The sequence below is a fragment of the Phyllobates terribilis genome, unplaced genomic scaffold (assembly GCF_046119375.1).
Source record: "Phyllobates terribilis strain yellow unplaced genomic scaffold, ASM4611937v1 Scaffold_3__8_contigs__length_932513732, whole genome shotgun sequence".
NCBI lineage: Eukaryota > Metazoa > Chordata > Amphibia > Anura > Dendrobatidae > Phyllobates > Phyllobates terribilis.
The window spans coordinates 713829694-714118051 of NW_027362763.1; the positions used below are offsets into that span (position 1 = coordinate 713829694).

Below are 288358 nucleotides of genomic sequence, written 5' to 3' on the forward strand. Positions count from 1 at the left end.
GGCCTTTGGTATCTAAAAAAAAAGCAGTTTGAGTGTGTCGCTCACTGTTCAGCCGCAAATATCTCTATTTAAAAAAGTGTGGTATACCGAGTAAACAATAACTGTGGTTTTGCCATCCCACGGTAAAAAATCTCTATTATTCAGCTTTTGGTAGTTTTTCCGTAAAGTAAAACAGTAGTGTCTCCTGACTGTTGTGACACAAAAATATATCTGTTGAAAATAGTCTTGTGTAGGCCCGACATCCCAGTGTGGTTTCGCAGTTCCACGGGTCAAATCGCTGTACTATCCAGTTTTGGGCCTTTGGTATCTAAAAAAAAAGCAGTTTGAGTGTGTCGCTCACTGCTCAGCCGCAAATATCTCTGTTTAAAAAAGTGTGGTATACCCCAGTAAACAATAACTGTGGTTTTGCCATCCCACGGTAAAACATCTCTATTATTCAGCTTTTGGTAGTTTTTTCCGTAAAGAAAAACAGTAGTGTCTCCTGACTGTTGTGACACAAAAATATATCTGTTGAAAATAGTCTTGTGTAGGTCCGACATCCCAGTGTGGTTTCGCAGTTCCACGGGTCAAATTGCTGTACTATCCAGTTTTGGGCCTTTGGTATCTAAAAAAAAAGCAGTTTGAGTGTGTCGCTCACTGTTCAGCCGCAAATATCTCTATTTAAAACGTGTGGTATACCCCAGTAAACAATAACTGTGGTTTTCCCATCCCACGGTAAAAAATCTCTCTTATTCAGCTTTTGGTAGTTTTTTCCGTAAAGTAAAACAGTAGTGTCTCCTGACTGTTGTGATACAAAAATATATCTGTTGAAAATAGTCTTGTGTAGGCCCGACATCCCAGTGTGGTTTCGCAGTTCCACGGGTCAAATCGCTGTACTATCCAGTTTTGGGCCTTTGGTATCTAAAAAAAAAGCAGTTTGAGTGTGTCGCTCACTGTTCAGCCGCAAATATCTCTATTTAAAAAAGTGTGGTATACCCCAGTAAACAATAACTGTGGTTTTGCCATCCCACGGTAAAACATCTCTATTATTCAGCTTTTGGTATTTTTTTCCGTAAAGAAAAACAGTAGTGTCTCCTGACTGTTGTGACACAAAAATATATCTGTTGAAAATAGTTTTGTGTAGGTCCGACATCCCAGTGTGGTTTCGCAGTTCCACGGGTCAAATTGCTGTACTATCCAGTTTTGGGCCTTTGGTATCTAAAAAAAAAGCAGTTTGAGTGTGTCGCTCACTGTTCAGCCGCAAATATCTCTATTTAAAACGTGTGGTATACCCCAGTAAACAATAACTGTGGTTTTCCCATCCCACGGTAAAAAATCTCTCTTATTCAGCTTTTGGTAGTTTTTTCCGTAAAGTAAAACAGTAGTGTCTCCTGACTGTTGTGATAAAAAAATATATCTGTTGAAAATAGTCTTGTGTAGGCCCGACATCCCAGTGTGGTTTCGCAGTTCCACGGGTCAAATCGCTGTACTATCCAGTTTTGGGCCTTTGGTATCTAAAAAAAAAGCAGTTTGAGTGTGTCGCTCACTGTTCAGCCGCAAATATCTCTATTTAAAAAGTGTGGTATACCCCAGTAAACAATAACTGTGGTTTTCCCATCCCACGGTAAAAAATCTCTCTTATTCAGCTTTTGGTAGTTTTTTCCGTAAAGTAAAACAGTAGTGTCTCCTGACTGTTGTGATACAAAAATATATCTGTTGAAAATATTCTGGTGTAGGCCCGACATCCCAGTGTGGTTTCGCAGTTCCACGGGTCAAATCGCTGTACTATCCAGTTTTGGGCCTTTGGTATCTAAAAAAAAAGCAGTTTGAGTGTGTCGCTCACTGTTCAGCCGCAAATATCTCTATTTAAAAAAGTGTGGTATACCCCAGTAAACAATAACTGTAGTTTTGCCATCCCACGGTAAAAATCTCTATTATTCAGGTTTGGTAGTTTTTTCCGTAAAGAAAAACAGTAGTGTCTCCTGACTGTTGTGACACAAAAATATATCTGTTGAAAATAGTCTTGTGTAGGCCCGACATCCCAGTGTGGTTTCGCAGTTCCACGGGTCAAATCGCTGTACTATCCAGTTTTGGGCCTTTGGTATCTAAAAAAAAAAGCAGTTTGAGTGTGTCGCTCACTGTTCAGCTGCAAATATCTCTATTTAAAAAAGTGTGGTATACCCCAGTAAGCAATAACTGTGGTTTTGCCATCCCATGGTAAAAAAATCTCTATTATTCAGCTTTTGGTAGTTTTTTCCGTAAAGTAAAACAGTAGTGTCTCCTGACTGTTGTGACACAAAAATATATCTGTTGAAAATAGTCTTGTGTATGCCTGACATCCCAGTGTGGTTTCGCAGTTCCACGGGTCAAATCGCTGTACTATCCAGTTTTGGGCCTTTGGTATCTAAAAAAAAAGCAGTTTGAGTGTGTCGCTCACTGTTCAGCCGCAAATATCTCTATTTAAAAACGTGTGGTATACCCCAGTAAACAATAACTGTGGTTTTGCCATCCCACGGTAAAAAATCTCTATTATTCAGCTTTTGGTAGTTTTTTCCGTAAAGAAAAACAGTAGTGTCTCCTGACTGTTGTGACACAAAAATATATCTGTTGAAAATAGTCTTGTGTAGGCCCGACATCCCAGTGTGGTTTCGCAGTTCCACGGGTCAAATCGCTGTACTATCCAGTTTTGGGCCTTTGGTATCTAAAAAAAAAGCAATTTGAGTGTGTCACTCTCTGTTCAGCCGCAAATATCTCTATTTAAAAAAGTGTGGTATACCCCAGTAAACAATAACTGTGGTTTTGCCACCCCGCGGTAAAAAATCTCTATTATTCAGCTTTTGGTAGTTTTTTCCGTAAAGAAAAACAGTAGTGTCTCCTGACTGTTGTGACACAAAAATATATCTGTTGAAAATAGTCTTGTGTAGGCCCGACATCCCAGTGTGGTTTCGCAGTTCCACGGGTCAAATCGCTGTACTATCCAGTTTTGGGCCTTTGGTATCTAAAAAAAAAGCAGTTTGAGTGTGTCGCTCACTGTTCAGCCGCAAATATCTCTATTTAAAAAAGTGTGGTATACCCCAGTAAACAATAACTGTGGTTTTGCCATCCCACGGTAAAAAATCTCTATTATTCAGCTTTTGGTATATTTTCCGTAAAGAAAAACAGTAGTGTCTCCTGACTGCTGTGACACAAAAATATATCTGTTGAAAATAGTCTTGTGTAGGCCCGACATCCCAGTGTGGTTTCGCAGTTCCACGGGTCAAATCGCTGTACTATCCAGTTTTGGGCCTTTGGTATCTAAAAAAAAAGCAGTTTGAGTGTGTCGCTCAATGTTCAGCCGCAAATATCTCTATTTAAAAAAGTGTGGTATACCCCAGTAAACAATAACTGTGGTTTTGCCATCCCACGGTAAAAAATCTCTATTATTCAGCTTTTGGTAGTTTTTTCCGTAAAGTAAAACAGTAGTGTCTCCTGACTGTTGTGACACAAAAATATATCTGTTGAAAATAGTCTTGTGTAGGCCCGACATCCCAGTGTGGTTTCGCAGTTCCACGGGTCAAATCGCTGTACTATCCAGTTTTGGGCCTTTGGTATCTAAAAAAAAGCAGTTTGAGTGTGTCGCTCACTGTTCAGCCGCAAATATCTCTATTTAAAAAAGTGTGGTATACCCCAGTAAACAATAACTGTGGTTTTGCCATCCCGCGGTAAAAAATCTCTATTATTCAGCTTTTGGTAGTTTTTTCCGTAAAGAAAAACAGTAGTGTCTCCTGACTGTTGTGACACAAAAATATATCTGTTGAAAATAGTCTTGTGTAGGCCCGACATCCCAGTGTGGTTTCGCAGTTCCACAGGTCAAATCGCTGTACTATCCAGTTTTGGGCCTTTGGTATCTAAAAAAAAAGCAGTTTGAGTGTGTCGCTCACTGTTCAGCCGCAAATATCTCTATTTAAAAAAGTGTGGTATACCCCAGTAAACAATAACTGTGGTTTTGCCATCCCACGGTAAAAAATCTCTATTATTCAGCTTTTGGTAGTTTTTTCCGTAAAGAAAAACAGTAGTGTCTCCTGACTGTTGTGACACAAAAATATATCTGTTGAAAATAGTCTTGTGTAGGCCCGCCATCCCAGTGTGGTTTCGCAGTTCCACGGGTCAAATCACTGTACTATCCAGTTTTGGGCCTTTGGTATCTAAAAAAAAAGCAGTTTGAGTGTGTCGCTCACTGTTCAGCCGCAAATATCTCTATTTAAAAAAGTGTGGTATACCCCAGTAAACAATAACTGTGGTTTTGCCATCCCACGGTAAAAAATCTCTATTATTCAGCTTTTGGTAGTTTTTCCGTAAAGTAAAACAGTAGTGTCTCCTGACTGTTGTGACACAAAAATATATCTGTTGAAAATAGTTTTGTGTAGGCCCGACATCCCAGTGTGGTTTCGCAGTTCCACGGGTCAAATCGCTGTACTATCCAGTTTTGGGCCTTTGGTATCTAAAAAAAAAGCAGCTTGAGTGTGTCGCTCACTGTTCAGCCGCAAATATCTCTATTTAAAAAAGTGTGGTATACCCCATTAAACATTAACTGTGGTTTTGCCATCCCACGGTAAAAAATCTCTATTATTCAGCTTTTGGTAGTTTTTTCCGTAAAGAAAAACAGTAGTGTCTCCTGACTGTTGTGACACAAAAATATATCTGTTGAAAATAGTCTTGTGTAGGCCCGACATCCCAGTGTGGTTTCGCAGTTCCACGGGTCAAATCGCTGTACTATCCAGTTTTGGGCCTTTGGTATCTAAAAAAAAAGCAGTTTGAGTGTGTCGCTCACTGTTCAGCCGCAAATATCTCTATTTAAAAAAGTGTGGTATACCCCAGTAAACAATAACTGTGGTTTTGCCATCCCATGGTAAAAAATCTCTATTATTCAGCTTTTGGTAGTTTTTTCCGTAAAGAAAAACAGTAGTGTCTCCTGACTGTTGTGACACAAAAATATATCTGTTGAAAATAGTCTTGTGTAGGCCCGCCATCCCATTGTGGTTTCGCAGTTCCACGGGTCAAATCGCTATACCATCCAGTTTTGGGCCTTTGGTATCTAAAAAAAAAGCAGTTTGAGTGTGTCGCTCACTGTTCAGCCGCAAATATCTCTATTTAAAAAAGTGTGGTATACCCCAGTAAACAATAACTGTGGTTTTGCCATCCCACTGTAAAAAATCTCTATTATTCAGCTTTTGGTATTTTTTCCGTAAAGTAAAACAGTAGTGTCTCCTGACTGTTGTGACACAAAAATATATCTGTTGAAAATAGTCTTGTGTAGGCCCGACATCCCAGTGTGGTTTCGCAGTTCCACGGGTCAAATCGCTGTACTATCCAGTTTTGGGCCTTTGGTATCTAAAAAAAAAGCAGTTTGAGTGTGTCGCTCACTGCTCAGCCGCAAATATCTCTATTTAAAAAAGTGTGGTATACCCCAGTAAACAATAACTGTGGTTTTGCCATCCCACGGTAAAACATCTCTATTATTCAGCTTTTGGTAGTTTTTTCCGTAAAGAAAAACAGTAGTGTCTCCTGACTGTTGTGACACAAAAATATATCTGTTGAAAATAGTCTTGTGTAGGTCCGACATCCCAGTGTGGTTTCGCAGTTCCACGGGTCAAATTGCTGTACTATCCAGCTTTGGGCCTTTGGTATCTAAAAAAAAAGCAGTTTGAGTGTGTCGCTCACTGTTCAGCCGCAAATATCTCTATTTAAAACGTGTGGTATACCCTAGTAAACAATAACTGTGGTTTTCCCATCCCACGGTAAAAAATCTCTGTTATTCAGCTTTTGGTAGTTTTTTCCGTAAAGTAAAACAGTAGTGTCTCCTGACTGTTGTGATACAAAAATATATCTGTTGAAAATAGTCTTGTGTAGGCCCGACATCCCAGTGTGGTTTCGCAGTTCCACGGGTCAAATCGCTGTACTATCCAGTTTTGGGCCTTTGGTATCTAAAAAAAAAGCAGCTTGAGTGTGTCGCTCACTGTTCAGCCGCAAATATCTCTATTTAAAAAAGTGTGGTATACCCCAGTAAACAATAACTGTGGTTTTGCCATCCCACGGTAAAAAATCTCTATTATTCAGCTTTTGGTAGTTTTTTCCGTAAAGAAAAACAGTAGTGTCTCCTGACTGTTGTGACACAAAAATATATCTGTTGAAAATAGTCTTGTGTAGGCCCGCCATCCCATTGTGGTTTCGCAGTTCCACGGGTCAAATCGCTATACTATCCAGTTTTGGGCCTTTGGTATCTAAAAAAAAAGCAGTTTGAGTGTGTCGCTCACTGTTCAGCCGCAAATATCTCTATTTAAAAAAGTGTGGTATACCCCAGTAAACAATAACTGTGGTTTTGCCATCCCACGGTAAAAAATCTCTATTATTCAGCTTTTGGTAGTTTTTCCGTAAAGTAAAACAGTAGTGTCTCCTGACTGTTGTGACACAAAAATATATCTGTTGAAAATAGTCTTGTGTAGGCCCGACATCCCAGTGTGGTTTCGCAGTTCCACGGGTCAAATCGCTGTACTATCCAGTTTTGGGCCTTTGGTATCTAAAAAAAAAGCAGTTTGAGTGTGTCGCTCACTGCTCAGCCGCAAATATCTCTATTTAAAAAAGTGTGGTATATCCCAGTAAACAATAACTGTGGTTTTGCCATCCCACGGTAAAAAATCTCTATTATTCAGCTTTTGGTAGTTTTTCCGTAAAGTAAAACAGTAGTGTCTCCTGACTGTTGTGACACAAAAATATATCTGTTGAAAATAGTCTTGTGTAGGCCCGACATCCCAGTGTGGTTTCGCAGTTCCACGGGTCAAATCGCTGTACTATCCAGTTTTGGGCCTTTGGTATCTAAAAAAAAAGCAGTTTGAGTGTGTCGCTCACTGCTCAGCCGCAAATATCTCTATTTAAAAAAGTGTGGTATACCCCAGTAAACAATAACTGTGGTTTTGCCATCCCACGGTAAAACATCTGTATTATTCAGCTTTTGGTAGTTTTTTCCGTAAAGAAAAACAGTAGTGTCTCCTGACTGTTGTGACACAAAAATATATCTGTTGAAAATAGTCTTGTGTAGGTCCGACATCCCAGTGTGGTTTCGCAGTTCCACGGGTCAAATTGCTGTACTATCCAGTTTTGGGCCTTTGGTATCTAAAAAAAAAGCAGTTTGAGTGTGTCGCTCACTGTTCAGCCGCAAATATCTCTATTTAAAACGTGTGGTATACCCTAGTAAACAATAACTGTGGTTTTCCCATCCCACGGTAAAAAATCTCTCTTATTCAGCTTTTGGTAGTTTTTACCGTAAAGTAAAACAGTAGTGTCTCCTGACTGTTGTGATACAAAAATATATCTGTTGAAAATAGTCTTGTGTAGGCCCGACATCCCAGTGTGGTTTCGCAGTTCCACGGGTCAAATCGCTGTACTATCCAGTTTTGGGCCTTTGGTATCTAAAAAAAAAGAAGTTTGAGTGTGTCGCTCACTGTTCAGCCGCAAATATCTCTATTTAAAAAGTGTGGTATACCCCAGTAAACAATAACTGTGGTTTTCCCATCCCACGGTAAAAAATCTCTCTTATTCAGCTTTTGGTAGTTTTTTCCGTAAAGTAAAACAGTAGTGTCTCCTGACTGTTGTGATACAAAAATATATCTGTTGAAAATAGTCTTGTGTAGGCCCGACATCCCAGTGTGGTTTCGCAGTTCCACGGGTCAAATCGCTGTACTATCCAGTTTTGGGCCTTTGGTATCTAAAAAAAAAGCAGTTTAAGTGTGTCGCTCACTGTTCAGCCGCAAATATCTCTATTTAAAAAAGTGTGGTATACCCCAGTAAACAATAACTGTGGTTTTGCCATCCCACGGTAAAAAATCTCTATTATTCAGCATTTGGTAGTTTTTTCCGTAAAGAAAAACAGTAGTGTCTCCTGACTGTTGTGACACAAAAATATATCTGTTGAAAATAGTCTTGTGTAGGCCGACATCCCAGTGTGGTTTCGCAGTTCCACGTGTCAAATCGCTGTACTATCCAGTTTTGGGCCTTTGGTATCTAAAAAAAAAGCAGTTTGAGTGTGTCGCTCACTGTTCAGCCGCAAATATCTCTATTTAAAAAAGTGTGGTATACCCCAGTAAACAATAACTGTGGTTTTGCCATCCCACGGTAAAAAATCTCTATTATTCAGCTTTTGGTAGTTTTTTCCGTAAAGAAAAACAGTAGTGTCTCCTGACTGTTGTGACACAAAAATATATCTGTTGAAAATAGTCTTGTGTAGGCCCGACATCCCAGTGTGGTTTCGCAGTTCCACGGGTCAGGTCGCTGTACTATCCAGTTTTGGGCCTTTGGTATCTAAAAAAAAAGCAGTTTGAGTGTGTCGCTCACTGTTCAGCTGCAAATATCTCTATTTAAAAAAGTGTGGTATACCCCAGTAAACAATAACTGTGGTTTTGCCATCCCACGGTAAAAAATCTCTATTATTCAGCTTTTGGTAGTTTTTTCCGTAAAGAAAAACAGTAGTGTCTCCTGACTGTTGTGACACAAAAATATATCTGTTGAAAATAGTCTTGTGTAGGCCCGACATCCCAGTATGGTTTTGCAGTTCCACGGGTCAAATCGCTATACTATCCAGTTTTGGGCCTTTGGTATCTAAAAAAAAAGCAGTTTGAGTGTGTCGCTCACTGTTCAGCCGCAAATATCTCTATTTAAAAAAGTGTGGTATACCCCAGTAAACAATAACTGTGGTTTTGCCATCCCACGGTAAAAAATCTCTATTATTCAGCTTTTGGTAGTTTTTCCGTAAAGTAAAACAGTAGTGTCTCCTGACTGTTGTGACACAAAAATTTATCTGTTGAAAATAGTCTTGTGTAGGCCCGACATCCCAGTGTGGTTTCGCAGTTCCAACGGTCAAATCGCTGTACTATCCAGTTTTGGGCCTTTGGTATCTAAAAAAAAAGCAGTTTGAGTGTGTCGCTCACTGTTCAGCCGCAAATATCTCTATTTAAAAAAGTGTGGTATACCCCAGTAAACAATAACTGTGGTTTTGCCATCCCACGGTAAAAAATCTCTATTATTCAGCTTTTGGTAGTTTTTTCCGTAAAGAAAAACAGTAGTGTCTCCTGACTGTTGTGACACAAAAATATATCTGTTGAAAATAGTTTTGTGTAGGCCCAACATCCCAGTGTGGTTTCGCAGTTCCACGGGTCAAATCGCTATACTATCCAGTTTTGGGCCTTTGGTATCTAAAAAAAAAGCAGTTTGAGTGTGTCGCTCACTGTTCAGCCGCAAATATCTCTATTTAAATAAGTGTGGTATACCCCAGTAAACAATAACTGTGGTTTTGCCATCCCACGGTAAAAAATCTCTATTATTCAGCTTTTGGTAGTTTTTTCCGTAAAGAAAAACAGTAGTGTCTCCTGACTGTTGTGACACAAAAATATATCTGTTGAAAATAGTCTTGTGTAGGCCCGACATCCCAGTGCGGTTTCGCAGTTCCACGGGTCAAATCGCTGTACTATCCAGTTTTGGGCCTTTGGTATCTAAAAAAAAAGCAGTTTGAGTGTGTCGCTCACTGTTCAGCCGCAAATATCTCTATTTAAAAAAGTGTGGTATACCCCAGTAAACAATAACTGTGGTTTTGCCATCCCACGGTAAAAAATCTCTATTATTCAGCTTTTGGTAGTTTTTTCCGTAAAGTAAAACAGTAGTGTCTCCTGACTGTTGTGACACAAAAATATATCTGTTGAAAATAGTCGTGTGTAGGCCCGACATCCCAGTGTGGTTTCACAGTTCCATGGGTCAAATCGCTGTACTATCCAGTTTTGGGCCTTTGGTATCTAAAAAAAAAGCAGTTTGAGTGTGTCGCTCACTGTTCAGCCGCAAATATCTCTATTTAAAAAAGTGTGGTATACCCCAGTAAACAATAACTGTGGTTTTCCTCTTCTTCGGTTCTAATCTACTCTTTATTACCCTTTTTCCATTGATAGTGCAAGTTTAAGCTATTTTACTTCATTTACAATGGGCAAGGCGCGTGGCAAGGGACGTGGAAGTGGACTTTCTGGTGATGGTTCGTGCAGAGGACGGGGCCGTGGCCAAGGTGAAAATGTGCCACAACCAACAGCCACATCTTCTCACTCCCACTTCTTGACCGAATTACTAGGGAAGCACAGAACAACACCAGTATTGAGAACTGATCAGTGTGAACAGGTTATTAATTGGATAGCAGATAATACTTCCAGTTACCTGGGCACCACCACCTCCGGTCTGTCTTCCACACGGTCAACTCTTAGTAGCCGTGAGTCTCGACCGCATACTCCTCCTCACCCTGATGCTCCTTCCTCCCACCATGCCGAGTGTCGTCAGACAGCAAGTGATCCCATACTTGGACACTCTGAAAAGCTGTTCACTGGTCCATTTCCATATTTGGGCCCCTCGCCTGATACGCTTGAAGTGGTGGAAGAGGAGATCCCATGTTGCGATGCCCAAATATTTGAACAGCCACGGCCACAGGAAGTCGACGTTGGCAATCTGTCACAAGAGGTGGACGATGACGAGACACAATTGCCAGGAAGTGAGGAGGAGGATCGTGGTGCGCAAGTGGAAGAGGAGGAGGTGGTGGATGATCTAGTAACTGACCCAACGTGGAAGGAGGACATGCAGAGTGAGGCCAGCAGCACACAGGGGGAGGGAGGCAGAGTACCCCAACAGGCAGGAAGAAGCAGTGTGGTGGCCGCAGACAGAAGGCAGGCAACCGTTCCCCGTAACACCAACACGAGGGACGTTGCCAGTACAAGCGGTAGGTCTTCCAGAGTCTGGAATTTTTTTAAAGACTCTGCTGATATGGGGTTATCAGCAGAGTCTTTAAAAAAATTTAAAAAAGGCCATATGTTCCACCTGCCATGCCAGCATCAGCAGGGGTGACAAAACTACCAGCCTGACCACCACCAGCATGATCAGGCACATGGCAGCAAAGCACCCGACTTTGTGGGGCGAAACCCAGGTTCCACGACCATTGTCAGCGGGTGTCACCACTGCTTCTTCCACTGTTGTGCGTGCAATAGAACCCCCTGTTGTGTGTGCAAGGCAATCCCCTGTCCATACTGCATGTAAAGATGCCCCCTCCTCTCAGTCTTCACTTGTTATGGCAGTTTCTCAAGAAACAGCATCAACGTCCACGTCCACGTCCCACTGCTGCGTTCAATTGTCCATATCCCAGACCTTTGAACAAAAGCGGAAATTCGCAGCTAACGCCCCACAGGCCACAGTCCTAAATTCGCACATTTCACGACTGCTTGCGTTGGAAATGCTGTCTTTTAGGCTGGTGGAGACGGAATCCTTCCGCAATCTTATGGCGGTGGCCATCCCTCGGTACTCGGTCCCCAGCCGACACTATTTTGCCCGGTGTGCCATCCCCGCACTACACAAGCACGTGTCCCAAAGCATCTGCCGTGCCCTCAACAACGCAGTTACTGGGAGAGTCCACCTGACAACGGACACGTGGACTAGTGCTTGTGGCCAGGGACGGTACATCTCTCTGACGGCATACTAGGTAAACATAGTGGAAGCCGGGACCCAGTCGGACCTTGGGACGGAACACATCCTCCCCACACCGAGGATTGCGGGCCCTATGTCAGTCAGAGTTGCCCCCACAGTGTACAGCTCCTGCGCATCCTCCTCCTCCTCCTCATGTTCAGCCTCCATCTCAGATATCACCACATCAGTTACAAGCTGGAAGCATTGCAGTACTGCCTCCGCCAAGCGGCAACAGGCTGTGCTGAAACTCATAAGCTTAGGTGATAAACCTCACACTGCTTGTGAGTTGTGGACAGCTGTGAAAGAGCAGGCAGATCTGTGGCTGAGACCGCTGAACCTACATCCCGGCATGGTCGTGTGTGACAATGGCCGTAACCTGGTGGCGGCTCTGAGGCGAGGTGAGATAACACACGTACCATGCCTAGCTCATGTGCTTAACCTCGTGGTTCAGCGGTTTCTTAAATCGTACCCCGAGTTGCCAGATCTGCTCGTGAAAGTACGCCGCCTGTCAGCTCATTTTCGCAAGTCGGCTACAGCTTCCGCCGCCGTTGCTGTGTTGCAGCAGCGTTTGCAGCTTCCGGCACACCGACTGGTGTGTGATGTCCCCACACGTTGAAACTCTACCCTCCACATGTTGCAAAGGATTTGTGAGCAGAAGAGAGCAGTTGTGGAGTACCAGCTGCAACAAGGCTGTCGATATTCATGTCAGACTCCACACATAAGACCTCAGGAGTGGACCTGGATGTCTGACATATGTACCATCCTGACAAACTTTGAGGAGGCCACCAAGATGGTGAGTGGCGATGACGCCATCATTAGTGTCAGCATCCCACTTGTCTGTCTTTTGCAACGCTCTCTGCAGAGAATTAAAGAGGAGGCATTGCAGCCAGAGTATGATGAGATGGATCAAGAAGCCGTAGTTTGCGATTACACACAGCCCAGCCTCATCTCATCCCAACGTGCATTGGGGGACAATGAGGGAGAGGAGGAGGAGGAGGAGGAAGAACAGGTGCTGCTATCATGCGTTGTAGACGGTAGTACTTGTACAAGTGTCATACCGTCGGTTCAGCATGGGTGGCCTGAGGACAGGGGGGAGGAGGAAGAGGAGGAGGAGGAGAGCATGGTCAGTCGTCATCTTGGTGAGGACACGGAAATCTTGCCCGTTACCAGTCTGGCACGCAAGGCTGACTTTATGTTACGCTGCCTTAACCGTGACCCTCGCGTTGTCAAAATGTTGGGTGACAGTCATTACTGGTTGGTGACACTTGTAGACCCCCGCTACAAGGAGAACTTTCACTCTCTTATTCCTGAGGTGGAGAGGTCTACAAAAATGGGGCAGTACCAGAAGGCCCTTGCTGCAGAACTCTTAAAAAAATTCCCATCTGAACACGCTAGCGGCAGAGGTCACAGTTCGTTGCCCAACCAAGGCGTACAGGCGAGAGAGATGCAACTCCAATCCAGCAGAGGCAGGGGAACACTGTCAACGTTCTGGGACAGTTTTCTGACACCCGCCCAGCTTACAGGCCCTGAGGCGCGGGGTACTCTCACAAGGAGTGGAAAGTTTCAAAAGATGGTGAGGGAGTACCTTGCCGACCGTACCAGCGTCCTCCGTGATTCCTCTGTTCCTTTTAATTATTGGGTATCCAAGCTGGACACTTGGAATGAACTCGCTCTGTACACCTTGGAGGTCCTGGCCTGCCCTGCCGCTAGCGTGTCTTCGGAGCGTGTTTTTAGTGCCGCTGGGGGAATTATAACTGATAAGCGCACTCGCCTGTCAACTGACAATGCTGACAAGCTGACCCTTATCAAAATGAACAAGGGCTGGATTGGGCCAGACTTCTCATCACCACCAAATGACAGCAGAGTAACATAAAGTCAAATCCACTGTGTTATTTCGGGAGGTGTATTCACATGCACCGCTTCACACCCACACATGGGTATATGCTTCCTTGTTTCGGCTGTTTTATCTTCTTCTCCTTATCCTCAGCCTCCACCACCACTATACCACCAGGGTGCCAGCATTGCAAGTTCCTCCGTCCTTATTTTTGGCAGCTTTTGCTTGCAAGGCATAAGCAAATACTATGGGACATCAACTCCCCAATAATGGGACTTATGTTTGTAATATGCTGTACTGCATGGCTCTTGTAAGGGGCATTGCAAGTTGCTCCGTCCTAATTTTTGGCAGCTTTTGCTTGGAAAGCATAAGCAAATACCATGGGACACCCACTCCCCAATAATGGGACTTATGTTTGTAATATGCTGTACTGCATGGCTCTTGTAAGGGGCATTGCAAGTTGCTCCGTCCTAATTTTTGGCAGCTTTTGCTTGGAAAGCATAAGCAAATACTATGGGACACCCACTCCCCAATAATGAGACTTATGTTTGTAATATGCTGTACTGCATGGCTCTTGTAAGGGGCATTGCAAGTTGCTCCGTCCTAATTTTTGGCAGCTTTTACTTGCAAGGCATAAGCAAATACTATGGGACACCCACTCCCCAATAATGGGACATATGTTTGTAATATGCTGTACTGCATGGCTCTTGTAAGGGGCATTGCAAGTTGCTCCGTCCTAATTTTTGGCAGCGTTTGCTTGGAAAGCATAAGCAAATACCATGGGACACCCACTCCCCAATAATGGGACTTATGTTTGTAATATGCTGTACTGCATGGCTCTTGTAAGGGGCATTGCAAGTTGCTCCGTCCTAATTTTTGGCATCTTTGCTTGGAAAGCATAAGCAAATACTATGGGACACCCACTCCCCAATAATGGGACTTATGTTTGTAATATGCTGTACTGCATGGCTCTTGTAAGGGGCATTGCAAGTTGCTCCGTCCTACTTTTTGGCAGCTTTTGCTTGCAAGGCATAAGCAAATACTATGGGACACCCACTCCCCAATAATGGGACTTATGTTTGTAATATGCTGTACTGCATGGCTCTTGTAAGGGGCATTGCAAGTTGCTCCGTACTAATTTTTGGCAGCTTTTGCTTGGAAAGCATAAGCAAATACTATGGGAGACCCACTCCCCAATAATGGGACTTATGTTTGTAATATGCTGTACTGCATGGCTCTTGTAAGGGGCATTGCAAGTTGCTCCGTCATAATTTTTGGCAGCTTTTGCTTGGAAAGCATAAGCAAATACTATGGGACACCCACTCCCCAATAATGGGACTTATGTTTGTAATATGCTGTACTGCATGGCTCTTGTAAGGGCATTGCAAGTTGCTCCGTCCTAATTTTTGACAGCTTTTGCTTGCAAGGCATAAGCAAATACTATGGGACACCCACTCCCCAATAATGGGACTTATGTTTGTAATATGCTGTACTGCATGTGACGCGCCCCCTGGGCCGTGTGTACACGTGTGTGGGATACCCAGTGCCGGGTCTCTGGGGTCTGTAGTCTCCGTGGCGGTGACCCGGTCCCGTGGCTCAGGCTGGTCAAACCAGTGGCAGTCTTTCTTAGGTTTTGAGGTTAATTGTCCGACTGCGCCACCCGTGGATTGCGGTCAGGGAGTACCACCGCTGCGAGGCAGACCGCTGAGGCTGGTGTTGTGTGCACAGCAGAGAATGGGATAACTCCCCACGGGAGGAGTATAGCCTCAGGGCAGTGAGTGTGGATGATGGGGGTGATGGTGCACGAGCGCAGCAGGAACGACTCAGAGTCTTTGCAGTGCAGTTCAGGGTCTTTACTGATGATTATAAGGTAGACCCTCCCGGGAGTACTGGCTAGCATAAGAGGCCTGGTTAGTCTGTGAGCAAGCAGGAATTCCCCTGGCCAGGTGGAGTTGTAGGCCTCCCCGTCTGTCTGCACTCTTCCTGGCTACCTTGCTGTAAGCGGGTAGAAGTAGCCCACGTCCCTGAGTGTACCGTGTAGTGCTCACCCGTATGGCTGGTGACTTGGGGCCTTCTGTTAGCCTCCGCTCCACGGCGGTGGTGCTGGTCCCTTGCTTGTGACTGAGCCCCCGGGCTTCTATGGCCAGAGGACCTGAAATCCCCTGCCGGCTGGTTTCTGCTGCTGGATATATAAGTCCTCACAGCCTCGGACTCCTGTGTCCGGTTCCTATTGTCTTCTGCTAGGGCGAGCTCTGCTCAGCTTCCAGCCCCTGGTCTTTAGCTCCTAGCTCCTACAGAGCTCCTTGCTGTTACTTTCCCTTGCTCTCACTCTGACTCTGATTGTTCTCTGTTCTCTGATTCACTCAACCCCGCCCCAGATCCAGTTTATAAGGGCAGAATTCTCCCCTCCCAGGACTGGGGCAGGAGGATGTTGCATGTTTAAGGGATCCTGACCAGGAAACCTCCCACTTGCTCTCCGACGTAATATCTCTATTACTGTGGTGACCAGACCCCAGGGGTGCCACACATGGCTCTTGTAAGGGGCATTGCAGTTCCTCATAATTTTGGGAAAGCATTCCATTCACTGCTTAGGCCAACAATGCACAGGAGACCCAGTTGCTATAAATGGAAAAAAAGGTTTAGTTAACGCCCTCTGACCTCCCTGTCATTTCCAAGGGGCATTGGAGTGCCTCGAAATTTTTGGTAGGCATTGCACTCACTGTATGCCCTATAACTGTGTAGCCGAACCGCTCCTTTTGTTACAGAAACATATCCTACAAGACATATCTGGTTGACTGGCCTGATATTGATGTGAATGGTCCCTGTTCCTCCTGCTCTTTCTCCTTTGCCACTACCTCATCCATCATTTATCACCTGAAGCTTTGTTTTAACGGGAGTCATAGAACTTGGATAGTAGCAGGAAAACATCCAGCAATCCTCGGAGGAGGTAGGATATGCGCCAAAACGCTGACCACCTCAGGCCTAGCCGCTACTACATACATGCGCTTCCATTACAACAAAACAAAGCAGATGCTAACTTCTATCATCCTCATCATGCTTCTCACCTTGGCACTCTCAACTCCCCTGATGGAGAAGCCAGGGCCCACCGGAGGAGTCTGATAGTCCGGTGGGCTCGGCCAATGCTGCCCTAAAGCAGGCCAGGCTAAGAAAAGTGTGGGAAAGGTTACCGGGACAAATAGGGGTGGCTGGGGACCGAGTATGGACACCCGGCCACCCCCTGGAGGCTGGGGAGCAAGCGGGGACACCCGGCCACCAGGCGGCTGGGGACTGAGTATGGATACCAGGCCGCCGACACAGCCATGGCATGGTGGCCAGATTTCGCCTCCACATGCCTAAAAGGCCCAATTTAAAGTGCAAGCAAGCAAGCAGTATGGTATTGCAGCCTGGGGGTGGGTGGGTGGCAGACTGCATACTTGCGCTTGCATTGCAAGGAATGGGAGAGGTACAATTGAACACTGCCCTGGGACAAGGACTTGAATGGGGATAGTTGCAAGTCTGCAACGACAGGTGCAAGGTGGGAGGCATCTTCGCATGTACCATGAACAGGGGTTTGGCATGCACACACTACAGCGGAATAGGCTCTCCTTCCCACTAAATGCACTGGGGAGGGCACAGGTAATGTTTTGGTATACGCGCTTAATCTTATGCATAAGGCACACCAGGACAAATAGGGGCGGCTGGGGACTGAGTATGGATACCTCGCTGCCGAAGCAGCCATGAGGTAGTGGCCAGCTTCGGCCTCCTCCAAACTAAAAGGCCCCATTTCAAGTGCAAGCTAGCAGTATGGAATTGCAGTCTGGGGGTGGGTGGGTGGCAGGCTGCACACTTACACTTGCATTAAAAGAAAACATAGCAGATGCTAACTTCTGTCATCATCATCATGCTCCTCACCTTGGCACTCTCAACTCCACCGATGGAGAAGTCAGGGCCCACCGGAGGAGTCTGGTTCTCTGGTGGGCTCGTCCAATGCTGCCTAAAGCAGGCCGGGCTAAGAAAAGTGTGTGGGGGGATGTTCCAAGGAGAAATAGGGGCGGCTGGGGACAGTTTATGGACACCCAGTTGCCCCCAGGTGGCTGGGGACCGTGTGTGGACACCCGGCTGCGGGGCGGCTGGGGACCGAGTTTGGACACCCGGCCGCCGGGCAGCTGGGGACTGAGTATGGATTCCAGGCCGCCAACACAGCCATGACGTGGTGGCCAGATTCCGCCTCCACATGCCTAAAAGGCCCAATTTCAAGTTCAAGCAAGCAAGCAGTATGGTGTTGCAGCCTGGGGGTGGGTAGGTGGCAAGCTGCATACTTGCGCTTGCATTGCAAGGAATGGGGGAGGTACAATTGAACACTGCCCTGGGACTAGAACTTGCATGGGGATAGTTGCAAGTCTGCATCTTCTGATGCGGCAAGGATCACTTATGATGGGCACACTTTTAGACAGTGACCTGGGAGTCAGAGATGCTTCCAGGGGTCTTCCCCATGCTGTTCCCATGTCTTTTCAGCACTTTATGCATGTGTCACACAGCACATGGCCAGATAAGGTTGTAAAATGTTAAAATGACATTTCCCGGTGAATGCATTTGTCATAGTTGAAAGCAATACAAAAGTGCAAAAACGCATAAAAAATGCTACTTGTGAACATAGCCGAAGGTGTGGAGGAGTATTTTTGTTTCTGGTCATTTATTTTAACTTATACACAAGTCTTTTCCCTGGAAAGGATGTTCCTTAACATATTTCACAGGAAAAAAGTTTCACTTTAGTTTTTGAACGTTTTATTGTGAGCCCGTAAAAGTGGCTTAATACCTCTGACCACGTTGTTGACAGCAGTGACCTGGGGGTCAGAAATGCTTCCTGGGGCGATCCCCATGCTGTCCCCATGTCATTTGAGCACTGTCACTATCGTTTTGGGCACTTGTTAGGCTTTTAAAAGACTGCCGGAGGTGCCACCGCAAAAATGCTCGAGTCTCCCATAGACTAACATTGGGCTCGTTGCTCAGGTCGAGCACCCGAGTATCACGGCGAGCTCGGCCCGAGCTTCGAGCAGCCGAGCATTTTAGTGCTCGCTCAACACTAATTCTCTCCTAATCAGACAATGATTTTCAGGATTTGCTTTCTCATTTTGTCTCTCATAGTTGAGGTCTACCTATGATGTCAATTACAGGCCTCTCTCATCTTTTTCAGTGGGAGAACTTGCGCAATTGGTGGCTGACTAAATACTTTTTTCCCCACTGTATATCAACCCAGAACTCTTGAATTAACTAATATTTTATCTTGTAGAATTCCTCTGTCTGGGTATATGTCTTCTCTGCCATTTTTACATATTTTGGGCAAAACGAAGACCTGGTGTTCTTGGATTTAAAAGTATCTTGGAAGGACATCCAGGGTGTAAGATCAAGTTTCTTATCCATTGTTGGTTCATTTGTTTTAGGCAATAAATGTCACTTCTTTACCCCTTTTGAATCCTCTTTAATGCAGATTAGCAAATTAGTACCACTTTCGCACTCCCACCTTTTGATGTTGGGGCTTCTTCTGATCATCTAACCGATCAAAAGATAGGCCATCAATGTTTCAATCCTGAAGAACAACTTTGAAATCCACTTTCACATCTGTGCAGAAAATCAATGAAATATTGTATATACAGTATGTATTGTATAAATTCATCATTATGGGCCTTATACTACAGTATATAATTAGATTTTTCCTTTTTTTTCCTTTTATTATTCTTTTGAATAAAAAGATTTTTTTCCGTCATGTTATGATTATGTTCTTTGGTTTTAACCTTTCTATACAAGCTCAATGACATTTTCTTTTTATCCTTTATTTGCTCATCTCTCTCATCCACTTTACCGAGTTGATAATCGATTGTGTCACTATTTTTCTCCCCGATCTCATGTAATAATGAGTCAAAGATATTGAGATCTGCTCTTGGCCATGTTTCTCGTGACTTTTTAATGATTTAAATATAAATTAGTATGTCTGACCTTTAATAGCAGAAAATGATAATAGCAAATGTTGGCCTTGAGCTTTGACAACTTGTAATAGATGATCAATGTAAAATGTCGTACATTTTAATTATAATCTTGGGTCTCCCGAGATATGGAAAGTCTGTGGGCCATGCAACATGGAACAGTCATCTTGGTTAGCAGCAATGAGCCATGAAAAATTAACATAACTTTCCTCATGATATGTATACTGTAGACATAACATTTAAGGATTTTTTCTTTTCATATAAAGATTTATGACACATCCACATCACTAAGGGGTGTACACTTACCAACTTTTTACAATGCATCCGTGGGAGGATCAGGAGTGTGGCATACCACAAAAATTTTTGCACAGCCGCAATCCTTTTACAGACCATACACCTTCCTCATCCTTGTTCATGTCCACTGAATATGCAACTGGTGGAAAATAGTGATGGGCGAGCACTAAAATGCTCGAGTGCTCGATGCTCGGGTCGAGCAAATTGGAATACTCGGGTGCTCAACCCGAGCAACGAGCCCAATGTTAGTCTATGGGAAACTCAAGCATTTTTCAGGCGGCTCCCCCCGGTGGTCTGCAGAGGGCCTAAAAATTACCCAAATCAATAGGAACAGTGCTCAAATGACATGGGGACAGCATGGAGAAGACCCCTGGAAGCATTTCTGACTCCCAGGTCCCTGCTGTCGACAACGTTGTCAGAGTATTACGCCAGTTTTACAGACTCACAATAAAACATACAAAAACTAAACTAAAATGGATTTTCCTGGGAAATATGTTAAGGAACATCCTTGCCAGGATAATGACTTATATATATAAGGCAAAATAAATAACCAAAAACAAAAAAAACTCCTCCACTCCTTGGGCTATGTTCACACGTAGCGTTTTTGATGCGTTTTTGCACTTTTGCATTGCTTTCAACCAAGACAAATGCATTCACTGGGAAAAATAATTTTAACATTTTCCAACCTTATCTGGCCATGTGGTGTGTGACACATCATCAGACACATGCATACAGTGCTGAAAAGACATGGGAACAGCATGGGGAAGACCCCTGAAAGCATCTCAGACTCCCAGGTCACTGCCTAAAAGTGTGCCTATCATAAGTGATCCTTGGCGCATGTGAAGATGCCTCCCGCCATGCACCTGTCATTGCAGACTTGCAACAATCACCGTCGAAGTCCTTGTCCGAGTGCAGCATTCAGTTGTCCCTACCCAATTCCTTGGAATGCAAGCGCAAGTATGCAGCTAGCCAAAACAGGCTGCAATACTACACTGCCAAATTTTGACAGCTGCTTGCACTTCAAATGTGGCCTTTTAGGCTCGTGGAGGCGGAAGCTGTCTACAACCTTATATCGGCGGTGACCGGGCATCCATACTCGGTCCCCAGCCGCCACTATTTGTCCCGGTGTTGTCTCCGCCTTCCACAAGCACCGGTCCTACAACATTACCCGTGCCCTCCCCAGTTTATTTACTGGGAAGGACTGCCTAACCACAAACACGTGGACACGTGAATGTGGCCAGGGATGGTACAGCGCCAGTCCACAGCTTGTTGGTGAGTTGTATTTCACCACAGCCATATTTTTTAGCTTGGTGAAAGGACTTGGGAAACCGCATCTACTCCAGCTGTCATTTCTCCCAGGAAGTCCTCTAAAGCTGCTTGCACTTGAAATGTGGCCTTTTAGGCTCGTGGAGGCAGAAGTTGTCCACAACCTCATGAAAGCGGCAGCTGGGTGTCCATACTTGGTCCCCAGCCGCCACTATTAGTCCTGGTGTCGTCTCCGCCTTCCACAAGCACAGGTCCTACAACATTACCCGTGCCCTCCCCAGTTTACTTACTGGGAACGACCTCCTAACCACAAACACGTGGAAGAGTGAATGTGGCCAGGGATGGTACGGAACCAGTCCACAGCTTGTCGGTGAGTTGTATTTCACCACAGCCATATTTTTTAACTTGATGAAAGGACTTGGAAAACCGAATCTACTCCAGCTGTCATTTCTCCCAGGAAGTCCTCTAAAGCTGCTTGCACTTAAAATGTGGCCTTTTAGACTCATGGAGATGGAAGCTGTCCACAACCTCATGCCGACGGCGGCCGGGTGTCCACACTCGGACCCCAGCCGCCACTATATCTCCCGGTATCATCTCCGCCTTCCGCAAGCAAGGGTCCCTGAACATTACTGCTGGTACTTTTCTGTGGGAATCTGCTTGCCTCCTACCAGCCTGTAATATTTCCAGTGAACTATGGTACGACGCCATGGTATTAGCACTGCCCCGAGTACCAGTAGTGAAGCCATCCCCAATTTCTTTCTCAGGAATTCTATTTGGTAGACTGAGTGGCTGCCCAAATACATTCGGTTCTCACAAGGGAGCTGAAGATAGAGTGGCAGTAGATGCAAGTTGTCCAGCCTGTTAGATATCACAGGATGAACGGCAGCACATTGGCTCAGTGGTTAGCATTGAAACCTTGTAGTGCTGGGATCCTGGGTTCAGATACCAGCAAGGACAACATCTGCAAGAATTTTGTATGTTCTCCCCGTGTTTGCGTGGGTTTCCACCTCAGTAAAAGAGGAGCCATAGAGTGTCCGGGAACCTTTCCACCCACTTTTCTTAGCCAGGACTACTTCTCGGCAGGGTTGGACAGTCCCACTAGAGAGTTCTCGGGTGGGCCCTGGCTTCTCCATCAGAGAGTTCATGATAGCGCAATCTTTGCAGCAGCTATGGGACTCTTGAGCGTAGGAGAAAGGTGAGCCCTCAGAATCAAATCCTCTGGTCGGCCCAATGTTTTTCAGTTTGAAACTGCTTCTCAGTGGGAGTTGTATTTCACCACTGCCATATTCTTTAGCTCAGTGAAAGAACTGGCATAGAGGGAACCGTATCTACTCCGGCTGTCATTTCTCCGTCACCAGGTTCCGCCCATTTTCACACATGACCATGCCTGGCTGTATGTTCAGCAGTAAGAGCCACAGATCAGGCTGCTGTGTTACAGCTTTCAACAACTCTGCAGCGCTGGGCGGTTTGTCACCTAAGCATTAAGCATGTTATCGTCAGCACAGCCTGTTGCCCCTTGGCCAAGGCAGTAAGGCAGTGCTGCAGTGCTTTCAACTTGTGACTGATGGGGTCATTTCGGAGATGGAGGAGGAGGTGCAGGAGCTGAACAATGTGATTACATTGAGGTTACATTGGTGACTCTGTTTTTTATACTAAGGAAAGATCCTAGTGCTTTTTTTTTTACGTTATTTTTTAAGACAAATGCATTCACCGGGAAATGTCATTTTAACATTTTACAACCTTATTTGACCATACCATGTGGTGTATGACACATTATCAGACACATCCTGTTTCATTTATGATGGAGGGACTCTGAAAGTAACAAAGCCTATTTTTATAGGGCCATCAGGCAGCCATTACTATTTTTAAAGGGCCAGCAGTCGGCCCTTGCTATTGTTAGAGAGCCATCAGCCAGCTATGCTTTGTTGTTCCCATTATTAACGAGTGGGTCTCCTCTACTGTTATTGCGTATGCAGTGACTGCAAGGGCAGCCAAAAATTCGGATGCAACCCAATACCCTTTTGAAGAGACATAGAGGAGGGTCTCAGTAAAAAAAATGTTCCCATTATAAAGGAGTGGGTCTCCTATAGTGGTAATGCCCATGCTGTAACTGCAAGGGCAGCCAAAATTTAGGAAAAACCCCACTAACAATTTAAAGACACATAGAGCAGGGCCACAGTAATGACAAATTCCCATTAGAAAGGAGAGGGTCTCCCATACTGTTTGTCTATGCAGTGAAGCAACGGCTGCCAAAAATTTGGAGGAACTCCAATGCCCCTTGCAAGAGACGTAGAGGTAGAGGTCGGAGAGCCTCCACAAAACAATATTCCCATTATTAGGAAGTGGGTCTCCCATAGTGTTTGCCTATGCAGTGAATGCATAAGCTGCCAAAAATTTGTAGGCACTCCAATTCCCCTTGGAAGAGACGTAGAGGTCGGAGAGCCTCCTAAAAACAATGTTCTTATTATTAGGAAGTGGGTCTCCCATAGTGTTTGCATATGCAGTGAATGCAAAAGCTGTCAAAAATTTGGAGGCACTCCAATGCCCCTTGCAAGAGACATAGAGGTTGGAGAGCCTCCTAAAAACAATGTTCCCATTATTAAAAAGTGGGTCTCCCATAGTGTTTGCCTATGCAGTGAATGCATAAGCTGCCAAAAATTTGGAGGCACTCCAATTCCCCTTGGAAGAGACGTGGAGGAGGGCCTCATAAAAAAATGTTCTCATTAGAAAGGATCCGGTCTCCTATACTAAGTGTATGAGCTGACAAACATTTACCCCTGGGGGGTATACATGAACATACTGTATGCATTTTTTTTTTTACGGGCATCATAAACACCCTTTAAAAAAAATGTGGGTGTTGCACCACGGACCATGGTCACCCTGGCGATATGGTGGTGGAGGATGAGGATGAGGAGAAGGAGGAGGACAAGAGCAAATAGCCAAAATAAGGAAGCGTACACCCATGTGTAGGTGTGAAAAGGTGCATGGGAATACACCTCCAAAAGAAAGACACTGGATTATAGTTTATGTTATGCTGCTATCATTCGGTGGTGTTGAGAAGTCTGGCCCAATCCAGCCCTTGTTCATTTTTATAAGAGTCAGCCTGTCAGCATTTTCAGTTGACAGGTGGATGCGCTTATCAGTTATAATTCCACCAGCGGCACTAAAAACCCGCTCTGATAAAACGCTAGCGGCAGGGCAGGCCAGGACCTCCAAGGCATAGAGAGCCAGTTCATTCCACGTATCCAGCTTGGATACCCAATAATTATAAGGCACAGAGGAATCACGGAGCACGTTGGTACGGTCGGTAAGGAACTCCCTCAGCGTTTTCCCAAACTTTGCACTCCTTGTTAGAGTACACCGGGCCTCAAGGTCTGTTCGATGGGAGGGGCTGAGAAAATTCTCCCAGAACTTTGACAGTGTTCCCCTACCTCTGCTGGATTGAAGTTGGGTCTCTCTCACCTGTACTCCTTGGTTGTCCAACGAACTGTGACCTCTGCCGCCAGCGTTTTCAGTTGGGAATTTTTTTTAATAGTTCCGCAACAAGGGCCTTCTGGTACAGCCCTGTTTTTGTAGACCTGTCCGCCTCAGGAATAAGAGATATAAAGTTCTCCTTGTAGCGTGGGTCTAGAAGTGCCACCAACCAGTAATGACTGTCACCCAAAATTTTGAGAACGCGAGGGTCATGGGAAAGGGAGCATAACATAAACTCAGCCATGCGTGCCAGACTACTAACAGGCAAGACTTGCGTGTCCTCACCAAGAGGACGAGTGACCATGCTCTCCTCCTCTTCCTCCTCCACTCTGTCCTCAGGCCATCCACGCTGAACAGACAGTATGACAGTTGTGCAGGTTGTGCCGTCTATAGCGCATGAAACTATCTCCTGTTCTTCCTCCTCCTCTTCCTCATTGTCACCCAATCCACGTTGCGATGAGATGAGGCTGGGCTGTATGTAATCACCCTGTATGGTTCCTTGCTCTATCTCATCGTGCTCCGCCTGCAATGCATCCTCTTCGATTGTGAGCAGAGAGCGTTTCATATGACAGAGAAGCGGGATGATGATGCTAATTATGGCATCATCGCCGCTCATCATCTTGGTTTGAAGTTTTGGAGGATGGTACATGTCTGACATCCATGTCCACTCCTGAGGTCTTATGTGTGGAGTCTGAACTGAATACCGACGGCCTTGTTGATGCCGTCCATATAAAAGGAAAAGTGAACAGCTCTTCGGAGTGTCCAATTATGGGATCAGTTGTCTCTGGGCACTCGCCATGGTGGGAGGAAGGAGGTTCAGGGTGAGGAATCTGCAGTCCAGACTCACGGCTACTGAAACTTGACCATGTGAAAGACAGGGTGGTGGTGGTAGCTAATTGACTGGAAGCATTATCTGCTATCCAATCAATAACCTTTTCACACTGCTCTGGGTTCTATAGTGGTGTGCTGTGGTCCCCTATTAATTGGGACAGGAACGTCGGGCGAGAAGATGTGGGTGTTGTGGCACAATTTCAGCTTGCCCAGAGCCTCGGCCTCTGCATGCACCATCATCATCACATCCCCGTCCCTTGTCACCTGCCTTGCCCATTTTAAATGGAGGACAATATCTTCCACGCTCATTACAAATGGCTGAACTTGGAGCGAACTTATATGTGATCCGTGTGACAGACAAACCACAGTTTTAAATATCTGGCCTGTAAGTAACTATTTTGAACAGTAAGCTGGTGTCAAAAACTTCGCTGACACACTGTAACAAATTTTTAATTGAGGTCAGAAATGGCAGTATTTTCTCAAAATGTATATGTGATCCGTGTGACGGAGAAAACACAGTTTTCAATACCTGGCCTGAAGGTAACTATTTTGAACAGCAAACTGGTGTCAATAGCTTCACTGACACACTGAAACAAATTTTTAATGGAGGCCAGAAATGGCAGTATTTTTTGAAAACGTATATGTGATCCGTGTGATGGAGAAAACACAGTTTTAAATAGCTGGCATGTAGGTATCTATTTTGAACAGCAAACTGGTGTCAATAGCTTCACTGACACACTGAAACAAATTTTTAATGGAGGCCTAGAAATGACAGTATTTTTTGAAAACGTATATGTGATCCGTGTGATGGAGAAAACACAGTTTTAAATACCTGGCCTCTAGGTATCTATTTTGAACAGCAAACTGGTTTCAATAGCTTCACTGACACACTGAAACAAAATTTCAATGGAGGCCAGAAATGGCAGTATTTTCAGCGCAATTATATGTGATCCGTGTGACGGACAAACCACAGTTTTAAATAGTTGAATTTTTAGCGCTGTAATATGGAAAGGACCTGGCTGTATTCTGCAGTGCCAACAAGCAAATGGCGCAGAAAAACGATGTTCTCTGGATTGCTTTTTCAGCAAATAATGAGGATTAAGATCCAAAAAAAAATTATTCCTGGCCCCTGAGACCTGAGCCTATGTCTAGAAATATCTAACAGCAGCAGCAGACAAAACTGGAATGGAGCCTCTTGTGCTATATGCACTGCAGTCTGCTATATACACTGCCTGCCTGCCTATACACACTGCCTGCCTGATATCTCTGCAGATGGATTAGTCCTCAGAAGGAATGTTTGTTGAGATGGATATGTGTCTCTAATATAGTTTGGTACACCTACACTAACTAGAAACAAGCAAATCTCTCCCTAGCTCAGCAGCACCTCTCCCTACACTGTCTGATTCTGGAGTGACTGTGATGAGCATGGCGGCACCAGGTCTGATATAGACCTGATGAAGCTGTGCGGCCAGCCAATCACTGTAATGCCCACAACCAACATGGCTACGGCATTACAGTGCATGGCAGGCAATCCCTGCATGTTCATTGGCTCTGTAAAGAGCGCCAAACATGCAGGGAGGAGACCCGAGCTCCCGCTGAGCAAACCCGGAAATACTCGGCGAGCACCGAGCATCTCGAGCAGTGAGATGCTAGGGCGAGCACCGAGCAGTAGCGAGCATGCTCGCTCATCACTAGTGGAAAATAATTGTGGTAAGTCAATTACAGTGTTGAAATAATCCATCATCGTCATGTCCCTTTTCGGCCCACACTCCATCCATTGCTCATCGATACCTTTTCCTTGCCTCCTACACTCCCATTTCTCCCTCTGTAATAGTGGGGAAGGACGTAGCCTTCCTTTGGCACTGAAGTAGTTAAAGAAAGTGTTTCCGTAGTTAAACCTCTCTGAACTGTTGGTAGGCCAAGATAAAGGGTTAGCTTCAGTGGTCCAGTCAGTATAGTAGAGGGGGAACTTAGTGCCCTGATCAAGCCTTGAGTGTTGTAGAGCTTGTTCCTGGCATAATTCCTTGTGGGCTACAGTACCTGTAGCCAGCCACAAGATGCCACTGTCATGGGTACAGATGTCAGGTTGAGTCTGCTAGCAGTGTTACAGACAGTGATGGGGTTAATGCTGTGTGATGGCAGCCCACAGAGGGTGGGCACTTTAGGAAAATCCCTGCTTAGTTTCCAGAAGCAGGAAATGATGAGTAGTAAGAGTTAGGACAGTGAACTGTATGGGCAGCCTGACTATACGGTGGCTGCTAGGGTAGACGGGAGCTCCATACCCTCAGACAGTGGGATCACCAGTGTAAAAGTCTCCCCACGCAAGAGTCCTGTTAGCCGGCCGGAGAAACTCAACGGAGATATTGAGGACCCGGGGCACTTCTAATCTGCAAGTCGCAGAGGAAGATAAATAGGACTTCAGGCTAAGACGTGGGGGAGATATCAGATCCGGAACACTGTTGGTATTGCAGAAGAGTCTCTTGGGCTAGAGATAGAGTCACAGAGATGCTTCACTCAAAGAGGGAACCAGGGCTGAAGATGTTGCCAGCGCCTGTGAGGGAGATAACCTGTCGGGCTTTATCCATTATATCTGCCTGTAAATATTGTACATATTCCTCTTCCCTAAGTAAAGTCACAGTTATGGTTATGAACATCATGTCCTCTGAATTTATTGCTGCCCTGGTCCCAGAAGAGAAATGCCTGGAGACAGCCGCGATCGGATGGCTTGAAGTAAGAGGAGAGCACCACATACACAGCCACACTTCAGAGGGAGGACACGTATTGTCTGTAGGGTGCCAGAGCGAGAGGGGGCTACAGCTCGCCCACGACTACCTCGCTGGGGCACCTTACACCTCCCAGCCTCTTCCAAGCCTCCTGATTGGTAGAAACCATTTTGGAGAGCTTCAACACCGTCAGCGAGATTTGCCAACACTTTTGGGAGCATAGGACATTTTTCCTTTTCTGGGATAGTTGGAACGCAATCTGATGTCCCATAATGGGACTAAAAAGTAGTGAAATTAGGTTAAATAAAGTTTACTTAAAACAAAACGACAGCATACAAAGTATATATTTTTTTTTTACAAAAAGTGTGACAAAATACATAAATAATAAAATGTAATCAATAAGTTATATCTACCACAAAATACTGTCACCCCAAAAATGACTTTATCATGAAAAATACAAGCTATACTGCTATATTGAAGGGAAAAATTTAAAAAAACGTGCTGATTCTTAGAACGTGGCAATGTAAAAAGTATCTTTTTTTTTTTACATGAGAAGCTTTTATTGCATAAAAGTAATAATATTTAAATAGTTTATAAATATCCATGACTCTCCAAATGTGGCAACTCAAAGATAAAAAATTTTTTTGCAGCCCTTAATGCCAAAATGGGCTCAGTCCTTAAGAAGTTAAAAACTTACACCACTTAAAACCAAGGTTGAGGCTCAGTTATTAAAAAATCTTCTTTATATGTCTAAGTTTTGTCCCCGTCCTCCTCAGTATTCTGTGTGTGGCTGTCAGACAAGTGACTGCAGCAGGAGCCTCTCCCCACGGCTCTGACAGATAGCTAAGCTCCGCCCCCTTGACTTGGCCCCAGTCAACCACCAGCCAATAATGGAATTGGGAGTACAACAATTACCCCTTTTTTCCATGCAGGCTTTATACAAGACTAACTATTACAGGATCTCGCAGAAAATGCTGCAGACTTACATAGGACAGCTGTATGTCTTGTTTAATTTAATCCGTCAGTTCTAGGTTTAGTGTTTCTTTAAGGTAGTCAAATAACTAATCTGTTTGTCTTCTCACTGTAAAATCAGATGTGACAGCTCAGCTGGGGTTCGCTGTGTTATTTATGAGATTTCCTAAAATAAATTTTTTATTGATCAAGGTCAATGATAGGATTGTGGTTGAAAGAATAAATTGCATGTAACATGATAAACGCGAGGCGTCTCCGTACATCCCCGTCTCGTGCTCCCAGATGAATTTACATAACGGCGTGATGGCTGTCATTTTTTTTTTTACCTTTGAAGCTATGTGACAAGCATAACATATTTCTGATGAACATTGTGACCGGCCTTCTGATAAATCTTTTTAGCATTATTCAATTTAATTATACTTCATAGTCAGAGGTTATTTGGTTCTTTAATATAGTCTTTAATGCATTTATGATATAAATCAAGTGATACACAGTGGGTACGGAAAGTATTCAGACCCCTTTAAATTTTTCTCTCTTTGTTTCATTGCAGCCATTTGGTAAATTCTAAAAACTTCATTTTTTTTCTCATTAAAGTACACTCTGCACCCCATCTTGACTGAAAAAAAACAGAAATGTAGAAATTTTTGCAAATTTATTAAAAAAGAAAAACTGAAATATCACATGGTCATAAGTATTCAGACCCTTTGCTCAGTATTGAATAGAAGCCCCCTTTTGAGCTAGTACAGCCATGAGTCTTCTTGGGAATTATGCAATAAGTTTTTCACACCTGGATTTGGGGATCCTCTGCCATTCTTCCTTGCAGATCCTCTCTAGTTCTGTCAGGTTGGATGGTGATCGTTGGTGGACAGTCATTATCAGGTCTCTCCAGATATGCTCAATTGGGTTTAGGTCAGGGCTCTGGCTGGGCTGGTCAAGAATGGTCACAGAGTTGTTCTGAAGCCACTCCTTTGTTATTTTAGCTGTGTGCTAGACCAGAGAATCTTATTTCTCATAGTCTGGGAGTCCTTCATGTGTTTTTGAGCAAACTCTATGCAGGTTTTCATATGTCTTGCACTGAGGAGAGGCTTCTGTCGGGCCACTCTGCCATAAAGGCCTGACTGGTGGAGGGCTGCAGTGATAGTTGACTTTGTGGAACTTTCTCCCATCTGCCTAATGAGTCTCTGGAGCTCAGCCACAGTGATCTTGGGGTTCTTCTTTACCTCTCTCGCCAAGGCTCGTCTCTCACGATTGCTCAGTTTGGCTGGACGGCCAGGTCTAGGAAGACTTCTGGTGGTCCCAAACCTCTTCCATTTAAGGGTTATGGAGGCCACTGTGCTCTTTAACCTTGAGTACTGCAGAAATTCTTTTGTAACCTTGGCCAGATCTGTGCCTTGCCACAATTCTGTCTCTGAGCTCCTTGGGCAGTTCCTTTGAGCTCATGATTCTCATTTGGTCTGACATGCACTATGAGCTGTGAGGTCTTATATAGACAGGTGTGTGCCTTTCCAAATCAAGTCCTATCAGTTTGATTAAACACAGCTGGACTCCAATGAAGGAGTAGAACCATCTCAAGGAGGATCACAAGGAAATGGACAGCATTTGCAAAATTGTCTACATTTCTGTTTTTTTCAGTCAAGATTGGGTGCAGATTGTACTTTAACCCTAGAACGCATACCTGGGGCCTCGCAGGCCCGCCCTGTTAATTGTTTTCTATTTTCTGCAAGATTTCTTTAGTTAGCATTTTGAAACTCTACGTATTCCTCAGGTATATAGTTGTTTGTCATTTCCAGTTGGTCATTTATTTATATTTGCACACGGGCCTAAAAGGCCCCAGGTATGTGAAAATGTAGATTTTTATGGTCATGCGTTCTAGGGTTAATGAGAAAAAAAATGAACTTTTCAGAATTTACCAAATGGCTGCAATGAAACAAAGAGTGAAAAATTTAAAGGGGTCTGAATACTTTCCGTACCCACTGTAAATATACACAAGATAGTAGGAAGACATTCTGCGTATTAAGTTTTAAAGACTTAGACATTTACAACTAACTTTTATTATTAACAGCCAGCATTTAAATCAGCATGATATACAGTACAGACCAAAAGTTTGGACACACCTTCTAATTTAAAGATTTTTCTGTATTTTCATGACTTTGAAAATTGTATATTCACACTGAAGGCATCAAAACTATGAATTAGCACATGTGGAATTATATACTTAACAAAAAGGTGTGAAACAACTGAAAATATGTCTTATATTCTAGGTTCTTCAAAGTAGCCACCTTTTGCTTTGATGACTGCTTTGCACACTCTTGGCATTATCTTGATGAGCTTCAAGAGGTAGTCACCAGAAATGGTTTTCACTTCACAGGTGTGCCCTGTCAGGTTTAATAAGTGGGATTTCTTGCCTTATAAATGGGGTTGGGACCATCAGTTGTGTTGTGCAGAAGTCGGGTGGATACACAGCTGATAGTCCTACTGAATAAACTGTTAGAACTTGTATTATGGCAAAAAAAAAGCAGCTAAGTAAAGAAAAATGAGTGGCCATCTTTACTTTAAGAAATGAAGGTCAGTCAGTCCGAAAAATTGGGCAAACTTTGCAAGTGTCCCCAAGTGCAGTTGCAAAAACCATCAAGCGCTACAAAGAAACTGGCTCACATGAGGACCGCCCCAGGAAAGGAAGACCAAGAGTCACCTCTGCTTCTGAGAATAAGTTTATCCGAGTCACCAGCCTCAGCAATCGCAGGTTAACAGCAGCTCAGATTAGAGACCAGGTCAATGCCACACAGAGTTCTAGCAGCAGACACATCTCTTCAACAACTGTTAAGAGGAGACTTTGTGCAGCAGGTCTTCATGGTAAAATAGCTGCTAGGAAACCACTGCTAAGGACAGGCAACAAGCAGAAGAGACTTGTTTGGGCTAAAGAACTCAAGTAATGGACATTAGACCATTGGAAATCTGTGCTTTGGTCTGATGAGTCCAAATTTCAGATCTTTGGTTCCAACTACCGTGTCTTTGTGCGACGCAGAAAAGGTGAACGGATGGACTCTACATGCCTGGTTCCCACCGTGAAGCATGGAGGAGGAGGTGTGATGGTGTGGGGGTGCTTTGCTGGTGACACTGTTGGGGATTTATTCAAAATTGAAGGCATACTGAACCAGCATAGCTACCACAGCATCTTGCAGCGGCATGCTATTCCATCCGGTTTGCGTTTAGTTGGACCATCATTTATTTTTCAACAGGACAATGACCCTAAACACACCTCCAGGCTGTGTAAGGGCTATTTGACCAAGGGGGTGAGTGATGGGGTGCTACGCCAGATGACCTGGCCTCCACAGTCACCAGACCTGAACCTCAGAGTGAAGGCAAAAAGACCAGCAAGTGCTAAGCATCTCTGGGAACTCCTTCAAGATTGTTGGAAGACCATTTCCGGTGACTACCTCTTGAAGCTCATCAAGAGAATGCCAAAAATGTGCAAAGCAGTCTTCAAAGCAAAAGGTGGCTACTTTGAAGAACCTAGAATATAAGACATATTTTCAGTTGTTTCACACTTTTTTGTTAAGTATATAATTCCACATGTGTTAATTCATAGCTTTGATGCCTTCAGTGTGAATGTACAATTTTCATAGTCATGAAAATACAGAAAAATCTTTAAATGAGGTGTGTCCAAACTTTTGGTCTGTACTGTATATAGCTGTCTAGAAAACAAGAGATTCCAGCTTAATGATAAAAATATAATTTTTATTCAATCAAAATAAAAAATAAAAACGACATTTAAAAAGACAGGGCAACAACCTTCAAAAACGGAAGAGGACTCCTGCAATAATAAGGAGATGAAAATGTGATACATACAGAAAATAAGAGGCCACACCTTAATTTGTGGAAAAGGCAATCCAATAAATGCAATAAGCATATAAATAACGTCTTCTAATGAAAGTCAAATCACTCCTTGGAAATCAAATAAAGTTAGGAAGAGATTTTTTTTAATTTTAAGGGTCCCAAATAGGGAATACCTGTATGCAAAATATTCACCCCTAACAAAATCTAAAGTGCAAAGTGCAGAGGAATTAACAGGCAAGAAGACTTTCCATCTAAGTTTATGTCATCTATGTAAGCCTGATAACAATGGCCAACTATCCAAATAATTAATAATATAAGGGTAAAGTTACCTAACCAGCCGGCCACTTGTGAGAACATGAAGCAGTGTTCTCTCCACCCTGACGCCGTTTCGCCAACGCTTCTTCTGGGGGTTCTTATCAACAAACAGATTGTAGAAGTGGGGGCAAAGTCACAGAACCTCTCCTGCCGGTGATTATCCTGCTTCTTGCGATGTCACGTCCACAGCCGGCTCTCCACTGTGTTAGGTTGAACTTGCTGTCAATCAACATGACGTCGGTAGTGACGCCCTGTCGACAGAGCAGAGCAGAAGAGAATGAACTGCTCTGTCGAAGTTACATCACAGGAAGCTGAAGAATCACCGGCAGGAGTGGTATGTAACCGGTTCGAGCTGGGGGAGATCTATTGCAGGGCAGAACAGGCAGGTAGTTAGCAACTACATGCAAGTAAGTTCTTACCCCCATAGGCAGACAGAAAAAATGTCCTGGATAACCCATTTAAGTGAGTCAGTTGAACATCATTGATTATTGATTTTTTAATAAAGCTGATGTTAAAAAAGTGATAATATGGTCTAGAACAAATTGATTCTAATTCATTTGAAAAAATGCTGTCTTAAATTTCTCATAAACTAAAGATTGGACACAATCAGATTTTTTTGTTCAGTTTGCTTTGCGCAAACTCAGCATTTTGTTGCATTCTAAAGAGCCAGGAAAGGGTAAAAAAAAATATTATACAATAACTACCTCTATCTTACCCTCACCGTTTGCTCCCTAAGGTCTGTTCTTCTCTTCCAACATCCTGTTGCTCCCCCCGGTCCAGTTTTCTCTTCCAGCAAATTCGATACTTCTAGCGCTGACTAGGTCTTACAACGTCATGACGTTCTGGAGATGAAACATGTCATCACATCCAGGAATGCTTAAACTAGATTTGGAACATTATGGTGTTACAGATCGAAGCATGTCATGACATTGTGTGAAGCATGGGTAGACATGTTACTGGTGCAACCTGTGCAGCCGCACAAGGGTCCAAGAAGTAAGGGGCCCATTTTCACCTCCAAAGCAAGTAGAATTGGGCATTATGATGAAGTATTAGATTGCAAAGTGCCCATATTCTGTTCTTGCGCAGGGGTCCCTTTCTGTCTGTGTCCGCCAGTGGTGTGAAGTCTAATCTAGGCCACACGCATCATCACAACATGTGTTACCCTGTAACATCATGATGTCTCAAAGCCCAGCCAGTGCCTGAGCGGGAAAAAATATAAAGGAGAATAATGCACAAGAGGGATCAACAAGTGAAGGCCAGGGAAAGGTGAGTATTCATTTTTTACATTTATTTTTTACACTACATTTATAATGCTCTGAGTTCTAGAAAATCTCCTGAGCCTAAAAAGGCACAATAAAACTCTGGTTACAGCTGGAATATCATCCCTCGGGTAAAAAAAAAAGAAGAAAAAAATAGATCACCAATAGGGATGGAGATTTCTAACTGTGGCGGAGCCATTCTGCACAATCCTTAGCTAATCTTCTCATACAGAGGAATTCTCAGAAAACATTGAAAGACTGAGAATTTCAGTGACATGAAAACTCACTGCTTTAAAAAATGAGAAAAACACAAGGGAGGCCCAGACATACAAAACCGTCTGCAGCAAAGTAGAGATGACTCACGAAAAGACAACAGGGAGCACTTTGGGTCATAACAGTGTTCTTTTACTACAAATAATACAAAGGTTCTCAGAACTTGCACTTCCTTTTAAATAAAGTTACAAGTTGTCAGCCCTTGTGCTTTAGGGATTCTTTACCCCCCTAAATTTTACATGAGAATATAAGCAATTATCTCTTGTCATATTTGACGCTTTACAAAAGAAGAATCTCATAAAACTCTCCAGGTCTCTCCAGTCGTGTCGTAGACACAGGCTGATATATTCTTTTGTATTTCTTCTAACAATGTACTGCCAGGAGATCATAGTATAGGCTTTCCGATGTTTCAGCTAAAATGTGTGATTCCTATACCTGAGGATTTTCCCTGAAGAACAAGGATTAAATGTGGTACAAAATGACTAAATAGATTATAGATAGATATAGTAGATAGATGATAGATTGTTAGGTGATAGTTTTATACAAAAATATTTAAAGGGAACTTGTCATGTTGTACATACAGTCCGATCCCTGGTGTTTGTGACTCGCCCCCTGGGCCGTGGGGTACCCGGAACCGGGCTTCTGTACGATGCTGGGGGTAGTAGTGGCGACCCGATCCTGTGGCTCAGGGTGGTCAGACCAATGTTGTGGCAGTCTATTTATAGATTTGTGAATGTCCGACTACGCCACCCGTGGATTGCGGTCAGGGATAACCGTCGCTGCGAGGCAGACCGCTGAGGCTGGTGTTGGTGTTCAGCACAGGGGTAGGATAACTCCCCACGGGAAGAGTATAGCCTCAGGGCAGTGTAAGTGGATGCTGGGGGTGATGGTGCTGGCGCAGCAGAAATCACACAGAGTCCAATGATGCAGTCCAGGGTTTTTACTCACAGTGTTATCCAAGTCACTTTTGTCAGCAATGACTGCCCGAGCCGTGCTGCGTCCACCAGGTGAGGGGCTCGGTCAACCCCCAGGCAATTCAGGAGTATGGCACAGGACCCCCTTCTGTCCTTTCTCTGACCTCTCGTGCCCCACCAGTGACCAAACTTCTGTCCAGCTACCGCGGACCGTGTCGGGTAAGCGTCGGCCTCCGCTTCCCGCTATCCTATATGGCGCCTTCCTAGCAGGTTTGGTGGGGGGTCGCACCAATAAATGATCACGACCTCCGGTTCTTGGCTGAGTGATGATTTACCTCCACCAACTTGGGAATCCGGTACCCTTCCACAGCCTGACCCTTCACCCGATATAACGCGGGTTTGCAACGGTTGCTGTCCATTCTGCTCTCTTAGGGTCCCTTCTGCCTTCTTGTTTCTGGAGCCCTTCCACTCCTCTGTCTCTTCTCCTTCCTTCTTTCTCCTTCTCCTCTTCTCCTCTCTGGCCCCGGCCTTCTCTTTAGGCCTGCCTCGTGGAGCTGAGCTCAGGCTGAACCTCGGCTCCCTGTCAGCTCTCTCTCCCTTCTGCTCTGACTGACCGAACTGAACTCCCTCCTAAGATGGCCCCCACCTGTTATCTGCGTCTGTGTGTCTGAGCTCAGGTGACCTGCACCCAATGAGCTCCTTCCTATGCTCCAGAAACCGTCCCCTTTCTGCTTCTACACCACTGGGTTCTCTCCCCCCTCCCCACTCCAGCAGGGACATGGTCAGTTGTGCCTGCATCTGGGAGCACCGTCGAGCTGTCCCCCGGAAATGGGGTAAGTGTATGTGTATGCAGCTAACTGAGCCCTGGTCCACACTCCATCCTTACCTGGGAGTGGAATATCACACCTCTGGTTGAGGTGCAATACCCCTGTAGCAACCGAGCCCTCGGGGCGCTACATTTGTATGCAGATGAGTCCAGTGGGCGGTACTACTCAGTGATTGAGAACTATCTGTTAATCACTGAGTAGCCGTAGTAAGTAGTGATGAGCGAGTATGTTCTGTTAACCCTTTCGGCGAGCATGCTCGGGTGCTCGCCGAGTATCTTCAATGTGCTCGGGTGTTATGTTTTAGTCACTCCGTGCTCATGATTTGCGACTGTTTGCCAGCTTTAATACATACGAGGAAAGCCTAAGAAATAGGCATGCCTCACATTTATTAAAGCTGTCAAACAGTCGCAAAACATGAGCACGGAGTGACAAAAACATAACACCCGAGCACGCTGAAGATACTCGGAAAACACCCGAGCATGCTCGTAAATCTCGAGTAACGAGCATGCTCGCTCATAATTAGTAGAAACCTTTCTGCAAGCACAGTCTTACAGGGAATACTGTCAATCACTTAATAGGACCGCCCACTGGACTCATACATACAAACAGCATGGATTTTAATGAATAAAATACACAAAATTATATATCAATCTGATCAGCTCCTGTTCCTCAACATGACAGGTTCACTTTAAAAAGGACATGTCACTTGTCATCAATATGTAATTTTTTTTAAAATATGGCCTAAATACGGCTATTCTCCTGAATCTGGCATTGTTTTTCTTTCGTTCCTCTTCCTTGTACATAAAGTGAGTTTTTATTCAAGGTGGCATGGTCCTCTTGAAGGTGCCGACAGAAAAGAGTTGAAGACAACATCCCCTTGGTTAACAAAACTAGATTAACATGCAAGGAAAAGGTGGCCATATCTTAGGAACAGAGAAGCACTGGACAAAATAAACATCCCCAAATTCAAGAGAACAACTACATTTACATTAGGTAACAAAATTGCCGGGATTCATTTGAGATGGACAGTGATGAATTGGAAGTTGTAAAGGATTTCAGCCTACTTGGATCGTCAAGATGCAGCTATGACATTGGAAGTCAATAGGAGAATAGCTATGGGCAAATCAACAATGAAGTCAATGGACAAGGTCTTCACATCGAGGAACATTTCACCGACGAAGAAGACACGACTTGTACATAGTCTGTTATTTTCAGTAGTAATACATGGATGCAAAACCTGGACAAAAAAGGAAAAAGACAGAAGAAGAATTGATGTCTTCAAAATGTGGTGCTGGAGAAGGATGTTATCAATACCATGGATGGCAAGAAGAACAAATAAATCAATCTTGCAGCAAATCAAGCCAGACATGTCACTCGAATCACCAAGCTACAACTTGCCTACTTTGGATGCATCGTACGAAGACAGCAATTACTGGAGAAGGACATCATGGTCGTAAGAATAGAAGGAACAAGAGGAAACCCAGCAAACTGATGGCTTGATACCATCAAGATAACGGTGGAGAAGACTCTGGTGGACCTATCTAAGCTTTCACAAGATTGATCTTCCTACAGATTGTTCATCCATCAAGTCGCCATGGCTCGAGATTGAGCCGAAGGCCGCTAAATAATAAATAAAATAACAAAATTACATTTATGGAAAGTGATAATATTCTGACTCCGTAACTCGGCTGCAAGTGTGAGCTCCTGAGTCACTCTCTCTATGAATGTTTCTATTGAACCAGTACTCACACCAAGAATTTGTCAGATAGTTTCAACTCAGCTGCATCAGAGGCACGTATGAAGATTTCAGAAGAACTTTATTCTCAGGCTAAAATTCTTGTATTATACACAACAAAACAGCAGCAGGTGAAAAAATAATTCTTAACAAGGGATGTACAGAAGATGAACCATAGAACATAATGGCTGACTGAATAGTAACTATTAGAAGAAGGGAGGGGTCACTTACATCAGAGCTGGACTACAGAGAGACACAGAGATCAAACTTCAAAAATCAAACCGTATTGTATAGCAGCATAACAGCAACAATACAATCGTAATACAATACTCTATAATTCCCAAGTCGTGGGACATGACAGCCGGGTTTCCTTTAAGTGAAGCTCAACCTCCATTTTTTTAACCTTGCCTTTAATGTCACCTTCTTATACACATAACCCCTGAAGTGATGGACTAGAGAAAAGTAAATATTACACAGGTCCACTAGAGGGCCCCCTTTATCCTCCCCATTAGGTCTATACAGTGCACATTTTCTAATGCACTACGTATACAAAATACTTACATATTATAATCTCTACAAATATTTCTTACATTTTTCATTAGTTACTGCACAGTCTGAATATTTGTTGCTCATTTCTAGTACAGATTCATGAAGAGTTTACTCACATCTCACAGGAAATTAATCATAGTTGCACATATTAATGTGCCTACGGGTCACACCTCGATAGAAAAGAACATTTTTATATTTTGCATTCTGAAAAGCTGCCATACCTGAGTAATTACATAAAACACTAAGAACTTCATTTGCAAAAACAGAGAAGTGAAAACAATTTCTATGACTTTAGTAAATGATTTATGCGCTCCTGATGTCACAAGTAATTAACTGGCTGCTGGTGCTGAAGGTACAGCACAGATGTAGCAGAGCTGAAGTTACTGGGGCTGTGAATGAACCGCCAATATAGTGAGTACTTAAAGGTTCTATGTGCTCTAATATATTAATGGTTGCCGAGAGTGGCTCCAATTTGAAGGTGGCTCCAAATTGAGAGTGGCTTCAAATTGAGAGTGGCTTCAAATTGAGGGTGGCTCCAAATTTAGCTCTAAACAACCTGAAGAGTTAACCCAACTACAATCACTATTGTTTTACGCACATAACACGCCCCCTGGGCCGTGGGGTACTCGGTGCCTGGCCGGTCGTTGCTAGGGGAGATGTCACAGTGGCGGGGACCCGGTCCGTGACCCAGGGCGGTCAATAAAAGGGGATATTTACAGGGGAATTAAAGTTCTTATATACAGTTTGTGACGCCACCTGTGGTATGCGGCTAAAGGGAGCCGCCGCTGCGGAGCAGGTCCTCTGGAGCTGATGTTAGTGCAGCAGAGTTGGTTCAGCTCTCCACAGGCAGAGCTTAGCTCCAGGGCAGGAAATGGTGATGTTGTTATAGATGTTGCTGTGCAGTGTAGTGCAGGGGGTGATGGCGCAGCAGTAATAATTCACAGAGACAGTGGGGATGCAGTCTTCCGGATTTACTCACAGTTCTCACTTTGCTCCTGGTTACAACTGCAGATCATAACTTCCCACGTCGTTCTGCGTTCACCGGGCAGGGGCTCAGCTAACCCTCCGGCACCTCCAGAGTACATAACGGGACCCCCTTCTGTGTGTTCCTTCTGGTCGTCTCCCTGCACCTCACACCCAGTGTCTCAATCCAGTGACCGCGGACCTTGTCGGGCGACATCTTCTCTGTCCCCTGGGCCCTCTATGGCCACCTTCTCGGTGAAATAGATGTGGCTTGTGGCTGCAGCACCTGCAATGCTGCACCCTCCAGTTACCTAGTTGAATATTGTAATTCTCACTAGTTAGGGGCCGGTCCCCTCTGCGACCCGATCCCTCCACCGCCTAGTAGATTCGGGTGTACGGGTGGCCTCCAGCACTGCCCGTACCCCTGGGATCCTTTCTTCACTCCAGGAGCCCTCTCTCTGCTCCCGTTTCTTCCTTCTCTCCTTCTCCCGGGGCCTCCTCACTCAGGCCCACGCTTCCCTGAGCAGAGCTCCTGCTCCCAACTCCTCCTCTGACTCTCTCTCACTTCTTCTCTGACTGGAACCCTTCTAGATGGTTCCACCCCTTTTTATATCACTCTTACTGAGCTCCCTTAACTGCTTCCTCCACCCACACCCACTACATGGTTCCCCCTACTTTGGTTCCCCCCACTCCAGCCAGGGACAGGGCTCAGCAGGAGAGCAGTGCATCTTGCCCCTCCTGCTGGTCTGGAGTAGTGTAGTGTTGGATGCAGGTGTTAGGGTCCCGGGCAGTACTCCTTCCTTACCTGAGAGTGAGATACCACACCTCTGGGTGAGATGCAGTATCTCTGTGGTGACTGAACCCGCATGGGCGCCACACACATATTTCTGATTTGCCTAATTTCTATTTTCTTTAGATTTTTTTGTTGTGGCATGGTTGAAGGGGTCACTCTACAAATAGGGTCACACCTGGGGTACTATTTTTCCTTGTGGAGACTGCTAGTTGGCATTGAGAGATTTATGGGCTAGGCAATGCTCCATATGAAAAAATATCTGAAAATTAGCTTTCCTCCAGGGAAGAAGAAAGCTAGCAGTCTAGTGCCACCTATAAGGCAATGTTCATACTTAAACAGGGTATTGTCAAGTTTGAAAGTTATCACTATCCATGGGATAGTGGATAGTGGATAACTTCCCAATCACCGGACCACTGGACTCCCCACTAATCACGAGAATTGGGTGTGAATGAACAGGAGTTCGAACCTGCACACCGACACTATATTCATTTTTATGGGAGTGCCCAAGACCAACCGAGTTCAGCGCTTGACTATCTCGAGTGGTCCAATAAATGATGATTGATCTCCACTCCATTCATCCTTGGCTCTTCAGAGTCCCAATTATCAAGATTGATGGGGGTCCCAGTAGTCAGACGCCTTATAATCTAGATGGTATATCCTACTGCAAGGATAGAGATTTAAAACTTGAGAATATCTGTCACGGCACTGTAGCAGGATATCACGGGGTTAGGGGCTCCTTCCCTATCCCTCAAAGTACGGGGCACCCTAGTCTCTCCCTGCTCCCCGGATTACTTCTGATGGTGAAGGCAATGTGCCTTGCTGTGCTCCTATTTCAACTCTTATCTGTCCCCTCCCCCACCCAGGGAAGTGGGGAGTAGAAGTGTATAAGAATACACCAAATTGACAAACAAGGGAAGACTGACAAGGTTAAATGAAAATACCAATCATACAAAAATACACTCACAAACAACTGAGAGGAACACTTGGGAGTAAAAGAAGGAGAAACCAAATAGGAGAGGATGAGAACGTGCATACAGACAAACACCAAGCAACAGTCTTCTGAACAATTCTCCAAACGCCACCTCCAACAAACCAACATCTCCAACTCCAGAACCAAGCAACAAGAACTAACACTGGCAATCCCTTATTGCCAGAGGACCAGAGGAAAGAAGAAAATATATAGCAGAGAGGAATGGCCAACACTGAACAGCTGAGACCATCAAAGCAGGAAAGCTCCAGGAGCCCTCAGCTGAACAAATTAACCCCTGCACTGCTAGCAGAAACCTGCACTGTTTAATATGATGGTGAAGTGCTTTTAATCAGTGTAGGAGTATGCAAAATCAGACACTGCGGTCTTCTGGCCCATCTCTGTCGCGGTAAACCCGTGACAATACCCTTTTAACAGCTTTCTGCAGAAGGGTGTCATTTCCGTTTACGGCAACCTCTTAGACTGTGATGGATAAACTTTTGTGGTAGGTAAAACAACAGTTCTCCTGGAAAATCATACACCTGTTTAGCAATCAGATGGGAAAACTGTTCTCTAACCTCACACGTTATGATAGTTGGTATCAATGCAGGAAACAGTTTGGAGTCCAGATTGTTTAACTGGATTTTGCTGCAGGAATTATGCGGATTTACCATAGATTTATCCTTTTGCAATAATAACCTGCAGCATATTGGACGTGCTTTGGATTTTACAGCACTACGACTGCAATTAGTCTCTTCAGCATGGGGATAAGATTTCATACAATCTCATTCATAATGCTGGCACTACAATGGACAGCAGATAGAGATGAGCGAATCTCCTGAAATTCAATATAGGGAAAATTGCTTGAAATCAAACGGAAAATCAATTCATCAAAAAAAATTTGATACAAATTTAATCTCCAGGGATGAGGTTAAAAAAACTTCTTATGGTCACCTCTCCTGGGCTCTTTGTGTATCCCTCCCGCGTCAACCAATCTTCTTATCGCCTTCTCTCTTATTTCTTCTTCTCTTTCCGGGCCTACAACACTGACATTCTTCACTAGGCCCCCCGCAGTCATAAGGGGCGCGACACATGATGTGTGTCGGGCCCCATGTGATGGTGTGGGCCCCAGTGAAGAATAGGAGCACCAGAGGCCCAGAAGAAAAGAGCTGATTGGAGAACCGGTAGGAGAGGGAGAGGTATGGGGAAAGCCAGGGAGAGGCGAGTATAACTTTTTCTTCTAGCCCCTTTCCAGCCCTTACAACCTGGCAAAATTGCTCGAATTTTCTCAAATCGAATCACGAAAAATGAAAACATCTTTCAGGAAATTCATACTGAATTTGATTTGTTCCGAATTGATTTGCTCATTTCTAACAGCAGATTTAGATGTAGCTTTATGTCTGTCTCTGTTTTTAGACTCTAGATGGAAAAGAGAAAAAAACATTTTTATTGTTTGTTCTCAAAACGTAATAAAATATTATATTTACATAAGTCGAAAAAAACTTTCAAAGCTGATCGGTCTTGTGTGCAAAACTGAATGTAAATGAAGTATTTCCAGACCTGATAATAATTGCTAGAGAATACGTGATCATACATACAAAACTGATGAATAAATCTGCATTTTACTCTTGATTAGCCACTAATTGTTGGCAATGGTTAATATATCATTAATGATCCATTAGCAGTCACAGGAGTCGCTGGTGGTGGAGTGTCAGCAGCACCAGGTCGGGGCTATGATCTCAGTGACACGTCTTTCTGTATATTGTAAAATGGCCTTCAATAAGGCGTACGGGAGATCTTGACGAAAAAAACAACATATCACACTCTATCAGGAAGGGCAACCCCGCGACCACGTACCGGCCCGAGCTGGAGGGGGGCCCAACGACGTCAGCGGCTATTTCAGGGGTATGTGCATCTGAGGGTGCACATTCAGCTGAAATGTATTGCAGCACAGAGACCCGCCAGCCCTCTGCACTGCAATCCATGCCTCCAGCCAATCTGATTAGTCGGCAGCTGATGTTGGCGAGCTTGTTACGGGTGGCACATGGCAGTGACATCTTGCGCTGCCCATCACTTGCACACTGAAGTCATTTGTTGGCTTCTGAGCTGACTATAGAAGAGGATGCCGCATGTTGTGGGAGTGGAGGAATGTAAGAATAATAGTTTCATTTTTTTTATTAACCAGGAAGGGGCCTAGGATGGAGGACATTATGCCAGGAAAGTGAGACATTATACAAAGAGAGGTTCAGGATGGAGTACAATATACCAAGATGGTATTACTGGAAGGGGCCTAGGATGAGAGACAGTATTACTGGAAGGGGCCCAGGATATGGAACATTATTACTGGAAGGGGCCCAGGATTGTGGACATTATCTCAGGGATATACCTAGGATGGAGGACATTATGCCAGGAAAGTGAGACATAATACAAGGAGAGGTCCAGGATGGAGTACAATATACCAAGATGGTATTACTGGAAGGGGCCTAGGATGAGGAACATTATTACTGGAAGGGGCCAGGATGGGGGACATTATTATAGGAAGGGGCCCAAGATGTGGATCATTATACCAGGAAGGGGCCCTGGATGGGGACATTATTACAGGAAGGGGCCAGGGTGGGGAACATTATTATAGGAAGGTGCCCAAGATGAGGGACATTTTTACAGGAAGGGGCCAGGATTGGGGACATTATTACAGGATGGAGTCATTATTACATGGGGAGTGAACATGTATATCTTCACTGAATCTAGAACGCTACAAGGGCCTATACATCTGGTGAACATGTGTAGTGCCGGCGTCCCTGCCCTCTGCTAGGCAGGGACGCTGCTCCTCTCACCGCTCTGCTCCGTGCCCGGCTTCCTCCCCCCGCTCTGCTGTCAGCGCGCGCTCCGTCCCGGCGTCCTCCTCCTGCTCTGCTCTCAGCGCGCGCTCCTTCCCGGCCCCTGTGCTTAGGGCGCGCGCGCGCGCGCTCCCCTCCTCTTAAAGGGGCCGCGCGCGCCGCCCTAAAGAGTCCCCGGCCAATGGCCGGAGGACTTCATCATATATAAGGCACCTCCTCCAAAATGGAGGTGCCCGAGCAATGTTGTTTGCACCTGTGTCTCACCTGTGCTTCAGCCCTCAGGTCCCGTTGCCAGTTACCTGCCAGTTACCTGCCAGTTTCCTGCCAGTTTCCTGCCAGTTTCCTGCCAGTTTCCTGCTAGTTACCTGCCTGATTCCTGCCTGAATACTTGTTACCTGCCTGCCTGCCTGAGGTCCGACGGTCTGCCTTACAACTCCGGTCAGTCTGTCTAAGGACCAACTTGTCCGCTCACCTGGGAGCGCACATCAGCTACCTGCCTGCTTGCCTGAGGTCCGACGGTCTGCCTTACAACTCCGGTCAGTCTGTCTATGGACCAGCTTGCCCGCTCACCTGGGAGCGCTTCTCCGTTACCTGCCTGCTTGCCAGCCCGGAGGCTCCGTTGTCACGTGCTGTGACCACCAGCTATCTCAGAGACTCTTGCCCGCTCACCTGGGAGCGCATCTCCGTTACCTGCCTGCTTGCCAGCCCGGAGGTCCCGTTGTCACGTGCGGTGACCACCAGCTATTCCAGAGACTCTTGCCCGCTCACCTGGGAGCGCTTCTCCGTTACCTACCTGCCTGCCAGCCCGGAGGTTCCGCCGTCACGTGCCGTGACCACCTGCTATTCCAGAGACTCTCGCTTGCTCACCTGGGAGCACACATCTACCATCTGCCTGCTAGCCTACCCGGAGGCTCCGCCATCACAGGTCGTACCTACCCCTTACCCAGAGACTGCCCTGATCACTTGCCGTAACTCCCTGTCCGTTCACCCAGAGACTGCCACCCGCTCCCTTACAAGGGCCGCCCCCTTGTATAGTAGCTCAGAGGTTCCGCCTCCCGGACCCGTTACAGTTTGCTCGGGCCATGGAACCCGGTGGCACCCAAGCTCCCTCGCTCTCGGACCTCGGTCTTGAACTGTCCCGTCAGAGGTCCCAACAGGAGGCCATCCTGGGTCACCTGCGGAATGTTAATACTCGCCTGAACACTCTGTCTGATCCACCAACAACCTCCGCCAGTGCCATATCTTGCAATCCGGCGGCTCCGCTGCTCACTAATACTATGGTATCCTACCCCGGACCCCGGCTTTCTGCACCTCCTCGCTTCGGAGGCGACCCCGTCCAGGCTCGGGGCTTCTTGAATCAGTGCACCCTGCATTTTGAACTTTTGTCCTACCAGTTTAACTCCGACCGGGCCAAAATTGCCTTCATCATGTCCCATCTCACCGGGGAGGCCCTGGCCTGGCTGAATCCTCTATGGGAGAGAGGAGACCCCCTGGTGTCCAACTTGCCTGCTTTTCTCACGGCTTTCCGGAAAGTCTTCGACGAACCCGGACGGAAGACCTCATCTGCATCATCGTTGCTACGCCTCCGTCAGGGGAGTCTCACCGTGGGCCAATATGCCATACGGTTTCGTACCCTTGCCTCGGAGCTGGCCTGGGATAACGACGCTCTGGTTTCCGTCTTCTGGGAGGGTCTGTCCGGCCGTATTAAAGATGAACTTGCCGGTCGGGACATTCCTACCACTCTCGATGACTTAATAACTCTTGCCACCCGAATTGACCTACGGTTTCAGGAGCGTGCCAAAGAGGTCACCCGTGAGAGAAGGATTCCACGTTTAGCTCCTACTTTCCAGAAACCCGTCATTCCCTCCATCTCTCCCCAGGTACACTCTCCTGAGCCTATGCAGGTCGACCAGACCAAGATGGTCAAAACCCGTCAGGACTCACGCCGTGCCGAGGGGAGCTGCTTCTACTGTGGCAGTAAGGAGCACCGGATCCGTGCCTGCCCGGAGAGGTCGGGAAACGCCTGTGTCTAGGTTCGCTCAGAGAGGTCCACCTAGACAAGAATAAATCCTCTCCATCCCTGCTGTTGTCAGTTTCGATCATCTACGGGGAGAACCGTTATTTCGAACTAGCCCAACTTGACTCTGGAGCAGCCGGGAACCTTATTTCACAGTCCCTGGTTGAGAAATATCGCATCCCCACCAAACCTCTGGCTGTACCCTTGTCTGTCGCTGCCGTGGATGGGGGCCTCTTACCTCGCCCCATTCAACTCATCACCGAATCCATTACCCTGCAGGTGGGAATGCTGCATTCTGAAAGTATCTCCTTTCATGTTCTGCCTGGACTCTCTCACGCCCTCTTGCTAGGTCTGCCCTGGCTCCAGAGACATGCACCCGTGCTAGACTGGCAAACCGGAGAGGTCCTTCGCTGGGGACAAGACTGTCATAAAACCTGCCTGGTTCCCGTCCATCCCGTCCGTCCCTCTCCTACCCCAGCTAATCTACCTGGACTTCCGATTCCTTATTGGTCTTATGCAGATGTCTTTAATAAAAAGGAGGCAGAGACATTACCACCACATAGACCATACGACTGTCCCATCGATCTGCTACCCGGTACTACTCCTCCCCGTGGGCGTATCTATCCTTTATCCGCTGCTGAGACCCGGTCAATGTCCGAATATATTGAGGAGAATCTGGCCAGAGGATTCATCCGGAAATCTACCTCCCCGGCGGGAGCAGGCTTCTTTTTCGTCAAAAAGAAGGACGGCTCTCTCCGTCCCTGTATAGACTATAGAGGCCTAAACCTGATCACGGTGAAGAATAAGTACCCCCTTCCGCTCATTCCAGAATTATTTGATCGTCTGAGGGGGGCTAGGATCTTCACCAAACTGGACCTTCGTGGGGCGTACAACCTGGTTCGTATTCGTCAGGGGGATGAATGGAAGACGGCATTCAACACCCGGGACGGCCACTATGAATACCTGGTAATGCCCTTTGGTCTCTGTAACGCTCCTGCCGTCTTTCAAGAGTTGGTCAATGACATCTTCCGGGACCTTCTCTACTCCTGCGTAGTGGTGTACCTGGACGACATCTTGGTCTTCTCTCCGGATCTCCAGACTCACCGGAGGGACGTTCGTCAGGTCCTGCTCAGGCTAAGGCAGAACCATCTCTACGCTAAATTTGAGAAGTGCCTCTTTGAGCAGACCTCGCTTCCGTTTCTGGGCTACATTATCTCTCAGACCGGCCTTCAAATGGATCCTGAGAAACTGTCTGCCATCGAGAAATGGCCCCGACCGGAGGGGTTGAAGGCCATTCAGCGTTTCCTGGGCTTCGCCAACTACTACCGCCTCTTCATACCACACTTCTCTTCCCGGACGGCCCCAATTTCTGCGCTCACCCGTAAAGGTACTAATCCCAAAGAGTGGCCACCCGAAGCAGAGGAGGCCTTTCTTTCCCTTAAACAGGCCTTCTCTTCCGCCCCGGTGCTGCATCGCCCAGATGGCAACAAGCAGTTCTTCCTGGAAGTTGACGCCTCCTCCTCTGGAGCCGGAGCGGTACTTACTCAAAAATCATCTTCCGGGAGGATGGTAACTTGTGGCTTCTTCTCTAAACTCTTCTCCTCCTCTGAGCGCAACTATTCCATAGGAGACCGAGAGTTATTGGCCATCAAACTGGCATTGGAGGAGTGGCGTTACCTGCTCGAGGGGGCTCTTCACCCGGTAATAATTTACACTGACCACAAGAACTTGGCTTACCTCCAGCATGCCCAGAGACTTAACCCGCGCCAAGCCCGGTGGTCCTTGTTTTTTGCTCGTTTTGATTTTGTCCTTCATTTTCGCCCGGCTGACAAAAACGTCAAGGCGGATGCCTTGTCTCGATCCTTTCTGGTGTCTGATCTCGAGGAGGATCCGAAACATATCATCGATCCCGCCAGAGTAATGCAGGTGGCTCCCGTGAGTCTAAATCGTCTTCCTCCTGGTAAGACGTTCGTACCAGTACCTGATCGGGAGAAGATTCTACACTGGGGTCATTCGTCTAAACTAGCTGGCCACGCCGGTCAGAAAAAGACCCTCCAGCTTATTACCCGGCACTACTGGTGGCCTAACCTGCACAAGGATGTAATAGACTTTGTTTCTGCCTGTGTGTCCTGCGCCCGCAACAAAGTTCCGAGACACCTGCCGGCCGGCCGCCTCCTACCTCTGCCAGTACCTGCTGCCCCCTGGCAGCATATAGCGATGGACTTCATTACTGATCTGCCCGTCTCTGCCGGTTGTACGGTCATTTGGGTGGTCGCTGACCGCTTCTCCAAGATGGCTCACTTCATTCCACTGCCAGGTCTTCCGTCTGCACCCGAGCTGGCTAAAGACTTTATCCGCCACATCTTCCGTCTTCATGGCCTGCCCCGTCACATCGTGTCGGATCGTGGGGTACAGTTCACTTCCCGTTTCTGGAGAGCCACTTGTAAATTGCTGGACGTCACCCTGGACTTCTCCTCCGCTTACCACCCACAGTCTAATGGTCAAGTGGAGCGGATCAATCAGAACCTGACCAGTTACCTTCGGCACTTCGTTAATGCCCACCATTCTGACTGGGTGGATCTCCTGCCATGGGCCGAATTCTCGTACAACAATCACGAGAGCGAGTCTTCCTCCAAATCCCCGTTTTTTGTAGTCTACGGTCAGCATCCTCGGATCCCGTTTCCCGTCTCCACCTCGGCGGACAATCCGGCTGCGGAATCTCTTGTTAGCAAGTTTTCCTCCATATGGGAGAGTACCCGGTCCGCACTCCTTCTGTCGTCCGAGCGTATGAAAAGACACGCTGACAAAGGACGTCTGGACCCTCCTCAATTCCGCCCTGGGGATAAAGTCTGGCTCTCGTCCAAATATGTCCGGCTCAAGATCCCTTCCTATAAGTTAGGGCCTCGGTTCATCGGCCCACTGGAGGTCATCAGTCAGATCAACCCGGTGGCCTATAAATTGAAACTCCCGGCCAACTTACGGATCCCTAACTCCTTCCATGTGTCTCTCCTCAAACCTGTGGTACTTAACTCTTTTTCCAAGTCTACAGGTACGCCTCCTGCTCCGGTTTCTGCTGAGGACGAGTTTGAGGTAGAGAACATTCTTGCCACCAAAATGGTAAGAGGAAAGACCTTTTTCCTGGTAGATTGGAAGGGGTTTGGTCCTGAGGAGAGAACGTGGGAGCCCCGGGAGAACATCCATGCCCCTCTCATCCTAGCTAAATTTCTGTCTGGCCTAAAAAAGGGGGGGCCTAAAGGGGGGGGTACTGTAGTGCCGGCGTCCCTGCCCTCTGCTAGGCAGGGACGCTGCTCCTCTCACCGCTCTGCTCCGTGCCCGGCTTCCTCCCCCCGCTCTGCTGTCAGCGCGCGCTCCGTCCCGGCGTCCTCCTCCTGCTCTGCTCTCAGCGCGCGCTCCTTCCCGGCCCCTGTGCTTAGGGCGCGCGCGCGCGCGCTCCCCTCCTCTTAAAGGGGCCGCGCGCGCCGCCCTAAAGAGTCCCCGGCCAATGGCCGGAGGACTTCATCATATATAAGGCACCTCCTCCAAAATGGAGGTGCCCGAGCAATGTTGTTTGCACCTGTGTCTCACCTGTGCTTCAGCCCTCAGGTCCCGTTGCCAGTTACCTGCCAGTTACCTGCCAGTTTCCTGCCAGTTTCCTGCCAGTTTCCTGCCAGTTTCCTGCTAGTTACCTGCCTGATTCCTGCCTGAATACTTGTTACCTGCCTGCCTGCCTGAGGTCCGACGGTCTGCCTTACAACTCCGGTCAGTCTGTCTAAGGACCAACTTGTCCGCTCACCTGGGAGCGCACATCAGCTACCTGCCTGCTTGCCTGAGGTCCGACGGTCTGCCTTACAACTCCGGTCAGTCTGTCTATGGACCAGCTTGCCCGCTCACCTGGGAGCGCTTCTCCGTTACCTGCCTGCTTGCCAGCCCGGAGGCTCCGTTGTCACGTGCTGTGACCACCAGCTATCTCAGAGACTCTTGCCCGCTCACCTGGGAGCGCATCTCCGTTACCTGCCTGCTTGCCAGCCCGGAGGTCCCGTTGTCACGTGCGGTGACCACCAGCTATTCCAGAGACTCTTGCCCGCTCACCTGGGAGCGCTTCTCCGTTACCTACCTGCCTGCCAGCCCGGAGGTTCCGCCGTCACGTGCCGTGACCACCTGCTATTCCAGAGACTCTCGCTTGCTCACCTGGGAGCACACATCTACCATCTGCCTGCTAGCCTACCCGGAGGCTCCGCCATCACAGGTCGTACCTACCCCTTACCCAGAGACTGCCCTGATCACTTGCCGTAACTCCCTGTCCATTCACCCAGAGACTGCCACCCGCTCCCTTACAAGGGCCGCCCCCTTGTATAGTAGCTCAGAGGTTCCGCCTCCCGGACCCGTTACAACATGCAGGTGGTGGCCCAGGTCCAAATTTTGCTCAGGGACCCATCGGACTCTAGTAACACCACTGGGTGCCCGGTTAGAGTGTGAATTAGTCACTGAATTTAGGTACTAATGGGCCATATAGTACTTTGATCCCTGTCAGAATCGAAGCCAGTGCGCATGTGCGACCTTCCTATAGGGTTGCCGAGTGCTGAGCTCGGGTTTTTCTTCCAGCCCCATAGATAATGAATAGAGTGGTGGTCTGGCGTCCGACCTGCTGCTTCATTCTGGAACAGGGATAAAAGTTCCCCATGGGGATAAAAATTCCCCATTCTGCCAATTGGTGCAAATCCCAGAGGTTGGACACCCACCGATCAGTAACTATCTGTGGATAGGAGATAAGTTGTTTTCACTGGACATCCTCTTTAATGTGTGAATGGTCTTATATGTGCAAATGTAGACTAGACACTATGAAGATTCCATTATGATCTGGATTCATTGATAAAATACTGCAAATTTTATACCATCATTGAATACATTGAAATACATAGATATCCAGCCCAAATTAGGGAAAACACTGCCTTGGATATCTTAATCACCCAATAATATCTGAAAAATAGAGCTTTAATAAATTATATTCTATGCTTATAAAATTAAAATAGCACATTAACTGCAAATATTCCCAGATACTTTAATGTAGAATTAGTCTAAACCAGGGGTCTCAAACACGCGGCCCGCGGGCCGCATGCGGCCCCTCCGGCTGCTTCTTGCGGCACGCAGGCACAGACCCCGTAACGATCGCGGCTCTCTCCAGCAGCCGCCGACATCAGCGCTGTAATGCTGTGTATTGCCGCGCAGAGACCGGCTCTCTGCACAGCAATACCAGTGTCAGCCGCCGGCCTATCAGAGGCCAGCAGCTGACCTCTGCGCATGGCAGTGACGTCATATGCCGCTGAGCTGGGACGCAGATGTCAGCTGCTGGCCTCTGATAGGCCGGCGGCTGACACTGGTATTGCTGTGCAGAGAGCCGGTCTCTGCGAGGCAATGCACTGTGCTTCAGCGCTGATGTCGGCGGCGGCTGGAGAGAGCCACGATCGTTACGGGGTCTGTGCCTGCGGGCCGCAGGTGCATAAAGGACGCCGAGGGAATGGAGGACAGGTGAGAATCTTTTTTTTTTTTTTTTTCTCTGTCATGTGAAATACAGCACAGGGGGACAATGTGCGCCGTATGGGGGGACGGGGACCCTGACCGCCGTATGGGGGGACGGGAACCCTGACCGCCGTGTGGGGGGACGGGGACCCTGACCGCCGTGTGAGGGGATGGGGACTCTGACTACAGTGTGGGGGGACAGGGACCCTGACCGCAGTGTGGGGGGACAGGGACCCTGACCGCAGTGTGGGGGGACGGGGACCCTGACCGCAGTGTGGGGGGACGGGGACCCTGACCGCAGTATGGGGGGAACCTGGATGGGGGACATGTCTGCAAGATAAGGACCAGGATGGGGGACCATGGCTGTAATATGGGGGACCTGGATCGGAGACCATGTCTGCAATATGGGGCACCATGTCTGCAATATGGGGGACCATGTCTGCAATATGGGGGACCTGGATGGGAGACCATGTCTGCAGTATGGGGGACCATGTCCGCAGGATGGGAGACCATGTCTGCAGTATGGGGGACCTGGATGGGAGACCATGTCTACAGTATGGGGGACCTGGATGGGAGACCATGTCTGCAGTATGGGGGACCTGGATGGGAGACCATGTCTGCAGTATGGGGGACCTGGATGGGAGACCATGTCTGCAGGATGGGGGACCTGGATGGGAGACCATGTCTGCAGTATAGGGGACCTGGATGGGAGACCATGTCTGCAATATGAGGGACCTGGATGGGAGACCATGTCTGCAGTATGGGGGACCTGGATGGGAGACCATGTCTGCAGTATGGGGGACCTGAATGGGAGACCATATCTGCAGTATGGGGGACCTGGATGGGAGACCATGTCTGCAGTATGGGGGACCTGGATGGGAGACCATGTCTGCAGTATGGGGGACCAGTTCAAAAAAGTGTATAGAAAATAAAATGGTATCACTAAAAATGTCACTTTGTCATGCAAATAATGCGGCCCCCCAAATTAAATGTTTTTCCGTGTGCGGCCCATATGCCCAGCTGAGTTTGAGACCCCTGGTCTAAACATTCACATTTTGCAGAATTGCATATTCTATAAAAACATCTTAATGAGACAGGTGACGTCCATGTACACCAAAAATTTCCTTATTAATGTCATACATTTAGTCTAGAGTTCCTACATATATATTTGACGTAGTTAAGCACAAGCATGCAGCTACTGTAGATAAAAAGCCAATTATCTGCAGGTTTGCCAACTTAATTTTTATTTTTTTTTCTGAACAAATTATTAAACAAATCATGAATAGTCAATATTTTTTATAGATACATTTTTCAACCTAAAAGGGAATCTGAGAGTAGCATGATGTAGGGGCTAAGACCCTGATTCCTGTGATGTGTCACTTACTAGGCTGTGTTTTGATGTTTCAATAAAATCAGTGGTTTATCAGCAGGAAATTATCACTACAGGACTAAGTGTTTCCTGCCTCCTAGACAACTGCCTCTGTGTAACCACGCCTCCATTACTGATTGGCAGCTTTTTGCCTATGCAGTGTACACAGAAAGCAGCCAATCAGAGGTGTGGGCAGGGTTATACAAAGCTCAGCATTCTGAGCTCTGCTAGAGCTATAGCAGAGAAAACAGGGATTTTATCAAAATGACAGAATGCAGACAAGCAACACATCACTGAAATCAGAGTCTCAGACCCTACATCATGCTCTATCCATTATCGATCTATCTATCTATCTATCTATCTATCTATCTATCTATCTATCTATTATCTATCTCTATCACTCCATACATAAATATATTATGAAGTTTAGAAGTTTATGCCATTCATAATAGCACATTTGCACACATTGTGGCAGTCGGCAGTTTTGACCTTGATATGATATGTACTGAGCACAAAATATGAGATTTCATTATGTTTTGCAGCTGCTCTCTCCTATGACCTTATCAGTAATTGAACACTGGCTCATTGTCTTTGCTGTCCTTCTACATGCAGCTAATGATTGCAGAATGTAACCTATGGAAGAAGCTCAGTATATGCTTATAATCGCACATCTGTCCTTGAGTGTTAGTAAGTGGTAACTTAAATAGCAATTACACTGTATTCTTTTTTTTTCTTCTTTATAAAGCACAAAGGAGACACATATGCTCCTGAATAATAACTCTAGAGTGACCTTGTGTAGGCTGTTTGGTAAAAGAATAGATGAAAGGTACGGAAGCTTTCAAGTCTTAAGGAATGATATTTTGAGACAATGTGAACTTGCTCTGTCAGTTCACCATTGAAGATATCTGAGTGCGGTCCCATTTTCAGATTTTCACATACTGATACAATGGAGAAGATGGAGAATTTTTTTTTCCATCTTCTCCTCATCTGAGAAAATCTGGTCAAACTCTGATCAAAGTGTGATCAGAATAATTGGACAGATTCTCTCAGATGAGAGAAGACCCTGTCTTCTGCACCTAGCCTGAAACTAAGGCCATGGCACCACTATCAGTATTTGGTCGGTATTCGGTCAGTATTTTTTCTCAGGAATGGAAGCCAAAACCAGGTGAGGAACAATCAGAGAAAAGGTATAATAGAAACAAGTCACCAATTCTGCATTTATCACCCACTCCTGGTTTTGGCTCCCACTCCTGAGAAAAAGTACTGACCGAATACTGAACAAATACTGATAGTGGTGCCGTGGCCTAATGGGGGAGAGCTCAGCTGACTAAGGGTGCTTTCACATTGCGTACTAAAATTCCCTGCAAAACGGGGTCTGGACTAGTGTTGAGCCACCCCCGTAGTGTTCGAGTTCGGCTCGGTTCGTCGAACACCCGTGTGTTCGCCGAACTGTTCGTCGAACTGTTCGTCGAACACCTTCGAACACCGTTAAAACCAATGGCAGGCAAACAAAAACACATAGAAACACATAGAAAACACCTTCAAAGGTGTCCAAAAGCTGACAAACTGCTCAGAAGACACAACTAACACATGGAAAAGTGACAAGTACATATAGTCATGCGAAAAGAAAAGAGGTGGAGGAGTAAAAGGAGGGGGAAACACAGATATAGGCATGTCATGCCCTTCTAAAATCCAAAAAGTGAGAAGCCGACACGTTCAGTCCGCTCCTGCCCGTGCCACCTCCGTGTCGCCGGGTTTGTGCCAGAGCCGCGGTGAACCCTGACGGCCAGCCCCCCTCTCCCAATACTGGTGCCTGTCTGCTGGTGGGTCGAGCGAGCCCCCCTGTGGTGGAGGCAGCTCTAAGCTTTTTAATTTAAATTGTCCCTCTAATTTGAATGAATACACTTTAAATCCATTTACAAGGATCTATTGGAGGGCAAGTCTCATGCCAGCAGCCGCGTAATTCCAGCTCCAGTAGCGTCCACTAAAGCTGCTGCAGTTAAAAAGCTTTTATAAGGATCGAGCTCGGCTGTCCACCGCAAGGCATCCTACTGCCAGTCCCAGCCCCTATGCCTTGGGGTGCCTCCTGATGCTCTTCACTGAGTATCCCGTGGTCCCGAAGCATTTCCTTTGAAAAAATTAAGTGTCCAAACTACAGGTGGTGTAGCTTGCTTAACAGCCGGGATAATCCGATGACTAGCAGACACTGCTACTAGGCACAAAGTATTTCCTGGGCTAGATGCAGTTAAAAATTTCTAATTAGAAACTCTCGTTGGATGCTGAGAGAGCATTCCATAGAGTCTCCTGCCACGCCATATATGACTCTCTTAAAAAGCTTGGGGTAGGAGTCTAGGGGACCCTTTTATAGCCAAAATCTCGGCCCTGTATCACAATACGTCACCTAGGCTGAAGATAAATGGAACTGTAGCACCCTGAGGGCTCGGTTGCTACAGAGGTATTGCACCTCACCCAGAGGTGTGATATCTCACTCTCAGGTAAGGATGGAGTGTGGATCAGGACCCGACACCTGCATGCATTACACCACATTGCCGTGGGGCAGGGCGACCATTATGCCTCTGAGATGGGCACGACAGTCCCTGTCCCTGGCTGGAGTGGGGGGAGGGAACACTGAGGAAGGGGAACCCTGTAGTGCAGGAGCAGGGAGGAAGCAGTTCCTGGGTGCATTGAGAAGGGAGTATAAAAGGTGGGCACCATCTTAGTTCAGTGCAGAGAAGTCTGAGCAGAAGTGGCAGGGAGCAGGGGCTCTGCATGAGCTCTGCTCCGGAGGCGGGCCTAGTAACAGAGGCCCAGGCCTGGAAGAGGGAGAAGGAAGGAAGAGGAGCGGAGAAGGCTCCAGGAACGAGGAATGAAGGGATCCCAGGGGTGCGGACGGGCGAGTCGCCACCGCACGCCCGAATCCACCTGCGTGGAGGGGTCAGGCCAAAGGGGGAGACGGGTCCTCGAAACTAGTGGAGGCAGGAAACGACCCTCAGCTAGAAACCGGAGGCTGTGACATTTCATGTGGCGCAGCCCCTCGCTACACCCGCTAGGAAGGCACCACATAGGGTCAGGGAAACTGGCGCCAAGTTTACCAAGAGGAGGCCCGAGGCAGCCGGACAGAAGGGTTGGTAAGAAAGGCCAGACAAAGGACACACAAAGGGGGTCCTGTGAAGCGCTCCAAAGTTATCTGGGAGTTGTCTGAGCCCCTCACCTGGTGAGCACAGTACGACGTGGGCAGCCGTTACCTGCAGACGTGGTCTGGATAATAAGAACTGTGAGTAAAGGCCCTGGACTGCATCACTGACTCCGTGTCGTTACTGCTGCTGCCCTGCACCATCACCCCCATCCTCCGCATACACTGCCCTGAGGCTATTCTCCTCCCGTGGGGAGTTATGCTACGCTCTGCTGCACCCACAACACCAGCCTCAGCGGTCTGCCCTGCAGCGGCGGTTCACTCTGACCGCAATCCACGGGTGGCGTAGTCGGACATTTAAACATCAAAACCACATAAATAGTTCCGCCACTGGTTTGACCACCCTGAGCCACGGAACCGGGTCGCCGCCACGAAGACTACAACCACCAGCATCCACCAAAAAGGGTCCGGCTCCGGGTGTCCCAAGGCCCAGGGGGTGCATCAGAACATTTTCATCACCTTTCACAATCACCAATGGGACAAGGCAGGGATGTCCTCTGTCCCTTCTCTTATACATCCTAGTGACGGAGCATCTGCTCTCATCAATTCGCCATAACCCCAATATTAGGTGGATTGAGGTGGGAGGCACCGAGTACAAGTGCTCTCTATTTGCTGATGATGTCCTACTATATATCACTCAATCACATATATCCATCCATGCTGTTATGGCTGAAATAGATCACTTTGTTACATGGTCAAATTTTAAAATCAATGCAGCGAAGTCTGAGGCCCTCGATGTCTCCCTCCCCAAATCCATATAGGATTTCATCCAGTCCAACTTTCCCTTTGCCTGGCCCTCACAGGGTATCAAATACTTAGGAATTCCTATTCATAGAGACCTCTCCCATCTATGTTATCTTAATATTGGGCCCTTTATTGAACAACTCCATACAGACCACGGTTGGCAAGTTAGAACTGTAACTACGTGAACCACTGGTGTTTTGTGGAAAAGCACATGTACACTGTGTTCCAAATTATTATGCAAAAAGTGTTTAGGAGTGATAAGGGAAGAATTTGTTTGTTTGTCAGTTAAACTCATTGATGGTGATGTGTGTCAGGGCTCTTTATATCACTGTAAGCAATTGCAGACACCTGTGCTAATTAGTTTGGCAGGTGTGTCCAATGAAAGGCAAGACTACTTAAGAAGGCTGTCTCACATTATTAAGCAGCCTACATTTTCTGCCAAAATGGGAAAGAAAAAGGATGTGTCGGCTGCTGAGAAGCAACAAATTGTGGAGTGTTTAGGTCAAGGCATGACTACAATCAACATTGTGCGATGATCAGGATGAAGTGTCTTGGCAATCAAGAAGTATGTAGCTGATTCACAGTACACACGTGTGCGTGCTGATAAGGGCAAATTGAGGACTCTTTCCTACAGGCAATTACGTCAGGTTAAAAGAGCAGCGGCAAAAAAGCCTTGTCATAGCAGCAGACAAGTTTTTGAAGCTGCTGGTGCCTCCAACGTCCCCCGAACAACAAGATGCAGGGTCCTTCAGAGGTTTGCAGCTGTGCATACGCCATCCTGTCGACCTCCTCTATCCACTTCACACAAGCAGAAACGGCTCCAGTGGGCTAAACATTACATGAAGACTGATTTCAAAACTGTTTTGTTCACGGATGAGTGCCGTGCAGCGCTCGATGGTCCAGATGGATGGAGTGGAGGATGGCTGGTTGATGGACACCCCACGCAAACACGGCTACAGCGCCAACAAGGAGGAGGTGGAGTAATGTTTTGGGCTGGAATCATGGGGAGAGAGATTGTCAGCCCCATTAGGATCCCTGAAGGCGCTAAAGATGAACTCCATAATGTATGTGGATTTTCTCAAACAGCACTTCCTGCCATGGTTCAAGAAGAAGAAACGTGTATTTCACAGCAAGATAATTTTTTTGCATGATAATGCACCATCTCATGCTGCACATAAAACATCTGCATCTCTGGCTGATATGGGCATAAAAGGGGACAAACTTATGGTGTGACCCCCATGCTCCCCTGACCTCTACCCCATTCAGAACCTCTGGAGCATCATCAAAAGGAGTGTCTATGATGGCGGGAGGCAGTTCACATCTAAGCAACAGCTCTGGGAGGGTATTCTGTCCTCATGCAAAACAATTGAAGCAGAAACCATCCAAAACCTGACAAATTCAATGGACGAGAGAGTTCAGAAGCTCCTTTCGAACAAGGGGTCCTATGTGAAAATGTAACATCACCTAGAATAAAGTTTTGAGTTGAAAACTGTTTGATTGCAGTTTCTAATAACCTGCTAATGCTTATAATTTCAAAAATGACAATTTTTTTGGTCTTTATTAAAATGAAAAGGTTGATCGAAAAGTTTGGGGGATCTAAGAGTGTGGCAACCCAGTAGTCATGATTACTTCGAATTCTGACAATATGAGGGTCATGTTGCAGGTAGTGCAGCAAGAAGGCACTTATGTGTCTTGCGCATCTCGGAGCCCCAAAATTATTTTCCGGGCTAGATGCAGCTAAAAATTATTATTAATTTTAAATCTGGTGGAGCTTAGTATAGATGGCCTAATAGGATCAGTGCTGCACACTGCTACAAAGCCCAAATAATTTTCCAGCCAAGATACAGATAAACATGATTAGTAATTTTAAATCTGGTGGAGCTTATTATAGATGGCCTAATAGAATCAGTGCTGCACACTGCTACAAAGCCCAAATTATTTTCCAGCCAAGATACAGATAAACATGATTAGTAATTTGAAAGCTTAAAACGGTTGGTAGGGTGATTTTAACCAATCATCAAGCTTTTACTCTCCCCAGGATGACACAGGGGTAGAAAAGTCGTTTCGGATCCATGATTTGTTCATCTTTATGAACGTGAGTCTGTCTACATTATCAGTGGAGAGCCGCGTGCGCTTATCTGTCAGCACACCACCAGCAGCGCTGAACACACGTTCAGACAGAACGCTGGCTGCGGGGCATGACAAGATCTCCAAGGCGTAAGTGGCTAGCTCCGGCCATTTATCCAGATTGGAAGCCCAAAAAGAGCAAGGGTCCAGTGACACAGTCATGGCTTCAATGTTTACTTGGAGATACTCCTGTACCATCGTCTCTAGGCGTTGACTATGTGTCAGACTTCTTGTCTCCTGTGACCTTGCAAAGGATGGGCTAAAAAAGTGGTGAAATGATTCCGCAAAATTGATGTTACCAGCAGATACTGTGGTTCTGTTACGGTTTGAGTGCTGAACACTTGACGGTCCCACGGTTGGCAAGTTGGAACTGTGAGATTCACTACGTGCACCACTGGTGTTTTGTGGAAAAGCACATGTAAGATTCTGCAACAGTCTCTGCTGATACTCCTGCATGCGTGCATCCCTTTCTATGGCAGGAATAATTTCTGCAAATTTACTTTTGTACCGGGGATCTAACAGTGTGGCAACCCAGTAGTCAGGATTATTTCTAATTCTCCCAATTCGAGGGTCATGTTGCAGGTAGTGCAGCAAGAAGGCACTCATGTGTGTTGCGCATCCAGGAGCACCAAGTCCCTGTTGTGTTGGTGGCGAGGTAACAATCATGCTTCCTTCCTCTGTCCTCTTCCCCCAACCTCGCACAACAGAAATGTGATCAAGGTCTCCCTCATCTGATGAGTCTTCCATCAGTTCGTCCTCCACTTCTTCCTGGGCTCCTGCACCTTCCTCACTAGTTTGGCTGCTACCATGCGCCCTGGTAAAACCATCTCCCCCACCCTCACATGCCTGCCGCCTTGGTGCTGCCGACCGTCTGGACCTTGCAGATGTTAGCCCTTACGCATACAACTCCTCCTCCTCTACTTCCTCCACCTCCTCTTGTGCCACCACCTGACTCCGAATTCTGTTTAACATGTGCTCCAGCATGTAAATCACCGGAATAGTCATGCTGATAATGGCATCGTCAGCACTAAACATCTTCGTCGCCATTTCAAAACTGTGCAGAAGGGTGCATAGGTCCCTGATCTGAGACCACTCCTCCAGTGTGATTTGCCCCACCTCTGGATCTCGTTGGCCCAGGCTATACGTCAGAACGTATTGCACCAGGGCTTGTCGGTGCTGCCACAGTCGCTGCAACATGTGCAGAGTTGAATTCCACCGGGTAGGCACATCGCATTTTAGCCGGTGAAGTGGCAGGCCCAACGACTTCTGTAGAGATGTAAGTCGCTGAGCTGCGGGATGCGAACGGCGGAAGTGAGCACACAGCGACCGTGCCCTCTGCAGAAGGCCATCTAGTCTGGGATAGTGGGCTAAAAATTGCTGGACAACCAGGTTCAACACGTGAGCCATACAAGGCACGTGTGTGACATTGTCCCGGCGAAGGGCCACACCCAGGTTTGCAGCATTGTCGCACACGGCCTTCCCTGGTTTCAGGTCCAGTGGAGACAACCATTCATGAAATTGATTCTCCAGAGCTGACCACAACTCCTCAGCTGTGTGACTCACATTTCCCAGACATTTCAAGGTAAAAACCGCCTGATGATGTTGAGCCCTACTGCCAGCATAGTAAGGAGGTGTGCAGGATCCCTTCTGCGCAGTTAGAAAGCTTGTGGCATGACCAGGCTTTGGGTGCAGGTGGAAGACCGAGAGGAGGTTGAGGAGGCAGAAGCAGTGGAGGAACTTTGACATAAAGAGGATTGACGCACAACTCGTGGGGACGGCAAGACTTGGACAGCAGCCCCTTGTCCTGCTGTCACCATAGTTACCCAGTGCCCAGTCAGCGACATGTAACGCCCCTGTCCATGCCTACTCGTCCAAGTGTCTGTGGTGAAATGCACCCTGTCACACACAGAGTTTCTCAAAGAAGCAGTGATGTTGTGTGAGACATGCTGGTGGAGCACAGGCACACCTTTCTTTGAGAAGTAGTGCCGACTGGGCATCTGGTACTGGGGCACTGCGACGGACATAAGGTCTCGAAAATCCTCTGTGTCCACCAGGCGGAAAGGCAGCATTTCTGTAGCCAAGAGCTTGCAGATGGTGAAATTCAACCTCTTAGCTTTCTCATGGCTAGGAGGAAATGGTCTTTTACTTGTCCACATCTGAGGGACCGAGGGCTGGCTATTGTGCTTAGACGGGGTTGATAAGGGTGTCCCCGGCAAACTGCCGGTCTGTGAGGAAGATGCAGGCGGACATGTTAGGTTGCCTTGATCCAAAGGTGGTGCTATCGATGTCGGACAGCGCACAACACCAGCTGGTGTTACCACCTCCAAAGAAAATGATGACCTGCCAATCACGCTGGCTGTTGCGGGTAAAGAGGTGGCAGGTCTGCGCCCCAAAACAGGTGTGACTGCTGTCCCCCCAGTCACAGAGGATGAAGAGGCCGCGGATGCACAAGATATGGCAGACGGTGGTTGGCCCGGCCGGCTTGGCCGCATTGTAGCACACTGAGCTTCCCACTGCAACTTATGCTTCATGTCCATGTGCCGGTTCATGCATGAAGTACTCAAACTATGTATTTTTTGGCCTCTACTTAGCTTTTGCTGACAAATGTTACAGATAACACGAGTTGGGTCATCTTTATCGATCTGAAAAAATGCCCAGGCTATGCAAGGCTTAGCACCCATGCAACCTGAAGAGCCACCACGACTTGTGGTGAGAGGCAGAGTTGTGTTTGAGGATGCAGTTGTTGACGTGCTTCCAGTACTACGTCTCTGTCCAGGAAGGCGCAACCTGACCTCGTCGTCACTAGCATCTTCCTCCACCTCCTCTGCTGACCTCATCTCTTGGCTGACTGTGGGTTGACAGTAAGTGGGATCTCCAACCTCATCATCATCACCCTGTGCGTTATCACACCCGTCGTCCTCAGAGCCAACCTGTTCCTGCCCTGACAAAAAACTAAAGTTGTCGCTCCAATCAGGTATTTGAGTCTCATCATCGTCTTCCTCATTGTCTCCACTAACAGGAGTTACAGTTTTGGAATGAGGGTCTACATTATGGTCAGAACCTTCTGCGTCTGGTCCTGGATCTGACTCATAAAGATTCTGGGCATCAGTGCAGATCATTTCCTCGTCTGGATTCACAGAAGCGCTGGAGTCGACCTCTGATTCCCAGGCTATAGTATGAGTAAACAGCTCTGCAGACTCAACCATCTGTTCTACCTCATACTCAGACGGGCAGCTGGAGATTTGGGAGCTGTGAGGAAGCAAGTGCGATTGGGGTGACACCTTTGAGGACTGGAGTATTTGTGATGTTGAAGTTGATGTGGAGGAGAGCCCACTTAAAGGAGCACTTGATATCCGTTGAAGCACCTGCTGTTTTTGTGCCTCATCTGGAATTTGTAGCGATTGGCGTGGCCATAAGAAAGGGATCTTATCACATTGTCCGCTAAAAGAAGTAGACATTTTAGTTTGGCTGGAAGATGGTCTTTCTTCTGCAGATGTTACTGTTGCTTTAACACCTACCCCACGGACACAACCTTTTTTCCCCTTCCCAACACGCCTATTCCCCTTTCCACCAGCAGCAGGCCTTTTTCCACTCATTTTGGTGGTTAACTAATTCACAACTCTGGAGTTGTTTGCACAAAAAAACAATGGATGGGAACCGAGCAGAGCTGAGTGGCCAAACTGTGGTATTAGGCCAAAACTATTGGCTGGGTTAGATGCAGAAAAAAATTATATTCGATTTGCAACCTGATGGAGGTCAGTATAGATGGACTAATAGAGAAAGTCCCAAACACTGCTAGAAGGCCAAACATTTTTTCAGAGCTAGATGCAGACAAAAAATAATTTTGAATTTGCAACCTGATGGAGGTCAGTATAGGTGGACTAATAGAACAAGTCCCACACACTGCTAGAAGCCCAAATATTTTTCCAGAGCTAGATGCAGAAAAAAATATATACAGTTTGCAACCTGATGGAGGTCAGTATAGATGGACGAATAGAACAAGTCCCACACACAGCTAGAAGCCCAAATATTTTTTCAGAGGTAGATGCAGATAAAAATTATTTTTAATTTGCAACCTGATGGAGGTCAGTATAGATGGACTAATAGAGAAAGTCCCACACACTGCTAGAAGGCCAAATATTTTTTCAGAGCTAGATGCAGATAAAAATTATTTTTAATTTGCAACCTGATGGAGGTCAGTATAGATGGACTAATAGAGAAAGTCCCACACACTGCTAGAAGGCCAATATTTTTTCAGAGCTAGATGCAGAAAAAAATTATATTCAGTTTTCAACCTGATGGAGGTCTGTATAGATGGATTAATAGAACAAGTCCCACACACAGCTAGAAGCCCAATATTTTTTCAGAGGTAGATGCAGAAAAAAAATATATTCAGTTTGCAACCTGATGGAGGTCAGTATAGATGGACTAATAGAGAAAGTCCCACACACTGCTAGAAGGCCAAATATTTTTTCAGAGCTAGATGCAGAAAAAAATTATTTTTAATTTGCAACCTGATGGAGGTCAGTATAGATGGACTAATAGAGAAAGTCCCACACACTGCTAGAAGCCCAAATATTTTTTCAGAGCTAGATGCAGAAAAAAATTATATTCGATTTGCAACCTGATGGAGGTCAGTATAGGTGGACTAATAGAACAAGTCCCACACACAGCTAGAAGCCCAAATATTTTTTCAGAGGTAGATGCAGATAAAAATTATTTTGAATTTGCAACCTGATGGAGGTCAGTATAGATGGACTAATAGAGAAAGTCCCACACACTGCTAGAAGGCCAAATATTTTTTCAGAGCTAGATGCAGAAAAAAATTATATTCAGTTTGCAACCTGATGGAGGTCAGTATAGATGGACTAATAGAGAAAGTCCCACACACAGCTAGAAGCCCAAATATTTTTTCAGAGGTAGATGCAGATAAAAATTATTTTTAATTTGCAACCTGATGGAGGTCAGTATAGATGGACTAATAGATAAAGTCCCACACACTGCTAGAAGGCCAAATATTTTTTCAGAGCTATATGCAGATAAAAATTATTTTTAATTTGCAACCTGATGGAGGTCAGTATAGATGGACTAATAGAGAAAGTCCCACACACTGCTAGAAGGCCAAATATTTTTTCAGAGCTAGATGTAGAAAAAAATTATATTCATTTTGCAACCTGATGGAGGTCAGTATAGATGGACTAATAGACCAAGTCCCACACACTGCTAGAAGCCCAAATATTTTTTCAGAGTTAGATGCAGAAAAAATTATATTCAGTTTGCAACCTGATGGAGGTCAGTATAGATGTACTAATAGAATGATGCTATGCCCAAAAGATTTTACTTCACTAGGTGCAGTAAAAAAATTGGTATTCTATACACAGGTGGTATATCTTGCAACACAGATAGGCTACTCCACTGACTAACACACTCTGCAATAGGCCAAAAAGGATTAGCTTTGCTAGATTCAGCCAAATGCTGTGAAAAAAACTTGCACAGCACTGGCACAGACCTGCCTGGCAAAAACTGATAGGAACTGATGTAACCTAGTCTTGAAAAGGACTGCAATTACAATTAGTCTTTACTCCCACAATCTATCTATTTAAGAGCACAGACCTGCCTGATAAAAGTCGTAGGAAATGCTGTAACCTAGTCCTTAAAAGGACTGCAATCACAACTATTCCCTACTCCCAAGCTATCTGTAGATTTGTGCGAAAATTGGCTTGAAATGAACAAGGTATAGCGCACACAGCAACAGCGGTGCCGTCTAACACGCAGCTGCAGCAGTGAGAAAATGGTGGCGACGGGGAAAATGGCTGGGTCTTATAGGGCAAGGACATGTGACATACACTGCCAATCACACATGCCCTTGCTTGTGTGAAAAACAGCAGTTCGCTCCGTGTGTGCGCTGCTGATAGGCTGACAGATTGCACCTCCCCACTGCAAATGCGGGAAAGAGAAAAAAAAATGGAGATCTTCATTATTCCTGCAGAGATCCATCCCCTGCCCCTCCCCCTCTGTTATGAACTGAAGTCGAGTCGTAGGTTGCTGAGTCTGAGTATCCACCTCCTGTAAAGCGTACACCCGCGAAAAAAAGTGCACGGCAGAGTGCACGTGCGCTCTGCCGTCACCATTGCTGTTTATGGCCCCCTTGTCACAGTATACGTCCAGACTAGAGCGTTGTTCTACTCGAACTGTTCGCCAATCTCAAATTCGAGCTGTTTTGGGCGGTGTTCGAGCCGTTCGGCGAACACGAACAATTTGAGAAAAATTCGGCTGTTCGAGGTTATGTTCGATAACTGTTCGTGCACCAAAATCATAACTGGATTTTTTCTCAGTAATGATGAAAATTAATGTTAATACGCAGTTTGAGTGTACAGCGGGGTGGGGGGAGGGGCAGGGGATGGATCTCTGCAGGAACAATGAAGATCTCCATTTTTTTTTCTCTTTCCCGCATTTGCAGTGGGGAGGTGCAATCTGTCAGCCTATCAGCAGCGCACACATGGAGCGAAGTGCTTTTTTTCACACAAGCAAGGGCATGTGTCATTGGCAGTGTATGTCACATGTCCTTGCCCTATAAGACCAAGCCATTTTCCCCGTCGCCACCATTTTCTCACTGCTGCAGCTGCGTGTTAGACGGCACCGCTGTTGCTGTGTACGCTATACCTTGTTAATTTCAAGCCAATTTTCGCACAAATATACAGATAGCTTGGGAGTAGGGAATAGTTGTGATTGCAGTCCTTTTAAGGACTAGGTTACAGCATTTCCTACGACTTTTATCAGGGAGGTCTGTGCTCTTAAATAGATAGGTTGTGGGAGTAAAGACTAATTGTAATTGGAGTCCTTTTCAGGACTAGGTTACATGAGTTCCTATCAGTTTTTTTTCACAGCATTTGGCTGAATCTATCAAAGCTAATCCTTTTTGGCCTATTGCAGAGTGTGTTAGTCAGTGGAGTAGCCTATCTGTGTTGCAAGATATAACACCTGTGTATAGAATACCAATTTTTTTACTGCACCTAGTGAAGTAAAATCTTTTGGGCATAGCATCATTCTATTAGTCCATCTATACTGACCTCCATCAGGTTGCAAACTGAATATAATTTTTTTCTGCATCTAGCTCTGAAAAAATATTTGGGCTTCTAGCAGTGTGTGGGACTTGGTCTATTAGTCCATCTATACTGACCTCCATCAGGTTGCAAATTAAAAATAATTTTTTTCTGCATCTAGCTCTGAAAAAATATTTGGGCTTCTAGCAGTGTGTGGGACTTGGTCTATTAGTCCATCTATACTGACCTCCATCAGGTTGCAAATTAAAAATAATTTTTTTCTTCATTTAGCTCTGAAAAAATATTTGGGCTTCTAGCAGTGTGTGGGACTTGTTCTATTAGTCCTTCTATACTGACCTCCAGCAGGTTGCAAATTGAATATAATTTTTTTCTGCATCTAGCTCTGAAAAAATAGTTGGGCTTCTAGCGGTGTGTGGGACTTGGTCTATTAGTCCATCTATACTGACCTCCATCAGGTTGCAAATTAAAAATAATTTTTTTCTGCATCTAGCTCTGAAAAAATATTTGGGCTTCTAGCAGTGTGTGGGACTTGGTCTATTAGTCCATCTATACTGACCTCCATCAGGTTGCAAATTAAAAATAATTTTTATCTGCATCTACAGTACCTCTGAAAAAATATTTGGGCTTCTAGCAGTGTGTGGGACTATTTGTATTAGTCCATCTATACTGACCTCCATCAGGTTGCAAATTCAAAATAATTTTTTTCTGCATCTAACCCAGCCAATAGTTTTGGCCTAATACCACAGTTTGGCCACTCAGCTCTGCTCGGTTACCATCCATTGTTTTTTTGTGCAAACAACTCCAGAGTTGTGAATTAGTTAACCACCAAAATGAGTGGAAAAAGGCCTGCTGCTGGTGGAAAGGGGAATAGGCGTGTTGGGAAGGGGAAAAAAGGTTGTGTCCGTGGGGTAGGTGTTAAAGCAACAGTAACATCTGCAGAAGAAAGACCATCTTCCAGCCAAACTAAAATGTCTACTTCTTTTAGCGGACAATGTGATAATATCCCTTTCTTACGGCCACGCCAATCGCTACAAATTCCAGATGAGGCACAAAAACAGCAGGTGCTTCAACGGATATCAAGTGCTCCTTTAAGTGGGCTCTCCTCCACATCAACTTCAACATCACAAATACTCCAGTCCTCAAAGGTGTCACCCAAATCGCACTTGCTTCCTCACAGCTCCCAAATCTCCAGCTGCCCGTCTGAGTATGAGGTAGAACAGATGGTTGAGTCTGCAGAGCTGTTTACTCATACTATAGCCTGGGAATCAGAGGTCGACTCCAGCGCTTCTGTGAATCCAGACGAAGAAATGATCTGCACTGATGCCCAGAATCTTTATGAGTCGGATCCAGGACCAGACGCAGAAGGTTCTGACCATAATGTAGACCCTCATTCCCAAACTGTAACTCCTGTTTGGTGGAGACAATGAGGAAGACGATGATAAGACTCAAATACCTGATTGGAGCGACAACTTTAGTTTTTTGTCAGGGCAGGAACAGGTTGGCTCTGAGGACGACGGGTGTGATAACGCACAGGGTGATGATGATGAGGTCGGAGATCCCACTTACTGTCAACCCACAGTCAGCCAAGAGATGAGGTCAGCAGAGGAGGTGGAGGAAGATGCTAGTGACGACGAGGTCAGGTTGCGCCTTCCTGGACAGAGACGTAGTATTGGAAGCACGTCAACAACTGCATCCTCAAACACAACTCTGCCTCTCACCACAAGTCGTGGTGGCTCTTCAGGTCGCATGGGTGCTAAGCCTTGCATAGCCTGGGCATTTTTTCAGATCGATAAAGATGACCCAACTCGTGTTATCTGTAACATTTGTCAGCAAAAGCTAAGTAGAGGCCAAAAAATACATAGTTTGAGTACTTCATGCATGAACCGGCACATGGACATGAAGCATAAGTTGCAGTGGGAAGCTCAGTGTGCTACAATGCGGCCTAGCCGGCTGGGCCAATCACCGTCTGCCATATCTTGTGCATCCGCGGCCTCTTCATCCTCTGTGACTGGGGGGACAGCAGTCACACCTGTTTTGGGGCGCAGACCTGCCACCTCTTTACCCGCAACAGCCAGCGTGATTGGCAGGTCATCATTTTCTTTGGAGGTGGTAACACCAGCTGGTGTTGAGCGCTGTCCGACATCGATAGCACCACCTTTGGATCAAGGCAACCTAACATGTCCGCCTGCATCTTCCTCACAGACCGGCAGTTTGCCGGGGACACCCTTATCAACCCCGTCTAAGCACAATAGCCAGCCCTCGGTCCCTCAGATGTGGACAAGTAAAAGACCATTTCCTCCTAGCCATGAGAAAGCTAAGAGGTTGAATTTCACCATCTGCAAGCTCTTGGCTACAGAAATGCTGCCTTTCCGCCTGGTGGACACAGAGGATTTTCGAGACCTTATGTCCGTCGCAGTGCCCCAGTACCAGATGCCCAGTTGGCACTACTTCTCAAAGAAAGGTGTGCCTGCGCTCCACCAGCATGTCGCACACAACATCACCGCTTCTTTGAGAAACTCTGTGTGTGACAGGGTGCATTTCACCACAGACACTTGGACGAGTAGGCATGGACAGGGGCGTTACATGTCGCTGACTGGGCACTGGGTAACTATGGTGACAGCAGGACAAGCGGCTGCTGTCCAAGTCTTGCCGTCCCCACGAGTTGTGCGTCAATCCTCTTTATGTCAAAGTTCCTCCACTGCTTCTGCCTCCTCAACCTCCTCTCAGTCTTCCACCTGCACCCAAAGCCTGTCTGGTCATGCCACAAGCTTTCTAACTGCGCAGAAGGGATCCTGCACACCTCCTTACTATGCTGGCAGTAGGGCTCAACGTCATCAGGCGGTTTTTACATTGAAATGTCTGGGAAATGTGAGTCACACAGCTGAGGAGTTGTGGTCAGCTCTGGAGAACCAATTTCATGAATGGTTGTCTCCACTGGACCTGAAACCAGGGAAGGCCGTGTGCGACAATGCTGCAAACCTGGGTGCGGCCCTTCGCCGGGACAATGTCACACACGTGCCTTGTATGGCTCACGTGTTGAACCTGGTTGTCCAGCAATTTTTAGCCCACTATCCCAGACTAGATGGCCTTCTGCAGAGGGCACGGTCGCTGTGTGCTCACTTCCGCCGTTCGCATCCCGCAGCTCAGCGACTTACATCTCTACAGAAGTCGTTGGGCCTGCCACTTCACCGGCTAAAATGCGATGTGCCTACCCGGTGGAATTCAACTCTGCACATGTTGCAGCGACTGTGGCAGCACCGACAAGCCCTGGTGCAATACGTTCTGACGTATAGCCTGGGCCAACGAGATTCAGAGGTGGGGCAAATCACGCTGGAGGAGTGGTCTCAGATCAGGGACCTATGCACCCTTCTGCACAGTTTTGAAATGGCGACGAAGATGTTTAGTGCTGACGATGCCATTACCAGCATGACTATTCCAGTGATTTACATGCTGGAGCACATGTTAAACAGAATTCGGAGTCAGGTGGTGGCACAAGAGGAGGTGGAGGAAGTAGAGGAGGAGGAGTTGTATGCGGAAGGGCTAACATCTGCAAGGTCCAGACGGTCGGCAGCACCAAGGCGGCAGGCATGTGAGGGTGGGGGAGATGGTTTTACCAGGGCGCATGGTAGCAGCCAAACTAGTGAGGAAGGTGCAGGAGCCCAGGAAGAAGTGGAGGACGAACTGATGGAAGACTCATCAGATGAGGGAGACCTTGATCACATTTCTGTTGTGCGAGGTTGGGGGGAGAGGACAGAGGAAGGAAGCATGATTGTTACCTCGCCACCAACACAACAGGGACTTGGTGCTCCTGGATGCGCAACACACATGAGTGCCTTCTTGCTGCACTACCTGCAACATGACCCTCGAATTGTGAGAATTAGAAATAATCCTGACTACTGGGTTGCCACACTGTTAGATCCCCGGTACAAAAGTAAATTTGCAGAAATTATTCCTGCCATAGAAAGGGATGCACGCATGCAGGAGTATCAGCAGAGACTGTTGCAGAATCTTACATGTGCTTTTCCACAAAATACCAGTGGTGCACGTAGTGAATCTCACAGTTCCAACTTGCCAACCGTGGGACCGTCAAGTGTTCAGCACTCAAACCATAACAGAACCACAGTATCTGCTGGTAACATCAATTTTGCGGAATCATTTCACCACTTTTTTAGCCCATCCTTTGCAAGGCCACAGGAGACAAGAAGTCTGACACATAGTCAACGCCTAGAGACGATGGTACAGGAGTATCTCCAAGTAAACATTGAAGCCACGACTGTGTCACTGGACCCTTGCTCTTTTTGGGCTTCCAATCTGGATAAATGGCCGGAGCTAGCCACTTACGCCTTGGAGATCTTGTCATGCCCCGCAGCCAGCGTTCTGTCTGAACGTGTGTTCAGCGCTGCTGGTGGTGTGCTGACAGATAAGCGCACGCGGCTCTCCACTGATAATGTAGACAGACTCACGTTCATAAAGATGAACAAATCATGGATCCGAAACGACTTTTCTACCCCTGTGTCATCCTGGGGAGAGTAAAAGCTTGATGATTGGTTAAAATCACCCTACCAACCGTTTTAAGCTTTCAAATTACTAATCATGTTTATCTGTATCTTGACTGGAAAATAATTTGGGCTTTGTAGCAGTGTGCAGCACTGATCCTATTAGGCCATCTATACTAAAGCTTCACCAGATTTAAAATTAAAAATAAATTTTAGCTGCATCTAGCCCGGAAAATAATTTTGGGGCTCCGAGATGCGCAAGGCACATAAGTGCCTTCTTGCTGCACTACCTGCAGCATGACCCTCATATTGTCAGAATTCGAAGTAATCATGACTACTGGGTTGCCACACTCTTAGATCCCCCAAACTTTTCGATCAACCTTTTCATTTTAATAAAGACCAAAAAAATGGTCATTTTTGAAATTATAAGCATTAGCAGGTTGTTAGAAACTGAAATCAAACAGTTTTCAACTCAAAACTTTATTCTAGGTGATGTTACATTTTCACATAGGACCCCTTGTTCGAAAGGAGCTTCTGAACTCTCTCGTCCATTGAATTTGTCAGGTTTTGGATGGTTTCTGCTTCAATTGTTTTGCATGAGGACAGAATACCCTCCCAGAGCTGTTGCTTAGATGTGAACTGCCTCCCGCCATCATAGACACTCCTTTTAATGATGCTCCAAAGGTTCTGAATGGGGTAGAGGTCAGGGGAGCATGGGGGTCACACCATAAGTTTGTCCCCTTTTATGCCCATATCAGCCAGAGATGCAGATGTTTTATGTGCAGCATGAGATGGTGCATTATCATGCAGAAAAATGATCTTGCTGTGAAAAACACGGTTCTTCTTCTTGAACCATGGCAGGAAGTGCTGTTTGAGAAAATCCACATACATTATGGAGTTCATCTTTAGCGCCTTCAGGGATCCTAAAGGGGCCGACAATCTCTCTCCCCATGATTCCAGCCCAAAACATTACTCCACCTCCTCCTTGTTGGCGCTGTAGCCGTGTTTGTGTAGCACCCTGAGGATTCGGCTGCTACAGGGGTATTGCACCTCAACCCAGAGGTGTGATATTCCACTCCCGGGCAAGGATGGAGAGTGGAACTGAGCTCGGTAGGCTGCATGCACTACACACATCCCATTTCCGAGGAACAGGCCGACGGTACTCCCACTTAGAAATGTGCAGGTACGACCGAGTCTGTTCCTGGCTGGAGTGGGAGGGTGGTGGTACATCCCAAGTAGTGTAGGGGCAGATAGGGGGAGCAGCCTGGGTAAAGATAGGAGCTCATTGGGTGCTGGTCACCTGAGCTCACACATAGAGGGTGTATATAAGGTGGGCACCAACAAAGATCAGGGTCAGATGCAGAGGACAAGTCAGATGCAGAGAGTCAGTCAGCTGCAGAGAACAAGTCAGGAGCAGAGGAGAGAAGAAAGACCCAGAGTGAGAGAGGAGAAAAGAGAGAGACCCAGAGCACAGAAGAGAAGGACTTTGAGATCCCAACTAAAAGCACCGGGTGAAGAGTCGGCATCAGGGTACCGGAACCCAAGCTGGTGGGGGTAAAAACATTCCCCAGCCAGAGACCGGAGACCGTGGGCAGCGTTTGCCACGGTCACCCATCACATCCACCCCGAAGGCACACCACATGAAGGGTCAGGGAACCCAAGGCCAAGGGTGTCCCAACAGAAGGCCCGAGGGAGCTGGACCTAGGTGGATCACTGGTGGGGACGGCCAGAGAACGGGACAGAAAGAGAGCTCAGGGCCACGCTCCGGACTTGTTTGGGGGTTGGCTGGATCCAGGACCTGGTGGACGCAGCACGGCTCGGGTGGTCACTCGAAGCTGGAGTGACCAGCACAACATCTGCAGTAAGTAAACACCCTTAACTGCACAACCCGACTCTGTCTTCACTGCCGTCTGCACTACACCACCACAACCCCCATCCTCTGCACCTGTCCCCTCTGAGGCTATACCCCTCCCGTTGGGGGTTATCCCACCAAGCTGCGCACCCACCATCAGCCTCAGCGGACCCTGCTGCAGCGGCGGCCACAGTGACCGCATCACAACGGGTGGCGTAGTCGACACAAAAGAACTCTTAATAACATCTGTAGGACTGCCACATAACACTGAGCTTGACGCCCTGGGCACGGGCCGGGTCACAGCCGCTCGGAGACTACAACCCCCCATCTGATCCGGTGCCGGGTATTCCCCTCAAAAAGGAATATGTCCCAGGGGGCGCGTCAACTTTGGCGTAGTCGGCAGGATTACGTGCCCGCAACACCCGGGTGCTGCGTGCCTGAAGAAAAGTGCAAGTTTACCTCAGAAAGAAGTCTCCCGCCGGTTCCGGAGGGTCCACGCCATCGGACTCCATCACCAGTCGTTTCCCGCCGATTGTCCGCCATTTCCAGCTTGTTCCCGCCATCTGCAGAGTTTCCCGCCACTGGGCGACGCTTCCCGCCAAATCCGAAGGTTTCCCGCCTTAGAAGAGCAGCGGACGCCATTATGGGCGTGCCAAAGGAGGGCAGGAGGCCGCCTCCCATCGTGGGCCGGGACAGAAAATGGCGCCAAAAGTGGAAACCGCCCCCACCAACAGAGACTGTGAGGCTGGAGGTGTCTGTCAGCGTGAAAGAACTACCCCTGGAGCTGACAGTCACCGAGTTGCCCCGGGACCGCCCTCGAAGTGGGAGGAGACGAAAGAAAAGAGCGAAGATGGGTGCCGCCTGGAGCAGTCTGGAGCGAGCGCACCCGGAGGCAAGAAGTCTGGAGAGGAGTAGCAGAGAAGCTCACCCGGAGATGTCCAGAGAGCAGAGCAGCACCGGCCCGCTGGCCAGGAGCCTGCTGGAAGAAGAGCAGAGCAGCACCGACCCGTTGGTCAGGAGCCTGCTGGACACCACGACCCCACTAGGCCTAGTGGAGGTCCTTGCACAGCTCCCCCGAGACCGGGAGTGTGCACAGACTGCCCTGGAGGGCCTCGCACGGAGGATGGCCCGGGTACAGCGAGAGACATTGGCGGAGTGGAGCCGGGAGATGGCCCAGCAAACCAAGACCCGGAGCACGCCAGCCGAGATGAGGAAGCAGACCGCCTCTGAGGATGGCGCGGGAGGACCCAAGGCCGGAGACGGCGCCGAGGAGGGAGCCGAACGCATGGAGGCAGGTAAAGGGGACGCCTATACCCCAAGCCGTGACACCGCTTACCTGCCCCAGCTCCCCGTCGCAGAGCCCGAAAGTCCCCCTGCTGTGCCCGAAAACGCCATGTCACCGACGCAGACTAGGCCCCAACCGGAAGCCGCCGCCGCGACCCCTGTGACGTCACACGCCTCGACCCCGAGCGTGACCAAGCAGGAAGTACCACCAGCCTGGTCGCAGGGCCTAGAATTCCCGGGCGTCGCATCACCAACAGCGCCCCCTACCTCCGCGGAGCCTCCGGCCTGGTCGCAAGGCCAGGTAGCCCAGGGCGCCGCCGTATTAACGGTGCCCTTCACCTTCCAGGTGCCCCAGGCCTGGCCGCAAGGCCTGGGCAACCCGGGCGCCACCACCACCGCGCCCGCACCCGTAAAACCAAGGGTGCCGCGTCTGGGAGAGGACTTGTTTGCCCAGCACACGTGGCCGGACGGGCAGCCTTTCATCTGGCCCCAGAAGTATTACGAACTGGAGCATCAGAGGAGGGTTGGGGCCATGTGTGCACCCCTGATTCCGGCTCCGAAGCCCGTAAGAAGGATCTCGCCCCCGCTAGAGGAAGCACAGTTTGAGTGGGACCCCACCGGAGAAGATCTAATGGGGTTCACTCAAGAAACTCGGGCAGCTGCAGCGGAGCGTGCTGAGTGCTGCCGCCAACAGCTCGAGGACTTCGAGAGGGAGCGGAGAGAGAGGCGGGTCCGGGAACAACAGGCCCAAATAAGGAGCGCCGAGCAGAAGAGCCGGACCAGGAGGGACCCCCGTGCAGCGCACAGTCCCCGTACCACCGGGACTGTAATAAAGTTTAACCTGCAGCATGGGTGGGGCTTCATTCGAGACAACAACACCCCCGGCGACGTCTTTGTCACGCGCAGAGACGTGGAGTCCCATCTGCCGGAGGGGCACAGAGGTCGTGACCTCTACGTCGGAGACGAGGTCACCTTTACCCGGCACAAGTGTGCCAAAGGACCTTACGCCCTCCACGTACACCGCCTGACGGAGGAGGAGTTGCAGTGCGGGGAGGAGGAGCAAGAGGACCCGGACGGGTCTGAAGTAACAACCAGCTATAAGCAAAGAGCAGGAGGAAGACGCCGTTGAGTGCGGCAGAGCAGTGATGTAAATAGTTACCCGACCGGGGTATAAAGAAACTGTTGATACATATATATAGTCCCCGTTGGGACCAGCTGAGTGAACTGTTTACCCGTTAACCCCTTCATCCCACAGGCTGAGGACTGTGAGCAGCCATTCCCTTCCCTCCACCTGGCCGAGGACTGAGAGCGGCCAACTTCCCCTGTATATAGTTGCGCTTCCTAAAGCGCCCCCTACCGGTTTTATAGGAAAACCAGTTTTTCTAAGAGACTGTCGCACTTTTCCCGGACACACGTTGCACAGTGTCCGGAGGAGGAACCTGAAACAAGAGACGACGAGAATGTTTATATAAAAAGTTTTATATATAATGTTTTATATGTTTTATATGTTTATGAAAAAAAAAAAAAAAATGTATGTTTTTGGTGTTATTTATGTCTTACAGCCCGAGGACGTGCTGTGGTTTACCAGGGGGGAATGTAGCACCCTGAGGATTCGGCTGCTACAGGGGTATTGCACCTCAACCCAGAGGTGTGATATTCCACTCCCGGGCAAGGATGGAGAGTGGAACTGAGCTCGGTAGGCTGCATGCACTACACACATCCCATTTCCGAGGAACAGGCCGACGGTACTCCCACTTAGAAATGTGCAGGTACGACCGAGTCTGTTCCTGGCTGGAGTGGGAGGGGGGTGGTACATCCCAAGTAGTGTAGGGGCAGATAGGGGGAGCAGCCTGGGTAAAGATAGGAGCTCATTGGGTGCTGGTCACCTGAGCTCACACATAGAGGGTGTATATAAGGTGGGCACCAACAAAGATCAGGGTCAGATGCAGAGGACAAGTCAGATGCAGAGAGTCAGTCAGCTGCAGAGAACAAGTCAGGAGCAGAGGAGAGAAGAAAGACCCAGAGTGAGAGAGGAGAAAAGAGAGAGACCCAGAGCACAGAAGAGAAGGACTTTGAGATCCCAACTAAAAGCACCGGGTGAAGAGTCGGCATCAGGGTACCGGAACCCAAGCTGGTGGGGGTAAAAACATTCCCCAGCCAGAGACCGGAGACCGTGGGCAGCGTTTGCCACGGTCACCCATCACATCCACCCCGAAGGCACACCACATGAAGGGTCAGGGAACCCAAGGCCAAGGGTGTCCCAACAGAAGGCCCGAGGGAGCTGGACCTAGGTGGATCACTGGTGGGGACGGCCAGAGAACGGGACAGAAAGAGAGCTCAGGGCCACGCTCCGGACTTGTTTGGGGGTTGGCTGGATCCAGGACCTGGTGGACGCAGCACGGCTCGGGTGGTCACTCGAAGCTGGAGTGACCAGCACAACATCTGCAGTAAGTAAACACCCTTAACTGCACAACCCGACTCTGTCTTCACTGCCGTCTGCACTACACCACCACAACCCCCATCCTCTGCACCTGTCCCCTCTGAGGCTATACCCCTCCCGTTGGGGGTTATCCCACCAAGCTGCGCACCCACCATCAGCCTCAGCGGACCCTGCTGCAGCGGCGGCCACAGTGACCGCATCACAACGGGTGGCGTAGTCGACACAAAAGAACTCTTAATAACATCTGTAGGACTGCCACATAACACTGAGCTTGACGCCCTGGGCACGGGCCGGGTCACAGCCGCTCGGAGACTACAACCCCCCATCTGATCCGGTGCCGGGTATTCCCCTCAAAAAGGAATATGTCCCAGGGGGCGCGTCATTTGCGTGGGGTGTCCATCAACCAGCCATCCTCCACTCCATCCATCTGGACCATCGAGCGCTGCACGGCACTCATCCGTGAACAAAACAGTTTTGAAATCAGTCTTCATGTAATGTTTGGCCCACTGGAGCCGTTTCTGCTTGTGTGAAGTGGATAGAGGAGGTCGACAGGATGGCGCATGCACAGCTGCAAACCTCTGAAGGACCCTGCATCTTGTTGTTCGGGGGACGTTGGAGGCACAAGCAGCTTCAAAAACTTGTCTGCTGCTATGACAAGGCTTTTTTGCCGCTGCTCTTTCAACCTGACGTAATTGCCTGTAGGAAAGAGTCCTCAATTTGCCCTTATCAGCACGCACACGTGTGTACTGTGAATCAGCTACATACTTCTTGATTGCCAAGACACTTCATCCTGATCATCGCACAATGTTGATTGTAGTCATGCCTTGACCTAAACACTCCACAATTTGTTGCTTCTCAGCAGCCGACACATCCTTTTTCTTTCCCATTTTGGCAGAAAATGTAGGCTGCTTAATAATGTGAGAGAGCCTTCTTAAGTAGTCTTGCCTTTCATTGGACACACCTGCCAAACTAATTAGCACAGGTGTCTGCAATTGCTTACAGTGATATAAAGAGCCCTGACACACATCACCATCAATGAGTTTAACTGACAAACAAACAAATTCTTCCCTTATCACTCCTAAACACTTTTTGTATAATAATTTGGAACGCAGTGTACATGTGCTTTTCCACAAAACACCAGTGGTTCACGTAGTGAATCTTACAGTTCTAACTTGCCAACCATGGTCTGTATGGAGTTGTTCAATAAAGGGCCCAAAATTAAGATAACATAGATGGGAGAGGTCTCTATGAATAGGAATTCCTAAGTATTTGATACCCTGTGAGGGCCAGGCAAAGGGAAAGTTGGACTGGATGGAATCCTATATGGATTTGGGGAGGGAGACATCGAGGGCCTCAGACTTCGCTGCATTGATTTTAAAATTTTACCATGTAACAAAGTGATCTATTTCAGCCATAACAGCATGGATGGATATATGTGATTGAGTGATATATACTAGGACATCATCAGCAAATAGAGAGCACTTGTACTCGGTGCCTCCCACCTCAATCCACCTAATATTGGGGTTATGGCGAATTGATGAGAGCAGGTGCTCCGTCACTAGGATGTATAAGAGAGGGGACAGAGGACATCACTGCCTTGTCCCATTGGTGATTGTGAAAGGTGATGAAAATGTTCTGACGCACCCCCTGGGCCTTGGGACACCCGGAGCCGGACCCTTTTTGGTGGATGCTGGTGGTTGTAGTCTTCGTGGCGGCGACCCAGTTCCGTGGCTCAGGGCGGTCAAACCAGTGGCGGAACTATTTATGTGGTTTTCATGTTTAAATGTCCGACTACGCCACCCGTGGATTGCGGTCAGAGTGAACCGCCGCTACAGGGCAGACCACTGAGGCTGGTGTTGTGGGTGCAGCAGAGCGTAGCATAACTCCCCACGGGAGGAGTATAGCCTCAGGGCACTGTATGCGGAGGATGGGGGTGATGGTGCAGGGCAGCAGCAGTAACGACACGGAGTCAGTGATGCAGTTCAGGGCCTTTACTCACAGTTCTTATTATCCAGACCACGACTGCAGGTAACGGCTGCCCACGTCGTACTGTGCTCACCAGGTGAGGGGCTCAGACAACTCCCAGATAACTTTGGAGCACTTCACAGGACCCCCTTTGTGTGTCCTTTGTCTGGCCTTTCTTACCAACACTTCTGTCCGGCTGCCTCGGGCCTCCTCTTGGTAAACTTGGCGCCAGTTTCCCTGACCCTATGTGGTGCCTTCCTAGCGGGTGTAGCGAGGGGCTGCGCCACATAAAATGTCAGAGCCTCCGGTTTCTAGCTGAGGGTCGTTTCCTGCCTCCACTAGTTCGGGGACCGGTCTCCCCCTTTGGCCTGACCCCTCCACGCAGGTGGATTCGGGCGTGCGGTGGCGACTCGCCCGTCCGCACCCCTGGGATCCCTTCATTCCTCGTTCCTGGAGCCTTCTCCGCTCCTCTTCCTTCCTTCTCCCTCTTCCAGGCCTGGGCCTCTGTTACTAGGCCCGCCTCCGGAGCAGAGCTCATGCAGAGCCCCTGCTCCCTGCCACTTCTGCTCAGACTTCTCTGCACTGAACTAAGATGGTGCCCACCTTTTATACTCCCTTCTCAATGCACCCAGGAACTGCTTCCTCCCTGCTCCTGCACTACAGGGTTCCCCTTCCTCAGTGTTCCCTCCCCCCACTCCAGCCAGGGACAGGGACTGTCGTGCCCATCTCAGGGGCATATTGGTCGCCCTGCCCCACGGCAATGTGGTGTAATGCATGCAGGTGTCGGGTCCTGATCCACACTCCATCCTTACCTGAGAGTGAGATATCACACCTCTGGGTGAGGTGCAATACGTCTGTAGCAACCGAGCCCTCAGGGTGCTACAGTTCCATTTATCTTCAGCCTAGGTGACGTATTGCGATACAGGGCCGTGATTTTGGCTATAAAAGGGTCCCCTAGACCCCTACCCCAAGCTTTTTAAGAGAATCATATATGGCGTGCCAGGAGACTCTATGGAATGCTTTCTCAGCATCCAACGAGAGTATCTAATTACAAATTTTTAACTGCATCTAGCCCAGGAAATACTTTGTGCCTAGTAGCAGTGTCTGCTAGTGAGCGGATTATCCCGGCTGTTAAGCAAGCTGCACCACCTGTAGTTTAGACACTTAATTTTTTCAAAGGAAATGCTTCGGGACCATGGGATACTTAGTGAAGAGCATCAGGAGGCACCCCAAGGCATAGGGGCTGGGACTGGCAGTAGGATGCCTTGCGGTGGACAGCCGAGCTCGATCCTTATAAAAGCTTTTTAACTGCAGCAGCTTTAGTGGACGCTACTGGAGCTGGAATTACCGCGGCTGCTGGCATGAGACTTGCCCTCCAATAGATCCTTGTAAATGGATTTAAAGTGTATTCATTCAAATTAGAGAGACAATTTAAATTAAAAAGCTTAGAGCTACCTCCACCACAGGGGGGCTCGCTCGACCCACCAGCGGACAGGCACCAGTATTGGGAGAGGGGGGCTGGCCGTCAGGGTTCACCGTGGCTCTGGCACAAACCCGGCGACACGGAGGTGGCACGGGCAGGAACGGACTGGCCGTTTCGGCTTCTCACTTTTTGGATTTTAGAAGGGCATGACATGCCTATATCTGTGTCTCCCCCTCCTTTTACTCCTCCACCTCTTTTATTTTCGCATGACTATATGTACTTGTCACTTTTCCATGTGTTAGTTATGTCTTCTGAGCAGTTTGTCAGCTTTTGGACACCTTTGAAGGTGTTTTCTATGTGTTTCTATGTGTTTTTGTTTGCCTGCCATTGGTTTTAACGGTGTTCGAAGGTGTTCGACGAACAGTTCGACGAACAGTTCGGCGAACACACGGGTGTTCGACGAACCGAACCGAACTCGAACACTACGGGGGTGGCTCAACACTATTGTCCACTATTCCGACAACCCCCTCCCAATTTCCATCGCTGGAACGGCACGGCCGATGAGTACAGGGTGCTTTTACTTTACATGGGGGAGAATGGTAATTGAGAAGGTGACGTCATGAGTAGAGAACAACCCCTTTAATTTAAAAAAGTGCAAAAACTTTTTTTCTAATCCAAGACAAACGATTTTAGGCTATGGGCACAGAGTTTTTCTTTAATGTGGTTAAAACCAACGATTTTTCAAGTTGAAACCTCATCATGAAATTTTTTTTTGGGGGGGAACTTTTTTGAGGAATTTTTTAGTTTCCTGATGCGGTGGTGAAAAACTTCTCAATAGTTTTTATTTTCCTGAAACGTTTTTCTTTCTGTAGCCTTTTTATTGAAAAGTTCCCAGTTTTAAGCATTTTCCACTTCAAATAAGTGACACGCACTTTCTTTTCTCCCACCAGGCTTAATTAAAGTGAATCTGGCACCAGAGTTTTTCTACCTCATTTGAGAGCTGCATAATGTGAGGCAGAGACCCTGATTCCAATGATGTATCACTTAGTATACTGGGTGCAGCAGTAGTTTTTAGATGTATTAAGTTTATCCTCGCCCACATCACAGTTTTCTGTGTACATAGTATATTGACAGTAAGCTGTTAATCAGTGCTGGGGGCAGAGTCAGACCAGGATGCACATGAGCTGTAGTCCTCTAATGATAATCTCCTGCTGATAAAACACTAATTCTATTGAAACAACAACAAACAGCCTAATAAGTGACACATCCCTGAAATCGGTGTTATAATCCTTAGCTTATGCTGGCCTTAAATTACATAGCAAAAACCTGCTGACAGATTCCCTTTAAAAATCTGAAGTGGAAGAAAAACACTCAAAAGACTGAAGATATAAACCGCAAAGTAGTTTTACAATAGAGATGAATAATCTTTGTCTTTATAGCATTTTTTGAGCGATTTTTCAGCATTTTTTGGAGCTGACCCGCTAAAAAAGACTCCTCTTAAAAGGTTGTGTGGCACAGTCCAATGTCTTGACTGCCGTAAACTAAAAGCTTGCCTCTTTGTTATGGTTCCATACAGCATGACAAACTGGAGATCATGAGCAGAGACAAAGAGTCGCCCCACTTCCTGTACAGAGACAGAGACACACCCTCTTCCTGGAGAATGACAACGACCAGCCCCCACTTCCTTTAATCTGGCATCTCTGCTGCTAGAGGCGGATTTTACATGACAACAGGCAGTTGACAGTATGTTAGATAGAAGGTGGGCACCAATGCAGCAGGCAGGTGAGGCACATGGGAAACAGGTAGCAGAGGTCCTGGAGACTGCAGGCGGACAGGGGACCAGGAGAGGTAGCAGAGGTCCAGGAGACTACAGGTGGACAGGGGATCAGGAGAGGTAGCAGAGGTCCTGGAGACTGCATGCAGACCGAGGACCAAGAGAGGTAGCAGAGGTCCTGGAGACTGCATGCAGACAGGGGACCAGGAGAGGTAGCAGAGGTCCAGGAGACTGCAGGTGGACAGGGGATCAGGAGAGGTAGCAGAGGTCCTGGAGACTGCATGCAGATTGAGGACCGAGAGAGGTAGCTGAGGTCCTGGAGACTGCAGGCGGACAGGGGATCAGGAGAGGTAGCAGAGGTCCTGGAGACTGCATGCAGACAGGGGACCAGGAGAGGTAGCAAAGCTCCTGGAGACTGCAGGCGGCAGGGGATCAGGAGAGGTAGCAGAGGTCCTGGAGACCGCATGAATACAGGAGACAGGAAACAGGTAGCAGAGGTCCTGGACACTGCAGGCGGACAGGGGATCATGAGAGGTAGCAGAAGTCCTGAAGACCGCATGCGGACAGGAGACCAGAAACAGGTAGCAGAAGTCCTGGATACCGCAGGTGGACAGGGGACCAAGAGCAGTAGAACAGGTCCTATAGACTGCAGGCTAACAGGGGACCAGGAGAGGTAGCAGAGATCATGGAGACTGCAGACAGACAGGAAACAGGTAACAGAGGTCCTGGAGACTGCAGGCGGACAAGGAATCAGGAGAGGTAGCAGAGGTCCTGAAGACCGCATGTGGACAGGAGACCGGAAACAGGTAGCAGAAGTCCTGGATACCGCAGGTGGACAGGGGACCAAGAGCGGTAGCACAGGTCCTGGAGACTGCAGGCTGACAGGGGACTAGGAAAGGTAGCAGAGGTTCTGGAGACTGCATGCGGACAGGAGACCGGAAATCAGTAGCAGAAGTCCTGGAGACTGCAGACAGACCGGGGACCAAGAGAGGTAGCATAGGTCCTGGAGACCGCAGGCAAACAGGACCATCTGCAAAGCCCAACGTGGATCAGGGACAGCTGTGTAACATGTTTAATTCCCAGATTATCTATCAAATGAGATCAAGTTGACTGATTGTACAGAAAAGAGAGATAAATTAAATTTTCTACATTAATGCTAATGACATGGGCTATAAGTCCAGTAAAACCAGTCGAAGTATGTACCGTAATTTTTGACAAAAAAACATGTGTAAGAATTAGTTTTACCAACGAGAGTAGTAGTCCAATTTAACTTATAATTTCTCTCTGAAGAGTGACCGAGATCTGTATGTGGGATAAAGATAATAATTCTATCATGGCATTATTATGACATGAAGTGGTTTTCATCTCCTGCACATCTGAAGGGATCTCATGTTAAAAGAAAAAGAATCATTAAAATTGCCTAATAATAAGACCTAAAAAGGAGCAGTACAGCCTATGAAAAGGTCATGATGAAAATGTTCTAGGATAAGCAGTATGACGGTATAAGTAGATAGTGTGTACGGTGTGTGTTATTTCTTCTGCCGCGTGGTCATTAGTGTGACATATTAAGCGTTTTGTGACCTTTTTACTCTGAAGAGGAATAATGAACGCTCTTCCACTAATGAAGTTCTTTCACACTTGGCCTTTTGCATCCTGACTTCTATACACATGCTCCTTCTCCAGTGCGAAACTAGTGACTATTTCCTCATTAACCAAGATCATTTGTTTGACCTGACATGTATATAATCAGTCCACAATACTATTTATATGGTTTTATATACTGTCAATAAAGATTAAAGTTGATCTTTCACCTTTAATATTATTTATAGGGGATCTTCTACCACCACCCCACCCCCCACATCTTTTTCTTTTTGCTTAATACTTGTATTCTCCATAAAACACATTTTTGGAGCATCTTTTCTCATAACCTTATAACATAGAGTTGTGTTGTTCCTCCATTATTCCTCCTAGCAATGTATCAATAGATTAATAATTTAGTATTTTTAGTTCTACACACCCGGTCGGCTCGTGCACTCGACCGTTTAAACGGATGAGTGCTATCCGTGGTTTTCATGAAAAGCACTCATACCCATTTTATTCTGTTATTCTATTCTATTTTTCGAGTGGTCCAAGCATACACATTTTGCCTCCGAGAATCGGATGGTACTTACTCATTCATGTCTATGGGTCCTGTAAGGTGGCAGCTGGACAAGTCCTGGTTGGAGTGGATGTGTGACTGAGGTACCTGGCCTCGGAGATGTGGCACCTGAAATAGACTCCAGCACTGATAGAGTGCCTAGAGAGGTTTTGGTTTAGTGGAACAGTAAGGGTTCAGGTGTCAGGAGTGACTAGTAAGTGGTGGGTGGGACCGGTCATTCCCATCCTCCAATCCGGAAAGTGCAGCTGGGTTAAAAGGGCAGCTGAGCTACTCATAACTGTCTGTGTGTAGAGGTGGAAATATCTCTGATACCTGGTCTCTGTGGGAGCTGGAGAGACCTCTTATTTCTGGTCAGACTGTGCGGTGACAATATTGTGAAGGGGTGAGCCCTGTACACTGTAATGGCCTGTTTTGTTTTTCCTTATGCCGAAAGGCCATTTATCTGTTTTCCTGGAAAAGATTTCTGAATTTGAATAAATCTCCCTGCTTCAACAAAGAAACTGCATACCTGTGTGAACACTGCCTACTACCTGCGAGTGAAGATCTACAGTCTGTAAAAAAAATCAGATCAATGTCATCCAAGTGCGTTCCGATTTTCACGCACCGACATATTGGAGGTGGAGAAACTTTTTTTTTCCTCTCCATTATCGTGAAAATCAGATCCTACTCTGATCAAATTCTGATCAGAGTCTGATTAGCATAATCAAATCAATTTTCTTGAATGAAGACAAAACAGTCGCGTGACCCTAGCCTGTCAGTGACGGCTTCATAGGGATACACCCATTTGAGAAAATGAATTGTAACACCCAGTAGTCAGTTTATTTATACCCTTCCAGGAGGAGTAATAGAAGAACAGTGCAAAGTAGAGTCTAAGAAAAAATGGAAATACAAGTACTTACTTACAAATCAGGAGAGGTGATAGATCCTATTTAGAGCAACACCCTACCATGTATAAAGAAAATATACGCCTCCGTAGCAAAACTTAGTATGAGCCCCACCCCCTCTGGAGAGTTCTGATTTTTTTTTATTAGTCATGTATTATCAGTATGCAAGCATATTACATGTCACTGGTTAAAAATGCCAAGTCAGTAGTAAAAGATGCCAAGTCAGAAAAACTAGCTCCAAAACTCTAAGTATGGTGCTCAGTCTGAACACCATATTTCCTCATATATTTCAGGCAGACCATTGGTCTAAAAACATTGATAAATCTACCAAATTCACCTTCAAATTTCCTGATTTTCTTTACAAAGTAAATATTAAAACTTTAGCTGCCAGCAGTTACCACTAGGGGGAGCTCAATACATTTATGTAAATTAGATGATCTTCAGGACCCTGGAATGGTCACTAAACTGTGTGACGGAGCTGTGGTGCTGTGACCCTGCACATTTTTCATATCCAGGCGTCATATATAAAAAGAGCTCATCAGCAGGGGAAGCCAGACCCCAAAAATCTAATAGTAATCCTAAGGATAGGTCATGAATATTATAGTTCTTGGAAACCCCTTTAATATGATCGATCTGTAGGGATAAGCGGACCTGTGGAAGTTCGATTCGGGTTCCAGAACTGTACCCAAACCTGAACAAGAACCCGACCTCCATTGAAATCTATTGGGACCCGAACTTTGGACCTGGAAAATTCTCTCTCTCTCCTCCATGACTTCCCCCAGAACTCAGAACATGAAAACGGACTTTCGGGAGAAGTCCGTGTTCGGAGTTCAGCACCGGACGCCAAGGTTCGCTCATCTCTATCGATCTGTCCTCATACGATATGTATTTCTATTGGAGCATATCCCGTATTTTCGGGATTCTGAAGGGAATGTTCTACAATGAAGATTTAATGATGTGCGAACGACACAATATTTTGTTGGCTATAGGTGATATTTTCACATGCGGGAGCTTTTCTGACCTCCTATCCATAGACATTAATACAGAGTCATTCCCTTTGCAGCTATAACAGCCTCCACTCTTCTGAGAACGTTTTCTTCAAGATTTTGGAGATGTCTGTGGGTATTTTTCTCCTTCATCCAGAAGAGCGATTTATGAGGTCAGACACTGATGTTGGGGAGAGGCTGGGATCACATTCTCCATTCTAATTCATCCCAAAGGTGTTGGAAGAGGCTGAGGTCCGGGCTCTGTGCAGCCGGTCATGTTCTTCCATCAAACTCCCCCAACCATGTCTGTATGGAGCTAGTGCACTGGACTTAGTCATTGGAAACAGAAAAAGGACCTTTCCCAAACTGTTTCTACAAAGTGAGAAACTACAATTGTCCAAAATGTCTTGTGGTAAAGTGTTAAGATTTCTCTTCACTGGAACTATGTGCCTGAGGCCGACCCATGAAAAACAAGCCCATATCATTATCCTTCCATCACAAAACTGGACAATTGGCAGAATGAAGTCAGACGGGTAATGTTCTTCTTGAATTCACTAAATTCAGACTCCTCCATCAGACACCAAACAGGGAAGTGCAATCCGTCACCACACAGAACACGTTTCATCCAGAGTCCAGTGGTGGTGGTTTTACACCTCTCCATCGGACGCTCGGCATTGTGCTTGGTGATGTAAGGCTGCATGCAACAGCTTGGCCATGAAGCTCCCGACATTAATACCAGAGGAGGCTTAGATTCTGTAGTTATGGAGTCAGCAGAGCGTTGGTGACTTTTCTACACAGGTAACACAGGTTATCAAACTTGGGGTTATTCAGTCCGAAAAAATGAAGGATTATGGGCAATTGTATTACAATGTAATATGAAGGAACTGTACAGAGGTCTTTCTAATGATCTTTTTAGGCCTGCGATGCTGACAAGGGGCCATCTTCTACATCTAGAGAAATTTATTTACAAGAGCCCCCTCCTATACCAACTATGTAAATAGAGTAGCTCAAACAATGAGACCTAAGCCCTGTGAATAATGCCCTCCCTAACCCCTTGACCTGTGGATGTGGAGATATGCTTCTCTAGCAGAGAGACTTAAAACAAAGAATTAGAGAGACTTGACAAGGAGAATCAAATACATACTCTCTGAGACCATCAGTTTGAAAGCATGGCTTTAACCAAGGAGACACAGATTTGGATTCTACATGATTCCAGCCTAAGGGTATATGGCCCTGACTGGAAAGATATGGATCTGCTCCATTGACCATCAGAGAACCCATGGATACATTTTGGGGAGACCAGGTTGGGATGATGAAGTCACCTGGCCACATGGATATGTTGTTTGGGGTTGCCAGGTGGGACCCTCCGTGGCCTGGAACCCATGGAAACATTCGGAGTAGCCAGATTGGGACCAGCCGGTCATCTGGCCCCGTGGAAACTCTCAGAGAGGCCAGGGTGGGACCCTCGGGTCTCCTGGCCTTGTACCTCGATGGACTGCTAGCTTCCTAAGCTTTTTGCTACCTTCTCTCTGTGGGGGTTCACCAGAAGCGGGGGGCCACTGGTTGAGGTAGTTGGCTCTGGAAGTCCCAAAGTTGCAGCTGGTCTATCCCAGGCGGGCGGAGCGGAAGGGTGAGACTGTTTAATGTTGTACAATCTTGGGTATTAGCTGGGACCGTTCTAACTGTTTATTGTCCATTTTGTGGTTCAATAAAGTATTGCCACACTGTTTTACCCTCACCCTGTGTTGTCTGAGTAGTGTTATGCCCATGGAAGACCCCGTGTCATCACAACCACATTATCTTAATTTTATCTAGTTTTTGGGACATAATGTTGTGGCACTTACTATTATATAGGTACGACTGGTTCTCCTCCTGGTCCTGTTACTGCTGTTTTCCCCACAGTATCGCACAGCTCTCCAATCCATACAATGGCTTCTGATGGAGGAACATGAGACCAGACCTGTCCTTAGTCTCCTCCAATTGAAAACTTCACATGAGAAAACTAGAAAACTGCTTTAATTATGTCACTTTTTGTAACAATGAAACCCTGTAATATTGTCTCCATCCTGTAATAAGGTCCATCATCTTGTAATGTCCTCTATCATTTCCCACCTTGCAATAATGTTTCCATCTTGTATTAATGTCTCCTATCTTGAATTAATGTCCCCCATCTTGTAATAATGTCATCCATCCTTTCCCATCCACTAATAATTTCCACCACCCCGTAATAATATCCTTCATCATTTCACACCCTGTAATAATGTCTCCATCCTGTAATAATGTTCCCCATACTGTAATATTTAGAGATGAGCGAACCGAAACGTAAATGTTCGGGGTTCAAGGATCAAACGTTTGGGTCAGCATCGTTTTCAATGAGGTTCTGGTTCTGGTTCAAGTTTGGGTACAGTTCTGGTTCTAATAATGTAGATTGCAAGCTTGCGAGCAGGGTCCTCACTCCTCCTGGTATCTGTTGATTTATGTGATTCTTGTTATTCTGTAATGTCTTTTATTGTCCGTACAAGTCCCCTCTAAAATGTAAAGTTCTGCGGAATATGTTGGCGCTATAGAAATAAAAATTATTATCATAATGTCTCCATCCTATAATAATGTCCCCCATCATCTGAAAAAGTAGCTGGAGACGGCAAAATCTCTTCTGCCCTCCCGTGATCATTACACCCTTAATAATGTCCTCCATTCTGTAATAATGTCCTCCATCATTTCCCACAGCGTAATAATGTTTTCCATCATGTAATAATGTTACCCATCATGTAATATTGTCTCCATCCTGTAATAATGCCCCCCATCATCTGAAAAGACAGCGAAACCCCTTCCTCCCTTCCGTGATCCTTATACCCTTGACTGCAGCATAGTGCTGGGTAGAAAAGGAAGGAAAATAAAGTAACGATGTTCAGTATATTACAGAAATTTATAACGTTGCGATGCCTGGAGGATAATTAAATTGAAAAAAGTTTAGTTACTATTAAATACAGACTAATGCAATTATGTATTTAAAGCATTCCATTTGTAAATATTTACAGGATAAATGAAACCTCTATGAAGCATAATAATTAGGCAGTAATGTATAATTGCTAGTTTAAACCTAAGACATTGCACTTTAGTAACCAATACATCACTCTCATAAGAGACACAAAGTACAAGAAGAATATTCTACATCTACAAATAATTATGCTTCTATGGGAGATTATCACTATTTTTTTTGATTATTTTTAGGCCGATAACTATTCGATAAAAAGACTTGTGATCTTCATTACTTTTAACAGGTGAGATTGTTCCCCTTCTGCATAGAACAATTAATTTTTTTTCTCAAAAATATAATTTTTAGTTTTGTCTTCTGTTGTTTCCTGTGTCTCTCGGAATTAAAGCAATAATTTGTATTTTTGCTCTAATAAAGCATAATTCTCGAAGAAAGTCATCTTAACGTATTTATGTTTATAGCCTAGGTCTCTTGTAGAAATTTTCCGGCTGTGCTTTGATTAATGTGAATCATATTTCTCAGCGTTTGTGATTTATAAATTACAATTCATAGTAAATCTTGGAAATGCAAAATCCGGATCTATACATTTCTTTGTGAAATAAATGCGGTTTATCGTTAGTGTAGAATGATACGTCGGGAATGCAAATCACAAAGAAAACCATTAGCCTCTTATGAGCACAGACCATGGCAAATCTGTTCATCAGCAATGTCAGCTCTATATTACCTCTACCTACCAATAACCTGTATATTATTTATCTCCAAATTTTTCATTATTTTTCTGATTTACCTACGGTTGAAGTCATAAGTTTACATATATTTTAGGTTGAAGTCATTGAAACATATGCACAGGAATGTAGTATAAATGAGGGTTTTGAGATATGGCCACTTACAAGTACTTCTCACTAAATTAGAATATCATCAAAAAGTAAATTTATTTCAGTTCTTCAATACAAAAAGTGAAACTCATATATTATATAGAGTCATTACAAACAGAGTGATCTATTTCACGTGTTTAGTTCTGTTAATGTTGATGATTATGGCTTACAGCCAATGAAAACACAATAGTCATTATCTCAGTAAATTAGAATAATTAACAAAAACACCTGCAAAAGCTTCCTAAGGCTGTATGCCCACGTAGCATTTTTCAAGCGTATATGCTGCGGAATTTCCGCAGCGTAAACGCTTGAAAAACGCATGTATATCCGCACCCCATGTTCCCCAATGGGATTCCGCAAGTTCTATGCACATGCTGCGGATTTTTCCGCAGCGTTTATGCCGTGTTCAAAAATCCGCAGCATGTCATTTAATTTTGCGTTTCCGCAAGCGGAATTGCCTTTGTCCAATGCATAAAAAACGCAAGGCAATTCCGCATGTGGAAAACGCGTGATAAACGCGCGAAAAATGCGCGATAAACGCGTGCGGAATTCCGCATGCGTTTTTCCGGGAGAGGACTTGCATTTATGCAGCAGAAATTTTCTGCTTCATAAATGCAACGTGGGCACATAGCCTAAGTGTTTAAAAAGGTCCCTTAGTCTGTTTCAGTAGGCTCCACAATCATGTGGAAGACTGCTGACTTGACAGATGTCCAGAAGGCAGTCATTGACACACTTCACAAGAAGGTAAGCCACAAAAGGTCATTGCTAAAAAAGCTTGCTGTTCACAGAGTGCTGTATCCAAGCTTATTAATGGAAAATTGAGTGGAAGGAAAAAGTGTGGTAGAAAAAGGTGCACAAGCAACCAGGATAACTGCAGTCTTGAAAGGATTGTTAAGAAAAGGCCATTCAAAAATTTGGGGGAGATGCACAAGGAGTGGACTGCTGCTGGAGTCATTACTTCAAGAGCCACCACACACAGACGTATCCAGGACATGGGCTACAAGTGTAGCATTCCTTGTGTCAAGCCACTCATGATCAATAGACAATGCCAGAAGCATCTTACCTGGGCCAAGGAGAAAAAGACCTGGACTGTTGCTCAGTGGTCCAAGGTGTTGTTTTAAGATGAAAGTAAATTTTGAATTTCATTTGGAAATCAAGGTCCCAGAGTCTGGAGGAAGAGTGGAGAGGCCACAATCCAAGCTGCTTGAGGTCTAGTGTGAAGTTTCCACAATCAGTGATGGTTTGGGGAGCCATGTCATCTGCTGGTGTAGGTCCACTGTGTTTTATCAAGACCAAAGTCAGCGCAGCCGTCTACCAGGAAATTTTAGAGCACTTCATGCTTCCCTCTTTCGACTAGAGATGAGCGTTGTTCGACTCGAACTGTTCGCCAATCTCAAATTCGAGCTGTTTTGGGCGGTGCTCGAGCCGTTCGGCGAACACGAACGATTTGAGAAAAATTCGGCTGTTCGAGGTTATGTTCGATAACTGTTCGTGCACCAAAATCATAACTGGATTTTTTCTCAGTAATGATGAAAATTAATGTTAATACGCAGTTTGAGTGTACAGTGGGGTGGGGGGAGGGGCAGGGGATGGATCTCTCCGGGAATAATGAAGATCTCCATTTTTTTTTCTCTTTCCCGCATTTACAGTGGGGCGGTGCAGTCTGTCAGCCTATCAGCAGCGCACACACGGAGCGAAGTGCTTTTTTTCACACAAGCAAGGGCATGTGTCATTGGCAGTGTATGTCACATGTCCTTGCCCTATAAGACCAAGCCATTTTCCCCGTCGCCACCATTTTCTCACTGCTGCAGCTGCGTGTTAGACGGCACCGCTGTTGCTGTGTGCGCTATACCTTGTTAATTTCAAGCCAATTTTCGCACAAATCTACAGATAGCTTGGGAGTAGGGAATAGTTGTGATTGCAGTCCTTTTAAGGACTAGGTTACAGCATTTCCTACGACTTTTATCAGGCAGGTCTGTGCTCTTAAATAGATAGATTGTGGGAGTAAAGACTAATTGTAATTGCAGTCCTTTTCAGGACTAGGTTACATCAGTTCCTATCAGTTTTTGCCAGGCAGGTCTGTGCCAGTGCTGTGCAAGTTTTTTTCACAGCATTTGGCTGAATCTAGCAAAGCTAATCCTTTTTGGCCTATTGCAGAGTGTGTTAGTCAGTGGAGTAGCCTATCTGTGTTGCAAGATATACCACCTGTGTATAGAATACCAATTTTTTTACTGCACCTAGTGAAGTAAAATCTTTTGGGCATAGCATCATTCTATTAGTCCATCTATACTGACCTCCATCAGGTTGCAAATTGAATATAATTTTTTTCTGCATCTAGCTCTGAAAAAATATTTGGGCTTCTAGCAGTGTGTGGGACTTGTTCTATTAGTCCATCTATACTGACCTCCATCAGGTTGCAAACTGAATATAATTTTTTTCTGCATCTAGCTCTGAAAAAATATTTGGCCTTCTAGCAGTGTGTGGGACTTTCTCTATTAGTCCATCTGTACTGACCTCCATCAGGTTGCAAATTAAAAATAATTTTTATCTGCATCTAGCTCTGAAAAAATATTTGGCCTCCTAGCAGTGTGTGGGACTTTCTCTATTAGTCCATCTATACTGACCTCCATCAGGTTGCAAATTGAAAATAATTTTTATCTGCATCTACCTCTGAAAAAATATTTGGGCTTCTAGCTGTGTGTGGGACTTGTTCTATTAGTCCATCTATACTGACCTCCATCAGGTTGCAAACTGAATATAATTTTTTTCTGCATCTAGCTCTGAAAAAATATTTGGCCTTCTAGTAGTGTGTGGGACTTTCTCTATTAGTCCATCCATACTGACCTCCATCAGGTTGCAAATTAAAAATAATTTTTATCTGCATCTACCTCTGAAAAAATATTTGGGCTTCTAGCTGTGTGTGGGACTTTTTCTATTAATCCATCTATACTGACCTCCATCAGGTTGCAAACTGAATATAATTTTTTTCTGCATCTATCTCTGAAAAAATATTTGGCCTTCTAGCAGTGTGTGGGACTTTCTCTATTAGTCCATCTATACTGACCTCCATCAGGTTGCAAATTGAATATAATTTTTTTTCTGCATCTACCTCTGAAAAAATATTGGGCTTCTAGCTGTGTTTGGGACTTGTTCTATTAATCCATCTATACAGACCTCCATCAGGTTGCAAACTGAATATAATTTTTTTCTGCATCTACCTCTGAAAAAATATTTGGGCTTCTAGCTGTGTGTGGGACTTGTTCTATTAGTCCATCTATACTGACCTCCATCAGGTTGCAAACTGAATATAATTTTTTTCTGCATCTAGCTCTGAAAAAAATATTTGGCCTTCTAGCAGTGTGTGGGACTTGTTCTATTAGTCCACCTATACTGACCTCCATCAGGTTGCAAATTCAAAATAATTTTTTGTCTGCATCTAGCTCTGAAAAAATATTTGGCCTTCTAGCAGTGTGTGGGACTTTCTCTATTAGTCCATCTATACTGACCTCCATCAGGTTGCAAACTGAATATATTTTTTTTCTGCATCTACCTCTGAAAAAATATTTGGGCTTCTAGCTGTGTGTGGGACTTGTTCTATTAGTCCATCTATACTGACCTCCATCAGGTTGCAAATCGAATATAATTTTTTTCTCCATCTAACCCAGCCAATAGTTTTGGCCTAATACCACAGTTTGGCCACTCAGCTCTGCTCGGTTCCCATCCATTGTTTTTTTGTGCAAACAACTCCAGAGTTGTGAATTAGTTAACCACCAAAATGAGTGGAAAAAGGCCTGCTGCTGGTGGAAAGGGGAATAGGCGTGTTGGGAAGGGGAAAAAAGGTTGTGTCCGTCGGGTAGGTGTTAAAGCAACAGTAACATCTGCAGAAGAAAGACCATCTTCCAGCCAAACTAAAATGTCTACTTCTTTTAGCGGACAATGTGATAAGATCCCTTTCTTACGGCCACGCCAATCGCTACAAATTCCAGATGAGGCACAAAAACAGCAGGTGCTTCAACGGATATCAAGTGCTCCTTTAAGTGGGCTCTCCTCCACATCAACTTCAACATCACAAATACTCCAGTCCTCAAAGGTGTCACCCCAATCGCACTTGCTTCCTCACAGCTCCCAAATCTCCAGCTGCCCGTCTGAGTATGAGGTAGAACAGATGGTTGAGTCTGCAGAGCTGTTTACTCATACTATAGCCTGGGAATCAGAGGTCGACTCCAGCGCTTCTGTGAATCCAGACGAGGAAATGATCTGCACTGATGCCCAGAATCTTTATGAGTCGGATCCAGGACCAGACGCAGAAGGTTCTGACCATAATGTAGACCCTCATTCCCAAACTGTAACTCCTGTTGGTGGAGACAATGAGGAAGACGATGATGAGACTCAAATACCTGATTGGAGCGACAACTTTAGTTTTTTGTCAGGGCAGGAACAGGTTGGCTCTGAGGACGACGGGTGTGATAATGCACAGGGTGATGATGATGAGGTTGGAGATCCCACTTACTGTCAACCCACAGTCAGCCAAGAGATGAGGTCAGCAGAGGAGGTGGAGGAAGATGCTAGTGACGACGAGGTCAGGTTGCGCCTTCCTGGACAGAGACGTAGTACTGGAAGCACGTCAACAACTGCATCCTCAAACACAACTCTGCCTCTCACCACAAGTCGTGGTGGCTCTTCAGGTCGCATGGGTGCTAAGCCTTGCATAGCCTGGGCATTTTTTCAGATCGTTAAAGATGACCCAACTCGTGTTATCTGTAACATTTGTCAGCAAAAGCTAAGTAGAGGCCAAAAAATACATAGTTTGAGTACTTCATGCATGAACCGGCACATGGACATGAAGCATAAGTTGCAGTGGGAAGCTCAGTGTGCTACAATGCGGCCTAGCCGGCCGGGCCAACCACCGTCTGCCATATCTTGTGCATCCGCGGCCTCTTCATCCTCTGTGACTGGGGGGACAGCAGTCACACCTGTTTTGGGGCGCAGACCTGCCACCTCTTTACCCGCAACAGCCAGCGTGATTGGCAGGTCATCATTTTCTTTGGAGGTGGTAACACCAGCTGGTGTTGAGCGCTGTCCGACATCGATAGCACCACCTTTGGATCAAGGCAACCTAACATGTCCGCCTGCATCTTCCTCACAGACCGGCAGTTTGCCAGGGACACCCTTATCAACCCCGTCTAAGCACAATAGCCAGCCCTCGGTCCCTCAGATGTGGACAAGTAAAAGACCATTTCCTCCTAGCCATGAGAAAGCTAAGAGGTTGAATTTCACCATCTGCAAGCTCTTGGCTACAGAAATGCTGCCTTTCCGCCTGTTGGACACAGAGGATTTTCGAGACCTTATGTCCGTCGCAGTGCCCCAGTACCAGATGCCCAGTCGGCACTACTTCTCAAAGAAAGATGTGCCTGCGCTCCACCAGCATGTCGCACACAACATCACCGCTTCTTTGAGAAACTCTGTGTGTGACAGGGTGCATTTCACCACAGACACTTGGACGAGTAGGCATGGACAGGGGCGTTACATGTCGCTGACTGGGCACTGGGTAACTATGGTGACAGCAGGACAAGGGGCTGCTGTCCAAGCCTTGCCGTCCCCACGAGTTGTGCGTCAATCCTCTTTATGTCAAAGTTCCTCCACTGCTTCTGCCTCCTCAACCTCCTCTCGGTCTTCCACCTGCACCCAAAGCCTGTCTGGTCATGCCACAAGCTTTCTAAGTGCGCAGAAGGGATCCTGCACACCTCCTTACTATGCTGGCAGTAGGGCTCAATGTCATCAGGCGGTTTTTACTTTGAAATGTCTGGGAAATGTGAGTCACACAGCTGAGGAGTTGTGGTCAGCTCTGGAGAACCAATTAAATGAATGGTTGTCTCCACTGGACCTGAAACCAGGGAAGGCCGTGTGCGACAATGCTGCAAACCTGGGTGCGGCCCTTCGCCGGGGCAATGTCACACACGTGCCTTGTATGGCTCACGTGTTGAACCTGGTTGTCCAGCAATTTTTAGCCCACTATCCCAGACTAGATGGCCTTCTGCAGAGGGCACGGTCGCTGTGTGCTCACTTCCGCCGTTCGCATCCTGCAGCTCAGCGACTTACATCTCTACAGAAGTCGTTGGGCCTGCCACTTCACCGGCTAAAATGCGATGTGCCTACCCGGTGGAATTCAACTCTGCACATGTTGCAGCGACTGTGGCAGCACCGACAAGCCCTGGTGCAATACGTTCTGACGTATAGCCTGGGCCAACGAGATCCAGAGGTGGGGCAAATCACGCTGGAGGAGTGGTCTCAGATCAGGGACCTATGCACCCTTCTGCACAGTTTTGAAATGGCGACGAAGATGTTTAGTGCTGACGATGCCATTATCAGCATGACTATTCCGGTGATTTACATGCTGGAGCACATGTTAAACAGAATTCGGAGTCAGGTGGTGGCACAAGAGGAGGTGGAGGAAGTAGAGGAGGAGGAGTTGTATGCGGAAGGGCTAACATCTGCAAGGTCCAGACGGTCGGCAGCACCAAGGCGGCAGGCATGCGAGGGTGGGGGAGATGGTTTTACCAGGGCGCATGGTAGCAGCCAAACTAGTGAGGAAGGTGCAGGAGCCCAGGAAGAAGTGGAGGACGAACTGATGGAAGACTCATCAGATGAGGGAGACCTTGATCACATTTCTGTTGTGCGAGGTTGGGGGGAGAGGACAGAGGAAGGAAGCATGATTGTTACCTCGCCACCAACACAACAGGGACTTGGTGCTCCTGGATGCGCAACACACATGAGTGCCTTCTTGCTGCACTACCTGCAACATGACCCTCGAATTGCGAGAATTAGAAATAATCCTGACTACTGGGTTGCCACACTGTTAGATCCCCGGTACAAAAGTAAATTTGCAGAAATTATTCCTGCCATAGAAAGGGATGCACGCATGCAGGAGTATCAGCAGAGACTGTTGCAGAATCTTACATGTGCTTTTCCACAAAACACCAGTGGTGCACGTAGTGAATCTCACAGTTCCAACTTGCCAACCGTGGGACCGTCAAGTGTTCAGCACTCAAACCGTAACAGAACCACAGTATCTGCTGGTAACATCAATTTTGCGGAATCATTTCACCACTTTTTTAGCCCATCCTTTGCAAGGCCACAGGAGACAAGAAGTCTGACACATAGTCAACGCCTAGAGACGATGGTACAGGAGTATCTCCAAGTAAACATTGAAGCCATGACTGTGTCACTGGACCCTTGCTCTTTTTGGGCTTCCAATCTGGATAAATGGCCGGAGCTAGCCACTTACGCCTTGGAGATCTTGTCATGCCCCGCAGCCAGCGTTCTGTCTGAACGTGTGTTCAGCGCTGCTGGTGGTGTGCTGACAGATAAGCGCACGCGGCTCTCCACTGATAATGTAGACAGACTCACGTTCATAAAGATGAACAAATCATGGATCCGAAACGACTTTTCTACCCCTGTGTCATCCTGGGGAGAGTAAAAGCTTGATGATTGGTTAAAATCACCCTACCAACCGTTTTAAGCTTTCAAATTACTAATCATGTTTATCTGTATCTTGGCTGGAAAATAATTTGGGCTTTGTAGCAGTGTGCAGCACTGATTCTATTAGGCCATCTATAATAAGCTCCACCAGATTTAAAATTACTAATCATGTTTATCTGTATCTTGACTGGAAAATAATTTGGGCTTTGTAGCAGTGTGCAGCACTGATCCTATTAGGCCATCTATACTAAGCTCCACCAGATTTAAAATTAATAATAATTTTTAGCTGCATCTAGCCCGGAAAATAATTTTGGGGCTCCGAGATGCGCAAGACACATAAGTCCCTTCTTGCTGCACTACCTGCAACATGACCCTCATATTGTCAGAATTCGAAGTAATCATGACTACTGGGTTGCCACACTCGTAGATCCCCCAAACTTTTCGATCAACCTTTTCATTTTAATAAAGACCAAAAAAATGGTCATTTTTGAAATTATAAGCATTAGCAGGTTATTAGAAACTGAAATCAAACAGTTTTCAACTCAAAACTTTATTCTAGGTGATGTTACATTTTCACATAGGACCCCTTGTTCGAAAGGAGCTTCTGAACTCTCTCGTCCATTGAATTTGTCAGGTTTTGGATGGTTTCTGCTTCAATTGTTTTGCATGAGGGCAAAATACCCTCTCAGAGCTGTTGCTTAGATGTGAACTGCCTCCCGCCTTCATAGACACTCCTTTTGATGATGCTCCAGAGGTTCTGAATGGGGTAGAGGTCAGGGGAGCATGGGGGTCACACCATAAGTTTGTCCCCTTTTATGCCCATATCAGCCAGAGATGCAGATGTTTTATGTGCAGCATGAGATGGTGCATTATCATGCAAAAAAATGATCTTGCTGTGAAATACACGGTTCTTCTTCTTGAACCATGGCAGGAAGTGCTGTTTGAGAAAATCCACATACATTATGAAGTTCATCTTTAGCGCCTTCAGGGATCCTAAAGGGGCCGACAATCTCTCTCCCCATGATTCCAGCCCAAAACATTACTCCACCTCCTCCTTGTTGGCGCTGTAGCCGTGTTTGCGTGGGGTGTCCATCAACCAGCCATCCTCCACTCCATCCATCTGGACCATCGAGCGCTGCACGGCACTCATCCGTGAACAAAACAGTTTTGAAATCAGTCTTCATGTAATGTTTGGCCCACTGGAGCCGTTTCTGCTTGTGTGAAGTGGATAGAGGAGGTCGACAGGATGGCGTATGCACAGCTGCAAACCTCTGAAGGACCCTGCATCTTGTTGTTCGGGGGACGTTGGAGGCACCAGCAGCTTCAAAAACTTGTCTGCTGCTATGACAAGGCTTTTTTGCCGCTGCTCTTTTAACCTGATGTAATTGCCTGTAGGAAAGAGTCCTCAATTTGCCCTTATCAGCACGCACACGTGTGTACTGTGAATCAGCTACATACTTCTTGATTGCCAAGATACTTCATCCTGATCCATCGCACTATGTTGATTGTAGTCATGCCTTGACCTAAACACTCCACAATTTGTTGCTTCTCAGCAGCCGACACATCCTTTTTCTTTCCCATTTTGGCAGAAAATGTAGGCTGCTTAATAATGTGAGACAGCCTTCTTAAGTAGTCTTGCCTTTCATTGGACACACCTGCCAAACTAATTAGCACAGGTGTCTGCAATTGCTTACAGTGATATAAAGAGCCCTGACACACATCACCATCAATGAGTTTAACTGACAAACAAACAAATTCTTCCCTTTTCACTCCTAAACACTTTTTGCATAATAATTTGGAACACAGTGTACATGTGCTTTTCCACAAAACACCAGTGGTTCACGTAGTGAATCTTACAGTTCTAACTTGCCAACCGTGGTCTGTATGGAGTTGTTCAATAAAGGGCCCAAAATTAAGATAACATAGATGGGAGAGGTCTCTATGAATAGGAATTCCTAAGTATTTGATACCCTGTGAGGGCCAGGCAAAGGGAAAGTTGGACTGGATGGAATCCTATATGGATTTGGGGAGGGAGACATCGAGGGCCTCAGACTTCGCTGCATTGATTTTAAAATTTGACCATGTAACAAAGTGATCTATTTCAGCCATAACAGCATGGATGGATATATGTGATTGAGTGATATATACTAGGACATCATCAGCAAATAGAGAGCACTTGTACTCGGTGCCTCCCACCTCAATCCACCTAATATTGGGGTTATGGCGAATTGATGAGAGCAGGTGCTCCGTCACTAGGATGTATAAGAGAGGGGACAGAGGACATCCCTGCCTTGTCCCATTGGTGATTGTGAAAGGTGATGAAAATGTTCTGATGCACCCCCCTGGGCCTTGGGACACCCGGAGCCGGACCCTTTTTGGTGGATGCTGGTGGTTGTAGTCTTCGTGGCGGCGACCCGGTTCCGTGGCTCAGGGTGGTCAAACCAGTGGCGGAACTATTTATGTGGTTTTGATGTTTAAATGTCCGACTACGCCACCCGTGGATTGCGGTCAGAGTGAACCGCCGCTGCAGGGCAGACCGCTGAGGCTGGTGTTGTGGGTGCAGCAGAGCGTAGCATAACTCCCCACGGGAGGAGTATAGCCTCAAGGCAGTGTATGCGGAGGATGGGGGTGATGGTGCAGGGCAGCAGCAGTAACGACACGGAGTCAGTGATGTAGTCCAGGGCCTTTACTCACAGTTCTTATTATCCAGACCACGTCTGCAGGTAACGGCTGCCCACGTCGTACTGTGCTCACCAGGTGAGGGGCTCAGACAACTCCCAGATAACTTTGGAGCGCTTCACAGGACCCCCTTTGTGTGTCCTTTGTCTGGCCTTTCTTACCAACCCTTCTGTCCGGCTGCCTCGGGCCTCCTCTTGGTAAACTTGGCGCCAGTTTCCTTGACCCTATGTGGTGCCTTCCTAGCGGGTGTAGCGAGGGGCTGCGCCACATAAAATGTCACAGCCTCCGGTTTCTAGCTGAGGGTCGTTTCCTGCCTCCACTAGTTTCGGGGACCGGTCTCCCCCTTTGGCCTGACCGCTCCACGCAGGTGGATTCGGGCGTGCGGTGGCGACTCGCCCGTCCGCACCCCTGGGATCCCTTCATTCCTCGTTCCTGAAGCCTTCTCCGCTCCTCTTCCTTCCTTCTCCCTCTTCCAGGCCTGGGCCTCTGTTGCTAGGCCCGCCTCCGGAGCAGAGCTCATGCAGAGCCCCTGCTCCCTGCCACTTCTGCTCAGACTTCTCTGCACTGAACTAAGATGGTGCCCACCTTTTATACTCCCTTCTCAATGCACCCAGGAACTGCTTCCTCCCTGCTCCTGCACTACAGGGTTCCCCTTCCTCAGTGTTCCCTCCCCCCACTCCAGCCAGGGACAGGGACTGTCGTGCCCATCTCAGAGGCATATTGGTCGCCCTGCCCCACGGCAATGTGGTGTAATGCATGCAGGTGTCGGGTCCTAATCCACACTCCATCCTTACCTGAGAGTGAGATATCACACCTCTGGGTGAGGTGCAATACCTCTGTAGCAACCGAGCCCTCAGGGTGCTACAGTTCCATTTATCTTCAGCCTAGGTGACGTATTGTGATACAGGGCCGTGATTTTGGCTATAAAAGGGTCCCCTAGACCCCTACCCCAAGCTTTTTAAGAGAATCATATATGGCGTGCCAGGAGACTCTATGGAATGCTTTCTCAGCATCCAACGAGAGTATCTAATTACAAATTTTTAACTGCATCTAGCCCAGGAAATACTTTGTGCCTAGTAGCAGTGTCTGCTAGTCAGCGGATTATCCCGGCTGTTAAGCAAGCTACACCACCTGTAGTTTGGACACTTAATTTTTTCAAAGGAAATGCTTCGGGACCACGGGATACTCAGTGAAGAGCATCAGGAGGCACCCCAAGGCATAGGGGCTGGGACTGGCAGTAGGATGCCTTGCGGTGGACAGCCGAGTTCGATCCTTATAAAAGCTTTTTAACTGCAGCAGCTTTAGTGGACGCTACTGGAGCTGGAATTACGCGGCTGCTGGCATGAGACTTGCCCTCCAATAGATCCTTGTAAATGGATTTAAAGTGTATTCATTCAAATTAGAGAGACAATTTAAATTAAAAAGCTTAGAGCTGCCTCCACCACAGGGGGGCTCGCTCGACCCACCAGCAGACAGGCACCAGTATTGGGAGAGGGGGGCTGGCCGTCAGGGTTCACCGCGGCTCTGGCACAAACCCGGCGACACGGAGGTGGCACGGGCAGGAGCGGACTGAACGTGTCGGCTTCTCACTTTTTGGATTTTAGAAGGGCATGACATGCCTATATCTGTGTCTCCCCCTCCTTTTACTCCTCCACCTCTTTTCTTTTCGCATGACTATATGTACTTGTCACTTTTCCATGTGTTAGTTGTGTCTTCTGAGCAGTTTGTCAGCTTTTGGACACCTTTGAAGGTGTTTTCTATGTGTTTCTATGTGTTTTTGTTTGCCTGCCATTGGTTTTAACGGTGTTCGAAGGTGTTCGACGAACAGTTCGGCAAACACACGGGTGTTCGACGAACCGAACCGAACTCGAACACTACGGGGGTGGCTCAACACTACTGCCGACAAGCTTTTTGGAGATGGAAATTTCATTCTCCAGCAGAACTTGGCACCTGTCCACACTGCCAAAAGTACTAATACCTGGTTTACAAACAACAGTATCACTGTACTTGATTGGCCAGCAAATTCGTCTGACCTTAACCCCATAGAGAATCTATGGGATATTGTCAAGAGGACGATGAGAGACACCAGACCCAACAATGCAGACGAGCTGAAGGCTGCTATCAAAGCAACCTGGGCTTCCATAACACCTCAGCAGTGCCACAGGCTGATCGCCTCCATGCCACGCCGCATTGATGCAGTAATTGATGCAAAAGGAGCCCCGACCAAGTATTGAGTGCATTTACTGAACATACATTCCAGTAGGACAACATTTCGGATTTTAAAATCATTTTTCAAGCTGTTATTATAAAGTATTCTAATTTACTGAGATAATGACTTTTGTGTTTTCATTGGCTGTAAGCCATAATCATCAACATTAACAGAAATAAACACTTGAAATAGATCACTCTGTTTGTAATGACTGTATATAATATATGAGTTTCACTTTTTGTATTGAAGAACTGAAATAAATTTACTTTTTGATGATATTTTAAATTAGTGAGAATCACTTGTATATATGGCAATTTTTCTGATTTCCCTTAGAATAAAATAGGAAGTGTTAACAAGTGTAAAAAGCCAGTTATGTTTTGCCATATCTCAGTTCTCGGTGGCGGATGGAGACTTTGAGGTTGGTGGTCCACATATATCGGCATATCCTGTGAATATTTTATAAATATCCAAAATGGTAGTACCCCTGTAAATAATAATGCCATATAGTGATACTGTCCACATACTCCCATCATAGGATAAGTCATATGTATCAGATCCTGGGTAGCTGGCACCCCCACTAATCAACTGATATTAGCTCTGGTGACAGCCAGATGTAAATATTAGGCTATGTTCACACGTTGCAATTATGCTGCTTTTTTTTGCTACTCTTTTAATGCAAATTCATGTAAACTGCTGCATGTTACTTCTTTCAGCATTTTTTCAGCTTTTTTTCACCCAAAGAAAGCAATGAGTAAATGCAAAAATGCAGCAAAAATGCAAGTTTCAGGTTTTGCAGCGTTTTTAGTGAAAAAAAGCATGTTCAGCAGTTTATGAAACCTGCTTATTTTTGTGATTTTCCCAAGTTTAAATCATAATGTCTTGGTCACCTGAGATAGCAGTTAGGATTAGTACAGTTTAATTAAATTAGTGATGCGTACAAAGTAAACATTGGCTGACCAAGGTATAAGATTCAACAATACCTGAGCAACTCAATGGCCAACCAAAGTGTGAAAGTAAACAGTGTCTTACAAACTCAATGCTCTGCCAATGTCTTAGGGTAAACTATTCCCAACCAATTCACCTCCTCCCGCTTACATTTGTAATGTGTATTTTTTCATGAACATATGTCTTGTATTGGTGACCTCTGTTCATGCTTTTGTGGTGGGAGCAAAACTGAATTTTGGGATCCTGAAAAATGCAGCAAAAATGCAGCAAAAAAATGCAGCAAAACCTGATTTTTGTAAGCAGTTTCTTTACTGCCAAGAGAGCAGGTTTTGCCTGCAGGAAAAAATGCAGCAAAAACGCAATGTGTGAACATAGCCTATAAAGAAGCTAAACAGTTCATTTCTGTTCAATGTGTAGAGACCGCTGCTCAGAACTGCACAGCAGCTCCTATTCTCATAATGAGGAGCAGTTCTGGCAGTGGCCACTACACACTGTCTACAGCTGAGCTGTTCAGCTCCTTTTAATGTTTACATCTGGCTTCTGTCAGAGGTAATAACTGTTCAGTGGGCATCCTGGTATCAGTATAAGGTGCCCCAGGTAGTCGTGGCCGAGATGTGACCCCTGCTCGCTCTGGCACCCTACAGACAAGGTGTGTCCTCCCTCTGATGTGCAGCAGTGTAAGTGGTGTTTTTCACTTACTTCAGACCAGCCGGTCGTGTCTGTCTCCAGGCATTTCTCTTCTGGAACCAGGGCAGCAATAAACTCAGAGGACACGAGGTTCATAACAATAACTGGGACTTTACTTGGGGAAGAGGAATATGTACAATATTTACAGGCAGATATAAGGCCCAACGGGTTGTCATTTTTCCCACTGGTACTTGACACAAATTCAGCCCTGGTTCCCAATTTAGGTGAAGCATCTCTGTTGCCTTGTTCTCCAGCCATAGAGAATCTTCCTCACCAGTGACAGTATATCAGGATCCTAATTCTCTACACATCTTAGGTTTGAGTCCTGACTTCTTCTTCAGCCTGCAGACAGAATGTGCCCCCGGGTCCTCAATGGCTCTCTTGAGTTTCCCAGGCCGGCAAAGGGGACTCTTGTGGACAGATTATTTTCCTTAGTGATCCACTGTCTGAGGTATGGGGCTCACGTCTGCCCTAGCAGCCACTATCTCGAGGCTGCCTGTACTGTTCCAAGTACTATCTCTCACTGAACTTTTGCTTCCTGCTCCTGGAACTAACCAGAGATTTTCCTAACGTGCCTACCCTCTATGAGCTGTCCTCACACACAATTAACTCTATCGCTGTCCTAAATGCCTGCAATCCCTCCACTGGGCTGGATTATCACAGCTAACCCCTTAACTGGACCTAACTGCAGCCCAGAGACATCTAGCTGTCGGGAACATACTCTTTAACTCTTTCAGTACCAGAGGGAAGCTACTTCCTTCCTCACTGCTACATGAGCTTCTCACGACCTTATATTGCTGATCTGATATTGATGACCTATCTTAAGGCCAGAGTCACACGGCCGTATTTTCACTCATCCGAGAAAATCGGTCAGATTATGCTAATCACACTCCGATTAGAGTTTGATCTGAGTGTGATCACAGTGTGATCCAATTTTCTCAGATGAAGAGAAGATGGAAAAATAAATGTCTTCATCTTCTCCAGTCTGTCAGTCCGCGAAAATCGCAAACCACACTCAGAAGTCATCCGAGTGCAGTCTTATTTTTCCATAGACTTACTGACTTGCATGGCCAAGGGCGATCCGAATATCACATCAAACTTGTGCATGAAGCGATTTTTTTTCCTTGAACAGACTGTGCACGGTTTAACATTGACTGAGCGAGATTGATGTTTTGTCGGATCGCACATGAACCAAAAAACGGTTGTCTGCATGAGCCCTAAGGATAAGTCATCAATATTATATTTACGAACAACCCCTTTATTTGGGGTTTATGATACAATGACATACTAAGTGTTTTGATTACTTAAACTCAAAAAGGCATAATAAACTTAACGGTTTCAACTCTTTAGAGGGATAATTCTTGAACGTTGCAGAATTACATCACCTGAATGAACACATAGTAACGTGGGCAATTTTGATTCAAGGTCTCTGTTCCTCTCACAAGACAACACCAACATTTTGTTATTTCGCGCTGGCACTGTCTGGACTCGTTCAGATGAGTGTATTAAACAAACATATGCTGGCCGAGTAAAAATCGGACATCACACTGACCAATGTGATTCAACAGGGCTGTTCAGATGATGGACCGAGTGTCCATGTGAAAAAAAAAAATCAAAGCATGCACTAGTATCTTCCATATCTCGGATGATACTCACCCATTCTAGTTCATGGGTGCGCTAGAATAAAAATTGGATCCCATATGGATCATCTGTATTGCATTCGATTTTTACATACACATTGCAATTATTAACCAAGAAACTGTATTTAATCTTGTCCATTTTAAACTTATGATGCATAAATACAAATGGCACATGGATGTAAAAAATTGGACACATGGATGGCAAAATGCAAAATGATGTAGTGACTCAGGTTGCATAATACGGACATTGGATAATCTCCAAAGTCTTAAGGGAAATTGCCATGTTTAATTCATGATTCATTCTCCTTACATTTGTATAAGAAGATTTCCGACAATCGTTCATAGCATTATACGCAGCTTGGGCATGTAAAGAAATCAGCCTGTCCTACCTCTACCCTATAAGAGACAACTATGCAATATATTTTGTACAATATAGAACAAAACATGCATTAAAAACTTGAAGAACTGAATATAGAAGCCCAGAAATGTACTGCTCCGACTTTATAAAAACAAGATTTTTAAATGAATTTATTCATTTATTCCTGGGCTGATGTATTCATTTATTCTGCGACTAAACGAGACGATGTTCCTCATATGAAATATACTTTCCACAGGAGTCTCAGAAGAATAAAGTCATTAGAAAGAACACAAAGTGCATTAAAAATCATAAGACTGGATGCGTTGGGTACCTTCATCAATGTTTAATGGAGCATCAGTAATACAAATGTCACCTGCTACAATACAACGCCCAAAACATACTGGGATATGGAATGGGCCTTAAAAATATTATTATGCATTAGATAACATACCATTGTATCAGGTAAGCACCTCTCTCCCAACAAAAGTTTAAAGTAAAAAAAAAAAAAAAACTTTACGCTATGGGAACTTTCCTAAGACAGAGATCATTTGGTTTACCAGCACTGTATGAGAATATTCTGAGTTAATATAGGGAATTCCCTCACTTCGGAAGTCCCATGTGGACTTTACATGTACTCATTAATGTTAGAGGGAACCATGACGTGCTTTGTTTCCCCAGTGGGGGTGCTACATTCAAATTAAACACTTGTTGCCAGATTACACCACAAGCTAAGAGCTGATTGGAGTTACAGCAGCAGGACAATGCGTTGTCTTTTGATAAAAAGTGATTTCCCAAAGTGAACAGTGTTTTTAACAATTTGACATTGACTAAGCTGCAAAACTAACCCTGCCTTCCCTGACAATCACAATTACCATACCTTATGGGGGCAAAACTATAGTGGATGCAGGCGTAGGAGGTGTAACCAAGCCCTGGAGCCTTCTGGAGCCCAAAAGTACCTTTTGGCTGGAATGAAAAGACCAATACTTTTAAAGATCCATAATTCTTGGGGCTCATGAGCTACAAGTTACATCACTGTTCTCCACCTACCTGTTGGTATATGCAACAGTTGTGGACTTCTTTGTTTGTGTGAAGGAGGACTTTATGCTGATCTGACAGCAGATGGCGATGTTATGTAAAGTTTCCTTGTTTACTGTGTTGTAAAAGAAAAAAGTCTCTCTTGTATTTTTCTGTTTTTGTTCTTACTTCCTGGTGCAGTACTGTGTGACAGTGCATTTTTTTCCTTTACCTCATGTTCTGAGAAGTAAAAGCTTGTTATCCCATGTAATCTGCTCTGTGAAGTTTCTACTGCAACTGTGGGTATCCAGAAGCTGTGCAACAGGTTATGGGCCCAGGCACCAAGTACCCCAGACACCCAGGACACCGTAACTCTCAGCAAGACACTGGTGAATGCAGAAGAATTCTTCAGTACAATTCTCTCCAAACAAGTAAGACAAGTTAAAGATGACAAGTAGCACAGAGCTAAAACTCACAGTAGCTAAGCTGAATAATGAGAACTATCAGTTATGGAAGTTCAAAGTAGAAATGTTATTGTCTAAAGATGGTTTATGGGAAGTAATCACTACAGATAGACCTGATGAGGATAATCAGACATGGGATAAGAAAAATAGACAAGCAAGAGCTACCATTAGCCTATTAGAGGATGATGCTCAATTAATCCACATAAGGAATGAGGATACAGCAAAGGGAATGTGGGAAGCACTAAGAAAGCTACATTAATGACCCAGCTGAAATCACAAGTTATTTCTGCTAAGAAAGCTTTACAGTATGAGACTAAGTGCAGATAATGACATGCAGAAGCATATATTCTGAGATCAATTGGTGAAGATATTAAGGAAAGCCATGTAGCAGCAATATTATTGTGCAGTTTACTGGATTCATATACTGCTTTGATAAATGCACTAGAGACAAGACCTGAAACAGACATTACATTAGAGTTTGTGAAGACCTGACTCATAGATGAATATCAAAGAAGGAAAGAACAAACAAATGATTCTTCTACTGAAAAAGATAATGGAAATGCTCTTAAAGCTACAGAATCAAAAAGACCATATAATAAAGAGACAAGAGAATGTTTCAGATGTAAGAAAAAAGGACATTTAAAGAAAGACTGTACTATATGGAAAGCAGAACAACAGAAATTGCATCATAAAAAGAATACACAGAAGGTGAAAAAACACAATTTCTGATTCATGTGAAAATAATTGGAATGGCACATTTAAAGTGACTGATAAGAAATCATCGTTGGGTTGGTTTATTGACTCAGGAGCAACAAGTCACATGACAAGTGTAGCACCCTGAGGATTCGGCTGCTACAGGGGTATTGCACCTCAACCCAGAGGTGTGGTATTCCACTCCCGGGTAAGGATGGAGTGTGGAACTGAGCTCAGTTAGCTGCATGCACTACACACATCCCATTTCCGGGGAACAGACCGATGGTACTCCCACTAGAGAAATGTGCAGGTACGACAGTATCTGTTCCTGGCTGGAGTGGGAGGGGGGTGGAACATCCCAGTAGTGTAGGGGCAGATAGGGGGAGCAGCCTGGGTAAAGCTAGGAGCTCATTGGGTGCTGGTCACCTGAGCTCACACATAGAGGGAGTATATAAGGTGGGCACCATCTTAGATCAGGGTCAGTCAGTCAGTAGTCGGTCAGTCAGTCTGTGAGACGTCAGTCTGTCTGAGAGCCTGAGAAGCAGAGCAGAGGAGAAGGAAGAGAGACCCAGAGGCGCAGAGGGGACCCCAAGATCCCAAAATAAGGACAAAAGGGTGAAGGGTCGGCAAAAGGGAACCGGATCCCAAGCTGGCAGAGGCTACAGCACACCTTAGCCAGGAACCGGAGGTCGTGGGCAGGATCTGCCACGACCACCCACTAAATCCACCCGGAAGGCAGACCAAGAATAGGGTCAGGGAACCCAGAGACAAGGGTTTACCAACAGGAGGCCCGAGGGAGCCGGACTTAGGTGGATCCCTGGTGGGGAAGGCCGGAGAGGAGGACAAGTCAGAAAGGGAGCTCAGGACCACACTCCGGAGTTGCCTGGGAGTTGACCGAGTCCAGGACCTGGTGGACGCAGCACGGCTTGGGTGGTCACTGCTGTACACAGTGACCCGAGCAACACCAGTAAGTAAAACCCTGGAACTGCATTTTATGCCTCTGAGTCTCCTTGCTGCACCTTCACAACCACCATCCTCCACGGCTGACCCCCTGAGGCTATACCCCTCCCGTTGGGGGTTATACTACCTAAGCTGCACACACATCACCAGCCTCAGTGGACCCTGCTGCAGCGGCGGCCGTATTGACCGCAATTCAACGGGTGGCGTAGTCGACATAAAAGAACATCTAGTAACATCTATAAGGACTGCCACACACTGAGTTTGACACCCTGGGCACGGACCGGGTCACAGCCACTCGGAGACTACAACCCCCATCTGATCCGGCTCCGGGTATCCCTAACAACATGGCTCAGGGGGCGCGTCACAAGTAATAAAAATTTCTTTACTGAACTTAATTTAAATAAGAAGGAAACCATTTATCTTTCAGATGGAAGCAAAATAACTGCAGAAGGTGCTGGTTAAGGAATGCTAAACTGTTCTAACAAGTTTGGGCATCATTCAAAAATACTTCTACTGGATGTGTTATATCTTCCAGGATTAGAAGGAGGATTATTATGTTTAAAATGTCTAACAGCTAAAGGACTTACTGTAAAATTCAAAGATGATGAGTGTACAATCCTAGCAGGAAACAAGGTAATAACCAATGTCAAGGTAGATGAACAATTATATCATCTAGACACATTAAAGGAACAGATGAAGTTGTGTACACATGATCACAAGAACTGTATTCACATGTGGCATAGACATCTAGGACACAGACATCTTGAAAGTATAATGGAGCTACAAAGGAAAGAATTGACAAAGGATCTATTGATATCTGATTGCTCAATTACCGTAAGATGTGAATGTTGTATAAAATCAAAAGCCACAAGGATATCTATTCCTAAAGAAAGTGAAACGAAAAGCACAAGACCACTTGATTTGGTACATACTGACGTATGTGGACCCATGAAAGTGACTACATCAGGAGGCAATAGATATATGCTGACTTTTATAGATGACTACTCAAGATACACAGTCACATACTTGATCAAAAACAAAAGCAAAGTTTTCAATAAACTAGTAGACTACATGACAAAGTCGAACAACAAATTTCAGAGGAAGCCAATTGTCATTAGAAGTAATAATGGAGGTGAATTCACAGGACACCAAATAGAAAACTACTTAAGAAAAAATGGTATAGAGCATCAAAAGACTGTTCCTTACACACCTGAACAAAATGGAGTAGCAGAAAGGAAAAACAGAACTCTGACTGAAATGATAAGGGGTATGCTGACAGATTCCAAACTATCAGAGAAATATTGGGGTGAAGCAGCAATGACAGCTACATATCTACAGAACCGACTTTTTTTCTAGAAAACTGGAAAAAAAAACATATGAACTGTGGCAAGGTATGAAACCAAGTGTAAATCATTTAAGAGTTTTTCGCTGTAAAGTTTTTGTATTCATTCCAAGAGAAAAACGTTCCAAACTTCAAAATAGGTCCATGGAAGGAATATTTGTTGGATATAGTGAAAATTGCAAAGGATATAGAATCCTAGATCCCAAAACAGACAGAGTTATGGTGAGTAACAGTGTGACATTCATTGAGGATCTAAATAAAGACACTATGATTTCATTGGAAACAAAAAATGAGAAAAACAGCAATGATATAGCTGAAGGAATATCTGATGAAAAAGAAGTTGAAATTAATAAAAAACAGAATACTGAAAGTGAAGAGATACAACTACAAACAGACACAGAACCAAGACGTTCAATAAGAGAAAACAAAGGAAAAACACCAATACGCCTTTCATACAAGGCAAGTACAAGTAAAATTTATGAGCCTACCTCTTGGGAAGACATATCTCGACTTCCTGAAGAAGAAGACAATAAATGGATAGAGCCAACAGACATAGAAGTAAAATCCATGCATGACTCAAAAACATGGACACTAACAGAATTTTCAGAAGGAAGAAAAGCTATAGGATGTAAAGGGGTTTTTAAAGTAAAGTACCGAACAGATGGCACAGCTGAATGATACCGAGCAAGACTCGTAGCTAAAGGTCATTCTCAAAAATATGGAGAAGACTATGATGAAACATTTGCTCCAGTTGTCAAACATACTACAATAAGAACTTTGTTTGCAGTTGCAACAATGAAACAAATGGAACTGAAACATCTGGCTGTAAAGACAGCATTTTTGAATGGAAGTTTAACAGAAGATATTTACATGGAGCAACCTCCATGGTTCAAATATAAATTACAGAAAAGTATATACGGTTTAAAACAAGCTGCTAAAGCATGGAATGATAAAATCACTTAGGTGCTCACAAATGAAAAATTTAAAAGAAGCAAAGCTGATCTTTGCCTGTACACAAAAAGACTAATGGACAGATGGATCTATGTACTCATATATGTTGATGACATTTTAGTTTATTTTGAAAAAGAAAGGGATAAAGAGGACATACTAAAAATCCTGAATCAACATTTCGAGATCAAAGACTTGGGAAATGTGAAACAGTACTTAGGAATATAGATAGAGAAGAAGATGGAAGTTTCCTACTTAATCAAAATCACATGATTCAAGACATAACCGAAACATTTGGATTGAAGGATGCAAAACCAGCAAAGTCTGCAATGGAAACTAATTATCTTAAAGAGATGAGTAGTGAGAAAAATGTGTTACCAAATAATGAAGAGTACAGAATGGCGATAGGAAAATTACTGTATCTAGCGACTGTTACAAGGCCAGACATAGCAGCAGCAGGAATTCTGAGTAGAAAAGTGTCCAAGCCAAATAAAGCGGATTGGAATGCTGTGAAGAGAGTAATACGTTATTTGAAAGGAACCAGCAATGCTAAACTGAAACTGCCTACAAGTGATAAATGCATTTTAACTGGAAACGTTGATGCAGATTGGGCTGGAGATCCAACTGACAGAAAATCTACCAGTGACTATCTTTTCTTTCTCTCAGGTAGACCAATTAGTTGGACTAGTAAAAACCAATCAATAGTAACGCTGTCGTCAACAGAAGCAGAATATGTTGCAGCAGCACATGCGAGTCAAGAAGTTCTATGGTTAAGACAATTGCTAACAGACCTAGGACAAACACAGTTGGAACCAACAAAAATAAATGAGGACAATCAGGGATGCCTTGTTTTTGCTCAGATGGAAAGAGTTAACCCAAGAACCAAGCACATTGATGTGAAGTATCATTTCTTGAGGGACCATCAGGAACAAAGAATCCTGAAATTAGAATATTGTCCAACTGAAGATATGACAGCAGACATTTTCACAAAGGCATTGAATGCTGAAAAACATCAGAGACTAATGAAGAAATTGGGCTTGACTGAATAAGTCCTTACTGTTGAGAAAGGGTGTTGGTATATGCAACAGTTGTGGACTTTTTTGTTTGTGTGAAGGAGGACTTTATGCTGATCTGACAGTAGATGGCGATGTTGTGTAAAGTTTCCTTGTTTACTGTGTTGTAAAAGAAAAAGGTCTCTCTTGTATTTTTCTGTTTTTGTTCTTACTTTCTGGTGCAGTACTGTGTGACTGCGTTTTTTCCTTTACCTCATGTTCTGAGAAGTAAAAGCTTGTTATCCCATGTAATCTGCTCTGTGAAGTTTCTACCGCAACTGTGGGTATCCAGAAGCTGTGCAACACTACCCTCTCATCCCATTCTTACCAATAATATTGTTGAGATATTTAAGCCTTGACCTCAGTTCCATCTGGGAACACCCCCAACAGCGCCCGGAAATCATGCCCCTTCTTTGTGTCAGTTTTTGGAATTGCATTAATAAACCAGGACAGTCTACTTCTTTTTCCACTGTTGTTTTCTCTTTCCACAATCCCTACAGCCCATATATGTAATAATTGTTATGCTCTGTACAGAGGGACTCAGCAAGACTGACACGAAACCAGCAATGGTGCAACCACAAACGCACTTGGCACAAGCTGCCCAGCTAGGCGAGCTCTTGAGGGCCGGAAATACTCTTCAACCAGCATCCAGTAAATGGAAGGGGGACTTTGGCAGAGCCCTTCCCAGGTCCACTGTCGCCGCACAGCTGGCATCTGGTGACGCGGCCGGTGCTTAGTCAAGAACCAGGTGAGAAAATTAAAACAAAAACAGAAAGATAGCAGCACTAATGCTAGCACCACTCACCACTTATGCCAATTCTCCATTGGCAGTCTGGCAAATACCATAACTTTCTCTTGCTGGGTGCAGGCTGTTGGCTATCTTCCCGACTAGTCACTACATTGGCTGCAGGACATGTGTCACTGTCATCGTGCCATTAACCCTGCAAAACATCATTAAGTAATGAACTATCTCTGGTAGCAGGATTCAGTACTCATTACGAGGGAGATGTATGCCATTATTTCAGGACAGCGATCTTGGTCCCCATTTCTGAAGGCTCTGTATGCCATAACGCATGCCAGTATCCCTGGGATCAATGTGTGACATAGTGGCGGAAATTTCATTGGTGCAACTAGGGCCCAAGGTGCCCATTAACACCTCCAAAGTAAGTGGAATTGTGCATTATGAGGAGCTCTTGGGCTGCAAAGGGCCGATATATTGTTCTTGCACAGGGGTCTCTTCTGTCTGTGTCTGCCAGTGGTGTGACGCTATCATTGGGAGCAATATATTGCACTAAATTTAGAGGCTTTGCATGGTACTATTTTCAGGACATGTACACCACTATTTCTTTGGGCAATAGAAGACACTTATTTAGGGGTGATGCTACTGACAATATATATGTGCACCGTGTGGTGTTATTTAACTAGCTATTATTAAACACCTATATAAACATGAACATTTTTAGGGATGGGGCCTTAATTTTCAGGGGAATTGCTAGAGGTAGAGTAATAATAATGAGTAGGATACAACTGTTATGTATTTTGGGTGATCATTATTATATGGCATATTTATTTACGATGCTCACTTATACAGCACTAACAGATTCTGCAGCGCTTTACAGACATTGTGATAACTCTCTGTCCCCATTGGGGCTCACAATCTAAATTCCACATCAGTATGAGAGGAAACCACAGTACCCAGAGGAAACCCATGTAAACTTATTGCAGATGTTGTTCTTGGGGAGATTTGAACCCAGGACCTCAGGGCTCTAAAGCAAAACTGCTAACCACTGAGCCACTGCGCTGTCCATTCACTTTCTTCCTCCCATATACTTTCAGCTCTTTTTCTCCCCTTTCATGGCTATGTTGCCCAAGAACAGAATGAATGATCCACTATGGCACATCACGTGACTAAGGCTATGTGCCCCCGATGCAGAAATGCTCCAGATTTTTTCCTGAGCGTTTCTGCATCTCCCTGGCAGAAAAAATACATGCGGATTGTACATGCGGATTGTACATGCATTTTTCCTGCCAGGGACAAGCAGATGTGAAGCGTTCTTCACATGCATTTCCGCATGCGAGTTGTCAAGCGCTTTCCAAGCAATTTTAGCATCACTTGGAAAGTGCTTGTCAACTTGATCACACTATATAAATCCATGCAACCGGCATGGATTTATATAGTGTGACTGAAAGAATGGTAAAAAATAAAAAATAAATATCATACTTACCTTCTGATGGCCCCCGGAGACTTTATTCGATGCGTCTCGGCTTGCCGGCAGCTCGCGGTAGACTATCGGACCTGCCGACGTCAGCGGTCTCGTGACCCGTCACATGACTAAATGACGTCAGAGCAGGTCCTTCAGTCCACTGCGATCTGCCGGCAAGCCGAGACAAGCACACCGGGGGCCATCAGAAGGTAAGTATAATATTTATTTTTTATTTTATTATTTTTTTTACAGGTTCTATGGTACCCGGGTCTGGAGGAGAGTCTCCTCCTCTCAAGACCCGGGTACATCCGCACATTGAAACGCATGGATTCTGCATGTACAGATGCAGTGATGCGGATTCCATGCGTTACAAAGTCATTGGCGGTGAAAACGCAGCGCTTCCGCAAAATAATTGGTAGTGCTGCATTTTTTTCCGCAATGATAATCCGCAGCGGAAATTTCCACAGCATGTGCACAGCACATGCGGATTATCATTGGGGAACATGGCAGGCCTTCTACCAAGCGCTTTTTAAGCGTTTCTGCAGCGGAATTGCCGCTGCAGAAACGCTTAAAAAACTCATCGTGTGCACACAGCCTGACACTTGCTTTTGGGAAACTACAGCTTCTTGCATCTCTAAGGATGAGCATTTCACAAGCCGAGATAACCACCCGCTTGCGTGTCGACTGTGCATGTGCATCCATGGCATTGAGGATAGTTACATAGTTACATAGTTTATAAGTCCGAAAAAAGACAAACATCCATCCAGTTCAGCCTATTTCTTGTGCACTGCAGCTATTCCGCAGCGTTGATCCAGGGGAAGGCAAAAAAAACCCATGCGGTATAGGCCAATTTACATCATTGAGGAAAAATTCACTTCCCGACTCCAATCTGGCAGTCAGATTAAATCCCTGGATTAATTAACTATGACTAAGCATAAGATGTAATTTTATTGTTCTCAAGAAAGGCGTCCAGGCCTCTCTTGAACTCATTAAGTGAGTTGGACATCACCACTTCCTCTCCCAGAGAGTTCCAGAGTCTCACGGCTCTGACCTTAAAGAATCCCCTTCTACCTTCTATGCTGGTGCAGGAACCTCCTTTCATCCAGACGCATAGTGTGCCCCCTCGTCTTTGTCACCATCCTTGGTATAAACAGGTCATGGGAGAGATCTCTGTACTGCCTCCTGATGTATTTATACATGTTTATGAGGTTTCCCCTAAGCCTTCTCTTTTCCAATGTAAATAGGCCTAATTTTGACAACCTCTCTGGGTATTCTAGTCCCTCCATTCCCTTTATTACCTTAGTCGCCCTCCTTTGTACCCTCTCTAGCTCCAATATGTCTTTCCTGAGCACCGGAGCCCAGAACTGTACACAATATTCTAAGTGCGGCCTTACCAGCGCTTTATACAGAGGAAGAACAATGTTCTCATCGTATGCCCCTATTCCTCTTCTGATGCATACCATGACTCTATTTGCCTTTGCAGCTGCTGCCTGACACTGGGCACTCCAATTTAATTTGCTGTTAACCAAGACGCCCAGGTCCTTCTCCTTGTCAGATTTCCCCAACGGTTTCCCATTTAATATGTATGGGTGACTGCTGTTTTTCTTTCCCATGTGCATGACCTTACATTTATCGGCATTGAACCCCATTTGCCATTTTTTGGCCCAACTCCCCAATTTATCTAAATCCTCCTGTAGCTTTGCCCATCCTCATCTGTATTAACTACTTTACAAAGTTTAATATCATCTGCAAATATTGTTATTTTACTATGCAACCCTTCCACTAGATCATTAATAAATATATTAAATAATATAGGGCCGAAGACAGACCCTTGAGGCACCCCGCTAGTAACCCTGACACACCCTGAGCTTACTCCATTGATAACCACCCTCTGCTTTCTATCACTCAGCCAGATATTTACCCACTTGCACACATTATCCCCCAGACCAAGCATTCTCATTTTATATACCAACCTTTTGTGTGGCACGGTATCAAACGCTTTGGAGAAGTCAAGGTATACAACATCCACTGACTCTCCCCGGTCCAGCTGTGAGCTCACCTCCTCGTAGAAGGCGATCAGGTTTGTTTGGCAGGAGCGATCCCTCATGAATCCATGTTGATATGGAGTTAGACAGTTATTATCATTAAGATATTCTACAATAGCATCTCTAAGAAATCCTTCAAACAATTTACCCACAACAGACGTTAAGCTGACTGGTCTATAGTTCCCAGGGTCACTTTTAGACCCCTTTTTGAACATTGGTACCACATTTGCTTGGTGCTAGTCTAGTGGGACAGTCCCTATCCATAAAAAGTGCTTGAATATAAGATACAGCGGTCTGTCTATCACATTACTTAATTCTTTTAGTACCCGGGGGTGTATGCCATCTGGGCCTGGTGACTTGTCTATTTTGATATTGTTTAGGCGTTTCTGAACTTCCTCCTGGGTTAGGTGGGTGATATTTAGCGGAGGGTTTACTTTATCACTCTGCATTTCCTCCGATAAATTGTTTTCTTTTGTGAAAACAGTGGAGAAGAAGCTATTGAGTAGGTTTGCTTTACCCTCATCGCCCTCTATGATTTTACCCAGGTTATTTTTCAATGGGCCAACTCCATCAGTTTTAATCCTTTTACTGTTTATATAGTTAAAGAACAGTTTGGGATTCGTTTTACTTTCCTTGGCAATTAGTCTCTCTGTCTCCTCTTTTGCTATTCTTATTTGTTTCTTACAGATTTAGTTTTTTTCCCTATAAGATATTAGCACTTCCTCGCTGCCTTCTTGTTTAAGTTTACCGAAAGCCCTTTTTTTGTTTTTCATTACCCTCTTGACTTCCTTATTTAGCCACATTGGCTTCCTCCTATTCCTAGCCCTTTTATTCCCATAAGGTATGTACCTTCTACAGTGACTATGTAGGACTGTTTTGAAAATTTCCCATTTTCTATCCGTGCTCCTATTACTGAAGATACTATCCCAGTCTATAAGGTGAAGGGCATCTCTTAGCTGATCAAACTTTGCCCTCCTGAAGTTCAGTGTTTTTGTGACTCCCCTGCTGGGCACCCTACTGAAGCACATGTGGAATTGTATAATGTTGTGGTCACTATTTCCCAGGTGCCCCCCGACCTGCACCTCAGTTATTCTGTCTGGCCTGTTAGTTAATATTAAGTCTAAAAGGGCCGTCCCTCTAGTTGGTTCCTGCACAAGTTGTGACAAATAATTGTCTTTGATAATTGACAGAAACCTGTTTCCTTTCTGAGATCTACAGCTTTCGGTTTCCCAGTCTATATCGGGGTAGTTGAAGTCCCCCATAATAATCACCTCGTTATTTTTTGCTACTTCGTCTATTTGTCTCATTAATAGACTTTCCGTGGCTTCTGCTATATTTGGTGGTTTATAACAGACTCCTATGATAATTTATTATTGTTTTTTGCCCCATGTATCTCCACCCATAAGGACTCGACCTCCTCATTTCCCTCCCATACATCCTCCCGTATTGTAGGCTTTAGACACGTCTTTACATATAGACAGACTCCACCCCCTTTCCGACTTCTTCGATCCCTTCTAAACAGACTGTAACCCTGTAAGTTAACTGCCCAGTCATAGCTTTCATCTAACCATGTCTCGGTTATTCCCACTATGTCATAGTTACCTGTAGATATTTCGGCTTCCAGTTCATCCATCTTCTTTGTCAGGCTCCTGGCATTTGCTAGCACGCAGTTTACACGATTTTGTTTTGTTCAAATCTTCTCCCTGTGGATTGTGTTAGAAATTTTCTTACCTCCCTTCCAAGTATCTTGTCTTGGACCTTCTTTGTCGCACTTCATATCTTTCATTAGTATGTTCTCTGGTTTCATGTTCGTGTCCGGCCTTTTTCTTCCCATCCCCTCTTCTTCTAGTTAACGCCCTCCTGATGAGTGTTGCGGATGGCGGAAGCGTGCACCATTTGACTGCACAAAAAAGAGGACCCTAGTGATGGGGATGTAGTCTCTTTTTACTGAGTTGGATGATTTCATTTGGTTCAACTTAGTAACAAGAGTCTGTACTTTTTGCTTCCAAACAGCTCTCTATCCACTACTACCTGCAACAGGTAGAATGCAACATTGTGATACTTTTTGCATTGGTATCAGCGCTGTCACTAAAAAGAGAGAACCACCTTTAGTTTCAAGGGTCCACTGTGGAGTTCATCACCTCCTCCGTGGACTACCTTACCCTCACATATACAGTGTATCATCTTACATATGTATATGCATTGGCAAGTGACAGATGGGCTTTCCAATGCATTTAGATAATTAGATTGAGCTGCTCATGTCCTCCTTCTTGCTCCTGGATGGAACTAAGAGTATTGAGAAAGACCAAAGCTGTGGAATAAAACCTCATTCAGCTCTCAGACGGGAGCTAACTCCCATCATTCAAATTAAGGAGCCAGCTCGCCGTGACCAAGATAACAGCAACTATAGAAAAATGGCAAGTATGTACGGAGCATGCGTGACAGCCATGAAGAGAACTACTGGAGGAACGGTCCTCCCCAGGACAAGGGATATTTTTGGGGATGTTTGAAACTCCAACTGTATTCTCTTTTGAAAATTAATTGAATGTGACTTTTTTTTTTAAAGAAGCACTCCTCCTCCTCCTCCCATCAAAGTTTATCCTAATATATTGCAATCATCATATTATCCTGTATGGCATTGTGCACTTACAATTGCTCATTTTTCCTTTCTGCTCAACTAATTCTTCTCTTTTCTCTGCTGTATGTATAAAAAGGAAGTCCCTTTATCTTGCATGAGTCATTCCCTTCTTCAACTCCTGACCCAGCTGCTCCATTCCTCCTCCCTGCCAGGGACTTTGCAGTGATGTAGAATTGTAGTTCGAATGATGATTCATGCAAGGGAAAGAGACTTCCTATTTCTACATGGAACCTAGAAGGATTCAGCTTGTCTGTTTTTAATCACGTGATGTCACAAACCTAATGGAAAAGAGAAGAATTATCTGGGTAGAAAGGCAAAATGAACAATTGTAAGTACACAGTGCTATATAATATGATGATTGCAATATATTAAGAGGATAAAAATCTTGGTGGGAGGAGTGCTTCTTTAATGATAGGGTAAAGTGAGAAGGGACATGATTGAGTGGCAATCCCTTTAATGATAAGTTTACATTTAGTAATCTGTAACTTAATCAAATAATTAGTGCAGTAGACTAAAAATAATCACCTCGAAAATAGATGTGAAAACTGACACACGATCTAGATCACAACTTTAGCAGTAAATTTGGCACAAGTTACCAATTACTGTAATCCCATCTAGAAAGTTGTGAATGCCAAGAAAGCATCAGTAAGGTGCCATATAGTTATAGAGTTTTAGGAGAGCTGATGTTATTTGCATCCAAGAATCTACTGAACAGAATGTAAATCAGTGAATGACAGTTTGTTTTTCTCTCCCTTTCGAGTGGGTTTTGGGCATTGGAGATGATTATCTAGAGAATCATTTATTTCTTTTAACACTTTTGCTGCAAAATTTAAATTCAAGTTGACGCGCCCCTGGGCCTGTGTCGCGCTGCGTTGCGCATGCGGGAGCCTACCCGGAGCCGGATCAGTAGAGGGTTGTAGTCTCGTGGCGGTGACCCGGTCCGTGCCCAGGGAGTCAAACTAGACGGCAGTCTATTAGTAGTAAATAGTTGATGACTACGCCACCCGTTGAGTGCAGCCAGGGAGCTGCTGCTGCAGGGCAGACCGCTGAGGCCGGTGGTAGGATTGTGCAGCGTGATAGTATAACCCCCAACGGGAGGGGTATGGCCTCAGGGCAGCCGACGTGGATGATGGGGGTAGCAGGAACCACTCAGAGACGGTACGGTGTAGTTCAGGGTCTTTACTGGTAACAACGATAGACCCTCCCGGAGTACTTGCTAGCAAACGGGGCCTGGTCAGTCTTTGAGCAGATGGGATCTCCCCTGGCCAGGCGTAGTTATAGGCCTCACAAACTGACTGTACTCTTCTGGCTACCTTGCTAGAAGCTGATGTAAGTAGCCCACGTCCCTGAGTGTACCGTGTGGTGCTCACCCGTATGGCCGGTGACTCGGGGCCTTCTAATGGCTTCCGCTCCACGATGGCGGTGCTGGTCCCACGCGTGTGACCGTGCCTTCGGGCTTCTGGGCCAGAGGACCTGAAATCCCCTGCCTGACGGATTCTGCTGCTGGGTAGAAGTTAGTCCCCACAGCCTCGGACTCCGGGTCCGGTAAAGAATCTTCTTAGTCAGGGCGAGCGCTGCAGCTGCCAGCCCCTGACTCCTTGGAACTCTGCTGTTTCCTATGCTGCTTCTTGTCTCCACTCTCCTTGTCTGACTCACCCTGCCTCAGCCCCGGGTTTATACAGGGGAAGTTCTTCCCCTCCCAAGACTGGGCAGGAGGTGTGGCATGCACAGGATCCCTGACCAAAGGACCTCCCACCTGCTCTCAGACATAATATCTCTATCACTGTGGCAACCAGACCCCTGGGGTGTCACAATGTCATACTGCGGCAGCTGCATCGATGTAAGGACTGCTACAAGGACACAATCCTTAAAACAATTCATTACAATTTTTTATCCTCATCCATGACTTATAAACACATTTTTGGTCTATTAGGATTTGAGTCCAGTTTGGATGCAATGAAGGGGTTTTCTAGAGGATAAATACTACTTTTGTAATAGCTGCCCCTGGCAATCAACTGTTCTTGCCAACTCCATGTGACTTACAATCTCCAAGGACATCATCTAAATGGGCATTTAAAGCTGTCAATTTACATGATGACCAACTAGTGAGGTCATAGACTGGTTGCGTCCACCAGAATTTGTTCTGCTCGAATTAAAACTTTTGTTTATAAAAGAAGCCATAAAGTTGCAAAAGATCTGTTGCACAATGAACAAAAATTGTGCCAGACTGAACCCATAGACTAATAATAAGCTCCACTTGGATTCAATTGATGTGCAGAAAAGTGCTCTGTTCTTACGCCTACTACCATTGTTGTTGATAGAATAGGGCTGTGCCTCTCAGTCCTGTCTTGAATGCCCTGACCCCATCAAGGACTCCTCTCAAAACAGGCTCAAGACTACCCACATTTTGGCCCAGGAAAAGCTTCAAATTCGCAATGATTGTATCCAAAAAAAGAGCAAGAGTGTCAGAACCCCCTCAATGTCAAAGCTACATAGCTGTACTTAGCTCAAATAGATGGGTAATGAGAAATTGAGGACATATATGAGTGTTGTATCTGACAGCTTTTTAAAAGGATCTATAATTGAGCATAAAAAAATATTCCACAACCCCCTTCCAAATCCCAGAAATTTCTCCCTTCTGTGTCGTCAAATTTATCTAAATATCTAAATGTATTCAGCGCACATCTTTTCCCACAAAGTACATTTTAAGCAATAGATCTTCGAATAATAATAAGTTCCACAATTGGATGTATTAAAAAAAAATGTTCATGTGCTGAGATTATCATCTAAATGTACCCCTGCTGTGTACTATGCAATGGCTGTGTCTGACCATGCAGAGCTGCTCCAGTTTATGATCGGTATATACCACAGCTCCTGACCAGGGGAGGAAGTATAAGAGAGTATAAGAGAGTATGCAGCTGCTGCTTACTGTGAGGAAACACATTTCCCTGCCTGTTTTATCACAGGATTGACTGTTTCTGCTGTGTCACCAGCCCTCTGAGCTCATCATAAATCATAAATTAAGTCAGTGATGGTGATCTTGAAGCTCAACAGTTGCTGGGCTCATGTCACTGATTTGATTTATGATGAGCACAGAGGGCACAAAACACACAGGCTTCACCTTAACTTCCTGCTAAATAGTGGAAATTTGTAGCAAGCCAACAGCAGCCAGTTTTGCGGTGCAGTTCAAGGTCACGTGCACACTTCTTTGCTGTAACTGCAATGTGAGAAACTAGTCTTGCAATAGTAATTTCTAAATTTAAGCGGCACATGGCTAAATCAGAAATTCCAGTTACAAAATCTAATGGAAAATACTAGATCAGTAACATAATTTGCATGAGCGGCGTCATCTGAAGCCGGGAAGCCTACACCTGGCTTCAGAGACGCAGTGACGCCGCCGAAACGAGCGGCGGGCATGTGAAAATTTGCATGAGCGGCAATGACGTCGCTTGTGCAAATTATGTTATCACGCCCACAGGGGCATTATAACATGGTAAGAGGGCTTACTAGTCTGGGGCTACTTACGCCCCATCGACTGTCAAAGTCCTCATTAGCATAGGAAAAAGAGGACAATATAAATGCTTTTTTAAAAACTAATTTTTACAGAAAAATGTTATACAGGGATGGCCAGGCAGGAAATTTACTCATAATAAGTGAATACTGATGAGTTGGAGGGCAATGGGGGACCTGACAGGTTCCCTTTAAAGCAACAAGATCACGATTCTCTTTAAATCCATGAAAAGGTTAAACATATGTGACATAGCAAAAAGGAAGAATTTAATCAGAAGCTCCATTACTTGCAAATGCCATGACTTTGAATTTCTTCTCAGATGTCATATATGGAGAAGAAATTGTGTGTGATATAAAATGTCCTTGGATCTGAGTATTAGAAGCAGAAAGTCAATAAGATGTCAGCCTTGCCGCATTTTCTAAAGATTTTCACAACTGTGGGATTATGATAATTCTTTTGCCTTTAACTCTGTCCTGACCAGGGAACAGCTGATAATACCCTATACACTAGACGGGTGCATCCCAACTAGTGCCGGTGGATCCACATGTGCCTCTCGGCCCCCGATGAATGTGTGGTTTCTCAGTGGTGACAGCTACATTTGAACACTGATGGTACCAGGGATGTCATAACATTACTAGATGTTGGTGGCACCGAATAATTTAACTTGGGCAAGGGGATGTAGGGTCATAGAGTTTGAGACAAGTGAGGTGTGCAAAGTAACTTATGAAGGTGGTTTTATGTGCATCCAAAGCCATGAAAGCAATGTATTATTACTCTGTGCTTGCATAGCTTTCATTTTTCACTAAACCACGATGTAAGATATGAGACCATGCATTTAAGATAACTTGGCAAATAAAAAGCTTTGGAGGGGACGTCTGAGAGTTTCTGTAGAGTCACATTAAAAAAATTTTAAGTTACCCATTGTGTATAGCCCAAACCTACAGCACTTGACTCACAGTATATGGGATCAGATTCATAATGCTGCAAAATGAAGTATTAAAGAGAATCCGGCACTCAAAAGTACGTGAAGAAAATACTTTTAATTCGGTGGTCCACTAATGGTGTATATACAATAGTCAATGTTTCGGTCATTATAGACCTTGATCAAACCACCGTCGCTCGTCAGGAGAGCGCTCTTCTGACAAGTGACAATGGTCGCATTCTGCCCAGCGCAGTTTTTCCTTTGCATTCAAGTCCTGTGGCGATCCACTGTTAGTGTTGGTTTGATAAAAGTCTATAATGACCGAAACGTTACCTATTTTATATACATCATTGGTGGACCACTGAATTAAAAGCAATTTCTTTACCATATCTCTTTCTCCACCATATTCTTTTTAATACTTGACTTTGATGAGTTGGGATCCTATTTGAGCACGTCCTAGTTCCCAGGAATTCTGTATGCTTTTATAAATTGCGGCAAAATGAAGACATATCATATCCCAGATTCCCTAAATAAATGCAAAGCACACAGAGGAATCAGTTGCTATACATATGTAATAATAAGGGAGGACACTGTATGTAATTAGGGATGGCACTATACATAATAAGGGGAGACACTGTATATAATAATAAGGGACAACTGCATATAAAATTAAGGGGTGACACTCTATATAGTTTTAGGGTAGGACACTATATGTAATAAGGAGCAATGCTATACATACTAGGGTAGGAAACAGTTTGCTTACAAGTTATGCCTAGTCTGGTTTCATTCTAACACTCTTCATTTTATTCTCTATCTGTTCAAGACATTTACAATGACTTCTGCCTGCCATGTCTTGTCATTGTTCATTGCCCAGATAATTTTGGCTCCTTCCATTTATAACAGATTCACACATTGTGCCCGTGAAAATAACAGTATCGCATACACTTTATATTGTATGTCCCCAAAATTAAAAATGCTCAATTTATTACCTCTAAATATAACTATGCCCCACACTGTGCCCATGAATACTCAAATGTTCCTCAATGTGTTACTAGAATAACAAACTTGTCCCGTAATGTGCCCCTAAATAAAAAAAAATTGCCGCATTGTTCCCCTTGAATAAATTAGTCATTATGTCCACTAAAACTTATAGGTGTTGTCCAGGCAGAATGAAATTTTTCCCGTTGACTTGGTATGTTAAAAATAACAAAGTGATACTCACCTCCCAGCACGTACCCTGATATAGTGAAGGCCGCTCCTTGGTCTGTGTTTATACCATCAGGAAGTCGCCGCAGCTCAAAGAATGGTGGCTCAGTGGTTAGCACTATTGCATTGCAGCCCTAGGGGTCCTGGGTTCAAATCCCATTAAGGACATCATCTGCAAGGAGTTTGTATGTTCTCCCCGTGTTTGTGTGGGTTTCCTGTGGCTTACTCTCACACTCCAATGGGGAAAGAGATATTAAGGAACTGGGTAATTAAGAGTAAAATAAATAAATAAAAGCAGCTGGGGCCTAGGATTGGCCATCGTGGTCAGGTGACTTCCGCAGTGTGAGGCCACTGACAACATGCTACAGCAGTTTTGTGACCAATTAGAGTTGGGGCCAATTAGAAGCCGCAGTGGTCCTGGTGTGGATTGAACAGTGACATCTCTGTTCCGGCATGAACACAGTCCACAGAGTGGCCCGCACTGGATGCAGGCAAGTGCCGGGAGGTGAGCGTAATTTTGCATGCTAATTTTTATCATACCAAGCCTGGAAATTTAAATTTTTTTACCTGGACAACCACGTTAAATATATATATATGTATATACAGTGGATATAAAAAGTCTACACACCTCTTGTAAAATGGCTGATTTTTATCTTGTAAGAAAATCATACCAACAAGGATCATTTTAGTACATTTTCTACCTTTCATATCATCCATAATCTGCACAATTCATGCTCGGGTACTCATTGTTTGAGTCAAGTAAATTGGAATGATCGAGTGCTCGGTCCGATTAACGAGCCCAATGTAAGTCTATGGGAAATTTGAGCATTTGTCAGGCGGCTCCCCCCGGCGGTCTGCAGAGGGACTAAAAATTGCCCAAATCGATGGGAACAGTGCTCAAATGACATGGGAACAGCATGAGGAAGACCCCTGGAAGCATTTCTGACTCCCAGGTCACTGCTGTCAACAACGTTGTCAGAGTATTACGCCACTTTTACGGACTCACAATAAAACATACAAAAACGAAATCAAAATGGATTTTCCTAGGAAATATGTTAAGGAACATCCTTTCCAGGGTAATGACTTGTACATAAGGCAAAATAAATATACAAGAACAAAAATGCTCCTCCACACCTTGGGCTATGTTCACACGTAGCGTTTTTGATGCGTTTTTGCACTTTTGCATTGCTTTCAACCAAGACAAATGCATTCACCGGGAAATGTCATTTTAACATTTTACAACCTTATCTGGCCATGTGGTGTGTGACACATCATCAGACACATCCTGTTTCATTTATGAAGGAGGGACTCTGAAAGTCACAAAGACTATTTTATAGGGCCTTACTATTCTTAAAGGGCCAGCAGTTGGCTATGCTTTCTTGTTCCCATTATTAACGAGTGGGTCTCCTATACTGTTGCGTATGCAGTGACTGCAAGGGCTACCAAAAATTTGGATGCGGAGAAGGAGGAGGACACGAGCAAATAGACAAAATCAAGAAGCATATACCCATGTCAAGAGCTGCATGGGAATAGAGTTAGACCTCCCCAAAAAAAGACACTGTATTTGAGTTTATGTTACGCTGCTATCATTCGGTGGTGTTGGGAAGTCTGGCCCAATCCAGCCCTTGTTCATTTTTATAAGAGTCAGCCTGTCAGCATTTTCAGTTGACAGGCGGATGCGCCTATCGGTTATAATTCCACCGGCGGCACTAAAAACCCGCTCTGTCAAAACACTAGCAGCAGGGCAGGCCAGGACTTCCAAGCCATAGAGAGCCAGTTCATGGCACGTGTCCAGCTTGGATACCCAATAATTATAAGGCACAGAGGAATCACGGAGCACGTTGGTACGGTCGGTAAGGAACTCCCTCAGCGTCTTCCCAAACTTTGCACTCCTTGTGAGAGTACACCGGGCCTCAGGGCTTGTGCGATGGGAGGGTCTGAGAAAACTGGCCCAGAACTTTGACAGTGTTCCTCTGCCTCTGCTGAATTGCATTTGTGTCTCTCTCACCTGTACTCCTTGGCTGTCCAACGAACTGTGACCTCTGCTGCCAGCGTTTTCAGATGGGAATTTTTTTAATAATTCTGCAACAAGGGTCTTCTCATACTGTACCATTTTATTAGGCCTGTCCTGTAAGGGAAAAGAGACAGAAACTTCTCTTTGTAGTGTTGATCTAGAAGTGTCACCAACCAATAATGACTGCCACGCAAAATTTGAACAACGCAAGGGTCACGGGAAAGGCAGCGTAACATGTGTGCCAGACTGTTAACAGGCAAGACTACCGTGTCCTCACCAAGAGGACGACTGACCATGCTCTCCTCATCTTCCTCCTCCTCCTCCTCTCAGTCCTCTGGCCATCCACACTGAAAAGACGGTATGACAGTTGTGCAGGTAGTACCGTCTATAGCGCATGAAACTAGCTCATGTCCTTCCTCCTCCTCCTCTCCCTCATTGTCACCCAATCCACGTTGGGATGAGATGAGGCTGAGTTGTGTGTAGTCACCCTGTATGGTTCCTGGCTCCATCTCATCGTGCTCCGCCTGCAATGCATCCTCCTTAATTGTGAGCAGAGAGTGTATCAGAAGACAGAAAAGTGGGATGGTGACGCTAATTATGATGTCATCGCCGCTGACCATCTTGGTGGAGTCCTCAAAGTTTTGGAGGATGGTACATATGTCTGACATCCATATACACTCCTGAGGTCTTATGTGTGGAGTCTGAACTGAATACTGATGGCCTTGTAGATGCTGCCCACTTCTGCTCACAAATCCTTCCCAACATCTGCAATGTAAAGTTCCAATGCGTGGGGGCATCGTAGATCAGTCAGTGAGCTGGAAGCTGCAAACGCTGCTGAAGCACGGCAAGGGCGGCAGAAGCTGTAGCTGACTCTCTAAAATAGGCACACAGGTGGAGTACTTTAACAAGAAGATCCGGGTAGGTTTTGAGAAACCGCTGAACTACGAGGTTAAGCATATGGGCGAGGCAAGGTACGTGTGTGAGCTCACCTCGCTTCAAAGTCGCCACCAGGTTCCAGCCATTGTCACACATATCCATGCCTGGCTGTAGGGTCAGCGGTGTCAGCCACAGATCTGCCTGCTTTTTCGGAGCTGTCCATAACTCTTCAGCATTGTGCGTTTTGTCACCTAAGCATATTAGCTTCAGCACAGTCTGTTGCCGCTTGGCCAAGGCAGTGCTGCAGTGCTTCCAGTTTGTGACTGATGTGGTCATTTCGGAGATGGAGGCTGAAGAGGAGGAGGTGCAGGAGCTGTAGAATGTGGGGGCAACACTGATTGACAAAGAGCCCGCAATCCACGGCATCGGGAGGACGTGTTCCGTCCCAAGGTCTGACTGGGTCCCTGCTTCCACTATATTAACCCAGTGTGCCGTCAGCGAGATGTACTGTCCCTGCTCACAAGCACGTGTCCTTGGTTAGGTGGACTTTTCCAGTAACTGCGTTGTTGAGGACACATCTAATGTTGTGAGACACATGCTCGTGTAATGCGGGGACGGCACACCAGGATAAATAGTGGCGGCTGGGGACCGAGTACTGACGGCGCCGCCATCAGGTTGCGGAAAGCTTCCATCTCCACGAGCCTAAAGGGCAACATTTTGAGAGCAAGCATTCGCAAAATGTGTGAATTTAGTAGTTACGTTAAAACCAAGCACACCATTGTTTTTCTTATGAAATTCTCAATAAGTTTGATGTGTCACATGACCCTCTTCCCATTGAAAAAAATAAAGTTGAATCCAAAATGGCCGACTTCAAAATGGCCGCCATGGTCATCACCCATCTGGAAAAGTTTTCCCCCTCCCATATACTAATGTGCCACAAACAGGAAGTTGATATCACCAACTATTCCCATTTAATTTAGGTGTATCCATATAAATGGCCCACCCTGAATTAACACATGTGGAATTATATACTTAACAAAAAAGTGTGAAACAACTGAAAATATGTCTTATATTCTAGGTTCTTCAAAGTAGCGACCTTTTGCTTTGATGACTGCTTTGCACACTCTGGGCATTCTCTTGATGAGCTTCAAGAGGTAGTCACCTGAAATGGTCTTCCAACAACCTTGAAGGAGTTCCCAGAGATGCTTAGCATTTGTTGGCCCTTTTGCCTTCACTCTGCGGTCCAGCTCACCCCAAACAATCTCGATTGGGTTCAGGTCTGGTGACTGTGGAGGTCATCTGGCGTAGCACCCCATCACTCTCCTTCTTGGTCAAATAGCCCTTACACAGCCTGGAGGTGTGTTTGGGGTCATTGTCCTGTTGAAAAATAAATGATGGTCCAACTAAACGCAAACCGGATGGAATAGCATGCCACTGCAAGATGCTGTGGTAGCCATGCTGGTTCAATATGCCTTCAATTTTGAATAAATCCCCAACAGTGTCATCAGCAAAGCACCCCCAACACCATCACACCTCCTCCTCCATACTTCACGGTGGGAACCAGGCATGTAGAGTCCAGCCGTTCACCTTTTCTGCGTCGCACAAAGACATGGTGGTTGGAACCAAAGATCTCAAATTTGGACTCATCAGACCAAAGCACAGATTTCCACTGGTCTAATGTCCATTCCTTGTGTACTTTAGCCCAAACAAGTCTCTTCTGCTTGTTGCCTATCCTTAGCAGTGGTTTCCTAGCAGCTATTTTACCATGAAGGCCTTCAGCACAAAGTCTCCTCTTAACAGTTGTTGCAGAGATGTGTCTGCTGCTAGAACTCTGTGTGGCATTGACCTGGTCTCTAATCTGAGCTGCTTTTAACCTGCAATTTCTGAGGCTGGTGACTCGGATAAACTTATCCTCAGAAGCAGAGGTGACTCTTGGTCTTCCTTTCCTGGGGCGGTCCTCATGTGAGCCAGTTTCTTTGTAGCGCTTGATGGTTTTTGCAACTGCACTTGGGGACACATTCAAAGTTTGCCCAATTTTTCGGACTGACAGACCTTCATTTCTTAAACTAATGATGGCCACTCATTTTTCTTTACTTAGCTGCTTTTTTCTTGCCATAATGCAAATTCCAACAGTCTATTCAGTAGGACTATCAGCTGTGTATCCACCAGACTTCTACACAACACAACTGATGGTCCCAACCCCATTTATAAGGCAAGAAATCCCACTTATTAAACCTGACAGGGCACACCTGTGAAGTGAAAACCATTTCCGGTGACTACCTCTTGAAGCTCATCAAGAGAATACCAAGAGTGCGCAAAGCAGTCATCAAAGCAAAAGGTGGCTACTTTGAAGAACCTAGAATATAAGACATATTTTCAGTTGTTTCACACTTTTTTGTTAAGTATATAATTCCACATGTGTTAAATCATAGTTGTGATGCCTTCAGTGTGAATGTACAATTTTCAAAGTCATGAAAATACAGAAAAATCTTTAAATGAGAAGGTGTGTCCAAACTTTTGGTCTGTACTGTATATAAATATATATATATATATATATATATATATATATATGTGTTGTGGAATACCTATACTAACAGGACGTTCAATGGACCCTCTTGTGCTGTATCATGCACTGCAGTCTGCCACATACACTGCCTGCCTGCCTAATTCCTGCTATCACCACTGAATATATGCTGCTGGATTAGTCCTCAGAGGGACAGTTAGTTCAGATGGATATATACTGTATATATGTTGTGGAACACCTATACTAACTATAAAGAAGCAAATCTCTGCCTGATGCAGCAGCACCTCTCCCTACTCTGCCTGATTCCGGGGTACACTGTGACGAGCATAGCCACGCCAGGTCTTATATAGACCTGATGACGCTGTACGGCCAGCCAATCACTGCAATGCCCACAACCAACATGGCTACGACATTACAGTGCGTGGAAGGCAATCCCTGCATGTTCATTGGGTCACTAAAGAGCGCCAAACATGCAGGGAGGGGACCCGAGTTTCCAACAAAGCAACCCGGAAATACTCACTGAGCTCGTCGAGCATAGTGATGCTCAGGCGAGTACCGAGAAGTGGGGAGCACGTTCGCTCATCACTACTCTTTATCTTTTTAGCAGAGGCTTGAGGGTTTTATTGCAAAATTTACTGATATTTGGAATCGTTCATCAATCTTTAATAAAGCCCCACTTCCAGCTGCCGAAAAACAGCCCCAAAGAATAATGCTGCCTTCACCATGATTCACTGTGGGTATGGTGTTCTTTTGTTAATGCACAGTGCTGGCTTTGTGCCAAACATAACTTTTGGAATTATGGCCAAAAAGTCCAACTTTGCTCTCATCAGACCATAACCCTTTTTCCCACATGCTTTTGACAGACTTGATGTAGTTTTTGGCAAAACAAAACCATACTTGAATGTTTTTCTTTGTGAGAAAAGTCTTCCATCTTTCCAATCTACCCGAAAGGCTGGACATATGAAAAATACAGAAGATTGTTGTCACATGCAGTACACAACCAGTACTTGCAAAAAATATATGCAGTTCCTTTAATAATGCTGTAAGCCTCTTGGCAGCTTCTCGGAACAATTTTCTACTTGTCTTTTCATCTATTTTTGAGGGATGTCCATTTCTAGGTAATGTCACTGTTGTGTCAAATTGAAGCCACTACTTGATTATGTCTTCACAGTATTCCATGGTATATCTAATGCCTTGAAAAAAATGTTTTTGTACCTTTCTTCTGATAATTTTCAACATTGAGATCCGTTTGCTGTGTTGTAAGCTGTTTATGGCTTTTGCTGTACAATGCAACTAAGTATTTTTACGGAAAATTCTACTCAAATAGCTAAACCTTCTTCACAGTGTTCCATAGTATGTCCAATGCCTTTGAAATTTTTTTGAACCCTTGTCCTGACTGAAACTCCTTGAATATAAAATTTTGCCAGTAGGCTATCAAAACTAAAATTATCCACTGTGCTCCTTAAATATCAAATTAGCCAGTCTACTACATCCAAATATATATTTATCTATTGTGCCTCCATGAATATATGACTAACTACTATGCCCTTTGAATATATTACTAGTTACTGTAGCCTCCCCCCTCCCGCAAAAATATAACATTGCTGACACCCTATGCCAGTTACTAATATTTGCTTAGTAATGGATGCTATTTTTGCCCACTCGGTGGGCAGCTCTAGTACTTGTATAATCCATTTTAGCTAACTTTATTCCATTAATTTATTAGCTTACAATGCCATGCCTCTCTTAGTTAAAAATACTTCCAGATGATTTTTATAATTTTGGAGACGATCTGTAGCACTTGGGAAAACTGGACTAATTAAAATGAATGCACATTAGACAAATTGCTTAAAGACATATTAATTAAGATGATGTTTCACCATATTGAAGGCGTATGGGGGAGCTCACATTAAATGTATTGGCATGTACACTATTTCTCAAAAAAGGAGAGGAGCAATATTAAACACATGGTGACTGGCCTTAGGCAGTGCCTCCTAATAAATGAGGCACAACAGAAGACCTGGCATCTAATATTTGATATGATTATCACTAATCTTAAAATTGTTTAGTGCTAAAAATAAATGAGATTGCATTGTTATTACATTACATTTATTTATGGAGATATTATTTGGTTGCCACATATTGGTTTTGCTTGGAAGGGGTTTCATGAATGACATTCATCACCTATTCATCGGATTTATGTAGGATAGAAAATCTACTCATTATAGACTATGGAGGTGTTCACATGTCCAAGTCCAAAAATGGCTAAAAAACAGATCTAGAACACTGCTGAAATTCGGTCTATTTTTTGCATACTACTTTTTGCATTTTTTGCGGCGGTGAGGGGATTGGCGTTTCTGCCCAGCAGGAGGCAGAGACGCCGACACTACAGTACCCCCCCCTTTACGTCCCCTCTTCTTTAGGCCAGCAAGAAATTTTTCTAGAAGACGAGGAGCATGAATGTTCTCCCTGGGCTCCCAAGACCTCTCCGCAGGACCAAACCCCTTCCAATCCACAAGAAAAAAATCTTTCCTCTTACCCTCTTGATGGCCAAAATATTCTCTACCTCAAAGACGTCCTCAGCGGAGACTGGAGCTGGAGTGGTACCTGGATCATCAGAGAAAGGATTAAGGACAACAGGCTTGAGGAGAGACACATGAATGGAATTGGGAATCTGTAAGGAGACCGGGAGTTTCAGCTTGTACGCCACTGGATTTATTTAGTTCAGAATCTCGAAAGGACCGATGAACCGCAGGCCCAAATTGTATGATGATATCTTGAGACAGACATATTTGGAGGAAAGCCCGACCTTGTCTCCTGGACGAAATAGAGGAAGATCCAGATGTCTCTTATCAGCATGCTTCTTCATCCGCTCGGAGGACTGAAGAAGCGCAGATCTGGTGTCTTCCCAAATCACCGAAAAGTCACTGACGAGAGACTCCGCGGCAGGATTGTCCACTGAAGAAGAGACCGGAAATGGAATTCAGGGTCTTACCAGGAGGTAGATGAGACAGGTCAAACGGAGCAACAGTCATTATTCTGGAGGGGTGAATGATGTGTAGAGGCTCCTCCTCTTGGTCGGTAGACAGAAAAGAGCGGGATAGAGCGTCAGCTTTAATATTCTTGTCTTCCGGGCGGTAATGGAGAGTGAAGCTGAAACGAGCGAAGAACAAAGACCATCTGGCCTGACGCGGATTTAGTCTATGGGCGGTCGGCAAGTAAGCGAGGTTTTTATGGTCAGTGTAGATGACCACCGAGTGCAGAGGCCCCTCAAGCAAGTAGCGTCACTCCTCCAGCGCTAATTTGATGACCAGCAGTTCTCGATCTCCTATGGAGTAATTGCGCTCGGACGAAGAAAAGAGTTTGGAGAAGAAGACGCAGGTCACCATTCGCCTGGACGAGGATTTCTGGGTGAGCACTGCTCCGGCCCCGGAGGTAGAGGCATCAACCTCCAGGAAGAACTGTTTATTGCAATCTGGACGATGTAGCACTGGAGCGGAGGAGAAGGCTTGCTTAAGAGAGACAAAGGCACTTTCCGCCTCGGAAGACCATTCTCTGGGATTTGCTCCTTTACGGGTGAGAGCAGAGATGGGAGCAGTCCGGGAGGAGAAATGAGGAATGAAGAGGCGGTAATAGTTAGCGAATCCCAGAAAGCGCTGAATAGCCTTTGACCCTTCAGGTTGGGGCCACTTTAAGACAACAGACACCTTCTCGGGATCCATCCGCAGTCGGGTCTCAGAGATGATATACCCCAAAAATGGTAGGGAGGTCTGCTCAAAGAGGCATTTCTCATACTTAGCATACAGGCAATTCTTCCGGAGCCTCAGCAGTACCTGACGAACATCCCTCCGGTGAGAAGGCAGATCAGGGAAGAACACCAAGATATCGTCGAGGTACACCACCACGCAGGAATACAGGAGATCTCGGAAGATGTCGTTTACTAACTCCTGGAAGATGGCTGGAGCATTACAGAGACCGAAGGGCATCACGCGGTACTCGTAGTGACCATCCCTAGTGTTGAATGCCGTCTTCCACTCGTCTCCCTGGCGAATCCGGACCAGATTGTACACCCCACGAAGATCGAGCTTAGTGAAGATCTTCGCGCCTTTTATGCGGTCAAACAGCTCTGAGATGAGAGGCAGGGGGTACTTATTTTTGATGGTAATCTGGTTTAGGCCCCTATAGTCGATACATGGACGAAGAGAGCCATCTTTCTTTTTGACTAAGAAGAATCCTGCTCCAGCCGGAGAGGTGGATTTCTGGATAAATCCCCTAGCAAGATTCTCTTCTATGTATTCAGACACAGCATGGGTCTCGGCCAGCGATAAGGGGCAGATTCGCCTGGGAGGAGGTGAAGTGTAGCGCCCCGAGGGTTCGGCCGCTACAGGGGTATTGCACCTCAGACCAGAGGTGTGATATTCCACTCCCAGGTAAGGATGGAGTATGAACCAGGGCTCAGTTAGCTGCATACAGCACACACACCCCATTTCCGAGGGACAGCTCAACGGTGCTCCCACTAGACATAAGTGCAGGCACAACCGACCATGTCCCTGCTGGAGTGGGGAGGGGGGTGGAACACCCAGTGCTGTAGGGGCAGATAGGGGGCGGTTTCTGAGCGTAGGTAGGAGCCCATTGGTTGCTGGTCACCTGGGCTCATGGCTAGAGGGAGGTATAAAAGGTGGGCACCATCTTAGATCTAGGTTCGTTCTGTGGAGAGGAGAAGACAGGGAGCAGCAGCTCAGGCTGAGTGCTGCTCCAGAGGCAGGCCTAGGGAAGAGGCCGGGGCCTGAGAGGAGAAGGAGAAGTGGGCCTGGAGAAGAGGCCGAGGAGGAGGTGAAGGGGAGCTGAGATTCTGGCTCATCTCAGCTCCAAGAGAAAGGAACAGAAACAGAAAGGAACTGCAAAGAAGGAGAGACAGAGAAACAGAAGGGCTCAGGAACAAGAAGGTGGAAGGGACCCTAAGAACCCACGAGAATCCAGGGTGCAGGGTCGGGCAGATTAAGGGTACCAGATCCCAAGTTGGTGGAGGAGAAACAACCCTCAGCCAAAGACCGGTCGTCGTGATCATATATTGGTGCGACACCTCATCAAACCTGCTAGGAAGGCACCATATAGGACAGCGGAGGACGGGGCCCACGTTTAACCGCACAGATCCGCGGCAGCTGGACAAAAGTGGGTCACTGGTGAGGCAGGCCAGAGAAAGGATAAAAGGGGGTCCTGTGCCATGCTCCTGAACTGCCTGGGAGTTGACCGAGCCCCTCACCTGGTGGACGCAGCACGGCTCGGGCGGTCACTGCTGGCCGAAGTGACCTGGAACAAACGAACTGTGAGTAAAGACCCTGGACTGTAACTTGTTGTCTGTGTGCTCCTTCGCGCCTCCAGCACTATCAGCACCGGGACCCGCACTACCATCACTCCCAACATCCACTACACTGCCCTGGGGCTGCACTCTTCCCGTGGGGAGTCACATCACCTCAGCTGCACCCATCATCAGCCCCAGCGGACTGCCTTGCAGCGGCGGTTCCTAATAACCGCAATCCACGGGTGGCGTAGTCGGACATTATTTGGAGCGCATAGCAGACTACCATTGGCCTGACCACTCTGAGCCGCGGGACCGGGCCGCCACTACTACTACCCCCATCGTTCCCCTATCGCCCGGATCCGCGTGCCCCATGGCCCAGGGGGAGAGTCAGAAGCACCAGGTATTTGGTTGATGGGGCAATCATACTGCTTATGAGGTGGTAGTGTCTCTGCCTACTTTTTAACAAAGACGTCCGCTTATGACCAGTAGGGTGCCGGCAGGCCAGGTAGGTTAGCTGGAGTAGACGGAGGTCGAGCAGAATGAACCGGAACCAGACAGGACTTATGACATTCCTGACCCCCAACGGAACACCTCACCCGAGCTCCAATTCAGGACGGGCTCATGCCTCTGTAACTAAGGCAGTCCAAGCAAGAGGGGATGAGAGAGACCGGACAGCACGTAAAAGGAGATCCTCTCTGAATGTAGCATTCCCACCAGAAGAGTTACAGGCTCAGTGACAAACAAGATGGTCTCAGAGAGAAGCTTTCCATCCACAGAGGAAACCGCTAAAGGATCAGCCAGACGTATGGTAGGAATCTGATAACGCTCCACAATGGCCTGTTGAATGAGATTCCCAGCGGCTCCGGAATCCAGATAGGCAGTCTCGAAGAAGCGGATCTCATCACTGGTAGCTGAAACTGACAGAGTCAAGGGCGGAGAGGAAGAACTTTTGCCTAGGACGACCTCTCCGAGCGGTCCTAGACACTGGAGTTTCCCGGTCTCACCGGACAGGAGCGGGTTAGATGCTCTATACTGCCACAGTAGAAGCAACTCCCCTCGGCGCGGCAGATCTCCTGACGAGACTTGACCATGTTAACTTGGTCTATTTGCATAGACTCTGGAGAAGACACCGGAGGGGATGCTGGTTGCGAGACTGGCCTTTGAAAGGTTGGTGCGAGGCACAGGGGCCTTCTCTCACAGGTTGCCTCCTTAGAACGCTCCTGAAAACAGATGTCGATCCGTGTAGCTAATGACACCAGGTCATCCAGAGAGGGAGGTATGTCACGACCGGCTAGCTCATCCTTGATCCGTCCAGAAAGGCCCTCCCAAAAGATGGACACCAGAGCCTCATTATTCCAGGCAAGTTCAGATGCGAGGGTGTAGAAACACATTGCATACTGTCCCACAGAGAGACTCCCTTGGCGGAGTCGAGAAGAGAGGAGGCAGTCGAAGATTTTCGTCCAGGCTCATCGAACACATTCCGGAAAGCCGTGAGGGAGGCCTGGAGGTCGGACACCAGAGGATCCCCTCTCTCCCACATAGGGTTAAGCCACGCCAACGCCTCTCCGGTGAGATGAGACATGATGAATGCCACCTTGGCCCGGTCGGAGGCAAACTGGTGTGACAGGAGCTCAAAGTGCAGCATGCACTGATTAATGAAGCCCCGACATAGGACAGAGTCACCACCGAAACGTGGAGGAGCAGATAGCTGGGGTCCTAAGCCGGATGCCACAGCGCCACTGGGTTGAGGTGCCGCCGGAGCGGGTGCCGCTTGGTTAGAGGCGGACACAGTCGGGTGGACAGCGCGTCCAAACGAGTGGTGACTGTCCGCAGATAGGACAGGATAGTATCCTGTTGGGATCTCTGGCGAGAGACCTCTTGGTACAGGTCTGAGAGTGAAGGAGCCTGGGAGCCACCGGATTCCATGGCCTGTGCAAACTGTTCCGGATCCGGGTGGTGGAACCTCTGTGCTGTGATACAAGAAGGGACCAGAGGGGCATAACTAAGTGCCTACCCGGACCAACCCTGGTCACACGGCGGCTTAGTCAAATCCGTGAACCAAGGAGGGACCGGGAAGGTGAACCAGGTGCCACTCTGGGACCGACCTTGTGTGAGAGCAGGCGACTCCCACGGGACTAATGGCCGAAGCCGACAGGCACAGCGGATGAGCACGACTGGTAGACAGGCAGGTGATGGGGGTAGGCAAGCAGGCGTGCACGGCTGATAGACAGGCAGGCGGGCACGGCTGATAGACAAGCAGGAGGACACGGCTGATAGACAGGCAGGTGGGCATGGCTGATAGACAGGCAGGCGGGCACGGCTGATAGACAGACTGGCGGGCACGGCTGATAGACAGGCTGGTGGGCACGGCTGATAGACAGGCTGGCGGGCACTGGAACCTGATGGCTGAGGAGAGTGTTAGCACACAAACAACAACCTTGCACAGGCACCTCCATTTTTGAGGAGGTGCCTTATATAGGAGCAGTCCTCTGGCCATTGGCCGGGGACTCTTTAGGACGGCCAATTTAGGATTTTACATTAGTCTTTTGTTGTAAAAAATTGTTGTCACACCCCATTTTTGTTCAAAGCTGGGGCTCCACTCACAACTCCTATAGCATCCATCATTCAGGATCCAGGATGTCTTCAGAAAGGGCTGCAATCCACAAAACTAGTAAATAACTGCAGTGCTGCCCCCTGTGACAACCTGTTCTAGGAGGGGTGATGGACGCTTCGGGGAGTGAGTGCAGCCCCAGCTTCCTGTGACATCACGTTTGAGACTCCTCTCAAACAAAACTTCACAGGAAGTACAGTGAAAAAACAGTACAGTAGAGATTAGCTAGATAGGAAGAAGTGTAGGGCACTATGTAATAAAGGAAATTACAAAAGTGGTTAGTGTGTTAGGATAGATATTTATAAAATACATTTTAGCTGCTGGACCACCCCTTTAAGGCAGATTTATGAGGTGTGAATGCACTCCAGTAATGGGTGACATAAAAAGTGAAAAATCAGTACTGGATTGAAGTCTTATATCTAATGTGCCAGATTGATCAAACATCTTGCGACACTCTTGATGAATTCCCTCCCTATATTTCTCCATGCTAACAATGCTTCACTGGTGGAAACCATACATAGCATGCAAGCTCAGATTAGTCCCTCCTTACTCTTCCTTTTATGCCATGTTCACACGTTCAGTATTTGGTCAGTATTTTACATCAGTATTTGTAAGCCAAAACCAGGAGTGGGTGAAAAATACATAAGTGGTGACGTCTTTCTATTATACTTTTACTCTGATTGTTCGTCTCCTGATAATGGCTTATAAATACGGATGTAAAATACTGACCAAATACTGAACGTGTGAACGTGGTCTCCGTTTGAGAGATCCCGAGATGAATAGCGAGATGATCAACTTTGACAAAAGTTGCCCATATCTCGCCAATCATCTCGGGATATCTCAAGCCAAAAGAAAAGACACATCTGAGCAGGCAGACTATGGGGTCCTCCGCATGTTGACTATTGCTATGGGACCCCTCTGCTCTGCATTCCTAAATCTTGCTTGTATTTATATTGTGCAGGTGACAGGAGGAAAAAATCTGGATGAAACCTCTTACTTTTAGCGATTTGCTTTTCATAAGGAGATGGATTTTCTATCCGATCATCTAATACATGACATTATTCTACATTTTAGCATTGAATCAGATTTTCTCAGTCTGATTCTCCAAACTGTTGCAACGCACCAGGAATCTGCCATCAATAGATTTGCTTAATCGTCTAGCAGGGATTATTTGGAGGATTATGTTGTTTGTCTGGAATGAAAACAAAAAAAAATAAGAAAGTTTTATTTTGAGTTTGGTTTATTTGATGATCAAGTGGATGCAGATTATCGGATTATTTATTCTCCCCTAGAAATGTAATGTTCTTTAACTCTTGTGTAATCTTAAATCACTAGCGCTGGAAATAGTCCACACTGTAGGGGATTTTTTGTGGTTTTTAGGTAGGTTCACTGGGTTAACTTTTATGTTTTTTTTAGGTCAGACACCAAAAACTTATAGGGGCCAAATAATTTACTGCATAACCCAGACTGATACACGGGGCACTGGAGTCATTGTGAAAACCCATTTTCATATATCTGATTTAGAAGTTATGAATTAAAATGAGGGGTCTTCAGTTTAGGATCCTCATTTCTTTGCCAGAGTACAGAGTGGTTACATGGTAAGAAGGTCTTTCTCTGGAGATCATCTCCCGTTCTGCACTGCACAGACATCCCATTGATTTGAATAGCTATGGTGTAATTCTTAATTTCTCCTGCGGTGGTGCTATAGAGAAATTACGCACTTATTACCTGGTTTCTCCGCAGATCACAGTTGATCGCTGGTGATCCTTGCAGGCAAACACTTTGCGATCTGCTTATTGCCAACATACCCTTTATGGCCAATAAAAACGGCAACAAGATCATACAAGACCTCCTTAAATTGACTGTAAAATGTGTGAGCTTTTGACCTACCAACCATCTTCCATAGAGACATTGCATAATCTGCTCAAAAAAGCATGCATGTTTACATCAGTGGAGAATAGATCACAAATGGTTTCGAGCAGCACGCTGGCCCAGTGGTTAGCACTGTTACTTTGCAGCGCTGGGGTCCTGGGTTCAAATCCCACCAAGGACAACATCTGCAAGGAGTTTGTATGTTCTCCCTGTGTTTGCGTGGGTTTACTCTGGGTTCTCCAGTTTCCTCCCACGCTCCAAAGACATACTGATAGGGAATGTAGATTGTGAGCCCAATGAGGACAGTGATTATGATGTCTGAAAAGCGCTGTGGAATTAATGGCGCTATATAAGCGAGCAAAACAAATAAATATTGGTTTATTTCCCATGGAAAGAAAGTATTTCTCTTTTCCCTGACATCTGTCATAGAGAACCTCTATACATGTTAGAAAGGTACAGTATATGGTCCAACAGTGGTAGATGAAAGATAGGGATCTGAGGCGTTAACACATAAGTGTGAGAGTTATGCTTTAATGAGTGGTATATTGCATTTCATTTTTGCATTTTTCCATTGTCACTAGGTTACTTGTGCCAAAGTCACACAATCTTAGGATGAGAGTTCTGAAGTGACATCATTGTCCACAGACCTTCGTGGTTCTTTCCTTTCACTTCTTTGGGGGTTCTGAACAAAGAGGAGCAAGTAGTGCTGTGGAGTTGGGAGTCTGTGTCCATTTTGGTGGAATTAGAGTTGGAGTCGGTATAAAATGGACCGACTCCGACAATATATAATAAATTGGTAGAGTAGTACAATGCAGGATGTGCTGTAAATGTTTTCAGAAGAATTTGGGAAAGCTATGAGATTTCCTATAAATGTCTGTTCTATTACTGATCTAAGGATCTAGGCTTTTAGTTGAGATGAATCTGTGCAGCACTTTATATGCTCAGTAGTGAGGAAGTCAGGGAAATTGAAGAGTCGGAGTCGGTGGTTTGGCTTACCGACTCCACAGCCAGGGGAACAAGTATAAAAGTGGCTAGTGCTGCCATCCCTCCAAGAGGAAAAATTGCAAAAGGGGAAAATTAAAGGAGTTGTCTTGTACTTTAATAATGACTACCTATCCTTAGAAAAGGTGTTACAGCAGCGACGGCACCCCTGCACGTGTCCTCTTCCTTCCCCATGCAGGGATGCCGGCGTGCTGACTTCACTGTCCACTCTTCCTCGGTGTCTGCTTCCTCCCAGGACCTGCGCACGGCATGTAGGTCCCCTGGTACTGTGCTTAGCGCATGCGCGTGCTCCCTGCCTTTCAAAGGGCCACTGTGCACTCTGCTAAAAACGTCCCCAGCCAATAGCTGGGATACATTTGGTATATAAGGCATCCTCCCCTATTGGGAGTTACCTTATCATCTTTATTCAACCAGTGTATATCCTGCTAGCTAGTTGTAAGGTCCCTGTACCCATGCTTACCTGATCCTGACCGCCCTGTTCCAGTCCGTCCCGCTGTAACCATAGCCGTATTCATCCTGCCCATATCTAGTCCTGCTCCTGATCTGCCTGGAACTGCACCTGTGAACCTGCACCCGTGATCCAGTACCTGTGGCCATCCCGTGCTCCTGTACCTGTCCTGCCTGATTCCTCATCTGCCTACCAGCCATATCCCTCCTGTTTAAACTAGTTTCGGGCTGGTCCTGCTAGTGCTTACCTGCCCTTTTGAGGGTCAGCGGCCATGGCTCCAGGGTCCGTCCTGGAGTAACACCTGGCGTCCATCTGGAGCCAAGTCTAAACCCACCATCAGGGGCTCTAACGAAGAGTCAGGTGTTCACCTAGTTACGCACCTCCAGGCACTTCCCGGAGCATGGCACAGTGGGTCCACAACCAAGTGCGTAACAGTAGCTCATCAATAGCAGATCATGGGGGTGCGACACGCGGCATCCCCAACAGATCAGCTGTTCCCGGTGCTGGCCGGAGGTTATCAGTTGCAGAGCTGAACAACACAGCTCCATCTACTCATACTAGCCACGGCTGGGTACTGCAATTCCAACCCTATTCGAATGAATAGGAATGGGTCTGAAGTACTCCGCTGTGGCCACTTTGCAGTTGACAGAACTGTGATCTTTCACTCAGCACCTAAGCATATTGGCCGCCACCAGCACCATCAACAGCTGATTGCCGGAGGTGACTGATGTCACTCCCCCACCAATCTGGTATTAATTACCTATCCCAAGGATAGGCCATCAATATTTAAGAATGGGACAACCCCTTTAAAGGGTTTTTCCCCTTGCAGCATCATTGGGCTCAGCGGCTCTGCTGATCTAGATGTCATGAGTCATTGGGTCCGGTGATTGGCAGCAGCACTGTTGATGTGATGTCACCCCTACAGCCAGTACACAATGACCAGCGCAGCTGCCCACGGGGAATGAGTTTGGGTGTTCAGGGGGATGAGTCCATGCCGTCTTTCTAAAGACAGGCCAGTGGATGAGAGCACCCACTGACCCTCGTGTCTCCGCAGGCAGCATACAAGATCCTTATTCTACATAGTCCCAGACATGGAAAACCATCTACCGGCTTATTCACACACTGCATTTTTTCATTGCATTTTTCAAGGGTAAAAAAACGCTGCACTTTACAGTACAGCAAAGTGAAATGTTCTGAAATTTCATACACGCTGCTGATTTATTACTAGTGGATTTTAACCAAAGTATTTTTTCAAATTCTGCAGCATGTCAGTTCTTTCAGAGTTTTTCCCCCATTCAGATGAATAGGAAAAAAAACATAAGTAAAAACGCATCAAAAACGGATGTAAAAACAAGAGAAAAATGTGTGCTTTTCCCAACAACACTCTGGTTTTTGATGCAGAAAAATATTCTGCAAATACTCAGTTTGTGCACTTAGGCTAATAATTTATTTGCCATATGTTGTAGATATTTCTACAGCACTTATTTCCTGTTTCCATCATTAAAACGTTTGTTTGGTTTTTATTACGTAGATATTTTTATCACTGAACTTATATTTTTCTATAAACATGATTATAAGTCTCACTAGCATGTCACCTGGACCCATTTAATCCTATTCATTTATTTGAAGTCATGAGAGGCTGGATCCTGAAAGGGTTTACTGTGGTATCACATACTCCTCATTAAAATAATAGGCTTTCTCCTAAATCACAAAGGCAACAAAGTCAATCACAAAATCCTCATTAGAAAGTATATTCCAAAACACTCAAGCTCCTTATTAGTGATGGTGCTTTCCGAGTATCTTCGGTGTGCTCGTACATTATGTTCGAGTCTCTGCGCCTGCATGATTTATGGCTATTATACAACCTCAACACATGTGAGGATTCCCTAACAAACATGCAATCCCTGCAAGTGTTGAGGCTCTATAATAGCCATAAATCATGCAGAAGAAGGGACTCGAACATAATATATGAACACGCTGAAGATACTCGGAAAGCACCCGAGCGTGCTCGGTTAAAGGGTTAAACGAGCATGCCCATTCATCACTACTCCTTATAGCTTAACAAAAAAGAAAACTATTTAGTTCTTTTTTTGCATTTTCAAGAAGTGTGAAATTAAGATACATAAAAGGTAAAGTATAACTAGAGATTAAAGAATCCATTCGCAGGACACTGGCACAGCAGACAGGTCAGTATTTCATGGCCACCGGACGGGATCCCTGCAAACCGCCTACTACCTGCCGGCATCCCCACCACCTGACGGGATGTCGTTGTTGCAGTGTGACACACAGAGGAGCCGCGGATGCCGACAGGTACAAGACGGTTCACAGGTCTCCCGTCCAGAGGCCATGGAATACTGACCTGACCGCTGTGGTCCTGCAAATTTATTTGTTCATTTCTATGTATTACCTATTTTGAGTTATTTAACCCAAATAGTGAGACATATTCTTTTTTCCTGATGTTTTTATTTTGATTGATGATTTAATTTTTGATTCTGATTTCTGTATATCTTGTCTGAGCTGCTAACAGCATTCATAGATATACTTTACATCAACCGCATGGACCATAAGAACCTGCAGCCTGTATATAAGTGATACCTATCATTATAGTCATGCCAAGGAAAACTCTGCTCAGAAGCGATCTCTACAGAACAGGAGGTGTTGGCCTGTAATGAAACTCGGAGATCAAAGTGAAAACTGCAAGATTATAGGGATGGGTAAGATGATGGATGGCTAAGATGATGGATGGATGGATAAGATGATGGATGAATAAGATGATGGATGGCTAAGATGATGGATGGATGGATAAGATGATGGATGAATATGATGATGGATGGATGGCTAAGATGATGGATGGCTAAGATGATGGATGGCTAAGATGATGGATGGATTAGACAATGGATAATATGATGGATGGATTAGATGATGGATAAGATGATGGAAGAATAAAATGATGGATAGATGATGGATGGATAAGATGATGGTGATGTCGAAACCAGAGGTGCTGAATATAGGTCTCTTCTTTATTTCATACCATTTCTTCTCATGGGCAATTTTCTTTCAGGGGGTTATCTGACACCACTCATTTCTACATAGGAGTTAAGCAGAGCCGATGACGTTACAACCTCACACACCAAGACATGTGCGGCAGTATTGTGCACGTCTCCTGTTTTTTACCATAGGACACATGCATGATACCAGCTGATTATGCATGGGTCTGGACTGGTGTGATGGATCGTAAGACCATCGGCACATATCACATTTGATATGGAATTGAGCGGTGCAGCATAATCTCTTTAAAATGCTTGAAATCCCCTGTAAGAAAATGGCATTAAAATGTTTTCAGAGGAACGGGACCCATATCTGTAGAGTACTAAGAATTTGAAAACATCTCTATTATTAACAATATCTAACTTAAGAAAAATTATATTGAAACTCCAAAGGAGCGATAACAAAAATTCTTCATCTTGAGCCTTATAATAAAAAACTACGTATGCACGTCTCAACGGCGGCCACACATTCCAGCGACGTGTGGATAAATGGGACGGCTCAGTAGTCAGCGCTTGTCTTGGTGCTAGAATCTGCACAAAATCCATTCGTCTCACATTCCCGGAAGAGTCAACCGGCCTTTCATCATACACATTGTCATTGACTCCGGTACAAGTGTGAAAAATCCCAATACATACCGGAGGCACATTCCTAAAATCCTGCATGTCACAACAACCAATGTTATATAAGTATCTACAAGCTCACAGCCTCACGTGCTAAAAGTCCTGGCAAGGTGTAATTCTATCTTATGTATTATCTGACAAGTAGTGTTGAGCCACCCCCGTAGTGTTCGAGTTCGGTTCGGTTCGTCGAACACCCGTGTGTTCGCCGAACTGTTCGTCGAACTGTTCGTCGAACACCTTCGAACACCGTTAAAACCAATGGCAGGCAAACAAAAACACATAGAAACACATAGAAAACACCTTCAAAGGTGTCCAAAAGCTGACAAACTGCTCAGAAGACACAACTAACACATGGAAAAGTGACAAGTACATATAGTCATGCGAAAAGAAAAGAGGTGGAGGAGTAAAAGGAGGTTGAGACACAGATATAGGCATGTCATGCCCTTCTAAAATCCAAAAAGTGAGAAGCCGAGACGGCCAGTCCGCTCCTGCCCGTGCCACCTCCGTGTCGCCGGGTTTGTGCCAGAGCCGCGGTGAACCCTGACGGCCAGCCCCCCTCTCCCAATACTGGTGCCTGTCCGCTGGTGGGTCGAGAGAGCCCCCCTGTGGTGGAGGCAGCTCTAAGCTTTTTAATTTAAATTGTCCCTCTAATTTGAATGAATACACTTTAAATCCATTTACAAGGATCTATTGGAGGGCAAGTCTCATGCCAGCAGCCGCGTAATTCCAGCTCCAGTAGCGTCCACTAAAGCTGCTGCAGTTAAAAAGCTTTTATAAGGATCGAGCTCGGCTGTCCACCGCAAGGCATCCTAGTGCCAGTCCCAGCCCCTATGCCTTGGGGTGCCTCCTGATGCTCTTCACTAAGTATCCCGTGGTCCCGAAGCATTTCCTTTGAAAAAATTAAGTGTCCAAACTACAGGTGGTGTAGCTTGCTTAACAGCCGGGATAATCCGCTGACTAGCAGACACTGCTACTAGGCACAAAGTATTTCCTGGGCTAGATGCAGTTAAAAATTTGTAAGTAGATACTCTCGTTGGATGCTGAGAAAGCATTCCATAGAGTCTCCTGGCACGCCATATATGATTCTCTTAAAAAGCTTGGGGTAGGGGTCTAGGGGACCCTTTTATAGCCAAAATCACGGCCCTGTATCACAATACGTCACCTAGGCTGAAGATAAATGGAACTGTAGCACCGAGGGCTCGGTTGCTACAGACGTATTGCACCTCACCCAGAGGTGTGATATCTCACTCTCAGATAAGGATGGAGTGTGGATCAGGACCCGACACCTGCATGCATTACACCACATTGCCGTGGGGCAGGGCGACCAATATGCCCCTGAGATGGGCACGACAGTCCCTGTCCCTGGCTGGAGTGGGGGGAGGGAACACTGAGGAAGGGGAACCCTGCAGTGCAGGAGCAGGGAGGAAGCAGTTCCTGGGTGCATTGAGAAGGGAGTATAAAAGGTGGGCACCATCTTAGTTCAGTGCAGAGAAGTCTGAGCAGAAGTGGCAGGGAGCAGGGGCTCTGCATGAGCTCTGCTCCGGAGGCGGGCCTAGTAACAGAGGCCCAGGCCTGCAAGAGGGAGAAGGAAGGAAGAGGAGCGGAGAAGGCTCCAGGAACGAGGAATGAAGGGATCCCAGGGGTGCGGACGGGCGAGTCGCCACCGCACGCCCGAATCCACCTGCGTGGAGGGGTCAGGCCAAAGGGGGAGACCGGTCCCCGAACTAGTGGAGGCAGGAAACGACCCTCAGCTAGAAACCGGAGGCTCTGACATTTTATGTGGCGCAGCCCCTTGCTCCACCCGCTAGGAAGGCACCACATAGGGTCAGGGAAACTGGCGCCAAGTTTACCAAGAGGAGGCCCGAGGCAGCCGGACAGAAGTGTTGGTAAGAAAGGCCAGACAAAGGACACACAAAGGGGGTCCTGTGAAGCGCTCCAAAGTTATCTGGGAGTTGTCTGAGCCCCTCACCTGGTGAGCACAGTACGACGTGGGCAGCCATTACCTGCAGACGTGGTCTGGATAATAAGAACTGTGAGTAAAGGCCCTGAACTGCATCACTGACTCCGTGTCGTTACTGCTGCTGCCCTGCACCATCACCCCCATCCTCCGCATACACTGCCCTGAGGCTATACTCCTCCCGTGGGGAGTTATGCTACGCTCTGCTGCACCCACAACACCAGCCTTAGCGGTCTGCCCTGTAGCGGCGGTTCACTCTGACCGCAATCCACGGGTGGCGTAGTCGGACATTTAAACATCAAAACCACATAAATAGTTCCGCCACTGGTTTGACCGCCCTGAGCCACGGAACCGGATCGCCGCCACGAAGACTACAACCACCAGCATCCACCAAAAAGGGTCCGGCTCCGGGTGTCCCAAGGCCCAGGGGGTGCGTCAGAACATTTTCATCACCTTTCACAATCACCAATGGGACAAGGCAGGGATGTCCTCTGTCCCCTCTCTTATACATCCTAGTGACGGAGCACCTGCTCTCATCAATTCGCCATAACCCCAATATTAGGTGGATTGAGGTGGGAGGCACCGAGTACAAGTGCTCTCTATTTGCTGATGATGTCCTAGTATATATCACTCAATCACATATATCCATCCCTGCTGTTATGGCTGAAATAGATCACTTTGTTACATGGTAAAATTTTAAAATCAATGCAGCGAAGTCTGAGGCCCTCGATGTCTCCCTCCCTAAATCCATATAGGATTCCATCCAGTCCAACTTTCCCTTTGCCTGGCCCTCACAGGGTATCAAATACTTAGGAATTCCTATTCATAGAGACCTCTCCCATCTATGTTATCTTAATTTTGGGCCCTTTATTGAACAATTCCATACAGACCACGGTTGGCAAGTTGGAACTGTGAGATTCACTACGTGCACCACTGGTATTTTGTGGAAAAGCACATGTAAGATTCTGCAACAGTCTCTGCTGATACTCCTGCATGCGTGCATCCCTTTCTATGGCAGGAATAATTTCTGCAAATTTACTTTTGTACCGGGGATCTAACAGTGTGGCAACCCAGTAGTCAGGATTATTTCTAATTCTCACAATTCGAGGGTCATGTTGCAGGTAGTGCAGCAAGAAGGCACTCATGTGTGTTGCGCATCCAGGAGCACCAAGTCCCTGTTGTGTTGGTGGCGAGGTAACAATCATGCTTCCTTCCTCTGTCCTCTCCCCCCAACCTCGCACAACAGAAATGTGATCAAGGTCTCCCTCATCTGATGAGTCTTCCATCAGTTCGTCCTCCACTTCTTCCTGGGCTCCTGCACCTTCCTCACTAGTTTGGCTGCTACCATGCGCCCTGGTAAAATCATCTCCCCCACCCTCACATGCCTGCCGCCCTGGTGCTGCCGACCGTCTGGACCTTGCAGATGTTAGCCCTTCCGCATACAACTCCTCCTCCTCTACTTCCTCCACCTCCTCTTGTGCCACCACCTGACTCCGAATTCTGTTTAACATGTGCTCCAGCATGTAAATCACCGGAATAGTCATGCTGATAATGGCATCGTCAGCACTAAACATCTTCGTCGCCATTTCAAAACTGTGCAGAAGGGTGCATAGGTCCCTGATCTGAGACCACTCCTCCAGCGTGATTTGCCCCACCTCTGAATCTCGTTGGCCCAGGCTATACGTCAGAACGTATTGCACCAGGGCTTGTCGGTGCTGCCACAGTCGCTGCAACATGTGCAGAGTTGAATTCCACCGGGTAGGCACATCGCATTTTAGCCGGTGAAGTGGCAGGCCCAACGACTTCTGTAGAGATGTAAGTCGCTGAGCTGCGGGATGCGAACGGCGGAAGTGAGCACACAGCGACCGTGCCCTCTGCAGAAGGCCATCTAGTCTGGGATAGTGGGCTAAAAATTGCTGGACAACCAGGTTCAACACGTGAGCCATACAAGGCACGTGTGTGACATTGCCCCGGCGAAGGGCCGCACCCAGGTTTGCAGCATTGTCGCACACGGCCTTCCCTGGTTTCAGGTCCAGTGGAGACAACCATTCATGAAATTGGTTCTCCAGAGCTGACCACAACTCCTCAGCTGTGTGACTCACATTTCCCAGACATTTCAATGTAAAAACCGCCTGATGACGTTGAGCCCTACTGCCAGCATAGTAAGGAGGTGTGCAGGATCCCTTCTGCGCAGTTAGAAAGCTTGTGGCATGACCAGACAGGCTTTGGGTGCAGGTGGAAGACCGAGAGGAGGTTGAGGAGGCAGAAGCAGTGGAGGAAAAATGACATAAAGAGGATTGACGCACAACTCGTGGGGACGGCAAGACTTGGACAGCAGCCCCTTGTCCTGCTGTCACCATAGTTACCCAGTGCCCAGTCAGCGACATGTAACGCCCCTGTCCATGCCTACTCGTCCAAGTGTCTGTGGTGAAATGCACCCTGTCACACACAGAGTTTCTCAAAGAAGCGGTGATGTTGTGTGCGACATGCTGGTGGAGCGCAGGCACACCTTTCTTTGAGAAGTAGTGCCGACTGGGCATCTGGTACTGGGGCACTGCGACGGACATAAGGTCTCGAAAATCCTCTGTGTCCACCAGGCGGAAAGGCAGCATTTCTGTAGCCAAGAGCTTGCAGATGGTGAAATTCAACCTCTTAGCTTTCTCATGGCTAGGAGGAAATGGTCTTTTACTTGTCCACATCTGAGGGACCGAGGGCTGGCTATTGTGCTTAGACGGGGTTGATAAGGGTGTCCCCGGCAAACTGCCGGTCTGTGAGGAAGATGCAGGCGGACATGTTAGGTTGCCTTGATCCAAAGGTGGTGCTATCGATGTCGGACAGCGCTCAAGACCAGCTGGTGTTACCACCTCCAAAGAAAATGATGACCTGCCAATCACGCTGGCTGTTGCGGGTAAAGAGGTGGCAGGTCTGCGCCCCAAAACAGGTGTGACTGCTGTCCCCCCAGTCACAGAGGATGAAGAGGCCGCGGATGCACAAGATATGGCAGACGGTGGTTGGCCCGGCCGGCTAGACCGCATTGTAGCACACTGAGCTTCCCACTGCAACTTATGCTTCATGTCCATGTGCCGGTTCATGCATGAAGTACTCAAACTATGTATTTTTTGGCCTCTACTTAGCTTTTGCTGACAAATGTTACAGATAACACGAGTTGGGTCATCTTTATCGATCTGAAAAAATGCCCAGGCTATGCAAGGCTTAGCACCCATGCGACCTGAAGAGCCACCACGACTTGTGGTGAGAGACAGAGTTGTGTTTGAGGATGCAGTTGTTGACGTGCTTCCAGTACTACGTCTCTGTCCAGGAAGGCGCAACCTGACCTCGTCGTCACTAGCATCTTCCTCCACCTCCTCTGCTGACCTCATCTCTTGGCTGACTGTGGGTTGACAGTAAGTGGGATCTCCGACCTCATCATCATCACCCTGTGCGTTATCACACCCGTCGTCCTCAGAGCCAACCTGTTCCTGCCCTGACAAAAAACTAAAGTTGTCGCTCCAATCAGGTATTTGAGTCTTATCATCGTCTTCCTCATTGTCTCCACCAACAGGAGTTACAGTTTGGGAATGAGGGTCTACATTATGGTCAGAACCTTCTGCGTCTGGTCCTGGATCCGACTCATAAAGATTCTGGGCATCAGTGCAGATCATTTCCTCGTCTGGATTCACAGAAGCGCTGGAGTCGACCTCTGATTCCCAGGCTATAGTATGAGTAAACAGCTCTGCAGACTCAACCATCTGTTCTACCTCATACTCAGACGGGCAGCTGGAGATTTGGGAGCTGTGAGGAAGCAAGTGCGATTTGGGTGACACCTTTGAGGACTGGAGTATTTGTGATGTTGAAGTTGATGTGGAGGAGAGCCCACTTAAAGGAGCACTTGATATCCGTTGAAGCACCTGCTGTTTTTGTGCCTCATCTGGAATTTGTAGCGATTGGCGTGGCCGTAAGAAAGGGATCTTATCACATTGTCCGCTAAAAGAAGTAGACATTTTAGTTTGGCTGGAAGATGGTCTTTCTTCTGCACCTACCCCACGGACACAACCTTTTTTCCCCTTCCCAACACGCCTATTCCCCTTTCCACCAGCAGCAGGCCTTTTTCCACTCATTTTGGTGGTTAACTAATTCACAACTCTGGAGTTGTTTGCACAAAAAAACAATGGATGGTAACCGAGCAGAGCTGAGTGGCCAAACTGTGGTATTAGGCCAAAACTATTGGCTGGGTTAGATGCAGAAAAAAATGATTTTTAATTTGCAACCTGATGGAGGTCAGTATAGATGGACTAATAGACCAAGTCCCACACACCGCTAGAAGCCCAAATATTTTTTCAGAGCTAGATGCAGAAATTTTTTTTATTCAATTTGCAACCTGATGGAGGTCAGTATAGATGGACTAATAGACCAAGTCCCACACACTGCTAGAAGCCCAAATATTTTTTCAGAGCTAGATGCAGAAAAAAATTATTTTTAATTTGCAACCTGATGGAGGTCAGTATAGATGGACTAATAGACCAAGTCCCACACACTGCTAGAAGCCCAAATATTTTTTCAGAGCTAGATGCAGAAAAAAATTATTTTTAATTTGCAGCCTGATGGAGGTCAGTATAGATGGACTAATAGAACAAGTCCCACACGCTGCTAGAAGCCCAAATATTTTTTCAGAGATAAATGAAGAAAAAAAATATTTTTAATTTGCAACCTGATGGAGGTCAGTATAGATGGACTAATAGACCAAGTCCCACACACTGCTAGAAGCCCAAATATTTTTTCAGAGCTAGATGCAGAAAAAAATTATTTTTAATTTGCAACCTGATGGAGGTCAGTATAGATGGACTAATAGACCAAGTCCCACACACCGCTAGAAGCCCAAATATTTTTTCAGAGCTAGATGCAGAAAAAAATTATATTCAATTTGCAACCTGCTGGAGGTCAGTATAGAAGGACTAATAGAACAAGTCCCACACACTGCTAGAAGCCCAAATATTTTTTCAGAGCTAAATGAAGAAAAAAATTATTTTTAATTTGCAACCTGATGGAGGTCAGTATAGATGGACTAATAGACCAAGTCCCACACACTGCTAGAAGCCCAAATATTTTTTCAGAGCTAGATGCAGAAAAAAATTATATTCAGTTTGCAACCTGATGGAGGTCAGTATAGATGGACTAATAGAATGATGCTATGCCCAAAAGATTTTACTTCACTAGGTGCAGTAAAAAAATTGGTATTCTATACACAGGTGGTATATCTTGCAACACAGATAGGCTACTCCACTGACTAACACACTCTGCAATAGGCCAAAAAGGATTAGCTTTGCTAGATTCAGCCAAATGCTGTGAAAAAAACTTGCACAGCACTGGCACAGACCTGCCTGGCAAAAACTGATAGGAACTCATGTAACCTAGTCCTGAAAAGGACTCCAATTACAATTAGTCTTTACTCCCACAATCTATCTATTTAAGAGCACAGACCTGCCTGATAAAAGTCGTAGGAAATGCTGTAACCTAGTCCTTAAAAGGACTGCAATCACAACTATTCCCTACTCCCAAGCTATCTGTATATTTGTGCGAAAATTGGCTTGAAATTAACAAGGTATAGCGCACACAGCAACAGCGGTGCCGTCTAACACGCAGCTGCAGCAGTGAGAAAATGGTGGCGACGGGGAAAATGGCTTGGTCTTATAGGGCAAGGACATGTGACATACACTGCCAATGACACATGCCCTTGCTTGTGTGAAAAAAAGCACTTCGCTCCGTGTGTGCGCTGCTGATAGGCTGACAGATTGCACCTCCCCACTGCAAATGCGGGAAAGAGAAAAAAAAATGGAGATCTTCATTGTTCCTGCAGAGATCCATCCCCTGCCCCTCCCCCCGCCCCGCTGTACACTCAAACTGCGTATTAACATTAATTTTCATCATTACTGAGAAAAAATCCAGTTATGATTTTGGTGCACGAACAGTTATCGAACATAACCTCGAACAGCCGAATTTTTCTCAAATTGTTCGTGTTCGCCGACCGGCTCGAACACCGCCCAAAACAGCTCGAATTTGAGATTGGCGAACAGTTCGAGTAGAACAACGCTCATCTCTACTGACAAGTAGAAACTTTCCACTTGCCGTGATCATGCAGAACATATGTATTTCCCTACAGCATCACTTAGAGCTGCGCTTACCTGTTTCTTAATGCACCCTCCTCGGCATATTTATGTAAAGTGTATCCATCTACTATTTCAGTATATAGGTCATTTTCTATGCGCAGCGCCGATATTGGTAAAGTAAATGGTCTTGTATGACGCTCGCAGCACACGTATGCAAAACGCGGTAATTCTCCTGCTGAAATGTATACAAGTGCGAGTCAAAACAGTAATGTTTGCATCATTCATGATAAACATCAGAGCAACTATTTTCCATGCTTCGTATAAACCAAGCACAAGTGTAGATGTCTGATCACGGCTCTATTCTACACTGTAGGGACAAACACAACATTTTTAAAAGGGTGACCAAATTCTTGAGTTCTGATTACAGGGTTATTCCCAAAATAGCAAGATATCCTCTAGATCAGGGATGTCAAACTCAAACACACAGAGGGCCAAAATAAAAAACTGGACAAAGTCGCAGGCCAACCAGTATACAGAATAATGGGCCCAACATAGTCCTTCATACGGAATAATGGGCCCCACATAGTCCTCCATACAGAATAATGGGCCCCACATAGTCCTCCATACAGAATAATGGGCCCCATATAGTCCTCCGTACAGAATTATAGGCTTCACACAGTCCTCCATATAGCATAATGGGCCCCACATAGTCCTCCATACTGAATAATGGGCCCCATATAGTCCTCCATACAGAATAATGGGCCCCACATAGTCCTCCATACAGAATAATGGGCCCCACATAGTCCTCCATACAGAATAATGGGCCCCATATAGTCCTCCACACAGAATAATGGGCCGCACATAGTCCTCCATACAGAATAATGGGCCCCACATAGTCCTCCATACAGAATAATGGGTCCCACATAGTCCTCCATACAGAATAATGGGCCCCACATAGTGCTCCATACAGAATAATAGGCCCCATATAGTCCTCCATACACAATAATGGGCCGCACATAGTCCTCCATACAGAATAATGGGCCCCACATAGTCCTCCATACAGAATAATGGGCCCCACATAGTCCTCCATACATAATAATGGGCCCCACATAGTCCTCCATACAGAATAATGAGCCCCACATAGTCCTCCATACAGAATAATGGGCCCCACATAGTCCTCCATACAGAACAATGGCCCCACATAGTCCTCCATACAGAATAATGGGCCCATATAGTCCTCCATACAGAATAATTGTCCCCACATAGTCCTCAATATAGTATAATGGCCCCCACATAGTCCTTCATACAGAATAATGGGCCCCACATAGCCCTCCATACAGAATTTTGGGCCCCACATAGTCCTCCATACAGAATAATTGTCCCCACATAGTCCTCCATAACAGAATAATGAGCCCCACATAGTCCTCCATACAGAATTATAGGCTTCACATAGTCCTCCATACAGTATAATGGGCCCCACATAGTCCTCCATATAGTATAATGGGCCCCACATAGTCCTCCATACAGAATTGTAGGCTTTACATAATCCTCCATACAGAATAATGGGCCCCACATAGTCCTCCATATAGTATAATGGGCTCCACATTGTCCTCCATACAGTATAATGGGTCCCACATAGTATTCCATACAGTATATTGGCCCCACATAGTCCTCCATACAGTATAATGGGCCCCTACATAGTCCTCCATACAGAATAATGGCCCCACATAGTCCTCGATACATTATAATGGGTCCCACATAGTCCTCTATACAGAATTATGGGCCTCACATAGTCCTCCATACAGAATAAATGGGCCCACATAGGGGTGGTGGTTTTGATGTTGCAGGACAAATAAAACCACCCTGTGGGCCAGATTTGGCCCGCCGGCCAGAGTTTGACATGTATGCCCTAGTTCCTGAGAATGGAGTCAAGAATGGAGCGAAGGTGCACATGCTTGACCTCCACTCCATTCATTGTCTATGAGACTGTCGGAGAAAGCCAAGTAGAGCGCTAGGCTATTGCCAACAGTCCTCTAGACAAGGAATGGAACAAAGGTCAAGCAGGCACACTTCCACTGTAATCAAGACGGGACTTTGCGAAGCCCTGGTCTAGGGATCGCTAGGTATATAGTCCTGTGGTCAAACAACCAGTGATCACCATTTTATCCCCAGGATAGGGGATAAGTTGTTTTTTTGGGAATAACTCTATAAAGAAAAAAAGGACAGGGTGATTCACTCGCTACTTTACCCGCAAAAATTGCTGTAACTTCTAAAACAGGTCGACGGTACTGAAATTTGGACTGTACATACTTTGGTTGATGAGAAGTGAGAGTGCAATGAACCTCAGCGGCGAGAAACAAACTCGCTAGTGATGAGCGAGCATACTCGTTACTCAAGATTTACGAGCATGCTCGGGTGTTATTTTTGAGTCACTCTGTGTGGATGATTTGCGACTGTTTGACAGCTTTAACCCATTTACCCCCGAGGGTGGTTTGCACGTTAATGACCAGGCCAATTTTTACAATTCTGACCACTGTCACTTTATAAGGTAATTACTCTGGAACGCTTTAACGGATCCCCCTGATTCTGAGATTGTTTTTTCATGACATATTGTACATCATGATAGTGGTAAAATTTCTTCGATATTACTTGCGTTATTTGTGAAAAAATCTGAAATTTGGCAAAAATTTTGAAAATTTTGCAATTTTCAAAATTTGAAGTTTTATGCCCTTAAATCAAAGAGATATGTCACACAAAACAGTTAATAAATAACATTTCCAACATGTCTACTTTACATCAGCACAATTTTGGAACCAAAATTTTTTTTTTAGTAGGGAGCTATAAGGGTTAAAAGTTGACCAGCGATTTCTCATTTTAACAACAAAATTTACAAAACCATTTTTTTAGAGACCACATCACATTTGACGTGACTTTGAGGGGCCTTTATGACAGAAATACCCAAAAGTGACACCATTCTAAAAACTGCACCCCTCAAGGTGCTCAAAACCACATTCAAGAAGTTTATTAACCCTTCAGGTGCTTCACAGGAATTTTTGGAACGTGGAAGAAAAAAATTAACATTTAACTTTTTTCACAAAAATGTTACTTTAGACCCAAATTTTTTTATTTTCGCAGAGGTAACAGGAAAAAATGGACCCCAAAATTTGTTGTGCAATTTCCCCTGAGCACGCAGATACCCCATATGTGAGGAAAAACCACTGTTTGGGCGCACGGCAGGGAAGGAGCTCCATTTGACTTTTTGAATGTAAAATTTGCTTGAATAATTAGCGGACACCATGTTGCGTTTGGGGAGCCCCTGATGTGCCTAAACAGTGGAAACCCCCCACAAGTGACCCCATTTAGGAAACTAGACCCCTTAGGGAACTTATCTAGATGTGTGGGGAGCACCTTGAACCCCCAGGTGCTTCACAGAAGTTTATAACATTGAGCCGTAAAAATAAAATTTTTACATTTTTCCAACAAAAATGTTTTTCAGCCCCCAATTTTGCATTTTCATAAGGGTAACAGGAGAAACTGCACCATGCAGTTTGTTGTGCAATTTCTCCTGAGTAAGCTGATACCCCATATGTGGAGGAAAACCATTGTTTGGATGCACGGCAGAGTTTGGAAGGGTAGGAGCGCCATTTGACTTTTTGAATGTAAAATTTGCTTGAATAATTAGCGGATGTGCCCCTGATGTGCCTAAACGTTGGAAACCCCCCACAAGTGACACAATTTTGGAAACTAGACCCCTTAGGGAACTTATCTAGATGTGTGGTGAGCACCCTGAACCCCCAGGTGCTTCACTGAAGCTTATAACATTGAACCGTAAAAATAACATTTTCACATTTTTTCAACAAAAATGTTTTTCAGCCCCCAATTTTGCATTTTCACAAGGGTAACAGGTTGCGTTTGGGGAATCCCTGATGTGCCTAAATAGTGGAAACCACCCTACCCTCCACCCAGTGACTCCATTTTGGAAGCTACACCCCTCCAGGATTTTATCAAGGGGTATAGTGAACATTTTCAACCCAGAGGTACGACACAGAATTTGATAACATTAGGTCATCATATTGAATAAGTTGTCATTAGTCTTGAGTGCAAGTGCTTGCTATTTGAGTTTGCATCAGGTACTAGGGTACGCACCAAGTATCGTGGGTGCTCAAGTGACATGCTCGAGTCCCTGCCCCGCATGTTTTTTTTATTAGACACCCAAAAAAAACCATGCGGGGATCGCTCGTGCATGGCAGGCAATCCCCGCAATGTTTTTTTGGCTTTATAACAGCTGCAAAACATTTGGGGAGGAGACTCGAGCATGTCACTCGAGCACCCGCCATACTCGGTGCATACCCAAGCACCCGATGCAAACTCAAGTAGCGAGTACTTGCGCTCACTAGTCACCATATCGTCGTCATTTTTTTTTCTTTACTTCTGAAAAAATCCCAACCCGAACCTTAGCCCAACCCTAACCCTAGCCTAACCCTAACCTTAGCTTAACCCTAGCCTAACCCTAACCCAAGCCCAACCCTAACCCTAGCCCAACCCTAACCCTAGCCCAACCTTAACCCCAACCCTAACCCTAGCCCAACCCTAACCTTAGCCCAATGTTAACCCAAACCCTAGCACAACCCTAACCCTAAAGTTTATTTTTTACGCCGTTCCTCGTGTGGTATAAGTGATTAGACGACTTTATTCTTCGTGTCGGTGCAATTACAGCGATGCCAGATTCATATCGGGTTTTTATGATTGACAGCTGTCACACACTAAAAGACGCATTTTTTTGCAAAGACTAGTTTTTGCATCGCCATATTTTGAGAGCTATAATTTTTCCATATTTCGGCCGACAGAGTCATATGACGGCTTGTTTTTTGCAGTTGACGTTTTTATCGGTATCATTTTCAGGCACGTGACATTTTTTGATCGCTTTCTATTCCGATTTTTGGGAGGCAGAATAAACAAAAGCCAACAATTCAGGAATTGTTTTTTTTTTTTTTTTTTTATGCCGTTTTGCGTGTGGTAAAATTGATAAGGTAGCTTTATTCTTTGGGTCAGTACGTTTACAGCGGTATCGCATTATTATTTTTTTTAATATTTTGGCGCTTTTACACAATAAAAACTATTTTATAGAAAAAAGAATTGTTTTTGCATCGCTTTATTCTGAGAGCTATAACTTTTTTATTTTTCGGCTGATGGAGCTGTATTGCAGCTTGTTTTTTGCGGGACAAGATGACATTTTCAGCAGTACCATTTTTATTTACATTCGTCTTTTTGATCGCGTTTTATTCCATTTTTTGTTTGGCGGTATGATGATAAAACATAATTTTATGTTTAGTTTTTTTTTAATTTTTTTACCGTGTTCACTAAAGGGGTTAACTAGTGGGACAGTTTTATAGGTCAGGTCGTTCCGGACGCGGTGATACCAAATATGTGTACTTTTATTGGTTTATTTTTTTTTCTTCATAAGATTATTTATTTATGGGTACAATATATATATATATATTTTATTATTATTTTTTTCAAAAATATTTTTACAATTTTTTTTTATTTTTTTTTTCACTTTCTGACATTTTTATTACTTGTTCACATTGTCCCACTATGGTACTTTCACTTTTTGCAGCCTGATCGCCTGCATGGCATAGAGAGCAGCAGCTCCCTATGCCATGCAGCCTGTCAGCGCTGCACAGGGAGAAATTACTTTGGTCGTGCACTGCGCATGACCAAAGCAACTTCCTGCCTCCTGGTGACCCGGATGTTGTCATGATGACATCGGGTCACCATGGCAACATCCGCGACCGGATTCAGACGCCGCTGAACGCCGGCAGAGAAGGTAAGTATAGCGCTTACCTCCTCCTGTCACCGGAATGCTGCGATCGATTTCGATCGCAGCATTTCGGGGGTTAATATGCCGGGAGCGGTGCGGGACCTCTCCCTGCACATAGCTAGCACAGGGTGTCAGCTGTGACAATCAGCTGACACCCGGCGGCGATCTCGCCCGCACCACTTGTGTGCGGGTGAAATCGCCAGGGCGTATTAATACGTATCAGGCCCATAAGACCCAGGGCACAGATATGTACTAATACGCCCTGGGTCAGAAAGGGGTTAATACATGTGAGGAATACCTGTTTCTAAGGCATTCTTCACATGTATTAAAGCTGTCAAACAGTCACAAATCATGAGCACAGAGTGACTCAAACATAACACTGAGCACGCTGAAGATACTTGGCGAGCACCCGAGCATGCTCGCCGAAAGGGTTAACAGAACATGCTCGCTCATCACTAATCCTCGCCCATCATAGTGGATGAGATTTTATGAAATCTCATTCACGTGCTTTGAGGAATACACAGAGGTAAACTGACTAGTGCTGCAGGTTTGATATCTGCTACTTATCAACTTTGCGGGTGTCAATGCAAAGGATAAAGCTGGTGGAATATGTGTATCACTGGTGCGGCGGTAAATGCGGGAACATCTACACAATTAAAGGGGTATTCCCATCTCCTAGATCCTATCCCAATATGTTGTAGGTGTAATAATACTATTAGCAAACATCTCCAATTAGAAATATAGTATATTTTTTGATTCGCTATGTCTCTTTCCTCATGTGCAGGCATCGCAGGACCTTGGGTATCCATTGTTACGTCCACTGATAAAGTCACAGTTAGCTAGTTGCTAGTGGTCGTAACCATGGATACCTAAGGTCCTACAGTGACTGCACATGAGGAAAGAGACATAGCGAATCAGAAAAAATATACTACATTTCTAATTGGAGATATTTGCTAATATTATTGTTATTACCCCTACTACATATTGGGATAGGATCTTGGAGATGGGAATACCCCTTTAACATTCGGCGCTCATTTGCTCATCTTGGTCTCCTGCTCTAATTCCTTCTACATTTTCATCAGTTTGGCTCCAACAACTGTTCCTGTCTTTTACCCCACACCACTTTTGCCCTATTCCTGAACAATATATCCATCTATTCCTTGTAAATTCAACAGTTCGGCAACACCTCGTAGAACAGCTTTCCCGCTGAGCTATGCTTTTTAACACATAACGATGACATGGATGAGTAAAGTTTAAGGCAGTTCTCGATTGAGAAGAGTAACACCTTGAAATTCTGTGAAAAGTGAAAAAAGGAAATGGTCAAAGCTAATGAACAGTGATATGGAAACCATGAAGCGTCATCTCACGGAAGAGAATCATTTGGGAAATCATTTCCAAAGTGGACATCTTGCAGTCTCAGCTGTAAATCTGAAAATTGTCAAGGACAAAAGATAGACAGAGCCTCCTCACAACAATTCTACTGACCTTTTCAGCTGATTGCTAGATTCTTAGCAAAAACAAGATGTCTTTATGGACATCTTGTTTTAGGGCTTATTCTCACGTCAGTATTTGGTTGGTATTTTGCATCAGTGTTTGGCCATGTTCACACAGTCAGTATTTGGTCAGTATTTTACATCAGTATTTGTAAGCTAAAATGAGGAGTGGAACAATCAGAGGAAAAGTATAATAGAAACACGTCACCACTTCTGCATTTATCACCCACTCCTGGTTTTGGCTTACAAATACTGAAGTAAAATTCTGACCAAATACTGAACGTGTGAACATGGCCTTTGTATGCCATAATCAGAAGTGAAAATAACAGAAAAACCATAATTGAAAGATTGAAACCTGTTCTGTGTTTTAGAGACACTTCTAATTTTGGCATACAAATACTGATGAAATACTCATCGAAAATACTGATGAGTGAGCGTGGCCTTAAAGAAGCAATCACATCAAAATTTTTATCCCTTAAATATATTGCAGTCATCATATTATACAGCACTGTGTACTTACAATTACTCATTTCTCCTTTCTACCCAGCTACTTCTTTTCTTTTCCATTAGGTCTGTGACATCACGTGATTAACCCTTTTACCCCCGAGGGTGGTTTGCACTTTCATGACCAGGCCAATTTTTACAATTCTGACCACTGTCACTTTATGAGGTAATAGCTCTGGAACGCTTCAACGGATTCCCCTGATTCTGAGATTGTTTTTTCGTGACATATTGTACTTCATGATTGTGGTAAAATTTCTTCGATATCACTTGCGTTTATTTGTGAAAAAAACGGAAATTTGGCGAAAATTTTGCAATTTTATGCCCTTAAATCAGAGAGATATGTCACACAAAAGAGTTAATAAATAACATTTCCAACATGTCTACTTTACATCAGCACAATTTTGGAACCAAAATTTTTTTTTAGTAGCGAGCTATAGGGTTAAAAGTTGACCAGCGATTTCTCATTTTAACAACAACATTTACAAAACCATTTTTTTAGGGACCACATCACATTTGACGTGACTTTGAGGGGCCTTTATGACAGAAATACTCAAAAGTGACACCATTCTAAAAACTGCACCCCTCAAGGTGCTCAAAACCACATTCAAGAAGTTTATTAACCCTTCAGGTGCTTCACAGGAATTTTTGGAATGTGGAAGAAAAAAATTAATATTTAACTTTTTTCACAAAAATGTTACTTTAGACCCAATTTTTTTATTTTCGCAGGGGTAACAGGAAAAAATGGACCCCAAAATTTGTTGTGCAATTTCCCCTGGGCACGCAGATACCCCATATGTGGGGAAAAACCACTGTTTGGGCGCACGGCAGGGCTCGGAAGGGAAGGAGCGCCATTTGACTTTTTGATTGTAAAATTTGCTTGAATAATTAGCGGACGCCATGTTGCGTTTGGAGAGCCCCTGATGTGCCTAAACAGTGGAAACCCCCCACAAGTGACCCCATTTTGGAAACTAGACCCCCCAAGGCACCTATCTAGATGCATAGTGAGAACTTGGAACCCCTAGGTGCTTCACAAATTGATTCGTAAAAATGAAAAAGTATTTTTTTTTCCACTTTTTCATTTTTACAAATCAATTTGTGAAGCACCTAGGGGTTCCAAGTGCTCACTATGCATCTAGATAGGTGCCTTGGGGGGTCTAGTTTCCAAAATGGGGTCACTTGTGGGGAGCTCCACTGTTTAGGCACATCAGGGGCTCTCCAAACGCAACATGGTGTCCACTAACAAATTGAGCGCAAGTGCTCGCTACTTGAGTTTGCATCGGGTACTCAGGTATGCACCATGTATCACGGGTGCTCAAGTGAAATGCTCGAGTCCCCTCCCGCATGTTTCACGGTTATTAGACACCCCCAAAAAAACATGTGGGGATCGCTCGTGCATGGCAGGCAATTCCCGCAAGGTTTTTTGGCCGCGAAGCATATGGGGCAGAGACACGAGCACCCGCGATACTCAATGCATACCCGAGCACCCGATGCAAACTCAAGTAGCGAACATTTGCGTTCAACACTAGTTGCCATATCGTCTTTTTTTTTTTTTTTTTTTTTACTTTTGAAAAAAAAAAACAACCCCAACCCTAACATTAGCACAGCCCCAACCCCAGCCCTAGCGTTTATTTTTTACGCCATTCCTCGTGCGGTATAAGTGATGAGATGACTTTATTCTTCGGGTCGGTGCGATTACAGCGATACCAGAATCATATCGGGTTTTTATGATTGACAGCTGTCACACACTAAAAGACACATATTTTGTAAAATCTAGTTTTTGCATCGCCATATTTTGGCCGACAGAGTCATGTGATGGCTTGTTTTTTGCGGGATGAGTTGACGTTTTTATTGGTGTCATTTTCAGGCATGTGACATTTTTTGATCACTTTCTATTCCAGCTTTTGGGAGGCAGAATAAACAAAAACTAACAATTCAGGAATTGTTTTTTTTTTAATTTTTTATTCTGCTCCGGGTGTGGTAAAATTGATAAGGTAGCTTTATTCTTCGGGTCAGTACGTTTACAGCGGTACCACATTTATATTGTTTTTTTATGTTTTGGCGCTTTTACACAATAAAAGCTATTTTATAGAAAAAATATTTTTTTTGCATCGCTTTATATTGAGAGCTGTAACTTTTTGATTTTTCAGATGATGGAGCTGTATGGCAGCTTGTTTTTTGCGGGACGAGATGACGTTTTCAGCGGTACCATTTTTATTTATATTCGTTTTTTTATCGCGTGTTATTCCATTTTTTGTTTGGCGGTATGATGATAAAGCATTGTTTTTTGCTTTGTTTTTTTTTTTTGTTTTTTTACCATGTTCACTGAAGGGGTTAACTAGTGGAACAGTTTTATAGGCCAGGTCGTTACAGACGCAGCGATACCAAATATGTGTACTTTTATTGTTTGTTTGTTTTTTTCATAATAATATTTATTGATGGGTACATTATATTTTTATTTTTAGTGGATTATTTTTTTTTTATATTTTTACAATTTTTTTAAATTTTTTTTTCACTTTCTGGGAGTTTTTACACCTTTTTACTTTGTCCCACTGTGGGACTTTCACTTTTTTGATTCTGATCGCCTGCACAGCATAGGGATGGAGCACCATCCCTGTGCCATGCAGGCAGTCAGCGCTGGACAGGGAGAAGATAGTTTGGAGATGCACTGCGCATGTCCAAACAATCTTACTGCTGTCTGGTGACCCGGATGTTGTCATGACAACATCGGGTCGTCATGGCAACACCCGGGAAGCCGCGGCAGACAGCGCTGGAGGCCAGAAGAGGAGATGAGTATACCGATCACCTCCCCTTGCCTCTGCAATGCTGCGATCGACTTCGATCGCAGCATTGCGGGGGTTAATGTGCTGGGAGCGGTGCGGGACCGCTCCCTGCACATAGTACCGGGTGTCAGCTGTGACAATCAGCTGACACCCGGCGGCGATCGCGCCCGCACAGCCTGTGTGCACGCACGATGACGTACTAATACGGGTCAGGCTCTTAAAGCCCAGGGCACAGACGCGTATTAGTACGCCATGGGCTTTAAAGGGGTTAAAAACAGACTAGTTCCTTTAATCATACCCCATACTTTTATCCAAAAAATTCAAAACCAAATAAACTCCTACATCTGGGACAGAAAAAGAGTAAATGGGGGACTTAGCCTACCCAACATAACCACATACTACTTAGCGAACCTCATAAAACAAAGCGCTAACTGGTTTAACTCAACAAACCCACCAGCTTGGATTATCTTGGAAACAGCCTTGAACAACAACTCTCCTCCCCGTGAACTGCTATTTAAGCACCTTTTCCAAAAAAATACGCATGACCCAACCCACCCTATTTTCCATGCGATCGTTTGGGCCTGGAAAAAACTCGCAAGGCAAAAGGGTAAAAACCTTCCCAAGGATCACAACCTAGGCAAGTCTGCAATCATTAAAAATCTCCCAATTTCATTTGTGGCCTCATTATTAGTGTTGAGCCACCCCCGTAGTGTTCGAGTTCGGTTCGGTTCGTCGAACACCCGTGTGTTCGCCGAACTGTTCGTCGAACTGTTCGTCGAACACCTTCGAACACCGTTAAAACCAATGGCAGGCAAACAAAAACACATAGAAACACATAGAAAACACCTTCAAAGGTGTCCAAAAGCTGACAAACTGCTCAGAAGACATAACTAACACTTTGAAAAGTGACAAGTACATATAGTCATGCGAAAATAAAAGAGGTGGAGGAGTAAAAGGAGGGGGAGACACAGATATAGGCATGTCATGCCCTTCTAAAATCCAAAAAGTGAGAAGCCGACACGGCCAGTCCGCTCCTGCCCGTGCCACCTCCGTGTCGCCGGGTTTGTGCCAGAGCCGCGGTGAACCCTGACGGCCAGCCCCCCTCTCCCAATACTGGTGCCTGTCCGCTGGTGGGTCGAGTGAGCCCCCCTGTGGTGGAGGCAGCTCTAAGCTTTTTAATTTAAATTGTCTCTCTAATTTGAATGAATACACTTTAAATCCATTTACAAGGATCTATTGGAGGGCAAGTCTCATGCCAGCAGCCGCGGTAATTCCAGCTCCAGTAGCGTCCACTAAAGCTGCTGCAGTTAAAAAGCTTTTATAAGGATCGAGCTCGGCTGTCCACCGCAAGGCATCCTACTGCCAGTCCCAGCCCCTATGCCTTGGGGTGCCTCCTGATGCTCTTCACTAAGTATCCCATGGTCCCGAAGCATTTCCTTTGAAAAAATTAAGTGTCTAAACTACAGGTGGTGTAGCTTGCTTAACAGCCGGGATAATCCGCTGACTAGCAGACACTGCTACTAGGCACAAAGTATTTCCTGGGCTAGATGCAGTTAAAAATTTGTAATTAGATACTCTCGTTGGATGCTGAGAAAGCATTCCATAGAGTCTCCTGGCACGCCATATATGATTCTCTTAAAGAGCTTGGGGTAGGGGTCTAGGGGACCCTTTTATAGCCAAAATCACGGCCCTGTATCGCAATACGTCACCTAGGCTGAAGATAAATGGAACTGTAGCACCCTGAGGGCTCGGTTGCTACAGACGTATTGCACCTCACCCAGAGGTGTGATATCTCACTCTCAGGTAAGGATGGAGTGTGGATCAGGACCCGACACCTGCATGCATTACACCACATTGCCGTGGGGCAGGGCGACCAATATGCCCCTGAGATGGGCACGACAGTCCCTGTCCCTGGCTGGAGTGGGGGGAGGGAACACTGAGGAAGGGGAACCCTGTAGTGCAGGAGCAGGGAGGAAGCAGTTCCTGGGTGCATTGAGAAGGGAGTATAAAAGGTGGGCACCATCTTAGTTCAGTGCAGAGAAGTCTGAGCAGAAGTGGCAGGGAGCAGGGGCTCTGCATGAGCTCTGCTCCGGAGGCGGGCCTAGTAACAGAGGCCCAGGCCTGCAAGAGGGAGAAGGAAGGAAGAGGAGCGGAGAAGGCTCCAGGAACGAGGAATGAAGGGATCCCAGGGGTGCGGACGGGCGAGTCGCCACCGCACGCCCGAATCCACCTGCGTGGAGGGGTCAGGCCAAAGGGGGAGACCGGTCCCCGAACTAGTGGATGCAGGAAACGACCCTCAGCTAGAAACCGGAGGCTCTGACATTTTATGTGGCGCAGCCCCTTGCTCCACCCGCTAGGAAGGCACCACATAGGGTATGGGAAACTGGCGCCAAGTTTACCAAGAGGAGGCCCGAGGCAGCCGGACAGAAGTGTTGGTAAGAAAGGCCAGACAAAGGACACACAAAGGGGGTCCTGTGAAGCGCTCCAAAGTTATCTGGGAGTTGTCTGAGCCCCTCACCTGGTGAGCACAGTACGACGTGGGCAGCCGTTACCTGCAGACGTGGTCTGGATAATAAGAACTGTGAGTAAAGGCCCTGAACTGCATCACTGACTCCGTGTCGTTACTGCTGCTGCCCTGCACCATCACCCCCATCCTCCGCATACACTGCCCAGAGGCTATACTCCTCCCGTGGGGAGTTATGCTACGCTCTGCTGCACCCACAACACCAGCCTTAGCGGTCTGCCCTGTAGCGGCGGTTCACTCTGACCGCAATCCACGGGTGGCGTAGTCGGACATTTAAACATCAAAACCACATAAATAGTTCCGCCACTGGTTTGACCGCCCTGAGCCACGGAACCGGATCGCCACCACGAAGACTACAACCACCAGCATCCACCAAAAAGGGTCCGGCTCCGGGTGTCCCAAGGCCCAGGGGGTGTGTCAGAACATTTTCATCACCTTTCACAATCACCAATGGGACAAGGCAGGGATGTCCTCTGTCCCCTCTCTTATACATCCTAGTGACGGAGCACCTGCTCTCATCAATTCGCCATAACCCCAATATTAGGTGGATTGAGGTGGGAGGCACCGAGTACAAGTGCTCTCTATTTGCTGATGATGTCCTAGTATATATCACTCAATCACATATATCCATCCCTGCTGTTATGGCTGAAATAGATCACTTTGTTACATGGTAAAATTTTAAAATCAATGCAGCGAAGTCTGAGGCCCTCGATGTCTCCCTCCCTAAATCCATATAGGATTCCATCCAGTCCAACTTTCCCTTTGCCTGGCCCTCACAGGGTATCAAATACTTAGGAATTCCTATTCATAGAGACCTCTCCCATCTATGTTATCTTAATTTTGGGCCCTTTATTGAACAATTCCATACAGACCACGGTTGGCAAGTTAGAACTGTAAGATTCACTACGTGAACCACTGGTGTTTTGTGGAAAAGCACATGTACACCGCGTTCCAAATTATTATGCAAAAAGTGTTTAGGAGTGATAAGGGAAGAATTTGTTTGTTTGTCAGTTAAACTCATTGATGGTGATGTGTGTCAGGGCTCTTTATATCACTGTAAGCAATTGCAGACACCTGTGCTAATTAGTTTGGCAGGTGTGTCCAATGAAAGGCAAGACTACTTAAGAAGGCTCTCTCACATTATTAAGCAGCCTACATTTTCTGCCAAAATGGGAAAGAAAAAGGATGTGTCGGCTGCTGAGAAGCAACAAATTGTGGAGTGTTTAGGTCAAGGCATGACTACAATCAACATTGTGCGATGATCAGGATGAAGTGTCTTGGCAATCAAGAAGTATGTAGCTGATTCACAGTACACACGTGTGCGTGCTGATAAGGGCAAATTGAGGACTCTTTCCTACAGGCAATTACGTCAGGTTGAAAGAGCAGCGGCAAAAAAGCCTTGTCATAGCAGCAGACAAGTTTTTGAAGCTGCTTGTGCCTCCAACGTCCCCCGAACAACAAGATGCAGGGTCCTTCAGAGGTTTGCAGCTGTGCATACGCCATCCTGTCGACCTCCTCTATCCACTTCACACAAGCAGAAACGGCTCCAGTGGGCCAAACATTACATGAAGACTGATTTCAAAACTGTTTTGTTCACGGATGAGTGCCGTGCAGCGCTCGATGGTCCAGATGAATGGAGTGGAGGATGGCTGGTTGATGGACACCCCACGCAAACACGGCTACAGCGCCAACAAGGAGGAGGTGGAGTAATGTTTTGGGCTGGAATCATGGGGAGAAAGATTGTCGGCCCCTTTAGGATCCCTGAAGGCGCTAAAGATGAACTCCATAATGTATGTGGATTTTCTCAAACAGCACTTCCTGCCATGGTTCAAGAAGAAGAACCATGTATTTCACTGCAAGATCATTTTTCTGCATGATAATGCACCATCTCATGCTGCACATAAAACATCTGCATCTCTGGCTGATATGGGCATAAAAGGGGACAAACTTATGGTGTGACCCCCATGCTCCCCTGACCTCTACCCCATTCAGAACCTTTGGAGCATCATTAAAAGGAGTGTCTATGATGGCGGGAGGCAGTTCACATCTAAGCAACAGCTCTGGGAGGGTATTCTGTCCTCATGCAAAACAATTGAAGCAGAAACCATCCAAAACCTGACAAATTCAATGGACGAGAGAGTTCAGAAGCTCCTTTCGAACAAGGGGTCCTATGTGAAAATGTAACATCACCTAGAATAAAGTTTTGAGTTGAAAACTGTTTGATTTCAGTTTCTAACAACCTGCTAATGCTTATAATTTCAAAAATGACCATTTTTTTGGTCTTTATTAAAATGAAAAGGTTGATCGAAAAGTTTGGGGGATCTAAGAGTGTGGCAACCCAGTAGTCATGATTACTTCGAATTCTGACAATATGAGGGTCATGCTGCAGGTAGTGCAGCAAGAAGGCACTTATGTGTCTTGCGCATCTCGGAGCCCCAAAATTATTTTCCGGGCTAGATGCAGCTAAAAATTATTTTTAATTTTAAATCTGGTGAAGCTTATTATAGATGGCCTAATAGGATCAGTGCTGCACACTGCTACAAAGCCCAAATTATTTTCCAGTCAAGATACAGATAAACATGATTAGTAATTTTAAATCTGGTGGAGCTTATTATAGATGGCCTAATAGAATCAGTGCTGCACACTGCTACAAAGCCCAAATTATTTTCCAGTCAAGATACAGATAAACATGATTAGTAATTTGAAAGCTTAAAACGGTTGGTAGGGTGATTTTAACCAATCATCAAGCTTTTACTCTCCCCAGGATGACACAGGGGTAGAAAAGTCGTTTCGGATCCATGATTTGTTCATCTTTATGAACGTGAGTCTGTCTACATTATCAGTGGAGAGCCGCGTGCGCTTATCTGTCAGCACACCACCAGCAGCGCTGAACACACGTTCAGACAGAACGCTGGCTGCGGGGCATGACAAGATCTCCAAGGCGTAAGTGGCTAGCTCCGGCCATTTATCCAGATTGGAAGCCCAAAAAGAGCAAGGGTCCAGTGACACAGTCGTGGCTTCAATGTTTACTTGGAGATACTCCTGTACCATCGTCTCTAGGCGTTGACTATGTGTCAGACTTCTTGTCTCCTGTGGCCTTGCAAAGGATGGGCTAAAAAAGTGGTGAAATGATTCCGCAAAATTGATGTTACCAGCAGATACTGTGGTTCTGTTACGGTTTGAGTGCTGAACACTTGACGGTCCCACGGTTGGCAAGTTGGAACTGTGAGATTCACTACGTGCACCACTGGTATTTTGTGGAAAAGCACATGTAAGATTCTGCAACAGTCTCTGCTGATACTCCTGCATGCGGGCATCCCTTTCTATGGCAGGAATAATTTCTGCAAATTTACTTTTGTACCGGGGATCTAACAGTGTGGCAACCCAGTAGTCAGGATTATTTCTAATTCTCCCAATTCGAGGGTCATGTTGCAGGTAGTGCAGCAAGAAGGCACTCATGTGTGTTGCGCATCCAGGAGCACCAAGTCCCTGTTGTGTTGGTGGCGAGGTAACAATCATGCTTCCTTCCTCTGTCCTCTCCCCCCAACCTCGCACAACAGAAATGTGATCAAGGTCTCCCTCATCTGATGAGTCTTCCATCAGTTCGTCCTCCACTTCTTCCTGGGCTCCTGCACCTTCCTCACTAGTTTGGCTGCTACCATGCGCCCTGGTAAAATCATCTCCCCCACCCTCACATGCCTGCCGCCTTGGTGCTGCCGACCGTCTGGACCTTGCAGATGTTAGCCCTTCCGCATACAACTCCTCCTCCTCTACTTCCTCCACCTCCTCTTGTGCCACCACCTGACTCCGAATTCTGTTTAACATGTGCTCCAGCATGTAAATCACCGGAATAGTCATGCTGATAATGGCATCGTCAGCACTAAACATCTTCGTCGCCATTTCAAAACTGTGCAGAAGGGTGCATAGGTCCCTGATCTGAGACCACTCCTCCAGCGTGATTTGCCCCACCTCTGAATCTCGTTGGCCCAGGCTATACGTCAGAACATATTGCACCAGGGCTTGTCGGTGCTGCCACAGTCGCTGCAACATGTGCAGAGTTGAATTCCACCGGGTAGGCACATCGCATTTTAGCCGGTGAAGTGGCAGGCCCAACGACTTCTGTAGAGATGTAAGTCGCTGAGCTGCGGGATGCGAACGGCGGAAGTGAGCACACAGCGACCGTGCCCTCTGCAGAAGGCCATCTAGTCTGGGATAGTGGGCTAAAAATTGCTGGACAACCAGGTTCAACACGTGAGCCATACAAGGCACGTGTGTGACATTGCCCCGGCGAAGGGCCGCACCCAGGTTTGCAGCATTGTCGCACACGGCCTTCCCTGGTTTCAGGTCCAGTGGAGACAACCATTCATGAAATTGGTTCTCCAGAGCTGACCACAACTCCTCAGCTGTGTGACTCACATTTCCCAGACATTTCAATGTAAAAACCGCCTGATGACGTTGAGCCCTACTGCCAGCATAGTAAGGAGGTGTGCAGGATCCCTTCTGCGCAGTTAGAAAGCTTGTGGCATGACCAGACAGGCTTTGGGTGCAGGTGGAAGACCGAGAGGAGGTTGAGGAGGCAGAAGCAGTGGAGGAACTTTGACATAAAGAGGATTGACGCACAACTCGTGGGGACGGCAAGACTTGGACAGCAGCCCCTTGTCCTGCTGTCACCATAGTTACCCAGTGCCCAGTCAGCGACATGTAACGCCCCTGTCCATGCCTACTCGTCCAAGTGTCTGTGGTGAAATGCACCCTGTCACACACAGAGTTTCTCAAAGAAGCGGTGATGTTGTGTGCGACATGCTGGTGGAGCGCAGGCACACCTTTCTTTGAGAAGTAGTGCCGACTGGGCATCTGGTACTGGGGCACTGCGACGGACATAAGGTCTCGAAAATCCTCTGTGTCCACCAGGCGGAAAGGCAGCATTTCTGTAGCCAAGAGCTTGCAGATGGTGAAATTCAACCTCTTAGCTTTCTCATGGCTAGGAGGAAATGGTCTTTTACTTGTCCACATCTGAGGGACCGAGGGCTGGCTATTGTGCTTAGATGGGGTTGATAAGGGTGTCCCCGGCAAACTGCCGGTCTGTGAGGAAGATGCAGGCGGACATGTTAGGTTGCCTTGATCCAAAGGTGGTGCTATCGATGTCGGACAGCGCTCAAGACCAGCTGGTGTTACCACCTCCAAAGAAAATGATGACCTGCCAATCACGCTGGCTGTTGCGGGTAAAGAGGTGGCAGGTCTGCGCCCCAAAACAGGTGTGACTGCTGTCCCCCCAGTCACAGAGGATGAAGAGGCCGCGGATGCACAAGATATGGCAGACGGTGGTTGGCCCGGCCGGCTAGGCCGCATTGTAGCACACTTAGCTTCCCACTGCAACTTATGCTTCATGTCCATGTGCCGGTTCATGCATGAAGTACTCAAACTATGTATTTTTTGGCCTCTACTTAGCTTTTGCTGACAAATGTTACAGATAACACGAGTTGGGTCATCTTTATCGATCTGAAAAAATGCCCAGGCTATGCAAGGCTTAGCACCCATGCGACCTGAAGAGCCACCACGACTTGTGGTGAGAGGCAGAGTTGTGTTTGAGGATGCAGTTGTTGACGTGCTTGCAGTACTACGTCTCTGTCCAGGAAGGCGCAACCTGACCTCGTCGTCACTAGCATCTTCCTCCACCTCCTCTGCTGACCTCATCTCTTGGCTGACTGTGGGTTGACAGTAAGTGGGATCTCCGACCTCATCATCATCACCCTGTGCGTTATCACACCCGTCGTCCTCAGAGCCAACCTGTTCCTGCCCTGACAAAAAACTAAAGTTGTCGCTCCAATCAGGTATTTGAGTCTTATCATCGTCTTCCTCATTGTCTCCACCAACAGGAGTTACAGTTTGGGAATGAGGGTCTACATTATGGTCAGAACCTTCTGCGTCTGGTCCTGGATCCGACTCATAAAGATTCTGGGCATCAGTGCAGATCATTTCCTCGTCTGGATTCACAGAAGCGCTGGAGTCGACCTCTGATTCCCAGGCTATAGTATGAGTAAACAGCTCTGCAGACTCAACCATCTGTTCTACCTCATACTCAGACGGGCAGCTGGAGATTTGGGAGCTGTGAGGAAGCAAGTGCGATTTGGGTGACACCTTTGAGGACTGGAGTATTTGTGATGTTGAAGTTGATGTGGAGGAGAGCCCACTTAAAGGAGCACTTGATATCCGTTGAAGCACCTGCTGTTTTTGTGCCTCATCTGGAATTTGTAGCGATTGGCGTGGCCGTAAGAAAGGGATCTTATCACATTGTCCGCTAAAAGAAGTAGACATTTTAGTTTGGCTGGAAGATGGTCTTTCTTCTGCACCTACCCCACGGACACAACCTTTTTTCCCCTTCCCAACACGCCTATTCCCCTTTCCACCAGCAGCAGGCCTTTTTCCACTCATTTTGGTGGTTAACTAATTCACAACTCTGGAGTTGTTTGCACAAAAAAACAATGGATGGTAACCGAGCAGAGCTGAGTGGCCAAACTGTGGTATTAGGCCAAAACTATTGGCTGGGTTAGATGCAGAAAAAAATTATTTTTAATTTGCAACCTGATGGAGGTCAGTATAGATGGACTAATAGACCAAGTCCCACACACCGCTAGAAGCCCAAATATTTTTTCAGAGCTAGATGCAGAAAATGTTTTTATTCAATTTGCAACCTGATGGAGGTCAGTATAGATGGACTAATAGACCAAGTCCCACACACTGCTAGAAGCCCAAATATTTTTTCAGAGCTAGATGTAGAAAAAAATTATTTTTAATTTGCAACCTGATGGAGGTCAGTATAGATGGACTAATAGACCAAGTCCCACACACCGCTAGAAGCCCAAATATTTTTTCAGAGCTAGATGCAGAAATTTTTTTTATTCAATTTGCAACCTGATGGAGGTCAGTATAGATGGACTAATAGACCAAGTCCCACACACTGCTAGAAGCCCAAATATTTTTTCAGAGCTAGATGCAGAAAAAAATTATTTTTAATTTGCAACCTGATGGAGGTCAGTATAGATGGACTAATAGACCAAGTCCCACACACTGCTAGAAGCCCAAATATTTTTTCAGAGCTAGATGCAGAAAAAAATTATTTTTAATTTGCAACCTGATGGAGGTCAGTATAGATGGACTAATAGACCAAGTCCCACACACCGCTAGAAGCCCAAATATTTTTTCAGAGCTAGATGCAGAAAAAAATTATATTCAATTTGCAACCTGCTGGAGGTCAGTATAGAAGGACTAATAGAACAAGTCCCACACACTGCTAGAAGCCCAAATATTTTTTCAGAGCTAAATGAAGAAAAAAATTATTTTTAATTTGCAACCTGATGGAGGTCAGTATAGATGGACTAATAGACCAAGTCCCACACACTGCTAGAAGCCCAAATATTTTTTCAGAGCTAGATGCAGAAAAAAATTATTTTTAATTTGCAACCTGATGGAGGTCAGTATAGATGGACTAATAGAACAAGTCCCACACGCTGCTAGAAGCCCAAATATTTTTTCAGAGATAAATGAAGAAAAAAATTATTTTTAATTTGCAACCTGATGGAGGTCAGTATAGATGGACTAATAGACCAAGTCCCACACACTGCTAGAAGCCCAAATATTTTTTCAGAGCTAGATGCAGAAAAAAATTATTTTTAATTTGCAACCTGATGGAGGTCAGTATAGATGGACTAATAGACCAAGTCCCACACACCGCTAGAAGCCCAAATATTTTTTCAGAGCTAGATGCAGAAAAAAATTATATTCAATTTGCAACCTGCTGGAGGTCAGTATAGAAGGACTAATAGAACAAGTCCCACACACTCCTAGAAGCCCAAATATTTTTTCAGAGCTAAATGAAGAAAAAAATTATTTTTAATTTGCAACCTGATGGAGGTCAGTATAGATGGACTAATAGACCAAGTCCCACACACTGCTAGAAGCCCAAATATTTTTTCAGAGCTAGATGCAGAAAAAAATTATATTCAGTTTGCAACCTGATGGAGGTCAGTATAGATGGACTAATAGAATGATGCTATGCCCAAAAGATTTTACTTCACTAGGTGCAGTAAAAAAATTGGTATTCTATACACAGGTGGTATATCTTGCAACACAGATAGGCTACTCCACTGACTAAGACACTCTGCAATAGGCCAAAAAGGATTAGCTTTGCTAGATTCAGCCAAATGCTGTGAAAAAAACTTGCACAGCACTGGCACAGACCTGCCTGGCAAAAACTGATAGGAACTGATGTAACCTAGTCCTGAAAAGGACTCCAATTACAATTAGTCTTTACTCCCACAATCTATCTATTTAAGAGCACAGACCTGCTTGATAAAAGTCGTAGGAAATGCTGTAACCTAGTCCTTAAAAGGACTGCAATCACAACTATTCCCTACTCCCAAGCTATCTGTATATTTGTGCGAAAATTGGCTTGAAATTAACAAGGTATAGCGCACACAGCAACAGCGGTGCCGTCTAACACGCAGCTGCAGCAGTGAGAAAATGGTGGCGACGGGGAAAATGGCTTGGTCTTATAGGGCAAGGACATGTGACATACACTGCCAATCACACATGCCCTTGCTTGTGTGAAAAAAAGCACTTCGCTCCGTGTGTGCGCTGCTGATAGGCTGACAGATTGCACCTCCCCACTGCAAATGCGGGAAAGAGAAAAAAAAATGGAGATCTTCATTGTTCCTGCAGAGATCCATCCCCTGCCCCTCCCCCCGCCCCGCTGTACACTCAAACTGCGTATTAACATTAATTTTCATCATTACTGAGAAAAAATCCAGTTATGATTTTGGTGCACGAACAGTTATCGAACATAACCTCGAACAGCCGAATTTTTCTCAAATTGTTCGTGTTCGCCGACCGGCTCGAACACCGCCCAAAACAGCTCGAATTTGAGATTGGCGAACAGTTCGAGTAGAACAACGCTCATCTCTACTCATTATACAACTCTCCGACTCCAGACCACTGGGAAAGTAAAGGTTTGAGAAAAATAAGAGATCTATATGAGGACCCTAACTTCATACCCTTTAAATGTATTAAAGTAAATTCAACCTATCTTCATCCGATTTCTTCTATTACTCCCATATAAAAGAAAATATACTCAAATTCATCTCAGGTAAAATTCTAATCTCTGAAACTTCAGCAAACCTCATGTGTAACCCGTCTCATAAAATCTTTTGGAGTCTAAGACATATTTATAATGGATTCAATAATGACCTATCATTCAAAAAAAATCTCTACATGCTCCGTTGGGAAAAAGATTTAAAAAACACTTTTCATAGTGACCAATGGGAGAATGCAATATCCTTTACACAAACTTCAAACATCTCAATGCCCCTTCAAGAAGCATATTTCAAGCTTATCTCAAGGTGGTACTATACTCCCATTAGACTTCACCACATAAAGACCAACAACTCTCCCCTGTGTTGGAGAAATTGTGGGCACAGAGGAGACCTCCTGCATCTCTTCTGGAGCTGTCCTAAAATTCATAACCTGTGGGCTCAAATATCCATCCTAGTAAACGACCTTCTGGACAAACCTATTATTCTTTCCCCTCAAGCAGCGTTACTATCTAAAGGTTTAGAATCCCTTAATTTTTCTGAAAGATCCATTATTATTCATCTATTCTTAGTCTGTAAAAATACCCTGGCATTTAATTGGAAAAAATCACATATCCCCTCACTAGAGGAATTGATTGATAAGATGAACCAACATAGAACCTTCGAATATAGATTCGCTATTATCAATAATAATATGTCTAAATTTTCAAAGAAATGGGACATCTGGACAACCAAATTTCCTTATATCTCTCTTGCCACTGGTAAATCATAATTTGCGTTCTGCAAGTATGGTAATCATCCATCCTGTACAAATCTCTCGAACTGTTATTTTCTTTGTTATTTTCTTTTTGTTGTTACCTTAATACTTCATCATTTGACGATTCAATTTCTTCCTCCCTTCCTTGTTTTGTCCCATTCCCATTTAGCCCATTACCCTACACCCAATCCCCTTCCCCTCATACCCCACTCCCCATATCCCTGTTCACCCCTATTACAACTAACCTATTGATTGCTGTTATTTGCTGTTATTCCCTGTTAATTTGTCTTATTAATAATAAAAAACTATTGTAAAACAAAAAAAAAAAACAGACTAGTTGAATCCTTATAAGCTCTATGTAGAAACAGGGAGTCTCTTTTCACTGCATGAGTCATCAGTCACTGCAAATGTCCCTGGTAGGGGGAAGAGGGAGCAGCTGGGCCAGGAGTTGAAGAGGGGAATGATGAATGCAGGGACATGAATCTTTCCTTTTTCTACATAGAGCAGAGAAAAGAGAAGAATTATCTGGGTAGAAAGGCAAAATGAGCAATTGTAAGTACACAGTGCTATATAATATGATGACTGCAATATATTAAGAGGATAACAACTTTCATGGGAGGGCCTCCTTCAAGTGAACTTTAAGATTTGTAGCATAATGAATGCTGCCACTCATCATGCATTTGATGAGCAGGGATTGTCACACCACTGTTCCACCCACTTTGTTGGTCGGACCTAGGCAAAAATGGAGTGAGAATGCCATAAATCACAAAACTGTAGCGCAGCCTTGCATTGTGCCAACATTTCTCAACTTTTTCAAAGCTTTTTACGCCAGAAATCTTCGTAAGAGCTTTGATGAATTGGGCCCTATATATTTTTGATCATAGAAATTTTTAGAAAATTGTGGTATATGAAGTTCCTTAATATATAAGCATCTTATTTATTCTATTAATGGTAAAAATCAATATTATATGTTTCTTATGTTTATGTCTTTTTTATTAGAAATTTAAAATGATGCGTGTTACTTACCTCTCTTGACTCCAGCACTGTATCCATCTTGACCAAGGCTCTAAGTTTGTCTGTTCCTCCAGTGACATCATCTTGCTGGGTCAATTAACCTAATTCAGGTGCCAGAATAGCACCTCATTATCTAGGTAGTTGATGACATCCTGATGCAACACTTTGCTGAACTTCTATTGCACCAACTCTGCTACATCAGCTGCTGCAACTAAAATTTTCCATTCATCGGTGTTTGAGCTCTGCTATATAAGTTCCAACTTTGGTACAGATTGGCATCTCCACTCCCCTTGAGAAAGCAGCTATGCGAAACGTGCGTCGGGGCAGCAGGAGAGAACTTGTAGTCCTGGGACACTATGGGTAAGCATTTCTTATCTTGATCATTGTACATACTCTTATCAAATTATCTTTATGTTCAAGGGATATTTGCAAGCACTTGGACTGTCTCTTTGACTTTTTTATGCACATGCTGTTTTATTGTACCCTATGATCCTGGTGTACACACTAGGTCCTCCACAGATTGTTCCCATACCCTATATTGAACTCTGCTATTCCTTTTACTATTCATGTTTCCTCCTTATTACACCTTGATATTCTATGTTTGGTATTTTCCATTTTTAATTATTTCAATAAACTTGTATCTTTTAATTGGGGTTTGGTGGTTTATGGTTACTCCACCCTTTGGTGGTTCCACAAGTTTTCATCATCTCCATTATAGCCAGTTACTACTCCTACCACTTCACCTCGACTTCGTCCTGCTGCAGTGACGCTAAAACCTTCTCATCTGAACCTGAGACATAACACTGTGGTTCCATTGATACTCAAAGAAACTATCTGGATGGCACTTGGGTACTAGCTATTCCTGAAACTTGTGTGCCCTAACCCAGTCTGGTGTATATTTCCCTGGATAACGTCTAATATAGACGTAACTAGAATACAGAACTGATTAGGAGTATATTAGGGGCCAACAACAGCTGAAAAGCAATGAAAAAGTGCAATGACCCTGTGACACCATATTAAGTAGATGTAGTTACTAATCAGACTAGCTAAACTCAGTACTCGGGGTAAGGAAGAATTGGGATGTGGCACGATGAAGCCAAACAGGAGTGTAGTGAAAAGATCTGGCAATTAGTAACTGAAGTCAGTCAGAGCTGGGAGTACAGTACAAATGTAGCATGAAAAATCAAAAAGATAGTCATGGAAGATGGGTCAGCACAGGTCAGCAAAAATTCACAGAACAGCAGATATAAACACAAGGAAAAACAGGGATCGAATAACCAGGGACCAATAACTGGATCCCCACCTGCCCATTTATGAGGGACAAGAATTGCGGGAGAATGGACTGCTGAGTAGAGATGAGCGTTGTTCGACTCGAACTGTTCGCCAATCTCAAATTCGAGCTGTTTTGGGCGGTGTTCGAGCCGTTCGGCGAACACGAACGATTTGAAAAAAATTCGGCTGTTCGAGGTTATGTTCGATAACTGTTCGTGCACCAAAATCATAACTGGATTTTTTCTCAGTAATGATGAAAATTAATGTTAATACGCAGTTTGAGTGTACAGTGGGGCAGGGGGAAGGGCAGGGGATGGATCTCTGCAGGAATAATGAAGATTTACATTTTTTTTTCTCTTTCCTGCATTTACAGTGGGGAGGTGCAATCTGTCAGCCTATCAGCAGCGCACACACGGAGCGAACTGCTTTTTTTCACACAAGCAAGGGCATGTGTCATTGGCAGTGTATGTCACATGTCCTTGCCCTATAAGACCCAGCCATTTTCCCCGTCGCCACCATTTTCTCACTGCTGCAGCTGCGTGTTAGACGGCACCGCTGTTGCTGTGTGTGCTATACCTTGTTAATTTCAAGCCAATTTTCGCACAAATCTACAGATAGCTTGGGAGTAGGGAATAGTTGTGATTGCAGTCCTTTTAAGGACTAGGTTACAGCATTTCCTACGACTTTTATCAGGCAGGTCTGTGCTTTTAAATAGATAGGTTGTGGGAGTAAAGACTAATTGTAATTGGAGTCCTTTTCAGGACTAAGTTACATCAGTTCCTATCAGTTTTTGCCAGGCAGGTCTGTGCCAGTGCTCTGCAAGTTTTTTTCACAGCATTTGGCTAAATCTAGCAAAGCTAATCCTTTTTGGCCTATTGCAGAGTGTGTTAGTCAGTGGAGTAGCCTATCTGTGTTGCAAGCTACACCACCTGTGTATAGAATACCAATTTTTTTACTGCACCAAGTGAAGTAAAACCTTTTGGGCATAGCATCATTCTATTAGTCCATCTATACTGACCTCCATCAGGTTGCAAATTGAATATAATTTTTTCTGCATCTAGCTCTGAACAAATATTTGGGCTTCTAGCAGTGTGTGGGACTTGTTCTATTAGTCCATCTATACTGACCTCCATCAGGTTGCAAATTGAATATAATTGTTTTCTGCATCTAGCTCTGAAAAAATATTTGGGCTTCTAGCAGTGTGTGGGACTTGGTCTATTAGTCCATCTATACTGACCTCCATCAGGTTGCAAATTGAATATAATTTTTTTCTGCATCTAGCTCTGAAAAAATATTTGGGCTTCTAGCAGTGTGTGGGACTTGGTCTATTAGTGCATCTATACTGACCTCCATCAGGTTGCAAATTAAAAATAATTTTTTTCTGCATCTAGCTCTGAAAAAATATTTGGGCTTCTAGCAGTGTGTGGGACTTGTTCTATTAGTCCATCTATACTGACCTCCATCAGGTTGCAAATTGAATATAATTTTTTTCTGCATCTAGCTCTGAAAAAATATTTGGGCTTCTAGCAGTGTGTGGGACTTGGTCTATTAGTCCATCTATACTGACCTCCATCAGGTTGCAAATTAAAAATATTTTTTTTCTGCATCTAGCTCTGAAAAAATATTTGTGCTTCTAGCAGTGTGTGGGACTTGTTCTATTAGTCCATCTATACTGACCTCCATCAGGTTGCAAATTGAATATAATTTTTTTCTGCATCTAGCTCTGAAAAAATATTTGGGCTTCTAGCAGTGTGTGGGACTTGTTCTATTAGTGCATCTATACTGACCTCCATCAGGTTGCAAATTGAATATAATTTTTTTCTGCATCTAGCTCTGAAAAAATATTTGGGCTTCTAGCAGTGTGTGGGACTTGGTCTATTAGTCCATCTATACTGACCTCCATCAGGTTGCAAATTAAAAATATTTTTTTTCTGCATCTAGCTCTGAAAAAATATTTGTGCTTCTAGCAGTGTGTGGGACTTGTTCTATTAGTCCATCTATACTGACCTCCATCAGGTTGCAAATTGAATATAATTTTTTTCTGCATCTAGCTCTGAAAAAATATTTGGGCTTCTATCAGTGTGTGGGACTTGGTCTATTAGTCCATCTATACTGACCTCCATCAGGTTGCAAATTAAAAATATTTTTTTTCTGCATCTAGCTCTGAAAAAATATTTGGGCTTCTAGCAGTGTGTGGGACTTGGTCTATTAGTCCATCTATACTGACCTCCATCAGGTTGCAAATTAAAAATAATTTTTTTCTGCATTTAGCTCTGAAAAAATATTTGGGCTTCTAGCAGTGTGTGGGACTTGGTCTATTAGTCCATCTATACTGACCTCCATCAGGTTGCAAACTGAATATAATTTTTTTCTGCATCTAGCTCTGAAAAAATATTTGGGCTTCTATCAGTGTGTGGGACTTGGTCTATTAGTCCATCTATACTGACCTCCATCAGGTTGCAAATTAAAAATATTTTTTTTCTGCATCTAGCTCTGAAAAAATATTTGGGCTTCTAGCAGTGTGTGGGACTTGGTCTATTAGTCCATCTATACTGACCTCCATCAGGTTGCAAATTAAAAATAATTTTTTTCTGCATTTAGCTCTGAAAAAATATTTGGGCTTCTAGCAGTGTGTGGGACTTGGTCTATTAGTCCATCTATACTGACCTCCATCAGGTTGCAAACTGAATATAATTTTTTTCTGCATCTAGCTCTGAAAAAATATTTGGGCTTCTAGCAGTGTGTGGGACTTGGTCTATTAGTCCTTCTATACTGACCTCCATCAGGTTGCAAATTAAAAATATTTTTTTTCTGCATCTAGCTCTGAAAAAATATTTGAGCTTCTAGCAGTGTGTGGCACTTGGTCTATTAGTCCATCTATACTGACCTCCATCACGTTGCAAATTGAATATAATTTTTTTCTGCATCTAGCGCTGAAAAAATATTTGGGCTTCTAGCAGTGTGTGGGACTTGGTCTATTAGTCCATCTATACTGACCTCCATCAGGTTGCAAATTAAAAATATTTTTTTTCTGCATCTAGCTCTGAAAAAATATTTGGGCTTCTAGCAGTGTGTTGGACTTGGTCTATTAGTCCATCTATACTGACCTCCATCACGTTGCAAATTGAATATAATTTTTTTCTGCATCTAGCTCTGAAAAAATATTTGGGCTTCTAGCAGTGTGTGGGACTTGGTCTATTAGTCCATCTATACTGACCTCCATCAGGTTGCAAATTAAAAATATTTTTTTTCTGCATCTAGCTCTGAAAAAATATTTGGGCTTCTAGCAGTGTGTGGGACTTGGTCTATTAGTCCATCTATACTGACCTCCATCACTTTGCAAATTGAATATAATTTTTTTCTGCATCTAGCTCTGAAAAAATATTTGGGCTTCTAGCAGTGTGTGGGACTTGGTCTATTAGTCTATCTATACTGACCTCAATCAGGTTGCAAATTAAAAATATTTTTTTTCTGCATCTAGCTCTGAAAAAATATTTGGGCTTCTAGCAGTGTGTGGGACTTGGTCTATTAGTCCATCTATACTGACCTCCATCACGTTGCAAATTGAATATAATTTTTTTCTGCATCTAGCTCTGAAAAAATATTTGGGTTTCTAGCAGTGTGTGGGACTTGGTCTATTAGTCCATCTATACTGACCTCCATCAGGTTGCAAATTGAATATAATTTTTTTCTGCATCTAACCCAGCCAATAGTTCTGGCCTAATACCACAGTTTGGCCACTCAGCTCTGCTCGGTTCCCATCCATTGTTTTTTTGTGCAAACAACTCCAGAGTTGTGAATTAGTTAACCACCAAAATGAGTGGAAAAAGGCCTGTTGCTGGTGGAAAGGGGAATAGGCGTGTTGGGAAGGGGAAAAAAGGTTGTGTGCGTGGGGTAGGTGTTAAAGCAACAGTAACATCTGCAGAAGAAAGACCATCTTCCAGTCAAACTAAAATGTCTACTTCTTTTAGCAGACAATGTGATAAGATCCCTTTCTTACAGCCACGCCAATCGCTACAAATTCCAGATGAGGCACAAAAACAGCAGGTGCTTCAACGGATATCAAGTGCTCCTTTAAGTGGGCTCTCCTCCACATCAACTTCAACATCACAAATACTCAAAGGTGTCACCCCAATCGCACTTGCTTCCTCACAGCTCCCAAATCTCCAGCTGCCCATCTGAGTATGAGGTAGAACAGATGGTTGAGTCAGCAGAGCTGTTTACTCATACTATAGCCTGGGAATCAGAGGTCGGCTCCAGTGCTTCTGTGAATCCAGACGAGGAAATGATCTGCACTGATGCCCAGAATCTTTATGAGTTGGATCCAGGACCAGACGCTGAAGGTTCTGACCATAATGTAGACCCTCATTCCCAAACTGTAACTCCTGTTGGTGGAGACAATGAGGAAGACGATGATGAGACTCAAATACCTGATTGGAGCGACAACTTTAGTTTTTTGTCAGGGCAGGAACAGGTTGGCTCTGAGGACGAAGGGTGTGATAACACACAGAGTGATGATGATGAGGTTGGAGATCCCACTTACTGTCAACCCACAGTCAGCCAAGAGATGAGGTCAGCAGAGGAGGTGGAGGAGAATGCTAGTGACGACGAGGTCAGGTTGCGCCTTCCTGGACAGAGACAGAGTACTGGAAGCACGTCAACAACTGCATCCTCAAACACAACTCAGCCTCTCACCACAAGTCGTGGTGGCTCTTCAGGTCACATGGGTGCTAAGCCTTGCATAGCCTGGGCATTTTTTCAGATCGATAAAGATGACCCAACTCGTGTTATCTGTAACATTTGTCAGCAAAAGCTAAGTAGAGGCCAAAAAATACATAGTTTGAGTACTTCATGCATGAACCGGCACATGGACATGAAGCATAAGTTCCAGTGGGAAGCTCACTGTGCTACAATGCGGCATAGCCGGCCGGGCCAACCACCGTCTGCCATATCTTGTGCATCCGTGGCCTCTTCATCCTCTGTGACTGGGGGGACAGCAGTTACACCTGTTTTGGGACGCAGACCTGCCACCTCTTTACCCGCAACAGCCAGCGTGATTGGCAGGTCATCATTTTCTTTGGAGGTGGTAACACCAGCTGGTGTTGAGCGCTGTCCGACATCGATAGCACCACCTTTGGATTAAGGCAACCTAACATGTCCGCCTGCATCTTCCTCACAGACCGGCAGTTTGCCGGGGACACCCTTATCAACCCCGTCTAAGCACAATAGCCAGCCCTCGGTCCCTCAGATGTGGACAAGTAAAAGACCATTTCCTCCTAGCCATGAGAAAGCTAAGAGGTTGAATTTCACCATCTGCAAGCTCTTGGCTACAGAAATGCTGCCTTTCCGCCTGGTGGACACAGAGGATTTTCGAGACCTTATGTCCGTCGCAGTGCCCCAGTACCAGATGCCCAGTCGGCACTACTTCTCAAAGAAAGGTGTGCCTGCGCTCCACCAGCATGTCGCACACAACATCACCGCTTCTTTGAGAAACTCTGTGTGTGACAGGGTGCATTTCACCACAGACACTTGGACGAGTAGGCATGGACAAGGGCGTTACATGTCGCTGACTGGGCACTGGGTAACTATGGTGACAGCAGGACAAGGGGCTGCTGTCCAAGTCTTGCCGTCCCCACGAGTTGTGCGTCAATCCTCTTTATCTCAAAGTTCCTCCACTGCTTCTGCCTCCTCAACCTCCTCTCGGTCCTCCACCTGCACCCAAAGCCTGTCTGGTCATGCCACAAGCTTTCTAACTACGCAGAAGGGATCCTGCACACCTCCTTACTATGCTGGCAGTAGGGCTCAACGTCATCAGGCGGTTTTTACTTTGAAATGTCTGGGAAATGTGAGTCACACAGCTGAGGAGTTGTGGTCAGCTCTGGAGAACCAATTTCATGAATGGTTGTCTCCACTGGACCTGAAACCAGGGAAGGCCGTGTGCGACAATGCTGCAAACCTGGGTGCGGCCCTTCGCCGGGGCAATGTCACACACGTGCCTTGTATGGCTCACGTGTTGAACCTGGTTGTCCAGCAATTTTTAGCCCACTATCCCGGACTAGATGGCCTTCTGCAGAGGACACGGTCGCTGTGTGCTCACTTCCGCCATTCGTATCCCGCAGCTCAGCGACTTACACCTCTACAGAAGTCGTTGGGCCTGCCACTTCACTGGCTAAAATGCGATGTGCCTACCCGGTGGAATTCAACTCTGCACATGTTGCAGCGACTGTGGCAGCACCGACAAGCCCTGGTGCAATACGTTCTGACGTATAGTCTGGGCCAACGAGATCCAGGGGTGGGGCAAATCATGCTGGAGGAGTGGTCTCAGATCAGGGACCTATGCACCCTTCTGCACAGTTTTGAAATGGCGACGAAGATGTTTAGTGCTGACGATGCCATTATCAGCATGACTATTCCGGTGATTTACATGCTGGAGCACATGTTAAACAGAATTCGGAGTCAGGTGGTGGCACAAGAGGAGGTGGAGGAAGTAGAGGAGGAGGAGTTGTATGCGGAAGGGCTAACATCTCCAAGGTCCAGACGGTCGGCAGCACCAAGGCGGCAGGCATGTGAGGGTGGGGAGATGGTTTTACCAGGGCGCATGGTAGCAGCCAAACTAGTGAGGAAGGTGCAGGAGCGCAGGAGGAAGTGGAGGACGAACTGAAGGAAGACTCATCAGATGAGGGAGACCTTGATCACATTTCTGTTGTGCGAGGTTGGGGGGAGAGGACAGAGGAAGGAAGCATGATTGTTACTTCGCCACCAACACAACAGGGACTTGGTGCTCCTGGATGCGCAAGACACATGAGTGCCTTCTTGCTGCACTACCTGCAACATGACCCTCGAAATGTGAGAATTAGAAATAATCCTGACTACTGGGTTGCCACACTGTTAGATCCCCGGTACAAAAGTAAATTTGCAGAAATTATTCCTGCCATAGAAAAGGATGCACGCATGCAGGAGTATCAGCACAGACTGTTGCAGAATCTTACATGTGCTTTTCCACAAAACACCAGTGGTGCACGTAGTGAATCTCACAGTTCCAACTTGCCAACCGTGGGACCGTCGAGTGTTCAGCACTCAAACCGTAACAGAAACACAGTATCTGCTGGTAACATCAATTTTGCGGAATCATTTCACCACTTTTTTAGCCCATCCTTTGCAAGGCCACAGGAGACAAGAAGTCTGACACATAGTCAACGCCTAGAGACGATGGTACAGGAGTATCTCCAAGTAAACATTGAAGCCATGACTGTGTCACTGGACCCTTGCTCTTTTTGGGCTTCCAATCTGGATAAATGGCTGGAGCTAGCCACTTACGCCTTGGAGATCTTGTCATGCCCCGCAGCCAGCGTTCTGTCTGAACGTGTGTTCAGCGCTGCTGGTGGTGTGCTGACAGATAAGCGCACGCGGCTCTCCACTGATAATGTTGACAGACTCACGTTCATAAAGATGAACAAATCATGGATTCGAATAGACTTTTCTACCCCTGTGTCATCCTGGGGAGAGTAAAAGCTTGATGATTGGTTAAAATCACCTCACCAACCGTTTTAAGCTTTCAAATTGCTAATCATGTTTATCTGTATCTTGGCTGGAAAATAATTTGGGCTTTGTAGCAGTGTGCAGCACTGATTCTAATAGGCCATCTATACTAAGCTCCACCAGATTTAAAATTACTAATCATGTTTATCTGTATCTTGGCTGGAAAATAATTTGGGCTTTGTAGCAGTGTGCAGCACTGATTCTAATAGGCCATCTATACTAAGCTCCACCAGATTTAAAATTACTAATCATGTTTATCTGTATCTTGGCTGGAAAATAATTTGGGCTTTGTAGCAGTGTGCAGTACTGATTCTATTAGGCCATCTATACTAAGCTCCACCAGATTTAAAATTAATAATAATTTTTAGCTGCATCTAGCCCGGAAAATAATTTTGGGGCTCCGAGATGCGCAAGACACATAAGTGCCTTCTTGCTGCACTACATGCAACATGACCCTCAGATTGTCAGAATTCGAAATAATCCTGACTACTGGGTTGCCACACTCTTAGATCCCCCACACTCTTCGATCAACCTTTTCATTTTAATAAAGACCAAAAAAATGGTCATTTTTGAAATTATAAGCATTAGCAGGTTATTAGAAACTGAAATCAAACAGTTTTCAACTCAAAACTTTATTCTAGGTGATGTTACATTTGCACATAGGACCCCTTGTTCGAAAGGAGCTTCTGAACTCTCTCGTCCATTGAATTTGTCAGGTTTTGGATGGTTTCTGCTTCAATTGTTTTGCATGAGGACAGAATACCCTCCCAGAGCTGTTGCTTAGATGTGAACTGCCTCCCGCCATCATAGACACTCCTTTTGATGATGCTCCAGAGGTTCTGAATGGGGTAGAGGTCAGGGGAGCATGGGGGTCACACCATAAGTTTGTCCCCTTTTATGCCCATATCAGCCAGAGATGCAGATGTGCTATGTGCAGCATGAGATGGTGCATTATCATGCATAAAAATGATCTTGCTGTGGAATACACGGTTCTTCTTCTTGAACCATGGCAGGAAGTGCTGTTTGAGAAACTCCACATACATTATGGAGTTCATCTTTACCCCTTCAGGGATCCTAAAGGGGCCGACAATCTCTCTCCCCATGATTCCAGCCCAAAACATTACTCCACCTCCTCCTTGTTGGCGCTGTAGCCGTGTTTGCGTGGGGTGTCCATCAACCAGCCATCCTCCACTCCATCCATCTGGACTATCGAGCGTTGCACGGCACTCATCCGTGAACAAAACAGTTTTAAAATCAGTCTTCATATAATGTTTGGCCCACTGGAGCCGTTTCTGCTTGTGTGAAGTGGATAGAGGAGGTCGACAGGATGGCGTACGCACAGCTGCAAACCTCTGAAGGACCCTGCATCTTGTTGTTCGGGGGACGTTGGAGGCACCAGCAGCTTCAAAAACTTGTCTGCTGCTATGACAAGGCTTTTTTGCCGCTGCTCTTTTAACCTGATGTAATTGCCTGTAGGAAAGAGTCCTCAATTTGCCCTTATCAGCACGCACACGTGTGTACTGTGAACCAGCTAAATACTTCTTGATTGCCAAGACACTTCATCCTGATCATCGCACAATGTTGATTGTAGTCATGCCTTGACCTAAACACTCCACAATTTGTTGCTTCTCAGCAGCCGACACATCCTTTTTCTTTCCCATTTTGGCAGAAAATGTAGGCTGCTTAATAATGTGGGACAGCCTTCTTAAGTAGTCTTGCCTTTCATTGGACACACCTGCCAAACTAATTAGCACAGGTGTCTGCAATTGCTTACAGTGATATAAAGAGCCCTGACACACATCACCATCAATGAGTTTAACTGACAAGCAAACAAATTCTTCCCTTATCACTCCTAAACACTTTTTGCATAATAATTTGGAACACAGTGTACATGTGCTTTTCCACAAAACACCAGTGGTTCACGTAGTGAATCTTACAGTTCTAACTCGCCAACCGTGGTCTGTATGGAGTTGTTCAATAAAGGGCCCAAAATTATGATAACATAGCCGGGAGAGGTCTCTATGAATAGGAATTCCTAAGTATTTGATACCCTGTGAGGGCCAGGCAAAGGGAAAGTTGGACTGGATGGAATCCTGTATGGATTTGGGGAGGGAGACATCGAGGGCCTCAGACTTCGCTGCATTGATTTTAAAATTTGACCATGTAACAAAGTGATCTATTTCAGCCATAACAGCAGGGATGGATATATGTGATTGAGTGATATATACTAGGACATCATCAGCAAATAGAGAGCACTTGTACTCGGTGCCTCCCACCTCAATCCACCTAATATTGGGGTTATGGCGAATTGATGAGAGCAGGTGCTCCGTCACTAGGATGTATAAGAGAGAGGACAGAGGACATCCCTGTCTTGTCCCATTGGTGATTATGAAGGTGATGAATATGTTCTGACGCACCCCCTGGGCCTTGGGACACCTGGAGCCAGACCCTTTTTGGTGGATGCTGGTGGTTGTAGCCTCCGTGGCGGCGACCCGGTTCCGTGGCTCAGGGCGGTCAAACCAGTGGCGGAACTATTTATGTGGTTTTGATGTTTAAATGTCCGACTACGCCACCCGTGGATTGCGGTCAGAGTGAACCGCCGCTGCAGGGCAGACCGCTGAGGCTGGTGTTGTGGGTGCAGCAGAGAGTAGCATAACTCCCCACGGGAGGAGTATAGCCTCAGGGCAGTGTATGCGGAGGATGGGGGTGATGGTGCAGGGCAGCAGCAGTAACGACACGGAGTCAGTGATGCAGTCCAGGGCCTTTACTCACAGTTCTTATTATCCAGACCACTTCTGCAGGTAACGGCTGCCCACATCGTACTGTGCTCACCAGGTGAGGGGCTCAGACAACTCCCAGATAACTTTGGAGCGCTTCACAGGACCCCCTTTGTGTGTCCTTTGTCTGGCCTTTCTTACCAACCCTTCTGTCCGGCTGCCTCGGGCCTCCTCTTGGTAAACTTGGCGCCAGTTTCCCTGACCCTATGTGGTGCCTTCCTAGCGGGTGTAGCGAGTGGCTGCGCAACATAAAATGTCACAGCCTCCGGTTTCTAGCTGAGGGTCGTTTCCCGCCTCCACTAGTTTCGGGGACCGGTCTCCCCTTTTGGCCTGACCCCTCCACGCAGGTGGATTCGGGCGTGCGGTGGCGACTCGCCCGTCCGCACCCCTGGGATCCCTTCGTTCCCCGTTCCTGGAGCCTTCTCCGCTCCTCTTCCTTCCTTCTCCCTCTTCCAGGCCTGGGCCTCTGTTACTAGGCCCGCCTCCGGAGCAGAGCTCATGCAGAGCCCCTGCTCCCTGTCACTTCTGCTCAGACTTCTCTGCACTGAACTAAGATGGTGCCCACCTTTTATACTCCCTTCTCAATGCACCCAGGAACTGCTTCCTCCCTGCTCCTGCACTACAGGGTTCCCCTTCCTCAGTGTTCCCTCCCCCCACTCCAGCCAGGGCCAGGGACTGTCGTGCCCATCTCAGGGGCATATTGGTCGCCCTGCCCCACGGCAATGTGGTGTAATGCATGCAGGTGTCGGGTCCTAATCCACACTCCATCCTTACCTGAGAGTGAGATATCACACCTCTGGGTGAGGTGCAATACCTCTGTAGCAACCGAGCCCTCAGGGTGCTACAGTTCCATTTATCTTCAGCCTAGGTGACGTATTGCGATACAGGGCCGTGATTTTGGCTATAAAAGGGTCCCCTAGACCCCTACCCCAAGCTTTTTAAGAGAATAATATATGGCGTGCCAGGAGACTCTATGGAATGCTTTCTCAGCATCCAACGAGAGTATCTAATTACAAATTTTTAACTGCATCTAGCCCAGGAAATACTTTGTGCTTAGTAACAGTTTTTGCTAGTCAGCGGATTATCCCGGCTGTTAAGCAAGCTACACCACCTGTAGTTTGGACACTTAATTTTTTCAAAGGAAATGCTTCGGGACCACGGGATACTCAGTGAAGAGCATCAGGAGGCACCCCAAGGCATAGGGGCGGTAGGATGCCTTGCGGTGGACAGCCAAGCTCGATCCTTATAAAAGCTTTTTAACTGCAGCAGCTTTAGTGGATGCTACTGGAGCTGGAATTACGCGGCTGCTGGCATGAGACTTGCCCTCCAATAGATCCTTGTAAAAGGATTTAAAGTGTATTCATTCAAATTAGAGAGGCAATTTAAATTAAAAAGCTTAGAGCTGCCTCCACCGAAGGGGGGCTCGCTCAACCCACCAGCAGACAGGCACCAGTATTGGGAGAGGGGGGCTGGCCGTCAGGGTCCACCGCGGCTCTGGCGCAAACCCGGCGACACGGAGGTCACACGGGCAGGAACAGATTGGCCGTGTCGGCTTCGCACTTTTTTGGTTTTAGACTCTGTTACTTTGTTGGGCTCTGCTTCATCAACAAGTTTACTTTTCTGTGAACTTATCATGACTCTTTCCCTTTGCCGAGTCTCCAGCTTCCCTGTGGTCTACTGATTTACTTTAGTTGCAGTCCAGCCACTACAGCCTCTGTTGCTTCTACCAATTCACTCTTCTGCGTCAACTTCTTCTGTTCGTGCTGCATTTCAACTGTTCATCCGGGTCTAGGGTTTCGAGGATCCACTTCACCATGTGAGACATAAAAGCTCTGATGCTGCTTTTTGCATATTTTATAGAATTTTTCAATCATAAATTACAATTTTTTACAAACCATGGATTGAGTATTGGTTGGACTCAAAATACTTCGAGAGAGGCTGAACATGCATGGTATGTTGCTTCTGTTGTAAGTCAACTCAAGGACAGGTTATATACACAGCTCTTCTACACATTCGTCATGTAAGGGAATCTATCACCCTGCCGCTTATTGCACAATTCCTTTTATTTCATATGTAGTCTTTGCTTGTGGAACTTGTCGAATTCTGTGTTACCTGAAATGTTTCTGCTCCATGACAACCAGTAATCCAGTCTACAGATGATATTTATTGCACGGATTACTCCTGATCATAAGGAACAGCATTCCATAATATAGTATAGTAAATCGAACAATCAAAATGTTGTTATTTTCATGCAGGGAAGAGGTGGCTTCTCCTATATCACAGACTTTGTTTTCAATTGTAATAATGATTTGTTCTAATTTTTCCTTAACAGATCCCACTAATTCTGAGATTATTTTTAGTGACATATTGTACTTCATGATAGTGGCATTATTTCTGCGACATGACTTGCGTTTATTTGAGAAAAAATTGGAAATTTGGAAAAAAATAATAAAAAATTTCAAAATTTTCAAACTTTTAACTCTTATGCCCTTACACCAGAGAGTTAAGTCACACAAAATAGTTAATATTTAACATTTCCCTCGTCTACTTTACATCAGCACATTTTATGAAACATAATTTTTTTTTGTTAGGAAGTTATAAGGGTTAAAAGTTGGCCAGCAATTTCTCATTTTTCCAACAAAATTTACAAAAACATTTTTTTTAGAGACCACATCACATTTGAAGTGACTTGGAGGGGTCTATATGACAGAAAATACCCAAAAGTGACACCATTCTAAAAACTACAACCCTCAAGGAGCTCAAAACCACATTCAAGAAGTTTATTAACCCTTCAGGTGCTTCACAGGAACTGAAACAATGTGGAGCGAAAAAATGAACATTTAATTTTTTTCACAAAACTTTTACTTAAGACCCAACTTTCACAAGGTTACCAGGAAAAATGGACCCCAATATTTGTTCTGCAAATTCTTCTGAGTACGATAACCCATATGTGGGGGAAAACCACTGTTTTGGCACACGGCAGGACTCGGAGGGAAGGAGCATCGTTTGACTTTTTGAACTCAAAATTGTCTGAAATCAAAAGCGGACGCCATGTCGCGTTTGGAGAGCCCCTTATGTGCCTAAACAGGGAAAACCCCCACAAGTGACCCCATTTTGGAAAGTAGACCCGTCAAGGAATGTATCTACGAGTGCGTGGTGAGAACATTGAACTCCCAGGTGCTTCACAGAAGTTTATAACATAGAGCCGTGAAAATAAAAAATCACATTTTTTTCCACAAAAATGATCTTTTACAGTCATGGCCAAAAGTATTGAGAATGAGACAAATAGTAATTTTTCCAAAGTTTACTGCTTCATTTTTTGTAATGGCAATTTGCATATACTCCTGAATGTCAAAGAGTGATCAGCTTAACAGCAATTACTGTACTTGCAAAGTCAATATTTGCCCAGAAAATGAACTTTAACCCCCAAAACACATTTCAACATCATTGCAGTCCTGCCTTAAAAGGAGCAGCTAACATCGTTTTAGTGATTGATCCATTAACACAGGTGTGGGTGTTGATGAGGACAGGGCTGGCGATCAATCAGTCATGAGTAAGTAAGAATGACATCACTGGACACTTTAAAAGGAGGCTGGTTCTTGGTATCATTGTTTCTCTTCAGTTAACCATGGTTATCTCTAAAGAAACACGTGCAGCCATCATTGCACTGCACAAAAATGGCCTAACAGGGAAGAGTATCGCAGCTACAAAGATTGCACCTCAGTCAACAATCTATCGCATCATCAAGAACTTCAAGGAGAGAGCTTCCATTGTTGTCAAAAAGGCTCCAGGGCGCCCAAGAAAGACCAGCAAGCGCCAGGACCGTATCTTAAAACTGTTTCAGCTGCGGGATCGGACTACCAGCAGTGCCGAGCTTGCTCAGGAATGGCAGCAGGCAGGTGTGAGTACTTCTGCACGCACTGTGAGGCGGAGACTCTTTGAGCAAGGGCTGGTTTCAAGGAGGGCAGCAAAGAAGCCACTTCTCTCCAGAAAAAACATCAGGGACCGACTGATATTCTGCAAAAGGTACAGGGAGTGGACTGCTGAGGACTGGGGCAAAGTCATTTTCTCTGATGAATCCCCTTTTCGATTGTTTGGGACATCTGGAAAACAGCTTATTCGGAGAAGAAGAGGTGAGCGCTACCACCAGTCTTGTCTCATGCCAACTGTAAAGCATCCTGAAACTATTCATGTGTGGGGTTGCTTCTCAGCCAAGGGAATCGGCTCACTCACAGTCTTGCCTAAAAACACAGCCATGAATAAAGAATGGTACCAGAATGTCCTCCAAGAGCAACTTCTCCCAACCGTTCAAGAGCAGTTTGGCGCCCAACGATGCCTTTTCCAGCATGATGGAGCACCTTGCCATAAAGCAAAGGTGATAACTAAATGGCTCATGGAACAAAACATAAAGATTTTGGGTCCATGGCCTGGAAACTCCCCAGATCTTAATACCATTGAGAACTTGTGGTCAATCATCAAGAGACGGGTGGACAAACAAAAACCAACAAATTCTGGCAAAATGCAAGCATTGATTATGCAAGAATGGACTGCTATCAGTCAGGATTTGGTCCAAAAGTTGATTGAAAGCATGCCAGGGAGAATTACAGAGGTCTTGAAGAAGAAGGGGCAACACTGCAAATATTGACTTGCTGCATTAACTCATTCTAACTGTCAATATAACCTATTGGTACTCATAATATGATTGCAATTATATTTCTGTGTGTGATATAAACATCAGACAAACAATAATAAAAACCAGAGGCCAGCAGATCATGTGAAAATATAATTTTGGTGTCATTCTCAATACTTTTGGCCATGACTGTAGTTCCAATTTTTTTTATTTTAACAAGGTTAACTACAGAAAATGGACCCCCAAAATTGTGCAATTTCTCCTGAGTACGCCGATACCCCATGCGTGGAGGAAAACCACTGTTTGGGCCCATGGCACGGCTCAGAAGAGAAGCATCATTTGACTTCTTGAATGCAAAATTGGCTGAAATTGAGAGTGGACGCTATGTCGCATTTTGGAGAGCCCCTCATGGGCCTAAACAGAGGAAACCCCCACAAGTGACACCATTTTGGAAACTAGAGCCCTCAATGAATGTATCTAGATGTGTGGTGAGCACCTTGAACCCCAAAGTGCTTCACAGAAGTTTATAACATAGATCCATGAAAAAAAAAATCAAATTTTTTCCACAAACATGACCTTTTAAGCCCAATTTTTTTATTTTCACAAGGGAAACAGGAGACAATGGACCAAAATTTTTTTGTGCAATTTCTCCTGAGTACATCGATACCCCATATGTGGGGGAAAACCACTGTTTGGGCACACGGCAAGGCTAGGAATGGAAGGCGGAGTACCTTTTTCCTTTTTGAACGCAAAATTGTCTGGAATCAAGAGCGGACACCATGTCGCATTTGGAGAGCCCCTGATGTGCCTAAACAGTGGAATTCTCCCCACAAAAGACCCCATTTTAGAAACTTAACCATTTAAGGAATGTATCTTGATGTGTGGTGAGCACCTTGCACCCCCCAGTTGCTTCACAGAAGTTTATAATGTAGAGCCAAGAAAATAAACAAATCTAATTTCTCCCACAGAAATTTTCTTTTAGCCCCAAATTGTTCTTTTAGCCCCAAATACTTGTATGTCCAAAAATGACAAAAGTATTCTTAGAGTGATACCTTTATTGTCTAACCAGAAAAAAAAATATATATGCAAGCTTTCAGAGCACAGAGGCTTCTTCTTCAGGCAATATTACAAATGAATTCATATGACACAAGGCACAACATTTAAGAGATTTTACAGCAAGACATTTGTTCATGAAGTGGAGGGGATGATGCCCCCTACCGATAAGTCAAAGAGATCAAATTTAGGGCTTTTAGTTGCAAATGACAAGTCTGTGGGAATGCTTAATTATCTGGAGACCATGTGGTGGAGGCGTGAATTGTATCCATGTAGTGAGTCATAAACCCAGGTGTTAGATTGAGTTCTGTTGTCAGTGAATTGAACATTCTTATCAATTTGAATTCCCAAATTTTTCTGTCTCTGTCACCCATGAAATGAATTTTTAGTACTAAAACTTTTAGATCTTTCATACAGTGTCCCAGACCAGAGAAATGTTTTCCCACAGGTGTGTCCAGTTCATTCTTGTGTGTCTGTGTAAATTCATTCTCGTTTGGAGTTTCTGCATAGTTCCGTCAATATAGACACCTTCCGGGCACCTTGTACACCACACTGGAGGATGTACATGAAAAGACATCCATGATTTTGTAGTCCTGATTTGTGTTAGGTATGCAGACTGTATTTGATTGTAATACAGTATGTGGGTACAAGTTTTGCATTTTTTGTTTTTACAAGGGAATGTGCCCGTCCCTGATAGTGATGAGAGGACACTTCTGACAAGGAGATTCCTTAATTTAGGGGTCTGTTTGTAGAAGAGAAGTGGAAGTTCTGGGAATATTTCTTTCAGTTTGTGGTCTCTGTGGAATATGGGTTGGAGATCAGCACCAATTTTCCTTAGGATGTTCATGTGGGGGTTGTATGTGACCACAAGAGATACCCTGTTGTTGTCCTCCATCTGTCCATAATCCAGAAGGCTCCTTCTTGGGATTCTTGTAGCTCTGTGGATCTGTTCATCTATTATAAGTGGATGATATCCTTCTTGTAGGAATGTATTCCTCAGTGATAGCAGCTGCAGTTTTCTGTCCTTGCTGTCTGAACAGATTCGATTGTACCTCAGAGCTTGACTGTAGATGATGGATTTTTTTGTGCGTCTTGGATGAAAGCTGTTCCATCTAAGATATGCCAGATGTCCTGTGGGCTTATGGTAAATTGATGTTTGTATGGTGTTGTCTTTGATGTATATGGTCGTGTTCAGAAAATGTATTTGGGATTTTGAGAAGTTGAGGGTGAGCTCGATGGTTGGGTGGAACCTGTTTAAGTTAACGTGGAAGGTCAGCAGATCATCTTTTGAGCCTGTCCAGATTATTATCAGATCATCAAAGTAGCGGAAGTATGCTAGAGGTTTAATATGAAAGTACCTGCACTGAACACTCTCTCCTGCCAAACCGTCAGCTCCCTACGCAGAGTGTAGACGCAGCCAGTAGACGTACACCCAAGCTTCACTGCGCATGCGCAGGTAATAGAAAATGTTTGAGAAGACATATTCGGCTCCCTGGGACACGAATGCAGATTTTGAGCGTTTAATGAACTCTGTAACTTTTTTCTTGAGGAAACTTATTTTATTTGCATTTATGTAAATTAAACTACAACTAATATAACATGTAATGACAACTACAGTAACAATAAAAGCAGATGGTGGGAGGGGTTAACCCTTTACCCACCTAAGGCTGTTTGCAAGTTGATGACCAGGTAAATTTTTACAATTCTGACCAGTGTCACTTTATGAGGTAATAACTCTAGAACGCTTCAACGGATCCCATGTATTCTGAGATTGTTTTTTTTCGTGACATATTGTACTTCATGATAGTGATAAAATTTCTTCAATATGACTTTTTTGTGAAAAAAAAAAAATTTGGTGAAAATTTAGCAATTTTCAAACTTTGAATTCTTATGCCCTTAAATCAGAGAGATATGTCACACAAAATTTTTAATAAATAACATTTCCCACATGTCTACTTTACATCAGCACAAATGAACATTTAACTTTTTTTCACAAAAATTTTACTTTAGACCCAAATTTTTTTATTTTCGAAAGGGTACCAAGAAAAAATGGGCTACAAAATTTGTATATGTAGGGGAAAACCACTGTTTGGGTGCACGGCAGGGAAGGAGCACCGTTTTCTGGAATAATTAGCAGATGCCATGTTGCGTTTGGGGAGCCCCTGATGTGCCTAAACAGTGGAAACCCCTCACAAGTGACACGATTTTGGAAACTAGACCCCTCAGGGAACTTATCTATATGTGTGGTGAGCACCTTGAACCCCCAGGTGCTTCACAGACGTTTACAACATTGAGCCGTGAAAATAAAAATTCTCTTTTTGCACCAATTTTTATTTTCACAAGGGTAACAGGAGAAAATGGACCCCAAAATTTGTTGTGAAATTACTCCTAAGTACGTAGATACTCCATTTGTGGGTGAAGACTACTGTTTGGGTGCATGGCAGAGCTCAGAAAAGGAGTGGCGGCTTGGAACGCCGACTTTGATGGAATGTTCTGCGGGTGTCATGTCACGCTTGGAGAGCCCCTGATGTGCCTAAACAGTGGAAACACCCACATGTGACCCCATTTTGGAAACTAGAGCCCTCAAGGAATTTATCTAGATGTGTGGTGAGCACCTTGAACCCACAAGTGCTTCACAGAATTTTACAAATTAATTAAAATATATTTTTTCCACAAAAATGTTGATTTAGCACCATATATTTTCATTTTTGCAAGAATAGCAGGAGAAAATGGACCCCAAAATTTGTTTGCAATTTCTCCTGAGTACACTAATACTAAAACTACTTTTGAGGCACAGTGCAAAGTTCAGAAGGGAAGAAGCGCCATATTGGAGTTCATATTTTGCTGGGCTGGTTTGATGGTGCCATCTCACATTGGAAGAGCCCCTAAGGTGCCAGAACAGAGGAACTCCTCATAAAAGACCCCATTTTAGAAACTACACCTCTCAATGAATTCATCTAGGGGTGCAGTGAGCATGTTGACACCACATGTGCCTCACAGAAGTTTTTTTTTAGCTCCAGATTTTACATTTTCACACTGGAAAATGGGTAAAAAAATGGCACCAAAATTTGTCCCACAATTTTTGCTGAATGAAGAAATACCCCATATGTAGCTGTACAGTACTGCTTAGCCACATGTCGAGACTCTGGAGGGACGGAGCACTATTTGCCTCCTGGAGTGCAGATTTTCCTAGGATAGTATGCAGACTCCATATACAGAGCTCCTAAGTGCTAAAAGAGCAGAACCCCCCCAAGTGACCCCATTTTGGAAATTATACCTCTTTGGAAATTTATCTACAGGTGTAGTGATGATTTTGACTCCATGGGTGCTTTCCAGAAACAAGCAGCAGTGGATGTTGCTGAGTAAAAATGCAAACTGCTGTTGTAGCGACCAGTACATTGTAGTGAACAGTACGTTATGCTCAGCTCGTGCTTCTGGTAATATGCACCCATAAATTAGGATGGCTTTCATCGCTACAGAAATGCCAAACATGTGGACGCTAACTGCAGTTTAGGCACACTGTGGGGCTCAAAAAGGAGGGGCAGCATTTGGATTTGGGAGCACAGAATTTGCTTAATTTCTTTTGGGGGCAAGGGCCATTTATCCTTTTCCAGAGCCTTTGTGCTACTAGTATTGTGGAAGCTCCCTATATTTCTTTTAACAGATGACGGACCTGAGTGGGGTCTTGCTTTTTTGTGGATTGAGTCAAAGCTTTTATTGTGATCCAAAATGTTATGTAAATGTTCCCATTTATCCTGCGCTCTACGCTGAGCATGGATATCGGGATTTCCATTTAAATCTCCAAGTGACTTAATTCAGATGAAGCCCCCATGGGATCCATTCATTACAGTGATTTTACATTTACAGTTACTCTGGACTCCGTCAGACCTCTGTTCAGCAGTGTCCTTTTTTTCAGAGGTTCACAAAACTGTGGCCGACGGCACTTTTATGCACGCCTAATAAAAGACGGACACCATGGGATCACAGGACAGATGGCGTCCACGGTGCCTCCATCTGCCTCATTATTGGAAATCTTCCGCCAGGGGTTTTGTCTGAATCATGCATTTCAAAGATGTACACGGGAACCCCGGTGTAAGCACTCAGTGCAAGATAAATGTGAGTAGAGCCTTACTGTGAACTTTGTAAGGCAGAATGAACAATCAGCAGCAGGTGAAGAATTGGTTTTATTTATTTTTTACGCCGTTCCTAGTGCGGTATAAGTGATTAGACAACTTTATTCTTCGGGTCGGTGCGATTACCGCGATACCAGATTTATATTGGGTTTTTATGTTTGGCTGCTGTCACACACTAAAACTAGTTTTCGCCATATTTTGAGAGCTATAATTTTTCCAGATTTCGGCCGGTCATGTAAGGCTTTGTTTTTTGCGGGACGAGTTGACGTTTTTATTGGTACGACTTTCAGGCACTTGACCTTTTTTGATCGCTTTCTATTTTGAATTTTGAGAGGCAGAATAAACAAAAACCAACAATTCAAGAATTGCTTTTTTTTCTTTAATGCCATTCCGTGTGACGTAAAATTGATAAGGTAGCTTTATTCTTCCAGTCAGTGCGATTACAGCGATACCATATTTATATCGTTTTTGTTATGTTTTGGCGCTTTTACACAATAAAAATTATTTTATAGAAAAAACAATTGTTTTTGCATCACTTTAGTCAGAGCTATAGCTTTTTTTATTTTTCGGCCGATGGAGCTGTACGGCGGCTTGTTTTTAGTACGACAAGATGACGTTTTCAGCGGTACCATTTTTATTTACATTCTTTTTTGTTTGCGTTTTATTCTACTTTTTGTTCTGTGATATGATGATAAAGCATTGTTTTTTATCTCGTTTTCGATTTTTTACCGTGTTCACTAAAGGGGTTAACTACTGGGACAGTTTTATAGGTTGGGTCATTCCAGACACGGCGTTACAAAATATGTGTACTTTTATTGTTTTTTTTCATAATAAAAAAAATATATTGTACCCCTAAATATTATTTTGAGATTTTTTTAAAAATATTTGTACAACTTTTTTTCACTTTTTTTTAAACTTTATTACTTAGTCCCTTATGGGACTTACACTTTCTGCAGTCTGATCGCTGTTATAAGGCAGAGCAGTGCAGGATCACTGCTATGCCTTGTAGCTGTCAGCCTTGCAGACACAAGTTAGTTAGATCATGCCCTGCGCATGATAGAACTACCTTGCTAGTGCCTGGTGACCCGGATGTCATCATGACGACATCGGGTCACCATGGCAATGATCGGGAGCAGAGGGTCTCTCCGATCCAAGAGCACAGGGTCTTTTGTCCCTCTGCCTACTCACTAAATGCTGCGATTGCAGCATTTACGAGGTTAAAGTGCCGGGAGCGGTGTGGGCAAAATCGCCTAGAGGTATCTATACGTCCTAGGTCGGTAAGTACCAGGCCATAGGGACATATGGTTGTGTCTCATGTCAGAAAGGGGTTAATGAAAAACTAACTGGTTTTCTTTTAGGATGTGACGCGCCCCCAGGGCCGTGTGTGTGGGGGAATACCAGGAGCCGGGTCTCTGTGTAATGCTACAGGTTGTAGTCTCCATGGCGACGACCCGGTCCCGTGGCTCAGGGTGGTCAAACCGATGGCGGATCTGTTTCTTTGGTTTTGTAACGTTTAAATGTCCGACTACGCCACCCGTGGATTGCGGTCACTGAAAACCGCCGCTGCGGGGCAGACTGCTGAGGCTGATGTTGTGTGCGCAGCAGGGGGTAGTATAGCTCCCCACGGGAGGAGTATAGCCTCAGGGCAGTGAGTGCAGATGGTGAGGGTGATGGTGCGCGGGAGCAACAGTAATGCCTCAGAGTCCAGTGATGCAGTCTAGGGTCTTTACTCACAGTTTTACACTCCAACCCACTTCTGCAGGTAATGGCTGCCCACGTCGTGCTGTGCTCACCAGGTGAGGGGCTCGGCCAACTCCCAAGTACCTTTGGAATGCTTTTCAAGGACCCCCTTCGTGTGTCCTTTCTCTGGCCTGTCATACCCCACTATTGACCACGTTTCTGTCCAGCTGCCTCGGGCCTTGGCGGGCAAACGTATGTTCCGTTTCCGTGGGTCCTATATGGTGCCTTCCTAACAGGTGTAGTGAGGGGCCGCAACACATGCAATGCCACGGCCTCCGGTTACTAGCTGAGGGTAGTTGCTTTCCTCCACTAGATGAGGGATCCGGTTCCCTTTCTTGGCCTGACCCCCCTACTCTGGTAGCGGAGGGCGTGCGGCGGCGGCTGGCCGGTCCGCACCCCTGGGGTCCCTTCACTCCACTCCTGGAGCCTCCTCCGTTCCTCTCTTCTCCTCTTCCTCTCCTCCAGGCCCAGGCCTTGTGACTTGGCCTGCCTGCGGAGCAGAGCTCGTACAGAGCCCCTGCTCCCTCTCTCACCACTCTCTCTCTTCTACCCCTTCTCACTGACTCTAAGATGGTGCCCACCTTATATACTCCTCTATACAGTGCACCCTGGATCTACTCTCTCCATCCACACACTACCGAGTTCCCCCTTTCTAGGTGTTCCCTCCCCCCACTCCAGCCAGGGACAGGGGCAGTTGTGCTCACACCCCCAGGAGCATTGTTGCCCTCTCCCCCGGAAATGTGGTGTAGTGCATGTGAGTGTTAGGGTCCTGAGCCACACTCCATCCTTACCTGGAAGTGAGATATCACACTTCTGGGTGAGATGCAATACCTCTGTAGCGACCGAACCCTCGGGGCGCTACATTCCCCCCTGGTAAATCGCAGAACATCCGCGGGCTGGAACAGAGCAAAAGACAATTGATTTCAAGACATGCAGAATTAAAGTTTTTTTTTGTTGTTTTTTTGTTTTTTTTACGTTACTTGTCATAAAACTTTTCTCTTTTCAAAAATATTATAACACTTTCTTCACATACATAAGACAGTATAAAACACTTTTCACTTGCATAAACACATGTCACATATGAAACATTTTTCTTCATAAACATTCTTTTCAGTAGTAAATATAAAACATTATCAGCAACATTTCAACGGCGAAGTCTCTTTAACAGGCCACAGTCCTTGCCGCGACCAGGTGTCCATGTCACCCAACAAGGTGCAATTTTATTAAGTGCAAACTTTCAAACACCTTTAGGTATTCATTGAGGTAGGTGTGCATAAAACCAATAAAGGGCACTTTAAGAAGTGCAACTATTTAAATGGGTTGGCTGCTCCCAGTCCTCAGCCGGATAGAAAGGGTTGGCTGCTCCCAGTCCTCAGCTGGATAGTTCACAGACCCTTTTCAGGTAACTTTTAGCAAACAAATACACTGTCAACAATCCCGAACCGGGTAAACTCTTTATAATTCGCAAACGGCGTGTCTCGAAACTTTTTCACCCAGGCGTGTAACTATATACAGTTTCCATCGCTGCGCTTTAGTAGCGGTATCCCTGCGCCTCATCCTCTTCAGGCTCATCCGGGTCCTCCACGTAGCGGGATTCAGGGTAGTGGTGCTCCTCCACCCTCCGAACGTTGAGGGCATACCACCCTCGCAGACCTCGGTGTCGGGTGTATGATACCTGATCTCCCGGGAACAGATCCCGTTTCGGGTTACCCGCGGGCAGGCGACTCTCCACATCCCTCTGATTAACAAAGAGGTCTGTGTCGGTTGAATGAACCCCCACCCTTTCTCCTAGTGGAACCTGACCACGATCCTGGTGACTTTGGGACCGCGTGCAGACTGGGGGTCTCGGCGGGTCCGGGTCTTTTCCTCCGCGCTCCGGGCCTGTAGCTTTTCCTGCCTCTGGCGCCGCGCCCGCTTTTCCTTCTCCAGCTGCTCTATTTCCCAGCGGCAGAATTCCTGCCTGCGAGCTGCGTCCGCCCGCGTCTCCTGTGAGAACCCCATCAGGTCTTCCCCGGTCTGATCCCACTCTATCTGGACCTCCTCTCTGGGAACTGGCGGATGGTGACTGGCTGCGGAGCGGGCAGGAGCGGAGGAAGTGGGGCTTTGGCCCCTGCGGACAGGTCCCTCCGATGGCAAGGGTGAACCCATCCGCTTGGCAGGGGGATCGGCTCTCCCTCAGGACCGGCAAGTTGACTGTATAAGTCGGTCCCCAAGGGTGGTAGTGTTGGGACCGGGGGCGCTCATTGTTGGAAGGCGCCTGGGGGCATCAGGCCTTGAGAACGGACATGGAGTGGGCCGCTTCCGGCCGCACCCGGGATCAAGGGGCACGGCGTGGGACGTGGTCCGGCGGCTGCGCTTGGGGCTTGGGGCCTAGGTGCAGGCAGCGGGAGCCGAGGAGGTGCAGCGACTTCCGGGGCGATCGGCTCCGCGATGGGGTCCAGGGGCAGGCTAGTGGCATCCGGGCTGGTATCAGGGGCGCCCCCCTTACCTGCTCCCTTCGCAGCACCGCTCTCAGCCTCCGGTGGTCCTCCTCTGTCCTCAGGGGCAGGCACGCTTTCGGGTGCTTGCAGTGCCACTTGCTGCTGGGCCGCGACCCGCCGGCCCATCTCCTCTTTCCACCCCGCGATGGCCTCCTGCTGCGCCTGGACCATTCTCCGGTCCAAATCCTCCAGCACAGCCCGGAGGAATTCAGGATCCTCTCCGGGGAGCTGGGCCACCAGCTCCGCAAGGCTGCATGGAGCCGCTTCTGCCTGCAGCAGGCCACTGGTCAGGGTTCTGGGACTGACACTCCCCGCCATCTCCGGGTGTGGTCTCCCAAGACTGATCCAAACCACACCCTGCCCTTCAGTTTTCTTTCCTTTCTGCCCCTGCTGGGGGTGGTCCCGGGGCAATCTGCTGACAATCACTCTCAGGGGCAGCCCCCCCACGTTGATGGACATCTCTACAGCCGAACTCATGGCGCCATTCTGGGACCTGGCCCACGATGGGAGGTGGCTTCTTGTTGTCTTTTGGCGCACACATAATGGCGTCCGTTCTGCTGGGGCGGGCGCCACATTCAATACAGTGAAACAGTATCTAGGCACACAATACCCGATTATAACGGGTTGGTTTCGATCCTGCCGACTACGCCAAAGTTGACGCGCCCCCCTGGGCCGTGTGTGTGGGGGAATACCCGGAGCCGGGTCTTTGTGTAATGCTAGGGGTTGTAGTCTCCGTGGCGGCGACCCGGTCCCGTGGCTCTGGGTGGTCAAACCGATGGCGGATCTGTTTCTTTGGTTTTGTAACGTTTAAATGTCCGACTACACCACCCGTGGATTGCGGTTACTGAGAACTGCCGCTGCGGGGCAGACTGCTGAGGCTGATGTTGTGTGCGCAGCAGGGGGTAGTATAACTCCCCACGGGAGGAGTATAGCCTCAAGGCAGTGAGTGCAGATGGTGGGGGTGATGGTGCGCGGGAGCAACAGTAATGCCTCAGAGTCCAGTGATGCAGTCCAGGGTCTTTACTCACAGTTTTACACTCCAACCCACTTCTGCAGGTAATGGCTGCCCAAGTCGTGCTGTGCTCACCAGGTGAGGGGCTCGGCCAACTCCCAAGTACCTATGGAATGCTTTTCAAGGACCCCCTTCGTGTGTCCTTTCTCTGGCCTGTCATACCCCACTATTGACCACGTTTCTGTCCAGCTGCCTCGGGCCTTGGCGGGCAAACGTATGTTCCGTTTCCGTGGGTCCTATATGGTGCCTTCCTAACGGGTGTAGTGAGGGGCCGCAACACATGCAATGCCACGGCCTCCGGTTACTAGCTGAGGGTAGTTGCTCTCCTCCACTAGATGAGGGATCCGGTTCCCTTTCTTGGCCTGACCCCCCTACTCTGGTAGCGGCGGGCGTGCGGCGGCGGCTGGCCGGTCCGCACCCCTGGGGTCCCTTCACTCCACTCCTGGAGCCTCCTCTGTTCCTCTCTTCTCCTCTTCCTCTCCTCCAGGCCCAGGCCTTGTGACTTGGCCTGCCTGCGGAGCAGAGCTCGTACAGAGCCCCTGCTCCCTCTCTCACCACTCTCTCTCTTCTACCCCTTCTCACTGACTCTAAGATGGTGCCCACCTTATATACTCCTCTGTACAGTGCACCCTGGATCTACTCTCCCCACACACACACTACCAGGTTCCCCCTTTCTAGGTGTTCCCTCCCCCCCACTCCAGCCAGGGACAGGGGCAGTTGTGCTCACACCCCCGGGAGCATTGTTGCCCTGTCCCCCGGAAATGTGGTGTAGTGCATGTGAGTGTTGGGGTCCTGAGCCACACTCCATCCTTGGAAGTGAGATATCACACCTCTGGGTGAGATGCAATACCTCTGTAGCGACGGAACCCTCGGGGCGCTACAGATGCAGCGAGCTCAAAGAATAAAGCATAATGCCAGTTTCCGTACAAGAGTACCCTACAACTCACGTAGATCCTTATTATCCCCCTTTTATCAGGTCAATAATAGACAATTTTACATCAAAACCTACATAGTGCAACAAGTCAGCAGCTTTAAGAGAACTTTGCATTGTTTTACACAGTGAATATTATGCAACAGTTTATTTTACAGGCATCAGTGGTATGTATAAAGTTGTCTAGTCATCGTGAGTATCTGTAACTTTGACCCACTTCTCCTCCCCTGCGCCTTCTGATCTCATCAGTGTCTCAGAAATACAACTCAAAATATGACTTGCTCAAGACAAAATGGACTACCAGCTAACTGAGGAATCAGATTACAGCTGCCTAATGAGGTCAATGGAGAGGGGGGAACAAAGAGATACAATCAGGTGGTGCTACTTTCTAATATCACAGTGCTGGATTCACAGCTACAGTGCTCAGTACTGCTACATAATGACCTCCATACCGCTGCTGCTTTCTAATATCGCAGGGCTGGGTTCACAGATACACTGCTCAGTACTGCTGTATAATGACTAGAGATGAGCGTTGTTCTACTCGAACTGTTCGCCAATCTCAAATTCGAGCTGTTTTGGGCGGTGTTCGAGCCGTTCGGCGAACACGAACAATTTGAGAAAAATTCGGCTGTTCGAGGTTATGTTCGATAACTGTTCGTGCACCAAAATCATAACTGGATTTTTTCTCAGTAATGATGAAAATTAATGTTAATACGCAGTTTGAGTGTACAGCGGGGTGGGGGGAGGGGCAGGGGATGGATCTCTGCAGGAACAATGAAGATCTCCATTTTTTTTTTCTCTTTCCCGCATTTACAGTGGGGAGGTGCAATCTGTCAGCCTATCAGCAGCGCACACACGGAGCGAAGTGCTTATTTTCACACAAGCAAGGGCATGTGTCATTGGCAGTGTATGTCACATGTCCTTGCCCTATAAGACCAAGCCATTTTCCCCGTCGCCACCATTTTCTCACTGCTGAAGCTGCGTGTTAGACGGCACCGCTGTTGCTGTGTGCGCTATACCTTGTTAATTTCAAGCCAATTTTCGCACAAATCTACAGATAGCTTGGGAGTAGGGAATAGTTGTGATTGCAGTCCTTTTAAGGACTAGGTTACAGCATTTCCTACGACTTTTATCAGGCAGGTCTGTGCTCTTAAATAGATAGATTGTGGGAGTAAAGACTAATTGTAATTGGAGTCCTTTTCAGGACTAGGTTACATCAGTTCCTATCAGTTTTTGCCAGGCAGGTCTGTGCCAGTGCTGTGCAAGTTTTTTTCACAGCATTTGGCTGAATCTAGCAAAGCTAATCCTTTTTGGCCTATTGCAGAGTGTGTTAGTCAGTGGAGTAGCCTATCTGTGTTGCAAGATATACCACCTGTGTATAGAATACCAATTTTTTTACTGCACCTAGTGAAGTAAAATCTTTTGGGCATAGCATCATTCTATTAGTCCATCTATACTGACCTCCATCAGGTTGCAAATTGAATATAATTTTTTTCTACATCTAGCTCTGAAAAAATATTGGGCTTCTAGCTGTGTGTGGGACTTGTTGTATTAGTCCATCTATACTGACCTCCATCAGGTTGCAAACTGCATATATTTTTTTCTTCATCTACCTCTGAAAAAATATTGGGCTTCTAGCTGTGTGTGGGACTTGTTCTATTAATCCATCTATACAGACCTCCATCAGGTTGCAAACTGAATATATTTTTTTCTGCATCTACCTCTGAAAAAATATTGGGCTTCTAGCTGTGTGTGGGACTTGTTGTATTAGTCCATCTATACTGACCTCCATCAGGTTGCAAACTGAATATATTTTTTTCTGCATCTACCTCTGAAAAAATATTGGGCTTCTAGCTGTGTGTGGGACTTGTTCTATTAACCCATCTATACAGACCTCCATCAGGTTGCAAACTGAATATATTTTTTTCTGCATCTACCTCTGAAAAAATATTGGGCTTCTAGCTGTGTGTGGGACTTGTTGTATTAGTCCATCTATACTGACCTCCATCAGGTTGCAAACTGAATATATTTTTTTCTGCATCTACCTCTGAAAAAATATTGGGCTTCTAGCTGTGTGTGGGACTTGTTCTATTAATCCATCTATACAGACCTCCATCAGGTTGCAAACTGAATATATTTTTTCTGCATCTACCTCTGAAAAAATATTGGGCTTCTAGCTGTGTGTGGGACTTGTTGTATTAGTCCATCTATACTGACCTCCATCAGGTTGCAAACTGAATATATTTTTTTCTGCATCTACCTCTGAAAAAATATTGGGCTTCTAGCTGTGTGTGGGACTTGTTCTATTAATCCATCTATACAGACCTCCATCAGGTTGCAAACTGAATATATTTTTTTCTGCATCTACCTCTGAAAAAATATTGGGCTTCTAGCTGTGTGTGGGACTTGTTGTATTAGTCCATCTATACTGACCTCCATCAGGTTGCAAACTGAATATATTTTTTTCTGCATCTACCTCTGAAAAAATATTGGGCTTCTAGCTGTGTGTGGGACTTGTTCTATTAATCCATCTATACAGACCTCCATCAGGTTGCAAACTGAATATATTTTTTTCTGCATCTACCTCTGAAAAAATATTGGGCTTCTAGCTGTGTGTGGGACTTGTTGTATTAGTCCATCTATACTGACCTCCATCAGGTTGCAAACTGAATATATTTTTTTCTGCATCTACCTCTGAAAAAATATTGGGCTTCTAGCTGTGTGTGGGACTTGTTGTATTAGTCCATCTACACTGACCTCCATCAGGTTGCAAACTGAATATATTTTTTTCTGCATCTACCTCTGAAAAAATATTGGGCTTCTAGCTGTGTGTGGGACTTGTTCTATTAATCCATCTATACAGACCTCCATCAGGTTGCAAACTGAATATATTCTTATCTGCATCTAGCTCTGAAAAAATATTTGGCCTTCTAGCAGTGTGTGGGACTTTCTCTATTAGTCCATCTATACTGACCTCCATCAGGTTGCAAATTAAAAATAATTTTTATCTGCATCTAGCTCTGAAAAAATATTTGGCCTTCTAGCAGTGTGTGGGACTTTATTAGTCCATCTATACTGACCTCCATCAGGTTGCAAATTGAATATCATTTTTTTCTGCATCTAACCCAGCCAATAGTTTTGGCCTAATACCACAGTTTGGCCACTCAGCTCTGCTCGGTTCCCATCCATTGTTTTTTTGTGCAAACAACTCCAGAGTTGTGAATTAGTTAACCACCAAAATGAGTGGAAAAAGGCCTGCTGCTGGTGGAAAGGGGAATAGGCGTTTTGGGAAGGGGAAAAAAGGTTGTGTCCGTGGGGTAGGTGTTAAAGCAACAGTAACATCTGCAGAAGAAAGACCATCTTCCAGCCAAACTAAAATGTCTACTTCTTTTAGCAGACAATGTGATAAGATCTCTTTCTTACGGCCACGCCAATCGCTACAAATTCCAGATGAGGCACAAAAACAGCAGGTGCTTCAACGGATATCAAGTGCTCCTTTAAGTGGGCTCTCCTCCACATCAACTTCAACATCACAAATACTCCAGTCCTCAAAGGTGTCACCCCAATCGCACTTGCTTCCTCACAGCTCCCAAATCTCCAGCTGCCCGTCTGAGTATGAGGTAGAACAGATGGTTGAGTCTGCAGAGCTGTTTACTCATACTATAGCCTGGGAATCAGAGGTCGACTCCAGCGCTTCTGTGAATCCAGACGAGGAAATGATCTGCACTGATGCCCAGAATCTTTATGAGTCGGATCCAGGACCAGACGCAGAAGGTTCTGACCATAATGTAGACCCTCATTCCCAAACTGTAACTCCTGTTGGTGGAGACAATGAGGAAGACGATGATGAGACTCAAATACCTGATTGGAGCGACAACTTTAGTTTTTTGTCAGGGCAGGAACAGGTTGGCTCTGAGGACGATGGGTGTGATAACGCACAGGGTGATGATGATGAGGTTGGAGATCCCACTTACTGTCAACCCACAGTCAGCCAAGAGATGAGGTCAGCAGAGGAGGTGGAGGAAGATGCTAGTGACGACGAGGTCAGGTTGCGCCTTCCTGGACAGAGACGTAGTACTGGAAGCACGTCAACAACTGCATCCTCAAACACAACTCTGCCTCTCACCACAAGTCGTGGTGGCTCTTCAGGTCGCATGGGTGCTAAGCCTTGCATAGCCTGGGCATTTTTTCAGATCGATAAAGATGACCCAACTCGTGTTATCTGTAACATTTGTCAGCAAAAGCTAAGTAGAGGCCAAAAAATACATAGTTTGAGTACTTCATGCATGAACCAGCACATGGACATGAAGCATAAGTTGCAGTGGGAAGCTCAGTGTGCTACAATGCGGCCTAGCCGGCCGGGCCAACCACCGTCTGCCATATCTTGTGCATCCGCGGCCTCTTCATCCTCTGTGACTGGGGGGACAGCAGTCACACCTGTTTTGGGGCGCAGACCTGCCACCTCTTTACCCGCAACAGCCAGCGTGATTGGCAGGTCATCATTTTCTTTGGAGGTGGTAACACCAGCTGGTGTTGAGCGCTGTCCGACATCGATAGCACCACCTTTGGATCAAGGCAACCTAACATGTCCGCCTGCATCTTCCTCACAGACCGGCAGTTTGCCGGGGACACCCTTATCAACCCCGTCTAAGCACAATAGCCAGCCCTCGGTCCCTCAGATGTGGACAAGTAAAAGACCATTTCCTCCTAGCCATGAGAAAGCTAAGAGGTTGAATTTCACCATCTGCAAGCTCTTGGCTACAGAAATGCTGCCTTTCCGCCTGGTGGACACAGAGGATTTTCGAGACCTTATGTCCGTCGCAGTGCCCCAGTACCAGATGCCCAGTCGGCACTACTTCTCAAAGAAAGGTGTGCCTGCGCTCCACCAGCATGTCGCACACAACATCACCGCTTCTTTGAGAAACTCTGTGTGTGACAGGGTGCATTTCACCACAGACACTTGGACGAGTAGGCATGGACAGGGGCGTTACATGTCGCTGACTGGGCACTGGGTAACTATGGTGACAGCAGGACAAGGGGCTGCTGTCCAAGTCTTGCCGTCCCCACGAGTTGTGCGTCAATCCTCTTTATGTCAAAGTTCCTCCACTGCTTCTGCCTCCTCAACCTCCTCTCGGTCTTCCACCTGCACCCAAAGCCTGTCTGGTCATGCCACAAGCTTTCTAACTGCGCAGAAGGGATCCTGCACACCTCCTTACTATGCTGGCAGTAGGGCTCAACGTCATCAGGCGGTTTTTACATTGAAATGTCTGGGAAATGTGAGTCACACAGCTGAGGAGTTGTGGTCAGCTCTGGAGAACCAATTTCATGAATGGTTGTCTCCACTGGACCTGAAACCAGGGAAGGCCGTGTGCGACAATGCTGCAAACCTGGGTGCGGCCCTTCCCCGGGGCAATGTCACACACGTGCCTTGTATGGCTCACGTGTTGAACCTGGTTGTCCAGCAATTTTTAGCCCACTATCCCAGACTAGATGGCCTTCTGCAGAGGGCACGGTCGCTGTGTGCTCACTTCCGCCGTTCGCATCCCGCAGCTCAGCGACTTACATCTCTACAGAAGTCGTTGGGCCTGCCACTTCACCGGCTAAAATGCGATGTGCCTACCCGGTGGAATTCAACTCTGCACATGTTGCAGCGACTGTGGCAGCACCGACAAGCCCTGGTGCAATACGTTCTGACGTATAGCCTGGGCCAACGAGATTCAGAGGTGGGGCAAATCACGCTGGAGGAGTGGTCTCAGATCAGGGACCTATGCACCCTTCTGCACAGTTTTGAAATGGCGACGAAGATGTTTAGTGCTGACGATGCCATTATCAGCATGACTATTCCGGTGATTTACATGCTGGAGCACATGTTAAACAGAATTCGGAGTCAGGTGGTGGCACAAGAGGAGGTGGAGGAAGAAGAGGAGGAGGAGTTGTATGCGGAAGGGCTAACATCTGCAAGGTCCAGACGGTCGGCAGCACCAAGGCGGCAGGCATGTGAGGGTGGGGGAGATGGTTTTACCAGGGCGCATGGTAGCAGCCAAACTAGTGAGGAAGGTGCAGGAGCCCAGGAAGAAGTGGAGGACGAACTGATGGAAGACTCATCAGATGAGGGAGACCTTGATCACATTTCTGTTGTGCGAGGTTGGGGGGAGAGGACAGAGGAAGGAAGCATGATTGTTACCTCGCCACCAACACAACAGGGACTTGGTGCTCCTGGATGCGCAACACACATGAGTGCCTTCTTGCTGCACTACCTGCAACATGACCCTCGAATTGGGAGAATTAGAAATAATCCTGACTACTGGGTTGCCACACTGTTAGATCCCCGGTACAAAAGTAAATTTGCAGAAATTATTCCTGCCATAGAAAGGGATGCACGCATGCAGGAGTATCAGCAGAGACTGTTGCAGAATCTTACATGTGCTTTTCCACAAAATACCAGTGGTGCACGTAGTGAATCTCACAGTTCCAACTTGCCAACCGTGGGACCGTCAAGTGTTCAGCACTCAAACCGTAACAGAACCACAGTATCTGCTGGTAACATCAATTTTGCGGAATCATTTCACCACTTTTTTAGCCCATCCTTTGCAAGGCCACAGGAGACAAGAAGTCTGACACATAGTCAACGCCTAGAGACGATGGTACAGGAGTATCTCCAAGTAAACATTGAAGCCATGACTGTGTCACTGGACCCTTGCTCTTTTTGGGCTTCCAATCTGGATAAATGGCCGGAGCTAGCCACTTACGCCTTGGAGATCTTGTCATGCCCCGCAGCCAGCGTTCTGTCTGAACGTGTGTTCAGCGCTGCTGGTGGTGTGCTGACAGATAAGCGCACGCGGCTCTCCACTGATAATGTAGACAGACTCACGTTCATAAAGATGAACAAATCATGGATCCGAAACGACTTTTCTACCCCTGTGTCATCCTGAGGAGAGTAAAAGCTTGATGATTGGTTAAAATCACCCTACCAACCGTTTTAAGCTTTCAAATTACTAATCATGTTTATCTGTATCTTGGCTGGAAAATAATTTGGGCTTTGTAGCAGTGTGCAGCACTGATTCTATTAGGCCATCTATAATAAGCTCCACCAGATTTAAAATTACTAATCATGTTTATCTGTATCTTGACTGGAAAATAATTTGGGCTTTGTAGCAGTGTGCAGCACTGATCCTATTAGGCCATCTATACTAAAGCTTCACCAGATTTAAAATTAATAATAATTTTTAGCTGCATCTAGCCCGGAAAATAATTTTGGGGCTCCGAGATGCGCAAGACACATAAGTGCCTTCTTGCTGCACTACCTGCAGCATGACCCTCATATTGTCAGAATTCGAAGTAATCATGACTACTGGGTTGCCACACTCTTAGATCCCCCAAACTTTTCGATCAACCTTTTCATTTTAATAAAGACCAAAAAAATGGTCATTTTTGAAATTATAAGCATTAGCAGGTTGTTAGAAACTGAAATCAAACAGTTTTCAACTCAAAACTTTATTCTAGGTGATGTTACATTTTCACATAGGACCCCTTGTTCGAAAGGAGCTTCTGAACTCTCTCGTCCATTGAATTTGTCAGGTTTTGGATGGTTTCTGCTTCAATTGTTTTGCATGAGGACAGAATACCCTCCCAGAACTGTTGCTTAGATGTGAACTGCCTCCCGCCATCATAGACACTCCTTTTAATGATGCTCCAAAGGTTCTGAATGGGGTAGAGGTCAGGGGAGCATGGGGGTCACACCATAAGTTTGTCCCCTTTTATGCCCATATCAGCCAGAGATGCAGATGTTTTATGTGCAGCATGAGATGGTGCATTATCATGCAGAAAAATGATCTTGCTGTGAAATACACGGTTCTTCTTCTTGAACCATGGCAGGAAGTGCTGTTTGAGAAAATCCACATACATTATGGAGTTCATCTTTAGCGCCTTCAGGGATCCTAAAGGGGCCGACAATCTCTCTCCCCATGATTCCAGCCCAAAACATTACTCCACCTCCTCCTTGTTGGCGCTTTAGCCGTGTTTGCGTGGGGTGTCCATCAACCAGCCATCCTCCACTCCATCCATCTGGACCATCGAGCGCTGCACGGCACTCATCCGTGAACAAAACAGTTTTGAAATCAGTCTTCATGTAATGTTTGGCCCACTGGAGCCGTTTCTGCTTGTGTGAAGTGGATAGAGGAGGTCGACAGGATGGCGTATGCACAGCTGCAAACCTCTGAAGGACCCTGCATCTTGTTGTTCGGGGGACGTTGGAGGCACAAGCAGCTTCAAAAACTTGTCTGCTGCTATGACAAGGCTTTTTTGCCGCTGCTCTTTCAACCTGACGTAATTGCCTGTAGGAAAGAGTCCTCAATTTGCCCTTATCAGCACGCACACGTGTGTACTGTGAATCAGCTACATACTTCTTGATTGCCAAGATACTTCATCCTGATCATCGCACAATGTTGATTGTAGTCATGCCTTGACCTAAACACTCCACAATTTGTTGCTTCTCAGCAGCCGACACATCCTTTTTCTTTCCCATTTTGGCAGAAAAAGTAGGCTGCTTAATAATGTGAGACAGCCTTCTTAAGTAGTCTTGCCTTTCATTGGACACACCTGCCAAACTAATTAGCACAGGTGTCTGCAATTGCTTACAGTGATATAAAGAGCCCTGACACACATCACCATCAATGAGTTTAACTGACAAACAAACAAATTCTTCCCTTATCACTCCTAAACACTTTTTGCATAATAATTTGGAACGCAGTGTACATGTGCTTTTCCACAAAACACCAGTGGTTCACGTAGTGAATCTTACAGTTCTAACTTGCCAACCGTGGTCTGTATGGAGTTGTTCAATAAAGGGCCCAAAATTAAGATAACATAGATGGGAGAGGTCTCTATGAATAGGAATTCCTAAGTATTTGATACCCTGTGAGGGCCAGGCAAAGGGAAAGTTGGACTGGATGGAATCCTATATGGATTTGGGGAGGGAGACATCGAGGGCCTCAGACTTCGCTGCATTGATTTTAAAATTTGACCATGTAACAAAGTGATCTATTTCAGCCATAACAGCATGGATGGATATATGTGATTGAGTGATATATACTAGGACATCATCAGCAAATAGAGAGCACTTGTACTCGGTGCCTCCCACCTCAATCCACCTAATATTGGGGTTATGGCGAATTGATGAGAGCAGGTGCTCCGTCACTAGGATGTATAAGAGAGGGGACAGAGGACATCCCTGCCTTGTCCCATTGGTGATTGTGAAAGGTGATGAAAATGTTCTGATGCACCCCCTGGGCCTTGGGACACCCGGAGCCGGACCCTTTTTGGTGGATGCTGGTGGTTGTAGTCTTCGTGGCGGCGACCCGGTTCCGTGGCTCAGGATGTTCAAACCAGTGGCGGAACTATTTATGTGGTTTTGATGTTTAAATGTCCGACTACGCCACCCGTGGATTGCGGTCAGAGTGAACCACCGCTGCAGGGCAGACCTCTGAGGCTGGTGTTGTGGGTGCAGCAGCAGAGCGTAGCATAACTCCCCACGGGAGGAGTATAGCCTCAGGGCAGTGTATGCGGAGGATGGGGGTGATGGTGCAGGGCAGCAGCAGTAACGACACGGAGTCAGTGATGCAGTCCAGGGCCTTTACTTACAGTTCTTATTATCCAGACCACGTCTGCAGGTAATGGCTGCCCACGTCGTACTGTGCTCACCAGGTGAGGGGCTCAGACAACTCCCAGATAACTTTGGAGCGCTTCACAGGACCCCCTTTGTGTGTCCTTTGTCTGGCCTTTCTTACCAACCCTTCTGTCCGGCTGCCTCGGGCCTCCTCTTGGTAAACTTTGCGCCAGTTTCCCTGACCCTATGTGGTGCCTTCCTAGCGGGTGTAGCGAGGGGCTGCGCCACATAAAATGTCACAGCCTCCGGTTTCTAGCTGAGGGTCGTTTCCTGCCTCCACTAGTTTCGGGGACCGGTCTCCCCCTTTGGCCTGACCCCTCCACGCAGGTGGATTCGGGCGTGCGGTGGCGACTCGCCCGTCCGCACCCCTGGGATCCCTTCATTCCTCGTTCCTGGAGCCTTCTCCGCTTCTCTTCCTTCCTTCTCCCTCTTCCAGGCCTGGGCCTCTGTTACTAGGCCCACCTCCGGAGCAGAGCTCATGCAGAGCCCCTGCTCCCTGCCACTTCTGCTCAGACTTCTCTGCACTGAACTAAGATGGTGCCCACCTTTTATACTCCCTTCTCAATGCACCCAGGAACTGCTTCCTCCCTGCTCCTGCACTACAGGGTTCCCCTTCCTCAGTGTTCCCTCCCCCCACTCCAGCCAGGGACAGGGACTGTCGTGCCCATCTCAGAGGCATATTGGTCGCCCTGCCCCACGGCAATGTGGTATAATGCATGCAGGTGTCGGGTCCTGATCCACACTCCATCCTTACCTGAGAGTGAGATATCACACCTCTGGGTGAGGTGCAATACTTCTGTAGCAACCGAGCCCTCAGGGTGCTAGAGTTCCATTTATCTTCAGCCTAGGTGACGTATTGTGATACAGGGCCGTGATTTTGGCTATAAAAGGGTCCCCTAGACCCCTACCCCAAGCTTTTTAAGAGAATCATATATGGCGTGCCAGGAGACTCTATGGAATGCTTTCTCAGCATCCAACGAGAGTATCTAATTACAAATTTTTAACTGCATCTAGCCCAGGAAATACTTTGTGCCTAGTAGCAGTGTCTGCTAGTCAGCGGATTATCCCGACTGTTAAGCAAGCTACACCACCTGTAGTTTAGACACTTAATTTTTTCAAAGGAAATGCTTCGGGACCATGGGATACTCAGTGAAGAGCATCAGGAGGCACCCCAAGGCATAGGGGCTGGGACTGGCAGTAGGATGCCTTGCGGTGGACAGCCGAGCTCGATCCTTATAAAAGCTTTTTAACTGCAGCAGCTTTAGTGGACGCTACTGGAGCTGGAATTACGCGGCTGCTGGCATGAGACTTGCCCTCCAATAGATCCTTGTAAATGGATTTAAAGTGTATTCATTCAAATTAGAGAGACAATTTAAATTAAAAAGCTTAGAGCTGCCTCCACCACAGGGGGGCTCGCTCGACCCACCAGCGGACAGACACCAGTATTGGGAGAGGGGGGCTGGCCGTCAGGGTTCACCGCGGCTCTGGCACAAACCCGGCGACACGGAGGTGGCACGGGCAGGAGCGGACTGAACGTGTCGGCTTCTCACTTTTTGGATTTTAGAAGGGCATGACATGCCTATATCTGTGTCTCCCCCTCCTTTTACTCCTCCACCTCTTTTCTTTTCGCATGACTATATGTACTTGTCACTTTTCCATGTGTTAGTTGTGTCTTCTGAGCTGTTTGTCAGCTTTTGGACACATTTGAAGGTGTTTTCTATGTGTTTCTATGTGTTTTTGTTTGCCTGCCATTGGTTTTAACGGTGTTCGAAGGTGTTCGACGAACAGTTCGACGAACAGTTCGGCGAACACACGGGTGTTCGACGAACCGAACCGAACTCGAACACTACGGGGGTGGCTCAACACTAATAATGACCTCTATATAGCTGTTGCTTTCTAATATCAGTGCTGGATTCACCGCTACATTGCTCAGTACTGCTATATAATGTCCTCCATGCTGCTGCTTCTGAATATGAGATACATAGAGAGGAGAGCAGGAATCCCTGGTGTCTTTGTGTGCTGTGTATAGGAGATATCACAGTTGTAGGATTAGTAGCACATGCAGCATTAGTTTTTTTTTTCCTTCTTCCCTCCTTGGGTTAGGGAACTGTAGGCTGATGCACATTTGGCCGTGACAAACGTGTGGGTTCCATTGTTACCCTATTCACTTGTAGTATCTATGGGCATACAGCGATCTTTAGCTGTGCGACCTGGGTCACAGCAAAATTTGCCCTTTAGCTCTGGCCATAGTGTACCCCACTAGCTCAGAGAAAATTGAAAATTAGAGCACAGAAGTCATAGAAGGGCCAGAGATTCATTTTTCACCTACACACAAAACAGCTTGCTTTGCAGTTTCCACCACTGTAGTAAAGTAGGCAAAACAATGATACAATGAGCACACAACGGACCCATAGTCCAGTACATGTCCCACCATATGTCATGTGCACGGGGCCTAGAGCTAATTTAGGAAGTCTGATAACCAAAGCACAAACTCCTCTCCTCTAGCCTCAATGCTAGAACAATATTTTAATGGATGAGCGAAGTGCTGAGTGAGAAGGACCAGGCTCGGTAACAAGCCGCTGATAACGGTGGCATGTAATCTCAGTGGCTATTTCGGGAACATTTCTCTTGACAACAACGTTGCTGTTCTGGGATTCTCGTAGCTGAATTGTGACATCTTTAAAGACAATTTCCATTTCAATGATGAGCCTAATAGCGGAATGAACGGGTCTGGATAATTCACATCTACTACATGCTCTTTTCAGATTAACCAATGCTAATATCACTCATCTTCATTTCCAGGAGCCTCTTCACTTGTCACTAGTGTTGAGCGATACCTTCCGATATCGGGAAATATCGGATCGGATTGGATCGGACCGATACCGAAAAAGTATCGGATATCGCCGATTCCGATACCGGAAACCAATGCAAGTCAATGGGACATAAATATCGGAATTAAAATAAACCCTTTCTTTCCTTGTAGGTTATTTCTACATGAAGGAAAACAACTAAGAATAATGTAGAATGTATTGGGGGAGGTGGGGGAGACAATAAAGGCATAGAGGTTTAGCCCAGTCAAATGGAATAGCAGGAATTAATATTTTTTTATTATGTTCTGAGTTACGGAAATATTAACTATGTTAAGTATTTTTATATTTTGTCAGATATTTATGTTTCACTACTTCCATGCTCTTCACCTTCTTTTTTACTTCTCCCACACTTTCTCCTTCATCATCCTCAGCATCTTTTTCATCCACTTCTTCTTCACCTTCTTCTTCTTCACCTTCTTCGTATTATTCTTTTTTTTACATTCTTCATATTCTACTTCTTCATCTTCTTCATATTCTTCTTCTTCATCATATTCTTATTTGTGACAGGCATTCCTGTAGTTGTTATCTATAAAAGGTTGGACATTACACCTTTCGTTCTGCCCGTCACAAAAGATTTACAACAGGATTTGTCCGCGTTCAGTTTGGCCTGCAGCAGCAGGTCTTTTCCAGGGGCACCACGAGGAGGAACGGACTCACCCCCATACACTGCTTAGTCATCTTCTGCTTATAATTTAGATATTATCTTTTGCTCTGATTTTTAGTCTTATGCTTAATGTTCTTCCGCTTTTTGTTCTGCAGCTTCTTGTATTTCTGCTTCTTGGTTTTCTGTCTCTTGTTTTTCTGTATCTTGGTGCTTGTCTTCTCTTCTTTGTCTTCTTGGTCAACTTCTTCAGGGTCATCTTCTTGGTCTTCTTCGGGGTGGTCTTCAGGGTCGTCGTCTTCGGGGGTCCTCGTCTTCGGGGTCCTCGTCTTCTTCGGGTTGGTCTTCTGGGTCCTCGTCTTCGGGGTCCTCGTCTTCTTCGGGGTGGTCTTCAGGGTCCTCGTCTTCTTCGGGGTGGTCTTCAGGGTCCTCGTCTTCTTCGGGGTGGTCTTCAGGGTCCTCGTCTTCAGGGTCATTGTCTTCGGGGTCCTCGTCTTCTTAGGGTTGGTCTTCAGGGTCCTCGTCTTCAGGGTCCTCGTCAGGGAGATCCAGAGTGATTACCAAGAACCATTTCAAAAAGCTTGAACTTGGAAATGTAGCAGAAGGTACAAGAAAGCTGAGGAACTACCGAGGACCAGCTGACGGTACTGGAACCCGGATGGATAGCAGAAGGTACAAGAGCCAATGGAACTACCGAGGACCAGCTGATGTTACTGGAACTCGGTTACTAAGCAGGAGGTACCTGTGCCAGAAAGCACTACCAAGGACCAGCAGACGTTGGTGGAACTTGGATACCGAGAAGGAGGCACCTAATCCAAAGGCACTGCCGAGAACCAGCTGACGGTACTGGAACCCGGATGGGTAGCAGAAGGTACAAGAGCCAATGGAACTACCGAGGACCAGCTGATGTTACTGGAACCCGGATGGGTAGCAGAAGGTACAAGAGCCAATGGAACTACCGAGGACCAGCTGATGTTACTGGAACTCGGTTACTAAGCAGGAGGTACCTGTGCCAGAAAGCACTACCAAGGACCAGCAGACGTTGGTGGAACTTGGATACCGAGAAGGAGGCACCTAATCCAAAGGCACTGCCGAGAACCAGCTGACGGTACTGGAACCCGGATGGGTAGCAGAAGGTACCCATGTAAAAAAAAAGTTCAAGGCCGCGAGCCGGCCGCAGTTACCAAAACCCACAGTCCTACAGAGGGTGCTTGTCCTATTGGCACTATGGAACCAGCCTTCATTGCCAGATCCCGCAGCCCACATAGGAGTCACCTAAACTGCAGGCACCATAGAGTCGGCTAACCCGACCGCAACACGACAGGACAACGCATTGGAGGCAAAGTGACGTTGACACTACCCGGAAACAGCTGGCGTGCTGGAACCAGGCTGGGCAGGAGGGAGTACCCGTGCCAAAGACACTGCCGAGAACCAGCTGACGGTACTGGAACCCGGATGGGTAGCAGAAGATACAAGAGCAAATGGAACTACCGAGGACCAGCTGACGGTACTGGAACCCGGATGGGTAGCAGAAGGTACAAGAGCCAATGGAACTACCGAGGACCAGCTGATGTTACTGGAACTCGGTTACTAAGCAGGAGGTACCTGTGCCAGAAAGCACTACCAAGGACCAGCAGACGTTGGTGGAACTTGGATACCGAGAAGGAGGCACCTAATCCAAAGGCACTGCCGAGAACCAGCTGACGGTACTGGAACCCGGATGGGTAGCAGAAGGTACCCATGTAAAAAAAAAGTTCAAGGCCGCGAGCCGGCCGCAGTTACCAAAACCCACAGTCCTACAGAGGGTGCTTGTCCTATTGGTACTATGGAACCAGCCTTCATTGCCAGATCCCGCAGCCCACATAGGAGTCACCTAAACTGCAGGCACCATAGAGTCGGCTAACCCGACCGCAACACGACAGGACAACGCATTGGAGGCAAAGTGACGTTGACACTACCCGGAAACAGCTGGCGTGCTGGAACCAGGCTGGGCAGGAGGGAGTACCCGTGCCAAAGACACTGCCGAGAACCAGCTGACGGTACTGGAACCCGGATGGGTAGCAGAAGATACAAGAGCAAATGGAACTACCGAGGACCAGCTGACGGTACTGGAACCCGGATGGGTAGCAGAAGGTACAAGAGCCAATGGAACTACCGAGGACCAGCTGATGTTACTGGAACTCGGTTACTAAGCAGGAGGTACCTGTGCCAGAAAGCACTACCAAGGACCAGCAGACGTTGGTGGAACTTGGATACCGAGAAGGAGGCACCTAATCCAAAGGCACTGCCGAGAACCAGCTGACGGTACTGGAACCCGGATGGGTAGCAGAAGATACAAGAGCAAATGGAACTACCGAGGACCAGCTGACGGTACTGGAACCCGGATGGGTAGCAGAAGATACAAGAGCAAATGGAACTACCGAGGACCAGCTGACGGTACTGGAACCCGGATGGGTAGCAGAAGGTACAAGAGCCAATGGAACTACCGAGGACCAGCTGATGTTACTGGAACTCGGTTACTAAGCAGGAGGTACCTGTGCCAGAAAGCACTACCAAGGACCAGCAGACGTTGGTGGAACTTGGATACCGAGAAGGAGGCACCTAATCCAAAGGCACTGCCGAGAACCAGCTGACGGTACTGGAACCCGGATGGGTAGCAGAAGATACAAGAGCAAATGGAACTACCGAGGACCAGCTGACGGTACTGGAACCCGGATGGGTAGCAGAAGATACAAGAGCAAATGGAACTACCGAGGACCAGCTGACGGTACTGGAACCCGGATGGGTAGCAGAAGGTACAAGAGCCAATGGAACTACCGAGGACCAGCTGATGTTACTGGAACTCGGTTACTAAGCAGGAGGTACCTGTGCCAGAAAGCACTACCAAGGACCAGCAGACGTTGGTGGAACTTGGATACCGAGAAGGAGGCACCTAATCCAAAGGCACTGCCGAGAACCAGCTGACGGTACTGGAACCCGGATGGGTAGCAGAAGGTACAAGAGCCAATGGAACTACCGAGGACCAGCTGATGTTACTGGAACCCGGATGGGTAGCAGAAGGTACAAGAGCCAATGGAACTACCGAGGACCAGCTGATGTTACTGGAACTCGGTTACTAAGCAGGAGGTACCTGTGCCAGAAAGCACTACCAAGGACCAGCAGACGTTGGTGGAACTTGGATACCGAGAAGGAGGCACCTAATCCAAAGGCACTGCCGAGAACCAGCTGACGGTACTGGAACCCGGATGGGTAGCAGAAGGTACCCATGTAAAAAAAAAGTTCAAGGCCGCGAGCCGGCCGCAGTTACCAAAACCCACAGTCCTACAGAGGGTGCTTGTCCTATTGGCACTATGGAACCAGCCTTCATTGCCAGATCCCGCAGCCCACATAGGAGTCACCTAAACTGCAGGCACCATAGAGTCGGCTAACCCGACCGCAACACGACAGGACAACGCATTGGAGGCAAAGTGACGTTGACACTACCCGGAAACAGCTGGCGTGCTGGAACCAGGCTGGGCAGGAGGGAGTACCCGTGCCAAAGACACTGCCGAGAACCAGCTGACGGTACTGGAACCCGGATGGGTAGCAGAAGATACAAGAGCAAATGGAACTACCGAGGACCAGCTGACGGTACTGGAACCCGGATGGGTAGCAGAAGGTACAAGAGCCAATGGAACTACCGAGGACCAGCTGATGTTACTGGAACTCGGTTACTAAGCAGGAGGTACCTGTGCCAGAAAGCACTACCAAGGACCAGCAGACGTTGGTGGAACTTGGATACTGAGAAGGAGGCACCTAATCCAAAGGCACTGCCGAGAACCAGCTGACGGTACTGGAACCCGGATGGGTAGCAGAAGGTACCCATGTAAAAAAAAAGTTCAAGGCCGCGAGCCGGCCGCAGTTACCAAAACCCACAGTCCTACAGAGGGTGCTTGTCCTATTGGCACTATGGAACCAGCCTTCATTGCCAGATCCCGCAGCCCACATAGGAGTCACCTAAACTGCAGGCACCATAGAGTCGGCTAACCCGACCGCAACACGACAGGACAACGCATTGGAGGCAAAGTGACGTTGACACTACCCGGAAACAGCTGGCGTGCTGGAACCAGGCTGGGCAGGAGGGAGTACCCGTGCCAAAGACACTGCCGAGAACCAGCTGACGGTACTGGAACCCGGATGGGTAGCAGAAGATACAAGAGCAAATGGAACTACCGAGGACCAGCTGACGGTACTGGAACCCGGATGGGTAGCAGAAGGTACAAGAGCCAATGGAACTACCGAGGACCAGCTGATGTTACTGGAACTCGGTTACTAAGCAGGAGGTACCTGTGCCAGAAAGCACTACCAAGGACCAGCAGACGTTGGTGGAACTTGGATACCGAGAAGGAGGCACCTAATCCAAAGGCACTGCCGAGAACCAGCTGACGGTACTGGAACCCGGATGGGTAGCAGAAGATACAAGAGCAAATGGAACTACCGAGGACCAGCTGACGGTACTGGAACCCGGATGGGTAGCAGAAGATACAAGAGCAAATGGAACTACCGAGGACCAGCTGACGGTACTGGAACCCGGATGGGTAGCAGAAGGTACAAGAGCCAATGGAACTACCGAGGACCAGCTGATGTTACTGGAACTCGGTTACTAAGCAGGAGGTACCTGTGCCAGAAAGCACTACCAAGGACCAGCAGACGTTGGTGGAACTTGGATACCGAGAAGGAGGCACCTAATCCAAAGGCACTGCCGAGAACCAGCTGACGGTACTGGAACCCGGATGGGTAGCAGAAGATACAAGAGCAAATGGAACTACCGAGGACCAGCTGACGGTACTGGAACCCGGATGGGTAGCAGAAGATACAAGAGCAAATGGAACTACCGAGGACCAGCTGACGGTACTGGAACCCGGATGGGTAGCAGAAGGTACAAGAGCCAATGGAACTACCGAGGACCAGCTGATGTTACTGGAACTCGGTTACTAAGCAGGAGGTACCTGTGCCAGAAAGCACTACCAAGGACCAGCAGACGTTGGTGGAACTTGGATACCGAGAAGGAGGCACCTAATCCAAAGGCACTGCCGAGAACCAGCTGACGGTACTGGAACCCGGATGGGTAGCAGAAGGTACCCATGTAAAAAAAAAGTTCAAGGCCGCGAGCCGGCCGCAGTTACCAAAACCCACAGTCCTACAGAGGGTGCTTGTCCTATTGGCACTATGGAACCAGCCTTCATTGCCAGATCCCGCAGCCCACATAGGAGTCACCTAAACTGCAGGCACCATAGAGTCGGCTAACCCGACCGCAACACGACAGGACAACGCATTGGAGGCAAAGTGACGTTGACACTACCCGGAAACAGCTGGCGTGCTGGAACCAGGCTGGGCAGGAGGGAGTACCCGTGCCAAAGACACTGCCGAGAACCAGCTGACGGTACTGGAACCCGGATGGGTAGCAGAAGATACAAGAGCAAATGGAACTACCGAGGACCAGCTGACGGTACTGGAACCCGGATGGGTAGCAGAAGGTACAAGAGCCAATGGAACTACCGAGGACCAGCTGATGTTACTGGAACTCGGTTACTAAGCAGGAGGTACCTGTGCCAGAAAGCACTACCAAGGACCAGCAGACGTTGGTGGAACTTGGATACCGAGAAGGAGGCACCTAATCCAAAGGCACTGCCGAGAACCAGCTGAAGGTACTTGAACCCGGATGGGTAGCAGAAGGTACCCATGTAAAAAAAAAGTTCAAGGCCGCGAGCCGGCCGCAGTTACCAAAACCCACAGTCCTACAGAGGGTGCTTGTCCTATTGGCACTATGGAACCAGCCTTCATTGCCAGATCCCGCAGCCCACATAGGAGTCACCTAAACTGCAGGCACCATAGAGTCGGCTAACCCGACCGCAACACGACAGGACAACGCATTGGAGGCAAAGTGACGTTGACACTACCCGGAAACAGCTGGCGTGCTGGAACCAGGCTGGGCAGGAGGGAGTACCCGTGCCAAAGACACTGCCGAGAACCAGCTGACGGTACTGGAACCCGGATGGGTAGCAGAAGATACAAGAGCAAATGGAACTACCGAGGACCAGCTGACGGTACTGGAACCCGGATGGGTAGCAGAAGATACAAGAGCAAATGGAACTACCGAGGACCAGCTGACGGTACTGGAACCCGGATGGGTAGCAGAAGGTACAAGAGCCAATGGAACTACCGAGGACCAGCTGATGTTACTGGAACTCGGTTACTAAGCAGGAGGTACCTGTGCCAGAAAGCACTACCAAGGACCAGCAGACGTTGGTGGAACTTGGATACCGAGAAGGAGGCACCTAATCCAAAGGCACTGCCGAGAACCAGCTGACGGTACTGGAACCCGGATGGGTAGCAGAAGGTACCCATGTAAAAAAAAAGTTCAAGGCCGCGAGCCGGCCGCAGTTACCAAAACCCACAGTCCTACAGAGGGTGCTTGTCCTATTGGCACTATGGAACCAGCCTTCATTGCCAGATCCCGCAGCCCACATAGGAGTCACCTAAACTGCAGGCACCATAGAGTCGGCTAACCCGACCGCAACACGACAGGACAACGCATTGGAGGCAAAGTGACGTTGACACTACCCGGAAACAGCTGGCGTGCTGGAACCAGGCTGGGCAGGAGGGAGTACCCGTGCCAAAGACACTGCCGAGAACCAGCTGACGGTACTGGAACCCGGATGGGTAGCAGAAGGTACAAGAGCCAATGGAACTGCCGAGAACCAGCTGGCGGTGCTGGAGCCCAGGGTAAATACTAAAAACAGAAGAGCCAGAGGTGTATTTGGAGGAGGTTTTAAATCCGTACTACAGTGGATGTGGACAAAGCAGGAGAATTTGCCGGACACACAGCTGGGGATCAGCTGACGTTACTGAATCCCAATAACACTGGAGCAAGCGTTGACTGTGCAGACGGCACTTCTGAGCAGCAACTAGCGGTATTGGAGCCCAGGGTAAATACTAAAAACGGAGGAGCCAGAGGTGTAATTGGAGCAAGTTTTAAATAAGTAGCACAGTGAATATGGACAGAGCAGGAGAAATTGCCGTGAACACAGCAGGGGAACAGCTGACGTTACCGAACCCCAATAACACCGCAGCAAGTGTTGACTGTGCAGACGGCACTTCCGAGCGCCAACTGGCGGTGCTGGAGCCCAGGGATAAGAATGAAAACAGAGGAGCCAGAGGTGTAATTCGAGCAACTTTAAAATGTGTAGTACAGTGGATGTGGACAAAGCAGGAGAAATTGCCGTCCGCACAGCAGGAGAACAGCTGACGTTACTGAACCCCAATAACACGGCAGCAAGTGTTGACTGTGCAGACAGCACTTCCGAGCGCCAACTGGCGGTGTTGGAGCCCAGGGTAAATACTAAAAACGGAGGAGCCAGAGGTGTAATTGGAGCAAGTTTTAAATAAGTAGCACAGTGAATATGGACAGAGCAGGAGAAATTGCCGTGAACACAGCAGGGGAACAGCTGACGTTACCGAACCCCAATAACACCGCAGCAAGTGTTGACTGTGCAGACGGCACTTCCGAGCGCCAACTGGCGGTGCTGGAGCCCAGGGATAAGAATGAAAACAGAGGAGCCAGAGGTGTAATTGGAGCAACTTTAAAATCTGTAGTAGTGAGAATGTGGACAGAGCAGGAGAAATTGCCGTCCGCACAGCAGGGGAACAGCTGACGTTACTGAACCCCAATAACATGGTAGCAAGTGTTGACTGTGCAGACAGCACTTCCGAGCGCCAACTGGCGGTGCTGGAGCCCAGGGATAAGAATGAAAACAGAGGAGCCAGAGGTGTAATTCGAGCAACTTTAAAATCTGTAGTAGTGAGAATGTGGACAGAGCAGGAGAAATTGCCGTCCGCACAGCAGGGGAACAGCTGACGTTACTGAACCCCAATAACACGGCAGCAAGTGTTGACTGTGCAGACGGCACTTCCGAGCGCCAACTGGCGGTGCTGGAGCCCAGGGATAAGAATGAAAACAGAGGAGCCAGAGGTGTAATTCGAGCAACTTTAAAATGTGTAGTACAGTGGATTTGGACAAAGCAGGAGAAATTGCCGTCCGCACAGCAGGGGAACAGCTGACGTTACTGAACCCCAATAACACGGCAGCAAGTGTTGACTGTGCAGACAGCACTTCCGAGCGCCAACTGGCGGTGCTGGAGCCCAGGGTAAATACTAAAAACGGAGGAGCCAGAGGTGTAATTGGAGCAAGTTTTAAATAAGTAGCACAGTGAATATGGACAGAGCAGGAGAAATTGCCGTGAACACAGCAGGGGAACAGCTGACGTTACTGAACCCCAATAACATGGTAGCAAGTGTTGACTGTGCAGACGGCACTTCCGAGCGCCAACTGGCGGTGCTGGAGCCCAGGGATAAGAATGAAAACAGAGGAGCCAGAGGTGTAATTCGAGCAACTTTAAAATGTGTAGTACAGTGGATGTGGACAAAGCAGGAGAAATTGCCGTCCGCACAGCAGGAGAACAGCTGACGTTACTGAACCCCAATAACACGGCAGCAAGTGTTGACTGTGCAGACGGCACTTCCGAGCGCCAACTGGCGGTGCTGGAGCCCAGGGATAAGAATGAAAACAGAGGAGCCAGAGGTGTAATTCGAGCAACTTTAAAATGTGTAGTACAGTGGATTTGGACAAAGCAGGAGAAATTGCCGTCCGCACAGCAGGAGAACAGCTGACGTTACTGAACCCCAATAACACGGCAGCAAGTGTTGACTGTGCAGACGGCACTTCCGTGCGCCAACTGGCGGTGTTGGAGCTCAGGGATAATACTGAAAACAGAGGAGCCAGAGGTGTAATTGGAGCAACTTTAAAATCTGTAGTAGTGAGAATGTGGACAGAGCAGGAGAAATTGCCGTCCGCACAGCAGGGGAACAGCTGACGTTACTGAACCCCAATAACACGGCAGCAAGTGTTGACTGTGCAGACAGCACTTCCGAGAGCCAACTGGCGGTGTTGGAGCCCAGGGTAAATACTAAAAACGGAGGAGCCAGAGGTGTAATTGGAGCAAGTTTTAAATAAGTAGCACAGTGAATATGGACAGAGCAGGAGAAATTGCCGTGAACACAGCAGGGGAACAGCTGACGTTACTGAACCCCAATAACATGGTAGCAAGTGTTGACTGTGCAGACGGCACTTCCGAGCGCCAACTGGCGGTGCTGGAGCCCAGGGATAAGAATGAAAACAGAGGAGCCAGAGGTGTAATTCGAGCAACTTTAAAATGTGTAGTACAGTGGATTTGGACAAAGCAGGAGAAATTGCCGTCCGCACAGCAGGAGAACAGCTGACGTTACTGAACCCCAATAACACGGCAGCAAGTGTTGACTGTGCAGACGGCACTTCCGAGCGCCAACTGGCGGTGCTGGAGCCCAGGGATAAGAATGAAAACAGAGGAGCCAGAGGTGTAATTCGAGCAACTTTAAAATGTGTAGTACAGTGGATTTGGATAAAGCAGGAGAAATTGCCGTCCGCACAGCAGGAGAACAGCTGACGTTACTGAACCCCAATAACACGGCAGCAAGTGTTGACTGTGCAGACGGCACTTCCGTGCGCCAACTGGCGGTGTTGGAGCTCAGGGATAATACTGAAAACAGAGGAGCCAGAGGTGTAATTGGAGCAACTTTAAAATCTGTAGTAGTGAGAATGTGGACAGAGCAGGAGAAATTGCCGTCCGCACAGCAGGGGAACAGCTGACGTTACTGAACCCCAATAACATGGTAGCAAGTGTTGACTGTGCAGACAGCACTTCCGAGCGCCAACTGGCGGTGCTGGAGCCCAGGGATAAGAATGAAAACAGAGGAGCCAGAGGTGTAATTCGAGCAACTTTAAAATCTGTAGTAGTGAGAATGTGGACAGAGCAGGAGAAATTGCCGTCCGCACAGCAGGGGAACAGCTGACGTTACTGAACCCCAATAACACGGCAGCAAGTGTTGACTGTGCAGACAGCACTTCCGAGCGCCAACTGGCGGTGTTGGAGCCCAGGGTAAATACTAAAAACGGAGGAGCCAGAGGTGTAATTGGAGCAAGTTTTAAATAAGTAGCACAGTGAATATGGACAGAGCAGGAGAAATTGCCGTGAACACAGCAGGGGAACAGCTGACGTTACTGAACCCCAATAACATGGTAGCAAGTGTTGACTGTGCAGACGGCACTTCCGAGCGCCAACTGGCGGTGCTGGAGCCCAGGGATAAGAATGAAAACAGAGGAGCCAGAGGTGTAATTCGAGCAACTTTAAAATGTGTAGTACAGTGGATGTGGACAAAGCAGGAGAAATTGCCGTCCGCACAGCAGGGGAACAGCTGACGTTACTGAACCCCAATAACACGGCAGCAAGTGTTGACTGTGCAGACAGCACTTCCGAGCGCCAACTGGCGGTGTTGGAGCCCAGGGTAAATACTAAAAACGGAGGAGCCAGAGGTGTAATTGGAGCAAGTTTTAAATAAGTAGCACAGTGAATATGGACAGAGCAGGAGAAATTGCCGTGAACACAGCAGGGGAACAGCTGACGTTACTGAACCCCAATAACATGGTAGCAAGTGTTGACTGTGCAGACGGCACTTCCGAGCGCCAACTGGCGGTGCTGGAGCCCAGGGATAAGAATGAAAACAGAGGAGCCAGAGGTGTAATTCGAGCAACTTTAAAATGTGTAGTACAGTGGATGTGGACAAAGCAGGAGAAATTGCCGTCCGCACAGCAGGAGAACAGCTGACGTTACTGAACCCCAATAACACGGCAGCAAGTGTTGACTGTGCAGACGGCACTTCCGAGCGCCAACTGGCGGTGCTGGAGCCCAGGGATAAGAATGAAAACAGAGGAGCCAGAGGTGTAATTCGAGCAACTTTAAAATGTGTAGTACAGTGGATTTGGACAAAGCAGGAGAAATTGCCGTCCGCACAGCAGGAGAACAGCTGACGTTACTGAACCCCAATAACACGGCAGCAAGTGTTGACTGTGCAGACGGCACTTCCGTGCGCCAACTGGCGGTGTTGGAGCTCAGGGATAATACTGAAAACAGAGGAGCCAGAGGTGTAATTGGAGCAACTTTAAAATCTGTAGTAGTGAGAATGTGGACAGAGCAGGAGAAATTGCCGTCCGCACAGCAGGGGAACAGCTGACGTTACTGAACCCCAATAACATGGTAGCAAGTGTTGACTGTGCAGACAGCACTTCCGAGCGCCAACTGGCGGTGCTGGAGCCCAGGGATAAGAATGAAAACAGAGGAGCCAGAGGAGTAATTGGAGCAACTTTAAAATGTGTAGTACAGTGGATGTGGACAAATCAGGAGAAATTGCCGTCCGCACAGCAGGAGAACAGCTGACGTTACTGAACCCCAATAACACGGCAGCAAGTGTTGACTGTGCAGACGGCACTTCCGAGCGCCAACTGGCGGTGTTGGAGCTCAGGGATTACAGTTCAGGTGGTAGAAACATGAACAGAACAGGAGACCTGGATACTGTTGCCAACCAATTATTTATTCTGGAAGAGGACTGGCAAATTCATGAGAGATCCAGGCCTTGTTCATTTTGAGAAAAGTAAGCCGGTCAACGTTATCGGAGGATAGTCGCATGCGACGGTCTGTTAGTACACCACCTGCGGCACTAAAGACGCGTTCCGATAATACACTAGCAGCAGGGCAAGCTAGCACCTCCAGTGCATACTGACTAAGCTCTGGCCATGTATCCAGCTTACAGACCCAAAACTTGAAGGGAGAAGAGCCGTCTGGGAGTACACTAAGAGGGCAAGACATGTAGTCTGTCACCATCTGACGGAAACGTTGCCTCCTGCTGACTGGAGCTGTCTGTGATGGTGTAGACATTTGTGGCGGCGGGGACACAAAACTTTGCCACATTTCGGCCATACTGGTCTTGCCTTGTGCTGAGGCGCTGCTTCTGCTCCCTCTTTGTGCAGAGCTTCCTCCACTGCCTCGACGCAATGAGCTGCTTTGTAAAGCACTAGCAGCACTGCTCTCGGTTGGAATGGAGAACATGATGGAATGCACCAGTGCGTCTTGGTACTCCCGCATTTTACGCTCCCGGTTCAATGGTGTTATGAGGCTTTGTAAGTTGTCCCGGTAGCGAGGATCTAGGAGGGTGGACACCCAATAATCAGCCGTGTTGAGAATGTGGGCGATGCGGCGGTCGTTTCTGAGGCACTGCAGCATGAAATCAACCATGTGCTGCAGACTGCCAACTGGCCAAGAAACGCTGTCCCCTGCTTGAGGCGTGATCTCTGCCTGCTCTGCATCACCCCACCCTCGCTCTAGATACTGACTACTAGAGCATTGTGTACCTCCCTCCTCTGGACAGATGTCTTCCTCATCCATTGACTCCTCCTCATCCTCCTCACAAAGTGTCCCCTGCCTAGGCCTTTGTGAGGAACCACGTTGCGCAGACTGTAGAGAAGCAGATGGCATTTGTGACTCCTCATCCTCCACCTCTTCCAAAACCTCGTCCCTTAGTGCTTGCAGTGTTTTTTCAAGCAGGCAGATAAGGGGGATAGTCATGCTGACTAGTGCATCATCTGCACTCGCCATCCGCGTGGAATAATCGAAGGCACGCAAAACGTGGCAAATGTCCTTCATAGAGGCCCACTCAGTGGTGGTGAAGTGTGAACGGCACGCACTGCGACTTGTTTGCGCCTGCTGCAGCTGGTACTCCATTACTGCTGCCTGCTGCTCACACAACCTCTCCAACATATGTAACGTTGAATTCCACCTGGTGGGTAGGTCACATATGATGCGATGTTCCGGAAGACATAATCGGCGCTGCAGAGCTGCAATGCGTGATCTTGCATTGCTGGAACGCCGCAAGTGAGCGCACTCTATGCGGACCTTGTGAAGCAGTGCATCAAGATCCGGATAGTCCCTCAAAAAACTCTGCACGACCAAGTTGAGCACATGTGCCAGACATGGGATGTGAGTGAGGTTGCCTAGGCCCAGAGCTGCCACCAGATTTCGGCCATTGTCACACACTACCATGCCTGGCTGGAGATTCGCTGGCACAAACCACACGTCACTCTGCTGCTTGATGGCATTCCAGAGCTCCTGCGCTGTGTGGCTTCGATTCCCCAAAGAAATTAATTTTAATACGGCCTGTTGACGTTTGGCCACGGCTGTGCTCATATCGGTCATCATAACAGGTAACCGTTCACGGGTCGATGTGGAGGTAGACCGTGACGGCTCCTGCAGCGCTGATTCAGAGGAACTGGAGTATGAGGAGGAGTCAATGTGTACAGACTGGATTCCTGCAATCCTTGGAGTTGGCAGAACACGTACAGCGCCACTCTCAAGATCTGTACCCGGCTCCACAACATTTACCCAATGGGCAGTGAGGGAAAGGTATCGTCCCTGTCCATGCTTACTGGTCCACGCATCAGTGGTCAGGTGGACCTTGCTACTGACGGCGTTTTGTAGCGCATGTTTAATTTTTCCCTCCACATGATGTTGCAGGGCAGGGACGGCTTGCCTGCTGAAATAAAAGCGGCTGGGCACGTTGTATTGTGGGACTGCCAATGCCATAAAGTTACGGAATGTGTCAGTCTCCACCAGCCTGAATGATAGCATTTCAAGGGCCAGTAGTTTAGCAATGCCAGCATTCAGAGCCTGTGCTCGGGGGTGGTTTGCCGAGTATGGGCGCCTTTTCTCCCATGCCTGTGCTAACGATGGCTGTAGACTGGCCTGGGAGTGTGAGGATGACTGGGAAAGTGGTGCTGTGGGTGGAATTACACTGTGTCTCTGTACAACAGTGCCAGAGATTCTTCCATGGCGATCCTGTGAGGAAGCCGAACCAGCTGTGTGTGAGCTGGAGGAAGAGGCTACAACACGAGCTGAAGAGGTGGTAGGTGGCGCTGTAGGTTGGCCTAGGTCTTCAGTGTGTTTGTGTAACTCCACCACGTGCTTGGTCCGCACATGTTTCCACATATTTGTGGTATTGAGGTTGCTGACACTTTTCCCTCTTTTCACCTTCTGATTACACAGCTTGCATTTGACAAAGCAAATGTCATCTGCAACTGTGTCAAAAAAGGACCAGGCACTGCAAGTCTTGGGAGCGCCCGCTTTGGATTTTGGAAGAGCCATGCTCCTAATGGGTGCCGAAGTGGAGGCTACAGGCAACCAAGTCTGCCCCCTCCCTCTCCCTCCTTTTTGGGCCGTTCGGGGAATCTCTTCCTCAGAGCTGCTCCCACCACCTTCCTGTCCCTCACGCCATGATGGGTCAAGGACCTCATCATCTACACCACCCTCTTCAAACAACTGCTTCTCCTGGGTAGTCTCGACAGCACAGTACGCACCAGAAAGTGGCACCTGAGTCTCATCATCAGATGCGTACTGAGGTGTGCTGCTGACCATAGGCACTGGCCCACCCGCCTCTTCAGATTCAGAGAGACAAAACGGTTGCGCATCACTGCATACTACCTCTTCTTCAAATTCTCGAATTCTGCTTGGCTGGCCCCCTCTTTCCAAGCCAAGAGATTCAGAGAACAGAAGTAGAGATGGCTCCTGTCCAGGGCTCTCTGACTGCCTGGGCAATTTGGCAGGTGGTGAAGAGACAGATGGGTGCTCTTCAGTGCTCAGGACCTGAGAGGATCTGGAACTAATTGAAGTCGATGCGTTAGCTGCCATCCATCCGACAACGGCTTCAATTTGGTCCTCGCGCAGCAGTGGGGTACGGCTAGCTCCTACAAAGCTGCGCATAAAGGACTGTTCCCTGGTAAAACTGGGGGATGCTGAGTCACTGGTGCCCGCAGCAGGCACAGAATCCCCACGTCCTCTCCCTGCAGGCACAGAATCCTCACGTCCTCTCCCTGCAGAAACTCCACGCCCACGCCCACGACCACGACCACATGCCTTACTCCCTGCCTTCTTCATCTTGGTAGACTGATAAAGATAGGCAGAAAAGTACTAAGGGCTTAGTGTGCTTATTCCTGAACAGCTGCTAACAGGTATAAGAAACACTAATTTTATAAAGTGTGGACTAGACTTTAATATGAGCTAATGTGGCCTACACAACTGTAAAGTGGAGTGTTTGGTGAACTTTATTTAGGTTTTTTTTGTCACAAAAAGACACTGGATGTGCCTAAAGATGTAATAACGATAGTATCACAAACTTTTTGTAGCTATTACAATGTAGGAAGGTAACCTACAATGCAATAGATGAGGCTGCAAAAAATAGGCTAATACTAATCTGGCTGGGGCTGCAGGGCCCAATGCTGCAGAAAGGCTCCTCTATCTACTCCTATATAGTGTGTTTGGAATCAATTTAGCTGAATATGGATGGAACCACCACACTAATAGGAGATATCAGGAAAAATTATGAATTGGCAATAAAGGACAATGTATGAGGCAGTGACACACACTGAGTGCACTACAACCAGACGGGGTTGAAGCACACACTACAGGGTGAGCTGCACTCACACACCAGACCTTGCAGACAGCGGTGAACAGTACAGATGCAGAGCACTGTGCACTAGTGCTGCAAGACGGAAAAAAAATTCTCTATCTACTCCTATATAGTGTGTTTGGAACCAATTTAGCTGAATACAGATGGAACCACCACACTAATAGGAGATATCAGGAAAAATTATGAATTGGCAATAAAGGACAATGTATGAGGCAGTGACACACACTGAGTGCACTACAACCAGACGGGGTTGAAGCACACACTACAGGGTGAGCTGCACTCACACACCAGACCTTGCAGACAGCGGTGAACAGTACAGATGCAGAGCACTGTGAACTAGTGCTGCAAGACGGAAAAAAATTTCTCTATCTACTCCTATATAGTGTGTTTGGAACCAATTTAGCTGAATACAGATGGAACCACCACACTAATAGGAGATATCAGGAAAAATTATGAATTGGCAATAAAGGACAATGTATGAGGCAGTGACACACACTGAGTGCACTACAACCAGACGGGGTTGAAGCACACACTACAGGGTGAGCTGCACTCACACACCAGACCTTGCAGACAGCGGTGAACAGTACAGATGCAGAGCACTGTGCACTAGTGCTGCAAGACGGAAAAAAATTTCTCTATCTACTCCTATATAGTGTGTTTGGAACCAATTTAGCTGAATACAGATGGAACCACCACACTAATAGGAGATATCAGGAAAAATTATGAATTGGCAAAAAAGGACAATGTATGAGGCAGTGACACACACTGAGTGCACTACAACCAGACTTGGCTGAAGCACACACTACAGGGTGAGCTGCACTCACACACACAGACCTTGCAGATAGCGGTGAACAGCACAGGGAACTGTGCACTAGCACTGCAAGGCACAGTGATTTAGAAAGTAGCTTGGGTAAAGCAGTATAGAGCAAATAGGTAGCTAAAACTGTCCCTCAGAACAACAGCGTCCTATCCCTAACTGAATTCACAGCAGAGTGAGCTCAAAATGGCGGCGGTGGCTTTTATAGTGCATCATGACATCATTTCAGCAGCCAATCACAGCCATGCCATTAGTTAAGATGCCTACATGCCTAACAGGATGTGCCCACACTTCTTAGGATCCTCATTGGCTGAATAAAATGAAAATGTCTCATTGCATTATGGGAACTTCCGATTCCGGTATACGATATTGCAAAAGTATCGGAATTAAGTATCGGAATTCCGATACCGCGAATATCGGCCGATACCCGATATTTCAGTATCGGAATGCTCAACACTACTTGTCACTCTTCCACCTTGCATGTTCCTCAGTCATTAATTATTTCTGCATCATGCTTAGCCGAGAGTGAAAATCAAATTATTCCACCTTAGTGTCTGAAATAAAAGTCAAAATGAAGAAGCCACAAGATGTAACTAAAATTCCGTACCGGCCATCATTGACCCGTAACATGCCGTCCCGGCCATCACTGACCCGTAATATTCCGCCCCGGCCATCATTGACCCATAATATGCCACCCCGGCCATCACTGACCCGTAATATTCCGCCCCGGCCATCATTGACCCGTAATATGCCACCCCGGCCATCATTGACCCGTAATATGCCAGCACTGGTGTGTATTCAGTTATGTGCTGAAAAGTCTAAAAATTAAAAATGTAATATTAATAGAGGCAGCATGATCGAATATGGAGAGCGTCCGTATAACGACATGGTGAAAGGATCTATTCACAAGTTGTATCGGGATGGGACACTGGCAGTCCACCACAAATCCTTGTACCTAAATGTTATTTTGTGGCGCCTCCCCAGGGGTTGGATGATGTAATATCCACAATATGTTTTTTTTTTTGTTTAATCTGTGAAGCTACATTCCCACAATGTTTTTTATGTTGCACATTTTCTGCATCCATTAAATAAAATGTTACTTTTTTTTTTTTTTTTTTTAAACTCACCAAAAACTCATCGGGGGAACATAGCCTTAGTCTATCTCTGTGTTAAAGGGAATATGTCAGCAGGTTTTTGCTAAGTAATCAGAGTAGCATGATGTAGGGGCTGAAAGCCTGATTCCAGCGATGTGTCACTTACTAGGTTGTGTTTTGCTGTTTTAATAAAAATCTGTGTTTTATCAGCAGGAGATGATCACTATAGGACCTGCTGTCTCGTGCCTCCTAGTCCAGCCCCGACCGCAGCACCGATTGGTGTACATTGTATATTAAGAAAAAAACTGCCAATCAGTGCTGGGGGCTGGGTTATACACAGCTCAGTACTCCGAGCTCTGCAGCAGAGAAAACTGATTCTATCAGAACTGCTGCACCCAGTAATCTAAGTGACATCGCTGAAATCAGGGTCTCTGCCCCTACATCATGCTGCTGTCAGATTATATAGCAAAAACTGCTGAAAGATTCCTTTAAAATACTTTCTACTGTTATAAATGTGAATAACCAAAGTTACATCAGGTCTGCAGTAGTGTCAGAAGCAATTGTACCTGCAAGTGGAGCTTGCTGTAATTTGCACAAATATATACTATTGCTACCTTTTCCTTTTAAAGGGATTGTAAACTATGGGTGCTCCCTTTTAGGCCTTCTGCAGACCGCCGGGGGGAACCGCATGAAAAATGCTCGAGTTTCCCATAGACTTACATTGGGCTCCTTGCTTGGGTCGAGCACCGGAATATTCCAATATGCTCGACCCGAGTAACGACCACCCAAGCATTTTAGTGCTCACCCATCACTAGAGAGTACTGTCTTCCTGATGTATCTAACCTGAGCAGGTTAAAGGTCTGTTACCCGTTCTGAGATTTTGGTCGATTCCTACAGGGCTATTGTTAAGGCTTTGAATTGTTCTTTCAATTCCTGTAGTTCAGTGTGTGGACGGAGATTCCCGCTTTTGGTGATTGGTGCCGTCCCTCCATCCTCCAACTTTAACCTGGTTAGAAACTGTGTTAGCTCCTGGAAGAACGTCGTCATGACGTCTTCAGCTTCTTTCTCCCCCAGCTCATCCATTTTTGCTTTAATGGCAGCTAACAGTTGCCTGCGGTTGTGTTCTTTAGAAATCTGTTCTTCTGACATCTTTATATGTTCTGCTACTGTTCTCAATTCTTCACAGGTTAACTGAAGAAATAGTTCACTAATTCTGTCCATTTGTATTTCCACATCCATTGCTGCTAGTGAGTTTTCTTTAGGGCTAGTCCCTTTTAACTGGTGTAGCAGAGTTGAGTTGAGGTGCTGTGCTGCTGTGTTTTTCCAGACACTTTTTCTCTTCTCCCTCTACATGCTAATTCCCGCTTAGGACTCCCTGTATGGGCCACCAATGTTACACGCAAGCTGCTAGGTACAGATAGAGCGAGATGGGTTTCATGAATTCATTGGAATCCTGGGGGAACCGTTACTCAGGGCGACCATAGGCTGCAGCTTCTCTCAGGCACACAATAGATTCAATTGCTGACCAGACACATCTGACAAGAGTCTTTTTCAACAGTTTAACAGTGGAATTTAATCTGAAGCACGGCCAGTGCAATTCAGGGATATTACAGCAAAATCTTCATTACAGTGCAGTCTACTAAAGCAGGCAAAGTAACGTCAGTCTGTTCAGTAGCATAATTCAGCACAGATTAGCAGCACACTTCTATGCATACACAACCACAGGCTTTTCCTTCACATGGACTCAATAGTACACAGCATTCTTTATCCTGCATGGAGATGGAGGTGGGGAGGGTTTGATGAGGGAGATGATCCCTATGACACGATTTCTTCCAGTCCTTTTCTTTCTGCCAATAATACTCTGCACTGTTAGCTCAGGGAGTCTATCTGACCTGTGTTTAGCTTCCCTCCTGACATGAATTCTGTTCCCTTGCCTTCTGTGAGATACAGATCACACACCACCTTTCTCTTTGGCTCCAGCCAGGCAGTAAACAACTTCCCCACAATCCCCCTGGGGCTCTGCTAAACACTTTTGTCTCCTGTGACTGTGTTAACCCCTCTAGTTGCTGGATGCTTCTGGAGCACAACACTTCTTGACTCCTGTGCTTGTGTTACTTCTAATAGTTGCTGGATGCTTTTGAAGCAACAGCACTACTTCTGTATGTCGTCACATATACGGTTTTCATGTATATTTGCATACCTGGCTCTGCTTCAACTGGTGCTTCCTGCAATACTTGTCTGTCTGTCATCCTACACACCCCATTGTCCTAGTCTTTGTTGATATACATGTTGTCTGGCAAGACCCACTCTTGTGCACCATCACCTCTGGTGTTTGCTGCTCACCCTAACCTGCAGCTTAGAGAATTCACTTTACCAGGAGAGCACCAAACAGATTTTAGGGGCAAATAATGACAACAGAACTTCATGCAAAATTAACTTAAAAATCATTTAATGATGAAATACCCCTTAATTTTCAAATACTTTATTTGGAACCAAGACTGAGGTTGAGGAACTCAGTCTTGGAGGAGAGGGATTCACATGTTAACCCAGTGTACATGCTACCGGATTGGTAATTAGGGTCGACAACAAGGGCAAAACTCAAGAAACGACTATGGCTAATGCATTCCTGACAGTTGCTCACACAAAAGAGGGGTTGATGGAAGAAGGCTGATCAGTCCTATGTGACAATGTGTCTACAATAGATCAAGTATGGCGGATTCCATTTATTGCTCATCATTGATTCAATTCCCTTGAGTCACAACTCTCCCTTTCTGTTGTTCTTCTTAGTGCCATTTGTTCCTTCCACACACTAAACTACTCTCTGTCCCATCCCTCCACCTTCTTCTTTTGCCCATCCCCTTGGCTGCAATATTCCATGCTTAATAAGGCTTCTAATCAGCCCTTGTTTCTTGTCTCCGCTGGTTGCTGTATACAAGACCTGCAAGGGTCTTACCCTGCATTTTTCCTAATTTACAGTGATAAGACCATCAATCTGATACCAGTAAGCATATAAAATGGTTGCTTCCACAAACTTTGCATAAATCAGTAATACCAAAGAAATGTTGTCATATAACTTATGAAAGAAATCAGCTATTTCTCCACTTATGAGCCACTTCTTCCCTTTCCTCCTGCCTCCTGAACCTCTCATAGCATATCCACAATGAAAAACAGCTCAAATTAATCATGATAAACTGCCAACTCTCAGTGGCATCAGGTAACAGTTCTTAGGAAACTCTATGGAGAGAGGAGGGGATTGAAAGAGTGTGAAACCAGTTTTGACACCTTTTTTTGTGCTGTAGCTTCAAGCAACTATTTCAAGAGGACCTGTCACCAGGGGAAAGTTGCCGTTTAGAGATATGGGCCTTATTTGTTAGTGCAAATTTTTATGGTCTTTCCAAGGGGCTGTGGCTCACAGGGTAATTATAAAGTGCAACCTAATGATACACCCCAGAAAATTACTTGAGCTACAACCACTTGGAAAGACCATAAAAATTTGCTCCAAATAAAAATGCCAATATTTCCATATTTGTGGAACCATAGGGTGGAAGAAGCAGTGTGTTTCAGGTGTGCATTAAAATACATCCACAGGTGTTTCTCTAATTAACTCAGATGTTGCCAAAAAAACTATCAGAAGCTTCCAAACACATGACATTATCATATGGGCAGTCCAGAATTGTTTAAAGACATAGTAATCTTAGTGTGTTTAAACTTTTGACTTTGCAGTAAGTAATAAAAATGCCTTAAAACATTCTCTTTCTCTCATTATTCTGGCATTTGGCAAATATTAAAAATTATGGTAATCCTAATTGACCTAAAATGGGAAAGGTTTATTCTGATTTCATGTCAGATATTGATAAAAACATGCATATGTGTCTTTTTATATTGTGTATGTAAACTTCTGGTTTCAACTGTATATGTTTACAGTACAGAACAAAAGTTTGGACACACCTTCTCATTTAAAGATTTTTCTGTATTTTCATGACTATGAAAATTGTACATTCACACTGAAGGCATCAAAGCTATGAATAAACACATGTGGAATTATATACTTAACAAAAAAGTGTGAAACAACTGAAAATATGTCTTATATTCTAGGTTCTTCAAAGTAGCCACCTTTTGCTTTGATGACTGCTTTGCACACTCTTGGCATTCTCTTGATGAGCTTCAAGAGGTAGTACTGTAAATATATTTATATATGTTTATTATATCTGTAGCTTGATTGCCATAAAAGTAGGGTGAACCAAACACATTTCCTGCACAGGAGCCAAAGCTGTCAGTGTCCGCTCATACCGTATACAGGAGACTTTCTGGGACCTCATACTGTAAACAGGGGTGTGTGAGAGTGCTCATATTGTATATAGAGAGGCTATGTGGGGGCTCATACTATATATAGAGGGGCTATGTGAGGGCTGATACTGTTTACAGGAGGTTATGTGAAGGCTCAGAATGTATATAGGAGGCTATGTGGGGGCTCAAACTGTATATAGAGGCTATATGGGAGCTCATACTGTTTATAGGAGGCTATGTAAGGACTCATATTGTATATAGGAGGCTATGTGGGGGCTCAAACTATATATAGAGGCTATATGGGAGCTCATACTGTTTAGAGGAAGCTATGTAAGGACTCATATTGTATATAGGAGGCTATGTAGTGGCTCATAGTGTATATAGAGAGGCTATGTGGGGGCTCATACTTTATATAGGGGACTGTATGTGGGCTCAAATGGCATATAGGGGGCTCTTTGCGGACTCATATGGTATGTAGGAGGATGTTAGCATACTTAATTATGCTGAATATTACTTGATACAATTATTTTATATTAATACTAAATGTAATTAATATGTTAATATCAATATTGTACAGAATTATTTTCAGCCAGTTTGTTCAGCCCTCCAAAACAGTCCCGGTCACTCATGTGGCCCCTCGGGAAAATTTATTACCCATCCCAGGTTTAGATCAAAGCATATTCATTTGTTTGAATGGCCCAGTCAAAGTCCAGACCTAAATCTCATTGAGAATCTGTGGCAAGACTTGGAAGTTGCCGTTCACCAACGTCTCCATCCAATCTCACTGAGCGAGAGCGAGTATGCAAAGAAGAAGGGGCAAAAATGTCACTTCTAGATGTGGAAAGCTGCAGCGAAAGGTGGTCCTACAAAGTATTAACTCGGGTGGGGCTGAAAACACCTGTACGTCATGTCTGTAATTTTCAGCTTCATATTTCCATAATTGAATATTCAAATGGCATGATTTTTTACATTTTTAATATTAGATCCTAAAAAAGAGAATATTTTAATTTAATTGGCTTCTTAAACTTCCACAATGAATATTATCAATACAGTATTCCTGTGGTGCCACATATACATGAGATTTTGCAGAATTTTTCCAATTCCTATTGGCTGTAGTGAACGATGAGCTCATAACCAGGTTCCCATGAAACGGCTGATGACATCACAGAGATTAGAATGTTAGGATCATGAGTGTTCCATAACAGACATTAATCTGGTGAAGAGAATCTGTGAAGACATCCTCAGGAACTTCTGCAAGTAACACCATGGACATTACCGCAAATAGTCTGAGTACTTGTGATAATCAAAAAGTTATCATCACTGACAGCTCGCGTCTATTAAAGGAGAATGCTGAATTGCGCAGACGGATGGGGTTAATGCAGGAGAACGTGGAACTTCGCATGATTTTAAAAAAACATGAGAAAACAGCACAAACCATGACTCCTGCACAACAACAAAAAGACCACCACAAGACTGGTAAGGCTGGGTTTAAGACTGGGTAAGAGTAAGACTGGGTTTACACATATGGATTTCCCCTAAATCAAAAATTGCAATGTAATGTTTGACGTTTTCTAAAAGAATTGGTGTAATCTCAGTGGTGCAGCCACACATTGACAGGAAGGTATATATTCATTGCATGTGTTCCTATATAAGTACACATCACTGGTAAAATTACACTATAGATTGGCTCATAAAATCAACCTGTGATCAGAAATAAATCAGAATGATGGAAATTAAAATGTGGGAGAACTTTCTTAATAAAACTGTCAAGAATTCTCCATGAAATCAGGTTTTGTAGGCCTACTATTAGTATTATAGATGACTTTTTTTTGCATATTCTAGACAGGAAACAACCGCATGAATTCAACTATGAATGCAAGTGATTTTTCCTACACCAGTATTTTCTTAATATGCGGTATTCCGATTATTACATTAGATGTACATCTATGTCTGTTTACTAGTATCCTTTCTCACGATGCCCTCAAAGCCATGGAGCTAGAAGTTATAGCCTTCATAATGCAGACATTCATAAAGAAACCTCTCGAGTTTAGAGAAATCTTAGTAATTTAGGATTTATGGAACAGACCATGCACCATTTTTAATATTTTGTGGCAGAGGAACTTTTAGGAAGGGACCTAGCTCTGGCTCTCAGTGGTATGCAATCACAGTGTAGTCTATATAGAGTAGAGATATGCCTCGTAACCAGTGGTCCAGGTATGCACCTTTCATGAGGCCAGGTGAGACCCTTCCCTCTGGAGGCAACCTTTTATGCATATAGGATTTGGACATTGATATATGGAAAACATTTTATTTGACTATTCCAGATATCATAGACAGAAAACAAAAGTCAGGCTCCTACTCACAGCTAGGTAAGTAGTTGGATATTATTATTACCCCCTAGGCACATGGTTCCAGTTTCAATTTGCATTGATTCAGCAATTTTTAAGCTTTTATGTGAATTTACTAATTCATTTTTGAAAACCCAGAAAAAGTGAAGAAGTTTCAGCGCATTGTCGGAGAGATAGCCTTTCAGTTAGACCGCCGGATTCTATGTACCATCTTCCGGGATCAAGAACGACTGTACGGATACCGCGTGGCTGATATAGAGGAGAAGATTTTACAGGTGACAAACCTAAATTACTATTAAATACTTATTTATTTTAATAAATAGAGAAGTTTATCAATGTGTGAGTTCCAGATAGATTGTACCAACTATGTTACAGAGGCGCTAGATATTAATATAATACTAGTTGTTACAAAAAAATGGCTTCCGCCTATGGAATTGAAGGGAATTGTCCAGGGAATAATTGATAATTAATATACCTACCCGTTAATTCCTCCACAGTCACAACACCAGCTCTCCAAAGATCTCTGCTGGTCTCTGACGTGCCATAAATGCACTTGCTGCAGGAAATCGCTCTCTGTGACGATGCCTATATGTGCGATAGTTGGTCTTGTGCGTATGTACAGCACATGATCACTGCAAGACAAGTCAGCAGACCGGCGGGACCACCAAAAGTGATAGTGCTGGAATGGCTAGGGAACTCATAGCAGTTGAAGTTATGTTATTCTTTTACAACATTTATTGCTAATAGTAATTTGGCAAATTTTTAAGCTCTAGTGAATTGAGAAAAATGCAAATCAATGAAAAAGGGGAAATAAAAAATTCAAAAGGGCTATGCTAAATGTATATTGACTGTTGATTTCATGATTACAGGTGACCACATGTCCACGAACCGGCAAAGTTGATGAGAATTTAAGATCCGAGCTGCATATGCGCTACCATCACACAATGAGTCAGCTGAAGAAGTTGGGATATGACCCCGCAGTGCATGTCCACCTAACGGAACACCTAGTAAACACTTACGGGATCGTGAAGGACAAACACGCCGGAATTGATGACCTTTCCTCCATTAATGATCCAGAATACCTGAGCAATATGGTAATGGAGTGCATGCCATGTGAGGCGAAGGACATCCTAATAATTCTCAACTGTCTGGCGTATTTAGCCAAAGAGGATGGAAAGTCCCTGCTCATTTGGTAATTGTGACGCTGACTTTTACATGCATGGCCCAATTACAAATAAATGTTGCCAATGCCAACTGAATAATGAGTCTTGTTCATTGGGTTCTTTCTTTCTGCTGATTTAGATTTGTTATCATTTTGGCTATGAGATCAGGAGATCTAATCCTTCCTTACAGGTTGATTGTACATTAGAAAGTTGTAGAGCTTGTGACTTAAAAAAACAATGAATACTAGTGATGAGCGAGCATGCTCGCTACTGCTCGGTACTCGCCCGAGCATCTCACTGCTCCAGATTTCCGGGGTTGCTCGGCGGAAGCTCGGGTCCCCTCCCAGCATGTTTGGCGCTCTTTAGAGAGCCAATAAACATGCAGGGATTGTCTGCCACACACTGTAATGCCATAGCCATGTTGGTTGTGGCATTACAATGATTGGCTGGCTGCACAGCGTCATCAGGTCTATATCAGACCTGGCGCCGCCATGCTTGTCACAGTCTACTCCGGAAGCAGGCAATGTAGGGAGAGGTGCTGCTGAGCTAGAGAGAGATTCACTTGTTTCTTAGTTAGTGTAGGTATACCAAACTATATTAGAGACACATATCAATCTCAACAAACAGTCCGTCTAAGGACTAATCAAGCTGCATAGATATCAGTGCTAGGCAGGCAGTGTAAGTGGCAGACTGCAGTGCATATAGTAAGAGGGTCCATTCCAGTTCTGGCTGCTGGTGCTCTTACAGATATTTCTAGAAATATCCTCAGGTATCAGGGGCCAGGAATAAAAAAAAAAATTATCTTAATCCTGATTATTTTCTTAAAAAGTAATCCAGAGAACACCATTTTTCTGCTCCATTTGCTTGTTGGCACTGCAGAATACAGCCAGATCCTTTCTATATTACAGCGCTAAAAATCCATCTATTTAAAACTGTGGTTTGTCCATCACACGGATCACATATAACTGTGCTGAAAATTCTCCATTTCTGGCCTCCATTGAAATTTTATTGCAGTGTGTTAGCAAAGTTATTGACATCAGTTTGCTGTTAAAAATAGTTACCTACAGGCCAGCTATTAAAACTGTGGTTTGTTCGTCACACGGATCACATATTAGTGTGCTGAAAATATTGCCATTTTTGGCCTCCATTAAAATTTTGTTGCAGTGTGTCAGTGAAGTTATTGACACCGGTTTGCTGTTAAAAATAGTTACCTACAGGCCAGCTATTTAAAACTGTGATTTGACAGAGATCACATATAAGTTCGCTCCAAATTCAGCCATTTGTAGTGAGCGTGGAAGATATTGTGCTCCATTTAAAATGGGTAAGGCGCGTGGCAAGGGACGGGGAACTGGACGTGATGGTGATGATGGCGCATGCAGAGGCCGAGGCCATGGGCAAGCTGAAACTGTGCCACAACAAACACCCACATATTCTCGCTCAACCTTCCTGTCCCAATTAATAGGGGACCGCAGAACACCACTATTGAACCCAGAGCAGTGTCAAAAGGTTATTGTTTGGATAGCAGATAATGCTTCCAGTCACTTGGCCACCACCACCTTGTCTTCCACACGGTCAAGTCTCAGTAGCCGTGAGTCTGGACCTCATATTCCTCACCCTGATCCTCCTTCCTCCCACCATGCAGAGTGCCCAGAGACAACTGATCCCACATTTGGAAACTCCGAAGAGCTGTTCACTTTTCCATTTATAGATTCGGGCCTCTCTCCTGGTCCACTTGAAGCGGGGCAAGAGGAGATCGCATGTAGCGATGCCCAAATATTTGAGCAGCCACGGTCACACAAAGGCGATGGTGGGAAAGTGTCAAAAGAGGTGGACGATGATGAGACACAATTGCCAGAAAGTCAGGAGGAGGACCAGGGTGCAGAAGTGGAAGACGAGGTGGTGGATGATATAGTAACTGACCCAACCTAGCAGGAGGACATGCAGAGCGAGAACCGCAGTACACTGGGGGAGGGAGGCAGAGCACCCCAACAGGCAGGAAGAAGCAGTGAGGTGGCCGCAGACAGAAGGCGGGCAACCATCCCCGTAACACCAACACGACGGACGTTGCCAGTAGAACTGTTAGATCTTCTCGAGTCTGTTTTTTTTTTTTTAAAGACTGCCGATAACCCCAAAAAGGCCATTTGCACTACCTGCCAGGCCAGCATCAGCAGGGGTAGCAAAACTAGCAGCCTGACCACCACCAGCATGATCAGGCACATGGCAGCAAAGCATCCGACTCCGACAGGAGAATTCTCCCACGCTGTCAGTGACGTGCATGAGGTGAGCTGAGTTCATTGAACATGCACTCGGCTCATCTGGATGCTGTCACAGCCAGACACTGAGGAGCGCAAGCATGCCTGCGCTTCTCAGTGTCTGCGGCATGGCAAGCTGGATGGCAGCGTTCTGAAACGATCCAGCCTGTCATGTGAATGTAGCAGAGCAGGAGCTGTCCTGGGAACCATGGAAAGGTAAGGATGAGGTTGGTTTATTATTTTACTTTTATTGCAGGAGATCGTTGGCTTCAGCTGGAATGGGAATGATGGTAAGTATGGTTTAATATAGAACAATAAAGAATTATGTGTTTATTTCAATTAAAGGACTTTATTCTGTGTGTTTGTGTTTTTTTTTTAACTTTGACTATGGGGTTAGTAATGGGGGTGTCTTATAGATGCCTCTCCATTACTAACCTGGGCTTGATGTCAGCTTATAATGCCAGCTGACATGAACCCCAGCCCTATTACCCCCTGCCACCGCACCAGGGCAGAGTGGAAGAGCGAGGCTAAGTGCCAGAATTGGCGCATCCTAAGGATGCGCCATTTCTGGGGCGGCTGACGGCTGGTGTTTCTAGCCTGGGAGGGGGCCAATATTCATGGCACCCTTTCTGGGCTATTAATATCAGCCCCCAGCTGTCTGCCTAGCCTTTGCTAGCTATTAAAATAGGGGGGACCCCACGTCATTTTTTTGGGGGGGGTCCCCCATTTTAATAGCTAGTAAAGGCTAGGTATTCCGCTGGGGGCTGATATTAGCAGCCTGGGAAGCTCCGTGGGTATTACCCCCTTCCCAGGCTTCAAACATCTGCCCCAGCCGTCTGCTTAACCTCCGCTATAGACTAAAATTAGGGGGAACCCCATGCCAATTTTTTTTTTAATAAATCCTTTATTTTAACACTAAATGACAAATACAGTAACCAACACTGTCACTGTACTTCTTATATATGTGACTGACATGTTTCTATCTATCTAATCTATGTGTGATGCTCTATTCTTTCTGTTCTAAATTGTCGGCCGGTTTTTTTAAAGAGAGTGTCTTCTGAGCAGTTTGTCAGCTTTTGGACACCTTTGAAGGTGTTTCTTATGTGTTTTTATTTGCCTGCCATTGGTTTTAACGGTGTTCGACGAACCGAACCCGAACACTACGGGGATGGCTCAACACTAATTGTAATGATGTGCCGCTTCTAGGTGTGTGATTATACCTGACACATCTGCAGGTTGTCCTCAGCTTCAGCTCCCAGGCAGACAGGGCTGCACTATTGTTACAATACAGCAGAGCTCAGAAAGCTGCAGCAAATGTGTTTGCAAGGAGACAAATTTCATTTCTCCTGTTCAGTGTTAGTTACTTGTCTCACACTGGTAACTCCCCCTTCATGTACAGTAATCTCAGGAGGCAGAGTTATCTCCTAGACAACATCCTCCCCAGAGCCTGGAAGAGGTCATTTATATAAAGTGATAAAAGATGATTTCTCAACAAGGCATCTGATGAGCCATGCAGGGGGGACCATTTTCAGCAGTCTATAACCCGTGTCACCATATTAATAGTTTAGATAGGTCAAATGTTGTGACAGATTAGCTTTAATAGAACTCCCTGCTCCCTTTCACATAATACTTTATGCTGTTTGGTAAAAATGCAAAAAAAAATAAAAATAAATAAATTATGGAGCAAGTAAACTATCAAGTGTTGAACTCAGCATACATGCAGGGGGCCATGGTAATTATTACATATTAAGGACATTTCTTTTGCAGGTCTTTTGAAAAGGGGGCACAGTTTAGAAAAAAAAAAAAAAGTGGTGTAAAATTAGACTTCGGTGTTAGCGCACATTTTTGTCTAACAAGCCTCTGTAATAAACCGGTGCACTCTCAGGCGTTACAGTCTACGTTTGCGGCGCTGTTCACAAAGAGATGTGCTGGAGTCAGAGATGTACACCTCTTCATGAATCAGGAGCGCCAGACGAGCGGCGTACACCTCGCCACAAATCCTACTCCACTCCCTGCTAGAGTAAGACTTGTGGCATAGTGAATGGAATGCCGTCGCTCATCTTGAATTTGACAAGTGGTGAATGGCTCGACCCCACCCCAACCCAGGTCTGTCCACTTTTCTAAAGCTGGATGAAATTGATGTGAGAATGCCAAAAGTTGCATCATTTTACAGCGGCCTCCAGTTGTGCCAAAATTATGCAGCTTTTCAAAACTTTAATCCTGGACAACCCCTTTAATGGCCCTAGTGTGGTAAAGAAGTCCTCTTCTATTGTTACAATACAATATCAGCCGTCATTTTGTGGTCACCTTTTATTTAAACATTCCCATATACATCTTTCCATTCTTGATCTTTATTGTACATATGACTTATTCCTTTATAAAGCTGCAGCGTCGTCGCTTATTTTTACATTAACACAACTCTTTACATAACAAAACCATTGTACGGAGCAGCTGGCGACAATATGCCACATCCTTGGATCTCAATGGTCAAATTTTAGGAAATCTTTGGCTGCGAGTGGAGGAACAGCCTTTGCATAAAGAAGTTATTCGCCTGGTTGGTCTTGGGCGTCTTCTGTGCTCAACACAACATTAACCTGTTAATTACTATTTGAAGACCGGTCTGTAGAGGGAGCATAATCTGTAGATTTTCTTAACCAAAACATACATAAAATAAGCAGCAAAACAGACAGAATTCAGAGGTTTGCTGGAACCATATTTGATTAGTTCTTTTTTGGTTGTGATGCAATGTAGATTGCTACGAGGCAATAGATGGCCCCTCCGACTGTCAATGCCATAGTGGTTCTGTACAGCAGTTTGTCAGGAAATCCTCGCTTCAAGTGGACAGGTATCCCATCTGGTTTCTTATAGGATAAAAGAAAAATTATATATAATATTTAAAAAAAAAAAAACACATCAGGATTACAATAAAAAAAATCAGATGCAAAAGCTCAAGCAACAAAGCAGGCTGGAGTGAGAAGAACATCTTGCATTGTTCCCATACACTTTTCGGGTGTATCACCATTTAGGGCCCATCATAGTAATTTTAAGTAGTTATCACTTAGGGCGGCTGCTCTCCGCACAGGGGGCAGCTGCTCGATTGTGAAGATGCACAGCCTCCACTTTATTCCATAACTTTTTGACAACTGGTTCTGGGGTTTTTTGCTCCAATACTGCAGTGGTCGCACATGTGCCCAACACAGCACCCAGCTGTCTCCGTCAGCCTCAAAAATTTCAGGCAATCCACCGACCAAGTAACCATCACCTATTCTGTGGAAAGCTTATATTTTGTTTCAACCAAGAAAAGTTATTATTATTCCAACATCTATTGAGTAAAATTAACTCCCACAATTGGATGTGTTTAAATAAAATGTTCCTGTGCTGAGATAATCTTATAAATGTGCCCCTGCTGTGTACTGTGTAATGGCTGTGCCTGACCGTGCAGGGACATAGTCTGATCATACCACATCTCCTGGGCAGGGAAGGATGCAAAAAACGTATACAGACAGGACACGGGATCACAGCTGATTCTTTTTGGGAGCTAAAACATTTCACTGTTTTTAAACAATGTTTTACTTCAAAGAAAGAATAATTTGCGATCCCCTGCTGTCCCGTCTGTATACTCATTTCTGTCCTCCCCTGGCCAGGAGCTGTGGTATGATCAGACCATGTTCCTGTACGGTCAGACACAGCCATTACACAGTACACAGCAGGGGCACATTTATAAGATTATCTCAGCGCATTTTATTTAAACACATCCAATTGTGGAAATTATTATTCCAAGATTTATTGATTAAAATGAACTTTCCTTTGTGAGAAAACTCCCTTAAAAAGGTTGTGCACAACCTTTCCATCCACCTACGACCCAAGAGGTAGGTGAAAAATTTCATAAATCATTTCTACCAAACGGTAATTATTTCCTGCCCATTTGTGGACTTGGTACATCTGTAAGTAAATGCCGGTGGCCATTTCTTAACCTAAATAAACCCTGAATCGCTTCCCAAGCACTTACCTGGAACAATTTCTGCAGCTCTGGTACTCTGTTTTTACCGAGATATTCAGATCCCGCTTCACTTGGAAGCTTTGTTGGAGAGGCAAAAACGGGAGCAGGAGCCTCTGGGTATGTAAATGGTCTTAACCCCTGTAAGTACAACAAATGTGGAAAAAAACTAGAAATATAATGAAGAAAAATACAAAAATGTTTAAGGACGTAGTGAATTTTGACCACAAGAACAAAAAGAACCGAATGGCTGGAAATGGAGTTCTCTCTGATCCTGGCCATCACCCCCCTACTAAAGATAATTTTGATGGCATCACCATTGTATCCTGAGATCACACAGGTCCTAAACGTAATCACAAGCTCCCAGTTAAATGGTTGCCACCATCCTTTATCTTCAGGAGTACACCACTCCCCTGCCTCTCGATTTCATGCTTACTGCGGGAGGGCGCTCCTGATCAACTGACATGACAGTTCAGACCAGCAGTGTCGCCATCACTCAGGCCTGAAGTGTGCTCTCCTGATGGCGATATACGAGGTTGCAGCATCGGTAGTATAGTGGGCTGAAGAAAGCACAGATCAGGAGCCAACATCCCACACGACCTCATTGCAGTGCTTACAAGCTCTAAAGAAAAGAGCTTGTAAGCGCTGTCCATATTAAGCTCCCCTGCCAGAGTGGCCATTATCCTTGGTATTGAGACGTAAACAATAGTATAGAAAAATAGAGATATCGGGGGAAAGGAGATAAATTTAACCAATCAACGACATCCGCCGTACACGTTTTCCAGTTTAAAAAAAAAAAAAAAAGTCTTGTCGTCATGAAGGTCAGGCTGCTCTACGACAAGCCAGGGTTATTTTGGGTTTCATTCATTTATCAGCCTATATTCCAGTGTCTCCCGGCAGGGATGGAGGAGAAAATAATGATTGTGGACCATGAGGAATAAATAAAAGGTTAACAAGTAGAACTGTCTCCCTTTGTTCTCACACCGGCCTGTCATATGTACTTATCAGTAGTCAGGACAGCAGGCGAGGTGGCCTATTTCTGGCCGACCACCTCTAGCTGCTGCGGGTAAAATCAGGGTCATTTGCTGTACACTTATCACATGAAGGTGTCTAATGATATGAAAAAGCCTCTCAAGGTCTCGCTGACCTCCAAAGCTGTTCTCCCACCGCATAGTGGAGAAGTGAGGACGGCTGCAGAATAGATGTTTCCGACTCCCGCAGAGCTCATTACTGCTCGTGGTTTGTATTATGAGCCACAAGAAGATTTCATCCTCCGCATCCCATCTAATATTTACTACACTACAGCATCCAAATACTATAAAAGGTAAATCCACAACAAAATGCGTTTGTGCCCAGACAAGGAGTCACAACGGAACGGTACAACATGGTCCAGAAATATGGCCAGGTGCATCCGGCCTTATACGCCATGCACATGGATCCAGCCTCATTCAATGTACCGTTTGGACAGAAAAAATAAAATAGGTTTGTCCCCCGAATAGTGAGCTCGTTACAGACTTGGCAGGTTTTAACCTGCAGCGCGCACATGAGACTCTCCGCACACCAGCCGGCAAGTATCATTCCCGTGTGGACTACAGTTTCTTGGAGAAACAAGCTCTTTTTTTTTTAGGATTTGGCCTGGATCCATTTTTTTCCAACGAAGGAAAATCTTGGAATCTTTTACCCATTTTTCTCGAAATCATCACTAAAAAAAAAAAAAAAGTGTGACATCAGTACACCGAGAGACGCAGGAATGGTAGGGAATTACTAAACATTTTTCTTGCAAAATCAAGGGCATATGTCAGAAACTGAGCTAAATGATAGTAACCATTGTCAAATTCAGAAAGCCCACCACCTATAAATATTAGTTAAGTGGACACTTCCCACTGGGATCCCCCCAAATGCCAAAGGAGAAACCCAGGTCTCCTCATCTGAAAGACAACGGTAGCAAGAAGTGAGAATAAAACAGAGGTCGCTCTCACTCCCTGCGCCCCAAAGAAGGTCTGAATGTGGTCACCAAGTCATTGACAGCAGAAAAATCAAATGGTTTGGGTGGGGAAGGATGGGAAATCATTTCTCTAGTGAGCAAGGATCCCAATGGTGGCAAATATTACAGCCACACCAATAATGTACCAGTTTGGAATCCTTGCAAATGGGTTAGGCGGCATTTTCCCTGAAGCAGCCACAGGAGAAAAAGTACATCTGGTTTTATTGTTCTTAGTAAGGCACAAGTCAAATTTTTGCATTTGACTATTATGTGTTGAGTTGACTTAAGACTTCCTTATATCACAGTCAAAGTACGGACTGCGACTTCAGGCCTAACCACAAGTCTCCTAAACAGGGCACAATAGCCTCATCCACTCGGACCATGACACATGGACGGCTGAACTCGGCCTGACAGCAATAAAACTTCAATCCCTTGTTTTCTAATGACTAACAGAGAGATCCTATACAGCACATCAGGTACCTGAGAGAAGGATAGGGGGGGGGGGGTAAACTTGATTACACACAAAGCATCCATCATTGAGGAATACAATAAACATTATGGGGACATTGTAAAAATAATATCATCAGAGAAGTCGGGTCTCATTACGCTCGGCGTGACCAGGCGGCTCTGATTAGTGTTGTCATCATTACCGGGCGCCTGTGAATAGCGGTCACTTTACTGCTGTTCACCGATGTCGGAGTAGTGTGTGAGGAACGTGGATTATAAATAAAGGGATAAATTGGTGAACAAGGAATAGCGTGCGTGCGCGTGTGTGCGTGTGTGTGTGTGGTGTCTTTATTCAAATAAAGTATTTTTTTCTGTGTGGTTTTATTTTTATTTTTTTATTACCGGGTTAGTAATGGGGGGGGGGTATCTGATAGACACCCCTCTATTACTAATCCCAGGGGTTGATGGTAAATGTGATTTTTGACAAATCACAGCTGTAGTCAACCCCAACTACCATTACCCCGATTGCCACCGCACCAAGGCAATCGGGAAGAGCCAGGCAAAGCACCAGAATTGGCGCATCTAGAGAAATGCACCAATTCTGGGATGGCTGTGAGCTGATATTTTTAGGATGAGACAGGCCCAATAACCAGGGACCTTCCCAGCCTGATAATATCAGCTCACAGCTGTCTGCTTTACCTTGGCTGGTTATTAAAAATAGGGGTGACTCCACATCATTTTTTTCGATTTGTTTATTTGCTAAATACAAGTACAGTAAACTACACACACGGCACTAGTTATATCTCATGGACATCTCTTTGCCCATCTTTAATACCTAAACATCTGTCACTTCTGTTCCAGTACATGTCACACAAATGCCACACACGAGCACACGGACAGTACCGGAAATATCAGGATGTGTGAAGGAGGCCTAAACCTAATAGTACGGCACTCACTATCTCTTGGGAAAACATTTGACTCAAATATTTCTGGTACTTCTTATATCCAATCAATTGCACCTCAAAAACAATCTCCAGAATCTAGTCCGTGTCCAGCTACCAAGCACACCAAAAACGCCGGCTGTCGCTTTTCTTCATTCTCATCTGAACTGTTGCTACTCGCTATTAGGCCAGAAACACATTAGTGTATGGCGTCCCATACGATTAGCTAAGAACACTCGGCTCTTGCTCCGCTGCAAGCAGGAGCCGAACGTCAGTGCTCTGCGCTCCGATCCTCTCGCATGAGAGAATCACAGCACAGGTGCAGAGGAGACAGTTTCTCACACACTCAGACCTTATATAGGTACGTGCGTTACGAATTTCGCATGCATTCCTAGCATCCTGGTTTTTTTTTCCCCCTTTTCAGTCCGATTTCGATCTGATTGAAGCTGAAAAAAAAACAATGGACCGAATGTAATCAATTTTTTATGGGATTGCATTCGTCTGATTTAATCGCAAGTGGAAAAGAACCCTTAATCAGTTTTTCTCTTACAAAAACTTTCCCTGCTTCTATCTATCCTGAATGTTACAGCGATAATTCAGTTCAGCCCTTACACCACTGCCTCCACCGTGTGTCAGTCACTGCACTGGTTGCCCATCCACTATAGAAAACGACTTAAACTTATCTCTCACACCCACAAAGCTGCACCACCCTAAATCTTCTCCCTCATTTCTGTCTACCATTCTACCTGCGCTCTCTGTACTGCTAATAATTTAAGACTAATATCCTTCATAATCTCCACCTCCCACTCGTCTCCAAGACTTCTTTCGTGCTTTGCCAGTTCTCTGGAATGCACTAGCATCGGCAATCGGTTAATTCCTAATGGCCACAGTTTTAAAGTGTGCACTGAAAACCCCCCAGATCTAAGCAGACAGGCTTATCAATCACCTCACTTCCTATATTTTGTCTCCTGGTTCCTTTTTTCACCTGTTCCCACACCTTCAATGCACTCAGTAGCCCACTGTATCTCTACAGATAGAAATACTGGTTGATGACCAGTTAAATCAACTTTACATGATTAGCCTTATTATAAAGTTGACTGGGCCATACAAGACAAGGACATTTTACTTTTTGTGCCCCCCTATTCCATGTAGACTCTAAGCTCTTGTGAGCAGGGCCCTTATTTCTCCAGTTTGCGTTGTTGTTGATCGTCTTCCATCCATCACTGACCTGACCTGACCCTGCAACCTATTCATGGCCTCAGTGGTCAAGACTGTGTAGATAGTATTAATTCAACAACAAAAAGTGTCCATCTATAACCAACTGAAGGCACCCCAAACATCAATAACACTACACTAGGCTATAGTATATAACCTAAGTAAAGGGGCGATCCAACAAATTAAAATCAATACTTTTTATTGAACAACGTGATCAAACAGAATTAAAAAGCAGAATACTAATGAATAGGGGGAGCTAGATCATGTACAGAAAATGTAGACAAAAATTCAAGGAAAGTAATTAGAATGACATAATCAAGACAATAATACTGTAATATTTATATAGAGTCAACTACCAGGCCATAGAAATCAAGGATACCAATAAAGAATGCACCATACACCAAAGTCAAAACCATAATGTATGTGTTTCCCTATTCAAAGGAGACATATGGGTGGGCACACTAAATAGACCTTGTCAGTATACCATGCCAATGTAAGAACAAGAACCCATCCCTTATGGTTGCCAAAAATACCTAAGTAGAGATCATAACAAGTAAAGAGAAAAAATGCCTATAAACATATTACCTATCATAAGATGTAAACCATGCAGTGGTCAGAGTATCCCTCGCCCCTCGTAACGCCCATGGTATATTTAGTGTGCCCACCCAAAGGTCTCCTTTGAATACATATATGGTTTTGACTTTGGTGTATGGTGCATTCTTTATTGGTATCCTTGATTTCTATGGCCTGGTAATTGACTCTATATAAATATTACAGTATGATGGTCTTATGTCATTCTAATTATTTGCCTTGAATTTTTGTATACATTTTCTGTGCATGGTCTAGCGCCCCCTATTTATTAGTATTCTGCTTTTCAATTATGTTTAAGATGTTAATAAAAATTATTGATTTTAATTTGTCAGATCGCCTCTTTACTTAGGTTATATACTATAGCCTAGTGTTGTGTAGATAGTATACAGTGAACCTAGGTAAGCATCAAGGGTCAAGACATGTGCTCAGGTTTCGATCTATTATATCAGACGTGTGCACAGTTCAGGAACAGAGTTATACACACTTACATTTACACAAGTTAAGGCAACAAAAAGTTGCATAGGCGCGCTTCCTTAAACGCATGCATTCAGGGCTAAAATCTATTTTTGCAGTTTGGCTCCATGAAATATTTTGCACCATTTGGCTCTTCCAGGCTCTTTCTTTTCTTGCACATTCAACAACGTTGCTGTGGTCATCAATCAGCCGAGAGGAGCTCAGAAAAAGAAATATAAAAAGTTACAAACTCCCGTCATAGCGCGCTCACTGATGGGGTCTCAGATAGCTCATACTGCAGCCATCAATAGACAGTGCAGCACAGAAGCTATAGGAGGAAGTCTGCAAATTTTTAGCCAAAACTACCAGCATTTAAATAAGAAAGAAAAAAAATATCAAAAACATGAACGACCCCTTATAATGGGGAAGGTATCGCTCAGCCTGTAACAATCCGGTACAGACACATCACCTCCAGATGGGATCCACTAGATCTGACCCCAAGGATGCATCTGTCAAATAAAGTTTCAATAAACTTTATTTATAAACACCCATAAGCCACTTGCTAAATACAAGACTCCAACTAAACCTGCCCCCATCCTGTGCAAGAGCGAACACGTCACTAACAGCCCCCCAGTACTCACTGCAAGTCGCCGAGGCGGCAGCAGGCAGTGCCCGGTGAAGGTCAAAGCCATCTCCCCGCCTTCGCCTCAGGTCCCGGCCTCTCCGCCTCCCCCTCACCTGAGGATTGTACGCCTCCGCTGGAACAGACCCCACCAGCTTCTGGGTGAAGCCGTTAAACTTATAATACATGTTGGCGACCTCGGTCTGTCTCCGGACGCTGTTCTTTTCCGCCGGGAAGGACCTGACAGGGGGGAATCGTCGCCGTTTGATGACGTAAGAGGTTGCCGCAATACTGCCTGTCGTCATTTACATGCTTAGATTTCTATTACCTCATACTTTTAACACAACGATATTTTATTAATTATTTATATTTATTTTTAGTATTTTATTAATATAGAATGTGCTATTATTTGTGCTAATTAGACATTGTGGTGTTAGAGGCATAGCAGGGGCAGCCCTCCTGTGTCACCTTGTGTGTGAAGCCGCAGACACCCGGACACTGCCTGTGACATCACGTGACCTGCTCTCTGGCTTTGCTGCTGTGTGATTGGCTGTGCTGCTGTGTGATTGGCTGTGCTGCTGTGTGATAGGAGGCTGTAATCATGGAGGATTCCTGCACTTATTCAGTTTATGACTTACATGAATTTTTTTTCAATTGTTTTAACCTTTATTTAATGTTTAACCTTAACCCTTTCATGGCTGAACATTTTTATTTTATTTTTTCGTTTTTGCACTTTTATTTTTTTCATCCTACCCCATCTTACAAGCGCCATTAATTCTGTACACACCCCTGATGAAGCCATTTAAACGGTCATTTCCATCTCCAAGATCCTATCCCAATAGGTAGTAGGTGTAATAATAATCATATTAGCAAATACCTTCAATTTGAAATGTAGTATAGTTCTTCTGATTAGCTATGTCTTTTTCCTCATGTGCAGGCATTGCAGAACCTTAGCTAGTTGCTAGTGATCGAAACCATGGATACCTAAGGTCCTGCAATGCCTGCACATGAGGAAAGAGACACAGCGAATCAGAAGAACTATACTACTTTTCTAATAGCAGATATTTGCTAATATTATTATTATTACATCTACTGCATATTGGGATAGGATCTTGGAGATGAGAATACCCCTTTAAATGGCTGCTGGCAGAGTAGCATGTGACCAGACCCGTCCATCAGTCTCCTCCAATAGAAAAATAGCTCACATGGGAAAGGGGCTTTTCTATTGGAGGAGGCAGATGAACTTGGCTGGTCACAGGCTCCTCTGCCAGCAGCCATATTATGGACAGAAGTGCTGGGTGAACAAGAGAAAGTAGCCAACTCCTTACCTGAGAATTCGTCAGTGAGCTCCTTCTGAGAGGGAAGGGTAAAACAGAGTCTGTTAAAGCGATTTGTAATGAAACCCAATGGCAAAAATTATTTTTAGCCCAAAATACATGCAAGTAGGAAAATGTCACTAAAGGGGGCCAACCCCTTTAATTCTACACCCCTGATGAAGCTTCACTTTGATTATAATAAAATATTTTTCACTATTTCTATTCAGATTTCATTTAATTTTAAAATTTTATTAGTGCCGACTTTACACCCTCTTCCATATTATATTCTACAAACATTATCATGACTGTCCCCATTGGAGCTCACAATCTACATTCCCTATCAGTATGTCTTTGGAGTGTGGGAGGAAACCGGAGAACCCGGAGAAAAGCCACGCGAACACGGGGAGAACATACAAACTCCTTGCAGATGTTGTCCTTGGTGAGATTTGAGCCCAGGACCCAAACACTACAAAGTAACAGTGGTAACCACTGAGCCGACGTGCTGAACTCTGTACAGTTCTAATCACTGAGCCACCATGCTGAACTATGTACAGTTCTAACCACTAAGCCGCCGTACTGAATTCTGTGCAGTTCTAACCACTGAGCCACCATGCTGAACTCTGTACAGTTCTAACCACTGAGCCACCGTGCTGAATTCTGTGCAGTTCTAACCACTGAGCCACCATGCTGAACTCTACAGTTCTAACCACTGAGCCGCCATGCTGAACTCTGTACAGTTCTAACCACTGAGCCGCCGTGCTGAACTCTACAGTTCTAACCACTGAGCCGCCGTGCTGAACTCTGTACAGTTCCAACCACTGAGCCGCCATGCTGAACTCTGTACAGTTCTAACCACTGAGCCGCCGTGCTGAACTCTGTACAGTTCTAACCTCTGAGCCGCCGTGCAGAACTCTGTATAGTTCCAACCACTGAGCCGCCATGCTGAACTCTGTACAGTTCTAACCACTGAGTCGCCATGCTGAACTCTGTACAGTTCCAACCACTGAGCCGCCGTGCTGAACTCTGTACAGTTCTAACCACTGAGTCGCCATGCTGAACTCTACAGTTCTAACCACAGAGCCACCATGCTGAACTCTGTACAGTTCTAACCACTGAGCCGCCATGCTGAACTCTGTACAGTTCTAACCACTGAGCCGCCATGCTGGACTCTGTACAGTTATAACCACTGAGGCGTCATGCTGAACTCTGTACGATTCTAATCACTGAGCCACCAAGCTGAACTCTGTACAGTTCTAACCACTGAGCCGCCGTGCTGAATTCGGTGCAGTTTTAACCACTGAGCAACCTTGCTGAACGCTGTACAGCTCTAACCACTGAGCCGCCGTGCTGAACTCTGTACAGTTCTAACCACTGAGCCGCCATGCTGAACTTTGTACAGTTCTAACCACTGAGCCGCCATGCTGAACTCTGTACAGTTCTAACCACTGAGCCGCCGCGCTGAACTCTGTACAGTTCTAACCATTGAGCCGCTGTGCTGTACTCTGTACAGTTCTAACCACTGAGCCGCCAAGCTGAACTCTGTACAGTTCTAACCACTGAGCCGCAGAGCTGAACTATGTACAGTTCTAACCACTGAGCCGCCGAGCTGAACTCTGTACAGTTCTAACCACTGAGCCGCCATGCTTTTCTAATCCAGGGGGAAAAAAAAAGTTCTAAGTGGAGTGATAATTGTGATTTGAAAAAAAAAAATTCCACCAATATTTTTTGAGTTTCTTTTTCATAGCATTTATTTTACACTACAAATGACCAGGCCAGAATGATTACAGCGATACCAAACTTGTTATTTATTTTTACTGTTTTTGCGGAATTAAAATTTTTCTTAAAAAAAATCTATATATTTGTTTCACCATTTTCTGAGAGCTAGAACTTTTATATTATTCACCAGCTGCAGCTGTATGAGGGATTGTATTTTGAGGCGCCAGCTGTTGTGTTGTTCGTACTAGTTTGGGATACCTGTGACTTGTTGTCCACTTTCTTTTTAATTTTTTTTTATGGGAATTTGGAAATTGATTGAAGGAGTTTTCCACTTTAAAGGGGTTTTCCCACGAACAAAGTTAATTTTAAAGTTGATTTTAATCAATAGATCTTGGAATAATAACAACTTCCACAATTGAATGCATTTAAATAAAATGTTCCTGTGCTGAGATAATCTTATAAATGTGTCCCTGTTGTGTACTGTGTAATGGCTGTGTCTGACCGTACAGGAACATGGTCTGATCATACCACATCTCCTGGACAGGGGAGGAAACAAAAGAGTATACAGACATTACAGCAGGGGATCACAGCTAATTCTTTTTGTGAGATAAAGCATTTCATTGCCTGTTTTAAAACAATGTTTTACCTCTAAGAAAGAATTATTTGTGATCCTGTGCTCAGTGATTGCCTGCAGCGGTGATGTGAGTTGTTGTGATATCACCACTGCTGCGAAAACACTAAGAATGGAGCAGCGGTGGAGATCTGGTGAGGTGAATCCTGAAAGCGCTTTCTCCAGATGAGCAGTTATAATGCAGTGATGACAGATTTCATTGGTGCAGCAAGGAGGTCCAAATGGAAAAAAAAATAAGCTATTGTGGCAGAATGGCAGCAGGAGTAATAGTAAAATCCACAAGGAGGACTCAGCAATGAAGAACTGGAACAGCTGAGCTGAGTTTCACTAAAAAATTACAGAGTGGTCTTAGCGATATAGCAGAGATGGGTTCGTTCCAGAGTCTATTAAACAGCTGTAAATGGTATGCAGATTTGATATAGCAGAGCTGAGTTTGCCACAGAGTCCAAGTTAGAACTTGCCAGCACTATTATAGAGTTACCCTGCAAATTTTAGACCTGGATTTATCATAAAGTCCAATGCAGAACTGGCCAGCCATATAGCTTTATGATGTAGTAGAGGTGGGTTTCTCTGGAGGTTAATGCAGAGCTGGTACAGTAAATCAATCCAAAGGAGCACCATGGTTGCCACGTATATAAATACTCAGACAGTATGCTGCCACCTGACCTGGTCTTTATGTCTCGAGAGAGAGATGTCACTGAAGTGCATTGGGTTTCCTTGGTAACCCGATGTGCAGAGGGCCCTGGTGGCCGCAGAGGATGAAACACCTGGCACTAGATTCAGCAGAAGTGAGTAACAGTGCTTTCATGGTGACACTCTGGAGAGCTTTACACTTTTTCTATGAAGGCTATAGGGAGCTATGGACTAGCTCATACTGTATATAGGAGGCTATGTGGGGCTCATACTGTTTATAGGCTGCTATGTGAGGGCTCATATTGTATATAGGAGGCAATATGGGGGCTCATACTGTATATAGGGATCTATGTGGGGGATCATACTGTCTAGGGAGCTATGTGCGGGCTCATACTCTATATAGGTGGCTATATGGGGGTTCATACTGTAGGGAGCTATGTGTGGGCTCATACTTTATTTAGGGAGCTATGTGTGGGCTCATACTTTATATAGGGAGCTATGTGCGGGCTCATACTTTATATAGGGAGCTATGTGTGGGCTCATACTTTATATAGGGAGCTATGTGTGGGCTCATACTTTATATAGGGAGCTATGTGTGGGCTCATACTTTATATAGGGAGCTATGTGTGGGCTCATACTTTATATAGGGAGCTATGTGCGGGCTCATACTTTATATAGGGAGCTATGTGCGGGCTCATACTTTATATAGGGAGCTATGTGTGGGCTCATACTTTATATAGGGAGCTATGTGTGGGCTCATACTTTATATAGGGAGCTATGTGTGGGCTCATACTTTATATAGGGAGCTATGTGCGGGCTCATACTTTATATAGGGAGCTATGTGCAGGCTCATACTTTATATAGGGAGCTATGTGTGGGCTCATACTTTATATAGGGAGCTATGTGCGGGCTCATACTTTATATAGGGAGCTATGTGCGGGCTCATACTTTATATAGGGAGCTATGTGTGGGCTTATACTGTATATAGGAGGGTTGTGCAGGTTCATACTGGATATAGGGAGCTATGTGCGTGCTCATACTATACTGTATATAGGGAGCTATGTACGGGCTCATACTTTAGGAGGCTGTATGGGGGCTCATAATGTATATTGGGGGCTAGGTGAGGATTCATACTGAATATAGGAGGTTATGTGGGGGCTCAAACTGTATGTAGAGAGCTGTGTGTGGGCTCATAGTGTAAATAAGAAGGCTGTGTGAGGGCTCATATTCTATGTAGGGGGCTATGCACGCAACCTCCGATCCTCACAAGATCTCCTTCTCTACTCCCCTCTTATCTCCTCTTCCCACAATCACATACAAGATTTCTCCCGCTCATCCCCCCTAGTCTGGAACTATCTACCCCAACATATAAGACTCTCGCCTACTGTGGAAACCTTCAAAAGGAACCTGAAGACCCACCTCTTCCGACAAACCTACAACCTGCAGTAACCACCGCTCCATCATAGTGCTGCACCACCAGCTATGCCCTCTCCTTCTGTATCCAAACCCCTCCCTTGTAGATTGTGAGCCCTCGCGGGCAGGGTCCTCTCTACTCCTGTAACAGTCAGCGACTTCTATTGTCTAAAATTATTGTAGCTGTTTTTTATTATATATACCCCATTTCACATGTAAAGCGCCATGGAATAAATGGCTCTATAATAATAAGCAATAATAATGTGAGGGCTCATACTGTCTATAGAGGGGCTGTGTGGGGGCTCATATTGTCTGTAGGGACTATGTGGGGGCATATTGCCTGGGTCTGTGAGCTGTTATCCTCATTGCAGTGCGGTTTATGATTTCCTTTTCTTGATTGAAGGATTCCCTGATGAACCCCTAAATGACCAAAAGAGGGTGAAACGCATCAGAAAAAGATGCTAATAAGCTAAGTACACAGCTGTTCAGGCCATATAGGGTCTATATATATATATATATATATATATATATATATATATATATATATATATCTACAGGTGCATCCCACTAAATTAGAATATCATCAAAAAGTTAATTTATTTCAGTTCTTCAATACAAAAAGTGAAACTCATATATTACATAGAGTCATTACAAACAGAGTGATCTATTTCAAGTGTTTATTTCTGTTAATGTTGATGATTATGGCTTACAGCCAATGAAAACACAAAAGTCATTATCTCAGTAAATTAGAATATTTTATAACACCAGCTTGAAAAATTATTTTAAAATTCAAAATGTTGGCCTACTGAAATGTATGTTCAGTAAATGCCCTCAATACTTGGTCGGGGCTCCTTTTGCATCAATTACTGCATCAATGCGGCAATGTGGCATGGAGGCGATCAGCCTGTGGCACTGCTGGGGTGTTATGGAAGCCCAGGTTGCTTTGATAGCAGCCTTCAGCTTGTCTGTATTGTTGGGTTTGGTGTCTCTCATCTTCCTCTTGACAATACCCCATAGATTCTCTATAATAGATTCTCTATGGGGTTAAGGTCAGGCAAGTTTGCTGCCAATCAAGCACAGTGATACTGTTGTTTGTAAACCAGGTATTGGTACTTTTGGCAGTGTGGACAGGTGCCAAGTCCTGCTGGAGAATGAAATTTCCATCTCCAAAAAGCTTGTCGACAGAGGGAAGCTCTAAAATCTCCTAGTAGACGGCTGCGCTGACTTTGGTCTTGATAAAACACAGTGGACCTCCACCAGCCGATGACATGGCTCCCCAAACCATCACTGATTGTGGAGACTTCACACTAGACCTCAAGCAGCTTGGATTGTGGCCTCTCCACTCTTCCTAAAGACTCTGGGACCTTGATTTCCAAATGAAAATTGGAACTCTGGGGCATTGTGGAGTGTGTCAATGCCTTCTGGACATCTGTCAAGTCTTCCCCATGATTGTGGAGCCTACTGAAACAGAATAAGGGACCTTTTTAAATGCTTAGGAAGCCTTTGCAGATGTTTTTTGTTAATTGTTTTAATTTCCTGAGATAATGACTTTTGTGTTTTCATTGGCTGTAAGCCATAATCATCACCATTAACAGAAATAAACAATTGAAATAGATCACTCTGTAGTGACTCGATATAATATATAAGTTTCACTTTTTGTATAGAAGAACTGAAATAAATTAACTTTTTGATGATATTCTAATTTAGTGAGATGCACCTGTATCTATAGGATAGTCCATAGAGAATTTTTTAAGGTTTTATTTTTGCTATGGTTTTCATGTATAAGGGCCCCATAGGTTGATCGCTTTGGTTGTTGACTGAGGGGGCTATGTGGAGGCTCATGTTGTATGTAGGGGGGCTATGTGGAGGCTCACGTTGTATGTAGGGGACTATGTGGGGCTCATACTGTATATAGGGGGATGTCAGCATACTTAATTCTGCTCAAAATCAAGTAATACAATAAATAATTATAATTAATATGTTAATATTGAACAGAATTAATTTCAGCCTATTGGTTCGGCCTCCACAACAGTCACGGTCTCTCATGTGGCCCCTTGGGAAAATTCATCTCCCAACCCTTGCTATATTATGTATAGCGCTATACGTTATGTATAGTGCTGTACATAAAGGAAAAATTTGCACGGCTGCTATGTCTGTCATTTGTCATCTACAGATGTCACCAGAGCACCTGAGTGTTACTCACATGATCTACCAAAGGGGATCGTGCAACATGTTATGTGATACATCGGGTACCTTGGGGGGCCCATGTCTTCTAAACTGCTCGGGGTCCTGGCTACTCTTAATCTGCTCCTGCAAGGGACCCTTCATATTACATCCAGATGCCCCAATATATTGTATGGACATGAATTGTTTCCATAGCACAGCCCCTTTATGTAACACAGAGATATGCAGTGATTACCATGATAATAATATCTAGATGCAGAGAATACAGAATTGAAATAACCAATGTAATTTTTTACCATTGCCAGGAGTCAGTAATTATCTTTTGTAAATGACGAGTACACGCGGCAGTAGATAACCTTGTACATAACAACCCAATGACTAATATTCTGCCTTTGATATAAGCCAGATTCCAGCAGTAAGAGGCAGATGTTCCCACTCATACAAGTTTTATTCATTGTAAAATGTTTCAATCAGACATGAATCACCTTTTTCTCTTCTAGGACATTTTTTATATTATGACAAACCAAAATAAAAAAATTAAATCATTCTCCCATACCCATAGATGTTTTGAAAGTAGACACCTAGCACTTCACAGTCATGGATGCTTATATGCAATATTGCATTGAAGTATAATGTTTTGGAAAAAATGCATTAAAATGAATGTGGGTAAAAGTCTGATCCAAGTAGAGACTGAATTGCACAACACCTGCTAAAAATGAATGTTAATAAAGACCTTCATTATGCCTTTTGTTTTCATGGAGCAGATAACATCACATACTGCATTTCCCAGAATAGAAGTCACCTAAAATATCTGCAATGATGGAATACATTCAAGTCCCAATGATCTCATTAGCTACTGGTGGTAACTAGATATGCATCTGCTTATACTCTGACACTCTATACACATATACACTTTGTTCACATGTACTTGCTGATGGGTAAACAGGGGTGATCACATGAAGAAAAGTTCCTGTTTTCACCCAGAATTCATTGAAGCTGTACATTGGGAGAGATGACAGTAACAGTCTGTGATTGGTACGCACATATATTCCCTAATGCTTAAACAGGGGTGATAACATGAAGAAAAGTTCCTGTACTTCCCCATTGCTCATTGGAGGTTGTATACGGAGAGAAATAACAGTAACAGGCTGTGACTGATAAGCACATGTACACATGTACTCCCTGATTGGTAAAGAGGTGTGATAACATGAAGAAAGGTTCCTGTAGTCACCCCAGTACTCACCGGGAGCAGTACATTGCGAGAAGTGGCAGCATGAGGCTGAAATTTGTAAGCACATATACTCCTTGAGCACATGTACTCCCTGATGGGTAGACAGTAGTGTTGATCGAGTATGCATCATTAACCCTTTCGGGGAAGCACGGTCGGGTGCTCGCAGAGTATTTTGGCGTGCTCAGCATTTCATTCACTGTCGCCACGCCTGCAAGAGTCACGGCTGTTAGACAGCTGTGACGCATGCAGAGACTGCCTGTCTGACCTTATTGCTCACTTGTGTCACTGTCAAAGCCCTCCATCCACGTCTCCAAAAAGCTCCTTCCATTCTCTGCCCTTCGACGCGCGATGTCTGCGGTCTTCGCTTGATGCCATGACTTCCAGTACAGAGATGACTTCTGATATTATGATGCACAAGAGACAGCAGAGAATAATTAGGAAGTTATGATTCATATTGAATAACTTCGATGCAAGTCGAATTTCCAGAGCAATTCAAGTGAATTGCACAATTTGAGTTTTTGCAGATCTGCTCCTCACTAGTAAATAGGGGTGATGAAATGAAGAAAAGTTATTTTATTCCCCCCTGGAAGTGCACTGAGGTGAAGGATACATTGCTGGAAAAGGAAAAAAAAAAAAAAAAAAACTCTTTAAATCTCTTAGTTTGCGAGTGTGAACAAGCTGCGTGTGTCCGGAGCGTAAGTGCAAACGAAAGTAAGTGTGTGACTTGTTTTTCAGTGAAGAGGTATTGGGAATCCTGCAGAAAATACCTGTGTGAATTGCGGTGAGTGCTGCATTGTGACCTGCTGAGTGCTTTTCTACCTGTTTAGATTTATTGGGCTTTTTAAAACCTATTTTCTCACTACAGTTTTAGTTTCTTAGTTTACTACCTGTGTATTTAAGGGTTAACTGCATTGCACTAAAATCCTGAGGTGTAGATTTACTCACAAGGGGTTAATTAAGGGGAAGGGGTCATAATTAAGGGTTTATAAGGGGCAGCTGGTTGGGCATCAAGTCCTTTGGAAGTGCATTGAGGTGAAGGGTACATTGCTGGAAAAAAAAAAAAAAAAAAACTCTTTAAATCTCTTAGTTTGCGAGTGTGAACGTGCTGCGTGTGTCCGGAGCGTAAGTGCGAACGAAAGTAAGTGTGTGACTTGTTTTTCAGTGACTTTGGATTCAGGGAGTTTGGAAGGGAGGACTTAGGACTGAATTGCTGACTGTATTTCATTCTTTCTTTACTTTACTTTTTACTTAATTAATCCACCTGACCTACTTAGCTGATTCCCCCGTCCATACTTGATACTTAATTGATCCCCCGCCAATATCTAATTGATACACTTGCACATCCCTAATTGATCCCCGTCCATACACCTGTATATAAATAATTGTGTTTTGTACTTGTATATATATACTGACTGTATCCCCATATTTAGAATGACGTCCATGTTGGCCGGAGCCGTGCAGTGTACATCTTGCGCAATGTATGCATTCCGTGAGCAACCGCTCGAGGATCCATACTGCTGCGAGAGATGTGAGCATATCGTGCACTTGGAAGCCCAAATTCTGGATCTAAGTGCTCAGATAGCGATACTGAGGAGCATCGACAACATGGAACGGAGTTTGCTGCTCACCGAGCAGACACTCAATGGGTCAATACTGGGGGTGGAGCATAGAGGGGAAGTGCAGGCTGAACAGGCAGGGAGCTGGATAACAGTTAGGAGGGATAGAGGGAAGAAGTATAGGAAGGCTGGTTCAGAACCGGCATTATTGGAGCACGACAGATCCTCTGACCGCCGGGGGAGTGTATGCTCCAGTAATGAGGGGGAGGGGGGAAGTGTAGGGCAGGCAAGACAGGTTCTGGTAGTGGGTGACTCTATTATTAGGGGGACAGACAGGGCAATCTGTCACAAAGACCGGAATCGCCGAACGGTGTGCTGCCTCCCTGGCGCTCGAGTCCGGCACATCGCAGATCGGGTTGACAGGTTACTGGGTGGGGCTGGTGAAGACCCAGCGGTCATGGTCCACATCGGCACCAATGACAAAGTGTGTGGTAGATGGAGGGTCCTTAAAAATGATTTCAGGGACCTAGGTAGGAAGCTTAGGGCAAGGACCTCCAAGGTAGTTTTCTCAGAAATACTACCAATCCCGCGAGCCACACAGGAGCGCCAACGGGAATTTAGGGAGGTGAATAAGTGGCTAAAGAGTTGGTGCAAGGCAGAAGGGTTTGGGTTCATGGAGAACTGGGCCGACTTCGCGGTCGGCTACAGGCTCTTCCTTAGGGACGGGCTGCACCTCAATGGGGAGGGTGCAGCGGTGCTGGGGAAGAAGATGGCTAATAGGTTGGAGGAGTTTTTAAACTAGAGGTGGGGGGGGGAACCAAGGAAATAGGTGGGATGTGAGGCAAGCAAGGGGGAAGGGGAGAAGTGAATATAATGAGGGTGGAGAGGGGGGTGGGGATAGTACAGTTAGATCATTAGAGAAGAATAGGATGCTAAATAACCCCAAAGTTTTATCTTGCATGCTGACCAACGCAAGAAGCCCGACCATTAAGGCGGATGAGCTGCGGGCGCTTATATCGGAGGAGAGGTATGACATCGTAGGTATAACAGAGACTTGGCTAGACGATAGCTACGACTGGGCGGTAAATTTATTAGATTATAGTTTATTTAGAAGGGACCGGAAACAGGGGAAAGGCGGAGGAGTCTGCTTATATGTAAAGTCATGTCTAAAACCCAGACTAAGGGAAGATATAGGAGAGGGAGAAGAGGGGGTCAAGTCCATGTGGGTAGAGATAGAGGGGGCAAAAAATAATAATAAAATATTACTGGGGGTCTGCTATAAGCCACCAAATATAACAGAGGAGAATGAGAATCTGCTATTAGGACAAATAGACAAAGTAGCAAAACATAATGAAGTGATTGTAATGGGGGATTTCAACTACCCGGATATTGACTGGGAAACAGAAACCTGTAGATCTCAGAAAGGAAAAAGGTTCTTGACAAATATTAAGGATAATTATCTCTCCCAACTAGTGCAGGAACCAACGAGAGGGAAGGCCGTGTTGGACTTAATATTGACTAATAGGCCTGATAGAATAACTGAGGTACAGATAGGGGGGCACCTAGGTAATAGCGATCATAATATTATCGACTTCAAAATGCCCTTCAGTAGGGTTATCAATAAGGGAACAACAAAAACATTAAACTTTAGGAGGGCGAAGTTTGATCAGCTGATAGAAAACCTTCAACTTATTGACTGAGACAAAGTTCTTAATCAATGGAATACGAATAGTAAATGGGAAACCTTCAAAAGAATTCTGAATACTCAGTGCGAGAGGTATATACCGTATGGGAATAAAAGGGCCAGAAATAAGAGGAAACCAATATGGTTGAACAAGAACGTAAGAGGGGCGTTAAATAGCAAAAAAGAGGCATTCAAGAGATTAAAACAGGAAAACAGTAAGGAGGCACTAATGTGTTACAAGGAAAAAACGAGAACCTGTAAAAAACAAATAAAAATAGCGAAGGAGGAAACAGAGAAACGTATTGCTAGGGAAAGTAGATCAAATCCCAAACTGTTCTTTACGTATATAAATAGTAAAAGGATTAAATCGGATAATATTGGACCGATAAAAAGGGAGGAAGGCAAAATCATAGAGAAAGATGAGGATAAAGCTAATCTATTAAATAATTTTTTTTCGACAACTTTCACAAAGGAAATGGAACTAACAGGAGAAATGAGAAGTGACAAGCTTAATCCTCCACTAAGTATGACTAATCTAACCCAAGTTGAGGTACAGAAACGCCTCAGTAACATTAAAATAAACAAATCACCAGGACCTGATGGCATACACCCACGGGTACTAAGGGAACTAAGTAATGTGATAGACAGACCGTTATATCTTATATTTAACGACTCTGTTGAGACTGGGTCTGTACCACTTGATTGGCGACAGGCGAATGTAGTGCCAATATTCAAAAAGGGAGCGAAAAGTGACGCCGGAAACTATCGGCCGGTGAGTCTGACGTCCGTTGTGGGCAAAATTTTTGAAAGCTTCATTAAAGAGGCGATTACGGAGCATCTTGATGCTAATAATCTTTTAATCCCGAACCAACATGGATTCATGAGGAATCGCTCCTGCCAAACAAACCTGATTGACTTCTACGAGGAGGTTAGCTCTCGAGTAGATCAGGGGGAACCAGTGGATGTCGTGTATCTCGACTTCTCAAAAGCGTTCGATAGCGTGCCACATAATAGGTTGGTATACAAAATGAGAATGATGGGGCTGGGGGAAAATGTCTGCAAGTGGGTAGCTAACTGGCTAAAGGATAGAAGGCAGAGGGTGGTTATAAATGGAATATACTCAGATTGGGTAAGCGTCACTAGTGGGGTACCACAGGGGTCTGTACTAGGCCCAATGTTATTTAATATCTTTATTAACGACATAGTCAACGGGATAAATAGTAAAATATCAATATTTGCAGATGACACAAAGTTATGTAAAACAATTAATACAAAAGAGGACAGTGCAGACCTACAGAGGGATTTGGATAAGCTGGGTAGGTGGAGCATTAAATGGCAAATGAGGTTTAATGAGGAGAAATGTAAGGTCATACATATGGGAAGGAAAAATGGAAGTCACCAGTACTCACTGAATGGGAAATCATTGGGGAATTCAGAGATGGAGAAGGACTTGGGCATCTTGATTGATAGCAAACTAAATTGGAGTGCCCAAAGTCAGGCCGCTGCTGTAAGGGCAAACAGGGTAATGGGATGTATCAGAAGAGGTATAGCTGCAAAGGAGGAGAACATTGTTCTTCCACTGTACAAAGCACTGGTCAGACCACACTTGGAATACTGTGCTCAGTTATGGGCCCCAATATATAGAAAGGATATAAACGAGCTTGAAAAGGTACAAAGGAGGGCAACAAAATTAATAAAGGGAATGGAGGGACTGCAATACCCAGAGAGGTTGGCAAAACTAGGACTATTCAGACTGGAAAAGAGAAGGTTGAGGGGGGACATAATAAATGTGTACAAATATGTTAGGGGACAGTATAGAGATCTTGCCCGGGTTTTGTTCAAAAGGAGGGATATTACGGTAACAAGAGGGCACTCACTAAGACTGGAAGAGAAAAGGTTTCAGCACCAGCATAGGAAGGGGTTCTTTACGGTAAGAGCAGTGAGAATATGGAATTCACTGAGTGAGGAGACGGTAATGTCAGATTCACTACACCAGTTCAAGCGGGGACTGGATGCATTTCTAGATACCAGGCAGATTTCAGCATATACTTAAAAATAAAATAAAATAGTAGGTTGATACAGGGATTTATTCTGACTGCTGGTTTCAGAGTCGGGAGGGAATTTTTCCTCAGGTAAAGATTGGCTAAATCATTTGGGGTTTTTGCCCTCCTCTGGATCAACTTTAGCAATTACAGAACTAACAGGTCGAACTTGATGGACGCAAGTCTTTATTCGGCTTTACAAACTATGTTACACAGCTATATGCTAGAGTAAATGTTAGCCATCAGGAAGGTTAGGACGCACACTGGTCCTCTTTCCTGGTACTATTTTCTGCTGCAGATTTTCCATCTTAAAATCCAGATAGAAAATCTGCAAAAAGTGGCCTTGCCCTTAAGCACCACAAACTCCTTATAAATAAAAAAAGACGTGAGCCCTACTAATAATCTCATAATATTTTACTGCCAGTCCAACTGCACTAATAGAGCTCAATGCACATATTAGGAAAAGTACCGGCATAACTAAACAAAATCCCCTGAGACAAATAAAGGTGAGCATTGCTCGTCACTTGACTTTCACTAAATAATGCAACATTTCTCCTCGGCACATATCCATATTTATGAAATCATCATTTCTAAGCCTGACAGTTGAAATCGCTCAATTAAAATAACATTTATTCCGCACAACCATCCATGAAGCAGGCATTAATCAGATGAGAAGTTGGAGCTTTCAAGTTCGTTGGACTACAAATTCAGCAACAGAATTTCTTCACTTTGATTTCCCACTATTAGGAATGACTGGAATCACGGCGGTCTTCTTGGACGAATCATCAACTCAACAATAACAACTTCGTTGTTTGAGCAGACTTCTCCTGAGAGATGAAAGCCTCTGTCATCTGCCAGTGTCCCCGATAGATTGACAAGTGGCATTTTCAGTAAAGGTTAGCGCTTGTAGCTCATTAGGCTCCCTTTGTAGGGCCGCACAGAAGCCCTTTAGCCATGCATTGCACTCACGCAGAGGTCGGTCATTCGGTGATCTTTTTCTTGTTCCCATATAGAACTATCCATCGAAACATCAAAAGAGAAAATTAATTTCCCTGCTTGTATTTTCATTGATGAGCATCAAGAATTAAGAAACTAAATCAATATATTAATTTGTGTTAGTATTGGAGGCGCTATTTGGCTACTTACTATCAAAGGCAGCGAATTTTTAGGACAGGAACCACTAAGTGTCCATAGTGGATGTACTAAATAAAATAACCTATGGTTTAAAATTCGCGCTAATGGTAGTAAAAGAAGGATTCGGGAGAAGGAATGACTAAAAAGTATTTTTATTGATACAGGTATTTAAAAACAAAAAAGGGGCTAAAATAGACGATATAAGAGATTGATAAAAATTAATAAATAAATAAATATGGTTCTGAGTTAAAGGATAAAACGGCTTTCCATGGAGTCTTGAGGTAGTCGATGCTTGAGTAGCACAAAGGGTGGACCTGGTAAAAGAGAAACCGTGTTACGGTATGGTAATATGGTGTGGTATCGCTGTACTTAGAGTATCGGTTCTTGATGGGTTTGGTATTTGTGTGGGTTACCTGTTATGTTTAGTCTGTGTATCCTTGTGGTAACCCTGAGGCTCTTTAGACGGTGGACTCTAGTGTCAGTGGGAGGCTTCACATATTCTAGATACCTGGGGTGCAAGAGAAGTACATTAGAACTTGAGAGTAAATGGCTAGACGTTATTACTGGAAGTTGTATTTTACCTGCTGTTATTGTGACGATCGGTGGGCAACAAGGACAGAGGCGTGCGGTATTTGTATTTCTTGGACCGTGATCCGCAGGGAGCCACCTATAGTGGTGGACTAGTCCGGGATGGATGTGGTCCTAGGATCGTAGTAGATGTTGGTTTGGTATTGTAGGCACTTGGTTCTCAGGGGGTATGACAAAATTAGGACTTACCCTAAGGTAGATGAGTTCTATTTGAAGTAGTCGTTGTTGTCCTTATAAGGGATGCAACAGGTGGGTCTGGTTTGTCCCTGTCCTTGTGAGAAAGGTGCAGCAAGGTGCTTCTGGTGGTACTGACGATGTGGCGTCTATGTTGTACCCCTTATCCTGTTTGGGAAATTAATGGAGGGTTAGTGTTGAAGGTATAGTGGGATTGGTCTGCAATTATTATGTTATATACCTTATTACATGTATTGCAGACATAGGAGGACAGGTGCGTCGAGTATTCCGGTGGTACGGAGGGTGCAGCAGGAGGCTCTGTGATAGGTAATGCTGGGCGTTGTAGTGCAGGGGTGATGGCGCGGATAATAATCACAGAGACAGTGGAGTGCAGTCTTCCGAGTTTATTCACAGTTATTAAGTTCCTCAGGTTAAAGGTTCCGTATTACAACCTCCCACGTCACGCTGCATTCACCAGGCGGGGGTTCAGCAATCCCTCAGGTAGTTCAAGAGTGCCTGACAGGACCCCTTTCTATGTGCCTTCCTCAGTCGTCTTCCTGCGCTGGCTCTCACCCTCCTGCCCTGCGCCTCACAATCAGTGTCCCAATCCGGTAGCCTCGGGTCTTGTCGGGCGACCTGCTGTCCCCTGGACCCTCTGTGGCCACCTTTTCGGTGATATAATTGTGGTTGTGGCCACTGCACCTTGCAAGTACAGGAGCCTCCGGTTCCTAGCTGAGCCTTGTAGTTCTCCACTAGTTTAGGGGCCAGTCCCCTCTGCGGCTCGATCCCTCCACCGCCTGGCAGATTCGGGCGTACGGGTGGCCTCCAGCACTTCCCGTACTCCTGGGATCCCTTCTGTTCCTGGAGCCTTTCTCCTGCTCCCTCTCCTCTCTCAGTCCTGGGCCTCTCTGCTAGGCCCACTCTGGGGCAGAGCTCATGCAGAGCCCCTGCTCCCCTCACTTCTTCTCTCAGACTGGCCTGTCTTTCCAAGATGGTTCCCCCTTTTATATCACTTCCTTCACAAGTGCTCCCCTGATCTACGTCCTCCACCCACACCCACTACATGGTTCCCCCTCACTTGGTTCCCCTCCACTCCAGCCAGGGACCAGGTACTGTTCTCTCCCTTAGGAGCAACCTCGCCCTGTCCTACTGAAGTGGACGTGTTGGATGCAGGTGTTATGGTCCCGGGCTGCACTCTATCCTTACCTGAGAGTGGGATACCACACCTCTGGGTGAGATGCAATACCTCTGTGGCGACTGAACCCGCAGGGGTGCCACACTTGTCCTCCGCATCTGCGGTTCTGGTCTGCTCTGCTCCGCTTGTCCTCCGCACCTGCAGTTCTGTTCTGCTCTGCTCCGCTTGTCCTCTGCACCTGTGGTTCTGCTCTGCTCTGCTCCGCTTGTCCTCCACACATGTGGTTCTGCTCTGCTCTGCCCCACTTGTCCTCTGCACCTGCGGTTCTGCTCTGCCTTGCTTGTCCTCCGCACCTGCGGTTCTGCTCTGCTTCGCTTGTCCTCTGCACCTGCAGTTCTGCTCTGCTCTGCTCCGCTTGTCCTCCGCACCTGCGATTCTGCTCTGCTCCACTTGTCCTCCGCACCTGCGGTTTTGCTCTGCTCTGCTCCACTTGTCCTCCGCACCTGTGGTTCTGCTCTGCTCTGCTCCGCTTGTCCTCCGCACCGGCGGCTCTGTTCCTGTATCCCAGTCTGTTCTGGTCCCTATCTAGCCTGTTTTCCTACCTGCCAGTACCGTCTTGTCTGTATACCAGCCGTACCTGCCTGTACCCGCCTGTCTGCATACCAGCCGTGCCTGCCTGTACCCACCTGTCTACATACCAGCTGTGCCTGCCTGTTCCCACTTGTCTGCATTCCAGCCAAACCTGCCCGTTCCTGCATTCCTCGGTGTGGGTCAACAGCTGTGACCGGGGTCTGACCTGGAGTAGCACCTGGGCCACCTCCCACGTCCCTCCTCGGACCACAGAGTCGATTGAGCCGCCGTGTGTTTGTGGTCGGATCTGGTGAGGCCCCTAGTCATGCCCCTCCAGGCACTCCTCGGTTCGTGGCCCAGTGGGACCACTAACCACGCTCACGCCAGTCAGTCCGGGCGTGAGCGTACCACCTGCCACTATCACCTCTGCTCACCCATCTTTACAGGAGATATTACCATTCTTCTGATCTTACGACATGTCAAATAGTACATATCATAACTTTATGATTGGTGTGATGGGTAAAATGGTAGAAGGGTTATTCCCATCGTAGCAAGTTATCACCTATTTACAGGATTGGGGCATTTATCTTAGAGAACATCATCCATTAAAAGGGGTGGTCTGAAATCAAAATTCATTTTCATCCTAAATCCCTATCTATTTAATGCCATAATCTAATCTATTTTCTGATATACTTTAGTTAAAAATTCCCTAACTACATTAATTGCTTTTCTTTTTTTTCCTACTTTCTTTTTGATGATACTTTGAGAATCTCATTGCATGCTGACTCACTGACTTAGCTTCTTCCCGTTCTCTGAAATGAAGTGTCATCAGTGACCTTCATTTCAGGGGCTGGGCTAGTCCCTGCGCAATGTGCACAATGACAGTGCGCTCTCTCTGGTTCAGATCAGCAGAAACAAGCTAGCAACAGAGCGCACTGTCACCATGCAGAGACCAGTAATGTCACTTGCAGGGGTGGTGCTGGTCTTTGCAGAAATGGTCTTTACATCAGAAATGCTACTCCAGTCCACGATCGGAGTAGCATTTTTGGCAAGGTGAATATCACTGAGAAAATGCGCTGAATTCATTAGGTAGCGTGCGCTTCTTAATAAATTCTGCCTATTGTACTCCAATGAGCCCTTCAATGACACTGATGAGTCAGCCCCTTAGTTTGTACTGGAATTGATGCAAATTTTCCATCTGGATTTTCTAATGAAATTTGAACAAAACTATGAAGTCAAAATTTTACAACAAAACACCGCAGTTGTGCATTTCCTAGGAAAGTTTTTTCTTTTTAACTTTTCACAATCAGCTTTTTCCCACAAGGAAATCAAGTACAAAATCTGCAGCAAAAAAATTGCACAAATTGGTGGTGAATTAGTGCTGTGAATTTTCCTGTGGATTCTTGCAGAATTCCATAACTTATCCAAACTGTTTTTGCCCTACATAAATACTTTGCTTTGTGTCCGGTACCATGGCTGGATTAAGTGCCACGTCTGCTCCCTGTGTAAACATCATCAGATCTATCACTGTAAGATCAATGTATTATCTTCTTCCCATTCTGCAATTCGTATAGAACAGATGTGAAACTGCAAAGCAACGTAAGCTCGTTCTATAGATACATTCATAGTTCCAAGAATCTGCAATTTTTCTTGTTCTGACAGCTCCATTAGTAAGTGAAAATCTCTGAAGCGGGTCCGGAAAGCATATGTACCCATTACTTCTACATGAATCTGCAGCGTGCCACCAGCTGCCAAGAAATGAATGAAAAATGGGAGTTATGAATCGCTAAGAGCGTCATGATGTAGTTTATACTACAAAGTATGATGTCAGCTGACTATTTTACTTTTGACTTTAGTTCTAAAGCTAATTTAAAGGGGTTGTCCACTTTCAATTTTTTTTGTGTGTCCTATAAAATAATAATCACACCTGTTTGTTCTTCACTCTTCTGGATCCAGTGCCACCTCTCTGCCATTGCTTTGGTCTTTGTTGATAAGCTGTAGCAGTGACTTCAGGATTAAAGCGCACATCACCGCTGCAATCAATCACTGACCTCAGCAGCTCAAGCCATTTACTTTGGCATCACTGTTGAGCCTAGTGATTGGCTGCAGTGTTCCAATGCATTGTGGATGTGACTTCAGCAATGCAGCCTATTAACAGTGAGCCGAGCAGTGGTGGAGAGGCAGCATCGGACCTGGGGAGGGTGAATAACAGCTTTGCAGTTCTACTATTTTATAGGTCTAAAAACTTATGGTCAATCCCTTTAAACAGTACTTTTTAATATACAAAAAAAACATGACAGCCCTTCAAACTAGATGAAGGCAGAAATAGTGCGGGGAACCATCATATTTTGTGTCTTTTCTCTGCTACAATGTACATAATTTTGGAAAATACACAATTTTGGAACGGATCCTTCCTATTGTGATGTCAGAGCTGTACTGATGCCGTCCATTGCTGTTCCATCTCACAGCAACCTTTTTACATAGGATGAGACATAGAATCCGCAGCATAATCTTCCTCTAAGGTAGGGGTTAAAACACAGATTTCAGCGATGCCTCTCTTATCAAGCTCTGTAGTTTTGTTTGCTTGCAATGATTGTTTGAGCTTATCATTGCTGGGTCACAGTAGAGTGTGCATGCTAGTCTGACACGCCCCCTTCTCTGATAGTCCCCTCACTGTCTATAGACAATGCACACACAGAGCTGTGGTGTGGGCGGGGTTAGCTTCCTCAGCTCTGCTGCATTGCTAAATCTAAAAACTCTGATTGTGTGAGAAGGGCTGCATCCAGTAAACTAAGTGATACATCGTTGGATTCAACTTCTCTTAGCCTACATCATGCTGCTCTCAGATGAGGTAGCAAAAATCTTCTGACAGATTCCGTTTAAAGGATAACAAAACTTTCAAATACCTTTTCGGAATAAAATGTCCTGTAAGTAATCATAAGGAATAACACTATTTCTGATCATGATATGACATATTCTACATTTCACCAGTTTTCCCCTCTGCAGGCTTTAGCTCTTAATTTGCTATTGACAGAGCTGGTAAGTGGAGACTAGCAGCTTTAATCGCTGCCATGCACAGTACACAAAGAGAGATTCCAGCTCTTCATTCCTTAGTCAGCCCACAGTAAAGAGCAGTAAAAGTATGGAGGACAATATACAGCAGTGCTGAGCAGTGTAGATGTTAATCCATCTCTGGAAGAAAAGAATAGACTTGTTAGAAAGCTCAGCACGATCTTTCTGTCTCTCTCCCTTTTTACTTGCTCTGCTTCTCACTCCTCCTTCACCCTCCTCTCTCCACAGAGTATAATGGACAATGTAGCATGACACCACAGAGAACTGGCAGTCCGTCTTGTTCTGAGCAAGATGGATTTGATCTGTCTTTTAGAGTGGATGACAACAGAAGGAGCAAGGGGATGAGAAGAAGTGGCTCATAAGTGAAGAAAGAAGCATATTTCTCTGATAAGACATATTACAAAGTTTCTTATTTTTACCCTTACTATTGAGTGATTCAAAGTTTATTGAAAGTATATTTCATTTTTAAGACAATAGAAAAATCCATGTCTGATGTAGCTGCTCGTATCTAATATAATCAGGAAAAAGCTGTCAATCTCAGGACAGTTTGTGTGGGCATGACACACAGGAATCCCAGATACATATATATGCATTTTTATCTGAATATTTATACATGAATGCTGCCATGCTGTGCCATCTTTAAACCACCATACAATACATGCAATAGTTAAGGCATAATTATTAAAGTGGTGGTCCCAGGTAGTGAACGTTTACTTGACCAGCTCTCAGTTTGCTCCTGGGAGCCTAGACCTTCGGGGACCTGCAACTACAAAAAAAAGTCAAAGTTTTGACAACTAACAGTTAAATATCTAAAGAGCTTCCTTACTAGGAAACATTTTTCTTCTTCTTCTTCCAGGTATTTGTGGGGACGCCGCAATCTCCCCAGCGCACATTATTTCACCATTCAGTAGAATCTTCCTCCTGTAGACGCTGAGATGTATTTGTCAGTCTCGTCTGCTCTCCCTGCTCTATTCTCTCCTTATTAGCGGAGTCGGTGTTGCTAAGGTAAAACTTTCTAGCAGTAATGGACACACGTATTATTTCCCATAATTTTAGCACAGATGTCTGTTCTGAGCCTTCATAAATTCTTCCGTGCAGGTTTGTTCTTACATAATAGAGAACAAATGAGTGGGTGGATGTAGAACATGAAATTGCAGCGTGTCCTCTTGTTTTGTTTATGGAGCAATCGCTCTGAAAAGGTTTAAATTTCATGTTTGCCCTTTATACAAATGAATCCTCCTGTAGTGAAGAAGACACCACTGGAAAACTGATTACAATCGCCGCACTGCTGAGGAAAGTGGTAATCGGACCGCTTTGCGGTGAAGGGGACCGCACGGGAGGCCGGTAATTATGAAACCTCGTCAATAAGTATATTTACACTTATGTAAAAAATAATAATGATTAGTGTTGAGCGAGCACTAAATTGCTCGGGTGCTCGAAGCTCGGGCCGAGCTCGCCGTGATACTCGGGTGCTCGACCCGAGCAACGAGCCCAATGTTAGTCTATGGGAGACCCGAGCATTTTTGCGGTGGCACCCCCGGCAGTCTTTTAAAAGCCTAACAAGTGCCCAAAACGATAGTGACAGTGCTCAAAAGACATGGGGACAGCATGGGCATCGCCCCAGGAAGCATTTCTGACCCCCAGGTCACTGCTGTCAACAATGTGGTCAGAGGTATTAAGCCACTTTTACGGGCTCACAATAAAACGTTCAAAAACAAAACTGAAACGGTTTTCCTATGAAATATGTTAAGGAATTTCCTTTCCAGGGTAAAGACTTGTGTATAAGGTAAAATAAATAACCAAAAACAAAAATACTCCTCCACACCTTGGGCTATGTTCACAAGTAGCATTTTTTATGCGTTTTTGCACTTTTGTATTGCTTTCAACTGTGACAAATGCATTCACCGGGAAATGTCATTTTAACATTTTACAATCTTATCTGGCCATGTGCTGTGTGACACATGCATACAGTGCTGAAAAGACATGGGAAAAGCAAGGGGAAGACCCCTGGACGTATCTCTGACACCCAGGTCACTGCCTAAAAGTGTGCCCATCTGAAGTGATCCTTGCCGAATCAGAAGATGCAGACTTGCAACTATCCCCGTGCAAGTCCTTGTCCCAGGGCAGTGTTCAATTGTACCTCCCCCATTCCTTGCAATGCAAGCGCAAGTATGCAGCCTGCCACCCACCCACCCCCAGGCTGCAATACCATACTGCTAGCTTGCACTTGAAATGGGGCCTTTTATTTTTGAGGAGGCCGAAGCTGGCCACTACCTCATGGCTGCTTTGGCAGCGAGGTATCCATACTCAGTTCCCACACACGGTCCCCAGCCGCCTGGGGGCAGCCGGGTGTCCATAAACGGTCCCCAGCCGCCCCTATTTCTCCTTGGAACTTCCCCCCACACTTTTCTTAGCCCAGCCTGCTTTAGGGCAGCATTGGACGAGCCCACCAGAGAACCAGACTCCTCCGGTGGGCCCTGGCTTCTCCATCAGGGGAGTTGAGAGTGCCAAGGTGAGGTGCTAATGATGATGATGATAGAAGTTAGCATCTGCTTTGTTTTCTTGGAAAGCAAGCGCATGTATGTAGTAGCGGCTTGGCCTGAGGTGGTCAGCGTTTTGGTGCATATCCTACCTCCTCTGAGGATTGCTGGATGTTTTCCTGCTACTATCCCAGTTCTATGACTCCCGTTAAAACAAAGCTTCAGGTGATGAATGATGGATGAGGTGGTGGCAAAGGAGAAAGAGCAGGAGGAACAGGGACCATTCACATCAATATCAGTCCAGTCAACCACACATGTCTTGTAGGATATGTTTCTGTACCAAAAGGAGCGGTTCGGCTACACAGTTATAGGGCATGCAGTGAGTGCAATGCCTACCAAAAATTTCGAGGCACTCCAATACCCCTTGGAAGTGACATGGAGGTCAGAGGGCCTTAACTAAACCATTTTTTCCATTTATAGCAACTGGGTCTCCTGTGCACTGTTGGCCTAAGCAGTGAATGGAAGGCTTTCCAAAAATTATGAGGAACTGCAATGCCCCTTGAAACCCATTATTGGGGAGTGGGTCTCCCTTAGTGTTCGCCTATGCATTGAAAAGGAAAAGCTGACTAAAATTAGGAGGAAATGCAATGCCCATTGGAAGAATGGTGGAATTCGCAGTGGAATAAAAAGACAATATCAATGCCCCTTGAAAAAGTGGTGGAGGTCACAGTAGCTTAACAAGACGGTTTTAATGCCCCTGGGAAAAGTGGTGGAGATCGCAGTAGCTTAATAAGATGGTTTTAATGCCCCTTGGAAGAGACGTAGAGGTCGTAGTAGCTTAACAAGACGGTTTTAATGCCCCTTGGAAGAGACGTGGAGGTCGCAGTAGCTTAACAAGACAGTTTTAATGCCCCTCGGAAAAGTGGTGGAGGTCGCAGTAGCTTAACAAGACGGTTTTAATGCCCCTTGGAAAAGTGGTGGAGGTTGCAGTAGCTTAACAAGACGGTTTTAGTGCCCCTTGGAGAAGTGGTGGAGGTTGCAGTAGCTTAACAAGACGGTTTTAATGCCCCTTCGAAGAATGGTGGAGTTCGCAGTAGAATAAAAAGACAATATCAATGCCCCTTGTAAAAGTGGTGGAGGTCGCAGTAGCTTAACAAGACGGTTTTAATGCCCCTGGGAAAAGTGGTGGAGGTCGCAAGTGGAATAAAAAGACAATATCAATGCCCCTGGGAAAAGTGGTGGAAGTCGCAGTAGCTTATCAAGACGGTTTTAATGCCCCTTGGAAGAATGGTGCAGGTTGCAGTAGCTTAACAAGACGGTTTTAATACCCCTGGGAAAAGTGGTGGAGGTCGCAGTGGAATAAAAAAACAATATCAATGCCCCTGGGAAAAGTGGTGGAGGTCGCAGTAGCTTAATAAGACGGTTTTCATGCCCCTAACAAGAGCCATGCAGTACAGCATATTAAAAACATTATTCCCATTATTGGGGAGTGGGTCTCCATAGTCTTTGCCTATGCCTTCCAAGCAAAAGCTGCCAAAAATTAGGACGGAGGAACTTGCAATGCTGGCAACACGGACCACAGACACCCTGGTGGTATAGTGGTGGTGGAGGCTGAGGATAAGGAGAAGAGCAAAATACAGTCGAAATGAGGAAGCGTATACCCATGTGTGGGTGTGAAGCGGTGCATGGGAATACACCTCCCGAAATAACACAGTGGATTTGACTTTATGTTACTCTGCTGTCATTTGGTGGTGATGAGAAGTCAAGCCCAATCTAGCCCTTATTCATTTTGATAAGGATGCAGCTTGTCAGCATTATCAGTTGACAGGCGAATGCGCTTATCAGTTATAATTCCCCCAGCGGCACTAAAAACACGCTCCGATAACACGCTAGCGGCAGGGCAGGCCAGGACCTCCAAGGCATATAGAGCGAGTTCATTCCAAGTGTCCAGCTTGGATACCCAATAATTAAAAGGCACAGAGGAATCACGGAGGATGCTGGTACGGTCGGCAAGGTACTCCCTCACCATCTTTTGAAACTTTCCACTCCTTGTGAGAGTACCCTGCACCTCGGGGCCTGTAAGCTGGGCGGGTCTCAGAAAACTGTCCCAGAATGTTGACAGTGTTCCCCTGCCTCTGCTGGATTGGAGTTGCGTCTCTCTCGCCTGTACGCCTTGGTTGGTCTCTGCCGCTAGCATGTTCAGATGGGAATTTTTTTAACAGTTCTGCAGCAAGGGCCTTCTGGTACTGCACCATTTTTATAGACCTCTCCACCTCAGAAATAAGAGAGTGAAAGTTCTCCTTGTAGCGGGGTTCTAAAAGTGTCACCAACCAGTAATGACTGTCACCCAACATTTTGACAACGCGAGGGTCACGGTTAAGGCAGCGTAACATAAAGTCAGCCATGCGTGCTAGACTGGTAATGGGCAAGACTTCCGTGTCCTCTACAAGATGACGACTGACCATGCTCTCCTCCTCCTCCTCCTCCCCCCTGTCCTCTGGCCACCCACGCTGAACCAATTGTATGACAGTTGTACTACCATCTACAGCGCATGATACCAGCTCCTGTTCTTCCTCCTCCTCCTCCTCCTCCTCCTCTCCCTCATTGTCCCCCAATGCACGTTGATGAGGCTGGGCTGTGTGTAATCGCCCATTACGGGTTCTTGATCCATCTCATCATACTCTGGCTGCAATGCCTCCTCTTTAATTCTCTGCAGAGAGCGTTGCAAAAGACAGACAAGTGGGATGCTGACGTTAATGATGGCGTCATCACCACTCACTATCTTGGTGGACTCCTCAAAGTTTGTCAGGATGGTACATATGTCAGACATCCAGGTCCACTCCTGAGGTCTTATGTGTGGAGTCTGACCTGAATATCGACGGCCTTGTTGCAGCTGGTACTCCACAACTGCTCTCTTCTGCTCATCAATCCTTTGCAACATGTGGAGGGTAGAGTTCCAACGTGTGGGGACATCACACATCAGTCGTTGTGCCGGAAGCTGCAAACGCTGCTGCAACACAGCAAGGGCGGCAGAAGCTGTAGCCGACTTGCGAAAATGAGCTGACAGGCGGCGTACTTTGACGAGCAGATCTGGCAACCCGGGGTACGATTTAAGAAACCGCTGAACCACGAGGTTAAGCACATGAGCCAGGCATGGTACATGTGTGATCTCGCCTCAGAGCCGCCACCAGGTTACGGCCATTGTCACACATGACCAGGCCTGGATGTAGGTTCAGCGGTCTCAGCCACAGATCTGCCTGCTCTATCACAGCTGTCCACAACTCACAAGCAGTGTGAGGTTTATCACCTAAGTTTATGAGTTTCAGCACAGACTGTTGCCGCTTGGCTGAGGCAGTACTGCAGTGCTTCCAGCTTGTAACTGATGTGGTGATATCTGAGATGGAGGCTGAACATGAGGAGGAGGAGGAGGATGATGCGCAGGAGCTGTACACTGTGGGGGCAGCTCTGACTGACATAGGGCCCGCTGTTAGAACCCTCCTGTTAGTTTTCTCTATCTTGTGTTTTGTGGTCACGTGACCATCTGCCTATATATTCCAGCTCCGCCCTTCTGGCTTTGCTGGACTTCAGTGTTGTTTGACTGTTTTGCTAGCCTGGTGCTTCGGTGCCTATCTCTGTCAGTTTGCTTGGTCCTCTTGGACCTCTAGTACTTTTTGTCAGTTTGTCTTTTGTGTTCTACAACAATTTCTGTTTAGGAGGTGTCCATTTTTGTCCCAGTCCTTAGTTCTTTTAGGGACCACTCCCTTATTTCTATAGGTCTTCGTTCAGACTAGCCGAGGACTAAGGCGGGTCTGTTCACAAGGAACAGGCAGCCCGCTACATCGTAGGGATTCAGCTTTGTCTTATTGTAGAGACAGCTTTCCCCTATCTTTCCTTAGTTCTTGTTGCAGATCATAACAGTAAGTCCAGCCCAAAAAAAACTAAAAGGAAAGAAATTCGGGGATCAGTATGGTTTCCGTCCAGGAGTTGGCTCAACGCCTGCAGGGATTGTCTCTGCAGATGTCCGAGCTTCAGCAACACGTGAGTAGCTGTCCTGGAGCGCATTTTGTGGAACCGAAGGTAGGACTGCCTGATGTTTTTTATGGTAAACAGCAAGATTTTTTTTCCTTTAAAAATGTGTTTGTTATATTTTCGTTTGAGACCAAGATCCTCTGGGAATGAATCACAGCGCATTGGTTTTATTATGTCACTTTTGCGCAAAGAACCACAGGGTTGGGCCTTTTCTCTCCAGCCTAATGATCCGTGTTTAAGTTCTGTTGAAGAATTTTATTCTGCTATGGGGATATTATATGATAATCCTGATCGAATCTTATCTGCTGAATCAGAAATTAGACGTTTGAATCAGGGGTCTGATGATGTTGAAAACTATTGCACACACTTCAGGAGATGGGCTTCAGAAGTTAAGTGGAGATGTTTATTTCTTGCTGGTCTGAGTGAAAGGGTTAAGGATTTGCTAATTGCATTATCTGCACCTGAGACTCTGCAGGAAGCTATGCAGTTAGCTGTTCGTATAGACAGGAGACTGAGGTGCAGGCTCAATGAGGTAAAGACTCCTGTAATGTCAGGTCCTAGTCCCCAGAAAATCTGCTCTGACGGTGGGGAACCGATGGAGGTTGGGGGGGATGTCACTTCGCTCTCAGGAAAAAGACCGGAGATTCGCCGAGGGATTGTGTCTTTATTGTGGTAAAGGTGACCATTTGATTAAGTATTGTGAGTGTCGTTTAAGTAAAGAAAAAAAAAAGGTCAGTTTCGCCCATAAAGCTTGTTTACGCTCTGCAGGAGTATTTCTTTCTGGGAGTACTACTCTGCAGGGAGATTTGATTGAATTTCAGGTATTTGTGGATTGTGGTTCAACACTTAATGTGATTGATAAAGGGTTTTTGGAAAACCTTAAATTGAAATCCAAACCTTTGTCCTCACCTATTTCTGTGGTTGCAATTGATAACACTCCTTTGAAATGTATTACTCACAAGACTGCTGCATTTCATCTCACTATCAATGGAGTTCACCAAGAAATTTTGGACTTGGTTGTTTTGGATAATTTACCCTCTCCAGTTGTTCTAGGATTGCCTTGGTTAAAACTGCACAATCCTTTATTGGACTGGTCTACTAATGTGATTAAGTCTTGGAGTCCAAAGTGCTATGATAAATGTTGTAATGGTCGCATTGCGGCTGTGGAAAAAGTGGAATTACCTGTACCTATTCAAGATTTTTGGAGGGTTTTTTCGGAGGAGGAGTTGCAAGTTTTACCTCCTCATAGGGATTATGATTGCGCCATTGAGTTTGTTCCGGGTGCTACTCTTCCCAAAAGTCGCTTGTTTAATCTGTCTATCCCTGAAAGAAAGGCCTTGGAGGAGTACATACAGACTAGCCTGGCTGCTGGTCACATTAGACCTTCTTAGTCGCCTGTGGCAGTTGGATTCTTCTTTGTTTAAAAAAAAGGACGGCGGTTTACGTCCATGTCTGGATTTTCGTGAAATTAATGAGTACGCAATTCCTACCCATTACCGTTAATTCCTGACTTGTTTAACCAGTTAGTGGGAGCCAAGTGGTTCTCCAAAATTGATCTCCGGGGGGCATACAGTTTGTTACGAGTGAAGGAGGGTGATGAATGGAAAACTGCTTTTAACACTTCTGTAGGTCATTTTGAGAATCTGGTGATGCCTTTTGGTCTTACCAATGCACCTGCATTTTTTCAGAACCTTATTAATAACATCCTGAGACCTCTGATTGGTAAGAATGTGGTTGTGTATTTGGATGACATTTTGATTTATTCACCAGATCTGGAGTCCTATTGGCAGAGTGTACGTGAAGTTTTGCAGTTATTGAGTGATAATTCACTCTTTGCTAAGCTGGAGAAATGTGAGTTCGCTGTGCAGAAAATTCGTTTTTTGGGCTACATTGTCTCCAGCGAGGGCTTTGAGATGGACCCTGTGAAGGTTCAGGCTGTGCAGGAATGGCCTAGGCCTATTGGTTTGAAATCTATACAGAGATTTTTGGGTTTTGTCAATTATTACAGGAAATTCATTAAGAATTTTTCTGTAATTGTTAAACCTCTAACCGATCTCACCAGGAAAGGTGCGAATAAGGCCCAGTGGACTACTGAGGCCATTGAAGCGTTTGAGTATTTCAAAGAGAGGTTCAGTTCTGCCCCTATCCTTATGCAGCCTAATGAGACCAAGCCTTTTTTGGTCGAGGTCGATACTTCATCGGTGGGGATCGGAGCAGTTTTGTCTCAGGAGAACAAGGGTGGAGTACATCCTTGTGCCTTCTTTTCGAAAAAAAATTCGGAAACCGAACTGAATTATGATGTTGGAAATAGGGAGTTGCTGGCTATTAAACTCGCGTTTGAACATTGGCGTCATTTTTTGGAAGGCGCTAGATTTCCTATTCAGGTTTTCACAGATCATAAGAATTTGATCTATCTGGATGCTGCCAAGCGCTTGAATGCCCGTCAAGCTAGGTGGACACTTTTTTTTTCTCGGTTTCATTTTTCTGTTACCTATATCCCTGGTACTAAGAATGTTAAAGCCGATGCTTTATCTCGCAGCTTCTCTCCTACGGTCGGTGCCGAGGAGGAGGAGAGCATTTTACAGAAAGGAGTTGTGGTGGCAGCTTTGGACTCCATTTTGGAGAATGGGATTCTGAAAGCTCAAGATGATGCTCCATTTAACACTCCCCATAGGAGGTTGTTCGTGCCTAGAGCCTTTAGGAGAGATTTGTTTGTGGAGTGTCATGAGTCTCTGTTGGCAGGTCATCCAGGAATTTTGGAGACTAAGAGACTGATCAGTCGCAGTTTTTGGTGGCCTGGATGGCAGAAGGAAGTAATCAAGTGGGTGCGTCAGTGTACTGTGTGCGCTAGGTCAAAGGCTTCACATACTCCTGCTGCGGGGTTGCTTTGCCCTCTGGAGGTTCCTAGTGCGCCTTGGACGCATCTCACTATGGATTTTATTACTGATCTTCCTGTGTCCGAGGGTTTTACTGTCATCTGGGTGGTCGTGGACCGTTTTAGTAAGATGTGTCATTTGGTTCCATTCATTAAGTTGCCCTGCGCCAAGACACTCGCTAAGGCATTTGTTAAGGAGATTGTCAAGCTCCATGGCGTTCCCACGGATATTGTTTCTGATAGAGGACCTCAGTTTGTGGCTCGCTTTTGGCATGCTTTTAGTGACAGGTTGGGAGTCCATTTGTCATTTTCGTCTGGTTATCATCCTGAGTCTAATGGACAGACTGAAAGAAAGAACCAGGATGTTGAGCAGTTTTTGCATTGTTTTGTGGCGGACATTCAAGAGGTGTGGTCGGAGTTTCTGCCTCTCGCAGAATTTGCTCTTAACAATCATACATCCTCCTCTGCTGGTTGCTCTCCTTTTTTTTGTTGTACTGGGAGACATCCGTCTTTTGGTTCGTTCTCCAAATTGGGGTCGGCGGTGCCGGAGGAGGAGAATTTTTCCAGTGATTTGGAGAGAGTTTGGACTAATGTACGTTGTAACCTTCAAGAGGCTAACAAAAAGTCCAAGAAGTATTTTGACAGGAAACGTAAAGAGGTTTTGTTTACTGTGGGTAACATGGTTTGGTTGTCCTCGAAGAACCTGCAGTTGAGGATTCCCTCTAAAAAACTGGGTCCTAAGTTTGTGGGTCCATTTAAAGTGCTTCAGGTTGTTAACCAGTCTGCTGTTAGGATGGATGTCCCTACTTCCTGGAAGATTAATCCTGTGTTTCATGTTTCCTTGTTGAAAAAGGCTGACGTATCTGATAGGGACATCACTGTCACAGTTCCTCCTGTGGTGGAAGACGGCGAATATGAAATTTCGCGTATCTTGAATTCTAGACGGCATAGAGGGAGATTACAGTATATTGTCTCCTGGAAGGGTTTCGGTCCCGAAGACAACTCCTGGGTAAGGATGGATGATGTCTCTGCTCCTAGGCTTGTTAAAACTTTTCACAGGAGGTTTCCGGATAGGCCTGGGCCTGGAGGATCCGGAGGATCCTCATAAAAGAGGGGGTACTGTTAGAACCCTCCTGTTAGTTTTTTCTATCTTGTGTTTTGCGGTCACGTGACCATATGCCTATATATTCCAGCTTCGCCCTTCTGACTTTGCTGAACTTCAGTCTTGTTTGACTGTTTTTCTAGCCTGGTGCTTCAGTGCCTATCTCAGTCAGTTTGCTTGGTCCTCTTGGATCTCTAGTACTTTTTGTCAGTTTGTCTTTTGTGTTCTACAACAATTTCTGTTTAGGAGGTGTCCCATTTTTGTCCCAGTCCTTAGTTCTTTTAGGGACCCCTCCCTTATTTCTATAGGTCTTCGTTCAGACTAGCCGAGGACTAAGGCGGGTCTGTTCACAAGGAACAGGCAGCCCGCTACATCGTAGGGATTCAGCTTAGTCTTATTGTAGGGACAGCTTTCCCCTATGTTTCCTTAGTTCTTGTTGCAGATCATAACACCCGCAATCCTCGGTGTGGGGAGGATGTGCTCCATCCCAAGGTCAGACTGGGTCCCGGCTTCCACTATGTTTACCCAGTGTGCCGTCAGGGAGATGTACCATCCCTGGCCACAAGCACTTGTCCACGTGTCCGTTGTCAGGTGGACTCTCCCAGTAACTGCGTTGTTGAGGGCACGGCAGATGTTTTGGGACACGTGCTTGTGTAGTGTGGGGATGGCACACCGGGCGAAATAGTGTCGGCTGGGGACCGAGTACCGAGGGACGGCCACCGCCATATGGTTGCGGAAGGATTCCATCTCCACCAGCCTAAAACGCAGCATTTCCAACACAAGCAGTCGTGAAATGTGTGAATTTAGGACTGTGGCCTGTGGGGCGTTGGCTGCGAATTTGCGCTTTCGTTCAAAGCTCTGGGATATGGACAATTGAACGCTGCGGTGGGACGTGGACGTGGAGGTTGATGCTGTTTCTTGAGAAACTGCCATAACAAGTGAAGACTGAGAGGAGGGGGCATCTTTGCATGCAGTATGGACAGGGGATTGCCTTGCACGCACAACAGGGGGTTCTATTACACGCACAACAGCGGAAGAAGCAGTGGTGACACCCGCTGACACTGGTCGTGGACCCTGGGGTTCGCCCCATAAAGTCGGGTGCTTTGCTGCCATCTGTCTGATCATGCTGGTGGTGGTCAGGCTGGTAGTTTTGTCACCCCTGCTGATGCTGGCATGGCAGGTGGTACAAATGGCCGATTTTGGGGTTATCAGCAGAGTCTTTAAAAGAATTCCAGACTCTGGAAGACCTACCGGTTGTACTGGCAACGTCCCTCATGTTGGTGTTACGGGGAACTGTTGCCCGCCTTCTGTGTGCGGCCACCACACTGCTTCTTCCTGCCTGTCGGGGTACTCTGTCTTCCTCCCCCTGTGTGCTGCTGGCCTCGCTCTGCGTGTCCTCCAGCCACGTTGGGTCAGTTACTAGATCATCCACCACCTCCTCCTCTTCCACTTGCGCACCACGATCCTCCTCCTCACTTCGTGGCAATTGTGTCTTGTCATCATCCACCTCTTGTGACAAATTGCCACCGTCAACTTCCTGTGGCTGTGGCTGTTCAAATATTTGGGCATCGCTACATGGGATCTCCTCTTCCACCACTTCCAGCGGAGCAGGCGAGGGGCACAAATATGGAAATGGACCAGTGAACAGCTCTTCAGAGTGTCCAAATGTGGGATCAGTTGCTGTCTGACGACACTCGGCTTGGTGGGAGGAAGGAGCATCAGGGTGAGGAGGAGTATGCTGTTGAGACTCACGGCTACTAAAACTTGACCGTGTGGAAGACAGACCGGAGGTGGTGGTGCC

General features: G+C 45.7%; 1 protein-coding gene and 1 long non-coding RNA gene across 3 annotated transcripts; one reads left to right on the forward strand and one right to left on the reverse strand.

The window, feature by feature from the left end:
* Positions 1-38904: 38904 nt before the first annotated feature.
* Positions 38905-241348, forward strand: LOC141257468 (uncharacterized). The gene is made up of 3 exons (XR_012318071.1): positions 38905-38988; positions 88662-88711; positions 241304-241348. It is a non-coding gene; the product is annotated as an uncharacterized lncRNA (long non-coding RNA).
* Positions 241349-247037: 5689 nt separating this feature from the next.
* On the reverse strand, positions 247038-255267 carry COX7A2L (cytochrome c oxidase subunit 7A2 like). Of its 2 annotated transcripts, none has more exons than XM_073672030.1 (3): positions 255109-255267; positions 248752-248880; positions 247038-247603 (listed from the first exon to the last, which is right to left on the reverse strand). In XM_073672030.1, exons 1-3 carry the CDS (start codon positions 255178-255180, stop codon positions 247463-247465), a joined length of 342 nt encoding a protein of 113 aa, XP_073528131.1. In that variant the 5' UTR covers positions 255181-255267; the 3' UTR covers positions 247038-247462. The 2 variants fall into 2 exon arrangements, with proteins under 2 accessions (XP_073528131.1, XP_073528132.1); XM_073672031.1 differs by having other exon boundaries at positions 255012-255151.
* Positions 255268-288358: the final 33091 nt, after the last annotated feature.

Excerpts from the sequence above, each read along its gene's own strand:
- COX7A2L (XM_073672030.1), bottom strand. The coding sequence starts at position 255,180 with ATGTATTATAAGTTTAACGGCTTCACCCAGAAGCTGGTGGGGTCTGTT. Across the intron at positions 248,881-255,108 it reads CGGAGGCGTACAATCCTCAG|GGGTTAAGACCATTTACATA; the intron begins GTGAGGGGGAGG and ends TTGTACTTACAG. Across the intron at positions 247,604-248,751 it reads AGCTGCAGAAATTGTTCCAG|AAACCAGATGGGATACCTGT; the intron begins GTAAGTGCTTGG and ends TTATCCTATAAG.